Below are 272,970 nucleotides of genomic sequence, written 5' to 3'. Positions count from 1 at the left end.
CGGAGAAACTGGTAAACACCCAGCTTTCTGAATATCTAGAGGACCACAAGATCCTATACCCATCGCAATATGGCTTCCGGAAATCACGCAACACGGAAACATTCCTCATTTCGCTTACAGACCATATTATAATGGGGTTAGACAAAGGACACTCCTTTTTATTAGTTCTATTAGACATTTCGGCGGCATTCGACACCGTCAACCACACCATCCTTCTGGATCGCCTAGAGGATATCGGCATCTCCGGATCAGCCCACGACTGGTTCAAGTCCTTCCTCAACAATAGGACTTTTAAAGTCAATATCAACAACAAGGAGTCACCTCTAACAAAATCAACCCTCGGCGTACCACAAGGATCCTCCTTATCTCCAACCCTCTTTAATATATACCTCCTTCCCCTCTGCCAACTGCTTACAGACCTCAACCTTATTCACTATCTGTACGCAGACGAGGTGCAGATTTTAATCCCTATAACAGAATCTATCTCAAAAGCTCTCACCTTTTGGAATAACTGCCTTATATCCATCACTAATCTACTCAACAGCTTAAACTTGGTTCTCAACGCCTCAAAGACTGAGCTTCTCCTCATCTCCTCAAATGAAAACAATCTTCCTCCACCTTCACCAAACAACTCTCACATCACTTGTACGCACGTTAGAGACCTTGGGGCAATATTAGACAATCGACTAAACCTAAAAAAAATGGTCAACACAACTTCCAAAGAATGCTTCTACAGACTACAGGTTCTGAAACGACTTAGACCACTCTTATTTTTCCAAGACTTCAGGACAGTCCTCCAAGCGCTACTGTTCACCAAAATAGACTACTGCAGTGCCCTCTTCCTAGGCCTCCCCAAATCTACCACCAAAACACTGCAGATATTACAAAACGCGGCAGCGAGATTGCTGACTAGCACCAGCTGCGGTGAACACATCTCTCCCATCCTCAGAAACCTACATTGGCTACCAGTGAATTTTAGAATCCTGTACAAATCTATTACCTTAATACACAAAACCATCCATCAGCAACTCCAACTCGACCTGGAAATCCCATTCAAACTCCACTCTTCTAACAGACCAACCAGAGATATTCACAAAGGCACTCTGAAATTTCCCCCTACTAAAGCCACACGCCTCTCTACGACCAAAGACAGAGCTTTTTCAACAGCAGGCCCATCTATCTGGAACAACATCCCTTCAAATCTCAGATTGGAACTCTGCCTCTTAACTTTCAGAAAAAGACTCAAGACGTGGCTCTTTCACCAAGCCTTCCCTGACCCACCAGACAACCACTAGTTTGAGCCTCACCGCCTACTAGGTTTTTTGGCACTCAGCTTCTTGAACAACGGACACTGGCATTTCCAGGTTAAAGCACTCAGCCTTAACCCGTTACTCAGTTGTATCTCTCTATAATTATTCTTCTGCCTTTATCTTTCTTCCAGCTTGTTTAAGCCTCCAAGTTTTCCATTCCTTGTTGATTGTAACTTTGACTTATTCCTTTCGTTTGTTATCTTTTGTTTACCAGAATTGTTACCCCAGTTTTTCCTTTGTTAAATGTAAACCGATCCGATATGGTTATTTACTATGAAGGTCGGTATAAAAAACTGTTAAATAAATAAATAAATAAATACGTACCCGGATCAGTCCAGACTCCTGGGTTTGGACCCCCCTCTGGCAGATGGAGAAAGAAGTTTACCAAACAAAACTCTGCTTCATATAGGCTGGTGCCACCTACAGTCTGGCAGTATTCTTCTGTCTCCAGCAGGTGGAGGACATGCCAAACCTACAGTCTGAGTTAGGGCCTAGCTGTGGATTTAGGGTTAGGCAAAAGTAATCTTTTAAAAAAAAAAAATAGTCATGGACAGATTTTTTTTCTTCTAGGGAAACAGACAGCAGTGTGTTCCTGCAGGTCGGGGTCTCCTGCCTCCCGGGGGGTTGTGAGGTCCTGAGGGGACCATCCCCCCTGGATCCAGAGGCTGTATCTGTTGTGGGTTGAGGACCCAACAAACAACACTTATACTACTGGGGGTGATACCAGGGAGCCCGGCTCACTCCCCCCAGTAGGTTCAGGACCCAGAGGCGTCGGACAGGTACTTAAAAAAAAATAAAAAAAAATTAAAAATTAAATTTATTTTCACGCAGCTGTACGCCAGGGTTACCCCGGTCGCAGGGGGGGGGGGTTTTGTTTTTTTCGCCATTTCACCGCGTTTTCAAGGAGCGGGGGGTCGTTTGATCAGGCCTCCATGCTGCGTCGGACCACGTGTTGGGTCTGTGGTGCAGTGTGGGCGCGACTGACTAGAGACAGCTTGTGCTCTGCGTGTGTCTCCGGGGGTGAGGGCGCCTCAGCAGCCCCGAAGGGGGTAGTGCTTTGGGTCCAGACGGTGATGGGTGCATTTGGAGAGCTGCTGGGGACGATTCCTGCTCTGTTCCTCGGCAGCATGGGTCCGGATGCCATTTTGGGTCCCCGGAGGTCGGCAGCTGCGTTAGCAGGTGCCATTTTGCCCCCTTTCGCACCTATGGTTTCGGCAGCGCAGGCTGCGTATCGAGAGGAGGATCTTCCTCCCAGTTTGTCCCCGCAGCTCAGGGTCCCTGAGGGGGACAGGGTCACGGAGGAGAACAGTGTTCTGGCTGCAGGGGATGGGGATGACATCTTCGGATTAGTCATTCTCCTCCAATTTTGTTTTTCTTATGCATAGGGCCTTTAAGGCCCGCAGGGCAGGAAAAAAGAGGCCTCTTCTACCAGACTCCCAGCCCTGGCCTCCTAAATGGGCTCGGATTTTGCAGGAAGCGACTCCCTCGCCGGGGCAGCAGCAGAAGCCCTTGAGAACCCCGGTGACTGATTCCGATTCATCTTCGGAATCTGAGGACAAGGACGACGGGGACTTGCCCTCTCATCCACCGGGAGGGGTGAAGGGCTACTCAGAGAGACAACAGGGAGGACTACGGGGAGCCCACGGGCCGGACGGTGATGATCCAAAAGTGGTTCAGCTCTTTCGCAGGGATGAGCTAGGACCTCTTATTCCTGCTATCCTGGGGGAGCTAGGCATTCAGCTCCCTCAAGAGGAGTCTCGGCTGGGTGCTACGGACCCTGTGGTACTGGGGCTCTGGGGACCTCCTTCATCCTTCCCTTTCCATTTTTCAGCCACGGACTTGCTTTTTAAGGAGTGGGACACTCCGGACTTGGGACTAAAGGTGGCTAAGGCTATGGATAAGCTCTATCCCTTACCTGAGGAGGCCTTTGAGCTTTTGAGGGTTCCTAAGGTAGATTCCGCGGTCACAAAGAAGACCACCATTCCAGTTACGGGAGGTCCAGCCCTTAAGGACCTACAAGATTGTAATCTTGAGGTTCAGCTTAAAAAGATTTTTTAAGTCTCCGCCCTGGGGATTCGGGCAGTGATCTGTAGTAATTTTTCGTTGTGAGCAGGGCTACGTTGGGCACAACAGCTCCTTGCCAATGAGTCATTATCCCAGGAAGAAGGACTGCAGGCGGGGCATCTGGAGGCTGTCATTGCCTATAGTGCGGATGCCTTTTATGATTTACTTCGCACATTTGCCAGGACCATGGTGTCTCTTGTGGCTCCGTAACTGGGCGGCAGACGTATCTTCAAAGGCTCAGCTGGGTTCCTTACCGTTCAAGAGTAAGCTCCTTTTCGGCAAGGAACTGGAGGACCTAGTCCAGTCATTAGGCGAGAATAAGGGGCATCGCCTACCGGTGGATAAGCCAAAGTTGAGGGGAGCTTTCCCCTCCAGGTCCCGTTTTCACTGAGGTCGGCAGACCAGGACTTCCAGAGGTTCGGTTTCTTCCTTTCGTCACAATGCCAGTAGGCAGCAGTCCTACACTCTGTCCTTTCGGGGGCGGCGTTTTGGTAGACCTGGTTCCGGCCAGACTGTGCTGGGTGGAAAGACTTCACAATGATGGGCTGCCGGCTCATTCCTCGGTTCCCATAGTGGACGGCAGACTGGCGCTATTCTACGAGGAGTAGGCCAAACATCGTCAGATCAGTGGGTCCTATCGGTGATAAGACACGGTTACGCGTTAGATTTTGCACGTATGCCCCGCCAGTGGTTCCTGATCTCCCCTTGCGCCCAGGCACAAGAAACGCTGCAGCAGCTGTTCGACCTTGGAGCCATCATTCCGGTGCTGTTGGAGGAGCGCCGAAAGGGCCGGTACTCCATTTATTTCGTGGTCCCCAAGAAGGAAGGAACTTTTCGACCCATTCTCAATCTCAAGAGGGTCAACTGGTGTCTGCGGATTCCTCGATTCCGGATGGAAACGCTAAGGTCAGTCATTGCATCGGTGAGGCAAGGGGAGTTTCTGGCATCTCTGGATCTCACCGAAGCCTATCTGCATCTGAGCAGATAATCAGCAGTGTCTACGTTTCTACATTCTGGGGCATCACTATCAGTTCAAGGCACTTCCGTTTAGTCTGGCCACGGCACCCAGAACCTTCACCAAGATTATGGTTGTGGTGGCAGGACAGCTTCGCAAGGAGGGATATCTGGTCCACCCATTCTTGGACGATTGGCTGATCCGAGCAAAGTCGGAGTTGCGTTGTCAGGAGACGATCCTTCAGGTACTGCAGTTACTACGAAACCTTGGTTGGGTAGTCAACCTGGCCAAAAGTCGACTGACTCCCTCACAGTACCTGGAGTTTTTGGGGGCTTTGTTCGACATTCGTCAGGGCATGGTTTCCCTCACGGAGGAGCGTGTGATCAAACTTCAAGGTCAGATTCGGGCCTTGTTAGCCAAGTCTCCTCCAATCGTTTGGGATTACTTACAGGTTCTGGGTTCCATACATCGACTTTGGAATTGGTTCCTTGGTCTTTCGCTCATATGAGGCCTTTGCAATCTGCATTACTCTCCCGATGGAACCCGGTTACAGAGCAGTTTAGTCTTCCTTTGCCTCTGACGGGATACACTTGTTCCAGTCTGGCCTGGTGGCTCCATCCGGACAACTTGAGGTGGGGAGTGCCTTTGGTAATTCCGGATTGGATGGTAGTCACCATAGATGCCAGCCTTTATGGCTGGGGAGCGGTCTGTCAGTGGACATCGGTGCAGGGCAGGGTGTCCTCACAGGAGGCTCGATGGTCCATCAATTGCCTGGAGACCAGAGCGGTGAGGTTAGCTCTGCAGGCATTTCTTCCAATTCTCCGCGGCAAATCGGTAAGCATTCTCTCCGACAATGCGACCACGGTGGCTTATATCAACCGTCAGGGAGGAACATGGAGTCAACCAGTAGCACTGGAGGCTCGGTTGCTGATCTCTTGGGCGGAGAGGAGCTTGTTCAGCATAGCGGCCTCCCACATTGCTGGAGTCGACAACATTCGGGCGGACTTTCTCAGTCTACATTGCCTAGAGCCCGGAGAATGGGAGCTCGCAGACTAAGCCTTTCACCGCATTTGTGCCCGATGGGGAACACCCTATCTGGATCTGAAGGCAATGTTCAGAAACACCAAGGCGCCACACTTCTTTGCCCGCCGCAGGGAACCGTGCACGGAGGGCGTGGACGCTCTGGTTCTCCCCTGGCCAAAGGATGTCCTACTTTATGTGTTCCCTCTGTGGCCGCTCATCGGTGGAACTCTTCACAGAATAGAGGTGCATCCGTCAGAGGTAATTCTCGTTGCACCCAAATGGCCGAGGCGTCCATGGTTCGCGGATCTGATCAATCTGGCCATCGACGGTCCTCTGAGATTTCAGGATCTGCCAGACCTTCTCGCATCAGAGTCTGGTTTATTTCGATGAGGTCGAATGCTTTTGTCTAGCGGCATGGCTTTTGAGAGGAAACGTCTGAAGTCTCAGGGGTATTCACATGCAGTGGTATTTACCATGTTACAGTCCCGCAAGTTCTCCACTTCCTTGTCTTATGTCAGGGTCTGGAATGTTTTTGATGCATGGTGTCTCGCCAGGGGTGTTGTCTACCCGGGTGGGAGTCTCTGACATTTTGGTTTTCCTTCAGGATGGTTTATCGAAGGGCTTGTCCTGGAGTTCTTACGAGTGCAGGTAGCCGCAATCGGTTCCTTGCACAGTAACATACATGGGATGAGCCTGGCAACGCATCCTGATGTCTCCCGATTTTTTACGGGGTGTGAAGCATTTGAGACCCCCGGTATGGGAACCGTGTCCATCTTGGAGTTTGAATTTGGTTCTTAAGGCCTTGTGTTCGGCATCCTTTGCACCTTTGCTTAGGGCGACTTTGAAAGATCTCACTTTGAAGGTGGTATTTTTGGTAGCGATTGCCTCAGTGCGCCGACTATAGGAGCTTCAAGCGTTGTCATGTAGAGAACCCTTTTTGAGGATTTCTGATTTAGGCGTTTCTCTGCGTACGGTTCCATCCTTTCCTCACAAGGTGGTGTCTTCTTTCCATTTGAATCAGTCCATGGAGCCTCCAGATTTTTCTGATCAAGACCAGTCGGACCCCCATTATAAAAAGACTTGCAGAAGTTGGATGTTCACCGAGCGTTGCTCCGCTACCTGGAATTTACCAATGAGTTCAGGGTGTCAGACCATCTCTTTCTCCTCTAAAGTGGACCTCGTCGAGGACATATGGCTTCTAAAACCACGATCGCTCGTTGGTTAAAGGAGACCATCAATTCTGCTTATTTGTTAAGCGGACAGCCATTGCCTGTGGGTCTTCAGGCTCACTCTACTCTGTCTCAAGCCGCTTCCTTGGCGGAAAGTCATCAGGTGTCACCTGAAGAAATTTGTAGAGCGGCTATGTGGAAGTTGCTCCACACCTTTGCTAAACATTATCGTTTGGATGTTCAGGCGTCGGAGACAGAGACGTTCGGTGCAGGAGTTCTGCGTGCGGGCTTCTCCGGATCCTATCCCAAGTAAGTGAAGCTCTGGTACATCCCAGGAGTCTGGACTGATCTGGGTACGTACAGGGAAAGGAAAATTAGTATCCTTACCTGATAATTTTCATTCCTGTAGTACCACGGATCAGTCCAGAGTCCCGCCCTATTTAGGGTCTTATCAGTTTGGAGAGTCCACACTATGGTATTCCTGTCTAGTTTTTTGCAGACTGATTGCGTTATTCTGCAGCTCATGGGTGCTGATCCCATCTGGGGGTTCCATGAGCCAATTTTTTCCGGTTGTTCGGTTACTATACATAGTTAGTTTGGGTTTTTTTTATAATCCATTCTGCTTTGACATTACGTAATACTGCCAGACTGTAGGTGGCACCAGCCTATATGAGGCGGAGTTTTGTTTGGTAAACTTCTGTCTCCATCTGCTAGAGGGGGGGGCCAAACCCAGGAGTCTGGACTGATCCGTGGTACTACAGGAACGAAAATTATTAGGTAAGGATACTAATTTTCCTTTTCTTCATTTCCCCCTGCCATTGAAGCAGAGAGCTACACTGGATATGCATTGAAAGTGAAGTATCAGGCTTAATTGATTTGGGGTAGTAACCGCCGTAACAAGCAAGCTACACCCATGCTTATGTTTACCATGTAATTCAGTCCTTGTTGTTGTTGTCTGTATATAAATCATCTTTTCTTCATTCCCCCCTACCATTGAAGCAGAGAGCTACGCTAGATATGCATTGAAAGTGAAGTATCAGGCTTAATTGATTCGGGGTAGTAACTGCCATAACAATCAAGCTACTCCCTGCTTTTTTTGTGAATGCAAATCCTTTTTTCCACATTTCCTCTTGCTGTTGAAGCATAGAGCAATGTTGGAGTCGCATTAACCATGTGTATGTTTATTGAATAAGGGTATTATCTCCAGGTAGTAGCTGTCATTCCTGCAAGCCACTGTCTCTTCATTCACATCCTCTAGACTTTATGGAGCCACAGTGTTTATCCCACGCCCCTTTGAAATCCTTCACAGTTTTAGTCTTCACCACTTCTTCCAGAAGGGCATTCCAGGCATCCACTACCCTCTCCGTGAAGAAATTCTTCCTGACATTGGTTCTGAGTCTTCCTCTCTGGAGTTTTAAATTGTGACCTCTGGTTCTGCTGATTGTTTTGCAATGGAAAAGGTTTGCCATTGACTTTGGATCATTAAAACCTTTCAAGTTTCTGAAGGTCTGTATCATATCACCCCTGCTCCTCCTTTCCTCCAGGGTATACATATTTAGATTCTTCAATCTCTCTTCATAAGGCATTCGATGAAGACCCTCCACCTTTTTGGTTGCCCTTCTCTGGACCACCTCCATCCTGTCTCTGTCCATTCGGAGATACAGTCTCCAGAACTGAGCACAGTACTCCAGGTGAGGCCTCACCAAGGACCTGTACAAGGGGATAATCACTTCTCTTTTCTTACTCGATATTCCTCTCTCTATGCAGCCCAGCATTCTTCTGGCTTTAGCTATCACATTGGTTCGCCGATTTCAGATCATTAGACACTATCACCCCAAGGTTTCTCTCCTGCTCCGTGCACATCAGCCCTTCACCCCCCATCGAATACATTTCTTTCAGATTTCCACACCCCATATGCATGACTCTGTACTTCTTGGCATTGAATCTCAGCTGCCATATCTTCGACCAATCTTCCAGCTTCCTTAAATCTCGTCTCATTCTCTCCACTCCTTCCGGCATGTCCACTCTGTTGCAAATCTTAGTATCATCCGCAAATAGACAAACCTTACCTTCTATCCCGTCCACGATGTCGCTCACAAAGATATTGAACAGGACCAGTCCCAAAACCGACCCTTGCGGCACTCTGCTCATCGCCACTCTCTCTTCCAAGTAATTTCTATTTACCATCACACATTGTCTTCTGTCCTTCAACCAGTTTGCTATCCAGGCCACCACCTTGAAACTCACTCCCAAGCTTCTCGTTTTATTAATTAGCCTCCTGTGTGGTACCATATCAAAAGCTTTGCTAAAATCCAAGTAGATGACATCGAGCGCTCTTCCTTGATCCAATTCCTTAGTCACCCAATCAAAAATGTCTATCAGATTCATCTGACAGGACCTTCCCTTGGTGAAACCATGCTGCCTCTGGTCCATCAATTCTGCTGCTTGTAGATAGTTCACTATTCTTTCCTTCGACAGCGACTCCAATACTTTTCCTACCATTGAGGTGAGGCTAACCGGCCTGTAGTTTCCAGCCTCCTCTCTGCTCCCACTCTTGTGAAGAGGGACCACCGCCGCTCTTCTCCAATCACTCGGCACCACTCCCCTTTCCAGGAATCTATTGAACAGGTCACTCAGCGGAGCCGCCAGCACATCTCTGAGCTTCTTCAGTATCCTGGCATGAACCTCATCAGGCCCCATGGCTTTGGCCACTTTCAGTTTTCCTAGCTCTTCCCATACATTCTCTTCCGTAAACGGAGTTTCATCCATTCCACTCCCCTCCAATTTCTTGTTAACTAGCGTCGGTCCTTCTCCGGGGTCTTTTTTTTGTGAACACCGAACTGAAGTATTCATTTAATATTTCTGCCATTTCTTCATCTGTCTCCACCCATTGATCCTTTTCACCTTTCAATTTCACTATACCACTTTGGACTTTTCTCCTTTCACTGATGTATCTGAAAAATGTTTTGTCACCTTGCTTTACCTCTTTGGCAATCCTTTCTTCTGCTTGTCTTTTCATTTTCTTGATTACTTTCTTCCTCTCCCTCAGTTTTACCAGATATTCTTCCTTGTGATCCTCCCTTTGGGATCTTTTATATTTCTTAAACGCTGTTCTTTTAACTTTTATTTTATCAGCCACCTCCTTTGTGAACCAGATAGGTTTCATACTTTTCTAACATATATATTAGTCGCTTCAGTAATTTCTCCTTTTAGTTTGGCCCACTGTTTCACATCTCTCGTTTTCTCCCATCCTTCTAGTTCTTCCTCCAGGTATTTCCCCATTTCAACAAAGTCTGTGTTTTTGAAACACAAAACCCTGGTCTTCGTGCAACTTCTCTGTATCGTATTAGTGATATGAAACCATACCGTTTGATGATCACTGGTGCTGAGGTGAGCATCCACCTGGACATTAGAGACATTGTCTCCATTAGTGAACACTAAATTGAGTATAGCTCCCTCCCTCGTAGGCTCCATTACCATTTGTTTGAACAGAGCCGCTTGAAGGGCATCCACTATCTCTCTACTACTGTTGGATTCTGCAGAGGGGATTTTCCAGTTTACATCCGGTAGATTAAAATCTCCAGCAATCACCACTTCTCCCTTCTTACTATCTTTTGGATGTCTTCAATCAGATGTCTGTCTAGTACGTTAATTTGATTTGGAGGCCTTTAAACCATGCCAATAAAAAGGGATGCCCCATCATCTTTTTTTTTATTACAGCCCATAAAGCTGCTTCTTTGCCCCATCCTCCCTGCAGTTCAGATGCTTGGATATTGTTTTTGACAAAGAACCATTCCTCCCCCTTTTCTGTCCTTTCTTAAGTTATATCCCGGTATGGTAGTATCCCAATCATGTGAATCTGTGAGCTACATCTCTGTGACAGCAACAATGTCCAAGTCCGCCTCCACCATTAGGGCTTGCAGGTCTGGGATTTTATTGCCCAAGCTATGAGCATTTGTGCACATAGCTTTCCAGCTGTTGTGGTACAGGTTAATGTTTTTCTTGGACTCTCTGTGTGACTTATTTAGCTGACTTTTGTTATCCACTTTGCCTTTTTATATTGCATTTGTATTTGGGGGGTGACATTCTAATGTCCTATTGTCACTGTTTGAATAGCATTTCTGCTGGCCGATGATCCTGGGAGGCTTTTAACTGTAGTGTTTCCCTTGCTGAGAGTTCCCAGATTAGTGCCTCTGATGACAGTCACCCAGCATAGTGAGCTTTTTCTTTTGGTTACTGATTGTATTATGGAATGTCTGTATGCATTGGGTTTCTTCTTTCTTTTCAGATAACACTTCAATCTTTTTCAAGAACTTCTTCAGTATTTAGTACAGAGAAGGCATTTTGTACTTGGGTCACTTGATACAGTGCGTGTCTCCGCATCACAGGTCTAATTCTACCATAGCCCACTGTAATCCCGTTGTTTTTTGAGTTCCTTACTGCCCTGTGTGAGTGGGGGCGGGTAGACTTGTGGGCTGCACAACTGTCATGAACGAGTGTCTGTGGGTCACAGGTCTTATCCTACCTGAGCCCACTGTAAATCCCTTTTTCCTTGACTTTTGGTTTTTCTGTGGTAATGGGGAATTAATTCCTGAGTAATGTAAAGTGGGTGAAACTTTCTTTATTGCATCTAATTCAGCTTTAACTTCAGCCAGCTCCTTTTTCAAGGAAGAGAGTTCTGAGCAAATGGGGCAAGCCCTAAGTTTCCAGATGATTTCCCTCAGAATAAAGGCTCCACAGAAGAAAATAGGATAAAGCATAAACATTGGCAAGTTAAATGTAAAACATTGATAAGACAGGCTAAGAGAGAATCTGAAAAGTTAAATTGTATGTACATATTATATTATATTATATTTATTATTACTATGTTAAATTGACATCCGGTTTTATTGTTCCTTATGTTCTACAGTTCTATGTAAAGCCCCCATCCGCTGTTGGGCAGTTAATCGTTTTATGTAAACCGGAGTGATTTGTAATTCCAACAAGAACTTCGGTATATAAAAATTAAAAATAAATAAATAAATAAAAGAAGTTGGCTGTAGAGGCAAAAACTCACAGTAAAAACTTTTTTAAATATATCCGAAGCAGAAAGCCTGTGAGGGAGTCAGTTGGACCGTTAGATGATCAAGGGGTTAAAGGGGCACTTAGAGAAGATAAGGCCATCGCGGAAAGATTAAATGATTTCTTTGCTTCGGTGTTTACTGAAGAGGATGTTGGGGAGGTACCCGTAATGGAGAAGGTTTTCATGGGTAATGATTCAGATGGACTGAATCAAATCGCGGTGAACCTAGAAGATGTGGTAGGCCTGATTGACAAACTGAAGAGTAGTAAATCACCCGGACCAGATGGTATACAGCCCAGAGTTCTGAAGGAACTAAAAAATGAAATTTCAGACCTATTAGTAAAAATTTGTAACTTATCATTAAAATCATCCATTGTACCTGAAGACTGGAGGATAGCAAATGTAACCCCAATATTTAAAAAGGGCTCCAGGGGCGATCCAGGAAACTACAGACCGGTTAGCCTGACTTCAGTGCCAGGAAAAATAGTGGAAAGTGTTCTAAACATCAAAATCACAGAACATATAGAAAGACATGGTTTAATGGAACAAAGTCAGCATGGCTTTACCCAGGGCAAGTCTTGCCTCACTAATCTGCTTCACTTTTTTGAAGGAGTTAATAAACATGTGGATAAAGGTGAACCGGTAGATATAGTATACTTGGATTTTCAGAAGGCGTTTGACAAAGTTCCTCATGAGAGGCTTCTACGAAAAGTAAAAAGTCATGGGATAGGTGGCGATGTCCTTTCATGGATTGCAAACTGGCTAAAAGACAGGAAACAGAGTAGGATTAAATAGACAATTTTCTCAGTGGAAGGGAGTGGACAGTGGAGTGCCTAAAGGGATCTGTACTGGGACCCTTACTTTTCAATATATTTATAAATGATCTGGAAAGAAATACGATGAGTGAGATAATCAAATTTGCAGATGACACAAAATTGTTCAGAGTAGTTAAATCACAAGCAGATTGTGATAAATTGCAGGAAGACCTTGTGAGACTGGAAAATTGGGCATCCAAATGGCAGATGAAATTTAATGTGGATAAGTGCAAGGTGATGCATATAGGGAAAAATAACCCATGCTATAATTACACAATGTTGGGTTCCATATTAGGTGCTACAACCCAAGAAAGAGTTCTAAGCGTCATAGTGGTTAACACATTGAAATCGTCGGTTCAGTGTGCTGCGGCAGTCAAAAAAGCAAACAATGTTGGGAATTATTAGAAAGGGAATGGTGAATAAAACGGAAAGTGTCATAATGCCTCTGTATCGCTCCATGGTGAGACCGCACCTTGAATACTGTGTACATTTCTGGTCGCCGCATCTCAAAAAAGATATAATTGCGATGGAGAAGGTACAGAGAAGGGCTACCAAAATAAGGGGAATGGAACAACTTCCCTATGAGGAAAGACTAAAGAGGTTAGGACTTTTCAGCTTGGAGAAGAGACGACTGAGGGGGGATATGATAGAGGTGTTTAAAATCATGAGAGGTCTAGAATGGGTAGATGTGAATCGGTTATTTACTCTTTCGGATAGTAGAAAGACTAGGGGGCACTCCATGAAGTTAGCATGGGGCACATTTAAAACTAATCGGAGAAAGTTCTTTTTTACTCAACGCACAATTAAACTCTGGAATTTGTTACCAGAGGATGTGGTTAGTGCAGTTAGTATAGCTGTTTAAAAAAGGATTGGATAAGTTCTTGGAGGAGAAGTCCATTACCTGCTATTAAGTTCACTTAGAGAATAGCCACTGACATTAGCAATGGTAACATGGAATAGACTTAGTTTTTGGGTACTTGCCAGGTTCTTATGGCCTGGATTGGCCACTGTTGGAAACAGGATGCTGGGCTTGATGGACCCTTGGTCTGACCCAGTATGGCATTTTCTTATGTTCTTAATAGTTACATTGGATAGTCCTCATTTTAGTAAATGTATTTGATGGATAACACCTAAGGCAATACCAATTTATTAATTTATCTTGTTGCCAATTATGTATTTAGACAGACTATATCAGAAAAATAAACCTAGGGGTGGGTGGGCAGAGGGGCAGGGAGTTAAACAGTTAACCTTTGGTCAAGGTTGTTCTCAGGACTCTGTATCTGCAATTGAGTTTGATACTCTCCCCCTGATTGGCTTACTAAGTTAAACTTTTACTTTGCTGGACACAAGAAGCTTTAGTACTTCCTGTCTCCTGGCTAAGCACAGCCCAAAGGATCAGATTGACCCCTGGGACAAAATAGCTCACTTTCAGGTTTCAATATCAAATCTGTCCCTTACTAACAAAACAAGGCACAAACTTTGGCACATAGAAAGCTCTATTACATTAAAGCACAGGTAAATAAAATAAATTGCACTTAGATTCAGCAGAGGTTCTGATTCCTGAAAAGTCCATATGACTCTCTGGCATCCAGGAATTGGTCTTAGTTGGTCTCCGTGCATCAACTGCTCTCCAGGCACTAAGGTAATGTTACAAATGACCTGTGTTACCATCCAAAGATGCCCTCTCATCAATATCAGGTCACAATCTTATCTTCATGAAATATGAATATAACTTTTATTGACATTTAAAAATGCTAAAGTTGCACTAAATCATCTTCTGCATGGCGGAAGACTCCTCAGCTATAAACCCCCCCCTCCTTTCATCACATACCAACAACCAGTGTCAAATGTCACCTCTGCTGCCAAGACGAGCAGACGTACATCACATGACCTGAAGACAGACCAAAGTTACAAGTGCTTTATACATCCAACCCCCAACCACAAAAATACATATTAAAAAAAACCTCCAAAATACAACAAATTTCATAATATAAATGAATAGAAACTTTTTTTTAAAAGAATTTTTAGCTCTGACCATGACATTACCTTTGTTGGAATTCTAAACACTACTAGCTAATGTCACACATTATGTACACTGCACTACTGGCTAATATTACATTAGGGAAAAATATGTACATATTATCGTAAAAAAAAAAAAAGTTGCCTTCAGTGGAAAGACTTTCGGAAAAATGTGAGTATTTGCTGTAAGGTTAGAGATGCAGCTGGGCCATAGGCGGTAATCAATGGCCCCGCACAGCACCATATATACACATAACTTGGCATCACGTAGCTGTAACATGATAAACACATTCCGTGGAATTACACAGCATCAGAGATGCTTATTCCTAAAGTGACAACTGGGAGGGTTTTTATCTCTGCCGCCGCTGTTTGTACGTCTTTATATAATTTATATATATAAAAAAAACACAGAACAAATGGGAGAAAAGCTTCTACTACAGACTTGGATAAAGTCTTTCTGGCTTTTCAGTTTGTTTCCAATGCTCTAAGTACTTTTCGTTTCCCTGTGGTATTCTGGCAGATTCTCTTCTCACTGCATCCATTCCATGAGGCAGGAATCCTGTACCGTGGGGTCTGGCAAAGCCGTACAACGATCTGTCGCGAGACAATCTATGCAGCGTGACCTTTGCACCCCCAGGGTCTGTTGAAGATGGTACATGTTGCTGGACTCTGCACTCCACGTGCCAACGGTGGTCTGTGCAGAAGGAACCCTGCACCTTGGGATCAGTCAGAAATGGTATAGGAGGAGGGAGTCCTGCACCCCTAGCTCTGTCAGAGACGGTCTGTGCGGAAGGAGTCCTCTACTGTGGGGTCTGTCAAAAGGGCATAAGGGTCACTGAGCATATTCAGACCGTCCAGTGTGAGTGGTTCAATCTTCAGGTCCTCATCCAGCCCCAGGGACGTGTCCACCTCAAAGCCTGGAACGCCGGCCAAGGCCGATGTGATTTCCTTTGAAAAGCCTGGAGGGGGAGAGTCACCTGCACAGAGACAAACAGGGAAAGAAAGTAAATTATGAGATTTCTGCACCAGCACTTGGGAGACATGAGCAATGTGGGGAAAAATGACCCTCAGATTTCAGTCAGGGGAGGCAGAGTCATCACACGTGCCCTGAGCCATCTACCGAGGTGAGAGACACACCTGTCAGGATGATGTTAGGAACCGATCCATGCCGGTTACAGTTGCTCAGGTTCTGCTTGGTCAGTAACCGGGGGTCATGAAGGCTGCTGTTACTCCCCATCAGGGCCATGTTGTCCACTTGCTGATAATGCAGAGTTCCCGGCTCCCCTAAGTACATGTTGTTATTAAGCCCGAAGCAGCCAGTCTGATTTTCGACCATATTAAATTGCTCAAACTAAGGAAAGAAAAAGAGGTTTGTATATAGGAGATAAGCAAACTCACTCTCCCCAGAAGTGTCCCTTGCAAAATACAAATTCATCCTGCTCTGTCTGGAGATAAGAACCAAAGACAGCAAGAGGAGGAAGCAGGCCAAAGCAGAGAGCAACAGCTCTGAAGGTTTCTGGAAGAAGCAAAGCTGCAAGCTGTACTGTACCTGCTCTGACAAGGCACTTGCTTGTCGGGCTGCAAGTTGATGGTCAAAGTATGTGTCATCAAAGAGACAGCTGAGCAGAGATGCCTGCTGCAGAGATTGAAAGAGAGAATCAGGGACAGAAATGGTAGTGTCAGCATGCACACTACTCCCAGCCAAGGGGCAGCATCGGTGCCAAGCTAGCATTTTCCACGTGCTGCAAGGACACGCGCTAAGTACGAATGCCGAAAGACCGCAGCCTGTGCTCTCTGGCTGAAAATGTTACAACTGCAGCGTCACTGGCCATCGCCGTAACAACCTAGTTTCTACTTTTCTTAAAAACTTTCTTTCACCTAATTCTGCCCACATTACCACCCGTTCTGAGCGAGCTGGCGTGTAATGAGCTGCTTCCACAGGTAAACGTGCTAGTTGATAACTCTCCACCCTGCATGGATAGTTTTACCCCCATGGTTGCAGGCCGAGGGGGAGAAAAATGCATAGCTCTAGGTTTTCAAAGGTGAGGAAGTCGCTTTGCGTGGAGAAATAATCCGCTGAGGAAGCAGATGCAGATCTCTGCGGGAACCTTTTTTTCCTTGGGTAATTTTCAAAGGGCACGTGCATGGGTGCTTTTTCTCTTTGAGAACAGATGCTAAGTCTGGGGGGAAGAGCCCCTGGGAACTTTGTGCCCGCCTGCACTGTTTTGAAAATCCCCCAGTGTGGCTTAATTTGCACCTTGTAAGGGAGCCATCAGAAAAACCACTTGCCTCCTTTCGGTGTACCTAACACCCATGCAAATAATGATCCTCTAACACCGGAATTACTGGCCTAAGTCTGTCTTTATTTTGTTTCAGAAAAAGCAGGCCTTGGGCCTGTGTCACTGATATCATCCCCCCCTCGCCCAGTGCAGACTTCAGGAATGTGCTGCTTTTGCCATCCAAGACAGAGCGGGTCTCAGGCTTGGGCCACTGTTCTTATCCCAGGCAGGTCTCAGGTCGACCCTCTTCTGTTATCTGCCTCAGGCAGATGAATCCCACACTGCACCTACTTCTGCAAAGGTAAAGAGGGCAGCTTGACAGTACTTACGTTTCCCAGATTAACATCTCCCACCAGATGGTTATACTGCTGCATGGCTGAGTTGTGGTGGCACTGTGAGGTGTAGTCCCGCTGCTGTGTGGTTGTGCTTTGATGCAGCGGCTGCTGAGAATGGTGCGACGGCTCCATTCCCTGAGGATGTTGGGGTTGCATTAGCAGGCTGGAGTTGTAGGGGTACAGTGGAAGTCTCTGCTCTGCTGGTAGTTTGCTGGTATCCAAGGGCACACCCTGCAATAACACAACAAAAACTAGTTAAGTAAACACATTCGTACTGCAGATAGAAAGGGATCAGATGGTTTCTCCTTTGCACAAAGGGTCAAGCAACAGCAACAGCGAGAAGCACCCAGCAAAAAAACCACAAGTAAGTGCAAGTAATATTAAAATTCTTTAATAAACGGATCAGGGCATAAAGGTAGCACCAACGTGCATTTCACTTCCATTGGGGACATCATATCATCCTAAATCACCTTCCTTATATAACCCAAATCAATTAATCAGACCTAACACAATGAAAGAAATGGGACAAAGACTCAAAGGATACTCAGTGTAAAATACCCCCTTTCCATCTTCAGTCAACCTGATCTATATTACAGTTAGTAAAGCTCTGAATAGCAGAACTGCTCTCATCAGCAAACAATCAACAAGGTGACAGGCACCACATGTACACAAAGCCTCCCATACGGTGCACCTGAAACCTTTTGCTGAAGCTTCAGTCATCTCTAAATTAGTGGTTTCTTTTGGTCAGGCTTCCCTTATAAAAGAATCCAAGCTGCATTTTAAGGGGTGAAATTTCATCCTTTTACATGCATGGAAACAGCTCTTTATAAAGCTGTGTGGTGCTTGTGCGCATGAAAGCAACTAACCCGATTTTGTGCATAAAAATTAGGCATTCCGGGGAGCAGAGCTGGGATTTTGACAAGAACGAGGTCGACTGTAAAGGCGTGGGCTGTGTGCAAGCAACGGGGATTTTAAAAAGCCGTGAATTATGTACGCGTGGAAAAACAAGGGGCTGGGAAAAGGGGAGGGGCCAACACTTAGGCGATTACCTCCATATTTCAAAACCGGAAACCGCCGCACGCGTACGCTTGTTATCTGCGTCACTTTACTGCTGCTCCTGATGAGGTCAGGTCAGCAGATCTCGCGTTTTAGGGGTCTGGGTCTACTGGGCGGCGTGCAGGATGAAGAACCAGAAGGGTCTGGAAGCCCTCGATATTAACTGGACAAACTGGTGGGTTAACTGGAAAACTGGGAATGCGCCTCACGCGAGCGTGTTTTAAAATTCTCCGACATATGCACGTAAAAGCCAACAAAGTCCTACGGAAGACCCGCACACTACCTGTGCTCGAGTAACCGCTTAAAAATGCCGTTGATGCATTTTAAACACACACACATGCAAGTTCGCACGCAATTCTAAATTCCATCACATCTTTGCTTGTGTGCTGATACACGAGCTTGTTTTAACATTAGTCCTATGTGAAAATTCACACACAAGTTACGTGTTGCCTCCCCCACCCAAATATGGACCTGCTCTTTAGCAGATGTAACTCTGTGCCGTGAGTTCATATCTTTGGTCTCCTGTCTCAATATGCCGAGCATCAGATCCATCTCATCTCAAAGGCAGGAAAGGGCAGGAATAAGCATAGCCTGGAGGCCTCAGGGTATTATAGTCTTAGGTACGGCAAGTTTCAATTTAGCTACAAGCCAAAAGTAACAGGAAATTAAAAAAAAAAAAAAAGATTTAAATCTCCTCTTTTCTGTCATCAGTTAGAGCTGTTCTCCTTACAGGGCTACAATCAGAAAGACTGGTCGACTGCTGGGTATCCCCCGAAGTAAAAGGGACCAACCAAGCCCACTGCATTAAATTCTCTTAAACATGGATCATTTTCAGTTTGATAATAAAGATCATTCTCATGCTGTCTGCACTGGGACAAAGTCTGTACTGGAGAAATTACTACCTGATAATTTCATTTTCTTTAGTGTAAAGCAATGGATTATGTGCTCCCCTGCCAGCAGATGGAGATAGAGTCAGCTTGCAAAGCTGATATCACCATATATGCACCACTGCAGTGACCTCAGCTCTCCAGTATTCTCTTCAAAAGCTATTGTGGATATACTAGTGAAAGGACTTAATTGAAAATATGACTAAAATATGATTAAAAATGGATAACCGTAACTGTACTCAATTAACCATAAACAATGAGCTCCAGTAAGAATATAGGTACCTTAATCTAAGGACTGGATGAACGCTTACCTGTAATCCCTTGGATTCGAGGCCCATTCCACGGGAGAACCCATGGTTCAGAGCTTGGGCAGCGGTGGGTGGGATCCTGAATCCATCTGTCTACACTAAGGAAAACGAAATTATCAAGTAAGTAATTTCTCCATTTCCTAGCGTGCAGCCAGATGGACTCAGGATCAATGAGATGTACAAAAGCTACTCCCGATCAAGGTGGGAGGCTGCCTGCGATCCAGTCAACACCGCCCATGCAAAGGCAGCATCTTCTTGGGCTTGTACGTCCAGATGATAGAACCTGCAGAAGGTGTGCATGGAGGACCATGTCACCGCCCAGCAGATATCGACGGGAGTCTGACCTCTTCCCATGAGACTGCCTGAACCCTAGTGGAATGAGCCTTAATCTGAGAAAGTAATGGATTTCCAGCCTCTATTATAGGCTCCCATGATCACCTCCTTAATCCAGCGAGCTATGGTAGCCTGCGAAGCTGGTTCGCCCTGCTTCTTTCCGCCATGAAGGACAAACAGGCAGTCCGTCTTTCAGACCGGTTCTGAGACTTCCAGATACCACACTAAAAGTCTCTTGACATCCAAATGACAGAAGAGCCAGTATTCCTCCACGTCCTTGAGTTTATCCAGAAATGGCAACGAAATAGACTGGTTCAAATGAAACTCCAAGACTACCTTGGGCAAGAAGAATGGAACAGTACATAGCTGCAGTGCTTCTGGAGTCATCTGGAGGAAAGGTTCCTGGCATGATAATCCCTGCAGTTCACAGATGCAACGTATCAAGCATATAACTACCTGGAACACCGTTTTAAAAGTCAATAAACGGAAGGAAAGACTGCACAGTGGCTGAAAGGAAGGACCTGCCAAAAATTCCAGCACTAAATTAAGATTCCACGAGGGGACCGACAACCGCAAGGAAGGCCGAAGGTGCTTCACTCCCTTCAGGAAACGAGCCACCCTATTCACCTCACCCCTGAAACAGGAGAGAGCCACTACCTGCACCTTCAAGGAGTTAAGGGCCAAACCTTTATTCAAGCTGTCTTGCAAAAATTCCATGTTCCTTGCACCAGGCCTCAAATACTCTCCAGACCCGTACATATGCTTGCAACATGGAGAACTTCCGAGCACCGAGTAAGGTGACAATTACTGCCGCAGAATATATTCGCTTCATCAGGCGAGCTCTCTCAAAAGCCAGACTTTAAGATAGAATCGAGTCGGTCCTTGTGAAGGACTGGGCCCTGCTGTAATAGGTCCCTGTGTGGTGGGAGGTGCAGGGGGTTCTCTACCAGGAGTCTCCGCAAGTCCGCATATCACAGTGCCTGGGCCAATCTGGAGCTACTAGCAGGATTAGTACCCTGTGGTGTTCGATTCTGCAAATGACCCTACCCAGCAGGGGCCATGGAGGGAAGGCATATAGCAACTCATCTTCTGGCCAGATCTGAAAGAGGGTGTTGACTCCCAGGGACCACGGATCTCTTCTGTGACTGAAGAATTGAGGGACCTTCACATTGTGGGATGCAGCCAGTAGGTCTGTTGACAGGAGGCCCCAACGATCTACTATCAGTTGAAACACTTTGGCCGACAATTCCCACTGTCCTGGATCCAGACTCTCCCGGCTTAGAAAGTCTGCTCTGATGTTGTCTTTTCCTGCGATGTGGGAGGCTGAAATCATCTGTAGATGTACTTCCGCCTGCTCCATAAAGGGGTCTATCTCCTGTGACACTTGTTGGCTCTTGGTTCCTCCCTGGCGATTGATGTAGGCCACTGTTGCTGCATTGTCCAACATCACGCAGACCGCTTGGCCCTGGAGTCTGTGGCTAAACTGTAAACACGCCAAACTGACTGCCCAGGCTTCCAGGCGATTGATGTTCCAGAGGTCCTCCGCTTCTGTCCAATGTCCCTGGGCCGTCAGGCTCCTGATAATGAGTTCTCAGCCCCAGAGACTCACATCTGTTGTGAGAACCAGCCAGTTCAGGGGGGACAGGGACACTCCCATCGGTAAGTGGAGAAGAACCGAATAGTCCTGAGACTGTGGGTTCCAACGTGATAGCAATGAGTGTTGAAGAGGACGCATTTGTGCCCTCACCCAAAGCACTACCTTCCAGGGTTACCATCAAACCGAGAACTTGGAGATAGCTCCACATCGTCAGGCGTACAGTGTTTACCAACTGACGCACTGGTACATCAACTTCTGTATCTGTGTAGATGGAAGAAAGACCTTGCCCCGCCTGGTGTCGAACCGACTCCCAGATACTCCAAGGACTGGGAAGGCTTGAAGCTGCTCTTATTTATTTATTTTTAATTTTTATATACCGATGTTCCTGTATAGCATACATATCGCCCCGGTTTACAGAGAACTGAACTGTCGCCTCTGGGGCGGATACATTGGAACAGGTTGAAAATGAACTTACAGTGAAACAGATGGACTACAATTCCAAACACGATTAGCTAAAATAAAGTACAATTCAAAACATATTTACAGTGGGATAGGTGGACCAGCGTCTATAAAGTTCAATTCATCAGATCTTAGCTCTCAGGGAACGCTTGGCTGAATAGCCAAGTCTTTAGCTTCTTTTTGAATACCAGAAGGCAGGGTTCTTGGCGGAGGTCCGGAGGGAGCGAATTCCAAAGTGGGGGACTCGCAGTGGAAGGGGCGCGTTTCCTCAGTGAGGGTTTTGCCAGCTGGGTGTGTAGCATATCCTTGTATGCACTTCTGATGGGTCTCTTGGAAATTTGCTGTTGAAGTTGGAAAGTTAGGTTGAGGGGGGGGATGTTGTGTAATGCCTTGTGTATCATCATGAGGGCTTTAAAGAGTATCCTGAATTTAATGGGCAGCCAGTGAAGGTTCTGGAGGATAGGGGTGATGTGTTCCCTTTTGTTGGTGTTTGTGAGGATCCTGGCCGTCACGTTCTGGACCATCTGAAGTGGTTTGATAGTGCTGGCGGGAAGGCCCAGAAGGAGTGAGTTGCAGTAATCCAGTTTCGGGAGGATGATAGATTGTAGTACCAGGCGGAAATCTCAGAAGTGCAGAAATGGTTTTAATTTTTTTAATACTTGCAATTTGAAGAAGCATTCCTTGGTGGTATTGTTTACGAATTTGCTTAGGTTGAGTTGGTTGTCTAGAAGCACACCAAGGTCTCTTACTCTTGGAAAGGTCTACCACCCAACCGAGTTCCTGTAATAAGGAGATCATCTTGTTGGTCACCAGGAGTCTTCCTTCCACAGACTTGACCCGGATCAGCCAATCGTCCGAGTATGGGTGCACCAGGATCCCATCTTTTCTAAATGCTCCGCCTTGACTACCTTAATCTTGGAAAAGATTCTGGAGGCGGTGGCTAAGCCAAAGGGCAGCACCCAAAACTGATAATGATGACCCAGCACCACAACGCGTAGGAAACGTTGGTGATCCTGTCGGATTGGAATATGAAGGTAGGCCTCGGATAGGTCCAGGGAGGTTAGGAACTCTCCTGGTTGTACGGCCATTATCACAGAGCAGAAGGTCTCCGTGCAAAAATGATTCACTCACAAGGGACGGTTGACTATCTTGAGGTCCAGGATGGGGTGAAAGGAATCTTCCTTCTTGGGTATGACAAAATAGATGGAATAACACCCCATAGATTCCTGGGGCATAGGTACTGGGATCACAGCCCTCATCCCGAGGATCTTAGAAGTGTAATCTCCATTGCCTGCTTCTTGTGCTGGGAGTGGCAAGGAGACATCATGAATAAGTCCCGAGGAGTGCTGTGGAATTCCAGTGCACAAACTTCTCGTATGACTTCCAGTACCCATTTGTCCGAAGTTATCTCGACCCACTTTTGGTAGACACTGGGAACCCCTGGAACAATCCTTCATAGGCAAGGGGCGTTATAGTTTCTTCCTCTTATCTTTTGGTAATCGGGAACTGGAGACTCACTCCATTTACTGGCCAGCTTTTCCAATTCACTCCCAAATAGGAGTGATCCTTTAAAGGGCATCTTTGGAGGTTGCATCAGCTGACCAGTTCCGCAGCCATTGCTGTCGTCTGGCTGCCACTACTGAGGCTACTCCTCTGGCCGAAGTACGGACTAAATCAGAGCCTGTGTCTGCTAAAAAGGTGGCAGCAGGTTCCATAATTGCTCTGGAATTCACCCCCAAGTCATCAATCTCCTAAGAGAGAAGCAGACACGAATGAGCCACCAGAGCGCAACAAGAAGCGATCTGTAAGGTCATTGCTAAAACGTCAAAGGCTTGATTAAGGCTAGACTCGATCTGTCTATCATGCACATCTTTTAAGGCCACTCCTTCTTCCACTGAGATAGTTGTTCACTTAGAGGCGGCACAGGCCAGTGTGTCCACTTTAGGGAAACGCAAACATTCTCTTACCACTGGGTCCAGAGGGTATAGAGCTTCCAGTGCCCTACCCCCTTCAAAACTTGCTTCTGGGGCATTACATTCCAGATCAATCAACTCCTGGATGGCGTCCATCACTGGAAAGTAGCAGGAGGCTTTCCGTAGGGAAATCAGAATGGGATTCTTCTTTGGTTCATCATAGAATCCGCCCCAGGAACTCCCAGCATCTTCAGGGTCTGGGAAACGAGGGCCAGCAATTCATCTCTATGAAAGAACCATAACACGGTCCGATTAGTTTTCAATCCAGGGGGGATTTCTGCATCTTCCAAGGAATTTGGATCCTCCTCTTTGTCCATGCCATCTGGGTCCCTGCCAGGGATACCCTTGGTAAGGCGAGGCATACTTCGGGGTCTGCCAGTAGGGATGGAAGAGGGAGGGGTCACCGGCTGAGGTTTCATCCGGACGGGGCAAGTGAGGCAGTAGACTGCGCCTGTTTAAAGGCTTGTAGCTTCTGGAAAACTCCACCCAGATAAAGGCAGCCAGGTCCATGCCTAAGTCAGGTAGGACCAGTTGAATTTCCCTCTCCCACGGATGACCTAGTCAAAGGGATACTGAGGTCCGGTGTACTTCCAGTTAAGGCAGTGACCAACCTGTCATCCAAATGGGAGGAGCCTGGCTTAGCAAAGTCTGAGGAGGCCAATTCACCTTGGGCTTCCTCACAGTGCCAACATAAGTTGGAGTCCAGGTTGGTAGCGGTACTTGTGCGCTCTCACGGCTGACGCTTAAAAATGTATGCATACAAATTTCGAATGCCCAGGTGGGGTACAACGAGGTGCAAGCACAGCCCATGCACATAACTCTGCCTGTATCGCGCGCTTTAAAGGATGTGGTGTAGGGACTTGCCCGTTACTGCACAGCACGTGCGCAGAGCCAACGCACTGCGCGTACTGTCATCCTATGGAAGGCAATATGGCGCTCAAACAAATGCGCACAAGATGGCTCCGCTGTAGGGCTCCCCTCAGTCTCCGAGCTCAGCTCGCCGTACCAATGCCATTCCTTTTTCTGTTGGGGGGTAAGGGGAATTGGGCTTCCTAGCGGGTTGAGCAGTGCCCGGTGGGCTAGGCTCCACTGTAGACTTGATTGGCACACTGCATGGCAGGGAGCATATAACCCATTGGTCCTGAGTCCATCTGGCTACATGCTAGGAAAATACATTTTATCCCTATGATTTATACCAGTTTACAAAACAAAGGCAAGTGCGGATCTTCCCTATGAAAGCTGCCACATGATCACTTCACCTGCACAAAGAGGTTAAAATACCACCTTCACATGTACATTTCCTCTCCCACCTAAATATGGACCTGAGAACGTTTCCTCCCCCTACCCAAATATGGACCTGGGAACATTTTCTGCCCCCCAAACTCGCCCACCCCAAATATGGACGCGGAAATGTTTCCTCTTCCCACCCAAATAGGGACCAGGGAACATTTCCTCCCCCTACCCAAATACGGACCCGAGAACATTTTCTCCCCCGACACTTGCCCACCTAAATATGGACCCAGAAATGGTTCCTCCCCCCACCCAAATAGGGACCAGGGAACATTTCCTCCCCCTACCCAAATACAGACCCGAGAACATTTTCTCCCCAACACTTGCCCACCTAAATATGGACCCAGAATGTTTCCTCCCTAACCCAAATATGGACTAGGAATGCCTCACATTTGCACACTGGACATTTAGCTGCATCGAGGAAGAGTAATTCCATATAGCCAATTATCCTCAACGATCACTTTCAAAACTGATTGATGGGTTTTGATAACTTATGTTTGGAGTGGCAGCCTATGAACCAGGGAGAACAGGGTTCAAGTCCCACTGTCGCTCCTTGTGACCTTGGGCAAGTCACTTTACCCTCCATTGCCTCAGGTACAAACTTAAATTCTAAGTCCCCTGGGGACAGGTAAATACCTACAAGTACCTGAATGTAAACCGCTTTGAAGAGCCAAAAAGTGGAATATTTGAATAAAACATTCAGATTTTTTTTAAACAAAAATATAGGGTGTGGACGGATAAGACTTGCGTATCCAAGAGTCGGGTACAGAGGATGTAGGAGTAAGGCTTATGTATCCATAAGTCAGGTATAAAAGACATAGGTGGGTACGGAGGACACAGGAGTAAGGCTTGCATATTCGAGGAGTTCCCTGTACATATCCAGATCAGTCCAGACTCCTGCGTTTTGCCTCCCTGCCAGCAGATGGAGACAGAGAAAGTTTCACTGACACTGTACATAACTCAGTGTGCCACCTGCAGTCCCTCAATATTTTTCAGTCTCCAGCAGATGGTAGATGGTGTAAAACCTGCAGTCTGGAGAGAAAAAAAAAAAGAAGATTAAAAAACAAAGTTTCTGGATCCTCCTAGGGGGTTATGAGGTCCTGATGGGGCCATCCCCCCTGGTTTGAGATGGATGAGCAGGAGGTTGGTGACCCCCTGATGGCAGCTCCCACCAAGATTCCCTGGGGGTGTATATCTGGTGATCCAGATCACCCATGAGGCAGCGTTGGTTCTGGCTCTGCATTTCGGGTCCCGTATGAGCAAGGAAGAACTGAATGTTTGGTTCCAGGGCTAGTTACAGCAGTGGATGCCATTTTAAAGCTTGTTTAAAAAAAAAAAAGCAAGCAAGCGCAACCAGAAGGCAGTGGAATCATTGTGCCGGTCACTCGGGACCTTGATCGCTGCTTCACAACTGTTCACCAGGGGTTTCCTGAAGTTCAGCTTAAAAGAGTGGTTATAATGGCATGCTGCTTTGGTATTGTGGCAATGGCGCGCGGCAGAGAGTGCCATTTGTGTGCAGTCTCGCGGTTGCGCCTGAATTCAGACAGCTTGTATTCTGTGTGCATCCTGGTGGGGAAGGCACTTCAGGGGAGCCCAGTGCTGGACAGACAGCTAAACGAGCCTCATAGGTGAGGGGGTCTAATGCTGAGGCTTTCCCCATCAGCACAGGAACGGCAGCCATTTTTGATTCCCTACCAATGTCGGCAGCATCAGCAGGAGAGGCAGGGTAATCTCCCTTTTCAACTATTGACAGCAGGTCCCTATCCTGTAGAGCTGCAGAGAGGCACATGCACCGAGGAGATCTTCTGCCAGTTTTAATCTGCCTATGCACAAAGCTTGTTTAACAGAACAGGCAGCAGGAGATGCTGGCTCTCGGCCTCAGTCTCCAGGGATTCTCAGCTGGTCAAAAGGCCTGAGCTGTTGAGAAGTTCTTCAGGGCTTCGGTGATTTTCGGTGCCAGATGTTGAATGGATTTGGGCCTAAATGTGCTGAAGATGCAGGCAGGTTTTGCTTAGACTCTCCCTTCCACGTTGATTTATACTATTTTTAAATGACTGTAAACATTACAATGATGCCTTTCTTTAAAATGATTAAGCCACACAGATCGGCAAAAGAGCACAAAAGTCTCTAACTTTAAACGAAGTTGCTTGTTTTACTTACACCGATGCTACCAATGGCAGTGTTTTGCGCTGCTCTAATTCTAGTCCAATTTTTCAAAGAGTAAAAATGAACCAGTTATATAGTGCACTTATGTTTAGAAAGAGACCCTATGGTTGATTCAAACGCACAATTTAATGCCGTCCCCGACGCGGTTTTTGGTTTTGTTATTTTTTGAGACCTTTAGTATTTTTAATAAAAGACTTTGGAGTTAATATGAACGCACAACCGATCTAAAAACGACAAAGAAGGTATGTAAATGTATATTTTATATAGTTCTATCAGATTATATTAAAACGAGTAAATGAGATTATATCACACCATCGTAGTGAATATACAATAATAAGTATTTGACCCTTAACCCCACACACACACCACGTGCTCCTCCCCCTTTATCCTTCCATTGGTTTGAAAAGATTGATTAAAAAAAATAAATCTCAAGATTTAAAAATTAAATATCAATCATGCCACTTTAAAATATTTGGGGGGTTTTTAGCTACACTTTTGCATTTATAAAAAAAATCAAGCCACAAGGAGCGCCTTATGCTGTACTAAATTACGGTGGGTTATACAGAGTTACCGCTATTTTACAGGGTGCTGACTGTGCAAGTTGGTTGAACCTGAAGGTAAATTTAAAAAATGTTTTGATTTAAATCACCACTAACCTATGAATACTTGCACATTTTAATGACATAACAATAACGAAAGTAAAATAATACAGCAATATCCTCGTTGTACACTACACAATGATTCCTTAGTCTTACAGATCCTTCATACAGTTTTGGTTGGAAATCATTACCAATGTTTAGACCACAACTCTCTTAAGGGATTTAGACTCATTCATTTTATTCCTTTGTTGTCCCCTTTTCCCTATAGATTATGCGGTATGGTTATTTGATTACCAAATTAATTCAGTTACCTTTTTTATATATGATTTTATTTCTTTTTTAAATCTATACATATGTATTGATGGTATATTAAATCAACAGTGGTCTGCAATTTACAATTATTTCATGTATTTGCAGCCCCTGATGCAGCATTTAATTAAGGCGAAACTCGGCCAGAGTTGGGCTAGAGTATTTTAATTAATATTTGCTAATAAAGACCTTAATTCCACAATTGGTCTCATCACACTCCTGTTGCTATCTGCATTACGAGACCGTCCACCGCTGTTTTTTCTTTTGGTCTGCTAATCTTCAAGCCAGTCTCAGGAGTATCCCATTCCCTAAATACCAACATTTTGGCCGATTTATGGAAGGAAAAGGACTTTGCTGGGCCTAAAAGGCCTTCCCTGTACGTACCAGGATCAGTCCAGACCGCTGGGTTATGCCTCCCCTCCAGCAGATGGAGTCAGAGAAAAGCTGAAAAGCACCACCCATATAACCCGGGGTGCCACCTGCGATCCTTCAGTATTTCTCTGACTCCAGCAGATGAAGGATGGCATAACCTGCAGTCCTGAACCTTTGCAAAATTCTTTATTTGATTGATTAATAAGTGAAGGGGGTATCCAAACCTTAGTACTTTTGACTAGATCAACTTGTAGTAAAAAAAAAAAAAAAAAAAGGGAAGACTGAGATCACTTTGAAATAGCAGGCAAGGCTGGGCTCCTGCCCTTGGCCTTAATACCTGGAGAATATTGACGAAACCCGGTGAGTTGGTGGGGGGGGGGGCGGATTTACCGGTGGGCCGGTCCCTCCCCCCCATACAGTGCCAGTGGCATCTTAATTCCTCTGGTGGGAGCTACAAATTGTATATTAAGCCCAGGGATGTACATTCCCCTGGTTGAGAAGCTCTGAAAAAGAAAAAATAAATACATAAATAAAAGAAAAAGGATAAGCCTTTTAAGCAGAGCGAGCCTGCTGAAATCTCCTGGGGCTCCAGAGGGGGTGAATTGCTTCACTCAGCTGATTTTCTACTTACGGCTTAGATTGCCATGCTGCGAGGATCACGATGTGCAGCGGGTGGAGAGCCGGCAGCGCAGCTTTCTCGCGAAGGCCTCTGCTCCCGCTATATCCTCGGGGGCGAGGGGCCTTCGCAGCTGCCGATTGCAGGGAAAATATCAGCGTTGCTGCGATCGCGCGGCTTAGGCCGCAGTCAGACAGTTCACAAGGAGAGGCCTGCCCCGTCTCCGACAAGCATGGGAACGGCGGCCATTTTGTCTGATTCGGGCCCCGATGCGGCACAGGGCTCAGATGCACAGGGCTCAGAGGGAGGGGATTTCCAACCGATTTCTCTGCCTACGTTAAGCCCCCAAAGGCCTCGCAATTTGGGACATGATTCTTCTCCTCCTCCTGCCGTGCCTCCGGGGGGTCTCTTAGACAGCACCCATTTTCTTCTCAGTTTATTTTACTGCTTCACAAAGCTTATATGGAGGCTGAGGAAAACTTTGATGGGCAATATTCTCCTCCTCCTAAGATCCCCAGGCCTGCGGAGGAACAAGGGGCTCCTTCCCGTCCCGCTCCTGACGCTGAGCTACCGGCGCCTTCCACTCCTCTGGGGTCCATGCTTCCAGACCCCTCCCTGGTGGATATGAGCGATTATGTTGACATTGCTGCTCCGGTGGAGGGGGATGATCCACGGGTGCTCCGGTTGTTTCGTAAGGACAAGCTAGACCCTTTGATTCCTCATGTGCTCCAGGAACTAGATATTCAGACTCTGCAGCCGGTGATGGATCCTTCTTCAGGGGATCCTGTTTTGTCGGGCCTGCGAGCCCCTCCTACAACCTTTCCTTTCCACCCGATGCTTTTACAGCTTATGACCCAGGAATTGGATGCGCCTGAAGCCACCCTAATGTACCCGCTGCCGGACGAGTTCTTGGATCTTCTCAAGATCACTAAGGTGGATGCAGCCGTGTCGGCCATCGGCAAGCGCACCACAGTTCCGGTAACGGGAGGAGCAGCTCTCCAGGACCTCCAGGATAGAAAGCTGGAGGTTCTACTCAAGCGGATATTTGAAGTATAAGCCCTCAGAGTTAGGGCTTATACTTCAAATGAGTAGTCTCATGCAGAGAGCTACCCTTAGATGGGTTCAGCAATTACTCACAACTCAAGAGCTCCCTCCGGCAGAGGCAGAACAAGCCAACTGCATGGAAGCAGCGGTTGTTTATACAGTGGACGCTTTGTACGATCTTCTTCGTACTTCTATGTGCACAATGTCCTCGGCAGTTTCAGCAAGGAGGCTTCATTGGCTCCGCAATTGGTCGGCTGATGTCTCTTCTAAGTCTCAGCTGGGCGCCTTTCCGTTTAGAGGAAAGCTATTATTTGGAGATGATCTAGAACAACTGGTTAAGACCTTAGGGGACAATAAGTTCCCGGAGGACAAGCCCAGGCCGTCTCTCACTTTTGGTGTGACCCGGGGTTGTTTTCGGGGTCAGCGCCATTTTTGTAAGGGTAGGGGCTCGTCTTTTTCCCCTCAGCAATCGTCAGCAAGGTCTCATGCTTGGGCTCCTTCCTTTTGTGGTACACGGCCTCAGCGCGACGGATCCTCCCAAGGATTTTCCTCTAACAAGGCTTCCCAATGAAGGTGCACCGGCCCATTCCTCTGTTCCCGAGATCAGGGGTCGTCTCTCCCTGTTTCGCGAGGAATGGGTCAAGATTGTTTCGGATCAGTGAGTTCTAGATATCATAGAACATGGTTACATTTTGGATTTTGCTTGCCCGCTTCAGGATCTGTTCCTGGTGTCTCCTTGCAGGTCTCAGGCAAAGCAACACGTCATATTCCAAACCCTGTCTCGGCTCAAGGCTCTGGAAGCGGTTGTCCCGGTGCCACCGAACGAATGTTGGACCGGCAGGTACTCCATTTATTTCATAGTCCCCAAGAAGGAGGGCTCCTTCCGGCCGATTTTGGACTTAAAAAAGGTCAACAGAGCACTATGGGTTCCTCGTTTTCAAATGGAGACGCTGAAGTCCATCAGTGAACCGTCCACAAAGGCAAATTTTTGGCTTCTTTGCATCTGACGGAGGCTTACCTTCACAAAGGAATCCGAGAGCATCATCGAAGGTTTCTACGGTTCATGGTCTTGGGCGAGCATTACCAGTTTCGTGCGCTGCTGTTCGGTTTAGCGACGGCTCCCCGCGTCTTCACCAAGGTGATGGTGGTAGTGGCAGCATGTCTGCAGCGGGAGGGGATCTTAGTTCATCCTTATCTGGGTGACTGGCTCATTCCGGTGAAATTGGAAGAGCTCTGCAAGGTGGCGGTGCAGTCTGTTTTGCATTGCCTCCATTCACTCGGATGGGTTGTCAATTTCTCCAAGAGCTAATTGGTACCGTCCCAGGAGTTAGAATTTCTGGGAGCACGGTTCGATACATCTGTGGGCAAGATTTTCCTGCCTCGGGAGAGGATGGGCAGGTTCGACGTCTTTTGGCCCTTCCATTGCCCAAGGTATGGGACTATTTGAAAGTTCTTGGTTCTATGGCGTCTACTCTGGAGTTGGTTCCTTGGGCGTTTGCTCATATGAGGCCTTTCCAGAGGGCATTGCTTTCCCGTTGGAACCCCAAGTCCGAGGAGTTCCTCTTGCCCTTGCCCCTTCTGAATCCAGCCAGGGCCAGCCTAGAATGGTGGTTGATCCCCAATCACTTACAGCAGGGAATAGATCTAGAGAATCCACAGTGGATGATCGTGACAACGGATGCCAGCCTTTCCGGTTGGGGGGCAGTCTGTCAGTCACGATCAGCACAAGGTCAATGGACAGCACAGGAGTCCGAGTGGTCCATAAATTAGTTGGAGACAAGGCCGGTTCGTCTAGCATTACGCCGTTTTCTCCCGTTAATCCAGCATCGTTCGGTAAGGATCCTATCCAACAATCGTGGCTTACATAAATCAATAAGGGGGAACAAAGAGTTGGCCGGTGGCCACAGAGGCGGACAAGTTGATGGTCTGGGCGGAACGCAATCTGCTCCAGTTGGTGGCATCACACAAAGCTGGAGTGGACAACGTCCAGGCAGATTTTCTCAGTCAACAAAGGCTAGATCCCGGCAAATGGGAACTGTCCGAGGAGGTAATGTGGCTCTTGACTCACCGGTGGGGAGCCCCCCCGGCTGGATTTGATGGCGACTTGGCTGAACGCAAAAGCAGCTCATTTCTTCAGTCGCAGAAGGGAGCACGGGTTGGAAGGGGTGGATGCCCTGGTCCTTCCGTGGCCTCACGACGCGCTCCTCTATGTGTTTCCTCCTTGGCTGTTGGTGGGGAAGGTCTTAAGGCGAATAGAGTCCCACCGGGGGTCGGTTATTCTCATAGCTCCGGAGTGGCCGCGGAGGCCGTGGTTCGCAGACCTGATCAACTTGGCGGTAGACGGTCCCTTGCGTCTCGGTCACCTATTTATTTAAAATCTTTTCTATACCGTCATTAAGTTATTTATCATCATAACGATTTACAAAAAGGCACATATAGTAAAAAAAAAAATTGCTAATACTTAACAGAAGTGCCAATAAATATCCAGTAACATATAATTCCACATAAAGGCTATTTGATTCATGTCATATATTGTCCTTTCGATACATGTCTCATGGTTAGATTACATGTAATTCATTCTTGTACTTTCAAATTTTATCTACGTTTATTAGTGAGAATAAAATAATTACCAGGTGAGCACATTTAACTAAGTCCTGGGTGCTGATTTGTTGATGCCCGCTTTTCCTTACTTACTTTCTCCGTTCTCTTTATAAAAACCCTGTTTGAAAAAGCAGGTTTTCAGACTTACTTTGAACAGTTTGAAATATCTCTGTAATCTTATTTCAGGAGGCATTGTATTCCATAAGATGGGACCAGTCAGTGACAATGCTCGTTCCCTGACCTGGGTTAGACGTGCTGTTTTAATCAACGGAACAGTAAAGAGAGCTTTATTCGCTGATCTAAGATTTCTATGTGGTACATGTACACGTAGTGCTGTGTTAAGCCATTCCACTTTTTCATTATAAATCAGTTTATGTATTGTGCAAAGTGCTTTAAATTGTACTCTTTGTTCTATTGGTAGCCAGTGTAGTTCTGTTAGTGTATCAGTAATGTGATCCCTTTTCTTTTTACCTGTGAGAATTCTTGCTGCGGAGTTATGTAATATTTGAAGTGGTCTTATCGTCACATAAGGTAATCCCAGTAGCAGTGCGTTGCAGTAATCAGTGCTCGCAAATATTAGTGCTTGTAGTACTGTGAGAAAGTTTGATATTGTCAGTAAAGGTTTTAGTTTCCTTAGGATCATTAGTTTAGCACGGAATTTACTCCGACAGTGTCCAGTATTTTTTGATCAGGCAGCTCGCTTTTGTCTAGCGGCTTGGCTTATGAGCGGAGACAGTTGAGAAAGAAGGGCTATCCGGATATGGTGATTACCACTCTACTACGCACACGAAAGACCTCTACTTCTCTCATCTACATTCGGGTGTGGAAGGTTTTCGATTCCTGGTGCAGTGGGTTGAAAGTGTCCCCACGTCAGGACACTATTGTGCACATTCTCGCGTTCTTGCAGGAAGGCTTAAAGAAAGGACGGACGTATAGCTCGCTTCGGGTTCAGGTAGCGGCATTAGGCTGTTTAAGAGGTAAAGTTTATGGTACATCCATTGCAGGACATCGCATTTTTTGAAGGGCGCCAAACATTTACACCTGCTGGTGCATGCAGTGTGTCCTTTGTGGAGTTTAAATTTGGTTCTCCATGGGCTCTGCGGTCCTCCCTTTGAGCCTATCAAGTGGGCTACGTTGAAAGATTTAACACTCAAGGCGGTGTTCCTCATGGCTATCTGTTCGGCTAGACATATACTGGCGATTCAAGTGTTGTCCTGCAGAGAACCATTCTTGCGAATCTCGTACCCTGGGGTTTCGCTTTGGACGGTACCTTCTTTTCTGCCATAAATCAGTCAGTTGAGTTACCAGCTTTTCCAGATTTGGATAGGAATTCTCCTCAGGCTCAGGATTTGAGGAGACTGGACATCCGCAGGATACTTCTGCGGTACTAGGAAGTGACTAATGCTTTTCGATTGTCAGATCATCTTTTTGTCTTATGGAGCGGTCCTAAGAAAGGGTGTAAGGCTTCAAAGACTACTATTGCCCGATGGCTGAAGGACACTATTGCTTCGGCATACATTTGTCACGGGTGGCAAGTGCCAGATGGTCTTAAGGCTCATTCGATCAGATCTCAAGCGGCATCTTGGGCAGAGAGCCAATGTGTTTCACAAGAGATTTGCAGAGCAGCTACTTGGAAATCTTTGCACACGTTTGCTAAGCATTACCGTTTGGACATCCGGGCTCTGGATGTTGCTTCTTTTGGCAGCAATGTGCTTCGAGCGGGACTCTCCGGGTCCCACCCCATTTAGGGCAGCTTGGGTACATCCCAGCAGTCTGGACTGATCCTGGTACGTACAGGGAAAGGAAAATTGGTTCTTATCTGCTAATTTTCGTTCCTGTAGTACCAAGGATCAGTCCAGACGCCCGCCCAGGGGTATAGTGTTCAGGAGAGTCCGTTCGGTTGGTTTTGTTTTTTCTCTCTGCAGTTTTTAGATGAATCTGAAGATTTTTAAGCAAGCTTATCCATGGAAGCATTTCAATCCGTACTCTTGGCCTGTACATAGTTTTCACAGGTTATTGTTCAGCTAAATTCTCTTGATCTAGTTATTGGTTGTTTAAATTTACTTCATTTTGCTTTGATATTGATTATACTGAAGGATAGCAGGTGGCACACCGGGTTATCTGCGGGTGCTTTTCTCTGACTCCATCTGCTGGAAGGGAGGCATAACCTAGCGGTCTGGACTGATTCTTGGTACTACAGGAACGAAAATTAGCAGGTAAGAACCAATTTTCCTATCCATAACCGGGTCCACCTCCTCCTGATCTGATTTATCCCATGGGACTTTTATACTTAATTCTTCCAGAATGTAGGGTATCAAGGGACTCAACCCCTCCCTATGGAAGAGCCACAGCACTTTAGGATCATCTCCTTCTATAGCCTGGGCTTTGCCACGGGTACTATCTGGATTGTTCTCCACCAAATTTGGATCTACATCCTTCGGATTCTGCGCAGGCAGATGGTCACCCTCTGAAACCTCAGAGGAGCTATCCACAGCGGCCAGCAGTACCGGGACTTCCAGAACCTGCCTAACTCTCATGGCTGCCGTCGCCCGAGACGAGCTACTCCTTTTGGAAGAGCCAGGGCGCAATGGCGCTTCTTTCTCAGCCCTACATCACCCCGCGGCCTTCCTGACTGAATAGGCTTTATGTAAGAGCAAAACAAAGTCGGCAGAAAAATCAGAGGAACTATCCGACTCCCCCAGCCAGTCTGCCTCACTATCTGAATGAAACTCCTCATCATCATGACCTCCCCCGGAGGCCCCTAGCACTGGGGACACAGCAGGAGGAACATCCCCCTTCCCCTCCGCAGCCTGCGAAGTAGCCCAAAATGGCCGCCGTTTCAGAGCTCAACGGGAACAGGTCGTCTACTGGCTGTCGCGCATAAGAGAGCCGTCCAGGCTCGCGGTGGCCGCCCGACTCAGTCGCTACTGCCTGCAAAGTTCCTTCCCCCCCCCCCCCCCCGGGAGGCACTTAAAACATGTACCATCCTGGGAAAGACGTGCGCGCCTCCACAGTTAGTACAACTCGACCCGCGTGGCATGGCAGCAGTGCGCTGGATGCAACGATCGCTGTCGAAGGAACGGGGAAGAAGGAGCCATCTGTTCAACAGAACGAAAAGGCCGCGATAACGAGGAGCCGTGCAACAACGCATCGACTACAGCAGCACACTGTCTGAGCAACTTAAATGATGTTTTTTTTAAACAGGCTCAGCAGCACCATAAATGAAGAAAAAACTTGACCACTTCCCTTCACAGAAGAATGGCCTCAGGCTCCATCTGTCCTCCAGGGCTAGGAAACTGGGCCACCAGTTATCTGTCCTCACTGGCAAACAAGGACTGAGCAAACCAAGGGTTCCCAACCTCCTGCTCTCTGCCTCAAAACCAGGGGGATGGCCCCACCAGGACCTAACAACCCCCTGGGAGGCAATCTCCATCTCTTCTTATTTTATTTTATTTTTTTTTTATTTTATTCTCGGTCTCAGCTTTGCATCTCCACCATCTTCTGGAGACAGAGAAATACTGAGGGACTGTGTTATGTGGCAGTGTCAGTAAAACTTTCTGTCTCCAAAACCCAGGAGTCTGGACTGATCTGGCCACATACAGGGATCAAAAATTAGCAGGTAAGACCCAATTTTCCTTTGGGTATGGATGACGTAGGGATAAGGCGTGCATATCCAAGAGTTGGCTACGGAGGACATGGGGTAAGGCTTGCGCATCAGGGAATCGGGTATGGAAAATTCCCCAGGGTTATTTAAATGGAACCAGGTTTAAATGAACAGATATTTGCCTCATCTATCCAACAGCTGAATAAAAGGCATTTTTCTTTTATTCTATCAATGAAATGGAAATAAAACAGCAAAATAAAATTCAAAGAAAAGCAAAGAAGCAAACTCAGCGCGAAATGTGGAGCCTGCAGATGGCACATGCATACCTGTGTGATGGAAGACAATGTGGGGGACATTGTTGGGGAGAACGGTTTCGGGTGCTGCCTCCTGGAATCTCCCCCCATTGGAATGGTGAGGGGGCTGAGCGGCACCCTGCGCCTGGGGGAGGTGCTGATGGCCGCCTGTGCCAGTGGATTGACCATAGGGGAGTAGGAAGAAGAGCCAGCAAAGCTGGATGTGCTGGAGGAGGACTGCATGGGCTGAGTGCTGAGGGAGGGGTTACTGGCCGATGAAGGGATGGACTGGCTGCTGAGGGAGGACTGCAGGTTAGGATTGCTAAGCGAGGACTGAAGGCACGGATTGCTGAGGGAGTTCTGCATAGGTGAGGTAAGTCCTGTAGGAAGAAGAAAAAAAAGAAAATATCCCACATTAATTGGCGACAGAAATGAAATAACTAAAAGCAAACAGCAATGACAGAGGAGCATCATGGGGTGAAGAGCACGGGGAGAATGAGGTCTCAGCCAGGACAGCACGAGAACAAAAGAAGGGACGCGGCAGACTTGTACTGGACTAATCTAGTAACTTTTGGACCTAGATTTCCCAAATAACACTTAGTGTGAGCTAAAAATGCTCTCCTTTGAATGCACAAGTACATATAGAGGCAACTCAGAGACTGGGGGGGGGGGGGGCAGACGTACTGCGGCACAGCAAAGACAGCAAGCAGGGGCAGAAAAGAATCCAACAGATGAAACCAGGCAGGACTGTGGAAGCGCTGAGCATGCTCTGGGAATAGCAGGCTCACAGCATCAATGGAACTCCCTCGCCGCGGCTCACCCGAATCACAACTTCATCTCTGCCTGACCACTGCCCAGTGCACCCTTTGTCCCCGGGACTGGGCTGCCTACCTGAGGAATGGTAGCTGATGCCCAGCTGGGTCAGAGTATTGCTGAGGCTGGAGGTGCTGCCTTCAGCACTTAGGCTGGGGAAGGCAGGCTCCTCAGGATCCAGTGGAGTGGGCAGAGGGGATGGGAAATGGAGAATGCTTAAATCCGGAAGAGAGCCACCCGTGTTCAGAGCTGCTGGGATCAGAGGGACACTGACCGGCTGATCCAAGGAGGGGTAAATGCTATAACCAAAATCAGACAATTAACATTCTCCTAGCTAGAACAGTGTACAGAAATATATAGACAACCATTTAAATAGCTTTTCTCCAAGAGGATTCCCCAAAGCTGATGAAAACCTCCAGAGGAACAGCATAAACAACTTGAACATATTAATAAATCTGTTACTCTATTGATTTTCCTCAAATCGGGATACCTCAGTTCTGACAACACGAGGCAGTCCTCCACCAGCAAGAATCTTCCAGGCCCTGCAGCCAGGGGGCATCAAATTTTGACAACTGTGACCAGTCTCCTACACTAGAGCAAGCACGGAAGGCACAGGAGACCGTCTTGACATCCCCGCCTCGCTCACACCGTGTGTCTCTCTTAGATATAAACATACAGACCGTACCCCATCTACTTAGTAACCACTCTCACCCACACACACAGTATCTGCTTCTCTCCAGGACACAGTCATATGGATCATCTCCCATTACACCAAGGGGAGCCAACTCTGTCCTCAGGATATCCAGCATGAGTATGCATGAGAGAGATTTGTACATCATGGAGGCAGTGTGTGACATGTCCTGCAAATTCATGCTGGATATCCTGAGGACCAGAGTTGGCCACTCGTGGGATATATACTGTATGGCTGTGAACTTGTGAGCAGCACATAGAGTAAGTGACACCCCCCCCCCCCTAATGAATATGCACACAACTGATTTGCAAATAACTGGGGCAGTTTGCATGCAAACCAGGCAGGACTATGAAAACCTAACTGGGTAGGAGTCATTGAGGACCCCTGGCATGAACATTTGATCCTACCCCCCCCTCACACACATCCCCACATCCTTTACCCTCTCTCTCCATGCCCACTCACATACTCACTTTATACCCGGAACTTCACAGGATCTGGGCCGGGCTGAGCTGATTGGCAGCTGAAAAATAATAATAAAGTGATGGATGAAAAAGAAATAGCCCAGTGACCCCAGTTCAAGAGACAGAGGGGCCCAAGAGTAAATGTTATTTGTAAGGGTGAGATATATAGAGCATGCAGTGTGTACAGCAGAAAATGCTTATTTACACACACACTCTGATCCAACTGCAAGTGCACTGCCCCGACAACTGACCAATCCCCCCCATCTCAGGACACAGCCTTACCCACCCACACAGACCCCCCTGTAACTGACCAATCCCCCCATCCCAGGACCCAGGCTAACTCATCCCACAGCAATAATCAATCCTCCCTCCCTCCAAACTCAGGATACAGCCCAACTGAACCCAACCATCTTCCCTTCACCTGCACAATTCCCACAATTGACTAATCCGCCCATCCCAGGGCGCAGCCTTACCCACCCACACTGACCCCCTGTGACTGATCAATCCCCCAATCTCCCAACCAAGCCCACAACCTAAGCCATCCCACAGCCCCCACAAATGATCAATCCCCCATCCCAGGACTCTGACACCTTACACAGCTTCCAAAACTCTGACCAGTCCCCCCTACTGTATCCACTGCCCTGACAAGCTACCCCTTCCCTCTCTCCCAACAAAGTGCATCTCCACATCCTGCTATTCTGACCGGCACCTCATCAAACACCCTTCCTTGCCCACAGCTTTCTGATTTCAAGCTACTTGTGTACCAATATCATCAAAAAACATTTCAATGGGAGAACATAAGATATGCCATACTGGGTCAGACTAAGGGTCCAACAAGTCCAATTTCCTGTCTCCAACAGCGGCCAATCCAAGTCACAAGTATTTGGTAAGTACCCAAACATTAAATAGATCTCATGCTACTAATGCCGGCAACAAGCAGTGGCTATGCACTATTTATTAATAGCACTTTTTGGAGTTCTCCAGGAACTTATCCAAACCTTTTTTAAACCCAGCTACACTAATTGCCTTAACTGTGTCCTCTGGCAATGAATTCCAGAAGTTAATTGTGCATTGACTGAAAAAGAATTTTCTCTGATTTGTTTTAACTTCTTGGAGTGCCCTCTAGTCCTTGTATTATCCGAAAGAGTAAATAACTATTTCACATTTACCCGTTCAAGTCTTTCATGATTTTGTAGACCTCTAGCATATCTCCCCTCTCAGCTGTCTCTTCTTCAAGCTGAACAGCCCTAACCTCTTTAGCCTTTCCTCATAGGGGAGCCTTTCCGTCCCCTTTATCATTTTGGTCGCCCTTCTCTATACTTTCTCCAGTGCAACTATATATTTTTTGAGATGTGGTGACCAGAATTGTACACAGTATTCAAGATGTGGTCTCACCATGGAGCAATACAGAGGCATTAAGACATCCTCCGTTTTATTTGCCATTCCCTTCCTAATAACTCCGAACATTCTGTTTTCTTTTTTTTTTTTTTTTTTTTTTTTTTTAAACACATCAGTACACTTAACTAAAGGAAAATTGGTTTTTACCTGCTAATTTTCATTCCTGTAATACCACAGATCAGTCCATATCAGTGGATTATTCATCCCTTCCAGCAGATGGAGTCAAAGAACAAAATTTAGAGGCACTGCTACTTAACTGAGAGTGCCACCTGTAGGACCTCAGTATTGACGTACACCCAAGCCAAGATACTTTAGAAACCCCTTCACACAGACATAGGGAACTAAAAGTTGGATACCCCTAAACCAAACAAGACAAGGAGGGGAACCCTGTAACTGCCCTCTAAGAGAAAAATTCTTTATTAAGCAGAAAAATTCTGTACCAAACAGCAAAACTTGGCAGAAAAATCAGTCTTTCAGCATCAAATGGGAGGGCCTCTGGACTGATCTGTGGTATTACAGGAACGAAAATTAGCAGGTAAGACCCAATTTTCCTTTCCTGGACATACCCAGATCAGTCCAGATAGTGGGATGTACCCAAGCACTCCTAAACTGGGTGGGCCCCTGAAAGACCCACATGCAGGACAATCTCCCCAAAAGATAGCTCATCCTGCGCCCTGACATTCAGGTGATAATGCCTGGCAAAGGTATGAATTGACGACCACATTGCTGCCCTACAAATCTGTGGCGACAGAAGTTGACACTCAGCCCAGGAAGTAACCTGCACCCTAGTGGAATGCGCCCGCAAACAGACAGGAATTTGTCGTCCCTTACAAATGTAAGCCAAACAAATGGCCTCCCTAAGCCAATGAGATATGGTAGCCTTAGAGGCTTTGGCCTCTTTCTTCTGTCCACTGAAGAGGACAAAGATGATCTGAGCAACAAAAAGCATTAGTAACCTCCAAATACCGAAGTAGCGTCCGTGGCACATCCAGAAGATGTAATTCTCTATCCTGAGGAGAATCTTTCGACCACTCTGGAAACCTCGGAAGACCTACCGTTTGATTAACATGAAAGGCAGACACCACCTTAGGAACAAAGGAAGGCAATGTTCTTAATGAGATTCCATTCGTGAAGTTCTTAAATCCTTCGAGCTGAACAAATAATTCCACACTTTGGGCACCTCCAGACGAAGAAGACGCTTGACCTGAGACACCCAATCCGCTGCCAGGAAACCCCTGTCTTGCTGAGTGCCCCTAAGCAAACCAGCGAATGAGTCGGCTCCAACTGACTCTTCTGCACATTGATAACCCAACCGAGAGACCTTAAGGTGGACGTCACTCTTTGGATGGACTTCTTGCATGCCTCCCTGGACTTTGCTCGAACCAACCAATCGTCTAGATACGGGTGGACCAAAATTCCCTCCTGGCGAAGAGCCGCAGCCACCACCTACATCACCTTGGTGAATGTGCGGAGCGCCGTCGCCAAGCCGAACCAGAGGGCTCTGAACTGAAAATGTTGACTCAACACTTTGAAGCGAAGAAACTTCTGCTGTTCCTGCCAAATGGGGATGTGCAGGAACGCTTTCATCAGGTCTACGGAGGCAAGAAATTCTCCTTTGCGAACTGCTGCCATCACGATACGCAGCATCTCCATGCTAAAGCGCAGAACTCAAAGGAACCAATTCACCTACTGCAAATTGAGAATGGGCTGAAAGGAGCCCTCCTTTTTTGGCACCACAAAGTAAACGGAATACCTTCCCTGACCCTGCTCTTCCAGAGGGATGGGAGCAATGGCCTTTAGGACGAGCAGCCTTTGCAGTGTCCCCGAAACTGCCTCCCGTCTGATGCATGAGACCATGTGGGACTCCACAAAGGCCTCCTGAGGCGGGAACAAAAAAATCTAAAGCATAGACCTCTCTTATCAATTCCAGCATCCAACGATCCGAGGTAATCTTTTTCCACTCCTCATCGAAGCGGGACAATCTGCCTCCTACAGTTTCTACGGAGGAGAGAGGACCAGTGGCTTCATTGGGCTGATTTTCCACTCCCAGTGTCCTGTCCGACACTGTCTCTGCCCAACCTGTGTACTCCATGAAAGGACCGGTGTCGCCCACTGCCCTGTTTCGAGATGGAAACAGACGAGGACTTGCCAGAATGAAACAGACAGAAACCCCGAAAACTAGCCCAAGAAGGAAACACCTTCTTACTGGGCTTCCTGTCCTCCGGCAATCTATTCCTCTTGGACTCCCCAAGGACCTTCATCAACTGATCCAGGTCCTTTCCAAATAACAGCTTCCCCTTAAAGGGAAGATTACAGAGCTGGACCTTGGATGAAAAATCGGCCAACCAGTTACATAACCACAGCAGCCTATGAGCCACTACAGAGGAGACCATGCAGCGAGCCAACGTACGCATCAAATCATACAAAGCATCTGCCACATAGGCTATGCCTGCCTCCAGACGCGCTGCCTGCAACGCACTGCCGTCCACCGTGGATGTCGGTGTTGGACCCTCCTGAACCCAACAGAGACAGGCCCTTTGCATTAAACTGGCACAGACAGCTGCCTGAAGACTCAACACTGAGACCGCAAACATCCGTTTGAGTCACACCTCCAGCTTACAATCCTGGACATCCTTCAGGGCCGCTGCCCCGGCCACCGGGATCATCTTGATTACCGCTGAGAAGGCCACATCCACCTTCGGGATCCTCAGCAATTCCAGGGAGTCCTCCATTAAGGGGTAAAGCTTGGCCATTGATCTGCCCACCTTCAGACCAGCATCTGGGGAGTCCCACTCCCGATTCACCAGCTTTCGGATCTTCTTGGGCAACGGAAAAGCGCTAGTGAGTTCCCTTAGCCCATCCAAGACTGGGTTAACACCCTCATTATCAGACTCTTCCTGAGTGACCTTCACTCCTAATTCCTCCAGCACCTGCGGGATGAGGGGGTGCAATTCATCCCTTTTAAACAGACGCACTACCCAAGGATTGTCTCCCTCCGGGACTGGGAGCACATCAGGATCAGGGTCATCTTTTGCCCTGTCTGTGTCAGGGGTCGGCAGCAAATCTGGGTCAACCCCTGCATCGAGGGGGTCCAATTGGGACTGATCAAAGTGAACATAAGAACATAAGAAATTGCCATGCTGGGTCAGACCAAGGGTCCATCAAGCCCAGCATCCTGTTTCCAACAGAGGCCAAAACCAGGCCACAAGAACCTGGCAAATACCCAAACACTAAGAAGAACCCATGCTACTGATGCAATTAATAGCAGTGGCTATTCCCTAAGTAAACTTGATTAATAGCCGTTAATGGACTTCTCCTCCAAGAACTTATCCAAACCTTTTTTGAACCCAGCTACACTAACTGCACTAACCACCTCCTCTGGCAACAAATTCCAGAGCTTTATTGTGCGTTGAGTGAAAAAGAATTTTCTCCGATTAGTCTTCAATGTGTTACTTGCTAACTTCATGGAATGCCCCCTAGTCCTTCTATTATTCGAAAGTGTAAATAACCGATTCACATCTACCCGTTCAAGACCTCTCATGATCTTAAAGACCTCTATCATATCCCTCCTCAGCTGTCTCTTCTCCAAGATGAACAGCCCTAACCTCTTCAGCCTTTCCTCATAGGGGAGCTGTTCCATCCCCTTTATCATTTTGGTTGCCCTTCTCTGTACCTTCTCCATCGCAACTATATCTTTTTTGAGATGCGGCGACCAGAATTGTATACAGTATTCAAGGTGCGGTCTCACCTTGAATACTCTCCATCTCTGGGACTAGCCTCTGCAGCCGCACAGCGCAAACCCAGGCACTGAAGAATATCTTCAATCCCCCAAGAAGCCACTTTAGACTTTTTAGTCATGGGGGCCCGTGGGTAATCCCCTGCCCGCCTTCTTCCTCCGCTACTCCTAGCCAGGTAGGCCTTATGGAGAAGGAGAATAAAATCTGGGGAAAAATCCCCCGATCCCGGGGGACTGTCAGCCACCTCACATTCCCATTCCGAGAAATCCTGCTAACTGGGGAAAGAGCGGAAGGAGGATCGCCCGACTGCCCTGTAGTCTCCTGCACTGCCTCCCCGGCGGTAACGGGAACAGACCCTGCTGACTTCCTGCCGCGATTTCCTGCACAGCTCGAGAGGCCTTCCTGCCCCGAAACACACACGCCGGGCAGAGGGAACGCGCGTTCAGACCCGCTGCTGCCATGCCACACGCACAGCAGGCATCATTTTAGTTTTTGGCGCCATGTCTCCCAATCACGCCCCACAGTGATCCCCTACAAGGCGCTGGACTCGGGCCCACCAAGCCTCCTCTGGGAATGGATGCAATCCCCACCAGGGAGTTCCCAGGAACGCTGACAGAGTCCAGTCGGCCCCACCAGAGCACAGGACTACACAAGGAATGAGGCACTGCGTTTCCCTTCCAGCACTAGTATCGCAATCGACTGCGAACCCCTAGAGCCACGGGTTAACAGCCAGGCGACCGCCGCTCAGTCCTGCACCTCCCAGCCCTGGCCGACAGCTCCCGCTGACTAGGCCCTCCCCGACGAAGTTCCTGCTAAGCTCTGCTCTTCTGCTTCTTGTAAACTACTGTTCTTTGGTTTGTTTGTTTTTTAAACAAGGAACTTAAAGAAACTTTATTAAGCAGGTACTTCCTTGTCCAGAGGAAGAAGGGTGAGAGGGTGCCTCAGAGGATTGAGGGAGCCAGGACCCCTGGCTATCAGACTATCCGGAAATCTGCAGGCAAACCCAGTCAGGGGTATCCAACCCCCCGGCGGCCCAGCTCCACCTGAGGAATGGCCCACGAAAATGCCTAGCACCTCAGGGAGCGTCCGTGATCTGGAACCTAAAACTTCTGTAAAACAAAAAAATCTTTTTTTTTCTTTTTTTTTTAACTAACTAACAGCCTGCAGGTGCAGCTCTACCATCTGCTGGAGTCAGAGAAATACTGAGGTCCTACAGGTGGCACTCTCAGTGAAGTAGCAATGCCTCAAAGTTTTGTTCTCTGACTCCATCTGCTGGAAGGGATGAATAACCCACTGATCTGGCCCTAAGTCAGGAACAGTGGTCTATAGTTTCCCGGAAAACCTCTGGAGCCCTTTTTATATATCGGGTTACATTGGCCACCTTCCAATCTTCAGGTACAATGGATGATTTTAATGATAGATTAGAAATTACTTGTAATAGGTCTGAAAGTTCATTTTTGAGTTCTTTCAGAACCCTGGGGTGTGTACCATTCGGTCCAGGTGATTTACTACTCTTCAGTTTGCCAATATGGCCTACAACATCTTCCAGGTTCACCATGATTTGGGTCAGTTCATCTGGGACAGTTCACCCTTGAAAACCGTCTCTGGAACAGGTATCACCCCAAAATCCTCCTTGGTAAACACTGAAGCAAAGAATTAATTTAGTCTTTCCACAATCGCCTTATCTTCCCTAAGTGCCTCTTTAACCCCTCGATCTTCTAACAGTCCAACCGACTCCCTTGCAGGCATTCTGCTTCAGATATATTTTAGAAAGTTTTTATTGTGAATTTTTGCCTCTGTGGCCAACTTCTTTTCAAATTCTTTCTTAGTCTGTCTTAACAATATCTTATATATAACTTGCCAATGCTTATGCTTTTTCCTATTTTCTTCAGATGGATCCTTCTTCCTATTTTTGAATGAAGATCTTTTGGCTAAAATAGCCTCTCTCACTTCACCTTTTAACCTTACCAGCAATTGTTCGGCCTTCCTTCCACCTTTCCTAATGAGTGTAATACATCTGGATTATGCTTCTAAGATTGTATTTTTTAACAATGTCCACACCAGTTATACACTTAACCCTTTCAGTTTCTCTAACTATTTTTCTCATTTTATCAAAGTTTCCCCTTTGAAAGTTTAGTGCTAGGGCTGTGGATTTACTTAATGTCCCCCTTCCAGTCATTAAGTCAAATTTGATCATGTTATGATCACTATTGCCAAGTGGCCCCATCAGTGTTACCTTTTTCAACAAATCCTGTGCTTCACTAAGAATTAGATCTAAAATAGCTCCATCTCTTGTCGGTTCCTGAACTAATTGTTCCATAAAGCTGTCATTTATTCCATCTAGGAACTTTCTCTCTCTAGCATGTCCTGATGTTACATTTACCCAGTCAATATTGGGATAACTGAAATCTCCATTACTGCACCACCAATTAAGTTAGCTTCCCTAATTTTTCTTAGCAATTCGTCAGTCTCATCATTTTGGCCAGAGGGATTGCAGTATACACCTAACGCTATACTCTACCCCAACACAGATGGGATTTCTACCCATAAATATTCTACTGTGCATTTAGTCTCTTGCAGGATCCTTATCCTGTTGGACTCTATGCCATCTTGGGCATAAAGCGCCACCCTGACCCCCCACCAAGTTGCTTTTCCCTATCATTGCAATATAATTTGTATCCTGGTTTGGCAAGATCCCATTGGTTATCCTTTTTCCACCATGTCCCTGAGATGCCAATTATGTATATGTCATCATTCAGTGCTATACACCAACTCTTCCATCTTACTTCTTAGACTTTTGGCTTACAAACATTTCAAAATGTATTTTTTGTTTGTATTAATAGCCTACTTTTCAGTTGATAGGGATAATTTGGAATTTTTTTTAGCTCAGGCATTCATTAATTACTTATTGGCACATGGACTATTTTTGCTTTTATTAGAACCTCTCTGTTGGGATTCCCTAACTCTCCCCTTTCATTAGTATCCTTCAAAGATACCTTCCTCCAAACCATGCATTGCTGAGTGACTGTCTGCTTTCCCCCTTGTTCTAGTTTAAAAGCTTCTCTATCTCCTTTTTAAAAGTTAGCACCAGCAGCCTGGTTCCACTCTAGTTAATGTGGAGCCCGCCCTTTCAGAAAAAAGTCTCCCCCTTCCCCAAAAGGTTGTCCAGTTGCTTACAAAACTGAATCCCTCTTCACTGCACCATCTTCTTATCCATGCATTGAGACTCCAGAGCTCTGCCTGCCTCTGGGAACCTGCATGTGGAACAGGGAGCATTTCAGAGAAGGTCACCCTGGAGGTTCTGGGTTTCAGCTTTCTACCTAAAAGTCTAAATTTGGCTTCCAGAACCTCCCTTCCACATTTTCCTAGATCGTTGGTGCTCACATGCACCACAACAACTGGCTCCAAAATTTCTATCTGGTTCCCATGCTGGGAAATGAATCCAGGCCACCTAGCTAAGGGTCAGAAATCCAAACCACTAGACTGTACTGCCAGGAGGCAGGACCTCGGATCCTGCTTCCCAGACCAGCCAGGCCTGGGGATGCTGTAGAGACAGCCCCTGGAGGGGGAAGAAGGGTATCCCAATTATCACACAACAGCAATACCAAGAGGTGGGCTGAGTTAGGAAGAGAAAATCCCCCAGCTCATGGCGCTGTAGTCCAAGAGAGTCTAGAGAAAACTGGAGTGCCAACAACTGGTACTAATTTTAGTGCTTAAGGAGGATTTCATACAGATGTGAGTATTGCTAGTGTAAAGTAAAAGCAAAATTGCTTACCTTGTAATAGATGTTATCCCAGGACAGCAGAATGTAGTCCTCACATATGGGTGACGTCACTGACTGAGCCCTATTGCGGAAAACTTTCTGTCAAAGTTTCTAGAAACTTTTGACTGGTACACTGAGCCCACTGAGCATGCCCGGCATGCCATGATATTCTCAGCCACAGGGATCTCCCTTCAGTCTCGTATGTAGCAATAAGCTTTAGTAAAAATAAAATAATAAAACGTATCGGACCCAACTCCGCGGGGTGGTGGGTGGGTTTCGTGAGGACTACATCCTGCTGTCCTGGGATAACACCTATTATAAGGTAAGCAATTTTGCTTTATCCCAGGACAAGCTTGATCTTGTCCTGGGATAAAATGTCCTCAAACAACTACATTGGCTTCCTATCACTGCCAGAATACAGTTTAAAACCCTTACCCTCATACACAAAGCCGTCCACAATCCTGACATGCTATGGTTCTCTGACAGTCTACACATCCGTCTCCCCTCCAGACCCACCAGAACACCCTACACAGCAAATATTCACACCCCTTCCCCCAAACTTTACCACCTAACAACCACCAAACAACGTGCGCTCTCCCTAGCTGGACCCTCCTTATGGAATTCTATCCCCACCCATCTACGCCATGAAACCTGCCCCAAAAAATTCAGACAAAACCTCAAGACGTGGCTTTTCGCACGAGCCTACACTTGAACCCCCTGCCCTTCACTCCTCCACTCCTCCCCAAACCCCTCCCCTTGCCCCCCCCCGCCTCTCTCCACTTTCCCCCTACCCAAATCATCCTCATTGTAAAAAATTTACTTGTATATAATATTTGTATATAATTTTACTGCCTATATATAATCATGCTCTCATGCTTATAATCATGTTACCTAGCTTATATTATTCTTGTACAATAATTTCCCTTCATGTTTCCCCCCTCTTTCCACTCCCCAGTTCTTTAATCAGTTTCAATGTAAAGCCCTGTTGGCCAGTTTTTGTTACATGGAAACCGATGTGATGTTTGCATAACGAACGTCGGTATACAAAAATTTTAAATAAATAAAATAAATAAGCAGGATGCTGGTCCTCACATATGGGTGATTAGCAAGCTATAGGCTGAGTCATTTTGTAGAGAAGCAACATTGAAGAACTGTTGGTAAAAATGAGGCAGACAAAAATCACAGCAGGTTGGATGTAGAAGGAGTTGGGATTATACTGGAAACAAGTTCTTTAAGACAGATTGTCCGTTGGCTGAATCTTGTCGTCCTTCTTTGTCCAAACAGTAATGAGCTGCAAAGGTGTGAAGAGAACTCCATATTGCTGCTTTACATGTCAAGAACTGGCACTGAACGATAGTGCGCTACTGAGGTTGACATTGCTCTTACTGAATGCGCCTTTACTCGCCCTTGGAGAGGAAGGCCTGCTTTTTCATAACAGAATTCTATGCAATCTGCTAGCCAGTTGGAGAGAGTGTGTTTGCCCACTGGATTACCCGGTTTGTTTGGATCAAAAGAAACAAAGAGTTGAGTGGATTTCCTGTGGACTGCAGTGCGGTCTAAATAATATGCTAGTGCACGTTTACAGTCCAAGGTATGTAAAGTGCTTTCACCTTGGTGAGAGTGAGGCCTTGAGAAGAATGTGGGCAAAACTATGGTTTGGTTCAAGTGGAATTCCATATCTACCTTGGGAAGGAATTTTGGATGTGTTCGGAGAACCACTCTGTCATGTAGGAATTTTGTATAGGGTGAGTACGTGACAAGTGCTTGTAACTCACTAACCCTTCTAGCCAATGTAATGGCTATGAGGAAGATAGTCTTCCATGTGAGAAATTTAACATCACAGGAATTAATGGATTCAAAAGAAGAACGCATGAACCTTGTTAACACCAGATTAAGGTCCCATTCTGTGACTGGTGGCCATATTGGTGGTTTAAGGTGAGTTAAACCTCTCATAAATCTACTGACAAGAGGTTGTATGGATATTGGTACATCTCTCATCTTGTTATGGTAAGCCGAGATTGCACTTAAATGTACTCATTCAGATGAGGTCTGGAGACCAAAGTTTGAAAGATGACATAAGTAGTCTAGCAAAGAAGGTGTGGGGCAGGAGAAAAGGTCAATGTCCTTTTGTGTGCACCACAAAGTAATTTTTTTTTATTTCGAAGAGTAGTTCTTTCGTGTGGAAGGTTTATGTGAAGCTATAAGCACTTGAGAGACATTAGTTGAAAGATTGAGTGGTTGTAAGATCAAGCTTTCAACATCCATGCTGTCAGAGATAGGGATTGAAGGTTGGGATGGCGCAACCTGCCCTGATCTTGAGTTATGAGAGTGGGAGCCACACCCAGGCTTGTAGATCCAGAGAACAAAGCCAATCTCCTGTTTGAAGAAGGGGAAGCATGGTGCCTAGAGAAACCATCCTGAACTTTTCTTTCCTTAGAAATTTGTTGAGATTTCTGAGGTCTAGGATGGGACGTAGGCCTCCTGTTTTCTTTGGAATGAGGAAATAATGGGAGTAGAATCCTCTGCCCTGCTGAGTCCGGGGAACCGGTTCTATGGCTCTGGCTCTCAGAAGGGTGGATAATTCTGCTTGCAGATGAATTATGTGATTTTCGTTTAGCGGAAAAGGTTTTGGAGGAGAGTCTCTTGGAATTGAGAGGAAATTGAATTGGTAACCTCGTGATATTATTGAGAGTACCCATTGGTCTGTTGTTATCTGTAACCAATGATTGTCTGTTGTTATCTGTAACCAATGATTGTAGAAGGAGGAAACTCGACCTACTACTGGCAAGTTCAGTTTTGGATTGTGGAGATGGCTTTTGCTCTCTGGTGGTGGCCTCAAAAACCTGCAGCCGGCCCCATCTGCGGTGGCGGTTGAGGCCTAGCAATTCTAGGCTGTCTGGGCTGAGATCTTTATTGTGGGGAGAAAATCTACCCCTGGATGCTGGATCTCTGCCTATAGGATCTCTGCCTATAGAAAGGTTTTCTGGTTTCTTTCCTTGGTGGACGGCGAGACATTGATGAAGAAGAGTCTTGCAAGACCGACGATAGTTGGCTCAATGTTTCTGTGTGTTCTTTTAGTTGGGCCACTGCGTCCTGGACCTTTGACCCAAACAGGTTGTCGCCTACGCAGGGCAAATCCACCAGCTTATCTTGTACCTCAGGCCTGAGGTCAGAGGCTTTTAGCCAGGCCCAGCGGCGTGCACGGATTCCTGATGCTGCCACCCTTGAAGATGTTTCGAAGCTGTCGTAGGCAGCCCGGACCTCAAGCTTTCCACAGCCTCAAGTCCTTTATGTATGACAGCCTGAGCTGCATCCTGGTACTGTTGAGGTAGGGAGTCAGTGAATTCCTGCATCTGCTTCCATAGATTCCTTTGGTATTGCATCATATAGAGTTGGTAAGACGCTATCCTAGAGTTAAGCATAGCTCCTTGGAATACCTTTCTCCCTAGAGAGTCCAAGAATCGATGGTCCTTCCCTGGTGGAGTAGAGGAATGAGGTCATACACTTTAGGATTTCTTTTGAGCCGACTCAACTACTACAGATTGATGCGGTAACTGTGACTTTTAGTAACTAGGAACTTGTTGGACAAGATATGTAGTGTCCACTCTTTTATTAATTGGTGGAACTGTCATGATTCTTAGTAGGAGTGCACCTACAACTTCTTACTAGCAAGTTTAAAAGCGCTTCATTTGCGCGCGAAAATCACCTCAATTGCTTGCCAGCTTTATCATCCAATGAGCGTCGGCTTGGCTTGCTGACGTCATTACCCTTTTATGGTGAGTGCAACCAGGTATACCCCGCTAACGTAATGATGCATAACCAGGAACGTGGTGACATAGACTAATAGGATTACGCTATACTGTGCTGGGCAGTCCGTTCAGCAAGTATCTAAATAAAATGGTTCCACTCGATCTCACTGTTGAGACCGTGTGGAACAGAGATGGATATTCCGACTCAATACCATTTCACCACACCGTCTCAACAGTGAGATCGAGTGGAACCATTTTATTTAGATACTTGCTGAACGGACTGCCCAGCACAGTATAGCGTAATCCTATTAGTCTATGTCACCACGTTCCTGGTTATGCGTCATTACGTTAGCGGGGTATACCTGGTTGCACTCACCATAAAAGGGCAATGACGTCAGCAAGCCAAGCCGACGCTCATTGGATGATAAAGCTGGCAAGCAATTGAGGTGATTTTCGCGCGCAAATGAAGCGCTTTTAAACTTGCTAGTAAGAAGTTGTAGGTGCACTCCTACTAAGAATCATGACAGTTTGACACAGGTATGTTTTTTGAAGTTTGTTGTGAGACAGTATAATTTATGCACTCTGACGTCAATAGTCTGTACAGTACTAATTTTAGTTCCTGGTTTTGTATATGTTTGCGCTTTCAGATCATTGTTGAATGTATCCCCCCCGAGGCAGCCGGGAGGCGAAACACGGGACCGTGTTGGGGGAATCATTGTAAGGACTGTATTTAACATAAGGAGTTGCCGCAATAAAATAATAAATAAACATTATTTTGAAAATCTTCCCAGGAACTTACTCTGTCCTTGCACTTGTATTGTTGCTCATAATTGAGAGTGCAAGATTTACTTCGGCGTGTGTTGGATTTAGCCCAATTACATTTGGGACATTTTTTAAATCCTGTGGCCATGATAACCACGACAGCCGTCGATGGATATCTGACGAAAAATTTATGAAACTCAAATGAGTTGGAAAGGAATTTTTCTACTCACCGGCTGGTGGTAAAAGAGAGAGACCCCGATGTGGGAGAGAAAAAATGAAGTTTTGATCTGATTTTTAGTCAGAAATTGTGTGAAGAATTTCACAAAGGGCTCCTGCTCCGCGATGCCAAAAGCAGCGCGAAAAAACAAGACTGAAGGGAGACCCCTGTGGCTGAGAATATCATGGCATGCTGGGCATGCTCAGAGTGTGGCTCAGTGTGCCAGTGGCTCAGTGTGCCAGTCAAAAGTTTCAAAAACTTTGACAGAAAGTTTTCCGTGATAGGGCTCCGTCAGTGATGTCACCCATATGTGAGGACTATCATCCTGCTTGTCCTGGGATAAATGACTCATACAGGCTCTGCAGGTAATGGGCAGACCTAGCATTATACCAAAGCCCTGCCAGCAAGAAAGCTTGAACCAACCTTCCTTGTATCCCAGGGTTTCAGTAACTGCCTGCTCTCATCAACCTGGTTCTCTTCAATTGCAGGCACTTGAAAAGGGAAAGCTGAGGAAAAGACAAAACTGTGAATCAGAGATGGAAAGACTGACTGAACCGAGTCAGACAAGCATTAGCTCCAGGCATCTGGTAAGTTGTGCTCACAACAGGACTGGTGCAGGAGGAACGAGAGCTACTCAGCCACGGGAGTAGCAGAAAGTGATTTTCACAAGGTTGAACTCGGCCAAGGGAGGAGCAGGGAGTCTCTTTCAGGAGGTGGGAGTGTCACACGGCCACGGGAGGGGCAGGGAGTCGCTTTCAGGAGGTGGGAGTGTCACTCGGCCACGGGAGGAGCAGGGAGTCGCTTTCAGGAGGTGGGAGTGTCACTCGGCCACGGGAGGAGCAGGGAGTCACTTTCAGGAGGTGGGAGTGTCACTCGGCCACGGGAGGAGCAGGGAGTCGCTTTCAGGAGTGGGAGTGTCACTCGGCCACAGGAGGAGCAGGGAGTCGCTTTCAGGAGGTGGGAGTGTCACTCAGCCACGGGAGGAGCAGGGAGTCGCTTTCAGGAGTGGGAATGTCACTCGGCCACGGGAGGAGCAGGGAGTCGTTTTCAGGAGATGGGAGTGTCACTCGGCCACGGGAGGAGCAGGGAGTCGCTTTCAGGAGGTGGGAGTGTCACTCGGCCACGGGAGGAGCAGGGAGTCACTTTCAGGAGTGGGAATGTCACTCGGCCGCGGGAGGAACAGGGAGTCACTTTCAGGAGGTGGGAGTGTCACTCGGCCACGGGAGGGGCAGGGAGTCGCTTTCAGGAGGTGGGAGTGTCACTCAGCCACGGGAGGAGCAGGGAGTCACTTTCAGAAGTGGGAATGTCACTTGGCCATGGGAAGAGGAAGGATTCACTTTAGGAGGGACAGGAGTCACTCAGCTGCAGGAGGAGCAGAAAATGACTTTCAGGAGGTGGGAGTGAACTTGATCGCAGGAAGTCACTTTCAGGAAGAATAGGAGTCACTCAGCCACGAGAGGAGCAGGGAATCACTTTCAGGAAGAAAAGGAGTCACTCGGCCATGGGAAGAGCAGGGAGTCACTTTCAGGAAGAACAGGAGTCACTCGGCCCCAGAAGTGACTCTGTGCATGCAGGAAATACTCACATATGGGGTGAGCAGCATTATACCAGGCCATTTACCCCCATGGAAATCAGCTTCCCTGGGGAGTGTTTGTTATTTTTGTTAAGATATACTTTATCACTTGCTGATCTGCAGAAGTACAGTGTGTAGCTTTTGCATGGAATCTATTAAAATGGATAAATAAGTTAAAAAAAAACAAAACTACTGGGGCGGATTTTAAAAGGGTTACGCGTGTATATTATGCGCGTAACCCCGAAAACCAGCTCCTATGCACGCTGAGCCTATTTTGCATAGGCCCAGCGACGCGTGCAAGTCCCGGAGCTTGAAAAATGGGCGGGGCGTGGGCATGGCCAGAGTCCTCTCCACTAAAGGTGGGGGGGAGGGGGCGGAAGGAAAGTTCCCTCCAAGGGAACAGGGAAAGTCATTGGGGCTCCCCTAGGGCTCGGCGTGCACCCTCTTGTGCGCGGCTGGCCCGCATGTTATAAAATCGGGCGTAGATTTGTGCGCACCGTGTTGCGCGCACAAATCTACGCCCGTGCGTAGGTACGAATATCTGGCCTACTGTGTGTAATTTTCCTGAAAAAAAATCAGGTCCAATTATCTGCGTGGAGTTTGGTGAGATAATTTTCACTGGTGTTAGCTTTAAATGCGGTGACAAAATTACCCTCTTAATGTTCCAATCAAAAAAGCCAATGGAGGGCAGAATGATTTCTCTAAAAAGCCGGAAGCCTCAAGCCTTCTCTTTCCTCAGGCACATGGGAATCACTCACCTTTACTATCTGTCTCTCCATCCAGGAAACCTGAAAGACAGAAGCCAAAAGGCCCGGATTTGCAGCCCATCCAAACCAGTCAGCAAATAATTCTCTACTAAACAGTGCATCCCCTCAGAGGGAAGAGGACGACGTCTCTAGCACTACCACAGGGGACACTGCAGCTTGATGTCAACTGGGCTAAGCATACTGGCAAAGCCATGAATACGTTCTCCTCCTGCACACACAGTTTGCCTGCCATTCTTGTGAAGCACAGACACTGGGACTCCCACAGAAGAGCCAGGGATGCAAAAACTCACCAACCCTCCTGATAGGAGCTCCAGCTCCTGGAGGCAGGCCTGGGTACGTGTCCTGGGGGCTGGGGTTCATCACACTCGTGTGCAGTGCAGAGTCAGAATTTGTCCTAATGTACAAAAAAAAAAAAATACAAGAAAACGACAAGATCACTTCCTCAGCACGAATCAGAAAAAGCTCAGACAGAATTGAGAAGCTGTTTGCGGTTCTACTCCCGTTTTCTCGTAGGGTCGTGCGTTCCTTTCTTCCGTTTCGGCGGGTACGCACGCACCTCGGGCTTTCTCGTGCATGCGAAAAAAACGCATATTGCGCGCATAACTCATTTTTCGCATGTACTAAAGTCGGCGAGGTACCCTGGTACCTGCCGAAGCTGAAGAAACGAATGCACATTTCCATTTTCCGATATGCTCAGTGCTGGACACAGACAAATCAGGGTGACTACCTCAGGCCCCACCCTTCAGTTCTCTCCCCTGCCCCTCCCGCTTCTTACCCCCTCTGCCAGCTTCAGTCTGGAGTCTGAATGCACAAGGCCCTGTAGTGGGGTGGGACTGCCTGCTCGCACTCCAGACTGAAGCCAGCGCAGGTAAGAAGCACGGTACCTGGGGGGAAGTCACAGTCGCTGTGCGACAGCACAGATTTAGGACTCATGATGGCAGCTGAACACAGAGGGATGTAAAACAGCTGCAACTGAGCTGGAGGAACCTGCCGGCCATAAACAATCCTTTTGATCTTTGTACCACGGAGCCTCCAGGCTACTCGTTTCTCTAACATAGCCCTGGGAATGTCACAAGCCATGTTCCTTGGATATGCAGGGAGGCAGGGACACACATGAAATTACTCGGATAAGTCGGACAATAGCACAAAGCATGTCCCTCAGATAGGCAGGAGAACAGTGACACGAGATACATCCCTCCGGTTATATGGGAGGGTGGTGGCACGACACATATCTCTTGCGTTCACAGGAGACAGATATGAGACATTTCTCTCTGGTTATGTGGGAGAGCAACCAGACACATCCCCTGGATATGCCATAGGACAGTGGTGTGAGACTCACTCCTCAGTTCTGTGGGATAGTCCCTCAGGAATACAGGACTGCATAGTGTGACTGCCTTGTTAGTTCACGGAAATGCAAGGAAATATAATTAAAAGTGATTCATTTTATTGAACTAACAATACATCTCTTCACTAGCTTTCTCTGCTCGCCCTGCTCTACCCGAGGAATGGCCCACGAAGGAACCTAACACCTTGGGGAGCTGGATTCTCCTTCGTTTTTTTGTTTTGTTTTTTTAAAACTCCAGACTGCAGGTTTGCACCTCTACCATCTGCTGGAGACAGAGAAATACTGAGGGTTATGTAGCAGTGTCACAAGGTTATGTAGCAGTGTCACAAGGTTTTGTTCTCTGTCTCCATCTGCTGGTAGGGATGCATAAACGCACTTGTCTGGACTGATCCGGGGTACAAACAGGAACAATGCATCTCTTAAGTAGCTTTCAAGAGCTCATACTCTCTTCCTCAGGTCAAAAGAGAATGAGCAGAAGATGGCATTCCTCTTCATCCAGTCCGGACGTGTGGGTTATGTACCTTGACCAGCAAATGGAGACAGAGATCAAACAGGCTCACTGAGGTCACTCCTTATAAGCATCCGTGCTGACAACAGCCTGCCACTTTTCTGTCTCCAGCAGATGAAAAACAAGAGGTCTGGTTAGGCCAGATGAATAGGCATATGGACAGAGTGGCTCCCTAAGTGAAAGATTAGCTCTCCCTCACTCGGGTGAGCACAGCGCTGGGAGAATAGGACGTGAAAGGCTAGGCTCTCCTCCCTCAGTGATGCATGCCTGAGTCAGGAGGCCTTCCAGCTAGAGGTAGGACTAGGGTCCTGTAACCCCCACCCCCTTTCCTCAGGGACCGTGGGAATATTTCCTGAGGTTAAAAGGTACTTTCCCTACCCCAGGGGAGTCTGCCTGAGCGAGGTGGGTTCCCAGCTGGCTTGCTGGATCTGAGCGAGGGAGCAGGATTATTCCTAAGGTGACAGGATTTCCTCAGTGGAGCCAAGAATGTTTTGTTTTTTTTGAGTTGCTGGACCAAGGTAGCGTAAAGTACCTTCAGCCTCAAAGGTCTTGTATTTCTGGATTGTTTACATTTTCCTTGTTTATCCTGATCATAAGGTTGCTGATGCAGTGGTCTGGTATTGGGATGTGGCCCCCCCCCCAGAGAGCATTTTTTGGAACCAGACCACTGCACCATTGACCTTATAATCAGGATAACGAAAGGAAATTTAAACAATCCAGGAATACAAGATTTTTGAGTTTAAAATGAAAAGACACCAGAAATGCTTAAAAAAAGGACTCAACGCCCTTGGTTTCCTGTCACATTTTGAGCCATACAATTATACTGCCCGTCAGCTTCTGATCCCCTCGACTGCTGGAAGGCCTTATATGATTCAGGTCTATCTCCTGGAAATGCCATCTTCTGCTCATGCTATTCTAACCCGAAGAAGAGTATCAGCTCTCGAAAGCTCATCAAGATATGCATTGTTCATCCAATAAAAAAGGATAAGCACCTCACAGAAAAGGATACATAGGATTTGTAAGCTTGCTAAATCTATTTCCAAGACGGAGCTGTTGGTCCTGCCATAGGAAGCAGTGGATGAGAAACAGAAGTACAGAAGGTTGAATTAAAAATGCGTTCACCTGTTGAGTGCTGACGGCAGCCTAAACAACTGTCCTTTCTCCATAGGAAAGTTACCCCAAGGCATGTTCCTTCATAATGAAAAAGAGGAAGATTACTCAGGGGTTATGGGGAGGGGTAAAGGACCCCACCAGTGCAGCAGCACCTCAAAAATTTAAGAGCAGAGAAAAAGAGCAAAGGTTGGCAGAGGAAGAAAGGGAGGAGGCAGCCCTGAGACAGGAGCATCAAGGACATGAGGATGAGTGAGTGTGGTATGGAGGCCAGGGAAGTGTGAGTGTGAGTGTGAGCAAAGGGGGAGGGGAGAGAGCAGAGGTATCGGGGGGAAGGGACCTGGGGAGATGTGGCAAGGTCCCAGGGATGAGTGGGAGAAGGGGATCGGTTTGCAGGGACCACCTGGCACAGGGCTGACTCCGAGGTGCTTTTCATTCCTCAGCTAATCTGGAAGGACAGAGAAAAGCAGCTCCAGTAAGGGACAGGCAGACAGACAGACCTGACCGGCAGACGGCATTCAAGGAAAAGCATGAGAAACAGGAAGCGCACAGGTTTCTGAGAGAGAAGCAAATTCTTTCAGCAGGGCTCAGAAGAAGAAGAAGAAAGGCAGAGTCTCACGACCTGCTGCTCGCTCCAGAAGGTGCAGCTCTGCCTGCTTTTACCCTCAGTATTAACCAGCTGGGTAAAGCTGCCCCACCCCTACACTGGTACAGGGGCACAAAGAGGAGATGTCCCTGTGGATGGGATACAGTCTTACCTCCTCCAGCTGGGCTCTGGAGATGGAGACAAGTAAGCAGAGCTGTAAGGAGAGCTGTCCATGTAAGAGAAGGGTTAAGGAGTCACACAATCACTGGCTTCAGTCATCACCTTCCTGTATCCCTATCTACTCACCCTCTCCTGTATCTAAGGGCTCAAGCACAGCCCTGTACCAATTCACCCCTCCTGTACCTCAGCCCTGTAATCCACTCACCCCTCCTGAGCCTCAGCCCTGTAACACCTCCCCATATCCACTCACCCCTCCTCTCAGGCCTGTAACATCTCCCTATATCCACTCTCCTATCCTGAGTCTCAGGCCTGTAACACCTCTCCATATCCATTCTCCCCTCCTCTGTCTCAGGCCTGTAACACCTCCCCATATCCACTCTCCCCTCCTGAGTCTCTAGCCTGTAACTCCTCCCCATATCCATTCTCCCCTCCTCTCAGGCCTGTAACATCTCCCCATATCCACTCTCCTCTCCTGAGTATCAAGCCTGTAACACCTCCCCATATCCACTCTCCCCTCCCAAGTCTCAGGCCTGTAACACCTCCCCATATCCATTCTCCCCTCCTCTGTCTTAGGCCTGTAACACCTCCCCATATCCACTCTCCTCTCCTGAGTCTCAGGCCTGTAACAGTTCCCCATATCCACTCACCCCTCCTCTCAGCCCTGTAACACCTCCCCATATCCACTCTCCCCTCCTGAGTCTCAGGCCTGTAATACATCCCTGTATCCACTCTTCCCTCTTATATCTCAGACCTGTAACACATAAGAACATAAGAACATAAGAAAATGCCATACTGGGTCAGACCAAGGGTCCATCAAGCCCAGCATCCTGTTTCCAACAGTGCCCAATCCAGGCCAGAAGAACCTGGCAAGTACCCAAAAACTAAGTCTATTCCATGTTACCATTGCTAATGGCAGTGGCTATTCTCTAAGTGAACTTAATAGCAGGTAATGGACGTCTCCTCCAAGAACTTATCCAATCCTTTTTTAAACACCGCTATACTAACTGCACTAACCACATTCTCTGGCAACAAATTCCAGAGTTTAATTGTGCGTTGAGTAAAAAAGAACTTTCTCCGATTAATTTTAAATGTGCCCCATGCTAACTTCATGGAGTGCCCCCTAGTCTTTCTACTATCCGAAAGAGTAAATAACCGATTCACATCTACCCGTTCTAGACCTCTCATGATTTTAAACTTCTCTATCATATCCCCATATTCACTCACCCCTCCTGAGCCTGTCCTGTAACACCTCCCTGTATCCACTCTCCACGCCTGAGTCTCAGACCTGTAACACATCCCCGTATCCACTCTCCCCTCCTGAGTCTCAGACCTTTAACACATCCCAATATCCACTCACTCCTCTCCAGTATCTCGAGCATGCGATACCTCCCCATATCTATTAATCTCTTATGTAATAGTGCAGAGTGTTTATTATATGTGGTGTTATTTTCAATATTTTTATTGTAATTTTAATTTCATGGTTGCTGTTTTCTATAATTTTTATGCATTATTTATGTTGATATGTTTTACATGATTTAATCCACATGGAGTATAAGAAATTGTGGAATATAAACTGGATTAAATAAATAAATATACTCATGAGATTATATTTCCCTTGACAATATCTGTAGATTTGCCTGGTCATTCTCATTAGGTGCAATTCCGCAACCACATCACCCTGTGATAAATCATTTCTAAAATGTTTTCTTTAGATTCAGCTTGGTCCTTGATGCTACTTCCATGCATTGCAATGTAAGGATATTGCTCTCCGTTTATTTCCCATAAGAAGAAAACAGCTGGAGGCCATTTAAGATTCCCTCTTTCTGGCTAAGATGGATTTTGACATTTTATAGTAGCAGTTGTAAGCTATCGCTGACAGTTTAGGTAGAAATGCTGTTCTGCTAGACAGATTTATAATACTTGAGAGAGTTTCCTTAATGATCAGCCATGCTGCAAGGATATCTGTCGCATGTACCTGCGAAGTGGCGACATCATGCGACGAGGATCCCGCTGCACACGTTCTACCAGGCCATGGTGCCGTGTGCTGCGGGCTGAGTCCAGAGGCGAGTGCAAGGTGCCCTGAGAGCACAAAACATGAAGGTTATGGAATGGGAAAAAAAGCAAGGTACAAAAACACCAACCTATATTATTTATTTAAAAAGCATTTATAGCCTATTTCAAATACAATGTGCTCACAGCAGATTACATGTAATTTGAAATGGTATCAGCAATAAACATAATAGTCACAACATTAACACCAACAGGACAAAACATGACCTTATCACATTACAAATATGCTGTACATATACATTTTAAACATCTAGTAATCTTAAAACTAGTACTAAAATAACAGAAATGTTCAAGGCCAGGTGAGATCTAGCTCACTTGGGACACACAAAAAAACCAACTTCTCATGCATATTATTGTGGATAACCTGAAAATCAGGCCTGTTTGTGGCTTTTGAGGATTGGTGTTGGCCACCCTTTGTGTGGGATTTGCTTTAGACATTGATCTTTCCGCATGTTCTGCGTGTCGGTGCATAGTGCTGGGTTTTCTGTAGAGGGTGGTCTCTCTCCAGGTCCTGAGTGTTGGCGCAAAGTATGTGGGTTGCTCTGGATGTTGATTTTTCTCTGTGTCCCATGTAGTATGTGGTTTGCTGTAGAGGTTGATGTTCCGAATGTTGGTGCGTAGTTTAGCGTAGATGTTGTTGATGTTTCTCTGTCCTGAGTGTTGAAGCATTTTTCAGGGTTTGCAGTAGATGTTCTCTAAGTTCCAAATATTGGTGCATAGTATGGGGTTTGCTGTAATGTTTTTTTCTCAATGTCTTGAGTGTTCTGCGTAATGTGGAAGATGTTGATTTTTCTCTGTTTTCCAAGTGTTGCTGAAGTATGTGCTTTGCTATGGATAATGATTTTCTCTGTGTCTCGAGTGTTGGTGTGTAGTGCTGGATTTACTGTAGATGTTGGTCTTTTACCATGACTCAAACTTTGGTGTGTAGTATAGAGTTTGCTGTAGATATTGTTCTTTCTCTATGTCCCAAGAGTTTGTCCCAATATCTACAGCTTTGATGGTGTATATATTGATCTTTCTCTATGTGTGCCCCTTCATGTGATCCTCACCACATGCTCACAAATTCCACGACCTGCTTGCAGCTCAACACCAAGAATGGCTATCGCCACACTCCCAGCAAATAAAGAAAATGGATCAAACAAAGAAGTAAGAAACCCAAAAACATCTAAAGAAAGAACACAAAAACCAAGGAAAGAAAGTGAGTACTACCACCACATAAACATCAGACACAACAAACAACAGCAGTTCTCCAAATACATACTCCTATCAATCATACTCGTTAATGCTCAATCTACAGTGAAGAAAATCCCCATAATCACCGACCTACTCAACGACTCAAAACCAGACTTCATAGCTATCACAGAAACATGGATAAAAACCACGGACAATGTTTTAATCAACCAAATAAACAACTCCACCTATAAAACCTTCTCAATCCCCAGACCAAAAAAAAAAAAAGGAGGAGGAATCATGCTAATCGCCAAAAAAACCCTACACATGAATGTCATCCATACAAAAATATCTCACCCCTTTGAAATCGCCCTTTTCGACTCAGCTACACTACAAGTCTGCCTAGTATATGCCCACCAGGCTCCCTAAATCAGAACTGCTCCCCATTAATAGAATTCATGATAACCAACTTAACACTAAATAAACCCATCATTATTTTAGGGGACTTCAACATCCACATGGACACCCTCCCCCACACACCCACTTGTATAACAATAATAGATGCACTATCAACCCTAGGCTTAAAACAAATCATCTCTGCACCAACCCACAAAGCAGGACAAACCCTAGACCTCGTATTCATCAATTCCGACACCTGGGCAACACACCAAACTAACATAACTGAAATTCCATGGTCCGATCTCTTTCTAATTCAGTCCTTCCTCACACTCAACTCCAAACACACAATAGAAAAACCTCCCAATTTCAATCACTTACGTCCTCATTTTGATATCGAAACACTACAACAGAAACTACAACAGCAACTACCAGACATAGACCTAACCAACTCAGAAACAGCCACAACTTCCTGGATCAATATTACCAAATCTATAGCAGACATCAACCTTACCATGGAAAAAAACAATAAAAAGCACTAAACATCAAAACCAATGGTATAATATCAACATAAGGACAGCCAAACGTGAACTCAGAAGAAAAGAGAAAGCCTGGCGTAAGAACAAAACAACCCAATTGCTCAACGCCTATCGAACACAACTAGCAAACTACAAAAACCTCATACACAAAGCAAAGAAAGAATTCTACTCGAACAAAATAAACAAATTCCAACATAACCCCAGAATGTTATTCGCCATTGTGCAAAACCTTACCAAAACCTCAATTACGCAGAAAACAACGCACACCAAAGATAAATGAAACGAATTTGCAGACTTCTTTAATGAAAAAATGAAGAACCTAATAAATAACACCCTCTCTGTTAATCCTCAAAACATAAAAATGCAACCTAAACCAACAACAAACTGGTCAATTTCGACCTGACCCTCCTCCCTGGAAGTCCAATCAATAATCAAAAATATGAACCCAGCAAATCACCCCATTGACACCATTCTCATAACAACAATCAAAACGATCGAAACCTCAATAACCAAAACACTAACTGACATTGTAAATCTTTCCCTCACAGAAGGAAATTTCCAAGAATGCCTAAAATCAGCAATAATCAAACCCATAATGAAAAAGAACAACCTTGATCCGGAAAACCCACTAAACTACTGACCCATATCAAACCTACCATTCATCGCCAAAATCATTGAAAAGATCGTCCACTCTCAACTCACAGACCACCTAGACAAGAACAACACCCTATTGCCCACACAAATCGGCTTCAGGAAACAACTAAGCACCGAAACACTACTCCTATCATTAAACGACATCATACTCAGAGGATTTGACACCAACCAAAGCTACCTACTGATACTCCTTGACCTATCAGCAGCATTCGACATGGTAAACCACCCAATCCTAATCAACAGGCTAACCGAAATAGGAGCAACTGGGAAAATTCTACAATGGTTCTCATCTTACCTATCACATAGAAGTTACCGGGTAAAACTCAACAATACCCTTTCAAAGAAAATAAACCTTAATACAGGAGTCCCCCAAGGATCAGCACTTTCCGCAACACTCTTTAATATCTACCTATTCCCAATATGTCAACTACTAACCAATCTTGATCTGACTCACTTCCTCTACGCAGATGACATTCAAATATTAATTACAATTCAGAACACTTTAGAATAAACTTTCAAAAAAACATCCATTTATCTCACCAAGATTAAACAAACACTAACCAACCTGAAACTCATAATAAACATCGACAAAACAGAAATAATCTTTCTAGACAGAATAAACAGCACTCCATTCCCACCACCACTCAAAACAGAGAACCAAAAGACAACAATCTCCCCAGTCACACATGCCCACAACCTAGGAATAATCATCAACAAAGAACTATCCTTCAAGAACCACATCACCAACAAAATCAAGGAAGGATACCACAAATTACTAACACTTCGTCGACTCAAACCATTCCTGTCCCCAGACAACTTCAGAACAATCTTACAACTAATCATCTTTTCCAACCTCGACTACTGCAACTCCCTATATTAGGATTACCACTCAACACCATACGCCCACTCCAAATCCTTCAAAACACAGCAGCCAGAATATTAACAGGAGCAAAAAAACACGAACATATTACTCCAACTCTCATATCCCTCCACTGGCTCCCAATAAAATATTGAATAGACTACAAAATTCTAACCATACTTCAAACTTATCCATGGACATCAAACAAACTGGCTAGGCAAAGCGATAGAACGCCACGCACCTCAACGAAACCATCGCTCAACCAACAATGGTCTCCTACAAGTTCCACCCGCCCAATCCACACAATTAACCACAACTCGTGAAAGAGCCATAACCATCGGAAGCCCTAAACTCTGGAACATTCTTCCACCCGCACTAAGAAACCAACCAAACCTAAAAACCTTCAAGAAAGAATTGAAAACATGGCTCTTCACTAAAGCCTACCTTAACATCCTCTGACTTCCACCCATCCCCTGAACCTCACCCCACCTCACTGGCCCCCTCTACGCTCACCCCTCTTCCAAGCAAACCTAGAAAACTATATCGTTCAACAAGCTGAACAAAACGTACCACAGCCCTCCACATGATCTCTCCCCTAAAAGTTTCCTAGCAACCCTCTCAAACTGTAACACTTACAGCAAATATGTACAAACCCAATAATGCATCAACTGTTATGCCATTCCTAATGTATATGCTAACTCCCTATCTAATGTATGCTACACTAACTGCTATTCCGTTCTTAATGTATATATTAACTCATTAACTAATGTATCCCATCGAAAATTGTAAATCGTTGTGATGGCAAAACCGAACGACGGTATATAAAATTTGATAAATAAATAAAATAAATAAATAAATAAATGTGCCAAGGGTCAGCTGTAGATATATATTCGCATGTATATATACTCATATTATGCATTTTCACTGTGGATATTCTGAAAACCATGTCTGTCTGTGGTTCTAGAGGTCTGGAGTTGGCCAGGCCTGCCTATACTACATATCAATACTTGAGGCACAAAGAAAGGTCAATATCTTTCACACTATGCACCTACACACAGAACATGAAGAAGGATCAACATTCACAGCAAATCTCATACTATGCTCCAACATCCAAGACATACAGAGCGATCGACATCTACAGCAAACCCCTACACTGCACACCAAAACAAAGAAGACGGTCTCCATCGGCTGGCAGGGGGGAATGAACCCAGGAGTCTGGACTAATCCGGGTACGGACAGGGAAAGCTCAATATCTACAGCAAACCTCACACTAAGCACCAAAACCCAGGACTCGGAGAAAGATCAACATCTATGCATGAAATGAGGAAAGAGGCACATTAGAGACAGTATCATTCATACAAATCTGACAGCAAAAACCTAAGACATGAACTATATAGTCTGGGGGAAAAAAAAGGGGGGACGGCAGTGTGGGAAAACAAGCAAACACAGGGGTGACATGACAGTGTAAATCAAATTGCATAAGAGGAAGTATAGGTACAGAAATAATCAAGGGGGGTGACTTACAGATGCGACACGTAATACCTTTAACCAATTAACCATTACACAACTCAAACAAGTAATCTACAAGGCCCAGACCCCGACGGTCGGTGAATCACAGGATGTGAGCTTGCTGGGCAGATGAAATGGGCAATTGTGTCCTTTGCTGCCGTCATTTTCTATGTTTCTATCTACAGCAAACCTAATCCTAAGCAATAAAACTCAGGACACAGAGAAAGATCAACATCTAAAGAAAACCTCACACTAAGCAGCAAAACTCAGGACACAGAGAAAGATCAATGTCTACAGCAAACCTCACACTAAGCAGCAAAACTCAGGACACAGGGAAAGATCAACATCTACAGCAAACCTCACACTAAGCAGCAAAACTCAGGAAAGTGAGAAAGATCAGCGTCTACAGCAAACCTCACAATAAGCAGCAAAACTCAAGAAAGGGAGAAAGATCAACATCTACAGCAAACCTCACACTAAGCAGCAAAACTCAGGACACAGGGAAAGATCAACATCTACAGCAAACCTCACACTAAGCAGCAAACCTCAGGACACAGAGAAAGATCAACATCTACAGCAAACCTCACGCTAAGCAGCAGCAAAACTCAGGACACAGAGAAAGATCAACATCTACAGCAAACCTCACGCTAAGCAGCAGCAAAACTCAGGACACAGAGAAAGATCAACATCTAAAACAAACCTCACGCTAAGCAGCAGCAAAACTCAGGACACAGAGAAAGATCAACATCTACAGCAAACCTCACGCTAAGCAGCAGCAAAACTCAGGACACAGAGAAAGATCAACATCTAAAGCAAACCTCTCACTAAGTAGCAGCAAAACTCAGGACACAGAGCATGATCAACATCTACAGCAAACCTCACACTATTTATTTATTTATTTATTTAACACTTTTAATATATCGACCTTCGTGGAGCACATCAGGCCGGTTTACAAAAAACTTAGAAAGGCAGAAGCAGCAGCAAAGGCAGAAGCAGCAGCAAAACTCAGGACACAGAGAAAGATCAACATCTACAGCAAACTTCACACTAAGCAGCAAAACCCAGGACACAGAGAAAGATCGTCTACAGCAAACTTCACACTAAGCAGCAAAACTCAGGACACAGAGAAATATCAACATCTACAGCAAGCCTCACACTAAGCAGCAAAACTCAGGACACAGGGAAATATCAACATCTACAGCAAACCTCACACTAAGCAGCAAAACTCAGGACACAGAGAAAGATCAATGTCTACAGCAAACCTCACACTAAGCAGCAAAACTCAGGACACAGGGAAAGATCAACATCTACAGCAAACCTCACACTAAGCAGCAAACTCAGGACACAGGGAAAGATCAACATCTACAGCAAACCTCACACTAAGCAGCAAAACTCAAGAAAGGGAGAAAGATCAACATCTACAGCAAACCTCACGCTAAGCAGCAAAACTCAGGAAAGGGAGAAAGATCAACATCTACAGCAAACCTCACACTAAGCAGCAAAACTCAGGACACAGGGAAAGATCAACATCTACAGCAAACCTCACACTAAGCACAGAGAAAGATCAACGTCTACAGCAAACCTCACACTAAGCAGCAAAATCCAGGAAAGGGAGAAAGGTCAATGTCTATAGCAAACCTCACACTAAGCAGCAAAACTCAGGACACAGGGAAAGATCAACATCTACAGCAAACCTCACACTAAGCAGCAAAACTCAGGAAAGGGAGAAAGGTCAACGTCTACAGCAAACCTCACACTAAGCAGCAAAACTCAGGACACAGGGAAAGATCAACATCTACAGCAAATCTCACACTAAACAGCAAAACCCAGAACACAGAGAAAGATCAACGTCTACAGCAAACCTCACACTAAGCAGCAAAATTCAGAACACAGAGAAAGATCAACAACTACAGCAAACCTCACACTAAGCAACAAAACTCAAGAAAGGGAGAAAGATCAACATCTACAGCAAACCTCACACTAAGCAGCAAAACTCAAGAAAGGGAGAAAGATCAACATCTACAGCAAATCTCACACTAAACAGCAAAACCCAGAACACAGAGAAAGATCAACGTCTACAGCAAACCTCACACTAAGCAGCAAAATTCAGAACACAGAGAAAGATCAACAACTACAGCAAACCTCACACTAAGCAACAAAACTCAAGAAAGGGAGAAAGATCAACATCTACAGCAAACCTCACACTAAGCAGCAGCAAAACTCAGGACACAGGGAAAGATCAACAACTACAGCAAACCTCACACTAAGCAGCAAAACTCAAGAAAGGGAGAAAGATCAACATCTACAGCAAACCTCACACTAAGCAGCAGCAAAACTCAGGACACAGGGAAAGATCAACAACTACAGCAAACCTCACACTAAGCAGCAAAACTCAAGAAAGGGAGAAAGATCAACATCTACAGCAAACCTCACACTAAGCAGCAGCAAAACTCAGGACACAGGGAAAGATCAACAACTACAGCAAACCTCACACTAAGCAGCAAAACTCAAGAAAGGGAGAAAGATCAACATCTAAAGCAAACTTCAGGACACAGAGCATGATCAACATCTACAGTAAACCTCACACTAAGCAGCAAAACTCAAGAAAGGGAGAAAGATCAACATCTAAAGAAAACTTCACCCTAAGCAGCAAAATTCAGGACACAGAGCATGGGCAACATCTACAGCAAACCTCACACCAAGCAGCAAAACTCAAGAAAGGGAGAAAGATCAACACCTACAGCAAACCTCACACTAAGCAGCAAAACTCAGGACACAGAGCATGGGCAACATCTACAGCAAACCTCACACTCAGCACCAGCAATGGAACAGTTTACCACCATCCCACCCCAGATTGGGCACAGCTCTGTATTATCTCCCTGTTCCTCCGAAACCTCACTGCCCACCACAAAAGTGACCATGGCTTAGCTTACAGCCAATCTCCTTTAAAACAAAGATATTGAAATGCGATAATTACCAGTTACCTGAAAATCAGAAGTGCCAATCCCAATCTGATTCACATTTGGCAGAGATCCTCCATAATAGGGTCCCCGACTGTTAAGTCTCAGCTTCTGAGCCTGTAACTGCAACAAAGCCCAAGCCAAACATTTTCATTGCCCAGCAATTACAAGATCTCAAGGCTCATGATCAATGGGTGAAGCCCAGGGAATGTGCCCTACCTTGGTATTATTCTCTCTCTCCTTTCACAACTTTATTGTCTAAGATTTTGAAGCGCATTCGTCATCACTACCAGGCTGTTACATTGCGTTCTTGCTTCAGCATGGTAAGGATGAGGATGCTTTTTAAGAGAAATCATGAACACCTTTGTCCTTCAGCTTTACCAGAATTGAGAACAGACTGGCCAATGCAAATAAAGTGCACCCGGCCTAGCACACAGGTTAACATGCGTCCATAACCCCCAAATCAATAAGGGGATCAGCACCTCCAAAACAATGTCCAAAGGCATAGCTAATATTTCTCATCACATATAAATGCCATGTAGATGAGGCTATTACCCCGTGATGCAAAACTTCGCCATGAGCCCAGGGCGCACTATTTAACCTGTCAAATGTTATGCCTGCCCCTGAGTAGGCATAAAGTCTTGCCACGTATCCAGGGGTCTACTTAAAAATAAAAATACTTCTTTTCCATGATTCCTCCTACCTAGAATCATCATGCTACAAGTAGAAGGAACCACAGAAAGCAGCATCCTGGGAAAACAAAAACAAAAAAAAAAAGGCTTGAGGGAAAAAAAAATTTCTGGGCACACAATACAGACACACAATATAAACACTCCAGGCCGCGTATGTTGTGCGTGTATGTTGTGCCGGTAACTTTGCCGTTGCGGAATAAAACGGACGCTCGTAAATTGAGTGTCCATTTTGATAACCTGCACACAGCCAAGTCTCCTGGGTGGCCGATGCCAAGGATGCACTTGGGACGAACAATTTATCCCTAGCATGCCCATTTTAGTGTGGCAGCTCATTTACATATTGCATCGGGCACCCAGGAGAGGTGGATGTGTACGCGTTAAAAAACGGGAACCCAGTTTACACGCATGTTTTTTACGTGCACTTTATTGCACTGGCCTCAGGGATTATTAAAATCCTTAAAGGGGACAGACTAGTAGGGCACTATAGATGTGGACACTGTTCTACTTGATCAACGAGAACACAGCTTCATCATTTCTTATCCTGCAGTTCATGCCCTTGTCTTCTTTTCTATGGGACAGATGCAATACAGTGAGCTCAGCCGAGCACACTGTTTAACCCGCAAGCGACCCTAGCACCTCCTTGCTAATGCGACCCCCTAATTTAAATACTGCATGGCGCCCCCAGAAGGGGCGCCTGGGGTCACATTAAGAAAGCAGACGCTGACTGTTCAGCGCCCACGTTTTGCGCATAATTATTGCATTGGCCCCTATATAAGTAAATCTAACAGAACACTGAAGCTGACTACGATCTAACAAAATTACTGCACTACGGCAATCAACACAGCCATATTTTTTAACAACTTACATGCTTTGCCACAGATTTAGTTAAAAAGCATCCTAGAGGGGGGAATCCTGATGCACAATTGTATTGCTTGGAGCAGGATCCTGGGATAGAAAGTGGAAGCCCAGAGATGGACCCAGTGAGGGGACGGATCTGGGGTTTTGGGATGGATTCAGTGGCAGTGAGTGGGTCCGGGAATTTGGTATGGACCTGTTGGGGGAAGGATAGTAGGAAGAGAGCGAGGGTCCAAGGATATGGGGTGGAGCCGGTGTGAGTGTGCAAGGTCCCGGGATATATGAGGTGGATCAGTGAAGGGAGAGGGATCCTAGATACAGGAGAATGCGTGTGATGGGGAGAGTAGGGTCCCGGAATATGGGATCCTGGATGGATCTGGTGCGGGGGGAGCAGAGTCGAGACATGATGAAAACAGTAGAGGAGGGGATCCTGGGATGCAAGATAGACCCGAAGGAGGTTTCTGGGGGAGGATGCATGTGGTGTGGTGGAAAGCAAAGTCCTGGAATATGAGAGCCTGAGTGGACCCGGTACGGGGGAAGCAGGGATACGAGGTGAACGCAATGGAGGAGGAGAGGATCCCAGGATGCAGGGTGGACCCGGTGGTAGTGAGAGGAAGCGGGATTTCTGGATTATGGAGTGTACCCGGTGGGGAGTCCCGGGGACAAGGGGTTGGGAGATAAGAGGGGGAGAGGGACAGCACCTTGCGGCTGAAATGATGAGACGAGCTTGGCCTGTCACTCTGCGCCCGGATCTCTGGTGCCGGCTCTCCCCCCTCAGGGCTCTTACCCGCGTCGAGCCGATGTCCATCATCACCTCCTCAAAGGCCGCCGTCTCTTCGGCCTGTCGCTGCTGCTGCAGCGCGATCTTCTCGCTGAATTTGCGCGGGTTTGTGGCCGAGCTGGGCCCATTTGCCCCTAACGCCGCCATCTTCGCCCCGAAGCAGCTCAGGGCCCAGGCGCAGCGAAAACAGCGCGCGGGGGCCGATGGAACCTGCGGTGTCTTTCCCTGCCCGGCAGTAGTCGGCAGGCCAGCGCCAGCACCTCAAGCGGCCTACAAACCCCATAGCGCACTGCGGCGGGCGCCTTCCAGGTCAGGAAAAGGCTGCCGCGTGCTGCCGGGAAACAGAGTTGATAAACGTCAGCAAAACCTCCCTCTCAAGCGACCACGGATCGCCAAGGAACTACAATATCCACAGAGCTGTGCACTCCTCAGCTCGGTGTCGTAATATGACATTTAGGTAAAAGGTAGAAGGCATCATAGCTGTCATCTGACGCTTTGCCGGGAGATTTTTGAGCCGCCCTTCTCTTCCCAACATTATTCTACTGTATTAGCAGCACGGGACTAGTCTTAGTATTTTGGGATTCCGCCGTTAAGTAAAGCTTAAAAGGAAACCCTACGCTAACGCCATCGCTCCCTGCAATATAGGTGTCCAGCATTAACGTGAGAGCAGATACTGGGATAAATTATTCTCTCAACATAGCTGACTGTAACGGTCAAAGAATCCAGCAACAGCCCAAACATAAAGCAGATGAACCACCAGCATGAAAGGCTGAGACCCTGTATATTGCCATTACTATGAATGGGCTGCTCCAATGGCAAAAGACCCAGGCTCTGTACTGGACCCAGCACATGATCTTTGGGCTCCTGCTACTACATAGGACATTGTTTCCCAACCCTCACCTAGAGGCACACATACCCAAATCTGTCTCATGCATATTCATTGTGGATATCCTGAAAAGTCGACTGGTTAGGTGTGCCTCTAGGAGAGGGTTGGGAAACAGTCTCACGCGTAGCAGCTACAAGCCACTATAGAGCATTCGTCTACCCAATTCTGCTCCATGACTCTTGACTGAGAACTATCATTATAAGTATCAGTCTGAGATGAAGGAGTGACACCTAGGCCTGTGAATGAAGAAGGCTCTGGGATTCCAGGGCAGCTATCAATCTCAATGCCCAAGTAGCAGGAAGCTGCTGGACAAATAAACCCTGAGAAGACCTGTTCTGAGGCCAGTGCTGTTGCATACGGTCATACATGACCCAGCAAAGGAAGTAAACATTGCCATCTTAAAGACTAAGATGATAAATTATTCCAGTTAATCAAAATCAAAGCTGGTGGTGAAGAGCTACACCAGGGTCTGATAGAACTAACGTAAATAATATACATTGGAAAGAAAAACAATCCAAATTTTTCACAAAATGATGGATTTGAGGTCTGTTGCTCAGCAGAGCTTATTGAATCATTGTACATCTCATTGTAAGGATCTCCTCAACCATCACTGACTCTCACTCCCCACCCCTCCCCAATCCCTTCCCCCCACCCAACCTCACCCTTTCCTTCTCCCTCTGGACATACCAGGCTAATCTGCCTAGGACCAACCTATGTTTTTGTATCTTACAGTTTTTGTTGATTTATATATTTATCTCTCTCTAATTGTTGCTCAGTTTAAACTCTGCACTGTCTTCCATTGCCCAGGTTTTATGCTCCCTGTTTAATGTAACTTTACTTTCTACCTTGATGTTAATTGGTTTTCCCCTCAGTTACATTGTAAACCGGTACGATAAGACCTAGTCTTGAGCATCGGTATAGGAAAAGAAATTAAATAAATAAAATAAATAAATAAAATAAATACATAGTAGTCAAAAGGCTGCCACTAGAGGTAAAAAAGGCTGATAGAATTTGCAAGCAAAAGAGAAAATGTCATTAAACCAATCCCTAGTACAGCCACCTCTTGAATACGGTGTGGAGTTCTGGTCACCCCTACCTAAAAAAGGACATCAGTATATCTATCTAGCAGGCCGATACAGTACAGCATGAAAGGCTGAGGCCCTGTATATTGCGCGCATACCTAATAGGGCCATCGGCGCGCGGGATACAGAAAGTAAAACGTGCAGCCAAGCCGCACATTTTACTTTCAGAAATTAGCGCCGACCCACAGGTCGGCGCTAATTTCTTCCGGCACCGGGAAAGTGCACAGAAAAGCAGTAAAAACTACTTTTCTGTGCACCCTCCGACTTAATATCATAGCGATATTAAGTCGAAGGTCCCGAAGAGTAAAAAAAGTAAAAAAAAAAAAAAATTTTTTGAATTCGGCCCGCGGCTGTCGGGCCGAAAACCAGATGCTCAATTTTGCCGGCGTCTGGTTTCCGAGCCCGTGGCTGTCAGCGGGCTCGAGAACCGATGCCAGCAAAATTGAGCATCGGCTGCAAACCCGCTGACAGCCGCCGCTCCTGTCCAAAAAGAGGCGCTAGGGACGCCCACTCTCCCGCAGACTTTACTGTATCGGCCCGTAGCAGAGGTACGAAACAACTTTCATCCAAGGAGAAACTCACACAACTAGGACTCCAGTTTGGGAATGAGAACTGGGAAGGGTATGACCGAGGTGGAAAAAGTAGACCAACAAAACCAAGGTTCAAATACCACTGCTGCTCCTTGTGACCTTGGCAAGTCACTTAATCCTCCATTACCTCGGGTACCAACTTAGGGTCTAATTTACTAAGGCTTTTCTCCCATTCTGTGTCTATGGGAAAAATGCTTAGTAAATGAGGCCCTCAGATTGTAAGTCCTCTGGGAACAGGGAAATATCTGAATGTATTCCAAACTGTCATAAAAGGTGGAATATAAATCAAATAATTAACAGAGTGTAAGCCCGCTGGTGACAGGGCAATAATTACATTACGTGACTGTAACTCAGCTTCAGTTATCTAGGAAAAGGCATTCGCTAAATCTAAATAATATTTTTCATTGTGCCTCCTTGTGCAATACACAAAAAGGTAGATTTAAAAAAAAAAAAAAATGCACGTGCGCCCATGAAGGCAGCTATTTCATAACACGCACCCGTCAGCGCGTGCATGTTATAAAATACGAGTCCCACGCCCACCTGCGTGCCAGATTTTCATGTCCACATGCGCATGTGCAGGCAGGTGGCCTTCTCCATGTGCAGGGGGAGGGGGATTTTAGAAAAATATGCAAGGCAACACGATCAGACTTCCCCAGTACCCACCCAGTCCGCTCCAAATCAGAAGTGGACTGGGAGGGACTTTTCCTATCCCTAACCCTACCCTTCCTACCTCCTCCTCGACCCCTAAACTAACCCTAACCTTCCCCATTTTTTTTTTAAATTTTTATACTGCTCCTCGGGAGCAGAAATATACTCCGCACAGCAGCCAGCGTGCACTTCCCCGGGACAGCAGCTAAAGGCGGTGGCCCGGCCCACCCCTTTTGTAGGACCCAGTCCTTCTGCGAGTAACAGGGGTTACACGAGTGGCCGGCCCCCTTCTAAAATGCACGTGGCGTATACAAGGCCCAGCCCAGCATGAAAGCCCCCGTTTTTACGCGCGCAGCCCTTTAAAATCAGCCCTAAAGCGTGTATAGTTTGTCATACTATCACCTTGTGCCTGCATTGATTGGTTTGTGGAGTTTCTCAAACAGCTGTAGTTTTTACAGTGAGAGGTCATGAAAGCTGTGCATTGTAGGAAATTTGCCTTACTGTAAACGAACCCCCTCCCCCATATTTTCCATGTCCTAATACGTCCTAATGTTTAGCCCAATTGGGTGGTAACAAGACATTATGGGGAATCTGTTTCTCACTAGGGAGAATTCTCTCGTTTACACAGAAACTCTGGCCTAAGCCTGCAACCCCAGTCTGAAGCCTGCAAGAAAGCAGCAACTTTTTCCACTGATTTAACAAAGTTTCAAAAAAAGACATCATCCTACATCTGTGACATAGTTAAGAGCCTTTGTTCTATTTACCACAGGCTGACATACGGACAAAATATTGGCTATACTTCTAATTGTATGTTCAAGACATGTTTATGGAGTTTAAGCAGGAGCCTGTCATTGTGAAGAAAGGTGAATGAGAATTTAGCTATCTGTATAGTCACGGAGCACGATGGAAGGCAAAAACCAGGGGGCACCCCATGCCCCAAAGAAAAAAAAAAAAAAAAGATCCTCACACGGTGAAGTCTCACCCCCACTCCATCATCAGAGCACAGCATGACTCCAAGGGCCACCCCATCAGCGGACATTCTGGAGGTAAATAGTGTAGCTGAGTTCAAAGAGAAGATGGACCGATCCCAGGCTGATTCACAGAGCAGGGATGTTACTTCAGCTTCAATGAAAGCGAGACACTGGCAGGATGGGGCAGGCCTCCTCTGTAGGACTTAATACTTGGCTAATGAAATATGACAGCACATAGTCGTGAAAGCTATAGTCTTTTTTTTTTTTTTTTTAATTTTTTTATATACAAAAAGCATCATGAAGATTACAACTTTTCTAACATTTTTTTTTCATCCTTACTTTGGCACCATACTTTTCTTTTAAAAAAAAACTTTTACTTGGAGGAAGTTGTTAATTTAGTAAAATATATACTATAAGAATGTATTCAATAGTGTATATTAAATGTTCAGTCCTCTAAAAAGAAAAGAAGTGTTAATACTACAGCAAAATGAACAGGACAAGGCAGCAGAAGCCTAGGAAGATAAAAAGTAGCTTCTTGTGAAAGCAGTTTGGAAACTACCTACATCCCCCCCAAGAGGAAATATAAAATTTATTTCTGGCACGTACTGGGCCTGCCCAGCATTAACAGGAGGGCACAGGCTTCCCTGCCTTCATTTCTTTCCCTGTGTCCACATTTCCCACTTAATTGCAAGAATGCGGACAACAGTGGTTGTGAGCAGAGTAAACAGCAAAGCTGCAGGCCTCTATCCGGAACTGCAGAGGATCAACCAGAATGGAAACCAGAACTTGCATTTGTGATCTTGGGGGCGGCAGGAGCTACAAAATTCTGAAATCCTAAGCTGTGTCATGCTTCCAGTAACAAGAGCAGCATCCCTGAACAGTGTCGGTTGAATTCCCTCTCTCCTGCACGGCCCGTGAGAGAAGCAGCATGGCTCTGACACATACCGCCACCTTGGAGGAATGGCTCTGTAGCAGGTGCTGCACTCGCAATGGATTCATATTTTAATAAAAAGGACACCGGAAACAACACTGAAGCCAGTAATGAGCAGTAGGACTTTGAGGATACGCTGCTGAGAGGAGCTGAGCTCATGAGGCAGAATCTCCAGGAAGGTGATGTAGATGAAGGTGCCCGTGGCAATGCCCTCCAGCACACTGCGGGTCAGCTGGTGCACAGCATTCGATGACTCTGTCAGTGCCACTCCTAGTCCAATGCCCAGGGGAGACATGACAGCGAAGAGCAGAATGCAGGTCACTACCACCGTCTGCCGCAGCTGGCTCTGCACAAGCTTCAGGGCCAGGCTACAAGCAATGATGCACTTGTGGATTAAGAGAGCCAGCGAGATCTCCAGCACCTTGGAGCTTGTCTCCTGCAGCCCCACTGCCAGCCCCTCAAAGACCGAATGCAGTGAGAGTGAGAAGACCAGGATGAAGGAGCGGATGATGGAGTGTGAATTGAAGTCAATGTGGATGTGGACTCTCTCCTCGCCATGCTGATGTGGCAGGGGTGCTGGGCCATCATGCCAGTGCCGGGTCTGGATTTGGTTACTCACAGAAGTCCCCAACAACGTCCGCGTCTCCTGCAGGGATCCAGACTGGTCTTTGTATGCTAGGACAATCTGCTCCATCACCAAGACTATGAAGAAGCCCATCGCAATGATGAACTCCTGTAATGGGAACTGCAGCTGAAAGAGGAACCAGAAGCTTCAGTATCATCATGCTAATTACTCAGGGTACACAGAATTCAAATCACAGTACCAGAGGCAGCTCAGTTTAGTTTAATAAAATGTACTGATCGCCTATGCCAAGGCACTAAGGGGTAGATTTTCAAAGGGGTACGCGCGTACCCCCCAAAAACCTACCCCAAACCCCCCCTGCGCGCGCCCCGGGACGCGTGTAAGTCCGGGGGCTTGCATGAAGGGGCGTGTCGGGGGCGTGCCCAGAGTGACGCGGCGTTTTTGGGGTGTGTCACACGTGACGCGACGTTTCGGGGGCGGTGCCGCGGGCGTGGTTTCGGCCCGGGGGCATTCCGGGGGCGTGGCTGCGCCCTCCGGAATAGCTTCTGGGTCGGGTCTTGGCGCGCCAGCAGCCCGCTGGCGCGCGCAGATTTACATCTGCCTCCGGCAGGCGTAAATCCATGGATAAAGGTAGGGGGGGGTTTAGATAGGGCCGGTGAGGGGAGGGCGAAAGAAAGTTCCCTCCGAGGCCGCTCCAATTTCGGAGTGGCCTCGGAGGGAACGGAGGCAGGCTGTGCGGCTCGGTGCGCGCAGGCTGCCCAAAATCGGCAGCCTTGCGCGCCGATCCAGGATTTTAATGGCTACGTGCGTATCTATTGAAATCCCGCGAACAAAAGTACGCGCTCGCACAAAATTATAAAATCCGACTCTAAGTGATTTACAATTAGTACATTCATAAAACATATATAAAAATAACCTCTCAACTGGAGTTGGATCACTTAATAAACATATTCAACATAAAAATAACCTAACAGTATGAACAATACAGAACCATCACAGTGCACAATTAAATAGATAAAAATTAATCAAAGACCTGTTTCAACAAAACCTTCAACAGACTTAATACCTTGACGTCTGCCATACTGACCTTTAGAATATAGAAGAGGACAAAACAAGGACCAATAGAGTATTGTCCAGTCACACATGGGAGATAACATGATCATGAAAGAGGGGGACTTGATGTCTTAAGTTCCTGCTTCCCAGTCTTAGCCTCCACCTTTAACCTCCTGTGGCTGAGAAAAAACCCCTGCAGAGAAGGGATAAACTAGAAGGCAGAGAAGCTGAGCCTGCAGGCAGTGTGAAGAGTGCACATGACAGTGGATGGAAGAGAGAGTGGGGAGAAAGATGTAATCCCTGCATGAGAAGTCTCCCAGTGTAATTGTTTGGGAAAGGGAAATGTTAAACTGCCAGACCCCTGAGAGACAGCCCTGCTGAGACGAAACTCAAAGCTGGGCATTCTGGGAAGGAATGAAGACAGGCAAGACAGAGGCTACTCCTGAGTGCGCCACAAACTGGAACAAAATGGCAGAGTAGAACTATGGTTACTGGAAATCAGACTCACCGTGATATGCAGGGTCTCCAGAGCCTCAGAGATGCCGGAGAGGTAATCTGGCAAGAGATCCAGGAGACAGGTAGCAAGAAAAACCCCACCGGCAAAACAGCTCACCAGACTCAGGATCTTCCGCCGGGTATCTGTCCAAAAGCATCACATCGGTGTTAAGCAGCAGATAGGATTAGTTCATCTGCACTGTGCCAGCAAAAATCACCATGTAACAGGTAATAATATCACCAGGATCAGATGAGTCAGGGATATGAACCACTCACTGCTAATCAGGGGAGAAGGTCAATCATTTAATTTCAAGCTCTCATGTCATCTCCTCCATATTCCTTCTGAAGCCGGCTATCTGCAGCCTTGAGTATCTAATCTCCTGTTTTAAGTCCTGTGTGTGCCTTGCAGAAGGTTTCTGAACAAGTTAAACTTTTCTGGTAAAGCAGGAAAACAGCTCTGCTGCTGTTCCTCCTCTGTCATTCCTTGTGGATGGATACTGTTACATTGCTATAGGTACCGTCTACTATATCTGTGTCTCATACTCAAAAAAAACCCCAAAAAACCCACATATTTGCACTAGCTTTCTGGGAGATTTCATAATGGAGTTTGTTTTCTTAGGCTCTACTCTCAGTATCCCATAGAAAATTGTCCTTTAAAAAATCTTAACTGAACATGAAATACAATGTAAATGATTTTCTCACTGTCGTGTAGAGATAACAAGCAGGTAAGTACACATTTATGCATGTCACAGGCTTCTGTAGATAAAAGAATGCATGCTGTTATACAATATACACACAGTTTCTGCTGCTGAAAAAAAGGGATATTCCAGGAGAATAAGCTGCCTTAGCTAAACAAAAAATAAAAACAAACTCGAACAGAAAGAGGATTAGCAGCAAAATTTAGGGTCAAAGCAGGTCTCAACCTTTCCTCAAATAGGGCAGTGTTTATCTAAGTAACGTCTATCCTCCGTACCTTTGCCCCCAGGACTGATCTGAGAAGGGACAGGTGGGCTGCAGCAACTCGTGGAGAGCTCTGCGAGAAGATTTACTGTCCCTCATAAACCCAGACTTATCTTCAGAAGTGATTTCATCCAATCCAGTTCCTTAGATTAGAAGAAATGAAGCAGAAAACCAACCAGCATCCAAATTGGACAGTCCCTAAGGTAAACACTAAAGCTCTGGCAAAAAGGCAAGAGAGCAGCTCATCATAAGTCCCACAAAAGAAGAAAGCAACACACCCCAGTGTGGGGCAGCAGGTTACCTGTAGAACCCGCGTTCCTCTGACACCGCAAAACAAACAGAGGGACAAGGCCACACACCACTGTCAGCAGCAGCAGGGTCACCATTGACCCCAGTTTCACCTCCAAGCCCACTGACGACCGGGGAATAGAATGAAAATTTGGGCTCCAAACCATTCTCCCAGAGTTCCCCATTCTTCTTAGCTGCAGGTACAGTCAAGATGTCCTTCTGGGTCACAAAGCACCAGTATTAGGCAAAGAGCTGGCTGCGTTCTAGCAACAGGTCACAAATTCTGCACCTACAAATGAATAACACAGATTTAATGTAAATAATCCAGCAGGTACAGAAGACTATTATCAGCCTCTCTGCTTCGTTTCCAAAAGGACAAGCAAGAATCTAAAAGAATTTAAAACTTAATTCTGCAGACCCATTTACATCAAGCTGTTCTTGCACTGTTAAGAAACACATTTTAAAGTTGGAATGCCTTCCTTATTCTACACTCTGTGATGTAGCAGTGCCCAAAGTTTTTGTTCTCCGACTCCATCTGCTGGTAGGAATGCACAACCCACTGGTATGGACTGATTTATTTATTTATTTATCGGGTTTCATGTACCGTGGTTCGGTTTTGCCATCACAACGGTTTACAAAGTTTAGATATTTAACAGAGTTTTCAAAAATTCATACGTTTGTTAACATAGTTATCTTAGTCATTATAAACATGGTTTGGTTGTAAATTGTACAGGTTAAATTACGTGCTTTGGATTGGTTCTGCATGTTTATATGGGTCGATAGGGAAGTTGTGGCATAGCATCATAGGGTGTTTTGGTAGGCTTTGGTGAACATCCAAGTTTTTAGTTCTTTTTTTGAAGGTTTTTAAATTTTGTTGTGTTCTCAGTTCGGTTGGGAGGGAGTTCCATAGTTCGGGGCTTCCTAGGGATATGGCTCTCTTCCGAGTTGAGGTAAGTTTGTGACCAGCAGGTGGGATTTTTAATAGACCTTTGTTAGCTGAACGGAGATTTCGGTTTGGTAAGTGGAGTTTTATGGATGCACTTAGCCAATTTGTTTTTCATATATTATTTTGTGTATTATGGATAGTATTTTGTAGTCTATCCTGTATTTTATTGGGAGACAGTGTAGTGAAATGTGAGTTGGAGTAATGTGATTGTATTTTTTCATTCCTGTGAGTATTCTGGCAGCTGTATTTTGAAGGATTTGGAGAGGTCGGATGGTGGTGAGAGGTAAGTTGAATAGCAGGGAGTTGCAGTTATCCAGGTTGGAGAAGATGAGTGGTTGGAGGACTGTTCTGAAGTTGTTGGGGGGAAGGAAAGGTTTTAGGTGTCTTAGGGTTAGGAGTTTGTGATATCAGTCTTTGATTTTTGCGGAGATGTGGTTCTTGAAGGATAGTTCTTTGTCAATTATGGCTCCTAAGTTGCGGGCATGAGTGACAGGGGAGATTGCTGACTTTTGATTCATTATGTTGAGTGGTGGTATGTGCGTAGGTTTATTCTTTCTATCTAGCATGATATTTCTGTCTTATCAATGTTTAAGATAAGTCTCATGTTGGTTAGAAGTTGCTTTATTTTGGTGAGGTAGTTGGCTGTATTTTTGTAGGTGTCTTCCAGAGAGTTGTGTATTGGATAAGTATTTGGATATCATCAGCATATATGAAGTGAGTCAGTTTAAGGTTTGAGAGGACGTGGCATATCGGGAGAAGATAAATGTTGAAGTGTCGCTGATAGCGCAGAGCCTCGGGGAACTCCAGTGTCAAGGTTTATTTTCTTTGAGAGGATGTCGTTGATTGACACTGGTAGGTCCTTTGTGATAGATAGGATGAGAACCATTGTAGGGTTTTTTCTTTTACACCGATTTCGGAGAAAGGTCAATCAGTATTGAATGGTTTACCGTGTCGAAGGCTGCTGATAGGTCTAGTAGGACTAGAAGGTAGCTGTGGCCGTTGTCAAATCCTTTGATCTGATCTGGGTATGTTCAGGAATCCTAATTACAGCATCAACAAATTACAGATGTCATAGGAGATACACAAACAATAATATAAGATGATTCTCAGCTGCTGAGGAAGAGACCTGAGTTCTCCTTATGGCTTCCATCAAACTGGGTCAGACCAACGGGCTATTGATCCCAGCACCATGTCTCCAGAAGAAGCCAATCCGGGTCGCTTGGCAAAAAAATCCACAGATCCTAATAGGGAGAGCCATTCTCTTTTGTTCACTCCCAGCTCTCGGCAGTAAGAGATGGCATTCCCTAAACCTACCTAGCATTTCCATGGACTGGAAACATCACTCTTATTGGCTGCTTGGAATGGCTCTAACTTGAGCTCTATCCTGTTCACAAGCCCAGATCTACTTGCTGAAGGAAGAGTTCAATGTGAGCCCCAACTCATGATCTACAATCAGTAAGGGCATTAGGTTTATGTGATAAAAGCCTGATCTGGAGATTCTGACTGCTAGTCCTATAGCATCTCAAGTTTATGCATACCCTTAATCTCAATGCTGATTTGACAGATCTAATAGGAAGTAACAAACTTTCAAAACAAAACAAAAAGAAACGTTTGTAAAAAAATAAATAAGTAAAATAAAAATACTTTTCCCTGAAGTGATGGAAATCAGGAACAGCTCACCACTTCCCAGAAAAGGCTGAGGCAGCAGCCAGGTCTCCCCTCCCCATCCTTCCTGCCCACAACACTGAGTTCTGAGACACAAACTTTATTTATATTCCGCTTTTCAACATTTCAAAGCGGATTACATTCAGGTATTGTAGGTACATATGCATGCATGCATGCATACATACATACATACTGAAACACACAGAGACATACACATAGCCACACACATACTGAAAGACACATAAACATACACATACTCACACACAGATACACTCATACAAAAACTTTCCGCTCCACCCCCACAATGAGCGCTGGGGACGGATTGATCCCAATTAAGATCCGAAACTCTACCACTTTCCAGGGCCGAACATGGGTCCGGGGAAATTTCGAGGTGCTGGGCAGCCATAAAGCGGCATTATAATTCTCATAATGACAAGTCCCAACATACCGCCGCTTGCCAGGTCCCGCTCTCAGCGCGATCTACCACGGCCGTAGCTCGCCCGAAACATTGTTTCCCGGGGGTCTGACGTCACTCCCGAACCACTTCACTTCAAGGAACAAGCGACGAGAGAACCAACCAATCAACGTGAGAAAAGAGACAGGGGAAGATCACAAGACTGACTGTCCTGGGCCAGCAAGGAGCACGACAAAGGATTGCGTGCGCCAGTCAAATATCCAATCAAGAACCTGGAGGGGAGGTTCTACGAATGATTGACGCGCCCATCAAGCAATAGACTTCTGTAGGTTGGAAGTCTTACCTCTCCACATCTGTCTGCAGTGTAGTCGTGGTAATCTGGTGTAGCAAAACTGTCAGGAGCCGTGTGGCACCGTGAACGCTCATGCCTCAATGAATTGGTTGGTCTGTAAGGTGCCACCCGCCTCTTGTCAATTTAGCTCTCCAAAGCTAGTCAAGGAATTAAAGTTAGCTCCCTAAAAAGGTAGCACCTTATATTATTTTGTTTTGGTTCGTTTATTTTTATTTCCGTGACTTCCACCGAACTAACACTGCAAGTCGCGATCTAGGGAATATACTGTCAGCAGTTACCTAAATCCTCGTTCAAGCAAACTTCCGACTCCTGTACGTCATCTTCCCCAGCCTGCCAGCATTGGTTACCAGTACCCGAAACTCAGCCTTCGCGTTCTAACCAGATTTTCCATTGGGGCTTCTTCTATTCCTAACCACCAATCGCATCAGGAGGAAGGCTGGCCGGCGAGGCTGATGGATGACGTCACATGCCAAGCTGGAAGGCGCTTAAAGGGGTGAGTGTGACTGCTGCCTAAGCTTTACTGAGCGTTGCTATAGCAACCGAGCCCCGGATTGGTGACGTCGGAAAGGCTCAAGCTGAGCTGCCCCGTATCTCAACGTTTCGTTTGATGCGATCGTTTTTGGAAATGTCAAGGCGGTGGCGGCTTACTCTGTACGACCTTCCATTTTTGGAATAACGCCCGGCCAAGCAGGGCTCATAAACTCCAACTCTGGGGACGAGTCTGCCTCACACCACGAGGCATTCTGGGATCTGTGGTCGTGCCGCCAATAATGCCCCATATAGCAAGATTCTGGCAGTGACAAAGCCTGAGCACGAATGATTGTAGCGTGGTGATAACACGCATTATTGGGCGTGTGGGACTAGTGCACTTAAAGAGTATGTGGCAGGACACCGCGAAGCAAAGGCCGGAAGTTTCTTCTGCTCTTACGCATCACAGCGAACCCCACGTGCAATCTAGTCTTTGTATTGACTAGGCTTTAAAAGCCCCCTCCTTTTCCCCACCTTAACTAGGGAGGCTGGCAGCTGTGTACCGAGGCGGAAGGCATTTTTCTCTACTCTGGAATGCCCCTCTAGTCCAAGGGATGCTCCTGCACGCCCTGCTGCAATGCCACAGCTGGAAGGTTTCTACTGGGAGTAACAAACAAACAAAAACACACACACACACACACACACATTTTAAAATTTCCTAAACATCCATAAAATATTTCAAAACAGCAGAGGTATCAAATAACACCCTATAATTAAAACTAACAAGGATTTAAAAAAAGATGCTGCTCTCCCTCTCTGCATCTTAAGATAGTTTAGACTGGGACAGGCAAGCACACACACCATATGCTCCCTGTTATACACACACACACACATGCTTGGTGAGAGAGAGAGAGCATGTGTGTGTCTCACACAGACATGCTTCATCCATCTCTCACACACACACTTCCTCTGTGTCTCTCTCACATGCTAACATACACATGCTTCCTCTACCTCTCTCTCACATGCACACATACAGACAAAAACTGGAAACCTCAGGCCAGATTCTGTATGCAGTGCAACAATGGAAAAACAGAAAATCTTCAAAGCAATACAATCAAGAAATATAAATCAATCAGAATAATAAAACTATACTAAAAAAATATATTCAATAATTAGAAGTTCCTGTACAAATGATTTTATCATGAATGCCGGTATATAAAAAACCTAAATAAATAAATAAATGTTTAAAAATTTTCTAAACATCGATAAAATATTTTCAAAACTGCGGACATCGAATAGTAATTAAAACTAATAAGGATTTTAAAAAACTCTCACTCTCCATACCTGTCACCATGAGATTGTCGTGAATGGGGGGTACACACATCACAGAGACACAAACAAAATATGCTCCCTCTGTCTCTCACACACATACACACTTGGTGCGAGACAGAGGTAGCTTGAGTGTGTGTGTATGTGAAAGAGATATACACACATGTTCCTCCATCTCTCACACACACCCTTCCTCTGTATCTCTCACACATGATTCCTGTTTCACCTACGCATACACAGACACATGCTTCCTCTCTCTCACCTCTACCCCCCACCCCGGCACACAGGCACCCTCTCACACATATAGAGAAAAATAACCCATGCTATAGTTACACAATGTTAGGTTCCATATTAGGTGCTACAACCCAAGAAAGAGATCTAGGCGTCATAGTGGATAACACATTATTGAAATCGTCGGTTCAGTGTGCTGCAGCAGTCAAAAAAGCAAACAAAATGTTGGAAATTATTAGAAAAGGAATGGTGAATAAAACGGAAAATGTCATAATGCCTCTGTATCACTCCATGATGAGACCGCACCTTGAATACTGTGTACAATTCTGGTCGCCGCATCTCAAAAAAGATATAATTGTGATGGAGAAGGTACAGAGAAGGGTGACCAAAATGATAAGGGGAATGGAACAGCTCTTCTATGAGAAAAGACTAAAGAGGTTAGGACTTTTCAGCTTGGAGAAGAGACGGCTGAGGGGGATATGATAGAGGTGTTTAAAATCATGAGAGGTCTAGAACGGGTAGATGTGAATCAGTTATTTACTCTTTCGGATAATAGAAAGACTAGGGGGCACTCCATGAAGTTAGCATGGGGCACATTTAAAACTAATCGGAGAAAGTTATTTTTTACTCAACGCACAATTAAACTCTGGAATTTGTTGCCAGTGGATGTGGTTAGTGCAGTTAGTATAGCTGTGTTTAAAAAAGGATTGGATAAGTTCTTGGAGGAGAAGTCCATTAACGGCTATTAATCAAGTTTACTTAGGGAATAGCCACTGCTATTACCAGCAACAGTAACATGGAATAAACTTACTTTTTGGATACTTGCCAGGTACATGTAGCCTGGATTGGCCACTGTTGGAAACAGGATGCTGGGCTTGATAAACCTTTGGTCTGACTCAGTATGGCATGTTCTTATGTGCTTATGTTCTTATGTTCATACGCACCCACAGGCATACACGCACCGCAGGGCTTCTGCCGCCCGCTCCCAGTGTGCTGCTGGCAATGCTGGGCCTCTTCTTCTGCCGCCAGCTCCAGGAGTACCAGTGGCAACGCTGGGCCTGTTCTTTGCGCCAAGACGGCTCCAGGAAATACTGGCAGCACCGCTGGCCTCTGCCACTACAGGTCCTTGCTTTTGCTGGTGGGGTTTCCCCCATCACATCACTCTTCCACGCCGCCACAGGACCTTCCTGCTGGCGGCAATGGCACCCCTCCTCCTGTTGCCACCGGGGGCAGACCGCCTCCCTCGCCCGCTCCCCCCCCCCCCTCTGAAAACACCTAATACCTCCATTCCAGATTTAGGGTTATATAGAAAAGTCACTGTGTGCAGGGCCGGTGCTAGCTTTTTTGCTGCCCTGTGCAAAACAATTACTGTGCTCCCCCCCTCCGATTCATTCAGTGTCTGTCCCGGGCGCAACAAATAAAGCCCAGCTCCATCCTGCAAACTATATATTTTTAAAACTGACACCCTCCCACCACCCCGGAATGCATGGATATGAAAGTGTATTAAGTACCCTAGGCAAACCTTACAGCCTTGCACACATACCATCCCACACACCCCCCACATCCTTTACAGCCACACACAATTAAATTAAGCATTTATAATAAATATTACATGAAAAAGAACATTCAAAAGTACAGTCTTTTGAGGCAAAAATAACACAACATGCATATTATATTTACATGCACTTCTGTGGTGCCTCCCAGAAAACTCTGGAAAAAAAGACACTTGGAGCTCCTATGGAATTAAGACTTTTTGTAATGCATTTGGGTGTGAGCAGGGCCCTCAGAAAGCCATGTATTACCATTACAATATAGTAAACCTCCCACACCAAAACAACCCTAACAACCTTATCTATGAGAAGGCAACACTGCACCTTTTACACCAGGCCCTAGAACACCAATAAAAGCTCTTCTGAGGAAAGCAGGCTGCTATAGATCCCTTCACAGAAATTACATGCTAGCAAAATACCTCACCTCAATCATATATGCAGAACACAGCATTGTGTCCTTCAGCGCCTTTGACAGCACTGCCTCCTTCAGCAGAGTGTTTCAGCGCATGTGGATGTGCAGGTTCCCTCAGCACCCTTTATGGCGCACTACCCTTTGCCTGAGTACCCTTGGGCAGTGCATAGGATGTTGATGCCAAAGGCATGTAGTCTCTGTACATGGCACCCTTGGGCACCCTGGACAATTTTGTGTTCTGAAAAGGAGGAAGAAGCATGGGGAGACATGGATGCTCTCGGAGCATAAGAGGATACCAGGAATGAGCCATGATTGCTCTCGGTGGGGTTTGGCTGACGCAGAAGCAAACAATGTGCTTTGCATAGGCTACGAGTGAGGTTCACCATAGGGGAAAGGACTGAAGGACCTCTGAAGTCACTGAGGGAGTCGCGGCTACTAGAGTGGCAGAACTTACGTCAGTGAGGTGGAGAAACATCCAGCTTCCGCTTGGAAGACTTCAGCTGCAGGGATTCATACTTGACTTTAAGATCCCTGTAGCAATGCACCCTGGGAGACATGCGGCCACATGTTTTGCAGCTTCGAAAAGTCATGCTGAGGTCCTAAGCAAAGGAAGCAAATTCCATGAAGTTCCCTCTATGACAATTTTTTTATTGCATTGAGGACAAAGACAAAAAGGGAAACCCATTTGTGGGAGCTTGCCTTGGACATGGTAACAAAAAAAAAAAAGGGAGAAGACCACAGCCAAATAGAGAAATTGCTACTTACCTGATAATTTCCTTTTTCTTTAATAAAGATAGGTGGATCCATACCAGAAGGTTATGCAGCTCTACCAGTAGATGAAGACAGAGCAAAGCTGACGTCACAGTATATATATACCCCTGCACTGATATCAGCCCACCAGTATTATTTGCAAAAGCCAACTGTGGACAAACTAATAAAACTTGATTATTAACAGACAACCACTCTAGCACTCATCTAACAGGAAACCACTAATCTCAGACGGAGTGCAATAACACTAGTCTAGGGACTAGATTGACACTTACTAGTAACCCCTGGAACACACAGTCACGTAGGAGGACAATAGCACAACCATCCGGCAGCCAAGGGCAGGAAGATGGATCCACCTATCTTCGTTAAAGAAAAGGAGATTATCAGGTAAGTAGTAATTTCTCCTTTCTTAGCATTCAGATTGGTACATCCCACTGGTGTGGATCCACCTAAGCTACTCCCAAACAGGGCAAGAGGCTGCCCATAGTCCAATCAATACCGCACGTGTGAAGGCTGCATCCTCCCGGGTCTACACATCCAGGCAGTAATGCCTGGAAAAGGAATGAAAGGAGGACCACGTCGCAGCTCGGCAAATCTTGACGGGAGACAGCAATCTAATCTCTGCCCATGACACTGCCTGAGCCCTTAGCTGACTAGGCAATGGTTGCTCAGCATCCACATTCGTGGCCATGACTACCTCCTTAATCCAGCAGACTATTGTAGCCCGCGACACCAGCTCACCCTGTTTACTCCCATCATGGAGTATAAACATCTCTCTCCCTGTCCAGAGTCAGCAGGGAAATTGATTGATTCAAGTGAAAATCCGAGACTACCTTTGGCAAAAAAGATGGAACAGTACGCAACTGTGTTGCCCCCGGAGTCACTCGCAGAAATGGTTCCCGGCAAGACAAGGCCTGCAGTTTGGAGACTCTATACGCAGAACAAATTGCCACAAGAAACACCATTTTCAAGGTAAGTAATCTCAAAGAAAGGCTTCACAGCAGTTGAAAAGTGGGACCCGCCAGAAAATCCAAAACCAGATTCCCTGTACGTACCTGGATCAGTCCAGACTCCTGGGTTTTGCCTCCCCTCCAGCAGATGGAGACAGAGAAGTTTTACCAGACTCTGCCCTAATCCACAAGGTGCCACCTACAGCCTATCAGTATTTCTCTGTCTCCACCAGATGGTGGAGGTGCAAACCTACGGTCTGGTATTAGTCAGTGAGAGGTTCCTACAAAAAAAATAATAATTATAATAGTAGACAGAGTTTAGCTAGGTTTGCTTTGGAAAGCTGGTTAGCCTGTTTTTTCTTTTTAAAGTAAACCCCCCCCCCCAAAAAAAAACAAAAAACAGAGGAACGTTTACTTCTCGCCTCCCATGGGGTTTGGCAGGTCCTGAGCGGACCATCCCCCCTGGTTTTAGAGGCTGTCAAGGCAGGGGTCGAGGGCCCTATTGCCTAGTGTGTGCCGAGAACGGGGTGATACCGGGGAGCCCGGCTCACTCACCCCGGGAGGATCAAAGCTGCATTTCAGCACTGTGGACAGGTTTGGCGGCAAAATAATTAGTTAATTTTAATATTCACTGCGCTGCTCCGACGATCGGGCTCTCCCTTCCCCTGCGGTCGCTTCACGCCGGCTGTCATTTTTTTCTTTCAATTGGTTTGGTTGGCATATCAGGGCTACTGCTGTCATGCCGCGGAGAGCGAGTTGCAGGGCCTGCGGCTCGGCACACGTGCAGCTTTCATGCAACGCTCTGTGTTCCTCCTGCCTCCCCGGAGGGGAAGGTCCTTCCATTTCAGCTGGGGAGGTCAGGGGGACTATTCACACGGTTTCAGGAGTGTTTCTTAGACCACGGGCAGTTTCAGCTGATCCTGTTCCCGCTCAGCAAGGGAACGGATGCCATTTTAGATGGTTCTCAGTCTGCCATGTGGCCCGCGGAGGAGGGGATTCTCCCACCGCAACTTTCCCCGCAGCAAATGGCCCTGGGCGGGGGGGGGGGGGGGGGAGCATGGTCACTATCAAAACATAGTTGGAGTAGAGGATAGCCCTGAGGGGGGCGGATGATTCCTTCTTATCCTCATCATTTTCTTCTGATTTTATATTGAGGCTCCACAAGGCCTATAAGGCCAGGAAATCAGAGAAAAGGCAAGCGGGAGATAAGATTGCTACTGATCCTCCCATTCCCAAGGCACGGAAGCGGTCCCTAGCTACAGGTGCAGCTGCCCACTTAAAGGTAAAGCGCACCTTAAGATCTATGGCTCCTCGCCCAGGCACGGACTCCTCCTCTGATTTATCAGACCAGGATGATCCAGCTATGCCATCCAAGCCTCCGCTGGGGGTGGATGCTGAAACAGATCCGCAGCAGGATTCCCTCCGGAGCCCCCATGCAGTTGAAGGGGATGATCTCAAGATAATTCTTCGCCTGTTTAGGAAGGAGGAACTGGGTCCCCTTATTCCTGTCATATTGGAGGAGTTAGGTATTGAATTACTGCCTGCGGAATCCAGGTTGGGAGCTCTTGATCCGGTAGTGTTGGGCCTCTGGGGTCCAACCACTTCGTTTGCCTTTCATTTTTCAGCTACTGATTTGTTATTCAGGGAATGGGACATTCCGGATCTCAGCTTGAAAGTTAGTAAAGCCATGGATAAGCTGTATCCTCTGCCAGAGGAGGAGTTAGATCTGCTTCAGGTCACCAAGGTGGATGCGGCGGTGTCCGCCGTCACCAAGAAGACCACCATTCCAGTCACGGGTACTACAGCCCTGAAGGACCTGCAGGACCGGAAGTTGGAGCTGAAACTTAAGAAAATTTTTTAGGTCTCAGCACTAGGAATGTGAGCCGCTATGTGCAGCAATTTTTCTTTGAGGGCTGGCCTATGCTGGGTGCAGCAGTTGCAGGCTAATGAGGGTCTTTCTGCTGATGAGGCTCTTCAGGCCAGCCATCTGGAAGCGGCTATTGCATACAGTGCCGATGCTCTTTATGATCTGTTGCGGACTTCTGCCAGAACTATGGGTGTCTGCTGTATCAGCGCGCAGACTCTTATGGCTAAGAAATTGGTCTGCGGATGTTTCTTTCAAGGCTCAACAGGGTTCCCTGCCTTTTAAGGGCAAATTGCTCTTTGGCAAGGACTTAGAGGACATGATTCAGTCCCTGGAGGAAAACAAAGTGCATAGACTACCGGAGGATAAGCCCAGATCCAGGGGTGCTTATACCTCTCGGTCTCGTTTCCGGGGAAATCAGAGATTCCGTACCTCCCGGACTGCCGGTTCTTCCTTTCGGCAGAATTTGAACAGACAGCAGTCATGGTCCCAGTCTTTTCGAGGACAACACTTTGGTAATCCCAACAACCCTCAGTCTACTGCCGGTGGTAAGCCCTTGCAATGAAATGAGGCCGGTCCATTCCTTGGTGCCGGTCGTAGGGGGCAGATTGCCACTTTTTTTTTTTTTTTTTTTACCAGGAATGGACCAAAATAACGTCGGACCAGTGGGTCCCTACCGTGATAAGTCAAGGTTACGCTTTAGATTTTGTTCGGCGGCCACGAGACACATTTTTGGTGTCTCCATGCGCTTATGAGGAAAAGCAGCAGGCGGTACACGATACATTGCAACGCCTTCTCAAGCAGGGAGCCATACTCTGCGGAGCTACAGAGGGGCAGATACTCCATTTACTTTGTGGTTCCAAGAAAGAAGGCACCTTGCGGCCTATTTTAGATCTAAAGAAGGTCAACAGATGTCTTCGCGTACCTTGTTTTCAGATGGAGACCCTGCGGTCGGTCATCGTCTCTGACCAAAAAGGGGAGTTTCTCACATCACTGGACCTCACGGAGTCCTATCTGCATATCAGCATCAGGGATGCCCATCAGAAGTTTCTGAAGTTCTTCATCTTGGGTCAGCATTATCAGTTACGAGCCCTGCCTTTCAGGCTGGCCACTGCTCCCAGAATGTTCACCAAGATAATGGTCGTGGTAGTGGCGCAGCTTCGACGAGAAGGATTGTTGGTGCATGCCTACCTGGTCGACTGGCTGATTCGAGCCAAATCAAAGACCCTTTGCCAATCGGCGATCAACAGGGTGTTGTTCCTCTTGAGGTCTCTCGGTTGGTTGGTCAATCTGGTAAAGAGTCAGCTGGTTCCCTCGCAATCCTTGGAGTTTCTGGGAGCCCTGTTCGATACATGGCAGGGGAGAGTTTTCCTTACCACGGACCGCATTGCCAAGCTGCAGGGACAGGTTCGACACTTGCTGTCCAAGAGTGTCCCCAGAGTCCGGGATTATTTGAGAGTCCTAGGATCGATGACTTCAACGCTGGAGTTAGTCCCATGGCATTACTTTCCCGGTGGAACCCAGTCTCAGAGCAATTTCATTTGCTACTTCCTCTGACGGAGACAGCAAAGGACAGTTTAGGTTGGTGGCTCCTCTCAGACAACTTATCCCGAGGAGTTTCCTTGGTAATGCCCAAGTGGCAGTGATTACCACGGATGCCAGTCTCTCTGGCTGGGGAGCGGTTTGTTTGCGGAAATCAGTGCAAGGGCTATGGTCGCCATAGGAATCGAGGTGGTCTATCAATCGCCTAGAGACCAGAGCAGTCTTTCTGGTGTTGCAAGCATTCCTTACACTCCTTCGGGGGAAGTCGGTCAGAGTCCTGTCCGACAATGCGACCAAGGTAGCCTATATCAATCAGCAAGGAGGGTCCGAGAGCCGTCAGATGGCAGTGGAGGCGCAACAGTTGATAGCCTGGGCGGAACAGCATCTACTCAGTATCGCAGTATCTCACATAGCGGGAGTAGACAATGTCCAAGCAGACTTCCTCAGTCGTCATCACCTCGATCCCGGAGAGTGGAAGTTAGCAGACAAGGCGTTTCATCTCATCTGCGACAAGTGGGGTATACCCAGTGTTATGGTTATGAGGTGTTGGAGTGGATTCTTGGGTAATACGGTGATGGCCACTCCCACGGGGAGGAGCCCTGTGAGGAACCGCAGTACCCAATAAAAGGCAGAGCGGTCCATGCCAAAACCAGGAGGCGTTGGTTCTGTACCCACTGAACTACCTTCCCCCACTGACAAACCAGTTAGAGAGCCCCAAATTCAGGCAAAACCTCTGGCAGCTCTTTTTCCATTCCTGCATCATACTGGGAAGGACCGGCTTAGTAAAATCAGGAGGAGACAGTTCTCCCTGAGCCTTCAAACAGTGCTGACACAAGTTAGAGGGTATGCCAGGCTGAGATGCCTGAGTATGGCAAGCAGCACAAAGGGTAAGTCGCTTAGGCTTCTTTGCTATTGGCGCCATAGAGTAGTCAATACGCTCCAACAAGCGTCTGAGAACTGTCCACCCAGTTGTGCTCACATTAGGCACTTGAAAAAATAGGTGCTCAAAAATTAGGCACCTAATACACTATTCAAGTAGATGCTCAACTGAGCACCTACCTGAGCACTCAATCCGTATGTAACTTGAGTGCTCGCCTAGGCGTCCTTAAGTGCATCCACCTAGGCACCCCTAAATGCACAACTGAGTGCCCAGATAGGCACCCCTAAATGCACAACTGAGCGCCCTGCTAGACACACTGATGGCGCATAAGCGCAAACCAACATACTTGAAGAGGGCAGCCTTATGTGCAGAGAAAAAGCACGTGAATGCCGCCGCAGCTTCCCACATGATGAACAATCTAAGCCTGAGAGTGGAGCCTAGTCCAAAAGACTGCTCAACCCAAGCTGCCCAAGTCCCCAAGCTCCCCAGAGGTGGGAACGGACGTCGGATTGGCATGCTGAGCTTGGAGACCAATGGGGATAGGAATCCTTAAATCAACTCCCCCTTACCTCTTTTTTTTTTTTCTTTTTAAATTTCTCTGTATCTGAGCTCAGCCCATCCCAGCCGAGTACAGAGTCAGGGTCCTGCTGTGTGGGAAGAGGGCATAGACCTTCACCACCGCCTTTGGCTTCCTGCACCCGCTTGCCTTTCAGCTGTACATTTTTTTTTTTTTTTTACAGCTAAGTCCACACCGGCAGAAACCAACTACTGGACCAAGGCACTTCTCTGAGGAAGGGATCTGAAGATATCACCTCAGGAAACATGACTGAGGGAGGAACCATAAGGTATCATCACAGGAGCGCAATGCAATAAACTTCTTTTCTCCTTCTATAACAAAACTTTTAACGCAATCCCCAATAGGGAGATGCATGTTCATCATCTGCTGGAGACTGAGAACTTGCTGGTGTGGCGGATACTACCCTTAACAAATAAGCCTTCATACTGTTGATGCAACTCCATCATTGCTTGCTGCTTTAACAGCAGGGGGAAAAGAGGAATTGGATTTACTCAGCAACCAACAAGGACATTGAACTGTACAGTCTGGGAAAACAAATAAGCATGGGGGTAAATTGCTTGATATGGCGCTTACTACCCTTAACCAAAAAGCCTGATACTACACGTCTGATGCAGTTCCAACATTGCTGTCTGCTTCAACAGCAGGGGGTGAAAGGAAATTGGACTCAAACAGTAACCAACAAGAGCCCTGACCTTGGCAGTCTGAGTAACTGATAACTATGGGAGCTTGCTGGGCAGACTGGATGGGCCATTAGGTCCTTTTCTGCCATCACTTCTATGTTTTTTCCATGTACTTGACTGATGGGCTGATGTCAGTGCAGGGGTATAAAAACTGTGACGTCAGCTTTGTTCCATAGAGGTGCATAACCCACTGCTGTGGAACCACCTATCTAAATGCTAAGAAAGTTCACATTAGCAGACAGAATGAGATGATGAGGGAGGAGTATGCGATGTCTAATGGCTCTTGGTGCCTACCAACTGTGCAATGCTGGATGATTCCAGAAGTTTCAGCTACAGATCAGTCCTGACTCGATTCCATCGAGTGACGTATCCCATCTGTAACTGATGTCCCACTTGTCCATGGAAAAAGGATGAACTGCATGGTTAAATCTAATATGTCACACCATTGTTCGATGTTATCAGCCCAGCAGGGAACTGAAACCAGATCAGTCTGCTGCACCTCTGTGTCAGAGGGGCTACTAGTTCCTTTCCTTCCTCATTCTTTAACTCAACAATAGAAAACTTGGATTTGAAGATTCTCACAATACTCTTCAATCTGTGAAATCATATCATGTTTATTTAACAAGGGATATTACAGAGTGCAGCCACTTGGGTCCTGTTACATTTTAACCTATGGAAGTTAAAAAAATCAGTTAATCTTAGCATGGATGTATTCTCATGTCTATGAAAATCACAATTAGACAAATAAAAGCTTAAACTTTAATTTAAAAAAAAAAAAATCAAACTAGTTCTCGTTTTAAAATAAAAAATCCCACCAATGACATCTAACTTGAGATTTCCTTCTTCTCTCACATGTTCCACGGTGCAGGCTTCTCTTTCTCTCTCACATGTTGCAAGAGCCCAGCTCGCCCTTCCTCTCATATCTGGCTGGGATCTAGCCTCCCCTCTGCCCATTCTGTAGGGACCCAGCCTCTCCTGTCACATTTACAGGCCGATGCAATATACTGTGCTTGGTTGAGTGCATGGCTTTACACGCGCCTTGAACACATCTCCAAAACCCTTCATGCAATATGGGGATTAGCACGTCCAAATCAGCGCATGGCTAATAGCGCTCATCACATCTAAATTCATGTCGATGAGGCTATTACTCCCCGATGCAAAAAACATATGTACGCCCGACGGGCACAGTTTTACTCTCAAAAATTAATGCCTACCCCGGAGCAGGCATTAGTTCTTGAAGAGAACGGGAAAAAAATAATTCGCCGGTCAGGTTAGGAAACTGGACACTCAATTAACAAGTATCCATTTTCCTAACTCGAGGCTGTACACAGGTTAGGAAAACGGAAACTCGAAAAATTGAGCGTCCGTTTTCCTAACCCGCAGTGACAGCCGCCTCTCCTGGGTGCCCGATGCCGAGGGGGGCACTAGGGATGCACAGTTTCCCCCAGTGCCTCCTTTTTACCACAGCAGCCTATTTAAACATTAAATCAGGCACCCGAGAGGGGTGGATCGGCACGCGTTAGGAGAGCAGGCTCTCAATCATGAGCACCCGTTCTACGCGCGCCGATGTTGCACTGGCCTGTGTTAATCTTCCAGCTTCTTTATTTAGATTGCGTTTGTTCCTGTACATTCATTGCTAGCCATTACAATCAAAGTTGTTGGCCACTGGGGATTAAAAACTACAGCACACCTGACTCGGAGCATTTTCTTATGTTGGTCCTACACTTTGGAATGCTTTGCTGCCTGACGTACATGATGAAAGTGACATAAGGAATTTTAGGAAGAAATTGAAGGCTTTATACTTTGTACAGGCTTATAAGTAATTTTTGGTCATTAATGGGATGTACGTTTGAGATCTATTGATATATATGTTTTTATGACTTGTTTTATTACTGTCATCCATGGAATACAAAAATATTTAAATAAATACATTCTACAGGGGCATTTCACAAAGGCTAGCCTCCCCTTTTGTTACATTTTACAGGGGCTCAGCATCCCCTTCTATCACATTACACCGGGGCCTAGCCTCTCCTCCTGTGCTGTTCTACAGGGATCCTGCCTCCACTCCTCAGGCTCATTCTGCAGGGGCACAGCCTCCACTCATTGGTCACAGTTTGCAGGGACACAGTCTCCATTCCTGTCATATTTTATAGGGAATGCAATGTGAACTAATGTGGGGCAGACATAAATCCCTGATCAATATATCTTGGCAACACAAACTTTTATTCGAAATACAATCACAACAATGGTGTACATTGGTTAAGTAATTTACAGTTCACAGTGTTAAAACTAGGGCCCCTAGTTACTTAACCAATTACACCATTGTTGTGATTGTATTTCGAATAAAAGTTTGTATATATCTTTGTGTTGCCAAGATATATTGATCAGGGATTTATGTCTGCCACGCATTAGTTCACATTGCATTTGCTTTATATGTGTGTGCTATTTACTCCGTCCTTCTTGTGTGTAGATTTTATAGGGAACCAGTCTTCCCCTCCTCTGCCCAGTACCCTCTCCTACCTCTTATTCCATGGTACTTTGGTTTCTCTTCTCTTGTTTACAGGGTATGGATTGCCTTCTTTATAATTCACGGTACCTCGGTTTCACATTTCCTACAGCTTTCTCTCCCACCTCATTTATTCTATTTTTCTGCATATTTTTCCATTCTCTTGCTTTGTTACTGGTCTTCCTCTCATGCTTAGATATTTATCTTACTGTTGGATTTATTTATTTTTTTTTTAAGAAAACACTCATAGTCTTAAGCAAACAAACACAGAGAGACACATTATCAGCCTGTCCCTGATCTTATTACACCTGCAGGGGTGGAGTTGTTCTCTGGGGAGAGGAAAGTCCACTCCTTAAACTCGGCAAACAAACCTTTCCCTTGTAAGGCTGGGGGTGTAACCTGGCCAGAGCTCCGGGATGTGCAGATCCTGGAGCACAGAAAGTTCCTGCTAGGTGCTCCTGAACCAGGGAACTGATTGCATTACCATGTCCAGAGCTACGGCAAGACACCTTTAGTAGATCCAGCTGCGTTATTTTCCAGACGTGCAGGTTAGTGTCTGATCCAGTGGCAAGGTGAGACCTAATGTTATGGGATCTGATTGTGAGACTACAGAAGCCACGACGGGCCTGGATGGCACATACAATTCCCTTTATTTGAATTATTTTCATATTCTGGGTGTCCTCAGGGAACCTCTGTTTTGATTCTTGCCTTAGTCTGCAGTAGCTGGGAGGGGTGAGGCTGGTGGGACACTGCATGAACTGTGGGCATCCACTGAATCAAGTACCAGGAAATCAGAAGGGGCCTTCTTTTTCACTAGATAGAAGACTAGTGTCTGTCTCTTGTGCTGCTGCGTTCTATTCTTCTGAACACGGAAATGCTCAGGTAATTTGAGAGCCAGAGTTGAAGGAGTGCAGTGATGTACATTCACTTCTTGTTAAACAATCTGCTGCAATCACAGAGCAGGAGCAGTCGTGTTAGTTATATTCTACTGGAATTTTTTTTAGATTGAATAATTTAAGAAATGCAACAAAAGGTAAGGGAACAAGGAAAGAAGCATGCAGGGATTTTCTAGCATTTTCCAGTTTTGACCCCACTGAAGATGATCTCATCCGACTGAGCTTATTTTCAGTTGGGGAGGTGCCAGGAATGTGCTTTGCTCCCACCTCTCCTAAGCTTGGACCCCGTCAGTGAATTTTTGTTGACATTAGGCTTTCAGATGAAAAGTGCTTCAAATGAGAGCTGCAAAGGAAGATCCAGTTGTGTGTGCTCTCCTCCGCTTTGCCCTAACATGCAGAAGGGACTCAGGCTGACAGGTGCTGTACCTGGAGAAGGGACACTGGCTGAAGGGGTGATGTATGTGTGAAAGAGACTGCGAATACAGAGGTGCTGTACCTCCGGTAGGGACTCTGGCTAAAGGCATGATGTATGTGAAGAAGAAAGGCTGGATGCTGGGGTGCTATGCCTGCAGAAGGGATCCAGGATGAAGTAAGGGGGGCTGTATCCATGGAGGAGATATCAGATGAAGGTGTGCAGTACCTGCTGAAAAGAGCCAGGATGAAGTAGGAATGTAGCCGTGGAAGGGATCTTGGACAATAGGGTGCTATACCTGTGGAAGCGTAACCTAAATGAAATGCTATACCTGCAGATGGGACCCAGAACGAATGAACACTGCTACACAGACACACACAGCACCTGAAATGAGCACTACTATACACTGTCAGGCACACACAGCCCAATACTATATGCTAAGACAACTTTCCTTAAAGGAGAATTAAAAAAAAAACTAAAACCTGTCTTTGAAGAAAACTCCTCTGTGCTCATCCAGTGATCTGTAAGACTCAGTTTATGCTGAGATTGTTCATTCCCAGCGCTGAGGGTAGTGTGGGCCTGATAGAAATAGACCATGCCTATAGACCTGCTGTTAAAGGCCTTCAAGCATACGCAGGAACAGATCTAAATAATAGAGTGGTGATGAAATTGAACAGCCTAAATAAAAAATTAAAATAAATTGGTCTCCATCCTTAAGCTTGAACAATTGTTTCAGTGAGTAGAAAGAACAAATGAGAATCTACCAGCAGAGAATGGAAAAAAGCAACAGAATTTACAAAACAAGAGAAACCTTCTTTAAAGAATCAGATCAGCAAACAAGGAAAAACAACTGGGCAAAGCATAAATACAGTGGGAAACAGCGTTATTTCTGTTATTCTACAAGGATCAAAACTTGACACACAAACGTCCAAGGAGAGATGACCTTAAACCTAAATATCAGAGATTGATAATAGCAGCAATGGATAGCGGACTATGAACAAGATGGTTCACAGCCAGCCTACAAAAGATCAGCAAAACAGATAAATGCAGATGCTGTAAAAACAGAACTGGAAATTGTAACATCTTGACACGTTCTGTATACAGAAAGGCATAGAAAGGTAGCACAGGTTATCCACTGGAAACTGTGTAAACACAGAAAAGCACTGGGATCAGGACTCTGAAAGAACTGTAAAAAGATAAAGCAGTTGAGACATTCCTATTCCAACCACTAAAACTGACCCATTTAGCATAAAACTTGGAGATATTATAGAGATGAGCATCAACACACCTTGTGAGACACACACTCAGCCTGAGATGGGCACTAATACACACTGGGACACACACACACAGCCCGAGATGGGCACCAATACACACTGGGACACACACACACAGCCCGAGATGGGCACCAATACACACTGGGACACACACACACAGCCCGAGACGGGCACTTAGAGATAAGGATCTGATAACACCATCAGACATACACAGAGCCTGAGGCAGGCACCGATACACAGCCTGAAATGGGGATCTGATGTACACATAGAAACCAAGATGTGCAATGTTCCCTGTACGTACCCAGATCAGTCCAGACAGTGTGTTGAGCCTCCTTTCCTGCAGATGAAGACAGAGAAAAGCTTGAAGGGTATCCTATATCAGGACAGTGCTCTTCCTGCGTCCCTTCAGTATTTCTCTGTTTCTAGCAGATGAAGGTGGCAGAACCTGTGGTTCCCAGGTTTGTTTGTTTTTAGCCAATTTCATTCTTTGAGGAAGTTCTTCCTTTCCTCTTTCTATATTTCTTCAGGATCAAGCAAGTATTTGACAAATAAGATTTCAAGCAGTTTAAAAAAAAAAAAAAGTTTATCAGGAGAAACAGAAGCCTGTCTCCTCACTCTTATCCATTGCCTGGCTCCAGGGAGATACTGGTGGGTCCAGTCCCTCCCCTGTTGAGACCCCTGAGATGTCACATGCCTCGGGTCCATTGCTGACAGAGAAGCCAATATTCCTCTCTACCTTTAAAAAAAAACAACACAAAAAAAACAACTAAATATAGCAGAAAGCTAGCAGCCTTCAGGGGAAGGAGCGGAGTGCAGGGCTATTTTCTTCTTCTCCCGCTCGCAGCCAGGCACAGTAGGGGTTTGCCGTTTTCAGCGGCAGTTCCTCAATTCCCCCCCCCCCCACCTCTGTTATGCCACAATCTTCCTTCTGTGTGGCATGTGGGGAGCCTACTTCGCGGCTCTCCCGCAAAGGCGTTTGTTCTCATTGTTTGCCCGGCAGGGAGGGGCCCTCTTCAGCAGCGGCGAAGTCAGCAACCCGGGTTCGTGCCGGTAAACGCACTGCCAGGCCTGCTCAGTCCCTACAAACTGCGGGAACTGCGGCCATTTTGTCCCCAGATCTCGCGGCTGATTCGTTGCCTGAGGAGGGGGGGGGGGGGGGGGAAGGGATTCTGTTTTTCAGCAGTGTCCCCAGGATTTAAGCCCCGTGGATCTTTCTGATACAGTCCTTGACCCCCAGCATGATGTTCCCCCTCCCCCAATGCCAGGCAAAACTCCTCAGCATTTTTCCATAGATTTTGTGCTTTTATTGCATAAGGCTTATATTGCTAGCTTACAGCAGCAGGATGACCCCTCTCCGGACCCCCCACCTGCAAAGATTCCTAGGGTGTCTACAGAACAGGGACCCAAACTCCCTGATTCTCAGGGGACAAATCGGGTAAGGCCTGTACCGGGAGTCCCGGACCATCCAGATCCTTCTAGCCTCCCACCCCAGCTTCCAGACCCTGACGCAGATACTTTAAATCAGAATCCATCGGTCGAGGAAGACTACCCACGGGTTTTACGCTTGTTCCAGCGGGAGGAGTTAGAACCGCTCATTCCCTTTGTCCTAGCCAAACTAGGGATGGATGCCCCTCCAGAGGAAACCGCAAGTATCCCGGCTTCCAGTAACGTGGACCCTGTCCTGGCTGGACTGAGAGCCCCCCCACGTACATTCCCATTTCATCCTATGCTAATGCAGTTACTACTCCGAGAATGGGATTCTCCCAAATCCGGCCTATGGGTAGGCAGAGCAATGGACAAGCTCTATCCCCTCCCAGCCCAATGCCTAGAGATCCTCAAGGTCCCTAAAGTGGACGCTTCAGTTTCCACGGTCACCAAAAGAACCACCATTCTGGTGGTGGGAGCAACAGCTTTAAAGGATCTTCAGGATCGTAAGTTGGAAATGCATCCCAAAAGAATTTTTGAAGTTTTGGCGCTAGGTGTTCGAGCGACAGTCTGTAGCAGTCTCATGCAGCAGGCAAGCCTTAGGTGGGTTCAACAACTACACAGCACCCAGGACCTCCCGTCTGCAGAGGCGAAACAAGTGGAACATCTGGAAGCCTCGGTTGCATATGGTGCTGATGCCCGCTACGATCTCCTCAGATCGTAGAGGGCATCAGCACCATCAGAGTGCGGGCCAGATCCATGGTATCAGCTGTCTCGGCCAGGCGCCTCCTCTGGCTGCGAAATTGGGCGGCGGACTCCTTTTCTAATTCGCAGTTGGGCAATCTCCCATTCAAAGGTAAGTTTCTCTTCGGGGAGGACCTGGAACAGCTTATCAGATCTTTAGGGGACAACAAGATTCATAAGCTTCCTGAGGATCGCCCTAAACCGTCCAGATCCTTTTTGCCTTTGCGCTCTCGTTTCAGGGGGCAGCACAGGTACACCAGGCCGCAGGGGGCTCCACAACGAAACCCCTCCACAAGATCTCAATTATGGTCTCATTCCTTTCGTGGACACTGACCATTCCGGGATGGAAACCCTCAAGGATCCGCCCCAAAGTCCTCTCAATGAGATGCAGCTGGCCCATTCCTCCATTCCCAACTTAGGAGGCCAGCTCTCCCTTTATCACGAGGAATGGGTCAAACTTACTTCGGATCGGTGGGTCCTCAAAGTAATAGAACAAGGCTATGCTTTAGAATTTGCTCGGTCTCTTCCAGATTGCTACCTAATCCTCTCCTTGCAGAGCCCCTCAGAAGCAGCATGTGGTGCGCAAAACCCTCGACAAGCTGCAGCAGCTCGGAGCCATTGTTCCTGTCCCCCAGTATTCCATTTACTTCGTAGTTCCCAAAAAGGATGGCTCCTTTCGACCAATTCTGGACCTAGAGAGTTAAAGCGCTCAAGGTCCCCCATTTTCAGATGGAAACTCTGCGGGCAGTCATAGCAGCGGTTCGCACCAGCAAATTCCTAGCTTCTCTGGATTTGACGGAGGCTTATCTCCATATCCCTATCTGCCTGGAACATCAGAAGTACCTACGCTTCAACATCCTGGGGCATCATTACCAGGTTCGGGAGCTTCCGTTTGGCCTTGCCACCGCCCCCCGCACATTTACCAAGGTAATGGTGGTGGTGGCGGCCTTCCTCCGCCAGGATGGGGTACTGGTCCATCCGTACCTGGATGATGCTCATTCAGGCGAAATCAGAGAATCTCTGCACGGTGGCAGTCAACACAGTTTTGTCACTTTTCAGCTCCCTTGGTTGGATAGTCAATTTCTCCAACAGCAGCCTCAAGCCTTCTCAAGTCCTGGAATTCTTAGGGGCACGCTTCGACACACACGCGGGCAAAGTCTTCCTTCCCAAGGGCCGGGCGCTTAAGCTCATGGCTCAAGTTCGACATCTGTTATCTCTCTCCGTGCCCACAGCCTGGGACTACCTGCAGGTCCTGGGCTCTATGGCTTCCACTATAGATTTGGTTCCATGGGCCTTCGCACATATGCATCCTTTACAGAAAGCTTTACTGTCCCGCTGGAAGCCATTCTCGGAGGAGTTTCAGATGTCTTTACCGCTCTCGGACTTTACCATCTCCAGCATTCAGTGGTGGCTGTCGCTCGACCACCTGCTAAAGGGAATGTACCTGGAAACCCCCCAGCCGCAGTTTGCCAGACTAGTTTACACAAGGACAATGGTCCCCAGCTCAATCTCAATGGCACATCAATTGCCTGGAAGTCCGAGCAGTTCGCCTGGTGCTGAAGACGTTCCTCCCCAACAATGCCATTACAGTACTTTTCATCAATCGCCAAGGTGGAACCAGGAGTCGTCTGGTAGCCCTGGAAGCCAGCAAGTTGTTCTCCTGGGCGTAACGGCATCTGGCTCGATTGGCAGCCTCCCACATTGCGGGGAAGGAGAATGTCCAAGCTGACTTCTTAAGTCGTCAACACCTAGACCCTGGAGAGTGGGAGTTATCTGAAGAGGCAATGGATCTTCTCGTTTGCAATTGGGACACTCCCCACTTAGAGCTAATGGCCACTCTGAGGAACGCGAAAGCTCCCAGATTCTTCAGTCGCAGAAGAGAGTATGGCTCTGAAGGGGTGGACGCTCTGTTGCTACCCTGGCCTTGCAACATACTCCTCTATGTGTTCCCACCCTGGCCTCTGGTGGGGAAGACATAGAGAAGAATAGAACTTCACAAGGGGCCGGTCATTCTCGTGGCACCAGAATGGCCCCGAAGACCATGGTTCGCAGATCTAGTAAACCTCGCAACGGAGGGTCCTCTCCGCCTCGGTCACCTCCCACACCTTCTACGGCAAGGTCCAGTATTTTTCGATCAGTTGGATTGCTTTTGTCTAGCGGCCCAGCTTTTGAGAGGCAGAGACTGAGAAAGAAAGGTTATAGGGAGGAGGTTATTTCCACTCTGTTGCACACGCGTAAGACTTCTACCTCTCTCACTTACATTCGGGTTTGGGGAGTGTTTGAGACTGTGTGTGCAGACTCAGGAATCCCGGCCCGCAGGGCCCCAATTTCCCATGCCCTCTCTTTTCTACGGCATGGCCTCTCCAAGGGTTTGTCTTTCAATTCTCTTCGGGTGCAAGTCTCGGCTCATGGTTCCCTTTTAGGGCGGGTCGATGGTTATGCTCTGGCAGCCCACCCAGATGTCATTCGGTTCCTCAAGGGGGCAAAGCATTTGAACCCGCCTGTCCGGGCTACATGTCAATCATGGAGTCTCAATCTGGTGTTTCGGGTCCTCTGCAAGGCACCTTTCAAACTCCTGAAACAGACCACGCTCAAAGACTTGACTCTTAAGACAGTTTCCTAGTCTCTATTTGTTCAGCCAGGAGAGTGCCCAAGCTCCAAGCCTTGTCTTGCAGGGAGCCATTTCTTTGTTTTTCTGATTCAGGTGTTTCACTCAAGACTGTACCATCCTTTTTACCGAAGGTCATTTCCTCCTTTCATTTAAATCAGTCAATAGAACTACCTGCCTTTTCTCCAGAGGACACTGAGACCACACATGGCAGAGACCTAAGGTGCCTTGATGTGAAACGAGTCCTGCTGCGATACTTAGAAGTCACAAACGAGTTCTGGGTCTCAGATCATCTTTTTGTCTTATGGAGCGGACCCAATAGGGGGAATAAGGCATCAAAGGCTACCATCGCTCGCTGGCTAAAGGAGGCTATTGCTTTGGCTTATATTTGTTGGGGCCGGCCGGCTGGCCGGCCTGGAGGATTTAAAAGCCCATTCACTCCAGTTGCAGGCTACCTCTTGGGTGGAAAGCCAGTTGGTCGCCCCACAAGAGAGATGCTGAGCAGCTACTTGGAAATCTCTTCGTACTTTTGCTCGTCGTTATCGCCTCGAAGTGCAGGCACCAGTTTTTGGTTCCTTCGGCAGACAGGTGCTTCGAGCAGGCCTATCTGGGTCCCACCCTACTTAGGGAAGCTTTGGTACATCCCACTGTCTGGACTGATCCAGGTACATACAGGGAAAGGAAAATTGGTTCTAACCTCTTAATTTTCGTTCCTGTAGTACCACAGATCCACCCATACGCCCACCCTTAGTGGAGGGAATCTGACTTTTTCTTTTCAACAGCCGCTGAAAGTCCTCTCATTCACAGATATGCTGATTTACAAGGCACCGGAAGTATCTATTGCATATATAAGAGCGATTACTTTGCATTTCTTCAAATTTTCCAGTTACAATTTGGATGTTAAATATTTTTGCTTGCTTGATCCTATTTCTAGTTAAGGTTGCATTTTTCTGCTTTGATAACATTTATACTGAAGGTGTGCAAGGGGAGCACTGTCCTGATATAGGATACCCTTCAAGTTTTTCTCTGTCGCCATCTGCTGGAAAGGAGGCTCAACCCACTGTCTGGTACTACAGGAACCAAAATTAGCAGGTAAGAACCAATTTTCCTATACACACAGCACCTGAGATGGGCACCAATACACATAGAACCTGAAAGAGATACACTTCTTAGTTCTTATTCACTTGCACCCTGTAGGTGAGGGCTGCTGGTTAGTTACTGTGTTGTCTTCTCCCCATCTAGGTGCTGAGAAAATGGAGCCTGGAAACCAGGCGTTCCTAGGAGTCCTCTTTGACCAGCAGGAAGAAATGTTCCCAGATCCTGACAATGGCATGTTTCCAATCCCTGACCATCTGTACGGCAGCCCTGAGAAATCTTTGGAGGACTGGGAGGGTGGAGGAAGCACCGTAAGTCTGGGGTTATGGCTAGGAAGCTCTCGACACACAGGCTGACACATATTCTGGAACAACAGACTTACTGGCGCTGAAGCTTTCAAGGACAATAGTCCACTTCATCAGATGCATCAATCTCCTATGTGTTACAGGGTTTGAGAAAAAACTTTGACACTATGACCCCAAGTCATGAAGGCATTTTCCTATTCTGTGTCAATGAAAAACAATGACTAAAAATTAGCAAATCAGAACCTATGTCACTGATTTATGAAATTTACTAAGATATTACAGATCTCTTGCATGCTCCAGGCCGTGATACTGCATGTGCCAGATCCTGTCCTGTGTGGCACAGGCCGTGACACTGTGTGACACAGATCTTGTGCTGTGGGCTGTCACAGATTCTGTCTGTTATAGGGTTTGGGTGATTGTGATATAGTGTTACAAATCTTGTCCTCTGTGTTACAGGCTTTGAATGATTGCGAGGAATCAGATGACTTTCTTAAGATGATAATTAACCCAAATGCTGTGTATAGTTCTGGAACCACAATTGCATCGCCAGAGAGTGACAGCGGGATTTCCGAGGACCCACGGTCAGACAGCCCTCAGCAAAGTGATGTCAGACAGTCTCAGCACACACCACCAGCACTCTATGAAGTCATTTATAACATTGGAGATTTGGGTGGGCTGAAGAGTGAGGCAACCGAGAGCAGTTTTGTCTCCATACAGTTAGGTAAGAACTACAGTGAGCCACAGACAGACCCTGGAGGACCAAGAGTATGAGGCAGGACAGGACTAGGCGCCCAAAATCCCTCGTCTCATCCCAACTCCATCAGTGTCTTTCTGTCACCTTTGGGGGAAAAGTGCACTTTAGAAAGAAGAGGAAACACATAATATTGCTTCATAAATGTTTAAGAGTTTAATGAAAAGGGACATGCTGCTGACTGGGCGCTCTTCAGCGCAGTTGATAGGTAAATCAGGCTGCTGCTGCCCTCAATCCCACTTTTCTGTCTCAATCTGCAGAAGACTGGAACTCGTCCGTGCTGATTCCTGAATCCTGCATCGTGAATGAGCTAACGGCCCTCCCTGTGTCTGCTGCGCTGAAAGCCAGCTCAGAGCATGTAGTGGCAGCTACTGCAGAGCTCCAGGCAGTAGCAGCTCTGGTAAAGTCTTCCTACATCCCCTTCCATCTCTCACCCCCCCCCAGGCTCTGCCACAGCACAGCTTCTCCCTCTTCTCCTCATCCATCTCCTCCCAGGCATTGGAAAATTTTTCAAACAGCTCCCTCCACTGTTCCTCCCTTCCTAAGCTCTAATAAAGCCTTTCTGTACCCCTCTTCTCATCCATCTCCTCCCAGGGACTGGAAAAGTCTTCCTACACCTCCTTCCATCTCTCACCCCCCAGGCTCTGGCACAGCTTCTCTATATACCCCCTCTTCTCCTCATCCATCTCCTTTCAGGCACTAGAAAAGTCTTCTTCCATCTCTTTCTGCTCTCCATCACCTCCCAAGACCTGGTGGATCTGCTAAAATCTTCCTATACTCCTTTCCCTTATCTGTTCCCAGGCTCTGCTAAAATCTTACTAAATTCCTTTTCCCCCTATTCCTCTGCTCTAGTAAGATCTTCCTACACCTCCTTCCCAGGCTCTGGTGGCTCTGCTAAAATCTTCTTATATCCCTCTCCCCCATGGCTCTGCTAAAATCTTTCTATATCCCCTTTTCCTCTATCCATCTTCTCCCAAGCTCTAGTAAACTCTTCCTATACCTGTTGCCCTATCCATCTCCTCATAGGCTCTCCTCAGCTCTTCCTATGCTCCTGTCCCCCATTCATCTCCTCTTAGGCTCTGCTCCAATCGTCCTATGCTCCTGTCCCCCATTCATCTCCTCTTAGGCTCTGCTCCAATCGTCCTATGCTCCTGTCCCCCCATCCAACTCCTCTTAGGCTCTGCTCCGATCTTCCTAGGCTCCTGTCCCCCCATCCAACTCCTCTTAGGTTCTGCTCCGATCTTCCTATGCTCCTGTCCCCCATCCATCTCCTCATAGGTTCTGCTCATCTTCCGATCCTCCTGCCCATCACTTCCCAGGCTCTGGTAAAGTATTTCTATGTCCTTAATCCCTGCTTCCCTCAGCAGTCTCCTTCCATGCTGAGCCAGGCAGGGTTACTATTCTGATGGCTTTTCTTGTTGTGCAGTACCCAGAATTGCTACTGACAGAGGAAGAGAAACGGCTCTTGTCCCAAGAGGGAGTGTCCTTACCCAATAATCTGCCTCTTACCAAGGTAGGTATACACAGAGAATAAACCTGGGTCCCAGGAACTCTTGCAGTGGGAGTTGCAGGCAGGCAGGTCAAAGAAATAATTTCTGATTTACTAGATGAAACTCTTGCTCAATATGGACATACAGCTATGTATAACCCCACTTTTTATTTTCATATGTGCACATTTTCAAATGTATTGCTAGCTGATGAATGCTGCACGTTTGTACTATGACTTCAACCTACAGTTGCCAGACTAAGTGAAAGTGTTGATGTCATGGCAGTTTCCCTAGTAGGGGCCCAAGGAACATTCCAACTCCACCTGCTCCAATCTATCATTTGCCTGCTTTGACTCTCCAACACTTGGGATGGTTAATACAAGCTACAGACTTCAAAGTATTAATGGAGTACCCGGCCTGTACCGCTGCTCGGAGAGGGGAGTTGGTGATTGGCCTGTACTGCTGCTTGCTAAGTAACCCGGGGAGGGGTGCTGGTGCATGGCCTGTGCCACTGTTTGCTCAGCAACATAGGCAGGAAGCTAGTGTTCGAGCTGTACTGCTGCTCACTTAGTAACACAGGGAGAGGAATTGGTGCTCGGCAAAACCTTACAAATTTAACTACAACTAGAGTTCCAATTAAGACATTCTGAAATTCAGTGCGTTTCTCATGCTCTATATATAGTAAGATAATTGGCTCTATGGGTTTCTCTTATTGTACACGAAAGTCATTATAGATTGACGACTAATTTTTACGAGATCGCTCTCTGAACGGTGTTTTATTCTTCATGTGGGGTTACTTTTCTATTACACATACAGTTTACATTTAACAGATGGCTTGGTGTAGCCTCTATGAAGCGGCAGTTGCTAGTACCCTAAGAAATGGACCATTTTTTTCTTTATCTGCCATCATTCGGTATGTTAATATGTACGTGGATAGGCAGAGGAGCTGAAATGTCATGCTCTCGGTGGTAAGAAACGTGTGCTCGCTCCTTCTAAGGCTGAAGAGCGGATTCTGAAGAAGGTTCGTAGGAAGATAAGAAACAAACGTTCTGCTCAAGACAGTCGTCGCAGGAAGAAAGAGTATATTGATGGGCTGGAGAGCAGGTGAGCCATGTAAGGACACGCTGCGCACGCACATGCGTACACGCTTCATCTTCCATATACACGCACTGCAATGCCCTCTCCTATGTGCAACCCAGAGGCCAGTAAAGAAAATCCTTTCCAGAGGTAAGAAAGTATTTTACCAGCGGCAATCGGAGCTTTCATTACTGCCCAACCTGTTTGCGGACAGAAGTATGCACGTTGCGCAACAGCCCGCCGAGTGACGAGGCGGAGACTAGAACAATGCACAGGTTTTTGTGTAAACAAAATCATACACATTTATGACAGAAACATAGGCTGCACAGAGAGCAGGCACAGTCTCTGCAGGTAATTTGTGTGGGGGGCAAAGCTAAACGCCCTGTTGCCTCAGGTTCATTGATAAAACCGAATTCTTACACCTCGAACGAAAAAATATACACCCTATACAACCTACAATTGCAATAAAAAATAATCTAACCATAGAGTTGGCAACAAAAGTACAGCATCTAGGGGTAATAATTGACCCAGAGCTAAACCTGAAACACATTTCACAGAAATTAAAAGAAGGTTACGCCAAACTAATGGTACTCAGAAGACTAAAACCCCTGCTAACGCTGAACAATTTTCACACAGTGCTACAGGCAATGATATTTGCGAGCAAACTACTGTAACTCTCTGCTATTAGGGCTACCTCAAGTTACCATTAGACCACTCCAAATATTGCAAAATTCTGCAGCTAGAATTTTGACAGGCAAAAAGAAGAGAGAGACCACATCACAGGAACACTTGCGGAACTACACTGGCTTCCAATCGAACAAAAAATACAATACAAGGCACTGTGTATAATTCACAAACTAATCCATGATGAAAAAGCCGACTGGCTTAACACTGCACTGCGCGTACATGTTCCACACAGAAACCTGAGATCTGCTAATAAGGCTTTACTAACTATTCCTTCTGTTAAATCAGCACACCTCACTCAAGTAAGGGAGAGAGCACTGTCACTGGCTGGACCTGTACTATGGAACTCCATGCCACTCGAGATAAGCCTGCAGACAAATCAAACTATTTAAAACTAAGCTGAAAACATGACTTTTTAAACAAGCTTTCTTAAAAAACAAAGAGGAGGAAAACAGTCAATAGATAAGGACGCACTGAGCAATCAGCTTTTTTTCTTTTATATCTCCCAAAACATTAACGTAGATTTGAACTGCTTTACAGTTTCCTAACCGACACTTAACCTTTATTTAACACAGTCTCTATTATTAAAATATGTTACCGTTCTATGTTGGCACATGTTTAATTTGTAATCTATACCAATTATATTATTTTCTTATTTTGCCTTTCTGTAAACCGTTGTGATGGTGAATTAACTTGACGGTATAGAAGAGTTTTTAAATAAAAATAAATAAATACTGTATTTACTAAAGATTTTTTCCCATTTGGTGTCTATGGGAGAAATGAATGCTTAGTAAATAGGGTCCTTAGATTGCAAGCCCTCTAGAAAGAGAGCGAAATACCTCCAGTCCCTGAATGTAACTCGCCTTGAGCTAAATCCAAATGAATAAAAGAGGATTCCACAGTCCTTCACTATCTTCCCTGATCACCCAGGCCTGTGGGATAACAGAAGAGCAGGTAGAGGAAGGAAAGGTGCACAATTCACAGGCAGGAGCTTTTCCACTGGAACTCTGTTTACACATGTAGAATGTGATTGAAAACTACCTTCATGTTGTCCTTGTAATTACAGTACCTAAATACAAATATTCCCACACGCTTGTGCAAACACAAATACAACATACACATTCGTGCTACATACACTATAGGGTCACACATACAGGTCTGGATTTAGGCATAGGCAACTGCCTCCAGCACCAAGTTTTCATAGGCGCCAACATGACCATGCTGCCATGCCATCATCCAAGCCTGGCACAGTCCTGACACCAACCCCACAGCAGCAGTAACATCAGCATTGGACTGCAAGCCCGCCCGTGCTGAAAGGTCCTGTGTTGGCCATGCCCCTTCCTCCCTGTAGGCTACCAATTATCACAGCAACCCATATGAGGGGGGGGATGAGGCCACCGCAAAGCTTGTCCAAGCACAAGTGCTGGCAGATCACATTGCTGCTGCTGTTGCGAGGTTGGTTGGCATTTGCAGCTTGCAACTGAGGTGACAGTGGGACATGGGGAGAGGAAAGGATTTGGCTGGGGTGAGGGTTGTTCAGGGTCTCTGGCTCCAATATCTTCAGTAAGGAGGGGGGAATGGAACCCCCACCCCCACTCTTGCTTGTGGGTATGCCCATATTAAATGCAGCCCTGCACTCACACACCCACCCATGTTTGTTCTCAGCCTGTGCTGTGTTTCTGCTTGCTAACAGGGTGGCTGCCTGCTCTGCACAGAATCAGGAGCTACAGAAGAAGGTCCTGGAGCTGGAGAAGCATAACGTGTGAGGAGCTGCATACAGTACAGCAGCGTAGGCTAATGAGTGAGAGCTGAGCTGAGACTGACTGGCAAGGATGCCCATGTGCATGATTCATGACTAATGCTGGTGTGGCTGAGAGAGGCACAGGCCTGGCACTCTTAATCTTGGTTAATTCAGATAGTCGGTGACGGCTTATTTGTTTCTTTGTTGGCAGATCCTTGATAACCCAGCTGCGCAGACTGCAAACTCTGATCAAACAGACCTCCACCAAAGCTGCTCAGACCAGCACCTGCATCCTGGTACATTCCTGCAGCACCTCATTCCATAGCCGCCGCAAAACACCCAACCTGTGCTCCCACTACAGCCACATACCTCAACCCCAGCCCATACACTATGCACAGTTCACCTACAGCTTGTGATGGGATTAAAATGCAGTTAGTAGTTTCCTTCTATTGGCAAGTAAGCATTACCCACACTCTCTGTAAGGTGAAGTCCCTTAGCTTTGGCTTTCAGCGCACTGCCTATTTCTACCACAAGTGTATAGGACCCAATAACGGGCTGCGCCATCTCACTTTGCATTACTTAAAAAAAAAAAAAAAAAAAAAAAAAAAAGGTAAATGCGCACTCTTTGTCTTTTTTGCAGATTTTTGTCTTCTCTTTGGCCCTTCTGGTCTTCCCAAGCTACAGCCCCTTCCGATGGCGGTCTGCAGTTAACGAGGATGGATACAAACCCATCCGAGGTAATGGAACCTAAAAAACAGGCAGCTGTAGGAGGGAGGGTCATGAGCAGTGTAGGATGAAGAGCAAAGCTGACCCTGGGGGGGGGGGGGGGGGGGAGGCATCCACTCTCTCACCCACCCTCGAAAAACAGGAGGTCTGTCACGACTTCTGAGAGGTTAAGGAACAGGGAGTGGGGGCTGGGTGCCTTACACACTATCCCTTTAAGGGGCAGGGCTGCTACATGAGCCTAGACTTTTTCACCTGTTTTAGTGGGGGTGGTGCGCCCTTTTGAGCCAGCAGCCAATGGAAAACAAGGGCCCTGCCCCCCTAAACGTTATCTGGAGGGGGCCAATGCCAGCCCTGAGTGTGCAATGTTATTCAGGGCACAGTGGCAGAGGAGGGGGAGGAGACAGAGGCAGTGAATCATGTTGAAATGCTCCCTCCAGGATCAGCCCCACTCCACTGCGGCTCTGGAAGTGATGGAGGGGGTAGGTCTAACTTTGGTCATATGGCCCTTAAACGCATGAGCTCCAGGACAATTGCCCCGATTCTCTTTTTCCACTGCCCACCCAAGGACAGACTGGACGAGGCGGCGGCAGCAGGGACTTAAAGCAGCGAGAGATAAAAGCCATCTCACCGCATTTCATAGTAAAGCAAAGACCTGCTCCTGCTTCACACACCCCCCCCCCCCTCACCTTTCCTCCTCCCACCCTTAACTTTCTTGTTTTCTTTCTCTAACTTCTGCAGCGATATCCAGAAATATTCTGCATGAAGGAGATTTCACAGAAGGGGGCGATACTGTTGCTGTGGAAAGTGCATCTCCCTCTGAAAGGGACACAGCCCAGAGCTGGCAAGCGCTTGCTGCTCACATGCCTGCAGTCCGTGAGAAGGATGCCCACAACCAAGCTAGGCACCTTCTGGAGTATTTACCAGAGGAGAAGAGGCCCAACGCCTCTGCTGCCGAGGCACCGGGTGAAATGAACGAGGCAGTCCCCCACCCTAAAGAAAGCCAGACTGCGGAAGAAGGACTACAGCTCACAAGTCACAATCTAAGCCCCGACTCGGGGAAGCCTGTGCATGCTGATGAGATGTGACAGCCAAACTGGAGCTGCCCAGGACTCCTTCACTTCATATGGAATGCTGCTGGATGAGGTGCAGGGCCTTTACTCACGGACAGACGCTTCCCTCTCCCCCATCACTGCCTCTTGTACACCTTAGGAACGCTCCTAAGGCTTGGGGGGGGGGGGGGGGCAACTCACACACATGGAGGAGGAACAAGAGAGCAATTTAGGGTGCTGAACTCCGGGTTCTAAGCTGAGGGCATGACCTATCTTTCTCCCTTCCTTCCCTCCTCTCTCCATCAGCCACTGTCTGTGGAACCAACCCCAATCTTTTGGTGGCAAAGTTAACATATCCATACTATTACCTGTGAGAATAATTCTTGATAGTTCAGTACATAAACTGCAGCGGTGATGCCATGTGTGTGAGAGAGCTTTATCTCTGCACTGTACCCAAGTAACTGCCACGGAGGTGCCAGGTGCAGCACAGCACTACTCCGACACTGCAGTGCTCACTCACACTCACTCACTCTCCCCCTGACAGGTGCCAGGCAGGATCTTGGATAACAGCATAGCAGTTGTTTTACTACCTCTGTGCCAAAATAATGATTTTTTTTTTTTGAGAGAAAAATTCCCATTTATAAAAGTACAGGTTTATTCCTAAATTTGTTCAGCATTGTAGTTATGTTTCTATGTGTTTTGTACTATGAAAAATTAATGGATAGGTTTAGTATGGTTTCCAGGGCGATCTATGGCAATTTGCAGATTTTTTTTTCTATTTAATAAAATTCCTATTTAGTTTTTATTCTCATGTTCTGACAAGTGGAGTGGGAGACAGGGTGGTGCACAGGATAAGTTGGGATCACACAAGTTTAAGCTCAAGGTTTCTTCGTCATGCCTGCTTAAGAGGTTGTAGCAGTAGGTTAATGCAGCTACTAGCAGGCAGTCTTGTACCACTCTCTGCCCTCGTCGACTGTCCGAGCTGACTCTCCAGACTCATTAGGGTGGGGAGAGCAGGTAGGCACTCCCAGATGGTATACAGCTTTAGCTGGGCATTAACACTGCATAGCAGGGCAAGTTCTAGCCCAAAGTCACAAGGAATACCATATATCTTTATAGAGCCTGTCCCATGCAGCACGTCATGCTGCTCCTTAGATAGGCATTTTCTTTGCTATATTGCCTGTTTGCTTTATTTTACTTGTGGAGAATATAAATTTAAAAAAATGACTAAATGAAAATTGGTTCTTACCTACTATTTTTCGTTCCTGTAATACCACAGATCAGACCAGAGAAGTGGGTTGTGTATCCCTACCAGCAGGTGGAGACAGAGAACAATTAGAAATTTGGGCACTGCTACATAACGAGAGTGCCACCTGCCATTCCTCAGTATTGACCTATACCTAAGCCCATGCAAACAGAACTAAGGAAACAAAGGGTAGAAACCAACTAAAACTAACCACCACTTTGCCCCATGAACACATAACCCAAACAAACTTCAAAGAACTGCTCCATCAAATTTATCTGCAAAAGGAGCATTGTGAAAAAAGAAAGAAACATAGCAAAGTCTCGCAAGACAGTCTTTCGGTAACTGAAGAAAAGGGGTGGGCCTCTGGACTGATCTGTGGTATTACAGGAAGAAAATTAGCAGGTAAGAACCAATTTTCATTTCCTGAACATACCCAGATCAGTCCAGAGAAGGGGGATGTACCCAAGTCGCCCTATACTGGGAGGGAACTTGAAAGACCCACACGCAGGACACTCTCACCGAAGGACGATTCATCAGAACCCTTAACGTCCAATCGATAATGCTTAGTAAAAGTGTGAAGCGAGGACCACACAGCCGCCCTACAGATTTCCTGAGGCAACAGCAACTGACATTCTGCTCAGGAAGTAGCCTGGGCCCTGGTAGAATGAGCTCTGAGACCCAAAGCCCGCGGACGCCAAGTGCCTATGTATGACAAACAAATGGCCTCTGTAATCCAATGACAGATGGATGCCTTAGATGCTTTGTCCCCTTCTTAGGATCACCAAATAGAATGAACAAATGATCAGAACGTCAAAAATCATTAGTAACTTCCAGGTACCTCAATAAAATGCATCGTACGTCCAAAAGATGAAGATCCCTGCCCTGAGAGGACTCCCGAGACCACTTAGGAACCCTTGGAAGCACCACAGTCTGACGTGAAAGGACGATAACCACCTTCAGAACAAAGGACGGAACCGTGCGCAATGACACCCTATCGTCGTAGATCTGAAGAAAGGGGTGACGACACAATACCTGTAACTCTGAAATCCGGCGCGCCGAGCAAATGGCCACTAAAAAGACCGTTTTCAACATCAGATCCTTCAGCAAAGCTCTTCGGATAGGCTTGAAAGGAGGACCACAAAGTACCCAAAGCACTAGGTTCAAACTCCAATCAGGACACACAGAACAAACGTAAGGCCGCAAATGTTTAACACTCTTAAGAAACTGAGCAATATCTGGGTGCACGGCCAGCGAACCATTAAACTTTCCAATCAAAGCACCCAGAGCCCCCACCTGAACATGAAGGGAATTAAACGCTAAACCTTTAGCGAGCCCCTGTTATAGAAACTCCAGGACCTGAGGGACGTCCACAGCTAAGGTATCGCAAGAACGCTGATGGCACCATGATTCAAAGTTTCCAGACTAACATAGGCTATAGAGGTGGCTGGGCGTCTCACCTGCAGGAGCGTGGAAATGACCTGTTCGGAATAACCCTTCAAACGTAAACGTTGCCTCTCAAAAGCCAAGCCGTGAGAGAGCAGTGATCCTCCCGATCTGAAAATAAGGTACCCTGTCAAAGCAAACGCAGCAGATAAGCTAGCTGCAAGGGACCCTCTAGAGCCAAGTGAACCAGATCCGCAAACCACGGGCGACGCAACCACTCTGGTGCCACCAACACCACCCTGCCTGGGTGAAGTTCTATGCGACGGAGAAGCAGACCGATGAGGGGCCAAGGCGGAAACACAAAGTAGAATTCCGGTGGGCCAAGGGCACACCGTAGCGTTGAGACCCACCGAGCCGTGCTCCAGTCAATGGCTGAAGAAGCGATCTGTCTTCGCATTCGTCCACGTTGCCATCATATCCAACTGCGGAACACCCCACCTGGCGCAAATTAGATTCCAGGCATCTGGAGACAGCTCCCATTCTCCTGGATCAAGTTGTTGCCTGCTGAGAAATTCCACCTGCACGTTCTCCACTCCCGCGACATGACAGGTGGCAATTCCCCCGACATACCGTTCTGCCCAGGCGAACAGGAGTCGCACCTAGAGCGCAACTGCGGGACTTCTTGTTCCGCCCTGCCGGTTGATGTAAGCCACCGTCGTCGCATTGTCGGAGAATACTCTTACCATTTTGCCCCATATCTTGGGTAGGAAAGCTTGTAGGGCGAGCCGAACCGCTCTTGTCTCGAGTAGATTGATAGACCAGGAGCTCTCCGTCGGTGACCAAGACCTTGAGCAGATTTGTTTGCATACACTGCTCCCCAACCAGACAGGCTGGCATCGGTGGAGATTATCAGCCAATTTGGAGGATCCAAATCCACACCCTGTTCCAGATTGTCATGCAATAGCCACCACAACAGACTGACTCTAGAAGCAAGAGCATTGGTAGGTGGAACTGTTCTGACACCGAACTCCTTCAAGACAAAAGTGCATGTTGTAAAGGTCATAAGTGAGCGAACGCCCACGGGACCAGCTCCAGAGTGGAAGCCATGGAACCCAGGACCTACAGATGATGCCAGACTGTTGGACTCTTCCTTTGAAGAAGAGAATGGATCTGGCCTTGTAACTTTGTCACTCTGTCTGCAGCCAGAAATATTTTGCCGCGCAAGGTATCGAACAGTGCTACCAAATAAATCAGTTCTTGGGTGGGCTCCAAGTGACCCTTTTGCACATTGATGACCCACCCTAGCAACTGTAAGTTGACCATCACCATGCGAACCGATCTCTCACAGTCCTCCCGAGACTTTGCGTGAATAAGCCAGTCGTCCAGGTAAGGATGGACTAAAATCCCCTCCTTGCGAAGGAAAGCTGCTACTACCACCATCACTTTGGTGAACATCCGAGGAGCTGTTGTGAGGCCAAATGGAAGGGCTTGAAATTGGAAGTGCTGACCCAAGACCTTGAAGTGTAGAAACCACTGGTGGCTTAGTCGGATAGGAATGTGAAGATACACCTCTGTGAGATCTAGTGACATTAGAAACTCCCCTTTTCGTATGGCTGCCATTACCGTTCTCAGAGTTTCCATCTGGAAACGAGGGATCCATAGACAACGGTTCACCTTCTGCAAGTTGAAGATGGGATGAAACGTGCCCACCTTCTTGGGAATCACAAAGTAAACAGAGTAACGTCCGCGTCCTTGCCACGCTTCCGGAACAATCGCTCAAAGCTCGAGAAGATGTTATAGAGTTACTCTAACCGTGTCTCGTTTGCTGCTTGAGTTCACGCGCGATTCCACAAAAACCTCCCGAACCAGCCGCGAAAACTCTAGAGCGTAGCTGTCTCTGATCACCTCTAGAACCCAACGGTCCGAGGTAATCATTTCCTATTCCACGTAAAAGTTGGATAATCTGCCACAGACAGCTTCGATGACTGAATGGATGCTCGTGGCTTCATTGGGAGGGTTTACTGGTTCCTGTACCGAGGTGTCCAGAGTCCCTACCAGAATGAAGACCTCCTCGAAAGGACTGCTGGCGTCCTGAATTTTGCTTAGGACCAGAAGGTGTGGAATATGTGCTGGATTGAAAACAGAGAGAATCCCGAAAGCGAGAGGGGGGAAAAAACCTTCTTAGAAGATTTCCTAACTTCTGGTATCTTATTGCCCTTGGATTCCCCGAGCAGCTTAACCAGCTGATCAAGATCAGAAGCTTGCCCTTAAAGGGTAGATTACAAAGTTGGGACTTTGAGGATAAATCCGCCAGCCAATTCCTCAACCACAGGAGTCGCCATGCCGCTACCACGGATACCATACTCCGAACCGAGGTCCGCACCAGATCGTAAAGCACATCAGCAACATATGCGATGCCCACTTCCAACTGGGCGGACTGCAACGCACCAGCCCCACCTGACCCGAAATTGGAAGCAGTCTCCTGAACCCAGCAGAGGCATGCCTCTGCATAAGGCTAGCGCAAACTGCTGCTCGAAGGCCCAAACTAGCCACTTCGAAAACATGCTTTAACTGGATCTCCAGTTTGCAGTCCTGCATATCCAGCTACCGGGACAGTGGTTTTCTTAGTGAATGCCGAAACAGCTGCGTCCACTTTCCGAATCTTCAGAAGATCTAAAACATCAGACGACAGGGGATAAAGCTTTGCCATAGCCCTGCCCACCTTCAGCCTGGAATCTGGAGCATCCCACTCACGGGTTACCAGTTTGCGGACCTTCTTAGGCAATGGGAAGGAAGATGTGGGACCTCGAATTCAATCGAGGACTGTATTAACACCTTCATTTGTTACAATTTATAATGACTCTCTACAGTCAAATAGTTACTCATGTTACAAAGTTTCAATGTAAAATAAGAAGTGTTAATAGATTCCTCGTTTACTCCATAAACCTGTGTGATATGTCTAATTGAACATCGGTATAGAAAAACAAATAATCAGATTCTTCCCGAGAAACCTTCAGGCCCAAAACATCCAAAACCTGAGGAATAAGGGGCCGCAGTTCTTCCCGTTTAAAAAGGAAAACCATGCTGGGATCATCTCTAGAGGGGGCGGACGGTCCCAACGAGCCCTCCATCCTGGAGGAGCAGGTGGAACAAAGATTAGCCGAATCGAGCACCTGACTGCGCGCCCCACATTCACGGCAGGCCACCAATTTAGTGCGGGAGCCGATGAAAAAAAACATGCAGCCATGCTGTGGAAATTTGAGGAGAAATGGCTGTTGCAGTGAAAAAAGCGCGCGCCACCGGAGATGCGAGAAAATCAAGCCGGCAGGCCTAATTAAAAACAGCTGAGCCTGCAAATGTGACAAAACACGCCAGCAAATGGGCCTTGTAGTACAGCTTACTCTCTTCCCTGAGGCAACCCGGAGCCCCGGAAGCCGAGGGAAAATGCCAACCAACTCCCTGAACGGCTGCTGAGGCCCTCCCTGCCCCGACTCCTTACCTTCAGAAAAAGAAATGCAGCCGCTAGATTTTTCTTTCTTTTTTTTTTTTTTTTAAACTTTATGGAGCCTCATGCAGGGAAAGTCGAGGGAGCAGATGAAGTGGCTTCGGTGAGGGAAAAAGAAACTAGGAGCCCCCAGCCTTCACCCACCAGGGTGTCCAACCTCCTGGACACCTGGCTTCCACTGAGGGATGGCCCACAAAGGTGCCTAACACCTCAGGAAGTGCTGTCAGAAAAAGAAAAAAAAAAAAAATCACTAACAAAAAACAAAACACAGACTAAAAACTAACTAAGACTGCAGGTTGCATCTGTACCCCCCGCTGGAGTCAGAGAAATACTGAGGGACTGCAGGTGGCACTCTCGGTTATGTAGCAGTGCCCATCATTCTAATTGTTCTGACTCCACCTGCTGGTAGGGATACACGACCCACTTCTATGGACTGATCTGGGTATGTTCAGGAACGAAAGATTTAAGAAAACTTCAACTGCTATGAATTTCTGTCCCTAGGCAGGAAGCCAACTGAGCATAACCGGTTTGGGCGAAGAAACAAATGAGGTATACGTCACCATCATTCACAAAGCAGGTCAAAACTGTAATCCTTTAATAATGCATAATGGGATATCCCCCAGTACCGATTGCTCTCAGTGCCGCTGCTATCCCCCTGGTTAGCCTCCTCTAGCTCCAGCTACTCTCACTTCATCAGCCTCCTTGCTTTGCCTACTCTCCCTGTACGTCTGCTGTTACCTGAGCTGTCTTGCTCTCTCTCTCTGTTGCTGTGAGTTTTTCTTGCTCTTCTCTTTGTAATCTTTAACGTTCTTATCAGATGAGTTTTCATCAGTGGGATCTGTACTGGGACCACCCTTCCTTCTTAATGATCTAGATAGGGTAGCGAATGCAGATGGCAAACAAAAAAAAAACCGAAAAACCAAAAGTAATTAAAAGCAAGTAGAGCGTGAGGACCTGCAGAAGGGCTTTTCTAGATGCCCATTCTCCCAGTCTTAACAGCAGATAAAACTAATGTGGACAAATGCCAAATATTGCAGCGGCCTGAAAGTGCATCATCGGCTCGCGTAAAATAGACGCTCATGACTGAGCCCCCGCTTTCCTGACGCTCACCCAGCCCCCTCTCCTGGGCATGCGATGCATTATTTAAAATGAGGGGTCACGCTAAAAAGGATGAGTTGGGGATAAATTGTGCATCCCTAGTGTGTCCAAGGCATTGGGCACCCAGGAGAAGTGGCTGCGCGCCAGTTAGGAAATGGATGCTCAATTAATGAGCGCCTGTTTTCCTAATCCATTCACACCCGCGGGTTACAAAAACAGATGCTCAATTAATGGACATCCATTTCCCCGAATCTGACTGCCGGCCTTCCTGTGGAGCCTCCGCCTTAGTACTGGACGATACTAAGTAAGAGGAACCCTAGACAAGCAGCATTTTGGGCTTTTTTTTGTGGCTTTGTGGGGTGGGGTTTGGATGGCTCGGAGCATGTAAAGACAACACCAGCCCTGGGCTGACATTAAGTTTTATATGTTAAAATGTGTGTATCAGGCGCACGGTGACTTTTTTTTTTAATCAGGGTAAAATCCTTCTATAAAATGCATGTTAAAAAGACTAAAAAACCTTTGCTATATGCTGCTGATTTCCATACAGTCCTGCAAGCTCTGATCCTACTGCAAGTCACTTTATCTAGGTCTGCCTGACGTTGCACTTTGCCCTCTTCGACTAGTCCAAAACACTTCTGCATGCCTTATCACTAATTCAAACCGCAGAGATCATATCACCCCAAAACTTCAAACTCTACTACAACAGGTTCAATTCAAAGTTTTGTCATTTATCCATAACCTGGATTTATAATCCATCCACAGTATGGCTTTGTTCCTCGTTAAGACTATATCAACCTCCCCGACAATTATGTTCAGTTGACAAATGTGTTCTAGAAGTTCCCACAGTTAAGATGGCTAGGCTTGACTTAACACGAAAACAAGCCTTCTTAGTGGAGGGCCCTTTGCTATGGAATTCACTTCCTGACTCCCTCAGACTAATATCAAATAGCCGAGAGTTCAAAAAAGCGCTAAAAACGTATTTATGTGCCTCCATTTGTTTCTAAAACTCGCACAACCACCTGATTCTTACTATACTGTATTCTACATTTTGATATATCTCTTTTAATCCTACTCATTTTAATGCTTTATTTCATGTTTTTGTATCCTATGGATTATCTTTTGTGTTTTATTCTCCTTTTGACTCCTTTTACTCTTCTTTCCACCTTTTGCATTTTGTATCCTCTCATTTTATTGTAAACCTCTTAGATCTTATAAAACATTTGTATAGGCGCTAAAACGGATTTTAAATAAATAGTAATAATAGCTAACAGCCTCAGCTGTGATTTTGGTCCACTCCTCGGAAAAGAGAGAGAGTGTCAGATGCCCTCCAAGAGGAGGAAGATAGGAGTGGATCGGCCTCACTTCATTAGGTGGACTTGGCTCCGCCAGAGCCCTGGCCAAGACCATCTCTGCTTGTCTTTCTGCCCCCTCAAAAGGACTCCAGGTTCCAGGATTTGCTGCCTCCCGGCACCTTAAGAACATGCCATACTGGGTCAGACCAAGGGTCCATCAAGCCCAGCATCCTGTTTCCAACAGTGGCCAATCCAGGCCATAAGAACCTGGCAAGTACCCAAAAACTAAGTCTATTCCATGTAACCATTGCTAATGGCAGTGGCTATTCTCTAAGTGAACTTAATAGCAGGTAATGGACTTCTCCTCCAAGAACTTATCCAATCCTTTTTTAAACACAGCTATACTAACTGCACTAACCACATCCTCTGGCAACAAATTCCAGAGTTTAATTGTGCGTTGAGTGAAAAAGAACTTTCTCCGATTAGTTTTAAATGTGCCCCATGCTAACTTCATGGAGTGCCCCCTAGTCTTTCTACTATCCGAAAGAGTAAATAACCGATTCACATCTACCCGTTCTAGACCTCTCATGATTTTAAACATCTCTATCATATCCCCCCAGCCGTCTCTTCTCCAAGCTGAACAGCCCTAACCTCTTCAGCCTTTCCTCATAGGGGAGCTGTTCCATTCCCCTTATTTTGGTAGCCCTTCTCTGTACCTTCTCCATCGCAATTATATCTTTTTTGCAGCAACACCTTTGCTGAGGGTGTTGCTGCAGCAGGCACTGCCACAGAAAAAAAAAAGATGGCACATTGACTTTAGAGGTCAGACCCCGATGACAACCAAAAACACTGCCACCCACATGCTCAGCTCACGGCAGCTGCTCCAATGCAGCCAACCCAGCCGCAAAAGCTTTATCACTAGCCTAGACAGACTTCCCTGAAAGAAGAGCTACTGCAGAGCAATTGTTCTCCTGGGGAGAACAGGAACAGGCCCCATTAGTTATATCACTCCCAGCGGCCACCGACTGAGACAGTCCAGGGTCCCAGACCACCTGCTCGTTTCCCTCAATACCAAGAGGGATAGCCCCACCAGGGTGTAGCCACCTCCTGGGGGAAAACTCAAAAGCATTTAAGATCTCTTCCCCCCCGCCCCCAGACTGCAGGGATTGCACCTCTGTCCATCTGCTCGAGACAGAGAAATACTGAGGAACTGCAGATGGCATCCTGGGTTACATGTCAGTATAATTCTCTGTCTCCATTTGCTGGAAGAGGGGCATAATTCCCAGGAGTCTGGACTGATCCGGGTATGAACAGAAACTGGATCTAGAACAGGTTTCTTTAAAACAGGGCTAAGAACAGTCTCCAGCAATCAGGAATCGAAGAGCGATTTATGAGCAGCTTAATTTGGTCCTTTCCATCAACAGGAAGACATAGGGATCCAAAGGATAGCTAGAAGCTTTACCATAAGAGAAAACCTTTAGAAAAGCATCAATAGTCAAAAGGAAAGAACTCATTTAAAGAATAAAAAAAAAACCCAACAACTCAGGATTCTGGAAATTACAACCCAGCCTGCTGGTGAACCATCAACATAAAAGGCCTAACTTTATTATCAAAAAAGGCCAAAAACTGTCACAAGGGGGAACAGATGCCAAAGTTTCCCCATGTGCAACATTCTTCCCCACTAGTCTATTCACAATTTTAAAAGGTTCTTTATATTCAACTTCATGTATGAGTATCATATAGTAAGACTGTAAAGTTCCCCATTAGCCACGGAGTGACAAGCAGTGAAGTTTGCACGGGATGGGTGTTTGGGCCGTCATCTTTCCAGCTGCCTGAGATTCCTTTTAAGATCACCCACTGTGCCAGAAAACCCAATGGTAGCAGTGACAGCCGCTCTGTCGGCACTCCTTAAGAGGGGCAATACCATCCAGGGTCTGAACAACTTCCTAATTCCAATGAGAGAGTGGGGGGGGGGGAATGACTCTACCTGCAGGCATGTCTTTCCTTGCCTCCCCCCACATTTTTAATGGCCCTTTCCCCCAGTGGTAAACCTTCCCTTTTAAACCATTTAACATAGTAATGCACAAAGTAATAGGAGTATCTATTATCTCCTTCCACTCCTCTCTATCCTGCAAAAGCCATCACATTCTGCTTAATCTAACAAAGACCTGGGCATTCCTCTCATACTCAAGCCTTTCAAGGACCTCCCAAGGATACACTAGGTGAGAATTCATGACCACTCCAACAAACCCATCTGCAAATCTCTTCCAAAGATCCAGCATGCTCTTGGTTCAATCTTACAAGATCCACAGCCTCTGGCACCACAAAGGCCCAAAGAAGACCAAGTCCAGAACAAAGAGGCTCACTCTGTAGAGTTCAGTTTATCAGTAACAAAACACTCTCCACGTTTCACAGTGAGGAAAAGAAAGCCATTAACAAAATTCGCTGAATAATTTTAATACGTTAAAGCCTCCATAAAAGGAAACTAAACTCAGCAAATCGGCCTTGTCATACAGCATTCGTATGCAAATACTTCTGATGAATATTTGGGACACCAGATTGGTTTGCGGTCCTTGCTGAGAAACCTAGCTGTACAAGGTTGAGCTTAGAAGTCGTTTTTCTTCTTCTGACCAGTTTCTTCCTACCGCTTTAGGCTACCAGGTGCGAGCCATGCCCCAGGGCTCCTTCCAGAACCCTGCAGCCATGGGCTGCAAGTCCACTCATTACAATAACAGACGCCCTCCGCAGCATCTCCAGCTGACAGGGAGCGGAAGATCTGAGCCAGGAATGGAATCCAGATTCAGCCCAAGCTCATTTTCTCCTATGGCTTTTAAAGAGTTTTATGGCCAATTTTCTTCTGCGATTCTGCTGCAAGCGGGCCTTTAATAGCAATAATTTGTCATATTAATCTGCCCATTCCGCCACATGAAAGTGTCCTCCTGTCATGGTCCATGGCCACAGACAAGAGTAATCTGCCTGCACTGTGCCAGAACTACAGTCTCTTATTACAGGGCATTGGCTTCTAATCCTGACAGCAAGTTAAAGCTGCTTTCACTGAATACCCAGTGGTTGCAGGCTAATTACTGACACTTTCAGACTGCTAATATTAAATGTTCTTTAGGCCAAACGTACAAGGAAGACACTTGACAGCTGCTAAGATCTAATGCAGAAGAGAACACGAGTACACCCAAGGTCTCAGTGGATCATTCTTCCTCAATAGGTCACCTGTGGCCTCTCTCATGTTAACACATGTACTAGTTAAATAAAAGTGGGCATACAGAAGACTGGAACCCACACATGCAAAATTTTACTCCTGTGGAATTCTGCACACAAAACTTAAAAAGAAATCTGCAAAATTCTGCATACTATCTTTATCAAAATAATACAGTGTAACTAGTATGTCAGAGTAATAATTAATTTAAACTTCAAAACAGAAAAATGCTCTTAAAAGATGCAAAAGTGTTTACATTTTTGATGCAGAAATTTCCTAGGAGTACAGCAACCTTGCACCATACCTAGGGCTTCTGGTTCTGGGGATTTTTACATTAGCAATCCATAGAGTCTAAGGGGAGTTCAGCACTACAGGCAGTGCTGACTTTTTACAGCTGCAAATATTGGCAGCAAAACATCTGATTATAGCTATACATGTCAGCAGTTTAAAAGGAGTCGTTCTTTCTACAGCTCCTCTTGGGATCTACCATTGGCCAAATGAAAATCCCTGAAATCCAGAAGCCCTAACCATAAAGTAACACTCCCCTCAACATCCTCTCTCCCCCCACCACCCTCCTCTTCCCCCTCCTGTAGCTCATCCCTTTCAATCCTCTCTCCCAGCTTATCCTTTCATCAATCTCTTCCTCTCCTCAACTCCTCCCCCAGCCTCTTAGAAGGTCCCTCCTCCCTGCACTGTATTCACACCCCCCCCAGTCTTTCACAGCCTCTCCTGGCAATGCTAGCACAGTTTCCTTTCTGAACTGCACAGCGACTGAATTCTTACGAAAGCAGCACAGTGGTAAGAGCCCCACGCTGCAGGAAGAAGATGGCAATGGCACTAACCCTGGCTCCTCCCACTGTCGTCTTTTTTTCTTGCCGGCTCTCACAGCATCAACTCCACACAAATTCTGCATTGCATACAGTTCCCACAGGAATAAGGTATAATGTCCTTTGCATTTAGTTTCCTGCATCTACTGCACAAGCTGCAGACACTACACAGCTGGATTACCCTACAGAAGATGTCCACCATAAACCAGCAGCAAAGCACTACAATGCAGAAGAGGATGAAAGGCACCTATCACCTGAGCAGCAAATGCTACCAAGGATGTGTTGAGTACCAGCTCAATGATGGACTGGATACCAGGCTGATGCTCCCCAGTTCTGCCCAGGGTAAGTCTGTCTTGCCACATCGATGATTCAGTTCACCATCATGTTACCAGAAAGAAGTCAGTTTTTATAGTGCCTTCAATGGGACACTGGGAAATCTGTCTTCCAAGTCACAAGTCAAACCATAGTGTGCAGTGAACAAAGAGGGTCCAGAAGGAGCATTCCTCTCCCCAGGAAGTGTGCGTCAAATGCTTGCTTTCAACCTCATGACACAAGTGTTCTGTCCGGTCTGGTTACAAAGGAAACAAGGGGCAAAGGGAAATGTTGCTCATCTATCCTCACCCACAGAGCACGCTGATAAAAATTCAAGGTCCTAGACGCATAACAGGCTGATACCATGCAAAGTCCAGGGACTAAATGGACTCAATTTGTTTGCGCACTTTCTCTAAAGCTCGTCTGTCCAGTGTCCGCTGCCGAAACACAACCACAAGAGCAAGCACAAAGGAAGCACCGATCGTACCCCCCACGAATTTCCAGAAGGAATGCTTCTCCATCACAGCTGAGCGGCAGCTGCAGTGGAAGAGAGAGAGAGAAAATTAGAAAGGTGGGTCCCCTTCCTATGGACAGTACAAACTCTCAGAACTGATCAAAGGTCACATGTACTATTAGAAAGCGCTCAGCTCATGCGATCCGCAGGTATGAAGCAGCTTGTAAACTCAAGTGTGTGTCATAAGAACACAGTCAGCAGCAATGACAAGCAAGTATCTGCTCATGGCTCAAGGACCCTCATCATCCCCCACCCAAAACCTCTGCTCCTTTCAATGGACTACAAACAGCATGAAGATGATAAAAGTTCATTACATGTGATACATTGCATGGATCGGGACTGCCTCCAAACCTCCACTGTCACAGCCAGCGATGACAGGGTCTATCTTGAAGCCGTCTCGCCAGTGGTTAAGGCCTCCCTGAAAACCTCCACCTGGTAAATTTTGCCTTACCTCCTCGTTTCCTCCCTTTTTGATTTAGCACAGTTGATTTTCTCTATGAAGCCTGTGGTGCTGCATTTTTTTATTGTCTTCTGCAATCACAAAAAAAACAAGATAAATCACTGATAAACACAGCAAAAATAGCACACACACACACACACAACCATCTGGCACGAAGGGGATATGTCAAACCCCAAGGCCACCTTCTCTCATCATACATAGCTTCAACTTATATCAGTGCTTCTCAACCCAGTTCTTGGGGCACACCTAACCAGTCAGATTTTCAGGATATCCAGAATGACTATGTATGAGGTAAGCAGTGCATGCAAATCTCTCATGCATATTCATTCTGAATATCCAGAAAATCTGACTGGTTAGGTGTGCCCCAAGAACTGGGTTGAGAAGCACCGACATAGGCTTTAAGCTAAAATTGGTGTCAGCTTTGTGTGTCCAACATCACCAAAATAACTCATTGCTTGTGATCTTGTTACTTTTTTTGAATTATTGATCTTAATAGGACAGCCAAAATAAAAAAGGGATAACAATTCCCCTATTAGGAAAGGCTAAAGAGGTTAGGGATCTTCAGCTTGAAGATGAGACAGCTGAGGGTAGATATGAGAAGTCTATCAAAAACGAGTGGAGTGGAACGGATAAATGCAAATCTGTTTACTCTTTCAAAAAGTACAAAAAAAAAAGGCACGTTTGCTTACTGTAAACGGTGTTTCCATAAATAGTAGGATGAATTAGCCAGCGGCCTCTAGGCTGAGCGTCTCTCAGCGATTACAGAGCTTTGGCTTTGTGCGGCTGCGCGTGTCTTCCCACGCGAAATCGGCTCCTTTTCCTCCGACTAACCAAGCACATCCAGCCCAGCGGTGCTTTCTGAGGCTGTCCAGGCAGGCGGGTGGGCCAGCATGGCCAATTCATCCTGCTATCTACGGAAACACAGCTAACGGCAAAGCAAGCTTGCCTTTTCCCAGTCAATAGCAGGACTGAAATTAACCATGCTGTCTGGGAGTCCCCAGCTGCAGGTTGTGGTCCACTACGTCTATGAACTGAATGTCAGACAGACATCGAAAATCTTGCATGCACAACCCGCTAAAGAGGTGGAGAGTTTAATTTTAAGGAAGCAGACAACACCGCCAAACCCAGTGTTGCATCCGAAGCTGTTTGCTGGTCACACAGTAGTGGGATGTGAAAGTGTGTAAAGATAACCGGGTAGTTGCTTTACAAATGTCCAGCAACGGCACCTTGTGAAGATGCGCTAACGAAGCAACAACTGTTCGAACTTGGTGCGTGCTTGGGCTTTGTCTGGAAGAGTCGCTGGCTGCTTTGTGTAACAAAAAAAGAATGCATTGTGATATCCAGCTCAGAGTCCTTTTTGCCACTGGCAGGCCAGGGGCATTCGGATTGAAAGACACAAAGAGCTGAGAAGACCTGTCAGAAGAATGCATCCTTTGCTTATAGTATTATAAAGCTCTCTTACAGTAAGGTATGGAGGAGACACTCTCTCATTGCTGTATGGCTTTGGGAACAAGGTCAGCAAGGTAATGTTTTGGATGAGGTGGAAAGGCGATACCACTTTGGGGAAGAAGGAAGGGTGGGTTCATAAGATAACCTTGTCATGAAAAAATTGCAAGTAATGTACCAGGGCTTGGAGTTCACTGACCCTCCTGGCAGAAGTCATGGCGACCAGGAATACCACTTTCCAAGTGGTATTGTCCATCGGTTCAAATGGTAGCAGCATTAGTTGTTCCAGCACTAGTTTAAGATCCCAAGGAACCGCCAGCTTGGTCATTGGTGGTCTTAGTCTCAAGATCCTCTTCATGAAACGAGAAATCAGGGGATTGTTCAATATTGGAAGCCCATTCTGTGGGTGATGTCATGCAGCAATAGCACTCACTTGAACCCTGACTGAGGCTGTTGCCAAGTCAGAGTGCTAGAAAGTATGAAGATACTCTAGCAAGGTCTCTGGTGAGCAGGAGACTGGATTTATATCCTTCACCCGGCACCCAAGCCGAATAACTGTACCATTTCCCTCAATAATTTTTTTGTAGAAGACTTACAATATGAGGATGTCCTCAACCCCTGACGACAAGTGCAGATGGTTCAATAATGTCCTCTCAACCTCCATGCTAAGAGATGAAGAGAAGAATGCATGGGGTGTAGTAATGTTCCCCCTTCCTGTGTTAGCAGATCTGCACTGTTCCCCAACGAGATAGGAGAAGCTATGGATAAGTTGAACCAGATAGGCGTACCAAGATTGCCACCTTGCTGAGACAGTCTGCTGTGAGGTTGGCCACTCCCAGAATGTAAAATTACTTGCAGGGAGATGGCATGCGTCTCTGCCCATTCAAGGATCCGGTTCGCCTCCTTGCAAAGAGACCAAGAACCTGACCCTCCTTCCTTGTTTATGTAGAACATAGCTACTTAATTGTCCGTGTGGATCATGACATGTTTCCCTGCAACTTGGTCTGAGAAAGTTAGAAGGGCATTTCGAATTGCTCTAAGCACCAGCAGATTTGACAACTGGACTCTGACTGGGACCACAGTCCCTGTTTTTTTTTTAGCCAGGCCAAATGTGCTCCCCAGCCTGTCATTGGTCAGAACTAACTGATGCATTGGGCTGTGGAACAGCGCTCCCACTGAGAGGTTGAGCAGGAGTAGCTACTATGCTAGGTCTCTGCACATGACATTTGTCAAGCTCACCCTGATGTGTAACGGCTGAGCAAACTGAGTCCATTGTGACTTTAACCCCCACTGTAGGCACCTCATGTGGAGTCTGGCGTATGGTACTCCATAGATCACCGCCATGCGGCCCAGGAGGGCCAAAATTTGGCAGGCAGAGGGGTGAGTCACTCTCTGTAGTTGCAATGCCAACACTTGAATGGTTTTCAGTCTGTCCTCTGGAAAATAAGCTCTCCCTGCAACTGTGTCGATTTTTGTTCCAATAAAGTTACAGAAGCTGCATTGGCTGGAGGTGTGATTTCTCAGTTTATTAGGAAGCCTAAAGTCTCCAGACAATAGATCGTATGTTTCAAGTGGTCCTATAGAGAATTCACTTCCGAGGCTTCCAGAAGCCAATTGTTCAGATAAGGGAATAGTTGGATCCCCCCTCCCCGGATGTGGGCCACTACTACCGCCGATCACTTGGTAAAGACTCTCAGGGCGGAAGATAGACAAAAAAGGAGCACTTGTATTGATAGTCCATTGACCTGAAAATATAGGTAAGTCCATGAGAAAAACACCCTATCCCTGGACTCACTTCGAAAGAGGGGTCCGAGCAGTTGCAAACAAACAGAATTGGTGCTGTTGAATTTTAGCATTCAGCATGGCTGCCTGGAAGGCTTTCCTCCCAAACTCATCTAGGTAGCAGTTGTCCTTTCCTGGTGGCATGTTAGAATGTAGCCTGGACTTTTTCGCCTTCTTAATGGCTGATTCTACCACATTGGAAGCGTGCGGCAACTGCACCGCACTAAAGAATGGCAACTTCTTCATTCGAAATTTCAGGTCTGTCTATTTTCTTGGAAGTGGGAAGCCCCAAAGGAGATTCCCATGTTTTTTCCAAGACTGCGTGAAAAAGGGAGTGCTGAAGACTCAGATGGGACCTCACAGATCTTCAAGGATGCCAAGGATCTCTGATCTAGGGTCTGGTATCTTCTTCATTTCCACCATGAGCAGAGACCCCACTTTCTCTATAAATAGAGTAAGAGGTCCTTGGACAGTGAAGATGGCTTTGGGGGGGGGGCTCAGGGGAGGTGTTTCAGATGGAATGCCCATAGAAGATCCTGGTGAGTCAGGCGGTTCCTAGCTCAGCTGTGGTGATGAAGGTGGGTCAGACCCGTCTTGTCTCTGGAAACCCTGGGACAACTCCACCGATGAGGGGCTCGAAAGTACACGCTTTCCAGTCCCCGATTCCAGAAATGTGAAGAAATTAAGAATGTCTGAGATCCGGGACATTGCCTGGGAGACCAGGCCACCCTATGTGTTGGTATGGCAGTCCCTTGCGCTGGTAGCTACGGTGCGAGAATGTTGCTGCTTGACGTGGGCCAACTGCATTTTCTTGGCCGCTTTCGGTACCACAGCCAAGAGGATGCTTGATGAGGCCCCCTGTTCATGATACGTTGCTGGCTCTGACGTATTAGACGGTCTATGCCTCTTTAATAAAAGGTTCCTGAAGCTGGGGTGAATCTCGCTTTCTTTGTGAGATGGACGAGAGATCAGAGCATACTCTCCGTGAAGCTACAGAGGACTCTTTCCCCCCCCCCCCCCCCCCCCCGACAAAGGAGAGTCCGATGATGGACATCGAATACTGCCAGCGTGGTAAAGTTAAGCCAGACGGTTTGGGTGCCATACTAGCACTGAAGTGTGCTTTTTTTTTTTTTTTTAATAAACTCTGAGGAGAAGGAAAGAGTGAAAAAATCTCCACCTGCGACTGGCAGTGCGGAAAAAACAGACTGAGAAGGAGACTATTCGCACGGGAAGACACACACAGTTAACAGAGCCAAAGCTCTGTAATCGCTGAGAAGTTCTACCTAGAGGCCACTGGCGGATGTTCCAGCCAGCATGGCTAATTCAGTCCTGCCATTGACAGGAAACTAAGCGACATGCAATTAAGTTACTAAGTAAAACATTTAAAACAAATAGGAGAAATATTTTTTTTACTCACTGCATAATTAAGCTCTGGAATGCATTCCAGAGGATGTGGTAAAATGTTAGTGTAGTGTTTAAAAAAAGGTTTTGACAAGTTCATAAATCATTAAGTTGGACTTGGGGAGATCCACCGCTTATCCTTGGGATACAGAGCATGGAATCTATTTACTTTTTGGGTTCCTGCCAGGTACTTGTGATCTATATCTGCCACTAATGGAAACAGGATGCTGGGGCTTGATTGACCCTTGGTCTGATCCAGTAAGGCACATCTTATGCTCTTATATTTTTATAACTATTACTCTACAAATGTACACATTATTTAATGTATGACAAAAGTGATACTAGAGAGGTGCACATCCCATATTCCAATGAGTAACTTGCGTGCATGTCATAAAATAGTCTGGCCACGCACAGATTTGTACCATTTTTTAAGTGGGTGCTCGCAACTGTGCGCAAATGCCATTTCTACCGCCTAAACTGGGGTATTTTAAAAAGGGCTTGTGCCGACGCCATTTCCAATTCACCTGCAGTTCGCCCAGTTAAGAGATAGGACCTCCAGCCCCCCTGATCCTTAAAACCCGGCCAATCTATTTATCTTTATTTTAGAGCTTACACATCATCCACAGCAGAAGTAAAGTTATACAGCAGGGAGCCTCGGCGCTTGCCAGATCGCTTAAGTAATTACATGCACATCTCAGCTTCGTGCCCCAAAATGTCCATGCCCCACCCCTTTTTGAAAACAGAGACGTGCGCACAGTGGCACTGACGCACGTATCCAGGCGGCTTTTAAAATCCGCTCGGCCCATACAAGTCTGGCATATTCGTGCCTCCCCTAATTAGGGTGCATATCGGGCTTTTAAAATTCACCTTCTAGCAATTTCCATACAGCAACATACACAATTCAAAATCTCTCTCTTTTTCAGATGTTTCTACATATATTTGGAAGTAGAAATGTGGATACACAGAGCGCAGGCTCTTTTGGTGAGAAACAGGATCGGTAAGCAGGTGGTACTCACAGTGTCGAATGAGGTACACATAGTACACTCCTGAGAAACCACGAACTCCTCCACAAGCCAGCACGGTGTCGTAACCACCACACTGTCTGCAAAACAAACACACAAAATCTCAGTGCACCAGCACTGCCATGTCCAAGGCTTGCCCAGTTTCAATGCTTCCAGTTCACCTCTGAACCATACAAGACATTCCATTCACTAATGGATCATAAGCCCAAGCCAAAAAACATAGAAGCAAACGTGTGCCAAAGTCCCCGAGTCAGCTTCCTCTTCCCTTTGGGCTACTCTGCAGGTACTCTGGGAGTCACAGAGCTGATAGGGAATCACCAATAACTGCAGTTATTGACACCACACGAGAGAAAAAAAAGAGTCACAAGAGAATAAAATACTTCCCCACCCTAGAGCACAAAGCACATGTATACTGTATCCTTACACACATAGGAGATTCTCCTGACAATTGCAAATCAAATCGGAAGTGGGGATATTAACATGCCAAATTTTCAAAAGAATTACATGCATAAATGTAGCATATCCTAGAAATTTTCAAAATCTCACCTAAGCACGTAAAAACTTTGAAAATTCACTCCACAGGGCTGAATGCTCCAAAAGGAGTTACATGCGTGAAACTAAAAATTTTCAAAAACCCAGTTTTACATACAGAAATCCTTTTGAAAATTATCTCCACTGTCGCCATGTAAGGGAACTTTTCTTGCCGACATTAAAAACATAGGGGGTGGGATCATCCCCCTTTCCTTTTAAAATTGCCTCCCAAAAGGAGCTAGCCCAGGGACAAGACTATTGTTCAGCCACTACAAAACAGGGATTGCAGTGCCCTTGCTCAGTCAATTCTAACCGATCCCTCAAAAGGTCACAAGACAGCCTGTTTGAGTATATGAAAGTCACTGCATTCTCACCTGATTGCTTCTCATCATTTGACATTGAACCCTTAGCTGATCTGTAAAGGAATAAAATACAAAAGATTGTTTCATATTCAGTGCCTTGCAAAAGTCTTCACACCCCAATACATTTTTCATTCTGCTGTCTGAAAATTCAAACATGTACTAAAGTATGAGTTTCACTGATCTACACAACACACTAGACTTTCATCGCAACAGAACAGTTTACACAGTTTCTCTTACACACCTATATAAAAAAAAGCCAAAAAAAAAAAGCAGTGTACAATTTACATGCACATAATAAAAACAGCCAAAAAAATAAATTTAAAAGCATCATGGATTAAATAAGTTTTTTGGGGGGTTTTTTTACACACAAAACAGTGATGGTATGAAGGTTGAGAGGTAAAATGCTGGCCCATCACCTGTGAAAGCACACAAACATGTGGTCGGCAATTGGACATTTTTATGAGGGGGCACATCCAACAAAGATTGCGACAGAACGTAAGCCTCTGGCTGATCTATATTTGATCAGATAAATAAGAGGGACCACCTTCTTGTAATGCCTCAAACTTAAGACAGCAATTTTGAAATGAATTCGCTGGAACATAGGGGGCCTGTGTAACTGCCGTAAAACTGGAGTAATACGCTCTGCGAAAGAGCAAAAAGTAATGAGGTGAGCTACACAGTTTTAGAAAAGCTGAAAGGCCTATTTATAAACGAGTTACAGAAAAGGCAAGTTTGATTACCGTAAACAGTGTTTTTCATAGATAGCAGTATGAATTAGCCATGCCGTTTGGGATTCCCAAGCATCGGGTACAAAAAGAAAAAAATAAATGGAAGGGTGAAAGGACGAGGGTGGAACAACTCATGTGACCAAGCCATCATGCCCGTTCTAGCACCTCACAAAGCTCCTTTTTTTTTTTACCCAACTCCCCCGGTGGACATGTCTCTCCGACTAACCACACTTGACAACGATGCATGCCCCAAACCACTATCTGAAGCCACCAGCTGGTCTAGGAAGTAGTGAGAGCTGCTTTATAGATATCTTCAATTGGTACATTCCGAAGATGTACAATGGAGGATGCCATGGCTCGCACTTGATAAGCCTTAATGGATCCCGCCAAAGGATTTATTGCAGAACTGAATGCAATCTGTGATTCCCTTGGAGATTGTTCTCTTTGAGATAGCCAGGCCCAGTAAGCAGGGATTGAACGAGACGAACAACTGATGAGGCGGCATCCTTTATTTATAACAAGCTAAAGTTCTTTTACAGTCCAAAGAGTGTAGCAAACTCACTTGGTTACTGTGTGGCTCAGGCAAGAAGATAGGAAGGGATATAGTTTGACTGATGTGAAAGGCTGACACCACTTTCGGATGGAATTTGGGATGTGCCCCAAGTACTACTTTGTCATGATAAAACTGTAAATAGGGCGAGAAATGTACAAAGACCTGGAGCTCACTAACTTGTCGAGCCAAGTTGATAGCCACAAGAAAACCACTTTCCAAGTGAGGAATTTCAGAGGAACGGATTGCAGAGGCTCAAAGGGATCCTTCATGAAAGCAGACAAAACCACATTCAAATCCCAAAACACCGGAGGTTTTTTAATGGTAGAATGAAGGTTAAGACCTCTCATGAAATGAGATACCAATGGGTGGAAAGCCAATGAGGAATCTGTCCCTCTCATGGTAAGCAGCTATAACACCTAAATGAACCCTTATTGATGTGACCAGACCAGACTCTATAAGATGGAAGAGGTAATTGAGAAGTTCCCTCGGCGATAAAGAAGGGCTACTCTGATGAACTTGACACAGCTGCGCATACCTTTTTCACGTGAAGGAATAGTTCCGTCTGATTGAGAGCTTCCTTGCCACAACAACAACAACGCATTGAATGCTGGCATAAAAGCTAATGTTTGCAAGTTCACATGTTCAACCTCCAGGCTGTCAGGTGGAGCGAAGCAACGAGAGAGTGAAGAAGAGAGCCCCCTTCTTGGGTGAGGAGATCTAGATCCTGACCAAGTCAGATCGGGCGGCTTTCAGAATACTGCAGATACGCAAACCAGGGTTGCCTCAGCCATGCTGGAGCTATGAGAATCATACGAACCTTGGTCCAGATCACTTTTTGAACTGTTCTCAAGAACAGAGGAATTGGGGGAAAGCGTACAGGAGGCCTGTCGACCAAGAGAGGAGAAAGGCATCTTGTGTTTTCCTGAGTTGGCTGGAACAGACTGAACAGAGCTGTACCACTTTCCAATTTTGTTCATTAGTGAAGAGATCAAACCAAGGATGACCCACCACAGGAAGACCCTGTCGGCCACCAACTGCTTGAGGGACCATTCATGGAAGTGAAACTCTGCTGAGGCGATCTGCCAACATGTTTGCTGTCCCTGGTAAACATGTCACACGAAGAGTTAAGAGTTTTTGATGACCCACTCCCAGGTCCACACTGCCTCTTGTCAAAGGAGCCAGGAGGCCCAGCCTCGCTGTTTGTTCACATAGAACATGGCCACCTGATTGCCAGTATGAATCATAAGGGTACTGCCTCGTAGCAGATGGCTCTGAGTTCTAGAAGGTCTGTTAATCTAACAACCATAGGCCCTGGGTCCTGTAGTGCAGAAGATGAGCACCCCAACCTTGAATGGATGAGTCTGTGGTGAGGACAAGAGTGTGGGCCCCATCATTAGTACTCCCAGCTCCAGCCACCAATGAATGTCTCTGTGCATGGAGTATGAAAAGGCTATCTTCATCATGGGTTGGCAGTATTGGGTCCATTGAGACTCTAAGCCCCGTTGGAGGCATCTGATGTGAAGGCAGATGTGGGAGACTACATGAATGGCTGAAGCCATGTGTCCCAGTAGCACAAGCAACTGGCACACTGTGATCACAGATCTGCGAAGTAATTCTGTACAGAGATGATGAATCCTTTCAATTCTGTCTTGTGGAAGGAAAGCACGAAAATTGATTGAGTCTATCCTTGCTCCTATGAATTGTAGTATCTGGGTCGGTTTGAGTACCGATTTCTCATAGTTGATGAAGAATCCTAAAGACTCCAGGCAGGTAATTGTTGCCTCCAGATATTCTTGTCTGGTTGGGGGAGACTATCAGTCTATATAGGGGAAAATTTGGATTTCCCTGGTGTCTTAGATGAGCCACTGCCAAACATTTAGTAAAACCTCTGGGAGCAGAGGAAAGGCAAAGGGTAGGATCTTGTATTGATAGTGAGTCGAGACCACCTGGAAGCATAGGAACCGCCACAGCAGGAGGGGTGGATTGGGATATGGTTTAAGCATCCTTGAGATCCAAGGAACACATACATCATTCCTCTGAATGAACGGAAGGACCAACTTGAGGGAAGTCATCTTGAATTTCTCCTTCCGAATGTGCTTGTTGCGGGAATGTAGGTCCAATGGGCTGAAGTCCCCCAGACATTTTTGGAATAAGGAAATACTGGGAGTAGTAGCTGGTATTGATTTGGTGTTTTGGCACCGGTCGGATGACCTGTTGATGGAGTAAGGTTTGGATCTACTGCTCCAGTAAAGGAAGTTGAAAAAACATCCTTCAAGTGGCCCACATGACAGGGAAGGGAGGGTGTGATGGTAAAATCCAAATAACTCTCATGCATGATCTTTAGGACCCACTGATCCAACATGATTTGACTACACGCAGGAAGAAAAATGGTATATCCTGCCTCCCACTGGAAAGTGAGGCTGGGTTAGCCTCAAAAAGACTGAGGGGGGCTTTGAGACTGTTGGCAGACCCTAGGTTGAGATGACTGGGACTGCGTACAAGATTGCTGGAAGTGTTGGTGTCTGAGGCCTGAATGGTTGAAACTGTTTGAATGGTTTCCTTTGATAATAAGACTTGTGATATGGATGGTAAAATCTTCAATGTGGATTTAGAGTCCAACATTGATGACAAAGAATGCACTGCCACATTTTGTCATGGGCATCTTCCCTAATGGAGCTGGCATGGAGGGCTATCCGATGAGCAGCAATGGTAGTGGCAGAATTCTGGGAAAAGGTCTCAAAGGACTCAGACCGCCCTCAGCAAATGTCGCAACACCTCTTCCATATCATAAAAGGGTTGGCTGGCTGACATGTTTCTGAACACAGGAATGGCTTTAAACGACTGCAGGCATTCATATAGATACTGGACCATATAAAACTGATGTTGTTGGATCCTGGATGTTAACATTGCACTTTGAAATGTTTTCTTGGCAAAATCATCAAGAAGTTTGCTCCTTCATTCTCTGTAAAGCCCCGTTGGCCATTTTTTGTTACATGGAAACCGATGTGATGTTTTCTTAACGAATGTCGGTATACAAAAACTTTAAATAAATAAAATAAAGGAGTAGATGCATGCAGTCTGGATTTTTTTTTTTAGTGTTTCATTGCCGATTCCATGACCACTGATGCACGTGGGAGCTGGTCAACTCCATAGGCAACGGATTTTTGCAATATAAATTTAAAATCCAACTTTCTGGAAACTGGCAATTGGAGTGAGGGGATTCCCACATTTTCAACAGCACTGCATCGAGAACTTTATGGGAAGGCAGGGCTAATGGTTCGGCTCACACTTCCAAAATCTTTAGGATTCTGAAGACTTCATCCCAAGGGTTCCTGACCTCTATGCCCAGCAGAGTACTTAGCTTTTCCACAAACTGCAAATAGGTTAAACCTTCTGGGGGAGAAGAATGATCTGGCAGATCAGAAGGAATACCCATTGAACTGGTAGGCGAAAGATCTGGTGGAGAGACTGGATGGACCAACTGAGGTGAATGCTAAGAGTCCTCATGCCTCTGGAGTCTGGGATACAGGCACCTCTGGAGAGATCGGGGCACAGTCAGGAAGCCCATCGCCACTCAGACCCAGAATATGCAGGGGCAAAAGCCCAGGATACCAAGAGGAGAACAAATTCTGTAGGTTTGTTGAAATTTGTTCCATGGCCTGCTGGGACTAGCTCAGAGGTGGATTTGAAAGGGCCATTGATTTTCCCCCACTATGGAAACTGGAGAATGTTTCCCACCAGGGCTTATAGCTACAGACAAGATGTCTGAGGAAGGCTGTATCCGGATCCAGGAACCATTGTCCGGAGCAGCCCTCTTGTCCCTTGGGAGACAGTTGTTCTTGAAGAATGAAGCGTTGAAGATGAGAATGTGTACATAAATCTGAACAGACAGCATGGTCTCCCTGGGAAGATGAAGACCTGGAACTAAGTGACACAGGCTTGGAATGGGAAGCCCAAGGGAGCTGCGACAAGATGTCCAATATTGGGTCCACACGTTGACTAGTATGAGATGGGGATGTTGACTCCAGTCTCTTTTTCTTTGTATGTGGGCTCTGAGTCCCCCGGGGTTCATCTCCCCCATGAGAAGAAGAAGTGGATTTCCTTTTGCCGGCACTGAGAAAACCGGGCCATACATCATGAGAGTGTCGTGCATGGTAGGACACCCTTTGTCGATGCGTCATACGTCTTGGAGCGCGCTGTCACCTATGTTGAATCCAGAGATGTCAGTGCCTGTTTCAATCACCATGCCGATGCTTTGCGGGCGGTAGCTGGAGCAGTGCGGTCCCTCTTATGGGATGACTCTTTAGTCACTTGTGTGGTTACATCACGGAAGTGGTTAAAGCCGACACAGAAGCCTTGTCGGTGCAACACTTTCACCGGCACAGACGACACACTGGTGCCTGAATTGGATCTGGGCTGACCTGCAGATCCTAGTTTGGGTTTCGCTGGTGTCTTAGCAACTCTCTCATCCAATGTTTTATTGTGCTTGAACTTTGACCTAGTCTGCGGTTCCATGGAGGAGGCTCACCAGTGGACATCATGAAACAAAGTTTTAGGCCCCAGGAAGAGTGAGTCAAGCGCAGCAGGGAGGGATTCGTCTCTGTCTCGAAGACGAGTCCCCTCTTAGCTCTCTGTCTGTGCGCCTGGTCATGGTCCGGGCCAAGGCAGAGGTAACAATAATTGTGATTGTCAGTGACGAACATTGTGTGTCCACACTGACAATATTTGAAGCCTGGCTGTGCTGGTAGCATTGAAAAGTGCCGTTGTGGTATCGCTGGCGCAAAACGTGCTGTTGTGGTATCCATAGGCAGTAAATACTTTAAGCAATGTATCAATCGCAGCTTGGAAAAAAAAAAAAAAAAAAACCCCAGCTTCGATAATAGAGGCCAACTGGGGACTGAGCAAGAGTGTTGAATCAATTAAAAAACCTAAGTCTCCAACAGATTCCCTAAAAACTAACAGAGCTCCATCTACATCAGACCAACTAACAGGAAATGGAAACTTGCTAATCTAGATAATTTAATTTTAAACTTTTCTAAAAGTTAAGTATTGACATCATGTACACAAGAAAATACAGATCTAATGGTGGAAGTTAAACAAATGGATACTGGGAACAATAACTGTATGTCATCTGTCTATATTTTAAACACATTGTGATAATAAAACTGTGCACTTTTCTCTTATATGTTTATGTGATTTATATTTTAAACTCTACAGTTGTGGGTAGACTAAAGCATGCAAAGAGGCAATAGATACAGATTAAAAAACAAAAGAAGGAAAAGCAGAGCTCTGTGGCACTCCCACTGTGATAAATTTCCAGAACAATCTGACTAATTTTGAATTGACACTGTCTGAGAAAGATTCAAACCATTTTAAAATAAATCTGACCAATACTGAGAGAGCCAAGCCTTTTGATAAACAAAGAATGAAGATGAAGACTGCAATTCACAGATGATCCCCAGCCAACTTGAGAGTTCAAGTTCTTTTGCCACAAAGAATGTGCTTAAACTGTACCATCCTAAATAACTCAGATCAGCTGTTACTATCCTTACCAGGGCCAAAACCAGTTAGATTGGTAGCAATGAGAAAACTTGTCTTCTTTGAAGTAGCTTCTTTATTATGGAATACTTTTCCTCTGGGTTTACATCAGATGCCAACTTTTAAGTGTTTTAGAAAAGTTTTGAAGACTTTTTTTTAAATTATGATTTCTATGATTGGTATGTATGTTATAAGATTTTTAGTGCTGTTATAATTTGTATTTTTATCCACCATGAACAGAAACTGGTAATATGGCAGGTTATACATTTTTATAAATAAATGGAAGCTATTGCTGCATATATTCTTAATTTATTTTGAAATATACCTATAATTATTTCATGATGAAAGTGATGGACACAATACCACACTTTTAATGCATCCAAAGACCTGCAGTCTTGGGCCAACTCCAAAATACTAGTATTTTACAAAGATGTCTGAATCCTTACTGGGACATGAGGCAGAGGCTCAGAATTCTGCTTCCTGCAGAAAACAATCACTAAAAACAAGAGGAATCTGAGACTTGTAAAGATTTCTCAGGCTTAACATGCTCCTTTCCCCTGATCTTATGTAATGCCTTTTGGCAATTTTCATGTTCTGTTTCAATGTAAACCGATGTGATCTTTATTTCATATAGGAACACAGATATATAAAAATCTAAAAATAAATAAATAAATCTTCAATATTAGAAACACTTTTGAATATATGACCTGGTTCCCCTTGGACTCCTTACATGTATTGAGGCTCAGGAAGCAATGCTGATGGCTACCAGGCCTACTCCTTCCCATGTTATATTATTGTAAGACCACAATACTCTAAGCCACAATTACATGGAAATTTATGTTGTGGGAATAACACATCAAGTGTTAATGCAAATAAAATAGGCAAATATTTCAGATTTTGCATTTTGTGTCCACCACAAAACTCTTGTATTAAGAAGCAGGTGCTTTGACAGGAAAACATGTTTACTATATTTTCACTGCTAGTTTCTTGCACTCCTAGCAATCTGATTTCTGCTCATATCTTTTGCTTACAGTTAATTTCATTTGCTCTTACTTTCATACAGGCTGGCATGGCCATGACATGAATTCCTGTGAACCACACTAATAAGATAAGCAGAACCAAAGAAAATCGCAACATTTATATAACAAAACATTCAGCACAAGAGAAAAAAGGAAAGCAGAAAATACTAACTGCAAATACAGGGAACAAGTAGCTTCCAAACTACTGCATGAAAAAAAGCAAGGGTGGGAATAAAGGTTTAGGCAAAATAAGAGAACCCAACCTTCCTAATGCCTATACTTATCTTGGAGAAAGCATAACATTACAGTATTTCACTTGCACTCTGAAACAAAAAGATATCGGGCAGGGAGCAAAGAGCACATACTACTTTATGGCAGGATCCCTGAAAGCAAGTATCCACAGACATCTGATAAAGTACCAAAACGTCTTATTCATTTTCACTCCTACCTGATAGTAACAAGTACCACGCTTAGTACTGCATATTGAAAAATATTTTCCAGAACAGTAAAGTGCATGGCAAACGGCAGCTTCCTCCGTTCAAGCCAGGAAATGCTTTGCTCCAGCCTTACGACAATCAGCACTTCCAGGCGCTTGAAATCTGCTTTTCATACCAAGAGTCTCTCTTAGGTGGGGCTGTACAGAGAAGAGACAGGCAAAAGTATTAAGGATTAAATAAGAAAGATCATCAGATAATCTTAAGTGAGATCAGCCGATAAACCCCGAATGTGGGAAAGCCGCTAGTTGCTGACTTCCCTACCATGCAGTTTCGCCAAAGGCTTACTGATCATGAGAGTTTAAACTCTTAGGGGCTCTCTGCGGCAAAGACTTGCTCAAGGCCACCAAGGATGGCAGGAGCAGGCTTTGAACCCAAGTCTCCCGGCTCCCAGTCCCTTACTATAAGTAGTAAAACCGGTCGCTCTCTGTTATGCCTGCCCACAGAAGGAATCTCCGTTCTTCCTCACTCTGCTCACATCTTCTGCCAGAAACAACCCTCACAAGACTCCGAAATACCCGCGAGTAAAATGCACTTTCCTGTCCAGCACAGCCTGAATAAAACTGGTTATGAAGCCGCGAAGGGACATTTCTAGCCACAGCGGCTCAGATGCGCGGGGGGGGGGAAAAGGACGCCTAATACGAGGTGAACCGCATAGTGCAACTCCTTCCTATTCTCATCACCACTTTACTCGCCTCTACCCCGGCTCCTCGTATTCGGTTCCACCTCAACTTCCGGTCCGCGCCACCCGCAACTTCTCATCAGTGCGCAGAGTGTTCTGGGAAAAGACTGACGTGACGACGCCAAAGCCGTGTCGGAGTTCGCGCAAGCGCAGAATTCAGGAAATGGAGCTCCCTAGCGAAAACACGGGAACATGACAGGCCTGGCACGAGAAGGGGGAGACCCAGGCCGTCTTTAAGGCTCCGCCTCCACTGGCATCTCCAAGTGACAGGGCCCAAACCCCGCCCCCACGGGCAACTCCAACACGCAGGTGGCAAGCAGCACCTTAGCTGGCGGGAGGACTGGGGTCTAGCCCCACCCAATCAGCGGCAGGGGCCAATGACAAGGGGGCCGGGAGGTGGAGTTAAGAGGTGGACGCGGCGGTGGCGCCAAGCTTCAAAGGCGCGAGGAGAGCGGTGACCTCGTGCCACCGCGCGTCTTTATCCTCCCCAGCCCATAATAATTAATAATAAAAATCCTCCTCCTTTTATGTCATGCTTTACTTCTCCCCTCCTGCCATGGGAGGGAGTCACGGGATATGGGTGGAAGAGGAGTTGTGAGTGACGGTACCTTGGGTTAAGAAAGCAGCTGATCGAAGTGAGAGAGGGGGAAGGGGGCAGAGGGTGGAAATGGGGCTGAGGAGGCAGCGAATGAGGGCTAATAGGAGAATGGGCAGGAGTAAGAGAGAAGAAAGGAGCTGGAGGCAGGGGCTGGCAGAGGGAAGAGGTACCTACAGAGGGTGGATAAAAGGGAAGGGAAACTGGCAGGCCTGGATTTGTTCCTAGGCGCACTAGGTCTGTGCCTAGGGGGCAGTTTTCTGGGGGGGGGGGGGGGGACGACAGAGAAAATAAAAAATCCAGCTGACTCCCCTCAGCTCGTTTCCCAGGGTGTCTTCTCCCAGCCCATTTCAGCAGCAGCTGCTGTTTCAGTATCATAACTACCAGTGTGCCATGGCCTACTCACTTTGGGTTCAGGCCCAGCCAACCATGGCTTTCGGGCACGAGAAGAGGGCTGGAGTAGCAATGCCCTCACAGCAACCCATTCCCCCAACAGTGAAAAAGAGGATCCTACCCCACGACGGCAAAGAAGAGGGCTGGAGCAGCAAGGCCGTCACAGGATCTATCCCTGCGGCGGCGGAAATAGGACTTTGGCTGTCCCTAATGAAAAGGCCTTGGGTGTGTATGGGTGTGGGTGAGAATGGGAGCCTGAATGTGTGTGGGTGAGAATGGGAGTATGGGTGGGTGAATAGGAGCCAGGGGATGGGAGTGAGAATGGGAGCCTGGGTATATGTATCTGTGAGTGAGAATGGGAGCTTGAGTATGCAGATTTCTGTCTGTAGGTGAGAATGGTAGCCTGGGTGTGCATCTGTGTGAAAATGAGAGAGGGGGGCGTAAGAGCTTGTGTTTGTGGTAGAGCATGTGAGAGAGTTTGTGTGTTAGAGCATGTTAGTGAGAGCTTGAGTTTGTGTAGAGAATGTGAGTGAGAGGTTGGGGAGGAGAGCATATGCATGAGAGCTTGTGCATGTGAGGGAGTCTGTGAGAGAAAGCATGAGCCTGTGTGTGTGAGGGAGAAAAGGGAAGAAGATAGTAGGAGAAGAAACAGAACGAGAAGAGAGACCCTAAAAAAGAATTAGGAAATGACTGACAAGGGAAAAGTAGGAAAAAAAAAGAGACTGGGACCAACTGATTAGAAAAATAGAAAGATCAGACAACAAAGGTAAAAAAGAAAATTATTTTAAGATTTTAGCAATTGGAATATGCCATCTTTGGGAATGTGCATTTCTTATATTTTTGTATTTTGCTCTTTCTTCAGCATTCTACTGTTTAGAGTCTGATTTCTAAGGCTTTCTATTTTGATTTTGTCTGCATGCTCCTGTTTCTAATTTGTAATCTTATTTCTATATTTGGTAAGGGTTGGTCTCTCTTTTGCTTGTGTGTGACTGAAGCGCAGTATTTCTGCTAGCGTGTAGTTTCTCTGTAGTAGTCCAGCTTTTTCTGTTACTCCAGTAGGTGATGTATTAATGTTCTAGGGCCTAGTGTAGTATTTGCATTGTTGCTTTTTCAAAAGGTTAATGTTATTTGAGTCCTGAGAGTCAGTGCTGTGACTGTATGGTATGGCAAAGTTCCAGATGTCTCTTTTTTGCAGGAGTTTGTGTTACTTCACAAAATGTTTAGCAGTGGAGGGATATTTTTTGCTGAGGTGACACCAGAATTTGAATATTTTTTTTTCATATTGGTTGTAATGTGCTCTGCACCTGTTCTGATGATTAATGCTATTTTATTGTCATTTTGATGATTTCTGGCTTTCTGCAAAGAGGATTCATGAAATAATACATTGATTTTTGTTTTATTACATGATTGATTGGATCTGTTTGTTTTATTTGCTTTTTACATAATATACTTGTGCATTTATAAACTCCAATATAAATTAATACAGATTAATAAAGGGTTTTTAATGCTAAATGCTTGAAATAACTGAGGTAAAATGTTTTAAAGTTTCACATGATGTATAATGGCTGTTGCAAACTACTTAGAAAGTCATTGTAGGGTGCTGTATATGGCATTATTTATCAATAAGAATACAACTAGTAGGTCTCAGACCTGCATGCCTAGAGCCCACCCTTTCTAACCTGGTGCCCACCCAAAAAATCAGTTCTGGCTACTCCACTGGGTTAGGGTGAGTCAAATGTGAGCAGAAGGGAACAGATGAGTGGGAAGAGGGGTGAGAGAAGGGGGTGAGTGACAGAGGGATGGATATGCAAGGGAAGGAAAAGCAGTGTGAACGAGGAGAAGGAAAGGGGATTTGGAGGTGAGATGGGAGTTCAAAAGAGTTTGTGAAAGGGACTCTTACATGTTTGTGTGAGAATGAGCATGTATGTGTGAGTCAGCGTGTGAGAGTCAGTGAACCATCCTCTTATTGTGGGAACTCACGTTTAGCTTGCACCCACCAGTTGCAGGGGGGGCAGGTTAAGGGAGGTTACCCGTTCAGACTGTAGGAAATGGTGAGGTTAGAGTGTCCCTACATGTAGGCAGGCACCTAGGAGCCTGACAAGCCCTGAGTGAGCGTGTATGAGAGAGTCAGTGAGCAAATGAGTGAGAATGAACATGTGTGTGTTAGAGAGTGTGTGAGTATATGAAAGAGAAAGAGGATAAAGTCTGTGCACAACCTCCAGCCCTTTAGATTCCAGTCACGCTGGAAGCTAAAGTCCCAGGTATGGAGAGTGGGGGAGTTATTAATCCTTATTCATTTTAGTTATTGGGTGTTACTTGATATTTTCGTTATTTTGAAATATGTTATTAGTGTTTGTAAAACGTTTTAACAAAATTGTTTAACATTTTTATGTTTTTAATTATTGGTTCAATTTGTCAGCCGTTTTGAAACATTTTTATGAGTATAGTTTCACAATTATGTTTGATGTTTTGTATTTTTGTATTTTATTATTGTTGTATGAGGAATGGTTATGTTTCTGTTTTTCCATTGTATGTGCATTGCATACAGAGTCAGGCCTCTTGCACTTTCCAATTCATTTTTTATCTGCACATTTCTATTTATACTTTATTGTGTCTTTATTATGTATTTGGTGAGGGTCTGTCTGTGTTCTGCATGTGTGACCACAGTGAGGTATTGTTAGCAAGTAGTTTGTGGTTAGGGGTCTAAAGCAGCTTGGCTTATTTTGTTTTCCTAATAGGACGTGCAAAATTTGATTTGGTGTACCACAAGGTTTGAGCAAACCTGAGTGTGCTATGAAATAAAAAAGGTTGAGGCGCACCATAACTTTATTTCTGTTTTGAGTTGTCAGTGTTAATTTAATTGGTAATGTCCTACCTGGGGTGGGGGGTGGATGACAGCACCAGCAGTGCCTAAGGGTGACAAAAACCTAAATCCAGCCCTGAGAACTGGGCTGGGAAAGGAGAAAGATGGCTTGGATAAGGGGTGGGAGATAGAAAGCTTGTAGGTTGGTGAGGGGTGAGAGAGGGGAGAAGTGGATACAGAGGCAGAAAAAATAGAAATGGAGAACAGATGGAAGGATTAAGGTCTGAAACAAGGGGAGAAAGAAGAAAAGAAAAATGGAAAGGAGACTGTGGAAAAGGAGTTAGAAGGCAAACAAGACAAGTGGAAAAGAGAGGCTCATCCCAACATAATATGAAAAAAAACCATCCAAACAGCAAAGGTAAACAAAAGCATTTTATTTTCAGTTTACTGATTGGAATAGATCAGTTTTGGGAAACGCTCTCTCATATGATGTATTTTGCACCATCCAGAAGAAAATGCATTTGTCTCTCCAGTGTTACGCTGCTTGCAGAGTTTGAATTCATAGGGGTTCCGGTTCAGCTTTTGACTACACGTTTCTCATTTATGGGCCCTTTTTCTTTACTTACTGAGTGTCTGTGTTCTTCATGTGTGATGGAAGTAAGCAGTTCTGGGTAGGCATCAAAAGCAGTTAGGTGTTCTAGAGCCTATTGTAAGATTTGCAGCGTTATCTTTTCATAGGTAGAGTTGTTGCTGTTTGAATCTGGCGATCAGTGTGTTAGGGCATTTGCTCTATAAGTGCTGAATGTGTTTTTTTTGTCCAGGGTGTGCTTGGCAGTGGAGGGAGATTACACTTTTGGTGAGATAACATCAGAATTTGAATTTTGTTTTGTCTGATGAGTTGTTAAGGGAAACAGCCTAGTTCTGCTGTGTCCTCAATGTTGGAAGTTTCTGAGGATTCAGATTATCACTTTACTAAATTCATCCTACAAGGTTTACATAGGCATTCTGTCCCACCCTCTATAGATCGCTCGGCAATAATGTGGAAATCCATGCATACAGATAAGTGCCATAGGAGAGGAGTTGGGGGCATCCAAAAGTAACCCTTGTTTAGAGTGGCCCAGCAAGTCATTAGTTTTTAGCAAAAGACTTGCTAAGAGACAGCGGCCGGAGGAAGTGAGAGGCCACTGATGCTGAGGAGAGGGTGGGGATTGAGGGACCTACAGACTATAGTCTTTCAACTCCCCACCCTGTCCCCAGCAATGTTTCAGAGAAACCGTGGGGGATGAAAGAGTCTATAGTGGTTTAGCATTGCCGAGTGCTTGAAGTCATTCCGTTTTAAACATTTTAAAATGTCACCCATGATGCAAGATAATGACTGCAGCCTTTCTGTCAGGTGCGTACTAAGGTAATATTTGTCAATAAGAGTATAATCAGCACGGCTCCGACCTGTAGGCCTAGTGCCCATAATTCTGGCTACGCCACTGCCGCAAATACAACAGGGGCAAATTATCCACTAACGCAGGGCCCAGATCTCTGCCTCTGGAGGCAGCAGCAACAGACGGGGCCCAAATCCCCCCTCCCCCTCCAGGGGCAAGAATAATATGGGAGCACATCTCTGTGTGCAGGGGTCGATGCAGCCTAGGCTATGGCAACCCTTCAGCAATGTCCCTAAGTCCTAGTCCCCTCTCTCTTCTCCAGCACTAAACCACCGTGTCTGCTTTAGTAGGAGAAAGTGCACGCCATTCATTAGCCCCGTTTTGGAAATGCAAAGTCAGTACTGACAGCAGCAGCTGGAATTTGGCAGCACGCACGGAGCATGCTCACAACATTTCGGCAGCACAAAGCGTGGGCAGGGGCCTAAAAACGGCTGCCCACACTTAAGTTGGTATCTAACATGGAAAACAGTGAGGGGAAACACAGCGCTAGGTTTACCAGGGAGGGGAAGGCATGACCCTTTTTGAGGTGAATTATCTGTCATCACAGTTTTGGTCGTGGTACAGCCCTTTTCGCTTGTTTCCAGCCCCAGTATAGCATTGCGGTCCTCTAGTGGAAGGACGAGCCGGAGAATGAATCGTAGACCTCTGGGGAGAGGAAGGAACCCACATCCAACACAGACACGCACACACACACAACTCAAGACTCAGAGAGGGGCCATCCAACACCCCTGCCAAGTGGGTGGTGTTTTTCAATGAAACTAGATAGAAGGAGCAGTCAAACCTCACACAGGACAGAAATCATCAGTAGAAGGAGATACTACACTCTTAAAAATAAGTGAAAAATAATTCAGACAGCCAATATTAAAAAATGATTATATAAGTTAGGAAATCGGAAAGCTAGGAATCATTAGCGTAGCTCTGTGGTTCTCAAGCCTGTCCTCAGGGTAGTCCACAATGAATATGCATGACATAGGTTTGCAAGCCTTGCCTACACTGTATGCAGATCTTATCTCATGTACATTCATTGTGAATATCCTGAAACCCTGCCTGGTTAGGTGTGTCCAGGAGATTGGGTTGCGAACCCCTGGCGTAACTGATATCACTGCTGGTCATACCATTTACCCCCAAAAGCAGTCTGTGTGGAGATAATGAAAACATTTTTTCAAGTATTTTCGAATTGTAAATAAAATAATAGATGCATTTAAAAAGAACATAGTCATATCAAATAATCCAAAAATTACCAAACTGTCCAAAAACATAGGAGTAAGTTGCCTCCTAACACAAGCAGTGTCCCCAAATCCAATACCGAGCCTGGCAAAAGTCTTTGATGGGGGAGTAACTAGCACTGTAGTCACATGTAACTGAATTCTGTGCGCTTCATGGGCCAGAAATGGGTCAGTCCATAAACCGGAGTTAAAGAGCAGCTTCATTTTTTGTATAATCGTCTCCCTGTAAGGGGTAGGGCTGCGTGAGCATGAGTGCTAGAATAAGTTTGCATGTGTACAGTATGGGCACAGGTAACGCAGGCATGGGAGGAGCACGTGCACTGACCGAGTGTATGAAGTTGGTTGCGCAGGACGCAGGGTCTTGCAAAACACTTTCAGGTGCATGTGCCACAGTCTGCTGTGGCGAAAAAGATAGCAGTCTTTTTAAAAGCAGCTTTTGCTGTTAGTGCAGCCAGTGATTTGGGCTTTCCAAGCAAAAAAAAAAAAAGGTTTTGTCATCTTTCTCTTCCGTGGCATGTGACTTAGAATAGCAGAGTTTCTTTGAGCAAGGCTGGCGAATTTAGCTGAGAGAGAGTAAAAGAAAAAGTGACAGATAATAAATGGGAGATGAATGGCTGTAGCAAGGGATCCCCACAACACTACTTCTGCCCTGAGCAGCAGTAAATGTATCTGGCTTTAGGGGTTCAGGTGGTGACTGCAAACCATGTGTGTGTGTGTGTGTGTGTGAATAAACCTTTGTAGACAGCTTGTGCATGGCATTTATGCTGGCTGCTTCTTGAGTGCCCTGAATTTTCTTTTTTCAGCAGTGCTGAATATGTTTTAAAACACTTCTCGTATCTCCCAAATAACCATTGCTATTTGTCAAAACCTTAATTTCTTGATACATATTTACCTTCTGGAGCCCCAAAACCGTGCGAATGTTTTTGACCCACTAGAGAATAAAGCCACAAGGCTGCTTTTTGAAAAAAGATACTTATTAAACTTGCCAGTTATTTCTAGGATGCTTTAGAAGTACAGAAGGTACAAAGCAGGGGTGAGATCATGGCTCCAGGTCAGAAGGACAGGGCAGTATTGAAACAGAGGAGTAGAAAAATAAGATATGCCTGACCTGTTCTTACTGATCTGGAACAGATGTTGCCTCTAAGACAGTGAAAAGTGTGCATGTTTGCAGAGAAAAATGGCATTAAGAATGTCCAAAAACCCCTAAAGCAACTTCTGCTGTGGCTGCTTCTTGAAAAGTCATTTGGCAGGTTCCTCTTTGACCTATGAAACTGTACCGGATGTGAATGGTTAAAACATTAAACAGTTAGCAGGTGAGTGTATTTACAATGCTCGCTCCTATGTGTACCTTTTCCTTATGCTCAACACAGGACCTGGAAAATACATGAATTTGGGAGCAACTGAAAAAGGCGTTGCCAAAAAAAATCAGGGATTGTGGCAGAATACTTTCCTTCCAAGGTTTGACTGCAAGGAGCAGCTTTCTGCCCAGGCTGTGCTATGGCACAAACCGCTATATCTAGGCACCTGGGGGTGTGGGAGCAGAGGCTGCCTGGGCTTAAGTTTACATAGTCATGCAATCTCTTCCTCTCCTTGGTGTCACATCTAGTGTCATGAACGAGGGGTAATCTCTTCCAGTACCAGGCATCACGCCTCCATTCTCTCTGTAGTAAAGATCCCCTCACTCACACGTTGGGAATGATGGATTACATGTCCTTTCCACCAGCTTTACAACGTGCACTAAGGTTTCCTACTTTTCCAAGACTAGAGGTAAGGCATGGATATTATTCCTAGCTCCATATATTCTGAATATATAATATGGGGGAGAGGAGAGAAGAGTAGAGTCTGTGACGTGGACAAACACGGTGGCCCCGTTCTGTCTCCACTGCAAGAATTCTCTGTGAAGAGAAAATCTTTCTGCTGAGCGTTGCTAACGCCAAAACTCAGCAAATGTTGACCTTGCTACAGCAGAATCCATCACACCCCAACCCTGTTAAGACGGAAAACATGTCAGGTAGAAAGTGGAAAGCAAGCCTGCTGTCCTCGTGCATTAAGGTAGGGCTCGTTTCCTATTTCTAAGTTTCCTTCCAAGAGCAGAGAGAAAAAAAACCAAATCCAAATCAGGCTGCTTGTACTGTTATCTACAGCCTCCTCGCCACGTTATCGGGTCTAGGCTAAGCCAGTCATGTTTTAACTCAGTTGCATTAAGGAACAGGTTATTTTCTTGCAGAATCTAAAGTCCACAAGAAGAGTGGGTCAAAATTGGATCTGAATCAAGACCTTCCTATTTCCCCAAGAAGCTCCACCTACTTTTTTCAAGCCCCTCCCTCTTCACAGCTCCCCAGCACCCTAAAAACCTCTGAAGTCTGTCCTCTTTCGCACTTTACAGCCACCATTACCTGTCACTCTAGCTTGGGGCTCCCTTTCTTTTCAGCCACTTATGAATCACTCTCCCAAGGTTTGCTGGCTTCTAACTCAGAGCATGTGGAATTCCGTGCAAACATAAGTGCCACGCAATTAAAAGCCTTTTGTGGGATAATCTGTGGCTTCTAGTAACATGAAGAAGAGATGCCAAGAGCTTCAGCAACCAGCAAACAGCACGGGCAGGTTCTCCAGAAATTAATGTAGGTGTTCCCCAAAAAAGGCCACTAGCAGTGATCAAGGAGTGCAGCATCTTTTGAATTAACAACCAGGGGAAGGTGCCTTGGAAGCAGGACGATCTATAATGTTAGCGCTTTCGAGGGATTCAGCTCTGGGCTCTCTGTCAGCTCCCTATTTTGATGGCTGACACTTTTTAGCATTAATTTCAAAGAAGAATCCAAGGACTTTGGAAACAAAATAAACGGCTCCCAACCAGCAACTGCTTTAAATCTCTTTGTGCGAATTAAAGTTGAAATACTGTGGACAGGGTAGACGAGAAACCGGCAAGGACTGGCTCGGCCCTTTCTACTCACGCCCTCACAGTGAATGGATGATCGGCCTCATTCTGCCTGAGCAGACTGCCAGCCGCAGACCGACAGCGCTGACCCCGCGACCCGCACAGGGATGGAATGTCCAAGCTTTCCGGGCTGACGGCACTTTGTGCTCCCTCTGCAGCAGCAGTGCGCGGTAGGGATAGAAATGTAGCGTGGAAGACTTTGGCTCTTGTCCAGTCCCTTTCCCCCCCCCCCCCCCACCCCCAGTACTCGGCTATCATGAATGACTGCGCAATGCCGCCTCAGACCAATGAACATTTACTGCTCCTTTTCTCAGCACTCTTCAGATCCAGCTGGGCCTTACTGGTGGGATTCTGGTGGACAGGACAAAAGAAAAATACATTAAGATGCAGATCACCAAAAAAAAAAAAAAAAGTGTGTATTATCAGAGAGTTCGCACCAGCCCAAAACCCCATCTGACACCTCGTCACTTCCAGCCCCTCCATCAACCTTTCCTCAAAGCATCAACACCCAATCGCACCCAGTCCCCCAGGCAGCCCTTCCCATAATCATCCCTTCTCCATAATTCCCTCGTACCCAAAACACCATCCAAAACCAGTCCCACAGCAACCCCTCCATCATCCCTTCCCACTTCCCTTACACCCCAAAACCCGCACCACTATAACGAGTCTTCTCCCTGCAATACTCACTCGCTTGGAGATCTTTACTAAGATATCACGAGCCAGTGCGTTGAAAGCCTTGGAGAGGGGGAGGGAAAGGATAGAAGAGAAAAGGTTATTAACTCTCTGCTCAGTAACGCGGAGGGGAATATCACAAGGTGGGAAGTGTCTGACTCTGTCCGACTTGATAAGCTTATAAACAACGTAAGGAGAAATGGTTTCGCGGCAGCCCACAGTGCTGTCGGGTGGATGCACCGCTGCTTGCAAACAAAGTAGGTACTTTTTCATCTTTTTTGGATCTCGCGGTTTCCTGCTGCTCCTCCTGGGCTTACAGCTCAGTCAGCACCAGCCTCTAGTGGGCCTTCATTTATAACTATCCAGGGTTCTCGCCTCTCTATTACATCCCCTCCCAACTCACAGCCCACTCATCGCAGTGGCAGTCCTCAGCCAGGGCCACGCACCAGGGATCCTCTTGGAATCCTGTACCCATGGGTCCTGAATCTGGCCACTAGGTGTCGCTGTTGCATTTGACTGACTGACTCCGTCCTCCCAGGGACTGTGATGCCTCCCCAGCATCCCTGACCTGGGAATCAAACCCAGATAAACTGCTGAGGGCCTTTCCAGCCCTTTATTTCCAGGATTCTACGAAATTTAGAGGCAGAAAAAAAAAGCTGTATTTTTATTTACGCTTTCTCCCCATTGGTTCATCTGTTTCTTATGTATATTGAAGGATTCTGACATGCTGGTAAAGTGAGGACACAATTTTTGTAACTCTCACCTCGTCTACGTTCACACTGGACTTGGCGCTGGTCTCAAAAAATCGTATTCCGTACTCCTTTGCTAGCTGCATGGAAAGAAGGGTGAAAGGAAGGTTGTCTTCTGGTTCTGAGATCCTGAATAGGAGACTTCCCTTTCCTCACCTGGCCCTCTCCTCCTCCCCCCTCCTCTTTTCTTCATGCCTCAGCCTGGCCTTTTCTGGCCTCTGCCTACACACACTGACCTTATCGGCTCTCTCCGTAGGGACCTTCCGTTTGTTTTCTATGTCACACTTGTTTCCCAGCAGAAGCCTTTCCACTCCTGCTGATGCATTCTGTGGAGAGTAAAGTGGAGAAGCAGTCTCTGTGACCTAAGGGCTTAAACAGGCTGCCACCGAAGCAAATACCAAACCCTGCCGACCCGGAGCGCCTGGGACAGGTAGCTCAGTCACTCTGTGATGAGCAGAGACCACCGCGGCCTCTGCAGGAGAAACTCGGCTCTGGAGCATCGGACACCTCTGTGCTTCTTTCCCACCCCGCCCGGGTTCTCCACGCTGGGTTTCACCGAATGCTGCAGTAATACTCGCCTCTTTTATGCTTTTCATCCAGTTCTGGATATTTTCGTAAGATTTCTCATCTGTGATGTCATAGACAAGAATTATCCCCTAAAAGGAAAAAAAGAGCACACAATTTAAGTCCTGAAAAAGCAAGCAGAAAAACAAATAGAAAGACCTTTTAAGAAGCTAAGGACACAGAAGAATCCAAGTAATGGAATAACAATATGGCAAGCACTCAAGCAAAATAAACAGGAAATACACTCTTCTTAAGGTCCTCTAGGCAAATCTTTTATGGACAGGTAACATCATGTCCACACAGGTTGAATGTAAACTAAAATCAATGTATTGGGCCAGCTTGATAGTTCAACAGTGGACCTAGATAAGATTCTCAAGTCAGATCTGCTCTCAGGCAGGCTGCAGATGCAACATGGATAGACCCTAGAGAGAGGGAATCCCAGTCATTATGCAATGGTGGTTGGACTGCAGGGTCCCAGAAAGGGCCCTGGTGCACTGCCCACAGCCAAGGGCTGTCACTGGAATGACTGGGCTAAATAGCATAATAAATTACGTCAGAACAAAACCAGCATGGTCCTTTCAGTCTGCACAGGCCGCTCTGTGCAAATTCCGCCCTTGTCTTCTGATTAGGGTTGTAGCTGCCGCTCTGTGCAAATTTCCCCCTCGCCTGTTGATCAGGGTTGTAACTGCCACTTTGCAGATTCTCCTCTTGCCTTCTGATCAGGGATTTTTCAGGACATTAATGGCCTGCTGGCTGGCCTGTAATCACAGACAGACTGAGCAGTAAAGCAGGACTTGCTGATTTCTCACTGCAGGGTGCGCTTTGGGGTGCCTTACTCAGTTATAACTCTTTTCTAGCTTTTCTTTTTAGAAGTGCTTTCATCTAGCACATTACATCTGGGCACTAGTAGAGGGAGGAATCCAAGGAAGCCAAGCATGGAGCAGAAATGATATTAAATATGGTCAGCGCACTGCTTACCATGGCTCCCCGGTAATAGGCTGTTGTGATGGTTTTAAACCTCTCTTGTCCTGCTGTGTCCCTGCAAGAGACAAAGATGGGTTATTAATCCATAAGGTGATGGAGACACACTATTTAGCCCCTGTCATCAGTTCCAGCAATGACTGCCAGAGCAGGGCAGTGCAATGTAAGAACAGCAGATGCGTTTCCTCACCCTCAACTCTAAATTTAAGCAGAATTTTGAATCCCATGCACTGCTGTGCTGCTGCAGAACCAGTGCATACTATTTTCCTATTCCACAAACCACCTCGTCTCCTAGGTGGCATTCGGTGACTCTGAGTGACGCTGAAAGCCCAGATGGCCAGCCGGTTCCCACTTACCAAACCTGCAGTTTTATTTTTTTACCCTCGATCTCAACTGTTCGGATCTTGAAATCAATTCCTGCAAAACACAAAGAATGAAAAAAAAACAACTTAGTGATAAAAACCGAGGACATCCCATTGTGCTGAGTTTATAATTCTGTGATGCTATTTATCAGCAGGTCACCAGAATATACACTGACAGCAGCATCATAGAATAAAACATTGCTTTGTCTAGCTACAACCAGCACATGGAGTTGTAGCACTTTTTATAACGGACTGTGGCCTATGAACCCGGACTTCCCTGGTTTGCAGCAAGATTCAAATCCCTGGGCAAGTCACTTCACCCTCCCTTGCGTAGGGCCAGATTCATTACGGCTTTTCTCCCATTTTGTGTCTATGGGAAAAAAGCCTTAGGGGGTAATTTTCAGAAGGAGTTACGCAGGTAAATGGAACGACTATTGTAGCAGTTTTCAAAGGCCCCACTTACTTGAGTGAAGTGCATTTACTTGAGTGGAACCCAGTTTTACTCCCGTACAATGCTTTTTAAAACCAGGCCCTTAGTGAATCGGGTACTTAGATTTGAGCCCCCTGGCTTTGCAATGCCGAAAGGTGGAATATACATCAACTTTATCAGTACATAGTGCAGTGTTTATAATCCCATAATGCTGGCTTTCAGCACACAGAAGAGTGTGATGCTGTTTAGCTGCACATACCCTACTGTGTTTATAATCCCATGGTTCTGATTTATCAGCACATAGCACAGTGCTTATAGTCCCATGGTGCTTGTTTTTAGCCCCTGTGAGTGTTTATAATCCCACGGTGCTGGTTATCAGACTATAGCCATCATTTACTTTCAGGCCGATACAGTGCGATGGAGCGCACTGTTAACCTGCCACTGGACGCGCGTTTTCCCTTACCCCTTATTCAGTAAGGGGCCGAAAACGCGCGTCCAATCCACCGAACCTAATAGCGCCCTCAACATGCAAATGCATGTTGAGGGCGCTATTAGGTATGCGCGCGATTCAGAAAGTAAAATGTGCAGCCAAGCCGCACACTTTACTTTCAGAAATTAGCGCCAACCCAAAGCTGTGGGGGGAGTGAGGGGTAAAGCCTGGGATAAGCACAGAGGATCCTTAGCTGTGGGGGGAGTGAGGGGTAAAGCCTGGGATAAGCACAGAGGATCCTTAGCTGTGGGGGAGTGAGGGGTAAAGCCTGGGATAAGCACAGAGGATCCTTAGCTGTGGGGGGAGTGAGGGGTAAAGCCTGGGATAAGCACAGAGGATCCTTAGCTGTGGGGGGACAGTGAGGGGTAAAGCCTCAAATAAGCACAGAGGATCCTTAGCTGTGGGGGGAGTGAGGGGTAAAGCCTGGGATAAGCACAGAGGATCCTTAGCTGTGGGGGAGTGAGGGGTAAAGCCTGGGATAAGCACAGAGGATCCTTAGCTGTGGGGGAGTGAGGGGTAAAGCCTGGGATAAGCACAGAGGATCCTTAGCTGTGGGGGGAGTGAGGGGTAAAGCCTGGGATAAGCACAGAGGATCCTTAGCTGTGGGGGAATGAGGGGTAAAGCCTGGGATAAGCACAGAGGATCCTTAGCTGTGGGGGAGTGAGGGGTAAAGCCTGGGATAAGCACAGAGGATCCTTAGCTGTGGGGGAGTGAGGGGTAAAGCCTGGGATAAGCACAGAGGATCCTTAGCTGTGGGGGAGTGAAGGGTAAAGCCTGGGATAAGCACAGAGGATCCTTAGCTGTGGGGGAGTGAGGGGTAAAGCCTGGGATAAGCACAGAGGATCCTTAGCTGTGGGGGAGTGAGGGGTAAAGCCTGGGATAAGCACAGAGGATCCTTAGCTGTGGGGGGACAGTGAGGGGTAAAGTCTGGGATATGCACAGAGGATCCTTAGCTGTGGGGGGAGTGAGGGGTAAAGTCTGGGATATGCACAGAGGATCCTTAGCTGTGGGGGAGTGAGGGGTAAAGCCTGGGATAAGCACAGAGGATCCTTAGCTGTGGGGGGAGTGAGGGGTAAAGCCGGGATAAGCACAGAGGATCCTTAGCTGTGGGGGAGTGAGGGGTAAAGCCTGGGATAAGCACAGAGGATCCTTAGCTGTGGGGGAGTGAGGGGTAAAACCTGGGATAAGCACAGAGGATCTTTAGCTGGGGGGGAGTGAGGGGTAAAGCCTGGGATAAGCACAGAGGATCCTTAGCTGTGGGGGTGTGAGGGGTAAAGCCTGGGATAAGCACAGAGGATCCTTAGCTGTGGGGGAGTGAGGGGTAAAGCCTGGGATAAGCACAGAGGATCTTTAGCTGGGGGGGAGTGAGGGGTAAAGCTTGGGATAAGCACAGAGGATCCTTAGCTATGGGGGAGTGAGGGGTAAAGCCTGGGATAAGCACAGAGAATCCTTAGCTGTGGGGGAGTGAGGGGTAAAGCCTGGGATAAGCAGAGAGATCCTTAACTGTGGGGGAGTGAAGGGTAAAGCCTGGGATAAGCACAGAGGATCCTTAGCTGTGGGGGAGTGAGGGGTAAAGCCTGGGATAAATACAGGCGGATCACAGAGGAACAGTTGAGGATCATATCTGCAGTACTGAAAGAGAAAAAAGTAATGGGGGATGGGGGCTACTTATTCCTAGCCTGGGATCAGATCAGCAGAAGGCAGTGTTAAAGTGCAGAAGTCATGAAGGAGGCAAGTTTGAGTCTGTCACCTAGTGGCAAGCTACAGGGCTTTCAATGAATTTTGAAAGAAAAACTGTCCACTTAGTTTTCTCCTCTGGTGGCTCCACGTAATCTGGTATAGAAGTGCCTACATTTGCTGTTTCTGCAAGGGGGGAATGAGGGGAAAACTGCATGCGTGGATCTGACGTTTCAGCTCTGTGTGGATAGATTGCTCCCCTAAGCTAATCACGCCGCTCTTTAAAAGCGTTCCACCGGGATCTCAGAATCTGAAGCAGAGCTGGGCGACCAGAACATCAGTCCGAATCCTAGCTACAAGGGCTCATCTGCATAGATTACCCACTCCTGCCTCAACTCCCCTTTGCTCTTCCATCTCTAGAATTTCTTTTCTTTAATGCAGAGGATCATAGATATGTAAGGACTACTTGCTGCTTATTTCTGTCTCTCGCCAGCTGAAATAACTCCTGTCCAGTTTCTGAGTTGCGTAACTCGTGTGAATCATTTTTCAGCCTCAGCGCTGACCGAATCCATTTGGAGTATCTTCAGGAACTCCTTCAGTTTGGTGTCATGAGCTGTGCAAGGCGAAGAGAGCTTTCAGGCAGCCGTCCGCTGCGGGAGGGACGTGCAAAGGAAGGAGTCGGCAGCGCGTAGCAGAGAACGATCCTATGACAGATGGTGAGGCACATGCTTCAGACACACAGAGATGAACGTGGAATTGAGAAAGTAAAGGCACTGTTTCCTAGCAAGCATTTCAGACATGAGGCAGGAGGTCAGGATGAATGCTTAAAGTAGGTTCTAATCCTGGTTCTGCCACTAACGAGTCATTTTACCATCCCACAGGTCTTTGGGTACCATAAAGCGCTTTGGATCCCATCTGCACGTAAAGTATTATATAAAATGTCACCACTGCAATTGCTCCCCTCTTTCAGTTTCTTCTGCATCGCTGCGTATAAAGTTGACAGAAAGCGGCACCTCGGGGACAGAGCGCAGTGATCTATGGCACATCCTTGGGAAGGGAAGAAAAAGGAGGCAATGCTAAAACCCAAAGCCCTGGCAGACTTTACGCTTCTGTAATTGTGAGGAGCTGGAACCGTCAGCCTGCTCCTCTTACACACGGTGTGGGAAGGGGGCAGCTGTAGAAATGGTCTCAGATCTTCATCTGCTCTGGGTCCCAGGTACATAGCGACAGGTTTGGTCTTCAGCAAGCACTTGCCAGAGTAACTTTGCCTGCAGTGTGGCTTATGAATTCCAGGCCTTAACGGCCCTAGATGCTTCATTCTTCACGCGATGGATCTGTTCATAGAGGTACAGATCTGGCATTCATGAGCTGGTCACAGTCCTCTTCCATAAATTCTAAAATGCTTTTAATGAGGGAAGAGGGTCTGCAGCAGCACAGGATGGAGACAAACGAGCAAACTGGGAAAGCAAAGAGTTCTAATCTGCCGATCTCTTCTATGTTGTGGGAAATAATACCAAAAGCTCATTTTGTAAACACTCAATGCAGACATGATCTCTCTGTGAGATTTTCTCAATTTCTGTCATGGGGAGAATGTCTGGTGCATTTTATTTTTTAAATTCCTAACCGGCACTATCAACACTTCTAGGTGGTTTACAGTATGCCATGCATAAAACAAATATCACGGCACGGTACAGCAAACAGTAACTATGAACAAAAGCATAAACACACAAAAATATGGACCAACCTAACTACTTCCAATTTATCCTTTAAAAAGCTCAAGGACCACTTCCAGAGGCCTGCAGAAAAAAATGCGCTTTTACCAACTCCTGAACCTCAAGAGTGAGGATTCTGCCTGGAGATTGTTCGGGAGAGCATTCCACAAGTTTGGTCCGGCTGCCTAGAAGAAGCGGTCCTGGACCCAGAGTCTCATTTGCTTAAACAAAGGAACATCAAGCAGGTTCTTTGAGACCGATCTGAAAGAATCTTCAGGACAGAATTTACACACTCTGGGGGGTCAGTCCATGCATGGCCTTAAAAATTAACAATAAATATAACTCTCAAACCAACAGGCGAGCAATGCAGATCCTGCAGAATAGGAATTATAGGAGTCCGGATCTGTACCCCAGCAACACACAATCCGTGCTGCAGAACTAAACACAATTTATAAAGCATGTAGGGTTGACTGGGGAAGTCCAATATAAAAGTGTGTTACCATAATCTGAAGCCAAAATTATTTAGATCTGAAGTTGGCATCAAAGGTTTTATTTGCTATTAACATCCACAATTTGTAGAATGAAGATTTACCATTCTGAACCTGGACCGAGACAATCCGTAACAAAGCCCAGTCTGCAGTCTTTGTTTCACTATCCAGGGTAAGAAAATTGTGAATATCATCGGATGGAAACCTGGCTAAAGAAAGAATTCCAGTTTTATTTAATCTGTTCTCACACATCCAATCCTTGACTAATTTCAATCTCTCTTCTGAGACAAATGGATGAAATAGGCACAAGGAACTGAATGTCATCTGCATACAGATGGTATTTCACATCAAGATTGGCTAGAAGTTGGCAAATGGGAAAAGCTCACTCATTAAACAGTGTGACAGACAGAGCTGACCCCTGCGGGATCCTTGTAGACTGTGGAAAAATAGTAGGCTCTTTGAGAGCGAGCTGCTAAAAAGGATTCAACTGATGAGAAAACCAAACTGCTTCCGACGTAATACCAAGATATTGTGATCAAAGCTGAACAAAGATCCAACATAACCTAGAAAAAAAACCCCCCTCCACTGAGATCAAATCCTCAAGAAAAAAAACCCATCAGGAAAGGGAAAGAAGAAGGCTATCAGAGGTATGCCCAGCCTTAAAACCATCCAATAATGATGCAGATTGTTGAAGGACTACCTTTCCCAAATCTTCGTTGGAAATCAAGGGGGCTCAGAATTCAACGTGTTAAGCACTGGCCGCCCTGAGGCTAGCTTTAATTTGTCAGGCATATTATACTCCTGTTTAAGAATTAATTCACGGAGATTGACATAAACTCTGCCACATCAACCCTCAACAGCTTCAAGGGAAGGCGAGAACAGTCCACTGAGGGGCTTAAGTCACTTGGGGAGACCTTGTCAGACTGATCCCAAACCTTAAAGGAGTCAGAACCCACTCAAGAGAAGAAAGCAGGTTTAATCATGTTGTGTCCGTCGGTTCCCGACGCCCCCTTTCCGCCCTCCTCACCTCTTTGGCGCCTCCCTCTCCGCCCGCGGGAAGATTGGCTCCCGTGGCGTTCCTCTGCCGAGGTCCTCCGGCGTCCCCGGACTGGCTCCACGCTGCTAACCGCCATGTTTTCTGGAGGCCTAGGGGCGTGCGGGCGGCACGGCCCCGACTGAAGTACCGGCGATGGCGCGAACCTCGGGGGCGTCCCCCAAAGATGACGTACCCGCAACGGATATTTAAGGTCTTAGAATTTGCTAACACATCGAGTTAGCAAGGGTTTTGCTACCTAAGCTACTCTGCCTCCTCGGACTAACTAGGGGAACCCGCTCCTCGGGGGGCCTCGCTCTCTCTCTTACTTTGTAGATTGCAGTCTGGAACCGGTACTCGCTCCTCGTGGGCCCTTGTTCCCGGACTTCTTCAAATTCACTTCTGCCTGGAAGTCAGCACTGCCTACTACATCTGTGAGTTACCATCGCTCTCTCAGAGCTTTCCCTGGAACCAGGTATTCACTCCTCGAGGACTATACATTTCAGCTCCTGGGCTTCTATGAGACATTGTGTGAGTCTCACCATCAGGTTCGGTACATGCACTCTGCTTACCCTGCCTACTCACTATATTTCAGTTTCTCTACAGCTCAGCCTCCAGGGATCGCTGTACCAGCTTCTGAGGGACTACAGCCCAGCCGGGCATTCCAGCTCACTACTGCCACCTCTGGTGGTTCAGTAAACTGTCTAATAAAAGAACTAGTGTGTGTCTCCATACTCTGAGCCTGACCAGTGGTCCCTCTCGGGATCTTCCCCCGGGGGCGTGGTCATCTGCCACCGGTCCAAGGATCCACCCACAACTCTCCTAAATATCAACAGATTGCTAATCCCAAGCAGACTGTTAACTCCAAACTGAACAAATCATGAAAAAATTGCCCCAAAACATCAGGATTGTAAGGCAATTTCAGACTGGCACTGACTGATTCGGAGGAGTTAAAGATCTAACAATAACAAAAAGCCCACTAGATTGATTAGGAGCAGCTTAAATGCCTGATGAAAAATAACCTTTTTTTTTTAACCTATCCACCTGTGTTCTATAATTTTTTAGCAAAACCAAATATGACTAAATCATAAACCAATCCAGTGGCGTTCAGCCCATCAAAATTGCTGTTTCATGACCACTGGGTCACAACGTGCTGCCTAGCAAGTTACTCCTCTAACAGGAGCACTCACATTTAATATGCTAAATGTAGAGAATGATCCCAGAGCAAAACAGTGCTCTCTGAGTCACTCGCTGCACTCAGGACTCTAGATTTCACAAAGTTTCTCAACTTTATACTCAGCTCACTTAATGACTGGAACTGATGAAATCTGAGAGCAAGCCAACGCTTTTGGCATGTGAGCGTCCATAGCATTGACAGGAATGAACCTCACTCGTAAGCCAGGGTATGCTGGATAGGATCTCAAAGCTCTCAGATTTACTGCGAATGTCTAACGCTTGCATTGTACCAAAGAGAGCCTCCTCCTGGAGTTTATAACTGAAAGATTTTTTTTTTTTTTAATTGGGCCTGCAGGACTATTTCTGTATCGTTCTGGCACGTTTTCTCGGTCTCTGCAGATTTTGGGGGTTGAGGATCTTCTCTCTGTCCGTACCTTCCACAGAATGGTCACTTGGCACCGATGTGTCTATCAGCAATGCCGTTCGAGTGTTTTTTCTGCTTTTACTTCTATGTCCGATTTTTCATGCCTCAAGCTTTTTATCGGTTGGAATGGGAATTTCCCAGATGATCACAACTTCTTCACTCTCTACAGTTCTTTCAGTGCTTTTCTGGTATCAGGAATTCATAGTGTTTACACAGTTTCCAGCAGATAAGCTGTGCTACCTTATTACGTCTTTCTGTAACAGCACGTGACACACAGCAGCAAGATGTGTAACCATTTCCAGTTCTGTCTTACGGCATCTGCGTGTATCTGTTCTGCCGATTCTTTTCTACGAACCATCCTGCGCTGCTATTATCCGCCTCTCATCTTTAGGCTTAGGTTCACCTCGCCGTGGTCAGGTTCTGATCCATGTGGGGACTGCAGAAGGAACTCTCTCTGTTTCCCCACTGTATTTGTGCTTTCCCTAGTGTTTTCCCGATCTGATTCTCTTGCTTCTTCCCCCCCCCCCGTACCACCGGTAGAGTCCCACTCGTCTCTTTGTGTGCAGACCTAGTTCAGTCGTTCCGTTTCACGCTTCGCCGCTTTTTGAGTATTTAGAGCTTGGAGGCCTTTGTGCGTAATCTATTGCTGTAAGGCCCCTGCCACCCTCAGCGTAGGGATGAACAATCTCAGCCCACGTGCATGATGGGCACGGAGGAGAAGTCCTCGTTCTTACATTCCACTGTTTCAGATCACTGCGTGGACAGATCAGCGTCCTGGTGTGGTTTTAACAAAGTTGTCGCAGTACAGGAGAAATGTTTGGCCCCTTTCTGGTTTGACGGCAGAGCTTTGTATAAAATAAGAACTACTCCAGTCTCTTATCAAATTACCAAACAGGCATGTCCTTAATAGCCAAGACTGGGCATGAATGACAGCTCCTGCAGCACTAGATTTTGGTCTTCCTTGAGGTCCCATTAATGATTACACATTTTGCTAACGAGTCCAGTGTAAGGCACGCTGGGAAGTGGAGCAGACTTTGTCCTGACTCTTTCCTTTGTTTCAGTCCCCCTCTTCCCTGCCAGCTCAGCTCTTGTGTAACCGAGTGCCAGACTGAACATCGCATTTCCTGGCAACATTACACTTCCGTCACTGCCGATTGTGGACCAGTCTTCACTAGCCCGGGCTTTTAAAGAGGCAGTGCTGCTAAAGCTGCACTAAAAGAAAAGCAGAGGAGGAGGAGGAGGGGGGAAGGACTGGAGGTTACCAGGAGCCCACCCAGATGCTTCCTCCTGTACTGTGAGCACTCAGAAATCTAGCACTGGATGGACAGGGATTTCCCTACACCCAGGGACAAAAAATATGTTTCAAGGTCATTTCTATCCCAGGCATCACAACTTAAAGCATCTTCTCTCATCTAAAAGGTGCTCCATCAGCAGTTTATAAGAAAGGAGGGCGAAGTCCAGGGCAGGGGGCTGGACCTTGCCTGAATCCAAACATGTCATACCGGATCAGAGAAAAGCCATGTGCTCGCGGGCTGCCCTTTATCTGCTCCAAAAAAGCTCTCCTCTATCAGCTTCCCCATTATTCTCATGCTGCACCTCTCCTCAGTACCTGCTACTGGCCTCTGCTTCACTTCCACTGCCCATTCAAGGTAGGGTTTTTGTTTACAAACAGTAAAAAAATGCGGGTGAGCGCTCCCTGTTAAGCACCCGCTCTCCTGACGCGGGCATACGATTCTCTATTTAAATGAGGTGTCCCGCTAATAAGGAGGCTCTAGGGACAATAGCGCGTCCCTAGCGCCTCCTTAGCAAAGAGGTGGCTGTCAGCGGGTCCCGACAACCGACGCTCTATTTTACCGGCATCTGTTTCCGAATCCGCCGACAGCCATGGGTTAGGAAAACGGACGCTGGGAAAATTGAGCGTCCGTTTTCCTAACCCACTGATTGGTGGGCAGATTTTTTTTTTTTTTTATTTCTGGTTCCTCTGATTTAATATCACTAGGATATTAAGTCTCGGAGGGTGTACAGAAAAGCAGTGTTTTCTGCTTTTCTGTACACTTTTCCAGGTTTCTCAGAAGTTAACGCCTGCGCTTGGGGTGGGTGGTTGTGCGTTTGACGCACTAAACCCCTTACTGTCTAATGGGTAATTGGCCATGCGTTTCCGACAAGCATCTATCGCATGGTAAACGGTGCACTCGGCCGAGCGCACTGTGCTGCACCGGCCTGAAAGTCTGCTCTTAATCTTTCTCTCTTCCCCCTACTCCTCTCCTGGCGCCTCACCTCATGCAGGATGGGCCTTCTCTATCCTTGCAGCTTATCTATGGGAAAAGTTCTCTCCAGACATCCAGGAGTCCTCCACCCTGATTATATTGAAATCCATTTTTTTCAAGCTCACTTTTGGTTAATCCATTACTTAGCATTTCAGCCACCAGTAATATTAATATGTACTGCTGATCTGCTATATGTGGTGATCTCAAGGTCTCACAAGATTACTGCTACCACTACTTAACACTTTTAGAGCGCTATTCCACGTAGGCAGCCATGTTCAACAAATATGACACGGTCTCTTCTCAGCAGAGCTTACACAGTCTAAATCAGGGCAAACAAAGGGCAAAAGAGATTTGAGGAATTTCATTTGGTAAGATAATGGTTAGAAACGAATGAGACTGTAAGCCAAACAATCAGGGATTAAGATTTAAAAGCAGCCTCAAAAAAAAGGTGGGTCTGTAGACAGGATTTCAATAAGGCCAGAGAGGAAGCAGGTTGCAGCAGCTCAGGAAGTCTCTTCCAAGTACACGGCACAGCCAGGGGAAAAGCACGGAGTCAGGAATTGGCGGTAGAGGAGGAGGGCATGAGGTGGGCTATGCAGTGAGAGGAGAGGTAGTGAAGGATCTTGTAGGTGAGAAAGAGGAGCTTGAACTGTAGGCAGGAATGGAGAGGATTTATATGGCTGCAGCGAAAATTACATAAATAAACAAAAGAGAGATCCGAGAACTGTTCAACTCATCACCGTGAGCCGGACATCCATAGGGAAGAGGACAGTTCTCATAAACAATTGTATTTTTTACAGTTAGGAGAACTGAGTGTTAAGTATGTGACTCAGTTACAATTATCTTTCTAAAGACAGCTGCTTACACTTCACAGGGTTGAAGATTTCCTGTCTCTGAACCCATAACAAGTATTTGACAATCAATCTGCAGAAATAAGATGTAGAAGAGGTTCACCTCCTGGTGCTGGGAAGGCAGGGCTGTTCCATGATCCTCTTCCGTTCTTACTCTACAGAAAGGGTAACTGTTCCACCATTGTTACTGTGGGGAATGAGCACATCACCGCCTTATCCTCACTTGCCCAGTGTGCTGGTGTATTTATTCATCTTTCTGCTTCCGACAGGCTTGGGCTCTGGTACCTGGACTAAGCTCAGACACATCTCCATCCCAGATCTGCACCTTGCCAAGAGATGCTGACGTCGACCATTAATCAGAAACAAACTCACTTCACATTGCAAACCAGTTTTCAATCAACATGTCCACATTTTTATCCTATTTCTATTAAAAGGCAGAAGCCCCAGTACCAATCCCTGTGTTACTTCACTAATGACATTCTCCATTTGGAAAACTGACCATGTAGTCCTACCCTCTGCTCCGGCTTTTCAACCCATTACCAGTCCACAATAGGATGCTGCTTCTGATCTCTTGACTTTGCAATTTCCTGAGAAGTCTCTCATGGCGACTCTGTCAAATGCCTTCTAAAAATCACCTTTATCTACACCTTCCAAAAATTCCAAAAGACAAGACTTCCCCTTGCTGAAACCTTATTGCCTCTTCTTCATTAAATCATGAACATCTATATTGCCAATAAGTCTGTTTTTAAGAACAACAGGTCTATATTTTCCCAGCTCACCCAGCAGCCCCTTTTAAAAATCTGCATCAATCTTCCATTCTTCAGGAATCGTGGTCGTTTTAAATAAAAAGCTACAGATTATTAGCAACAGGTATGAGAGTTCGTGATTTAGTTCTTTTAGAACTCTGGGATGGATGCCATCTGGTCCTGGTGATGTTCCTCTTTAGTTTGCTGGTCTGATCAATTACATCCTCCATTGTCACAGATATTTTGGTTTTAGTCACTCGGAATCTCCGTCATTAAAGCATGTTTCAGGCGTGCGTATGTTCCCACTATCCACTTCTGTAAAGACTTGTCCTCCCCTAAGCACCCCCTTTTGCCCCTGGGTCATCTAATGACCCAACGGACTCCCTCACAAGCCTTTTGGTTGAAATACACCTGAGCAGGTCTGGGGGGCAGGCTCTCTCACACTCCCTGGTGATGAAGTCTCCTGGGGGGTGGAGGGTGATCAGGATGTATGAGAGATTTTCCAGTTTGGGTAGTGGTGGAGGTGGTACAGGGGATGGGTTATCTTGCACTCCCCCATGGTGGGGATGTAGGTACTATTATAGGGGGAAGGGGCTGGGGATTATTAGAAATTCTCAGGTTTGGATGGTAGTGGAACAGGGGTGGAGCAGGCTTTATTGCACTCACCGATTACTGAAGTCTGTCTTGAGGGGGGGGGGGTCAGAGTTTATTAGAGATTTACAGGAGGTTTAGGTAAGGGGAGGGGGGGCTCTTTCGCTCACCCATAGTGGAGATGTAGGTACTGTTGAAGTCTCTCTGGGTGGGGGTCAGGATTTATTAGAGATTTACAAGGGGTTTGGGGAGGGGGGGGGGGGTCTTGCACTCACCGATGGTGGAGATGTAGGTACTGTTGAAGTTATCCTCTGCGAAACGGATGATGAGACAAGTTTTCCCCACGCCGCTGTCTCCGATTAAAAGCAGTTTAAAGAGATGATCATAAGCTTTCGCCATTTTGCACCGGGAGGAGGACTCGGAATCTTTCTTCTTCTTTTTTTTTTTTTTCCTCTCCGGACAGTGAGAAACTTTCAGCGGCTCCTCCCCGCCTCCCACTCCCTGAGCTGCAGGAATGAGGAACTCCTCCTGCAGGAGAAGAGAGCCCTCCCCTGGCCAAGGAGAGAGGGGAGTTCAGAATCAGGGAGGGAGGGACCCTGTGCTGCAGGATCGTCCCCGGCCAAGGAGAGGGAGGAGTGAAAAATCAGGGAGAGAGGGACCCTCTGCTGCAGGATCCTCCCCCGGCCAAGGAAAGGGGGGAGTGAAAAATCAGAGAGGGAGGGACCCTGTGCTGCAGGATCCTCCCCCGGCCAAGGAAAGGGGGGAGTGAAAAATCAGAGAGGGAGGGACCCTGTGCTGCAGGATCCTCCCCCGGCCAAGGAAAGAGGGGAGTGAAAAATCAGAGAGGGAGGGACCCTGTGCTGCAGGATCCTCCCCTGGCCAAGGAACGGGGTGGGGGGGATGCAGTGTCAGGGAGGAAGTGACCCTGTGCTGAAGGATCCTCCCCCGGCCAAGGAGAGGGGGATGCAAGGAAAGAAAAAAAAGCCAGACAGGATGCACTCAGCCTCCCTCCCTTTTGGGTAGTGTGTGTATGTATATATATTTATATATATATGTGTGTATGTATATATATTTATATATATGTGTATGTATATATATTTATATATATATGTGTGTATGTATATATATTTATATATATATGTGTGTATGTATATATATTTATATATATGTGTATGTATATATATTTATATATATGTGTGTATGTATATATATTTATATATATGTGTATGTATATATATTTATATATATGCGTGTGTGTATATATATTTATATATATGTGTGTATGTATATATATTTATATATATGTGTATGTATATATATTTATATATATGTGTGTATGTATATATATTTATATATATGTGTATGTATATATATTTATATATATGTGTGTATGTATATATATTTATATATATATGTGTATGTATATATATTTATATATATGTGTATGTATATATATTTATATATATGTGTGTATGTATATATATTTATATATGTGTGTGTATGTATATATATTTATATATATGTGTGTATGTATATATATTTATATATATGTGTGTGTATATATATTTATATATATGTGTATGTATATATATTTATATATATGTGTGTATGTATATATATTTATATATATGCGTGTGTGTATATATATTTATATATATGTGTGTGTGTATATATATTTATATATATGTGTGTATGTATATATATTTATATATATGTGTATGTATATATATTTATATATATGTGTGTATGTATATATATTTATATATATGTGTATGTATATATATTTATATATGTGTGTGTATGTATATATATTTATATATATGTGTGTATGTATATATATTTATATATATGTGTGTATGTATATATATTTATATATATGTGTATGTATATATATTTATATATGTGTGTGTATGTATATATATTTATATATATGTGTGTATGTATATATATTTATATATGTGTGTGTATGTATATATATTTATATATATGTGTGTATGTATATATATTTATATATATATGTGTATGTATATATATTTATATATATATGTGTGTATGTATATATATTTATATATATGTGTATGTATATATATTTATATATATGTGTGTATGTATATATATTTATATATATGTGTGTGTATGTATATATATTTATATATATGCGTGTATGTATATATATTTATATATATGCGTGTAGAGCACTGTCTCAGAGAACTACAGCTAGAACTACAATGAATGATTAACAGGTTGGATACAAGAAACCGAAGGAACTTGCAGGGCAGATGGGAAGACATGAAATGGACTGCATGGGAGGGGCGGTGAGTAGTAGAGGAGTAGTTGGGTTTCATGCATGTTAGCAGAATATTTCCTTTTAAGAAATACTTCGGTAGATTAAACTTGAAGGTAGAGACTTGCCTGCTGCAAGGAAGAAGGGGTCTAGAACAGGGCTTCCCAAACTTTTAGCTGATCTGACTCCATTTTAGCACTTAGATGACGAAAACAAATTAGCAGGGCCTTTCCAACAATGGCTCCACTCTCTTTGTACTCCAGCTGATCCTTTCTTTCAACCTCCACCCCTTCCAGAGGACCTACCCCTCCAACTGATCATCTCTTGCATCACCTCGCCTATCCCTCCACCATTTTTTTGCATCCCTCCAGAAGATCCTCTCTCCCCAAGCTCTTCTTATAACCACCCCAACTGATCCTGTCATACTCTCCTCTCCAACCCTTTTCTCACCCCCCCCCCCCGATCCTCTCCTATATCCTCCAATCTTTCATTCTCCCTATTTCACCCTCCACAGCCATCCCTCTCCAGCTGATCCAACCCTCAAACCCCTCCTGCATCTGATCCCTCCCTCCAAAAGTCCCATCTCTAAACATCGCCCCTGGGCCAGAGTCAATGGCAACATTTTCCTTTGGGCCCCAGGCTAAAGGTGAATGACAACTGGTGAGAAGGCAGGCTAATGACAGGGGCTACATTTTTCTCTTGTGAAGGTTCAGTGATAGGCGAGGAGAGAGAATCTGTGGTAGTCTTCATGGGCTCGTACACCCTCAGCCCTCCCCGTCATGGCTGGTCCCAAGCCTAACATTGTTCTGGATGCAGCAGCTGCATTCACAATGAAAAGTCAGCAGGGGGCCTGTGAACCAGTGCAAGGTCACAGGCCCTGCAGTAGCCACAGTCCCTTCTTGCTTAGGGTTTCCTATTACCACAGAAACTCATGCATGGATTGGGCCACTTCCGACCTGTTGAGTGTGTGCTGGTTCACAGGCCCCACACTGCAATCCACTAATGCTGCTGCTTCTCACATCTGAAGAGCACTGCCATTTGTGACCCCAGCTAAAGGTTTTGTGTCCCTATTTGGGGTCCCGACCCACACTTTGGAAAGCCCTGGTCTAGAAGTAAGGGACTACAAAAAAAATGGTTGGAGCTGAAATAGGCTGAGGGTAGAGAAGTCTTTCCTGGCACAGGGTGGAAAAGGAGGCAGGACCAGATTAGGACATGCTGAGATCCAAAATTACGGTATGTCAAAATTGAGTCCCACAGCATTACCAAAAAAAAAAGACAATGTAAAACTTGAAATGTTATAACATGCTTGTATTTAGAGGCCCTTATAATCTGAAGTCCTAAAATGTAGTTTAGGTAGTTTGTGCCTAAATCTGATACCAAGAAGAGGAGGAATGAGGCCTTACTTTATGGAAGGGCAGAGAAATGCATGCATGTATGCCCTTGAAGAAAGAGAAGATATTTGGATTTATGAGGATGGGAGAAAACCTTTCTTGCCTGTTCTTGAATTTCAGCTTCAGCAAACTATAGCAGCATGATAATTAGCAACACATATATAAAAGTGGTTAAAAAAAGAAATTAAGAACAAATGATTAGTAATAACATTAAGCAATTGGGAGCAGGAATTTGTTTTGTTTGGGTCAGCTGAGCTTTTGATCTTATATTAAGGAACTGAAATGTGCTGGGAATTTGGCAGCAGATGGGTTCTCCTGAATATGGTGGGCAGGTTGGCTATATTAGGTGGTCTAATATTGTGAGATGAAAATTTGCTGCTGTTTGTTCCTGTACCATATTTGCTGGTTGTTGTTTGTTTTTAATTCTGTAAACTGTTTTGAATTATTTCTTATATCAAGGGCAGGAAAGGTGGTTCCTAAATATTTTAATAAACATGCCATGGTTGGGGGGGGGGGGAGGACGGACTTTTGGCGATATTGGAAAATTGCAGCTGATCTCTATGTTTAATTGCATTGAAAATCCCAAATTATTTATGCACATTTTTTTCTTTTAGTATACTTTTTATATATGCAGTTAGCACCGATGACGACGGATGTAGTAGGACTTTACTCGCCATAACGTGCATGTTTTCTCTGATGTGTGTACTTCTTACTTAAATAAACCATACTAGGTCAGAGCAAGGTCCAGCGCGACCTGCATCCTGTGTCAGACACACAATATACAAAAAGGACGATAGTCATTTCTAGGCTTCTGATGATAGTGACTGGTATTTATTGCATACCTAAAAAAAGAACTGCTCTCCATTAGAGTGTTTTATATATACACTATCTTATCCCATGCCCCGCATCGACTGACTTGGCAAAGCACAGAGACAAGCCATGCGCCCCTCTGGCTGCCAACTTTAGCGTCAGCTCGCCCTCTTGATTTACACCCTGACGCTGCAACAGCGGCAGATCGCACGTGGGAAACCGCAGTGACGCGCGCTGGCCTGCTGACTGCGCAAGCCCAGACCATCATGCCCCAGGAGCTGACCCCTTTACATTTATAGCAGATAGAATGAAAAGTAACTGAAAGCACAAAAAGTCTCTTAGATGGTGTTGGGGCGAGGAAGTCTTTCTCTCTCATTAGCGCAGGGCTAGAAGCAGCTGGTATGGGCGGCCAATACACAAGCGTGCCACTAGCTCGCGCTATGACCTTCCCAATATGGCGTACAAACTGAGACGTTTCGTCACTTCCGCTCATGCGACGGGCGGCGTTTGTTATATACAGCCGCCGGCTTCCGGTTTATCTCCTTTTCGGTAGCGGCTGTGTCCACGCGAAGATGCCAGTAAGTGCGCGCAGTAGTGGGGCCGGGGTTCCGGAAGCGGGAGCAGCGCCGCCAGGGAGTGGAGTCCTGTCTGCTCCCCCGCGCCTCCTACTGAGCCACAGTCCCGAGCCCCCGGAGCCGGGGGGGAGGGAGCAGGAGGACGCCACGGGGGGAGGAACCCGGACAAGATGGCGGCCACGGGCTTCGGCCTGTGAGTCTGGCCGGGAGGGGGGAGCCGGGGTGGGAAAGGAAAAGGCCGCGGGAACGGGAAGCGGAGGGAGCCGGGGTGGGGTGGTCAAGAGCCGCTGCTCGCAGGGAGGGCCGCGTCTCCCTCTCTAACAGCTGCGTCTTTTCCTCTCTGTAGCTCGCTAAAGATCTCCTGCACCCGTCTCCCGAGGAGGAGAAACGGAAGCACAAGAAGAAGCGGCTGGTCCAGAGCCCCAACTCCTACTTCATGGATGTAAAGTGTCCAGGTAAGGATCCAGAGGCCTCCGAGGGCCCTCACTCTGCTGTCTCTCCCTATCCAGCTGAGTGCTGATATCCTCGTACTCTGAAAAGCAGCTTCAGTCACTTGCTTTGTAAACTGGGTACATATGGGCAAGAAAGCGTAGCACAGGTTACCTGTAGAAGTGACAACGTACACACTGGACAAATGTCATTATTTTTAACTCTTCAGTTGGTGGATTTCCGGTGTAGGCTGTATCTGTGGGTCCTCTGCACCTGTCTATAGTCTTAAGTTATAGTATGAAATTAAAAAAAAAAAATGAATATTATGAGTGAGCAGAGTCAGTGGGTATGAATTGATAGCAGATATAGCGGAATAACTTTTAAACAGTTCCATGACAAAGTGATGTTTTTTAAGACATAACAGCAAGTATTAAATTGGCCATGATACCTTGTAGTTTTGTGCACTAAAGAACTGAAAGCCCTGTGTCAATATATGGGGTGGAAGGTAGACAATGATTTTTCTGTAGAGGAAAGAAGCTGCTGTTCTAGTTAAGCTAATTTGTTCTTGATTTGCCTTTCAGGTTGCTATAAAATTACCACTGTGTTTAGCCATGCCCAAACTGTGGTTCTTTGTGTGGGCTGCTCTACAGTGCTTTGCCAGCCCACTGGTGGAAAGGCAAGGCTCACAGAAGGTAAGGAGCCTCTACATGAAACTTCACAAACCTTGTATGTCTAAAGCTGTCTGAAGGCAAGAAGTTCTTTTCTTCCTGGAGAAAATAACATGAACTTTTTGGAAGTCTCAATGGTGTCAAAAGGGGTTCAGAAAACCTTGAAGGGGGGTGCAGGAGGAGGAGCTTACTGTTATTGCTGCATGGATTCTGCTTTGAGTAACCCAAGTTCTAATCTTCAAATCAACTACTTGGCTAGGATGCAGTACTCTTCCAGTATGTAGCCTCTGTCATAACTGAGAAGAGGATTCTGGAAGCAACATTGGAGCAGAGTCCTGTCTGTGCAATCATATAGAGGAGAACAGATTCTGCTTAGCCCATTTTGTTTTGAAGACTTACTAAATCCCTTTTGTACCTGAATATAACTCACCATAAACTAAATTAACAAATCCAGCCCAATACCTGTTAGCAAACTTTAAAGTGGAGCTATTCCTTCAGCTTTTAGGTTAAATGTGGCTCAAGGTCTAACTTTATTGACTTATTTTTCTGTTGTAGGATGCTCCTTCAGACGGAAGCAGCACTGAGCCCAGCCTTTGAGGAGAGATGGGTAGGGACTACCTGCACAGTTGGCTCCAGCGCATCTGATAAAAGAAAGTGACATGGGAAGTGTGAAGTTTTTCAGTGTTCCATGCTTGCAGAAGGTTATTTGGTTTTTATGCACTGTCCTTGTAGCCTTACCTATCTAATTGTCAATAAATTTTGGATACAAAAGCCCACATCAAGTCTGTAGTATCTGACTTTTATTTCTTCTTGTAGCAATAATGAGGAAATAGGACTGTGTGGATATTGAATGTTTTGTCTGTCCATGAAAAACACCAAGAGGGTTAAAGCTGTTCACTATGGAACAACCTGGATGAAAGAAGGGTTATAATTTGAACTGTTGCTAGGAAAGGAATTTCCATATGGATGTGTGGTGTATATGAACTTTGTCTGCCGCCAGTTTCTGTTTCATGTTTTCTGTATAATTATGGAAAACTTTTCCATTTTGTACAGCCTTCCAGCAGCAGTTTGGTGGGGAAGGGATTTTCTTTCATAGCTGAGTAAAAAGGGAAGTTAAAAAAAAAATTGAATCAGTATGTCCTGAGCAAATGGCATAGTCACTTTCTTCTCTGAACCCCTATGTGAAAATTTGGCCTTCACTGTCTAATAAAGAATCAGCCAAGACGTACAGCAGAACTTAATTTTTGTATTGTCTCCTTTATCAGCAGTTATCTGCTGCTCCAGAGCCAGCTCTGTAGGCGTCCCCGGGCGTTGAAGCTCAGCGGGGTTGGGTACGACGAGCTGTAACCTAGAAAGGATGGTGACATAGATCAGATATTTATTCCACTTTTTGTTTTTTACAAAAATCCCACCTTTGTTCAAAGCTCTTTAAAAATAAATACATATAAACCAGAGGAGAATAAGACTTTTCTAGCCTGCCATGAGATGAGACAGGAGCAAAAGATGTTGGATGGATTATTTTACTCAATGGAGGAGACCTTATGCTCATTTCATTAATTTTTCTTATATGCTTTGGCTAACTTTCAGTTTGATTTAAAGCATTTGGAATGGACAACTAAAGAGAGCCAAAATTTGATTCTGGACAGGATGCAGAGCTGCCCATGGGTTAGAATATGTTCAGTAAGAGTCCCCCCTAGCCTTGTTCTCATCACCCACCTGCTGGTGCTGTTGGGATATAAACCACAGGGACAGTATGCAGACGGTTCAGGAAAGCAGTATAAGCTGCAAAGAGAAGCAAATTTAGCAAAGGGTTTAGAATAATGAAAGCTACAGTTCCTAAAATATCCACTGCATAAAATGTGGAAAGGGAGAGACGGGGGGGGGGGGGGGGAAGGGTGCTTTTTCACTTGTGCACGGCAGTGGGGAAGGGTCACAACGTTCCAGTTATTACATTATACAAAGTCACTGGAGCAGTGCTTTAACCTCCGATCACACCTACAGTATACCAACTAAAGGGGAGCATGCTCAGAACCCTGCCATTCACCTGCAGATAGTTACTTTTCCCACTCTTCAAAGGAGATGAAAAGTTTTCTTGAAGTGGTTGCTTCATTTTAAGTAACTGAAGCTGTTCCTAAACTCTCACCTAGAAAGATGACAGCAGTGGATGCTAGAACAGCAAAGAGTGTAAAGAGCAGGACCTGGTAGGAGCCCATCAGCTGCTGGACGATGCCTGGATCTTCACAGTGATCTGAAACAGAAGAGGATTTAACTGCTCGCTCCTGCAGTCTCAACACCGAAGGATCCAGCAGCTTGTGTGCTTTCTACTCCCAACAGTGACTGTTAATGAGGAGGCATCTGGACACTGAGTTAATTACTTCCCTGTGTGTACCCGGTTCAGTCCAGACTCCTGGGTTTATTCATCCCTGCCAGCTGATGGAGACAGAGAAAAGTCTCGCTGACACTCTTCATAAGCCCTGGTGCCACTTGCAGTAGATCAGTATTTCTCTGTCTTCAGCAGATGGCTGGTGCATAAACCTGCAGGCCTTTTTTTGCCTTTATAGAATGCACTTACAGGAAGATATCACAGAGGTAGAGTCAACACTAGCAATCATGTTCCTTATCGACTCCCAAACACTGTGCCCTCTAAGCTGTGCATGCACACAGACTGAACCTTGTACACAGCAAAACAGCACCCAAGAAATCCCAATATTTGCATTATACTGGCTCATAATGCAAAAATTTGAACCTGGCTTATAAAATATTGCACAAAAGGAAAATAATTTGTACAGTCTTTCAAAAATGTACCTGTTGGAGAGGGTGAGGAGAGACTGGCTCTTACCTTCATATATGGTGGATATGTTTAAAACTCCCCATTCTGGCAATCCGTCACTCAATGGATAAACCAGCTATTTTGGACCACCATTTCTCTGCCTCCTCTATCAGCCTTACTTACTGCTCCGCTAGACACTCTAGACCAGTACCAACAGAAGTTAAGCATGTACATTTTGATAGCTGCCCGTATTGGAGTTGCCCAACACTGGAAGTCGGCAGTGTTGCCAACATTGCAAGAAGTAAAGGCTAAACTGTTGGCTCACCGGCAGCTAGACTATCTCACAGCAATACAGAATGATAAGATGACTTATCTTAAAGTGTGGCTACATCTTTCTGCGTGAGAATGTAAACGTCGAGGCAGTGACTTTAAAAGGCATACCTTCTCAGTTTCTCCGAGGGTTTGCTGGGGATTATTGGAGTATATACAAATGCTATGACAGGAGACAGATAGTGGATTTTAGAATGCATAGAAGGGAATGCCATTGGGTACCATAGCAGAATTCTGTGGGTGTTAATCCCTTTCAATCGCCACTCCCTGTGGATCTTAATAAGCAGACTATAACAGGAAGTGGTCAGTGAATATTGGAATCTGCAGACCGCACCTTTAACATAGAATACGTGTCGGAAACCAATACTATTGATTGGAAATGTGTAAGATGTATACCCATGGTGCGGGGGTGTAGAACAGGGAAGGGGGACTTGGGATGTATGTTCACCAATGTATGCAGATTGTTGATATGGATTTTGTTTCAACTGCTGTATATTCTTTGTTTTCACTTGTTTGTACCACAGCTGTGGTGTTGTATTAAATATGAAAATGTCAATAACATTTAAATAAAAAAAAATATTGGGGGGGAACATTACCCCCAGTCCAGACAGATGGATTTTTCTCCCCTACTGGCAAATAAAAACAGAAGAAAAGCTTCACTGCTCTCTTGGTACTTAAGCTACTATCCCAATACCGAAGTCCAAGGCAGTGAACAATAAAACATACACCATGCAAAACAAACAAAAAATGAAAGAGAGCAGACAAAACTCAGAAGTCAAAACAGTTCAATAATCCAATTATGGCTCAATCAGATGCAAGCCTAAATAGATGAGTCTTTAACAAGACTTTAAATGACTTTGTACAATTCATCAGTCCCAACTGGTAACAGTTCTAGGCATTGGGGCTACCACAGAAAAAGCCCATTCTCGTCTGGCAGACAAGCTTGACACACACACACAGGATATCTGCTAAGCAAGAGATGACTTATACAAGTGGAGAAGGGCATTAGCCCAATGAACCCAACATTACACAATGTTGGGTTCCATATTAGGTGCTACAACCCAAGAAAGAGATCTAGGTGTCATAGTGGATAACACATTGAAATCGTCGGTTCAGTGTGCTGCGGCAGTCAAAAAAGCAAACAGAATGTTGGGAATTATTAGAAAAGGAATGATGAATAAAACGGAAAATGTCATAATGCCTCTGTATCGCTCCATGGTGAGACCGCACCTTGAATACTGTATACAATTCTGGTCGCCGCATCTCAAAAAAGATATAATTGCGATGGAGAAGGTACAGAGAAGGGCTACCAAAATGATAAGGGGAATGGAACAACTCCCCTACGAGGAAAGACTAAAGAGGTTAGGACTTTTCAGCTTGGAGAAGAGACGACAGGGGAGGATATGATAGAGGTGTTTAAAATCATGAGAGGTCTAGAACGGGTAGATGTGAATCGGTTATTTACTCTTTCGGATAGTAGAAAGACTAGGGGGCACTCCATGAAGTTAGCATGGGGCACATTTAAAACTAATCGGAGAAAGTTCTTTTTTACTCAATGCACAATTAAACTCTGGAATTTGTTGCCAGAGGATGTGGTTAGTACAGTTAGTATAGCGGTGTTTAAAAAAGGATTGGATAAGTTCTTGGAGGAGAAGTCCATTACCTGCTATTAAGTTCACTTAGAGAATAGCCACTGCCAGGTTCTTATGGCCTGGATTGGCCACTGTTGGAAACAGGATGCTGGGCTTGATGGACCCTTGGTCTGACCCAGTATGGCATTTTCTTATGTTCTTATCTATTTAAAGCAATTTGTGGACTAACATTACAACTTTGATTGACTCTTGAATGGACTGGCAATCAATCTTGGTCTTTGAGCACTGGAGAAATGTCTCACATCACACAATGGGAGATGAGACATGCTGCAGAGTTCTGTAGAATCTGCACTAATCTTAAAGCAGATGCAAGAAGGCAGACATAGTCTAATAATGGCAAAAATCAGAGCTTGTACCACATAACTTAAGTCAGTAGGTGTTAATAATGGTTTTAAGTTACATAACTTTAATAATCCTGAATGAACTCCTGATTTAATTTGGTTATTAAAGGACAGAGCAACATGCAACACCACACCCAAACTGTTCACATGAGGGCAAACTTGCACCACGTACAGAGAGATTGTAAGCCCTCTGGGGATAGGGAAATACCTACATTACCTGAATGTAATCTGCTTTGAAGTGCTGAAAAAAGTGAAGAGTGGAATATACAAATTTAAATAAAAAGAATTGGTGTTATCAATCAAGATTGATTGAGGCATTGTTATAGAATTGACATGCTGCACCAGTAGAATTTGTCTCAAACATTTAGAGCCAACAAGTAGAGGCCACTGTTTCACAGCAACAATACAGTAGGACATCATAGAGGAGCTCATCTGAATATAAAATTGTATGCATACAGCCGGTAGCCTATACAGAGCCCAGCCAACAGTCTGCAGATTGATGACATGGAAATGTTAAATAATACTGCAGAGAGAGCTGAGCCCTATGGGACACCAGTGTCCAGAGGGTGCCAGGGAGAACAATTCCAACTAATCCTAGCTTGTTATTAGGATCTAAACCCAGTTTAAGCAGTCCCTGAGATTCCATACTCTCAGGTAATATGAAAAGTCTGATGATCAGTGGTGTTAAATCCAGAAGTTCCTGTTCATACCCAGATCGGGTCCAGACTCTGGTTTTGCCTCCCTGCCAGCACGGGGAGACAGAGAAAAATGTTTCTGCATATAACCTAGTGCGCCACCTGCGCTCTCAGCATTCATTTCTCTGTCTCCAGCAGATGATAGAGGTAAAGCCTGCAGTGGGCTGGTTTGCTGGATAATTTACTCCCAGGAGTGGGAAGGTCCATGGTGGGGGGTATCCTGGTCGAGTGAGGATGAGTATGGGGATTGGTGAATTTTGGCTGCTTTTGTCTTTTTTTTCTGAGTAGGACTGAAAGCCAGTGGTGTTGGCTGCCTTGTTCCTCTTGACTCTCCACTCCTCTGCACCCTATTGATTAAAAAAAAACAAAAAACGGGAGGTTCTGAGGGTCTAGAGCAGAGCAGTCAGCGTTGGCAGGGCTGCGCTTAGCTGGTTCGGTAAGGTTCAAGTGTTGTGGGGATGATAGAGATCAGTGGCCTGTATATGGGTAAGAAAGAATGACAGCAGCTGCTTGGCGAGTGGTGTTAGCCATGTGGTGCCCGTTTTTAGGGCAGACCCTGGAGAAGGTGAGAGTGCCCCATGTTCAATGGAAATCACTATACTGTGTGACTGCAGCTGTCCACAAATGAGAGCTTCTGTCTTCTCTAGCTCTCAGAGAAATATATCTTCATTTTCCCATCAGGAAAGAGCATTTTTAGGGTCCACGCTCCCACTTGGGTTGGCAACCACTCCTCAGACTTTCACCAAGGTGACGGTGGTGCCGGCAGCAGCGGCGCTCAAAAGGGAAGTACCACTGGTGCACCCATATCTGGTCGACTGGCTCATTTGAGAAAAATCAACGGTTTCCTAGTGTGTAGACAGATGAACTCAGGACCAGTGGGTTATGCACCTTTGCCAGCAGATGGAGATGGAGCAAGCTGACGTCACAGTATATATATACTCCTGCAGCAACATCAGCCTGCCAGTATTCTCCATCTCCAGCAGATGGTGGATGTGCATCTCCCTATGGGGATTGCTTCAGATTTTAGGAGGAGTATTTTATTTAAAAAAAACCAAAACAAAAAAAGCCCCACTCTCCTGTGGTGATACCAGATAGTCCCTGCCCCAGTTGGGAATTCCTGAGGTGATTTCCATGGTCCCTCAGATGTGTGCCTTGGTCCAGTAGCTGGGTTTCCCGGCTTGAACTTAGCTGATTGTACAGCTTAAAGGCAGCGGGTGCAGGAAGCTGGACGGGGTGGTGAAGGCAGATGCCCTCTCCACTTCCAGCTGGAGACCGTCTCTGTACTCAGCAGGGAAGGGCTGAGCTCAGGTAAGTTTAAAAAAAAAAAAAAAAAGAGACAGTGTAGAGGGGTTTTGCAGGACTTCCTCCAGTCTCTGTGCTCAGCGTGCTGTTCTGACGTTCGTTCCCGCTCCCGGGGGGGGGTTAAGGGAACTGGGCAGCCTGGTGAGTTGAGCAGCCCGGGTGGGCTAGGCCTCACTGTTAGGTTTTTTCCCTGCATGCTGTGTGGTAGGCTGCGGCAGCGTTTTTGTGCGCTTCTGTGGGTGTTCAGCTGCTTTCTACAGGAATGTCGGACTGTGCAGTGCGGCTCCGTACGAATTGTGCGCCCAGTTTTGGGTGCACTTCCTGTGCGCATTTTAAGCATAGCGGTGGTACACCCAGATTTTGGTGCACTGTTTTGTGTGTTTGTTTTTTGCGGTGCATAAACTTAGGGCGCCTAACTTCTGTGTGCATAAAGTTTTCGCACTTCAGATTTTTCACCGTGAGCTGGCCGGACACACATTCTCAGTCAACTGATGAATTTAATGGTGCCACTGACCAAGAAACCCAAACGCCTTTCGCTCTGTAGTACCTGTCATGTTCGGGCATCTCAGCCTGCAGGGCCCTCTAACATGCGTCAGCGCTGCTTTAGAGGCTCAGGGAGAATATTCTTCCTCTGATTTTGCTAAGCCTGATTCTTCCCAGCCTGATGATGGCCTGGCTAAGAACTTGTCTGGAGGAACACCGGACCTTGGGACTCCCTGGACTGGTTCCTCCACAGGAGATGGCAGCTCAGAGGGCCCCGCTCCAGTACCTTCTGGTTCTGCCTTTTCTTGGGTAGAGTTTTTTTCAAGGATTGCAGTCCTCAGCCCCGTCCAATCCTGTCAGGTCGGATCCTCAGCCGATGGCCCCTCCCTATTCCACTTCTGTGTTTAAGCGCCGGAGCAGGCCTCGGTTAGCTGTGGGGGTTCCCGACGAACCTGGATGGCGCTGATGATAAGGCAGATCCTGACTCCCTGGATGATGGGGAAATTCCTCCGGGCCTAGAACCGTATCGGACTATGTTGCGGTTCTTTCATAAAGATGAACTGCCGGCTCTGATTTCCCAGACCTTGAAAATGCTGGGAGTACCTGGGGCAGATTCCGTATCTGAGCCAAAGAAGAATCCCATTTTGGTTTCTTTGCATAAAGCCTCTTGTTTGTTCCCTGTTAGGGAAGCCATTCAAGAACTGATTGATCTTGAGTGGGACGCTCTGGAGGCAAATTTCAAAGGGGGTCGGACATTGGAAGGCCTGTGCCCCCTGGATATAGCGGCAACAGAGCATTTGCATTTTCCGAAAATGGATGCGCTGGAGAGATTCGAAGTGCTTGGGTATTGATGCTCTCGTACAAGTCTAATTGGAAGACAAGCTGCTGAATGCCTTCCCCCCCCCCCCCCCCCACCTGCCCCTGAGGCCGGCCGCGAGAACCCGCAGCCGACGAGCGTAAACCTCGCCAAAGATGTAATTCACCTCAGAGCTACTAAATGCCGCTTACCCAAACACCGTTATTAGCAATCTATAAAAATGGTTAAATATCTTCAACATTCATTAGCAACAAATTATATGCCGGTCATACTTGCACATTTCCTTATTTAAAACCCTTACCTACTGAAATAGGAACCCCTCTCACGGCAACCCGCGATTCATCTTACTCTATGATATGTATAAGATGGCGACTTCAAACTGCAAAACACCGCGTCTGCGTACATCTACTCTCCTGTTGCTTATATCCAAAACCACTTCCACGCCCGCCCCCCCCCCCCCCCCCCCCCCAATGACGTGTATCTAATATCAGTAAAGGACAACATTTTTATATGTAAAAAAACAATTTTGTCATACACATTCAGGCATAAATCCAAAGGAATGCTGCCTAGTCAACATCCCGATTTAATCCATTTGGATGCAAAGTGGCCCTTTCAAATATAAGACATTGTTCCCTTTGCACTAATACACAGGAAATATCCCTGCCATGCAGTAGCCTCTCTGAAATAGAACACAAAACCTTATTGGTTCATATACAACTCAAATGCTCCTGTACACGTATTTTAATAGTGTGTTTTGTCCAGCCGATATACATCAGCTTACACGGACACATCCCCGAATAGACAAGCTGGGATGTACTGCCAGATGCGGTGTGTTTTCCTGAAGAGCGTGAAACAGTTGTGTCCACCCATTAGACGTTTGGTACCTCTATGGAATCTCAATCTAATCTTGAAGGCTTTGGGTAAGCCACCCTTTGAGCCACTCAGGAGGGTTTCTCTGAAGGATCTCATTCTGAAAACGGTGTTTTTGGTATCTGTTTGTTTGGTGAGGTGTATTTCGGAGTTGCAAGCCTTATCATGTAGCGATCCTTACCTTCATTTTTTTGGAGGATGGAGTTTCGATTTGGACAGTGCCTTCTTTTTTGCCTGAGGTTGCAGTCCGATTCTACAGAGCCGAGTCAGGATCTTCATGTGCTTGGATGTATGTAGGGTACTTCAGAGATATTTGAAAGTCACAAATGGTTTTTGAAAACTGGAAAACCTTTTTCGTGTTTAGTGATCCTAACAAGGGGCAGAGAGCAGGTAAGGCCTCTATTGCTAGATGGATTAAAAAAGCAATTCCATCTGCACATGTTTGTAAGGGCCTGGACGTACCGGCTGGTCTTTGGACCCATTCTACTAGGAGATCTGTAGGGCAGCCACTTGCTAAGCTGTTTGGATGTTCAGGTGCCTGACATAGAGGTGTTAGGTATGAATGTGTTGTGCGATGGTCTTTCAGGGTCTTACCAGTTTAGGAAGGCTTGGGTACATCTCATGCCTCTGGGTTAGTCTCTAGGACGATTAGGAAGGAAAAATTGGTTTTTAATTTTCTTTCCTTGAGTCCCACCAGACCAGTTCAGAGTCCTGCCCTTGGAGTCTGAAGACAGCTCTTCTAGTATACATTCATATTGTCAGTGTGCTCTTCAGTAGTTATGGTTCTGGCATTTGGATCCTCACGGAGGAGGAGTTTACGACTTAAATTTCAGGTTTTCACTGAATCCCCTGCTCCAGGGAGCTAAGGTGATTTTTTTTTAAGCTTTGTTACACAGAATTTCTATGAGACTGCTAGTAAGAGAGAAAACCCCATGCTCCTGGACTGGTCTGGTGGGACTCAAAGAAAATTAGCAGGTAAGATCTAATTTTTCCACAGCAGTGTCTCCACGAGATGACCCCCAAAACTTAAAGTGGTTCCCTGTGTCTCCTCCCTTCCAGTTCTGAAAATTATTCGGGTCAGTTGTGTCAAGGAACAGGCCCTGCCATGTTTCCTCCTCAATATTCTTTTACACCTTTGTGACAGAGCTTGTACTCGAGAGCCTCAGAACATCGTAACAACCGGCTCCAGTTATCTGGCCCAGTCCTCCTTAGGATGATCCCTTATTGGGGAATAAGAGTGCAGGAGGAAGGGGGGCTTGGGAATCCGGGAGATGGCAACCTGATTGTAAGATGGGAGATGCTGGCCTGTAAATTGTGAGTGCCATAAGGAAAAGCAGCCATTTGGAATAAAGCTGGCCCAGTTTGGTATTGGAATAAGGGAGGTTAAAACTGGTTAAAAGACAGGAAACAGAGAGTAGGATTAAATGATCTGTTTCACAGTGGACAAAGAACAGAGAAGTGCCTCAGGGATCTGTACTTGGACCGGTGCTTTTTAATTTATTTATAAATGATCTGGAAAGAGGTACGATGAGTGAGGTGATCAAATCTGCGAATGACACAAAATTATGCAGAGTATTTAAATCAAAAGCGGATTGTGATAAATTGCAGGAGGACCTTGTGAGACTGGAAGATTGGGCATCTAAATGGCAGATGAAATTTAATGTGGACAAGTGCAAAGTGATGCACAGAGGGAAAAATAACCCATGCTGTATTTACACAATGTTAGGTTCCATATTAAATGCTACCACCCAGGAAAGAAATCTAGGCATCATAGTGGATAATACATTAAAATCGTCAGCTCAATGTGCTGTGGCGGTCAAAAAAAGCAAACAATGTTAGGAATTATTAGGAAGGGAATGGCAAATAAAATGGAGGATGTCATAATGCCTCTCTATCACTCAAATGTTAGACTGCACCTTGAATACTGTGTGCAGTTCTGGTTGTTGCATCTCAAAAAAGATATAGTTGCACTGGAGAAAGTACAGAGAAGTACGACCAAAATGATAAAGGGCATGGAATGGCTCCTATATGAGGAAAGGCTAAAGAGGTTAAGGCTGTTCAGCTTGGAGAAGAGATGGCTGAGGGGAGATATGATACGGATCTACAGAATAATAAAAAGACTTGAATGGATAAATGTGAAACAGTTATTTACTCTTTCGGCTAATACAGGGACTAGGGGGCATTCCATGAAGTTAGCAAGTAGCACATTTAAAACAAATCAGATAAAAATTATTTTCACTCAATGCACAATTAAACTCTGGAATTTTTTGCCAGTGGATGTAATTAGTGTAGCTGGGTTTAAAAAAGGTTTGGATAAATTCCTGGAGAAGTCCATAAACTGCTATTAATCAATAGGGAATAGCCACCGATTGTTGCATTAGTAGCATGGGATCTATTTAATGTTTGGATACTTTTCAGGTACTTGTGACTTGGATTGGCCACTGTTGAAGACAGGAAACTGGGCTTGATAGACTCTTGGTCTGACCCAGATTGGCATATCTTATATTCTTATGGAAAGGCAGCCCTTCACTATAGCTGATTTATTTTAAGTTTGTATTAAGGATCGTTAAATATGAACGCTGACATTTTTGCATTGTAAATAAAAGCACTTAAGGACCGCTCCGTTTCTGTCCTACACCCTTGCATCTGTTTCGTAAGATGTGAGGAAAATCATGACTAATAGGCTAGGGGGAAAACTGACAATGTCTAAATTTCAATCATCAGAAAGAATTCTTAGCAGAAAGACAGGACTGGTGGGATGCAGAGATATCTGCATACGGAAGCACCACTGGCTGAGAGCAGTTTCTGTAAACCTTTTACACTTACCATGCCTCCTCTGGTCCTCTGACACAGCTGTCACTGCCACAGCCGCCCTCTGGCCTGTCCTGGGGTAGGAGATGTTGATGAAGACTGGTACTGCCTGCTGCAGCGAGGTGAGATTCAGTACCCGCACAGGATAGGTGTACAGGCCCGGAGTGCTGAAGGATTGAGCACCACGGCCCACCAGAATGGCAGGGCAGTCTGAAACCACCTTAAACAGCAGCAAAAAAACAAAACAACATAAAGATCCACGTTCAACTGATGCTTGCGTCTTCCACTGAGAATCAGGCCTGGTTACCTTCTCCCAATGCATTCTGGCCCATGAAGCTGACTGAGATGCTTTGGTCAGATACTGTGTCAGGAGATACAGATTTTGCTATTGCAGGGGGCAGCATCTATAATGCTGTCTCAGCCTGTGAGGAGCGGGGATGGGCAGAAAGGGTCGTACCTCTAGTGCCTGCAGCACCTTTTCCTTTCCCAGCACTCTGATGTGGTTTGTCCGTTGCCTGCCGCTGAAGACCAGCTGTGACTGGTTGACAAAGAAGGCAGGAAGGAAGGGGATGAGAAATTTCTGGGGTCCCCTCTTGTGGTGATCACCGAGTATGGTGGCACTCAGGATGACCGACGTATCCGCAGTGCTGAGGACCTGAAGCACAGACTGGGACTGGGGCCGAGTTGTGATCACGCACATGTAGAGGCCTGGAGTGAGAAAGAGGGCAGGAGCTGTACTTAAACGCAGTCACGGGCAAGGTCCAACGTGCAGTGAGACTTAGGAATTGGGTAGAGATCAATTTATTGCTGACCCTCATGGCAGCACTGTTAGAGGGGAAAATGGTGCTTCAGTCCCCACTGTGCTCAGCTGGTTGGTTTTTGAATGAATCCTGTTTTGATCTAGTAAATGCGGAACAAGGTATAAATGTTCCTAATGAAAGCTGTTCAGAGTCTGGCTTATCACCAATGGTCTGTGTACAGAGCTTAAAGCTGTGCTCTTACGTGGTGTGGGTGGGTCTGGAGGGTTAAAACACGTGGTGCCTGAGACATTATATGGAGCAGTCAATGGGCATCAGAGTGGATTTTTAACTTAATCATATTTTATACAGGTTGAGGGTGACTACATCTGTACAAAGTGAATTTCCAAAGGCTAAAAGTACCCGTGGTATTTCACAACGGGGATACCTTTAGCTACTCTGAGGGCACAATACATGTAACATTTCATCTTCAAAAGTGCCTACCAGTTCAGGTCCCCACCCACATCATGCCCACTGGTCCCAGCCTCTCCTCAATTACCCCTTCTCCCAACAGCATAGTCTCCCCCATCAATCAGCCTGATTGTGGCCTCTCTTCCCTCAGGGCCGCAGATGCCAGCATCATCCGGCTCGGCCCTACTCTCTGCTCTGCTTCCAGCAATGATCCAGCAGATGCAAAGTGGCTCCAAGCTCACAACTTCTGCTGTACAGCACCTGACACTGCTGGAAGCCAAGTGAGAGCCTTCTCCGCTCCTTCTGACCTTGGGCAAGCCATTTTATCTCCCATTGCTTCAGGTCCCACTTGAATTGTAAGCACTTTTGGAAAGGGACTTGTACCTGAATTGTAGTAATGCTGTAAGCTGCTTTGAGCATCTTTTGACCAGGGTAATGCAGTAACCTTTCCGAATGTGGATAACCTGCACGGAAGCAGCAGTTATGACCCTAAATGGAAGGCATGGGGGTAACCTGCATGGAGCGGCAGTTGCTACTTCCAAAAGCAACTTGCGGGGCAGACTGGATGGACCATTTGCTGTCATTTACTATGTTGCTAAGGCAGACTAAAAAAATCCAAAATTATTATGAGATGGTGGGCAGGGTGCATCAATAACGTGCATATTTACCCTCTCATTATCAAGCAGGCGAATTATATGCCTGCATTTTGCCACCTAACTTAATATTGAAATCCCGGTACCTTGGTGTTTCAGATTTGGGTTGTTAAGTGCCGGCTGAAGTTTGCAGTTCGAGGCTTCACTGGAACTTGAGCCCTGCCCGCACGGGAGGGTAGAGCACATCCCCCACCCTCGCCTTTTCCTTACTGCTTGTTATTTGGTTTTTATTCTGCTTTTTCAGGCACTGCAGAGTGGATTACATTCTGACACTGCAGCTATTTCCCTCTCCCTACAGGGCTCAGCAGGATCTAAGTTTGTACCTGAGACAATGGAGGGTGGATGGTAGAGAGATTTGCCCAAGTTCACAAGGCCCCCACTGTCCTAACCACTAGGCTACTCCTCCACACACTGGTCCCTGCTGTTAATGGATGAGATAGGAAGGGTGCGAGTGGACAAATTATAATTCAGCATTCTTTCCAGTGTAAACACCCATCCCCGCTCCCACTAAGTACAGACGTACCTTTCTCAATACTGAACTCAGACCTGAGGTGAAAGATTTTGCTAGCAGGGACGTCCAGGGCACTGTTACTGAAGCGCACAGCACAGCCAACGTACACCGCCGGGGTCAGCACGGTCAAGATGGCAGTTACCTGTGCAGCACTGCAAGTTCCTGGGCAAGACAGGAGGAAAGGAGCTGCAATCACTGAAGCTGGACAAAATCCTCCAGTTGGGTGCTTTCTATCTCGTGAAAGGCCCTGTGTGGTCCTAAAACTTTCTGCAGGTGCAAACCCTCTACTGGTACAGTGATACCCATTTACCTTTGAGGCATTGCTTTCTGTTTGTAGAAACAAGCAGATAGGATTCGGTGGAATTTGGTGCGTTGGTCAAATAGTTTTTGGGGCCAAAGTTGAGGTTTAATCCAGAAGTTCCATAAACCACTACCTAAAGGACAAAAAGCGGAATCAGCAATGGGAAAGCTGCAGGCGGAGACATCATCTCAGGCGACTGCAGCAGCATTAGGAGTGTTACATGCAGAGACAACAGCGCAGGCCACTGCATCAGCACTGGGAGTCTCGCATGCAGGGGTAAGCAGCGCAGGCCACTGCGTCAGCACTGGGAGTCTCGCATGCAGGGGTAAGCAGCGCAGGCCACTGCGTCAGCACTGGGAGTCTCGCATGCAGGGGTAAGCAGCGCAGGCCACTGCGTCAGCACTGGGAGTCTCGCATGCAGGGGTAAGCAGCGCAGGCCACTGCGTCAGCACTGGGAGTCTCACATGCAGAGGCAGCAGCTCGGGGACTGCATCAACACTGAAGTCTCCCATGCAGAGACAGCAACTCAGGTCCCAGTATCAGCACTGGGAGTCTCACATGAGAGGCAGCAGCTCATGATTTAATGATTGACCAATCACTGATTCTGCACAGCACAGGGTATGACACTTACCTCTCTGAATGTCTTTACAACTCCAGGGATGTCATGGAAGATTGTAACAGTCCCTGTGTTCCTAACTACTGCTGCCCCCGTCACTATGTCCATGTGAAGGACATCGCCAGAGGAGACCTGCCAAGTTCCCGGTTCACCTGCAGCAGGAGAGAGAGAGAGCCAGAAAACTTTCTCTAATCGTGTGTTACTGCTAGAGCCTCAGCAAGCCTGTCACCCACATCTGCTCCAATATGGCGTGGGCACAGACCTTCCTGGTTGACCAGGTGAGTGTTGAAACAGATGACGTCTCCCATAGTCACTGGCTCTGAAAGGTTTGGGGTGATGGCGTGCTCCACCACTACGGGGATGTAATCTGCCATGCCTGGATGCTTCTGATCCCAAATGCCCAGCAACGTCACACCCTGGTTCACAGCCTGAGCAACATAGGTGTAGTTCTGATGTCCTGGTCCAATTAACAGCAAGTCATCTCTGAAAACAAACAAAATTCCATGACCTGTAAGCTGAGAGCGCATCAGGAGCCCTAACCTCTAACACACTAGGATTAAGAAGGAGTCGTTGGGTGGCCTTAAGCCCTGACCCCATCAGTGGCCAGGAGAGGTCTTCGTGGATTAACAGGGAAGGAATCCCAGGAGACTATGACAGGAGGAGGGGGGAGAAGGAACCCCTGAAGGCTGTATGGCAATAGGAAACAGAAGGAATTCTAGAGGTTGTATGAGGGGGTAGGGGTGGGAAGACAAGGGGATCCCTGGCAGCCTGTATGAGGGAGGGAATAGGAAGGAAGAGGTTCACCGCACATCCTACTGACCTGTTCAGAGCAAGCTGGAGTTGTGTGTTTTGTGCATGAAATCTCTCGCCGATGCTGTCATAGAAGTGGACAGTGAAGGTTAACGTCATTCCTAGGGGAAAGGCTAACAGGGTGGTCCCTCGCGAAGTGTAGAGCCGGGGTGAGGTGCTGATTCTCAGGTACAACACTGGGGCCACCTATCAGAGGCAAAACCTATGGAGAGTTAAGGGAGGAACTTACGGAGCCTTCCACTGCAGGACTGGTAGAGAGGAGGGCTGTTAGACCCAGCAGGTCAGAGAAACACTTAGACTTAACCTATTCTTCTGTAACCATAGCATGGTGAAAGTAGATGAGATGAATTGTTTGTGATCTCATGAAAGGAGCTGAACCTCCAGTCCCAGTGAGACCGGAAAGTGCTGATGGTGAAAGCAGCAGGCCCATGACAGAAAAGATTCTGTAAATTATGGGTGGCTTAACCCCAGAACATAGACCCATTTCTCTCCATCCATCCAACATTACTCTACTCGTGGTCCAGACTTCCTCTGGCATTGCCAGGCTTACCCGAACTCCAGCTATAGCCCATTCTTACCCTGGCACTGCTGGATTAAACCAGACCCTAGCTATAGCCCATTCTTCCCCTGGCACTGCTGGATTTAACCAGACTCCAGCTATAGCCCATTCTTACCCTGACACTGCCAGACTTACCAGGACACCAGCTATAGCTCATTCTTCCCTTGGCACTGATAGTCTCAACCAGACTCGGGCTATAGCTCAGACATCCCCTTGCACTGCTGGGATTAACCGGACTCCAGCTATAGCTCAGACATCCCCTATCATTGATAGACTCATCCACTCGGGCTATAGCTCAGACATCCCCTTGCACTGCTGGGCTTAACCGGACTCCAGCTATAGCTCAGACATCCCCTATCATTGATAGACTCATCCACTCGGGCTATAGCTCAGACATCCCCGTCACTGCTGGACATACCCGGATTCCAGTTATGATGCTCTGATTGACTCCAAAGGGTTCCAGCGAGGTCACTTCCAGCACCGCTGAGCCTGTTATTGCCCCAGCAGTTAGGAGACCTTGCCCATCCTCTTCCACCACGGAGGAGTTGGGGATACACTGCAGAATCCGATAGGCAACAAAGGCAGCACCTTCCCTGCAGACCCAAAACACAGGTTAGGGCAGGGCTTCAAACTTGCCTCCCACTAACCTCCAGAGACAGTGGCATTACTGACATCAATGCTCCACCTGGAGAAGCTGCAGGGCAGTAGTTGGCAGAAGCACCTCCCGAGTGCATTTTAAGCTTCACTGCTACTCTGATTCACAATAATCCTCAAACATTATTAAACAATCTTTCCACTTGGCCTGGAACACCATTTATTGTTACATGGTTCAGAATACATCACGAGACAGCATTTGAGAACTGGATTCCTTGTGCAGTGCCCGGTGCTTATAATGGTGCTTACAGACATGCAGATGGATAATTCACACTCGCTCACCACGGACACCAGGCTGCCATTCTCCCCCCCCGTAGCCCAGTCCGTGTATTTGCAAGCCACCAGCAGGGGCCACAGCCAGAAACACCAGACCAGAGGCCAGCCTTTGCAGGTGTGAAGCACTGCTGCTTCTGCTCAGGTGGAAAGACTGCCTGCATAAGCGCGGGTCTAAATGACAAAGCGCGAAGGCATGCTCTGCAGTACATCCAGTGCCAGCCTGCAGAAATGCCAGTAAGTGAGGTGCCCAGAGAGGAGACGGTCTCCGGGGTAGAGATGACTGAAAAGCCCCCCCCCCCCCCCTCCGCTCTTACCTGTTCGTGTACAGTTTGAGCTGTGAGTTTGTTGACATCAGAATCTGCTCAGCAGGACACTCGGGGGAGAAGAGCTGGAGCTTATCAAAGACCTTCAGGAATTAAAAAACAAACAAACAGGTAAGCTGGACAGGAGCTTACAGGAGCTTCGTGCAGACCGCAGTCAGGAGGGACCAGCACTTCGAGCAGGATCAGGCAACGCAAGCAGCAGAGAGCATAATAAGTCCCGCCTGCCCAGCAAGCTGTTCCGTGTGGAAACTGTCCCCTCAAAGAAAAAAAAAAAAAGAGGCCACTCGTCACCCCAGGGCTTCATTTCCAACCTCCAGCTGCTAGGGACCCCGCGTGTTAATCCCATGCCCTTTCCAGTTTAGGAGGGCAGTCCAGGCATCCACTGGCAGCATGCTCCAGTAGTGAGGGCAGTATACAGAGCATGAGTAGGAGGCTCTGGCAAAGCAGGCAACACAAGGAGCAGAGGGAGGAATTTTGGGCCAGAGTTTCGTCAGAGGTCCGCATTGGAATTCCCTCGGTTACCTCCCTGTTTTCATACGATTTGGTTGAGACTCCTGACAGGCAGGACCCACATACTATGGATCTCACCATTTCTCTGCTCTCTGGCCGTACTCGGCTTTCCATGGGAGGGAATTGTGCCGTGATGAAAGGCCCTGGGTGTTGTAGCTAACAATGCAAAAAAAAAAAAAAAGTAGACTTCTGGATCTTACGCAAGAACCGTGTCACTTCTGAGCTTTGCCTGTGACAGACGAGAGACGCTGGAAGTGGCGGGAGTCACTTACCAGTATCTGCACTTCGTCAGACAGCTCCGTGACATTGCCCTCAAACTGCCCCTGTGGACACATTTGGGAAATTGCTACTGTCACTTTAAGACCAGTCCTACCAGCAGCCACCGTGCGCACAACCATGGCAAAGTTATTCTCTGGGAGAAGCTGCAGAGACACCTGAAAGACAAAGACAACATTTATACCCCAACGCACCAGACAGCCTCTCTGAGGGGACAAACACGGGGGGGGGGGGGGCTGCTCCTACCTCTTTGTGCCTCGTCACCAGGTCCATGACATCTCGTTTGCTCATCGACCAGTGAAACGTCAGCCTCGGTTTTGAATTGCTGAAGGAAAATGGCGTCTGGGTGCTGGTTACCCCTACGACATACACAGGCATCTAAGAGGGAAGCCACCACAGAGAGAAGGGTGAAGGGGTGACAGGTCGCGCCGTGGGCGGCTGCCGCGCCGGAGGCCGCGTACAGGGGGGCTGCGTTTACCAACCTCGGTCCCTGTTATCAGACGAGTTGCAGGCGCGTGGATCCTTACGGCCCTGAGCTGAACCACCTCCACTTCAACGGAATCCTACAAAGGATGGCAAGAATCAGGCAGGGACTCTCCGAAAATCTCGCAGCTCGTCGACGAGACATTTCACAAAAGGACAAAGTTGGGTGCTTGTGACCAATCAAAATAGATACAGTCAGAAAAGCCCAGAGCATAAAAACCCGACATAGCCAAGCAAAACCAGAACACAAAAATAATTAAAACCAGTGAGAGGGAACTGGACATTTTGTACTGCATTAACCCTTTTTCTGTTTAATTTGTACTTCAGTCATGTTGAGGGGAGGATGAGTAGGCACTGGGTGGGAATGGACATGGGGAACATAACTACAACATTCATATTACCTTGGTTGTGGATCGATCATTTTCTCAATGTTTTTTTGGTTATACAGCACGTGTGGGGTTACAAATTTGCTTGCTTTAGTAAAACTTGAACAAAAACACAAGTGAGCCAAGGAGTATTAAATGACCTGGTAGGGGTGGTGGGACGCTCAGGAATACCTGTGAGAAGACGATGACTCTACCCGTGTCCTCATTAACAGCCTGGATGGTCCCATTCACCATGGCTGTGCCAATTTCCAAAGCCGTGACCTGCCCGAGGCGATTCACCCTAGCAACTGTCTTGTTACTGATGGAGAAGTGGATGATGGACTGGGGTTGAGGGCCGCCCTCTGACATCACCTGCAAAACATACAGTCCTTAACCCAGAGCTCTCCTTCGCAGCAGTGAAAAACATGACTCTTAATCCAGGGCTCTCCTCCAAAACATTGCAAAACCCAGCCTTTAATCCAGAGCTCCCTTCCACATGGCTGCAAAACCCAGCCTTTAATCCAGAGTTCTCCACTGCAGTACTGCAAAATCTGGCCCTTAATCCGAGCTCCCCTCTAAAACATTGCAAAACCCAGCCTTTAATCCAGAGCTCCCTTCCACATGGCTGTGAAACCCAGCCTTTAATCCAGAGCTCCCTTCCACATGGCTGCGAAAACCAGCCTTTAATCCAGAGCTCCCTTCCACATGGCTGCGAAACCCAGCCTTTAATCCAGAGCTCCCTTCCGCAGGGCTGCGAAACCCAGCCTTTAATCCAGAGCTCCCTTCCACATGGCTGCGAAACCCAGCCTTTAATCCAGAGTTCTCCACCGCAGTACTGCAAAATCTGGCCCTTAATCCGAGCTCCCCTCTGCAAAACCATAGTGCTGCAAAACATGATCCTTCATCCAGAGCTTCCTGGCACAGTACTGAAATACCCATGTTGTAGTCCTGAGCTCTTTCTGCAGCAGTGCAAAACCAGGCCTTTAATCCAGAGCGATCTACTACAATGCTGCAAAACCCGGTTTTTAATCTAGAGCTCCCCTCCAAGCACTGCAAAACCTGGCCTTTAATCCAGAGTGTTCTGTTGCGTACATCCTGCTTTGGATGGAGCAGGGTCCCTGGAGTAATGATGAAAGTAAATAAATACTCGTGATCGAGAATACTCGCAGAAGTAATGATATGAGGAAGCACTCATGCATGCCCTCACCTGCATCATATTGTGGGGAATAAGAGTAATTTTCTGGGGGATCAGCCTGAATGGTGGAAACACCTGGAAAGAGAAATGCACAGAGTGAATCATCCAGAATTATTTAGAATTGTGCTCCTGACAGCCCGAGCAGAAGTGGCTCCCTGTGTGCATGGCTGGGGGAGTAGGGAATCAGGGAGAAGTGCTGCTGATTGCACCAGTGGAATGGAGAGCAGTGACAGTAACTGCACTGGTGGAGGTTGGAGAGTGGTAACAGTGACTGCACTGCAGGGGGGAGGTGTTGGAAAGCTCTGCCAGTGACCGTTACCTCTATTCGTCGAGGGATGGAATGGAGTCTTCGTCCAGTCTTGTCTCGGGCTGTCACCACTAGGGTTGTCTGTCCCACAGCGACTGCGCGAAGTAGGAAAGCAGACGAGAGTCTGTCCTGATCATCCACTGCCCTGAAAAGAAATACTCATCTGAGAGCATGCTGGAAACACCCCAAACCAGGGGGCACACCATTCCAAACCCAGAGCGGGATAGGGCATCAGCCCCTCTCAGAGACAAGAGGGTTATGGATAGAGGGACACACTATTCGGAACCCAGAGCTGGGGGACACCAACCATTCCCGGGGTCATGGGAGGTGGTGATAGTGGTGGTGAGTTGGGGGGGGGGGGTAGGGGAAGGACACCATTCCACACCCAGAGAGTTCACTGGAAACCTAAAACCATGGGGGAGGTGGGAGGATACCATTCCACACTCTCTGAGGGGGAGATTTTGACAGCACACATTATTTGCAAGGTATGTGGCCCCTTTAGCCTGTGTACAGAGTAGCCAATTTTAAAGGGAGGCCATGTGCATTGTGCCCATATTAGTCATGCATAGGGGGTACTAGACATGTTTGTTTGTGTGTGCTATGCAGTGTGTGTTATATGTGCCTGTGTTTGCTGTGCAGTGTGTTAGATGTGCCTGTGTATGTCATGTACAGTGTGTGTGTGTGTTAGACGTACCCATGTGTGCTATGCAGTGTGTCTTAGAAGGGCCTGTGTATGTCGTGTGCAGTATCTGTGTGTTCATTAAGCACAGTTTATGTCGTGTGCACAGTGCGTGTGCGTTAACAAATGCTGAGTGGGGAAGCATGTGTACATTTGAAAATACCCTGTACACACCTGACCTATAAACAGCCCTGAGAACGCCTCTTAACCCGCCTAGACGATCGCTCACTATGGAAGACCGTTCAGTGGGCTACAAGAGGGCAATCTTCAGCGAAGCTGTTTATACCCAAATGAATGCAGAATTTCCTGTTAATTTGGGGTCCCGCTGTGGCTGATTCATCCCAGGCCTTGCTTCTCCCAAGGTCAACCCGGGCTAATGGTTTCAAAAGCCATGCTCATGTCTTGGAATAAGCTTCCACTTTTTTTTTTTGGCAGATCAGCTCTGGATGCTGATTAATGATTTATGTAACTGTTCCGCTATTTTACTCTGAGTGTGTTCCATGTCCCCTCTCCAGCAGATCAAACTCACGCGAGAGTAACGATGGAGGAAGCTGCTTGCAGCTTCAAGTGCATGTGCCTGAAATATTTATTCAGGAAGGGACGTTTGTACACATCAAGAACTCTCAGGGTGACTAAAGCAGTCTTGCCAATTTCAATCTGCAAAACAAATGCAATATATTTAGAGTCGGATATTCTTTGGAGGACAGGACCCTAAAACAGGGGGTTAGCATTAGGTTCAAGCATCACATGGTGCTACTGGCCATAAACACAGGGAATGTGGACTATATCAGGGGAGAAATGATGCATGGATAGTACATAAACCTGCAAGAGCTTTTCTGGCCTCACCTTATCAACGACATCCAATTCCAGGTCAAAGATATCCGAGACACGCAGAGATGCTAGTGCTGGCCCCAGAAAGGCCAAACATAGGTCATAGACAGCCATGGTGAGAGTGCCAGGATGAATGGGGGTGACCTGCAAAGCAGAGGATGGCACAGCCTTCATTAAATTTCTAGATTCCAAGTGGCAGGTCAGCAGCATATTCATAGGACTGGGCAAGCTAATCATTGCTCGTGACTCCCTCACACACACTCCAAACCCCACTATGCCCCCTGGCTCACCTGGACCCAGCTGTCAGCCTCTTGGTAGGAGATATTCACAATTTCACTGTCACTGATGTTCACCAGGAAGTAACCAGACCCTTCCACCAGCAAAAAGATCTCCTAGGACAGAAAGGTTGTATGAGCCATATACTGCCCCCTCACACCCCCACCACATAAGTCACAAGATCCAAGCATCGCACCCTGTTTGTGCCCATCAGTCAGAAGAACCAGGCACTGCACCCCCCCCTCACCAATTACAGAATCCGGCTTTTAGTTTAGAACTAAAGCAAAACTTGGGGTCTAAAGGAATATGCTGTCAGGGTCCGTATTCCTCTGCTCCCTGGGGCCCAGAGGGACTTGTCTCTCTTTACCCACTTCCATCCCCCAGTATCCAGAGGGGTCTGGATACTGGGGGATGGAAGTGGGTACAGGGAGACAAGTTCTGGAGAGGTGCCCAGGAGTCTGCCCCACTCTACCCTCAGGAGAAGTCCTTTTGCCCCCCCACCCCCGGGATTCAGAAGTGTCTGCCTCCCTTTACCTTGGTGTCAGGATGGTTGTACATCGTCGCATTGTTGGGTACCACTGTAACATCGTCCACCAGCACTAATTCCACAGCCGCAGAGGTCAGTGGAGGGGAAGGAGTCTGGACGGTGAAAACACAGGAGAAAGAGTCGGACACAGCGATGCCATCAAACATAAAATTAAACACTGCATACGTTTAACCACAACTGCTAGAAAGCCCAATCATTTCATTCTGTACATTTTTAACAAGAGGACAATGCATCAATGCAAAGAGAAAATATCACAATCAGCAAGTGTCACCCAAAGCATCTCATCAGCAGCAATGAAACCCAATTTACACACACACATATACACAATCTCCCTTACACACACACACATATACAGTCTCCATCACACCCAGTCTCCACACACACATACACACACACAGTCTCCTTCACAAACATGGAAGGACGTTGTAGCGCATTTCCAGCTAATAAACCATCCTGAATTTGGAACAGCGAGTCTGTGTCAGACTCAGGATTTCATGGAGAAAAAACAAATTTGAGATAAATGTTGACAGTTTTATTTGCAAAACAAAAACTTATAAAGTACATGGCCTTTGATTATAATTAATGTACAAAATAGACATCAATCACACTCGATATTGTGTGCAGGCAGCATCCTCGATATGAAGGCAATATTTATATTTTGAATTGTAAAAACATTTCAGCAAATGTCATAGTGAATCTCTTCTGTTGATATTACATGTTAGTTTCACTCTTGAAGTTCTTTGGATCTTTAGTATTGCTGCACTATTTAACTCAAAATGTTATCCACACAAAGCCTTTTAATATCAATCTCACAATTTCTTACACACTCAGGGTCTCCTTTACATGTACACACGTAGAGTCTCTCTTACACACACAGAATCTCCTAACTTTGTTATCCGGATAGTCTGCCTTACGTACACAGAGTCTCTCTTACATGTAAAAACACCACTTTTTTTTTTTTGCGGTTTTTACATGTAAAAACATCGCAAGCATAATCCTCCTCCTTAATGCTCTCCTGATGTACCCTCCTTTTCTACCCCTCCCTGCTCACTCCCTTGATCCATTAAGTTCTTTGAAAATGTTCTCCGCAATATTCTGTTATTCAATGACTAAGAAAATATGTTGATTGTTCACAAAACCCTACTGTTCCCAAATACTATGTTAACTCCATTTGATTGTAAGATAATTGCATATGTTGGATGATAATTGCAGATTTGTAAACCGTTATGATGGCTCTACCGAATAACAGTATATAAAACCCTACAAATAAATAAAAAATAGGACAGTGGCGGTACAGCAGAATTGTTGATTGTATCACTCACTTTAGGAATGATTCCTTTCTCATATCCGATGAAGCTGACTGTGATCAGCAGGGAGCCTTTCATCTGTTTCACCTCCAGTGTATGCTGCCCTGTAGGGAAGAGTCAGGAAACAATGCATTAGGAGGTAGCAAAGTCCACAGGGAGGAGTCAGTGAGATTGGCAGGGAGTTGTGTCCCTCTTCCTCTAGATACAAAGTCAGAAGGTATTGAGGTGTACTTGATCTCGTGCCCTAACTCTGTACACAAGGTCAAGAGGCAGTGAAGTCTGCAGGGTGTCATGTGTCCCTCTGCAGGGCTGCAGCTACCAATGCTGTGTCAGCAGGGTGCTTCTATAGGGTTCCAAGTTTACTAAATAAAGATCCCCGATCATCAGCAACGTGTTACACTTGCCATGCAGACGTGTCTGTCCTGTCCCATCATCCTTTGCCACCATCTGCATGGACATGCCCCTGGAGAATTGTGCTAGAGATTTGTTGGAGAGTGTCCATTCTAACAGCAGTGATGAGAAGTTATCAAACTTGCGCCTGTGCTTGTCGAATACGGATAACTCTAGAACAGTACTGCGGGAGTTGGAGACTGGAACCTACAGTGACATGAGAGATGGCACGTCAGCGCAAGTCTGTGAACCAAGAGCAGTAACTGGTCCCAAAAGCAGTAGTGGGGACAGAGAGCAGACAGCAAACCCTCCAGGCAGTCAGGGAGCCTTGAGCAAACAATGATCCCCTGAGTGCAATGAGAATCGGGAGCAGAGAACGTTCCCTGAGAGAGATGAGAGTCAGGAGCAGAGAAGGTTCTCCGAAGAGATGAGAATCAGAAGCAGAGAATGTTCCCCAAGAGAGATGAGAGTCAGGAGCAGAGAACATTCCCCGAGAGAGATGAGAGTCGGGAGCAGAGAACGTTCCCCGAGAGAGATGAGAGTCGGGAGCAGAGAACGTTCCCCGAGAGAGATGAGAGTCGGGAGCAGAGAACGTTCCCCGAGAGAGATGAGAGTCAGAAGCAGAAAACATTCCCCGAGAGAGATGAGAGTCAGGAGCAGAGAACATTCCCCAAGAGAGATGAGAGTCAGGAGCAGAGAACATTCCCCGAGAGAGATGAGAGTCAGGAGCAGAGAAGGTTCTCCGAGAGAGATGAGAGTCAGAAGCAGAGAACGGTCCCCCGAGAGAGATGAGAGTCAGGAGCAGAGAACGGTCCCCAAGAGAGATGAGAGTCAGGAGCAGAGAACATTCCCCAAGAGAGATGAGGGTCAGAAGCAGAGATGAGAGTCGAGTGGGCAACGCTCCCCCAGTAAGATGAGGGTCAGAGAGTGAGATTACAGAGAATATTCCTTCGGTGTGAAATCCCAATGCAGCTTTTCCTGTACAAAAACCCAACGTTTATGGTCTGGGCTCAGGAAAGCAATGTTTAAAACTATTCCCATAGGGTTTCCCTTTGAGAATGAGTTTGCAGTCCTGCAGAGCTCCGAATATTACCCCCTAAATAATATGAAATATTGTGAGCTGAATCTGCAGGCTTCTTGTGGATGAAGAAGGGAAGAGAACTGTGCGAAGTGGGGGGGGCCCATCGGCTGCTTCTAGCAGAAGCAGGGGGAGAAGGAAGAGTGACAGCCTGGGTGCATGCGGACCTTGTAAGCATGCAGCAAAAACTGTTTCTCAGCGATGCAAACCTATAGCCAGTCATAATAAACAAATCATAACTATATGACAGTATTTTTCTCTCATAAAAGACAAAATAATTACACACAAGATGACACACATGGTTAACCACTCCAGCATGAGGTTAAATAGGAAGAGTTGCAAGGAGGTTGATATTCAGTGCCGCTTAGCAGGTTAAGTTCTGACTTAGCTGAGGAGCCGCCACTTAGCCAGAAAAGTGTGGGGCGGGATGAGGCATTGCAGAGCAGAGCTAACTCAGCCATATAATTGCCAACTGTCAGACTTGGTTGTCCTATAGTTAGTTGGATACACTTATCCGGCTAAGTATATGACAGCAGCATGGCTGCACCACTGAAAATCTTGGCCAGGTTAGCCAGTTAAGCTAGATAGCGGCCGAATATTGGCCTCTTGCACCCCTGGATAAGAATCAATGGAGAACAGGTCATAGGTTAAATCCTAAACGTTATTTTGCTACCTTTTGTACGGAATCGCAGTGCAAAATAGTGCATCACTCTGAACCCAAATCAAGCTGAATTACATGAAAAGTAATTCAGATTTAAAATGTTGAAGGGATTGTGGCTGTGAATGAGTAAGGGCGAGGGATGCTGTGATCTGCATGAGACAGCATCACCAAAAACAGCATGGGTGCTGCTTTCCCTAGAACAGAGCGACATGGAGGCAGCTTTCCCCAGGAGAGAGATACACGGGGGGCCGGACGGGGACTGCTTTCCCAGGAGAGAGATACATGGGGGCCGGACGGGGACTGCTTTCCCCAGGAGACAGATACACGGGGGACTGGATGGGACTGCTTTCCCCAGGAGAGAGATACACGGGGGCCTGGACGGGGACTACTTTCCCCAGGAGAGAGATACACGGGGGCCTGGACGGGGACTGCTTTCCCCAGGAGAGAGATACACGGGGGACTGGATGGCACTGCTTTCCCCAGGAGAGAGATACACGGGGCCTGGACGGGGACTGCTTTCCCCAGGAGAGAGATACACGGGGCCTGGACGGGGACTGCTTTCCCCAGGAGAGAGATAAACGGGGGCCGGATGGGACTGCTTTCCCCAGGAGAGAGATACAGGGGGCCTGGATGGGACTGCTTTCCCCAGGAGATACATGGGGGCCGGATGGGGACTGCTTTCCCCAGGAGAAAGATACACGGGGGCCGGATGGACTGCTTTCCCCAGGAGAGAGATACAGGGGGCCTGGATGGGACTGCTTTCCCCAGGAGATACATGGGGGCCTGGACGGGGACTGCTTTCCCCAGGAGATACACGGGGGCCGGATGGGGGACTGCTTTCCCCAGGAGAAAGATACACGGGGGCTGGACGGGGACTGCTTTCCCTAGGAGAGAGATACACGTGGGCCTGGACGGGGACTGCTTTCCCCAGGAGAGAGATACACGGGGGCCGGACGGGGACCGCTTTCCCCAGGAGAGAGATACACGGGGGCCTGGACGGGGACTGCTTTCCCCAGGAGAGAGATACACGGGGGCCTGGACGGGGACTGCTTTCCCCAGGAGAGAGATACACGGGGGCCTGGACGGGGACTGCTTTCCCCAGGAGAGAGATACAGGGGGCCTGGATGGGACTGCTTTCCCCAGAGAGAGATACACGGGGGCCTGGACAGGGACTGCTTTCCCCAGGAGAGAGATACACGGGGGCCTGGACGGGGACTGCTTTCCCAGGAGAGAGATACACGGGGGCCTGGACAGGGACTGCTTTCCCCAGGAGATACACGGGGGCCGGATGGGGACTGCTTTCCCCAGGAGAAAGATACACGGGGGCTGGACGGGGACTGCTTTCCCTAGGAGAGAGATACACGTGGGCCTGGACGGGGACTGCTTTCCCCAGGAGAGAGATACACGGGGGCCTGGACGGGGACTGCTTTCCCCAGGAGAGAGATACACGGGGGACTGGATGGGACTGCTTTCCCCAGGAGAGAGATACACGGGGGCCGGACGGGGACTGCTTTCCCCAGGAGAGAGATACACGGGGGCCTGGACGGGGACTGCTTTCCCCAGGAGAGAGATACACGGGGGCCTGGACGGGGACTGCTTTCCCCAGGAGAGAGATACACGGGGGCCTGGACGGGGACTGCTTTCCCCAGGAGAGAGATACACGGGGGCCGGACGGGGACTGCTTTCCCCAGGAGAGAGATACACGGGGGCCTGGACAGGGACTGCTTTCCCCAGGAGAGAGATACACGGGGGCCTGGACAGGGACTGCTTTCCCCAGGAGAGAGATACACGGGGGCCTGGACGGGGACTGCTTTCCCCAGGATAGAGATACACGGGGCCTGGACGGGGACTGCTTTCCCCAGGAGAGAGATACACGGGGGGCCTGGACGGGGACTGCTTTCCCCAGGAGAAAGATACACGGGGGCTGGACGGGGACTGCTTTCCCTAGGAGAGAGATACATGGGGGCCTGGACGGGGACTGCTTTCCCCAGGAGAAAGATACACGGGGGCTGGACGGGGACTGCTTTCCCCAGGAGAAAGATACACGGGGGCTGGACGGGGACTGCTTTCCCCAGGAGAGAGATACACGGGGGCCTGGACGGGGACTGCTTTCCCCAGGAGAGAGATACACGGGGGGCCTGGACGGGGACTGCTTTCCCCAGGAGAGAGATACACGGGGGACTGGATGGGACTGCTTTCCCTAGGAGAGAGATACACGGGGGCCTGGACGGGGACTGCTTTCCCCAGGAGAGAGATACACGGGGGCCTGGACGGGGACTGCTTTCCCCAGGAGAGAGATACATGGGGGCCGGACGGGGACTGCTTTCCCCAGGAGAGAGATACACGGGGGCCGGACGGGGACTGCTTTCCCCAGGAGAGAGATACACGGGGGCCGGATGGGACTGCTTTCCCCAGGAGAAAGATACACGGGGGCCGGACGGGGACTGCTTTCCCCAGGAGAGAGATACACGGGGTCCTGGACGGGGACTGCTTTCCCCAGGAGAGAGATACCCGGGGGCCTGGACGGGGACTGCTTTCCCCAGGAGCAAGATACACGGGGGCCTGGACGGGGACTGCTTTCCCCAGGAGAGAGATACACGGGGGCCTGGACGGGGACTGCTTTCCCCAGGAGAGAGATACACGGGGGCCTGGACGGGGACTGCTTCCCCAGGAGAGAGATACACGGGGGACTGGATGGGACTGCTTTCCCCAGGAGAGAGATACACGGGGGCCTGGACGGGGACTGCTTTCCCCAGGAGAGAGATACACGGGGGCCTGGACGGGGACTGCTTTCCCCAGGAGAGAGATACACGGGGGCCGGATGGGACTGCTTTCCCCAGGAGAGAGATACACGGGGGCCTGGACGGGGACTGCTTTCCCCAGGAGAGAGATACACGGGGGCCGGATGGGACTGCTTTCCCCAGGAGAGAGATACACGGGGGCCGGACGGGGACTGCTTTCCCCAGGAGAGAGATACACGGGGGCCAGACGGGGACTGCTTTCCCCAGGAGAGAGATACACGGGGGACTGGATGGGACTGCTTTCCCCAGGAGAGAGATACACGGGGGCCTGGACGGGGACTACTTTCCCCAGGAGAGAGATACACGGGGGCCTGGACGGGGACTGCTTTCCCCAGGAGAGAGATACACGGGGGACTGGATGGCACTGCTTTCCCCAGGAGAGATACACGGGGGCCTGGACGGGGACTGCTTTCCCCAGGAGAGAGATACACGGGGGCCTGGACGGGGACTGCTTTCCCCAGGAGAGAGATAAACGGGGGCCGGATGGGACTGCTTTCCCCAGGAGAGAGATACAGGGGGCCTGGATGGGACTGCTTTCCCCAGGAGATACATGGGGGCCGGATGGGGACTGCTTTCCCCAGGAGAAAGATACACGGGGGCCGGATGGGACTGCTTTCCCCAGGAGAGAGATACAGGGGGCCTGGATGGGACTGCTTTCCCCAGGAGATACATGGGGGCCTGGACGGGGACTGCTTTCCCCAGGAGATACACGGGGGCCGGATGGGGACTGCTTTCCCCAGGAGAAAGATACACGGGGGCTGGACGGGGACTGCTTTCCCTAGGAGAGAGATACACGTGGGCCTGGACGGGGACTGCTTTCCCTAGGAGAGAGATACACGTGGGCCTGGACGGGGACTGCTTTCCCCAGGAGAGAGATACACGGGGGCCGGACGGGGACTGCTTTCCCCAGGAGAGAGATACACGGGGGCCTGGACGGGGACTGCTTTCCCCAGGAGAGAGATACACGGGGGCCTGGACGGGGACTGCTTTCCCCAGGAGAGAGATACACGGGGGACTGGATGGGACTGCTTTCCCCAGGAGAGAGATACACGGGGGCCTGGACGGGGACTGCTTTCCCCAGGAGAGAGATACACGGGGGCCGGATGGGACTGCTTTCCCCAGGAGAGAGATACACGGGGGCCGGACGGGGACTGCTTTCCCCAGGGAGAGAGATACACGGGGGCCTGGACGGGGACTGCTTTCCCCAGGAGAGAGATACACGGGGGCCTGGACGGGGACTGCTTTCCCAGGAGAGAGATACACGGGGGCCTGGATGGGGACTGCTTTCCCCAGGAGAGAGATACACGGGGGCCTGGACGGGGACTGCTTTCCCCAGGAGAGAGATACACGGGGGCCTGGACGGGGACTGCTTTCCCCAGGAGAGAGATACACGGGGGCCTGGACGGGGACTGCTTTCCCCAGAGAGAGATACACGGGGGGCCTGGACGGGGACTGCTTTCCCCAGGAGAGAGATACACGGGGGCCGGATGGGACTGCTTTCCCCAGGAGAGAGATACACGGGGGCCGGACGGGGACTGCTTTCCCCAGGAGAGAGATACACGGGGGCCTGGACGGGGACTGCTTTCCCCAGGAGAAAGATACACGGGGGCTGGACGGGGACTGCTTTCCCTAGGAGAGAGATACATGGGGGCCTGGACGGGGACTGCTTTCCCCAGGAGAAAGATACACGGGGGCTGGACGGGGACTGCTTTCCCTAGGAGAGAGATACACGGGGGCCTGGACGGGGACTGCTTTCCCCAGGAGAGAGATACACGGGGGCCGGACGGGGACTGCTTTCCCCAGGAGAGAGATACACGGGGGCCGGACGGGGACTGCTTTCCCCAAGAGAGAGATACACGGGGGCCGGATGGGACTGCTTTCCCCAGGAGAGAGATACACGGGGGCCTGGACGGGGACTGCTTTCCCCAGGAGAAAGATACACGGGGGCTGGACGGGGACTGCTTTCCCCAGGAGAGAGATACACGGGGGCCTGGACGGGGACTGCTTTCCCCAGGAGAGAGATACACGGGGGCCTGGACGGGGACTGCTTTCCCCAGGAGAGAGATACACGGGGGCCTGGACGGGGACTGCTTTCCCCAGGAGAGAGATACACGGGGGCCGGATGGGACTGCTTTCCCCAGGAGAGAGATACACGGGGGCCGGACGGGACTGCTTTCCCCAGGAGAGAGATACACGGGGGCCGGACGGGGACTGCTTTCCCCAGGAGAGAGATACACGGGGGCCGGACGGGGACTGCTTTCCCCAGGAGAGAGATACACGGGGGCCGGATGGGGACTGCTTTCCCCAGGAGAGAGATACAGGGGGCCTGGATGGGACTGCTTTCCCCAGGAGAGAGATACAGGGGGCCTGGATGGGACTGCTTTCCCCAGGAGAGAGTTACACGGGGGCCGGATCGGACTGCTTTCCCCAGAAGAGAGATACACGGGGGCCGGATCGGACTGCTTTCCCCAGAAGAGAGATACACGGGGGCCTGGATGGGACTGATTTCCCCAGGAGAGAGATAAACGGGGGCCGGATTGGACTGCTTTCCCCAGGAGAGAGATACACGGGGGCCTGGATGGGACTGCTTTCCCCAGGAGAGAGATACACGGGGGCCGGACGGGGACTGCTTTCCCCAGGAGAGAGATACACGGGGGCCGGACAGGGACTGCTTTCCCCAGGAGAGAGATACACGGGGGCCTGGACGGGGACTGCTTTCCCCAGGAGAGAGATACACGGGGGCCTGGACGGGGACTGCTTTCCCCAGGAGAGAGATACACGGGGGCCTGGACGGGGACTGCTTTACCCAGGAGAGAGATACACGGGGGCCTGGACGGGGACTGCTTTCCCCAGGAGAGAGATACACGGGGGCCTGGACGGGGACTGCTTTCCCCAGGAGAGAGATACACGGGGGCCTGGACGGGGACTGCTTTCCCCAGGAGAGAGATACACGGGGCCGGACGGGGACTGCTTTCCCCAGGAGAGAGATACACGGGGGCCGGACGGGGACTGCTTTCCCCAGGAGAGAGATACACGGGGGCCAGACGGGGACTGCTTTCCCCAGGAGAGAGATACAGGGGGCCTGGATGGGACTGCTTTCCCCAGGAGAGAGATACACGGGGGCCGGATCGGACTGCTTTCCCCAGAAGAGAGATACACGGGGGCCGGATCGGACTGCTTTCCCCAGAAGAGAGATACACGGGGGCCTGGATGGGACTGCTTTCCCCAGGAGAGAGATACACGGGGGCCGGATTGGACTGCTTTCCCCAGGAGAGAGATACACGGGGGCCTGGATGGGACTGCTTTCCCCAGGAGAGAGATACACGGGGGCCGGACGGGGACTGCTTTCCCCAGGAGAGAGATACACGGGGGCCGGACAGGGACTGCTTTCCCCAGGAGAGAGATACACGGGGGCCTGGACGGGGACTGCTTTCCCCAGGAGAGAGATACACGGGGGCCTGGACGGGGACTGCTTTCCCCAGGAGAGAGATACACGGGGGCCTGGACGGGGACTGCTTTACCCAGGAGAGAGATACACGGGGGCCTGGACGGGGACTGCTTTCCCCAGGAGAGAGATACACGGGGGCCTGGACGGGGACTGCTTTCCCCAGGAGAGAGATACACGGGGGCCTGGACGGGGACTGCTTTCCCCAGGAGAGAGATACACGGGGCCGGACGGGGACTGCTTTCCCCAGGAGAGAGATACACGGGGCCGGACGGGGACTGCTTTCCCCAGGAGAGAGATACACGGGGGCCGGACGGGGACTGCTTTCCCCAGGAGAGAGATACACGGGGGCCGGACGGGGACTGCTTTCCCCAGGAGAGAGATACAGGGGGCCTGGATGGGACTGCTTTCCCCAGGAGAGAGATACACGGGGGCCGGATCGGACTGCTTTCCCCAGAAGATAGCAATGTGGAGGCAGGACAGGGGCAGCTTTTCGCAGAAGAGTGATAGATACCTGAGGACCAGATGGGGGCAGCTTTACTCAGGCGAGAGAAATGCTTACCAGCTGCTTGTTGTGTTGTGGCAAAGGGCAAGGTGGGGCCCCCACATGCACCTTGTATACTGGGACCACCTGCATGCTGGAAGGAAAGGTGCAAATAAACCTAACTTGCACCGCCTCAGTAGCAGGTTTGGGGTTCAGTACGCCAGGATGGTTCCCGACTCGGAAGGTGAGAACCTGCAAGAAGGAGAAGGCAGATAAGTCACCTGGGCCTTACAGGACATGGTCCACACCCTTTGCCAGTCCTGCCCAGCCACCCAGGGAGCAGGCCAGGTTCCTTTGGCCTCCTGTCCCCCTTCTCTGCTGTCTCCTGGAGCTTCTCACCTGGTCCCAGAGCTCCAAGCACAGGATCCGGTATATGTACTGATCCTGCTTCCTGGTGGTGGACAGTCGCACCCGTGTAATGTGAATTGTCTCCCTGTTCTCAGCTTTCAGTTCCAGGAAGAATCTAGAAGGTTCTAAGATCCAAGGCCTTGGTCCCCCCTCAAACACCATCTCTTTCACAGACTGCAGTGTCACCAGGGCAACCTCCACCGGGTTCAGAGCCTGCGGACAAGAAGCAGTACCGGTATAATCGTCCAGAAGCAGCGCCAGCGTGCACATCTTTGCGGGGCATCCTTATTCCTCTACGGGTCTTAGTTTCCATCTTCTTCTGCACAGGCCCAGGATAAAATCCGAAGGCCTGTCCTTCCCGGGTGCTTCCCCCCTTTCTCAGAAGGCCCAGGCTCAAGCCCGGGTCCTCTCCCTTATTGCAGAGCCAGATGCAGGCCCTGACCTGTTTCTCACAAGCCTGGGTCCTCCCGCTGCTGCCTCAAGTACAAACTTATGGAGGACAGGAATATGCGTATAGTCGCCTTGAGCTACCACTGACAAATCCACATTTAGACACAAATTATCCCAAATGCAATCTGTCCCTTCCCCCGCCTTCTCATAGGCCCAGACCCAGTTCCTGCCTTGAGCACACATATTACCTGTACAAAAGGAGAGACCTAACCTCCCAAAAACAGAGCAGGGGGGCTTCTCACCCTCAGAGGCTGATAAGCTGCGAATGTGGCACTGGTGTGGAAATGCTCCTGGTACACGACGGCACTCACGGTCACCAGCGCATGTCCTGGGGAGTCTGCCATCAGCTGAATGCTGGAGCAGAAAGCAGGGCCTGGCCTCCGACGACCTGCAGGCAAGGAAGAGGTTACACATAATCCCCGTTTCCAGTGGTGCCACGCGGAGTTACGTGGCAGGACACACAATCCCCACCCTGTCCCCTGGAAGACTTGCGCCACCACCGCAGGGCACGCAGAAGCAAGCAGCACTTCCTGCAGTGCATGCTGGGACACACACACCCCACCTGACTGCATAGACCTGCCCTAGGCTCTTCTATGACCGCTGTCGTTTGTGTCACAAGGATGCAATCATCCCCTCTTTGCTACTCCACTGAGAAACGTAGAAATAAAGCTCAGATATACACTTATAAACATTTTGCTAATTCAGGAATAAGGCATGACCTTTATTTCTCTACGGCTAAGTGGATTAACACAGAGCTGCAAGGTTTTACTCAAGATGGAATACGGCCTAGGAACATGACTGACTGATGAGAGCAAAGTTACTTTTCCCACATTTTCTAGGAAGGAAATGATATATATATATATTTTATATTTTATTGAAGTTTTCATATGCAATACAGTCTTAAAATAAGTGTTACAGGACATAACATGGAAAAGAAAAGATATTTTTAATTCTCTTCTCTAGCGCTCAGTGAGCAAGTAGGACACAGGCACAGGACTATTTCTTGGCACCTGGTAACTAACGTGAAAGATAAGAGGGCCCATCACACCTCGTAACCCATGATAGGGCCCATGTTATTGCTATGGAATTAAGCCCCTTACCCTCAATGAGGCTAAAGACACCTTGTTTGTCCATCTTGATCTGCAGAGGCAGCAGGGAACAGTCTGTAAAAGCCATCGTTTTCTTCGTCTCCTTATCTGTGTTATACATTACTAGTGGGACATCGATAGCACGCCCGACCTCCACATCAGCATGAACAGGATTCAACATCATCTTTGTCAGCTTCAGGATGTAAACCTGAGACAAAAAAGGACACAGGTCCTGCTCAGAGAAGCTGCAAGCCCTCGCCTCTAGCTGTGAGCACATCAGGAGGGACATTATATGAGGGCCAGCATCCAGCTGTGAGCACATCAGGAGAGACAAAAAATCCTGTTACTCAGAGAAAATTTGACAGTCAAATGGTAACCCTTTGATCTTATTTAACATTGTTAAATCTTTAACATCCTTAAGACAAGACACTAATTACAATATCAACAATAATATTTGTAACAGTCTTGCACACTATTTTAGGGAGTAAGTGAGAAATATCTCTGCCAAATTTTCCATTCTTCCTATGCCAAAACCTAATATACTAGTAATCTCTTCTACCTGGGATTCCTATCAAGAGGTCGATTCTTTGATAAATCTCTCAAAAATGAAACCCTCATCTAGTCCATTAAACCCATGTCTGACTTACTTATTAAAAGCTGCTTGTGATCATATTTCTCTTCCGTATGTTAAACTTATCTCTCAGTTCAGGTGTGTTTCCTGAGGCCTTGAAACAAACATCAATTTTGCCTATTCCAAAAAAGAAACTCACTGACTGGACTGATTTTTTCCAATTTCCAACCAGTTGCTTCTCTCACAACTATAGCAAAAAAAATCACAGAATCTGTTATTTTACTTCAGTTGTCAGAATATATTACCGAGAATTCCATTCTTCATCCTAACCAACATAACCGAAACACTACTGTGACCATCATTTGATACAATCAGAAGGGGTTTGGATTCAAACACAGATTCGTTTTATTAGACACATCCGCAGCATTTGACACACTGGACCATACAATCTTACTTAAATGTCTAGAATCACAGGTACGGTACTTCGATAGTTTACTTCATATTTACTTAATCGTCCACCAGAAATGAACATTGGTGTGCATAATTCAAACTGATATTTCATTCCTTCAGGTGTCCCACAGGGCTCTTCCCTCTCAGCCCTACTCTTCAATATATGACTACTTCCACTCTGTCGCCTTCTGTCCGGGTTGGGCGTAGATTTCAGAATCTACGCCGATGATATTCAATTTTTTATTCCTTATAATGCCTTCTGGGATAGCACATTACCTTTTGTCACTCTTTGCATAAAATCTGTGAACGTTTGGTTATCCCATACTTGCCAGAAATTGGACCCATCTAAAACTGAAGTCATACATTTAACCATTATTCCAAATTCACCTTATCGTCCCCTGAGCACATTAAAAGTCGATGGCCATTCTACCTCAATAATGCAAAAAGCTTGAAACCTTGGTGCAACACTAGATGCAGAGTTGCTGATGACCCATCATATGTCTCCAGTTGTTAAATCCTCAATCTTTAAAATCCATTTATTGAAATGGTTAAAGCCTTTCCTTTTCAGAGACGACTTTCACTCAGTTTTACAAGCACTGCTTCTTGCTGGCCTAGATTATTCAGTGCCCTATATATAGGCCTTCCGGCTAATACTATCGTCCTCTTCAATTAATCCAGAATGTGACTGCTCACATATTAACGAACTCTACTCATCGCGAACACATTACACCCATCCTTTGATCTCTGCATTGGTGACTCATATCCTTTCGTAGCCAGTATAAAATTCTTATAATGATTCACAATTTGATACATAAACAGTTGTACTATCTGGTTATGTACAACTTTACACATTTTCAAACCAGGAAGACACCTCTGCTCGGCAAACAAAAACCTCCTAGATATTCCTACCACCAAAATAACCAGACTTGACCTTACTAGAAAGCGTAGCTTCTCAATTGCTGGTCCCACTCCCTGCAATGCACTGCCTGACTCTCTCCGTTTAACATCTAACATTAAAGAGTTTAAGAAACGTTTTAAAACGTATCTCTTTAAAAAGGCTTTTGACAACACAGGCTAATGTTTTTCTTTCCCTCTTTTTATTTATTAAACTGTTATTTTCTGAGGCATATTTTGGATGCAACTTCCTTTTTGTAAAACTGTTTGTTGATTGTTTTAATGTTCTTAATTTGGCCTTATAATGTAACATTGTGAATGTGACACTGTAAACCGCCCCAATCGATATTTCTTGAAGGGTGCAGTATATAAATGTTTTTAATAAGAGCATCCAGCTGTGAGCACATCAGGAGAGACATTATATGGATGCCAGCATCCAGCTGTGAACACATCAGGAGAGACATGAGTGCCAGCATCCAGCTGTGAGCACAACTGGAGTGTTTCTGTAACCGCACTATTTAGTCAATCAAAAAGTAGCAGACTCCCTTCTTTATCCTAAGATATCCCTGAGCTCTCTGGCTCTCCCTACCCCACATAGGCTGAGGTGGGAGCAGTAAAGTAGGTGAAGGGTCAGAAAGAGGAGAGGGGACACACCTTGATCTCTCCATAGTGGAAGGGATTCATCACATCTCGGGCCTGGATAACAGTCTGCCCTATGATCACGCCCGTTGTTACCACACCTCTCACAGTAACCATGGCAACACTGTGATTGGATGAGATCCAAGTGAAATTGCCACTGCCTCCTTCAACCTACGGGGAAAAATAAAACACGAAAATATTTGTGCTGACTCTAAACAGGCCACGACCATTGATGTAGCCAAACCAAGGTACAGCTCACAGTGACCCGTAAGGATGACCGCAGCCAGACAGAGGTACAGCTCACAGCGACCCGTAAGGATGACCGCAGCCAGACCGAGGTACAGCTCACAGTGACCCGTAAGGATGACTGCAGCCAGAAGAGGTACAGCTCACAGTGACCCGTAAGGATGACTGCAGCCAGAAGAGGTACAGCTCACAGTGACCCGTAAGGATGACCGCAGCCAGACAGAGGTACAGCTCACAGAAGCCCACAAGCCCACTCGAGGACAAAGGGTCGTGGCCACCACCACACTGTGGTATAGCACACAGTCACAGAAGTAGAGCCCATCATAGGAGATAGGGTCACAGTTACTATCATCATGCACAGGTGCAGCCCTCAGGAGCAACAGAGGCATGACTGCCACACTGAGTTAAATTGTCTGTACTACAGTCAATCACAAGGCATCATCCCCGCACGGAGTATGGCACAGTGTAGATATAAGGGGATTGCTGCCAGTGCTCTTATCTGTGCCCAGATCTCATCTTCAAGCATTCACATTAAACTGCTCACACTAACTATGCCGTACCTGGATCTGATAGCGATAAGCAACTTCCCGGTAGTGGTGTGGGAATGCGAGGAAGCTAGGCAGTAGGATGATGGGAAGAAAAATCCTCACTTCCTGCTCATGAGAGATGGGGCTGGACAGTGGATGGAAAGTGCCATCCTGCAAAGAGAAATAAAGCTGCCTGTGCATTCCAGGAGGAGTCTGCCATGCACACATACTGCCCCACCACAGAACAGATGCAGCATGGATAGTAGTGCAAGCTTCCCTGACACACACACTGCCCCACCATAGAACAGATACAACATGGATAGTAGAAAAAGCTTCCCTCACACACACTGTCCCACCATAGAACAGATACAACATGGATAGTAGAAAAAGCTTCCCTCACACACACTGCCTTACTACAGAAAATATACAATATGGATTGTAGTGCAAGCTTCCATCACACACACTGCCCCACCATAGAACAGATACAACATGGATAGTAGAAAAAGCTTCCCTCACACACTCACACACACTGCCTTACCACCAGCGGCGGATTCACGATGTCGGACCGGACCGGGTATTCGCCACCCAAGCCGGCCCAGGACACATCATGTGGTCTGCCGAGCGCGGCTCTGTCACGGCCGCACACGGAAGACCATGTGACTGGACCGATCGGCCCACCGGGGGATGCCCAATCCCCCGATAGGCCAATCCGCCTCTGCTTACCACAGAACAGATGCAGCATGGATAGTAGTGCAAGCTTCCCTCACACACACACACTGCCCCACCGTAGAACAGATGCAGCATGGATAATAGTGCAAGCTTCCTTGACACACACACTGCCCCACCACAGAATAGATACAACATGGATAGTAGAAAACGGTTCCCTCACACACACTGCCTTACTACAGAACAGATGCAGCATGGATAGTAGTGCAAGCTTCCCTCACACACATACTGCCCCACTGTAGAACAGATGCAGCATGGATAATAGTGCAAGCTTCCTTGACACACACACTGCCTCATCACAGAACAGATACAACATGGATAGTAGAAAACGCTTCCCTCACACACACTGCCTTACTACAGAACAGATGCAGCATGGATAGTAGTGCAAGCTTCCCTCACACACATTGCCCCACCATAGAACAGATGCAGCATGGATAGTAGTACAAGCTTCCCTCCACACAGTCCCACCATAGAACAGATACATCATGGATAGTAGTTCAAGCTTCCTTCACACACAGTCCCACCATAGAACAGATGCAGCATGGATAGTAGAAAAAGCTTCCCTCACACACACTGTCCCACCATAGAACAAATTCAGCATAGACAGTAGTACAAGCTTCCCTCACACACACTGTCCCACCATAGAACAGATACATCATGGATAGTAGAAAAAGCTTCCCTCACACACACACTGTCCCACCATAGAACGGATACAACATGGATAGTAGTTCAAGCTTCCCTCACACACAGTCCCACCATAGAACAGATGCAGCATGGATAGTAGAAAAAGCTTCCCTCACACACACTGTCCCACCATAGAACAAATTCAGCATAGACAGTAGTACAAGCTTCCCTCACACACACTGTCCCACCATAGAACAGATACATCATGGATAGTAGAAAAAGCTTCCCTCACACACACTGTCCCACCATAGAACAGATGCAGCATGGATAGTAGTACAAGCTTCCCTCACACACACTGTCCCACCATAGAACAGATACATCATGGATAGTAGAAAAAGCTTCCCTCACACACACTGTCCCACCATAGAACAGATACAACATGGATAGTAGTACAAGCTTCCCTCACACACACTGTCCCACCATAGAACAGATACATCATGGATAGTAGAAAAAGCTTCCCTCACACACACTGCCCCACCATAGAACAAATGCAGCATGGATAGTAGTACAAGCTTCCCTCACACACACTGTCCCACCATAGAACAGATACATCATGGATAGTAGAAAAAGCTTCCCTCACACACACTGCCCCACCATAGAACAGATGCAGCATGGATAGTAGTACAAGCTTCCCTCACACACACTGTCCCACCATAGAACAGATACATCATGGATAGTAGAAAAAGCTTCCCTCACACACACTGTCCCACCATAGAACAGATGCAGCATGGATAGTAGTACAAGCTTCCCTCACACACACTGTCCCACCATAGAACAGATGCAGCATGGATAGTAGTACAAGCTTCCCTCACACACACAGTCCCACCATAGAACAGATGCAGCATGGATAGTAGAAAAAGCTTCCCTCACACACACTGTCCCACCATAGAACAAATTCAGCATAGACAGTAGTACAAGCTTCTCTCACACACACTGTCCCACCATAGAACAGATACATCATGGATAGTAGAAAAAGCTTCCCTCACACACACTGTCCCACCATAGAACAGATGCAGCATGGATAGTAGTACAAGCTTCCCTCACACACACTGTCCCACCATAGAACAGATACAACATGGATAGTAGAAAAAGCTTCCCTCACACACACACTGTCCCACCATAGAACAGATACAACATGGATAGTAGTACAAGCTTCCCTCACACACACACTGTCCCACCATAGAACAGATACAACATGGATAGTAGTACAAGCTTCCCTCACACACACTGTCCCACCATAGAACAGATACAACATGGATAGTAGAAAAAGCTTCTCTCACACACACACTGTCCCACCATAGAACAGATACAACATGGATAGTAGTACAAGCTTCCCTCACACACACTGTCCCACTACAGTGCAATACAGCATGGAGAGTAGTGCAAGCTTCCATCACACACATACTGACCCACCAATGCACTTACAAATAACTCAGCTCTGAAACACTCATCTCTAGAAAAAGATACTAAGAGCAGCCCTGGTGCTTCTCTGTCTTTGCTGAGCCTGCAGCGAGCCTTGCCAGCCCCCACCTGTGTCAGGACTCCCATTAGCGTGGCTCTAATGAAGGTCACACCGTCCTTCTTAACAAGGAGCAAGTGATAGGAAGAGTTCACAGAGGATGCCAGCACGTCAAAGTACATATCAGGAAAGAAGGCCTTGATCCTTATATTCTGTAGAAAGAGACACAAGAACCAACACAAAGATGATTTTACAGTACCGCTTACTGCACTGGATCCCACGGAAAACAAAACCTCAGATCCTCCCTCTCTCCTGCTTTCCCCCATTCTCTAAAGGTCGCTACGTGCAGGGATAGGAGGATTACATCTGCTGCATGCCAATTTGTATGAGCATCCACCCAAAGTGGAAGAATCTCAGTTGGGCATGGAAATAAAGATTGGCATTTGCCGTGTTCCTCTGATTGAACCCTGCTATCTCTCTGCCTCCCAGGAGTTGCTCTGCAGGGGCAAAATTTCCACTCTGGCAGACTTAGCTGGCTAGATCCGTTTCACAACTGCCGTCTAAAGCAATAATCCAGCAGCACTTGCACTTGTTACAGGCTTTGCACCAATGATCTTAGCAAAATATAACACAGAGGTTTGCTTTAATTTATGCTGTGGGAAAGAATGCCGGGCAGGGACTTGCATCTGCTTTTTCCATATCAAACAACAGGCCTAGATTTGAAACTCCAAAAGGAGGTGCGATGCAAGCTCCCACCGACCTCAGCCCGCCCCTGGGAATGCCTCTGCAGTATGTGGGTGAATGTAAGCATGTTGCAAAATAATCTGCAGATTTCAGCTGCAGGGAGGCATTCCATGGTAAAACAGTGCCAGCTTTGAAAAATGCAGGAGGCTCTTAACAGTTTGCTTGTCCTGCTGTTCTCTCTCTCGTAGATTTCCATGCAGAGATCACATTTACACCTGCCACGTACACTTTCCTGCTGTTCTCTCACTCGTAGATTTCCATGCAGAGATCACACTTACACCTGCCTCGTACACTTTCCTGCTGTTCTCTCACTCGTAGATTTCCATGCAGAGATCACACTTACACCTGCCTCGTACACTTTCCTGCTGTTCTCTCACTCGTAGATTTCCATGCAGAGATCACACTTACACCTGCCTCGTACACTTTCCTGCTGTTCTCTCTCTCGATTCCATGCAGAGATCACACTTACACCTGCCTCGTACACTTTCCTGCTGTTCTCTCTCTCATAGATTTCTATGCAGAGATCACACTTACACCTGCCTCGTACACTTTCCTGCTGTTCTCTCTCTCGTAGATTTCTATGCAGAGATCACACTTACACCTGCCTCGTACACTTTCCTGCTGTTCTCTCTCTCGATTCCATGCAGAGATCACACTTACACCTGCCTCGTACACTTTCCTGCTGTTCTCTCTCTCGTAGATTTCTATGCAGAGATCACACTTACACCTGCCTCGTACACTTTCCTGCTGTTCTCTCTCTCGATTCCATGCAGAGATCACACTTACACCTGCCTCGTACACTTTCCTGCTGTTCTCTCTCTCGATTCCATGCAGAGATCACACTTACACCTGCCTCGTACACTTTCCTGCTGTTCTCTCTCTCGATTCCATGCAGAGATCACACTTACACCTGCCTCGTACACTTTCCTGCTGTTCTCTCTCTCGATTCCATGCAGAGATCACACTTACACCTGCCACGTACACTTTCCTGCTGTTCTCTCTCTCGTAGATTTCTATGCAGAGATCACACTTACACCTGCCTCGTACACTTTCCTGCTGTTCTCTCACTCGTAGATTTCCATGCAGAGATCACACTTACACCTGCCACGTACACTTTCCTGCTGTTCTCTCACTCGTAGATTTCAATGCCGAGATCACACTTACACCTGCCATGTACACTTTCCTGTTCTCTCACACATAGATCACGCAGAGGTCACTCTTACACCTGAAAGTACACTTTCGTGCCATTCTCTTGCTTGTAGACCTGCACTCCAAGGTTACACTTACACCTGCTACGTACACTCTTCTGTTGTTCTCTCTTTCATAGACCTCCACCCTGATGTCACACTTACATCTGCCACGTACACTTTCATGCTGTTCTCCCTCTCGTAGATTTCTACGCTGATTTCATACTGCCTTGTCACTTCCAGAATCCATCTGCCTCCGGGGACCACAACAAACCCTAAAGGAAAGAAAAGTCACATGCTTCACGTCAGATTCAGAGTATGTTCCGAGACCTCAGGTTGGCTCCAGAACTGAATTTCCTACCATGGCCTGTGCCTTAGAGAAACAGATCAGGAAGTGACCCCAAACACAGAGGCACACAGGAAGAAACTGGAGCATCCTCGGAGCATCAACCACGAAGCCACTAAAGAATCCAACTCTTTTATTCAAGCTGCACCTACCTAAGAATCCAGCCTCCACCACATAAATGGTGCAGTTGGGGAGGCGAGCAGCCCCCCGCATGTGCACATCTGAGGCGTATTTCAGGAATTATGACAGGCAGTGAAGAGGGGTAGTTCCCTAAATTACAGTAAAACATAGACACAGCCCCATCATCTCTCCACCTATATATCCCACCCTCTCTCCTTTACCCACCTACCCTATCCTCTCTCCCCTTACCCACCTACCCTATCCTCTCTCCCATGTATATCCCACCCTCTCTCCCTTTACCCACCTACCCTATCCTCTCTCCCCTTACCCACCTACCCTATCCTCTCTCCCATGTATATCCCACCCTCTCTTCCCTTAACCACCTACCCTATCCTCTCTCCCATGTATATCTCGCCCTCTCTCCCCTTACCCACCTACCCTATCCTCTCTCCCATGTATATCCCACCCTCTCTTCCCTTACCCACCTACCCTATCCTCTCTCCCATGTATATCTCGCCCTCTCTCCCCTTACCCACCTACCCTATCCTCTCTCCCATGTATATCTCGCCCTCTCTCCCCTTACCCACCTACCCTATCCTCTCTCCCATGTATATCTCGCCCTCTCTCCCCTTACCCACCTACCCTATCCTCTCTCCCATGTATATCTCGCCCTCTCTCCCTTTACCCACCTACCCTATCCTTTCTCCTCCCTCTTTCCCATGTATATCTCACCCTCTCTCCCCTTACCTGTCTACTTTATCCTCCCTGCCCTTCCTCATATACCCAGGTAGACGAGAGAAAGTGATTGCTATTCCTGGGAGTAATAGAAATTAGATTTACTTTATGGGGTCTGCCAGGTACTTGCAACCTGGATTGGCCACTGAGACAGGATTCTGGGCTAGATGGTCTTTAGTCTAACCAGCATTGTCAATTCTTATGTTCTTGTGTTTACCCTATCCTCTCCCCTCTTCAATCTTATCTTCTCTCCTCAGCTCTCTCCTCTCCCATCTTCAATCCTATCCTCTTCTCCTGAGCTCTATGCTCTCCCCTCTTTAACCCTATCCTTAGCTCTATCCGCTCCCTTCTTCAATCCTATCCTCTTTCCTCAGCTCTCTCCCCTTTCCCATGGGCAACCCACCCTCTCTCCTGTCACCTGTCTATCCTATCCTCTCCCCTCTTTCCCCTGCGCAACCCACCCACTCTCCCCTTACCTGTCCACCCTATCCTCCCTTGTGTACACTATCTTCTACCCCCTTCCCATGTATCCTATTCATTCTTCCCATTCCTTTACATACCCTATCCTCTTTTCCATGTGCAACCCATCCTCTCTCCCATCTACCCTATCCTTCCTTTCATACCTTATCTTCTACCCTCTTCCCGTGTATCTTATCCAGTCTCCCCATTTCCTCACGTAGCCTAGCTCTCCCTTGCCCCATGTACCCTGTCTTTCCCCTGCATACCCTATCCTCCTCTTTGCCTTGAATACCCTTAGCACTGAAGGATACTTTTATAAATAAACACCAGATTAACACGTCCCAGTTGCAGCGCCGTCACCGTTAGGGTCGTGGTATCCAGTTGTGCCACAGACATGTTAGGATTACCCCCTGGTGCTACCACCTGATCCTGCAACTGAAGATCATAATGCACCAGGGGTAACTCCATCTCTGCAAGACATGGAGACAGTAAACAAAAAGCGTCAGTCACACACCGCGACAATCCTCTCCACATTCAGCATTAGTACCACCCCGACACTCTCTTTATCCAGCAGCAGTCACGCACCACGACACATCCCTCCACTTACTGCTAGTCATTCACCCTGGCACTCCCCCCACCTCTAGTGCTGCTCGCTGACAATTCAACCCGCCATGCCCAGAACCAAGGGTAACTCAATTTCTGGAGGCCAGGGAGAGGAGGACAGCAACACTTGTCCAGCCAGCAGCCTTTACTTTTTCAGCTTCCAGCTGGGACAAGAAGTGTCTCAAAGCTACATCAATATCACAGCCAAAGATTGCAATGCGAAAAAAATCGCAGTCCGCAGCTCTAGAAGAGACCCTCTGAACTGAAGCCAATACCTGTAATCTTTCCTTGCACCAGCTTCGTGACTCTGTACTTAATGTACGTCCCGACCAGCAGATAAATATCAACAGAAGGGATGAGGAATATGTTTTCCAGCACCAGGAGACGGACCATGGCAGCCTTAATACTCTGCGGGAACAGAAAATCTGTGCTACACTTCCTTATTCTGCTCTGGAGTTTGCTCCTGTTCCAATTCAGTCGGAACCAGGACTGGATTCTGGGGTCCTGAGCCTTCATTTGCAACTATGCAGGATTTTCCAATTGTATGCGCCCCCCCCCCCCTACCCAACTGACTTACCTCAGTCACTGCAGCGAGAGTCCTCAGTCTGTTTCCAGGTACTGGGGGTCCTTCCACCACAGGCCCTACATCCAGCCACTAATTAACCAAACTATGGAATGACTTGGATTCCCTCTCGCTGGGGGCTGTGAATGTTACCTCCACAGCAGCCCCTGACCCAGCCACTCCAAGGAGCAAATTGCTGGCCTAGGTCCCTCTGCATGGCTATACCAGTCAACCAGCAGGCCCTACCCTCTTCCTTATTCTTAATGCAGAGTCGCACAGCTAGGCACCGGCCTCACCAGAAGTCACAGAAAGAGCACATGACAGACAGAGCCACCTTTGGTAGCCCAGTGCACAGAACTTCTGCAGTCACAAGGGCTTGGGTGAATTTAGGAGATGAGGTATTAGGGGCTTGTTAGGGGTTTGAGATTGAGCATAAAGCAGACCTCGAGTCCAAGTTTACCTTGTAAATCATTTCATGGATTTGGACCTTCATGACACCAGCACCAGTCCGAATTCCTGACACCAGGATTCTGTCCCCTTGAATCTCTCGTGCTTCCATGAGGGCAATGTAATCTGGAGGGGTGTATTCTGCTTCTGAATACTTTAAAACCCTACAAACCACAGCACAAGTATTAAACCTGGACATCTCATCCCAGTCTCAAACTGCAGGGCATGGGTTCCCTCACCTCACCGCTCCTGGGGGGGATGGGTTTGAATACCCCCCATTCCCAGAGCTCAGATCCCCTGGGCATGCCAGCAGCTGTGTCCAGGGCTTCCAGGCACACCCGTCCCTTCACACCAAGAGACTGGGGCTCCTGGCCATGCTGGCACCTATATGCCCAGACGAGGCTCTTATATCTGCCCAGTGACAGCGTTTGGTTAAGTTTCCACAGCTAGAAGAATTAATTTTATTACCTAAGTGTGCTGGATTGTTCTAAGTTCTCGGACTCCTTATCCTTCACGACATTCCATTCAAAAGTGATCCCCGCCAGGCTGCTGAATGTGTTTCCTGCACCAGAAATGGAGCTCACAGTTAGATGCCTGAACTGCGGGACACGATGAGCACGGCTAGGCCCTTACTCAGACCCGTCAAGTCTCCTCTTCTCCCACCCAAGGCCGCTATCCTTAGCCCCTGCAAGGTGCCGGCAGCCTCTTTAATATCCCCCAGACACAATCCCTCCCTCTCCCCATCATATCATTCCCTCGGCCTAATCCCTCCCTGTACCAATCCTCCTCCTTCATAATTCCACCCTCCCCTCCCCATGCACACTCTCTCCATTAATCCTTTCCCCTCATTATCACTTTCGCTGCCTGATCCCTCTCTATGCCAATCCTCTTCCCCAATTCCACCCTCCTTTCCCCCAGGCACAATCCTTCCCTGTATCAATCCTCCTCACTTATAATACAGCTCCCTTCCCCCTACCATTCAGGACCCGATTCCTCCCTGTAGCAGTCCTCCCCCTACCAACCCCCCCCCGGGAACAATTTCTCCCTGTAACAACCCAAGTGCCATTGGGCTGGAGGGGAGCAGCAGCCACCGTCCCTGCAGCAGGTTTGAGCCCCGCTCCCGGCAGCAGCCACAGGGATAAGGATGTGGTCGTTGCTTCCTTGTTAGAGGAGGATGCTAAGAGTGAGAGGGAAGGACGGGGGCAATAAAAGAATGGGGGGGGGGGGAGGACACGTTTTGCTGTGCAGGTGCCGAGCAGTTCCCCAGGTAGCAGTGGGAGATCTTTAGCTTAGATTAACTGAGGTGTGGTAGGGAAGAAGGGTGGAGGGATGGGAAACGAGGAGGTGGTAGGGGATAGGAGACTAAGGAGCTGGGGGTAGATGGAAGAGCGAGAAAAGCTAGAAGATAAGAAGTGCCGGGCTGGGTCAGATCAAGGTCCCTGGAGCCCAGGATTCTGCCTCTGACCATGGCCAGTCCGGGTCACAAGTGCCCGGCGGATACCCTCATCGTTGATCTGAATAGAGGGAAGGGAGGGCAGAAAGTATTGGGGATTGGACCCAGGCCCGTAGCAGAGGGATAGAGCGGGTGTGGAGTGGAAGGAGAGAAAGGACCCATGCTGGGGAAAAGAAAGAAAATGTGAATGGGGGAGAGAGAAGGATTTTGGGGGAACAGAAGAGGGGAGGGAAAGAAGGAACCTGAGGAGAGCATGACGGAAAGAAACAGAAGAGAAAGCATTAAAATTTCCACCCTGAAGCCAAGAAAGAAATGGAGGAGGAGAGATGTGAAACCAAAAAGAGAAAGGGAGGAGGATGCCAGGGAGAGGAGAGAAGACAAGAGATTGAACTGCAGCCTTTAGAAAAGGGTTTACATTGGGCAAGGATTTTATGCATTCTTTCCGCTGCTAGTCTAAGGCACAGGGTTCCCAGAGGGAGGGGAAAGGCTCATCTGTACCGTTGTGGCCAGGGGTGGGAGGCACACTGGGCCCTGTGTTGAAAATCCCACCCTGTGGCGGCTCAGTACCTTCCTGATCTAAAGCTCTCACGGCCAGCTCCAGCGGCGAATTGTCCACATACAGCTCTCGGGTCCTGGAGACTATTTCAATGCTGTACACGACATCCACGATGGCTTCACACCGCAGCAAATGGCCAGTGACTGGCAAAGAGAGAAGAGATCCACAGTCCTCCAGGACCACAAAGAGCTCGTCCTGCACATCATCCCATAGGCACATCTGGCAGGCAGATGTTCTCATCACTATTACCTGAGCTCCAGGTCCCGTCCCCCCCCCCCTCTGCTGTACCATTTGGCATTTGAAACAGACTATGAGGCAGATGTGGCCCATAAACCCCCCCCCCCCCCCCCCCGAATCTGCCCACTTTACTTCCCAGTGCAATAACCACAGATCCCAGCCACTAGGGAGCCTCTGCATTTATCCCAGCTTTTATAGAATTTGCTGAATGCTTTTGGCTCCATCACCTCCTCCGGGAGGCTCTTCCCTGCCACCACTACCCAGACTCTGCTTCCATGGAGCTTCATCATGGACCCTCTTGTTTTAGAGCATTGTGGGTGCACTGAAATTACACCTTGCTGGGCTTTGACAGTCTCCCCTAACCCCCCCCCCCCCCCCCATCTAGCTCTCCACATGTTTTGATCCTTAAGCGCCATGTTGTAGGGATTTTGATTCAAACCCTGCCTCTCTTCCGAGAGAGAGCCTGCAGCCTTAAACACAGCACGGCAGGCGAGATTGGATTTTTTAGCAGGGCATAATGTGGCTATATATAGAGTCAGGGCAGTGATGTAACTGATGAGTATTTGACCATAATATCCCAGCACCGCTTTGGTAAGATGGGTTATCAGTTTAGCAAATATACCGATAGTACTTGGAGCGTTTCTCTTTTCACAAGAAAGGCTAAATTAGCTACACATGGGGGGGGGGGAGGTTTAGTAATGTCATAGGATGGTGTTGAGAGGATCCATCTCTCCAAAGACAGTAAAAATTCAGACCAAGGAAGGACAGAAGTTCATGCACTGCTGCCCTTCAGTCTGATTTGTGCAAGCTTCCACCTGGACATGTAACCCTCTCTCATTTTTTTGCTTTGCAAAATTTCCCACTGCACTGGTGCTGGTGAGACATTTTTGTTCACTCTTGCCTCAGCATGGAAAGAGGCAAGACAACTTGTCAGTATATGCAAAGAGGGGCCTGAGAAGAAGCCAAGCGTCGGGGGCTTGGAGACCTGGAGCTGTAGGCAGCGGTGGTTTGCTTATAAATATTCGGGTTCCAACAATGACACAGCTGATCTCTCTGGCTGTGGTCAATCATCAGCCAGGGCGCTGCAGCAAGGAGCTCACAGCTAAGCACACCCAACACGTGCAGACATCATCGCAGGTGGGCTGATGCTTCACACCGTGCCAAGGGGAGCAAAGGCTCCCAAACACCGCATCCACCTCAGGCCCGGGCTCAGTGCAGCAGACAGGGCTCGTCCTCGAGGAGAAATCCACCGGGTACGAAGCCCCAAGGGCTCTCTAAAGGGTGGGGGCCTTCAGCAGACCCAAACCACTGAGGCTGCCTTCTTTCAAGGTGCCAAGCCTTTTTTTTTTTTTTTTTTTTTTATATAAAGGTGGCTCCGCTACTTAATTTTCCCTTTCATCAGTACATCTTCCATGAAGGTACAGCCCAGTGCTACTGCAGCGTACGATCAGCAAGTAGGAGCAGTAGCTTTAGTACCCACCTTCATGAAACAATAACTGAGACATTTTAAACTGCATTGCTGGGGGATCTTAAGCTTCAGAGGGACGGTTGGGTTGGCATAGCAAAAAATAACATCTTAACTAACCAATTTATTGAGGGAGGAGCGTTCCAGGCCAGAGTCCACCTCACAGCAATCAAGCTATAGCTCTTCCCACCTTTTCCCAAGGATTGTAAGAGACCCTTGACCCTATCGTCAGTTTGTTATGTTTTGATCCCAATAGATGGAGTAGGTGCTACCAGAAAACCTGTCAAATTGACGAGCAGACTGTATTTTTCACGCTGTTGTGTGCGTGCTAGGCATGGGGAAGCCACCAAGCTTGCTTAATAACACTTCAGCAGCAGCATCAGCCATCACCCCACCCACGTCTAATTCAAGCTGCCGTCTACAGCGAAGCAGACATGCTTTCTTCTGGCTCATTGACAATGTACGTGCAGGAGCCCCACAGTCCGCGAGTGGCCGAGTGACTTGGCATGCCACCTACCTATCTCCTCTGCTATAATAATGCTGCTGAGTCTTAAGGGCTGGGTGGACTGTGCCGACAGAATGGCCCTCTGCGAACACAGACTGCTGTTCTCCTGCATTGGTGAAACAGATACTATATCAGGACGGGTGGAAAACCTAAAAAGAAAAAGAACATTTTCTTCTTCGTGTACAATCCCCCACTCATAGTCTAACCACCCACCCAGCCCACAGCCGATGACAGTTCTGCTATATCCAATTGCACACACAGACCTGATGGAGGGAGGTTATGAGCTATAGTAAGGCTCTCTACCTGCGTGGAAGGGAGGTCTGAATACTGGCCCCTGCCCTATGTGGGGGAAAGTACATGCTGTGCCAGAAGATGTAAAATTCCCCCATCCTGAGCAGAGCTAAGCATGGGGGTGGAATGAAATACACCTACTTCTGAATTTTCAAAACTATGCCCAGTTTTCTGGGAAAAGCTATCTGCAGAGGGGGGGGGGGGAGAAGAAGAGAGGTACACAGGAGCACAGGTACTTTTCCCCTGACAGAAGGTACCACCTCATAACCCCTTTTAGAACTGCAGGTAAAAATAGCCCGACTGCATCAAAAGGTACAGTGCTGAAAACTGCCCGACAGAGCTGGAGTGCTACAGGACCTAATGAAAGTCAGAGATGGGGCCTAGAGCCAGGACCATTGTCTTTAGCAGCACAACTCTTCCTCGGGTGGAGGTGGTCCCAGCACCAGTCTCTCCCTCCCTCCCCCTTTTTTCTCTTAACCAGAAGCATCCACCTCTCCTTCACAAAAAAGGAAAGCCTTGCTCATTTAGTTTCCTTTCACTGCTGCTGCCACTACATCCTCTTCAGTAAGATAAAGAGTAAACAGCTCGCTGGCTCCAGGGCTGGCCTTGATGGGATTGCCCCGTAGGTCAGACACATCAGTACTTGATACTCACCAGGTGTAACAACCTTCTTCAGCTTCTAGCAGGAATCCCACCCCCACATCTCTGGAGAAGGGCAGCAGCACCTTGGGCACATTGAGTTTGGAGGGGAGGGAGGGGGGCAGCAGACAGAGGAGGAGCAGCAGCAACCTGGGGCCCCCCACCTCCATATTTACAAAGGCAAAGCAAGGATAAGAGGGTCCCCAAGGAGTACTGAAAGCCTTCACACTCCACCCACGCTCCTGTCACCGAGGCAGTTTGTGACATCATCTCTTCAAAAACAAACAAGGTGGGCTGTCACAGCACGCAGCTGCTTGGAGAATCCACGTACGACATCACCAGCTCACAGCCTCCAAGCAGCCCGCGAGCGATTTCCTACACATCCACACGCGGAGCAGCCAGGGTTCAAATCCTACTGCTTCCAGCTACACCTGGGACCTTGGGCAAGTGGCATCACTTTCCAGTACCACAATATCTGCAATGAATAGGCCTAGGAACCTTTGTTTTCAGTTATCTTGATTTACCTAGGAATTTTATTAAAATAAAAACAGTAGGAAAATTGTTCTATTAACAGGAGAAAAGTCATTTTTCCATTGATCTGTTATAATATGGTAAATCCCAGGAAAAAAATGTAACTGAAAACAAAAAGCTCCCTAATCTGCATGAAAGGCACTTCTCATTGCAAGTGAACATTCAAAGCAGCTCTCTAGGACTTATTTCCCTCTCCAAGGGGGATTTGGATCTAACTGCAGTACCTGAATTGTAACGTGAGCCTTGAGCCGCGGCGTGGAAAAAGGAGAGTAATTCAATCAAAACATTCCAAGCGCTGGCCCAGTGGTGGGAACATCTATTAAAAAAATAAAAGGAGAGCAAGCTCCTTCCCTTGCAGCACCGGATAACCCAAGCTGGACTGAAAATAATTCTCCTCCACATCGCGCCGATGGCTGCAGGTTCTCCGGCCTTCAGCAGGAGCTGGGGGGGGGGCCTCAATTAAGACACAGCTCCCTGCAGTAAATTTACAGAACATAAAGTATAAACTCACCCCCCCCCCCCCTCCTTACATCCACAAACCCACACAGCCGTGCACAGGGAAGCAGCTTTATTTCAGTAATTTATTCGTGGAAAATCAAAATCTGTTACAAGGTTTTAAAAACAGCCTGGAGGAAACGGTCCTTTATTTTAAGAAGCAAAAATAAAAAACCATGTTCAGTTTCAGTGTCAGAATCCCAGAATGAGACCGTTCTTTATTCAATGTCATTTTACTACCCCCCAACTCACAAATCCCAGGGACTGAGGGCTGCTTTCCCTGCCTGTGGGGGGATCCCGTAAGTCTCAGTCCTGTCTGTCCCCCACCCCATGCACACACAAATGGCAGCAAATGTGGTACAGAGACCCACAATTTGGCAGCTTTCAGTCAGCAAAAGAAAAGCAACCCCAGCAGAAGGCAGGTGGCCTGAATTGAAGCTAACGGAAGGGGACTGCTTTGCTATTTGTACAGTAAAAAGGTAGTGAGGGTGGCGAGTCTGAGTGGCAAAGCCTGGCCCCTGATGACTGCTGCCAATTTAGGAGGGAGGAAAAAAAAAAAAAAAAAGAGGGGGGGAGGAGGGAATCCTTGGCCTTTCAGTTTGGGAAAACTCCATTTGCAAGTGAGTAAGGGCCACCTCCCACCCCCAGTTGGCCTTTCTAGGCGAGGAAGGTACAAGTAAAGCCCTAGCTTTCCTTTTGGCAAACTGTTAAAAGGCAATACCAGTTTTTCACAAAAAACATATTAGAGCAGAAAGAGGCTGCCAGCCCAGGTCGATCAGTAGTCAAGCTTCACTACAAGATGTTATTGCAATTAAAGAAAAAAAAAAAAGTAGTTGTGGTAAGCACAAAGATGAACACAGTCTTTACACTCTGTTTCCATTTCAGCAGCTCCCTGCCAGGGACAGGGAACAGCAAGCTCTAATGTGGGAATGTGTACACCTCACCCATGCTTTTGAGAAAAAAAAAACATTATTGCAAAACGGTTCATGGTTTCCTTTCCTCACGGTTGTTCTGAAGGCTTGGCCCATCCTTATGACCCTTTCAGGTGCTGGACTGGCAGTGGGCTGGACAGCCCTGGGGATGGCTGGGCTCTGGCACCTCTATAAGTTGTGCAGCTCTTGCAGGGTATCATCCAGCATTCGCTTCATGTTCAAGTTTTCCTCTTTGGTGCACCTCAGTTTATCTAATGCAAGAAACACACAAAAGCACAGAAAAGTACAAAATCAGAAACGGAGAGTAGTCCGAGGCAGGCTGAAGGCTGCCAAGCCACAGGGTCTCTCTCTGCTTACAGGACGTGTCAGCACAGTTCTAGTCCTGGGCATCCAGTGCTCTCCTCTCCTTAGACCAGACCCAAAGAAACCAAAGCTGATCAGTTTTTATCCAGATTCAATCTTCAGCATGACACCACCACAAGCCATCCAGCATCCTGTACCCCTCCCCTCAGACATGGACTGCAATTTCACATATTCTTGTACTCAGGTCTTGTGCCTTTCCTAGCTAAAGAGGTAGAATATTAAATGGAGACATAAAAAATTTGTACATATGGGATGGTATTGGGGTTCAAAATGAATGAGGACAAATCGGAATTGATGAACATATCTATGGAAGGGTCCCAATTTGGGGCAGTGGCCACCCAGTTACCATTTAAAGGGTGAAACAATGGATAAAATATCTGGGGGTGAGGTTAAGCCCCAATCTAACTCAACTGTTTGGATTAAACTATGATCCCTAATTAAGGCAATCCAACACGATCTAGATCATTGGGATCGAGCGAATTTGTCTTGGCTGGGTCGTATAGCGGCCGTAAAAATGACGGTCTTACCCAAGTTTTGCTATCTTTTCCAGACACTTCCAGTCATTATACCGGACCAAGCATTACGAATATGGCAAAGGAAATTATTTCGCTTTGTCTGGAAACTGAAACCACATAGGGTAGCCAGAACAGTCCTGTATAAAGATAAGTTACATGGGGGGCTTGGTTTCCCTAACTTACAGGCTGATTTAGTAAAGTCCGCGGGAGAGCGGATGAACGCCCGCTCTCCCGGCGCGTGCGATGCAGTATTCAAATTAGGTGGCGCGGTAGAAACAGAGAAAAGGAGGCGCTAGGGACAGTAGCGTGTCCCTAGCGCCTCCTTTTTGGACAGGAGCAGTGGCTGTCAGCGGGTTTGACAGCAGACGCTCAATTTTGCCAGCGTCTGTTCTCGAGCCCGCTGACAGCCACGGGCTTGGAAACTGGACGCTGGCAAAATTGAGCGTCCGGTTTTCGGCCCGACAGCCATGGGCTGAATTCAATTTTTTTTTTTTTTTTAACTCTTCAGGACCTCCGACTTAAAATCGCCATGATATTAAGTTGGAGGGTGCACAGAAAAGCAGTTTACTGCTTTTCTGTGCACTTTCCCGGCACCGGAAGAAATTAGCACCGACCTTTGGGTTGGCGCTAATTTCTGAAAGTAAAATGTGCAGCTTGGCTGCATGATAAAATGTGCAGCTTGGCTGCACATTTTACTTTCTATATCCCACGCGTATACCTAATAGGGCCATCAACATGCATTTGCATGTTGAGGGCGCTATTAGATGCCGCGGGTTGGACGTGCGTTTTCCTCCCCTTACTGAATAAGGGGTAAGGGAAAACGCGTGTCCAATAGCAGGACAACAGTGCGCATTGGAGTGCACTGTACTGTATCTGCCTGTTAATGTGGTATTATGTAGCTAATTTACTAGCGGTGGTGGGCAGTTGGCATTGTACAGGTTCACCTAAACCGTGGATAAAGATAGAGGGTATTGACAGGAGAACCGCCTTTAGTTTCTAGGGTAAGCAAGGGGAGCTCGCACCACTAACTACATTGAGTTAGTGATGCACACCTGGGTAAAATGGAAGAGAAACTTAATAGGAGATAGAACAGCATATCATTCTTATATAATCCATTGTTTCCAGCAGGCTTAGATAGGGCCTTTATTGAACGTTGGCAAGAAAAGGGGCTCACCACACTGGGGCAATTACAGAAAGATCATAAATTAATTCCATTTAGGGAGCTACAGGACTTGTATTCCCTCAACCAGGCGGATTACCATACTTACTTGCAACTGTCACTTTTTTTTTCTAGCCATAGAATAACTTCAGCGCAGGGAAAAACTATGTTTGTTAAATATTGTGAAAATGCAGATAAATGTGCGCAGGCCCATCTCTCGCTTATACATGTTATTGAATTCCGGAAAGGGAGAAAAGCCCAAGCACCAGATGAATTGGGAATCTGATCTTGCGGAACGTATATCTAAAGAGGAGTGGGAGAGTTGCCATATGAGTATAGGGAAAAGCTCGGTGTCTGCGAGTCTAAAGGAAAATGGATACAAACTGTTGTATCGTTGGTATTTGACTCCAGAGCGTCTACATAAAATGTCCATACAAACAACTGCATTTTGTCGGAGGGAGTGCAGCTCTATTGGCACATTTTTTCATATGTGGTGGGAATGTCCCAAAGTAGAACGCAAGTGCTTGAGGTAATTGACTATATTAGTTAATTACCTCAAGATGTCAATACCTCTAGACCCTAAGATGTGCTTACTACATATTGCACCAGCCATTGGCACAATCTGGCAAAGATCTTTGGTCTTGCAGGTGGTACTTGCAGTGAGGTGTGAGACTGCATATTGGTGGAAAAATCCTGAGACGCCAAAGATTGGCAATATACACTTACCCGGCTAGATAAGATCTATCACCCGAGTCATCTTACAGCCTTAAGGAACAACCAATTACTTAAATTTCAAAATATATGGGAACCCTACCTACAGGGAAAGGCCATTTCCTGCAGAATAGAGAGGCCTTGACCCAATGGTATTATGTTAATGATACTCATCACCTCTACAGTCATGCCCGTAGACCCGTATTAGTATCTTCTCAATACAACTCATACACTGTTGCGATACTGAGCACACTGGGGTGGGGGGAATGGGATATTAAAAGGGGATGTTGATGAGTCAGATGCAATACTATACACGAACACTTACAAATACCGTATACAAAGTTGTAATGCTCGAGTGATTTCACATTCTTGCTATTGTATTTTCTATGAATGCTCTTCATGATTTAACATGGACATGGTTAGCCCACTCGCAGATGACATCCAATATGGCGAATGAACAAGCGGACTTAATGTCATCACCAGATGGTTCAAAAAATATTCATATATTCATTTAAATTTGATGGACATATTAATGCAACATGTATGTCTAATATCTGTCTAAAACCAATAAAAAAATAAATAAATTCCTCCCAGCTGTTTCTCGAAGGTAAAATGTGGTCTTTGGTCAGCAATTTTGTTACTGATGTATACCTCTGCCACAATGTTCCAGCCATCTAGGCAGAGCAGCTAATTAAAGGCCTGAAATTTCACAACAGGAAGATCTTGCCAGTGCAAAGCAAAAAAAAAAAGTTCTCCCCTCCCCCCCCCCCCCCCCCCCACGAAGGCACGTCTCAAGTAAATCCCTTTCTCACAGGACAAGCAGGATGGTAGTCCTCACAAATGGGTGACATCGAGGATGGAGCCCTGTACGGAAAACCTTTCTGTCAAAGTTTCAACAAGCTTTGACTGACACTGGCACACTGGGTGCACTGAGCATGCCCAGCCTGCAATTATCCCTGTGAGCCACAGGTGTCTCCCTCAGTCTTCTTTTTTCCGCTCTGCAGTCAGCATAGCGGTTGGAGCTCTGTGAGGATTTTTTAACTAATTACCTCATGGAAACACTTAACTTTTCACTTCAAAAAACACTTTTCCCTGCACAGGTCTCCCTCCGCGTACGTTTTTACGACGCTCGGTGAGTACTAATTCTTTTTTTTCGGTCGGTTCCTGTCACTATCTTAAGGCTGTTAACTGACTGAAGCCTTCCCTTCCCCCATTTTTTCAGTTAGCTTTAAACAGCTTGCGAGTATCTCTGTGACACTCTGCTTGCTTATGCTAGTGGGGTAGGGATTTTTTCCTTAACTTTAGGACTTCTGTAGCTTCAAGTCCTTCGTTCCCTGGTACCCTCACGCAGTCGATACCCTATCGCTACACCGGGACCCTCCTAAACCGCCCTGGGCTTTTATATGTCATCAGCGCCCCTCCCCCCACGGTGCCCTGATGCCTTTATCCATGTTTTTTGCTTTTCAGTGCTACCAGGCTTTTTCCTCCTACGCACTGTTTTTTTTCCTTGGGCTTCCTCGGTGCCGTCCCTACCCGGATGCATGCCATTGACGCACACGCTGTTAGTCACTGCCATGCATACTCGGGTCGCCGCCACCGCTGCCCGAGACACTTTTTAACGATCCCAGGGTCACTTCATCGATGCCACCCCCCCTTTTGGGGATGCCATCGATACCCCATCCTCCCCACCGATGTCCAGCCCTTTTCCATCGGTGGGCATCGGTGCCACATCGATTCGTCGGTGGGCATCGATGCCGGATGGTCCCCATCGGTGGACATCGGTGCCGGATGGCTTGTCCGATGGCATTGGTGCCAGATGGCCGTCCGTCGATGGCATCGGTGCCAGGTCCTTTTGCATAGATGGACACCGATGCCCAGGTGTTTCATCCATGGGCATCTATGTTAGAATGCATCCATCGAGGGCAGTCGATGCCAGGCTGCTCCCATCGGTGAAATTCGATGCCCAGGTGGGTCCCATCGGTGGGTATCCATGCCGGCTCGATTCCGTGGATGGGCGTTGATGCCAATGCCAGCCTTATGGCTGGCATCGATGCCCATGCCGATTCCAGGACTGGCGTTGATGCCGGGATGGAATTCATCGACTGGGAGATCCATGCCATCGATTCCATACGTGTCCATATCGATGCCACCGACACACGTGTCTGGGGCACCGATGCCATGTACACTTGGAAATCTGAGTCTGTCCAAATCGATACCGTCAACTTCTGTGGCCCTATAGTTGATGCCCGTGGCCATGCCACAAACGGCATAAATGCCCGCCTCCATGCATCGATGCCCTCGACACCTCCGTTTTCCTTTGGTGTCCTTGACGCCCTATTGATTCGACTTCGACTCAGTCGATGCCGGTATCTTTTTCAATAACGGCAATGTTTTTCGATTATTCGATTCCACATCGTTTCAAAGATACCTATGCCACTGCTGTCAGTGCCCGTCACTGTCATCATTCTCCTGGCCAGTCATCGACGATTTTTCATACCCATTTTGATGATATCCTCGAAGCCCCTTAGGTTGCCTTCAATATCGTCAATACCGACATAGCACCGCCACATAATACCCTCGCCTCCTCACATTGCTCCACGCTTTGGGTTCTTTTTTAAGCCCCGTATTAGCTTAAGACACTCCATTGTGTCAGGAGCAGAGCAGGCGTGCTGACAGTTCGTCATCGATCGCCTTCCAGGACGACGAGGGCTTCCATCTCGGCGCTGGGGAAAGACCGGGCCGAGCACCGTGGCACCCATCATCGCCGACATCGTGATCGTCCGCCGCTGACGCCATCCAGCACATCGGTGCCATCCTTCTCCAGGCTGGACAACGCTCGGGCAGAGCGACATCACCACTGCCATCAGCACTGTTCCTACAGTTTTGGCAGTCCTTGGTGATCCAGAACTTCCGGATCCAGGTCCGACAGCTTCTGCATTGGCGTCACGACACATCGAGCCGCTGGGACGAGGGAAGGGAACATGAGTTCCGTTAGGGCTCCTCTGTTCCTGGCGTGCCCCACCGTCAAGTGGTGTGGGACTATGGCCATCTGTTACACTTAGCAGTCTAAACGCCACTCACGCCTGGCCTGTCTCCTCTGTACCTGTGCCACCATACCGGGTTTCAGAGCGAGATGGACGTTTACGTCCCCGGCCTTACCCTCGAGGACTCCGGAGACCGTCGGAGTCAACAATCTTCACCGGCTCGTCTTGCGGCGATCCACGACGGATGGTAAGTACCCGCTTCGGCGGCATTCCCATAGAGTTGTGTTCTCCCATTCGGACCGTGGTTCGAAAAGTTCTGGGTCATGTGTCTTTTAGAACTGTATTAGTGTCACATATCGCTATGTTAGCTATGTTAGCCACAATATCAGGAGAACCCCTCTATCTTCTTGGGATTGCAGCAGGGCTTCTTCTCTTGTCAGTAACAAGTCCCTGTCCCGACCAATGCTCTGACTCTTGGTTCCCTCCCAACCAAGGTCCAGCTGCATTGGCTGATCTGCTAAACATGAGATTCAGCAACCATTGCCCCATGTACAAGTCCACCTTGAGGCCTGGCCACAGGTCTCAGTGTCTCCTTGTACAGCATACAGAAATGCGGGTACCACTTACCGCTCACACACCTGCAGGAGCCTACATGATATCCTCCATTGGGACACCTCCTGGTCTCCCATCTGGTCAGATATCAGAGCGGCCACCCCACCTTGTACCAAAGTCCCGGTACACTCCCCCAGGCGCTACGAAGTGCAGAGGGGAGAAGGGAGGGGGGTTGGGGAGTTTTAATTGCACTATTCTTTCTTTTAACAGAAAATAGTTACTCTCCGCACATCCTGGACCTAAGAAAATCCAACTTTCTTTAGACGTCACAGGTACAATGGTATCTTTGGTTACCATCACTCCATACTGCAGTAAGTACATTATTTTAATGTTTCTATGTGCTTTATGGTGAGTCAACATTACAACCCCAAGCTCTGCCGCTGGCACCAGCTTCGGTAAGTGAACTGTCTCTTGCATCACTGTTGGTGAATGCTGTTTTCTCTGCGGAGTGTAACATCATTCACTTTCCTTGCATAGACTACGGCTAACCACTTTCAGTACATGCAAGGAGCTCTCACTTTTTTCAGGACTCACTATACATTTACTAACTGGGATTACTGTCACTGCCATAAATCCCTTCTGTAACACTTCTGGACACCACAGTCTTAAGACCCTCTTGTCCAGCATGCGCACAGACATTCTGATACATTGTTATATGTCTCTGCGCATATTTTCCATAACCTCAGCCTTTCAACTTTTCATGGTTGGGCTATGGGGTTTCTTCCCACTATGCATTTTTCTCATAATTCAAAACTGCTATGGGTTATATTCAGTGACATTCTATACTCAATGGACCTAAGTGGTTTCATTGCTTTCGTCCCTGATTCTTATCCCAGTTCGAACTAGGACCTAGTCTCCTTCGACTCATGCTCGCAATTCCTTAGGGTTATAAAGTTTCTCCTGAAAGCTGTCAACCCATTATGCATCTATTGCACTCCAGCATAGTTTCTCATAAACTTCCTGGACGTTGCACCCATGAGTTATGCCCTTATGCCTTCCAATACTGCTTTTGCAACAATTCTTTGTGCATACAGACAGACAGCATAGGGACAATGTGCTTTCCAACTCATAAGCACGCATTACCTCTTAGCTGCTCTGCTAGACAGCTGCGCAGCTCTACCCTTGGCCCTTGGGCCACATATCTAAGAGATTTAATGAACGCTCTATCAGACCTTCTCCACGTAGGTTCTATCCTCTCGGATGGTCTCAATTACATGTGTACAGGGCAAATCTTTTAACGCTGAGTTTAACTAAACTTTCCTCGGCGTCTGATCATTCCATACGATGCACAGGTTCTGCTCCCTGCACATGTTTCCTATGCGTTCCCTTAGATGCCTTTTCTTCCATCAAAGGCCTCTTCAATATATCTCTTCTGCTGCCTCTCGTAGCCAGCATTCTTCTAATGTTGAACTGGGATGGGGTTCAGTATTCTTTTCCCCACTCCCTGACTGAGATCAGTATGCTTTCCCATACTTCTCAATCCATCATATCAGTAACCTTTTATTCTCTCACCAGTCAGTCCCAAATCATAGACTTACTGATGTTCTTAGGTTCTGGTAGCATCACAAAACCTTCTAAACATAAATCTTGCCGTTTAATATGGCAGGCTTTACCTCCTGACGCTAAAAAAAAAAAAAAAAAAAGAGGTATTACCCCTTTTACTTTTCCACCATTTTTTCTTACTCCCTCGGATTCTGTTCTCCAGACATCCTCCACATAGATACACCTTTCTCTTAGGAGGTGTATCGTTTTGGGAGTTGGGTTCCCGTTTTCGGTAATCCTCTCTGAGTCGGCTTACCATGGATTATCCACTGATCAAGCCGCCTCTATTTCTCTAATCACGGAATGAACATATATATTCTCCTTATAAGTCTCATACATTCTACGTTTGAGCCTTTCCATTCCTCTCTTCCACAGTTTGGCAAGGGAACTTCTTTCCCTCTTAATGTCATTCCTGCCAGCAGGGTCTGTGAGTTATGCACTCTTTCCATACTCACCTGACTCCGTTCCTCTGCCACTGAGTAGTTCTACGCATTCAACTTTCTATCCTTTTCAGGTAGATGTTGTATCTCCTTTCCTCAGGAAATACTCTATTAATTTTTCCTAACCTCTCTCTCTCGCCCTAGGGAGAGACTGGGTTTTCCACATTCCTGGACAGTAATGCTGCGCTTACATTCTATCTACATTGCACTGCATTCCATGTGAATTCCACTTGACTCTTTCCTTCATGCAAGGGTCAAGCTGCTACTTCCAGTGGCCACACAGACCTAATCCTTCTGATTAAGTGGTCTATATTTCCTTTCCTACCAACAAGCAGACATTTCACTACAACACTGTGGGTATCCACATACTGTTGTGTCCATCTTAGCCTTAACAGCTTCCCTTTGGTTACTGCTGCTTGTACTTTTTTATCAGGTTGCAGCCTGGAGTCCTCTCCATACCTTCGCAGCCTATTATTGCTTACATTTGACTAGCCGGCATGCTCCATGTTTGGCCAGTCCGCCTACTCTTACTTTTTTCAATTCACTACCCAACATCCTTCCACGAACCCATTATGGTGTTGCGGATGCCCTCCGTTCCCATTTCCACCTCAGTCGTTACGCCTTTGCGCATCTGCGGTGTATCTGGTGCATTCCCGGGCATCCTCAGCTCGGTACTCACCCATTTGTGAGGACTACCATCCTGCTTGTCCTGTGAGAAAGCAAATGTTGCTTACCTGATGTAACAGGTGTTCTCTCAGGACAGCAGGATGTTAGTCCTCACGAAACCCGCCCGCCACCCCGCGGAGTTGGGTCTGTATACTTTTATTTTAGTTTCGCTTGCGCTTTTTAGCTATAAGACGAGACTGAGGGAGACACCTGTGGCTCACAGGGATAATTGCAGGCTGGGCATGCTCAGTGCACCCAGTGTGCTAGTGTCAGTCAAAGCTTGTTGAAACTTTGACAGAAAAGTTTTCCGTACAGGGCTCCATCCTCGATGTCACCCATTTGTGAGGACTAACATCCTGCTGTCCTGTGAGAACACCTGTTACATCAGGTAAGCAACATTTGCTTTCTTCCATATCTTATCCCCCCATTACCCATCTCAAGCTGGAGGCACTGCAGAAGAGAGAAAGAAAGTGGCCTCAATGTCTACCCTAGAAGAGAAAGATATACAAATGCACACAGGAAGCAGCACTTTCAGGGGCGAGCTCTAGAGCATTTTAGGATTGCCTAATTTATGTGATGCTTGTGTTTTGTGAGCATTTAGTTTGTAATTCGCCCTGGAAATGGGCAGAATGTAAGTTTTGTCATGGTATGAGGCTCGGAGGACATAAACCCAGGCATATCATAAAATGCTTCCTTCTCGGAAAGTGTAGGTAGGGCTAAACATAAGCTTTTCAAGGACTACACAAGACATCACTACAACGTATGACGCGGATACGCTACATACGGGTACTCAAGCTCATTTCTCCAACACGCTCACTGACTGTGGGAGCTGGCAATTACTCTGCTCTCTTTTGCAGATATATACGTATTGCACAAACAATAAAACTGTAGCAATAGGTTAAGGTGATTTTTTTTTTTTTTTTTTTTTTTTTTAAGGCTTATGACTGAAGGATGTAAAAACTTCCAGATTACTCAGGACCTTTCCTTAATGAATGCCAAAAGGACTGCAGGTTTAAAAAGGCCTTGGAGAAGGTACAGTGAGGTTTTTGAGGTGCTATAGGGATATCTAAAGCTCTATCTACCAGATTATGTGGCACTGTAAAAATTACCATATTTATATAAGTAAATTAGGAGCTGCCAAATACCTGATGTAAGGATGTCCAAGTATCTGATCTGCCAACTCTGGTCACTTCCACTACAATGACCCTCAGTACACCAAACACTATCTCTTGGGGAGTGGTCCAAGGGTAGAACAGAAGTGGAGTGAGAAAGTGTTCCTAAATATGCCGATTTACTAAAAATGCTCCACTTCCTACTACAATGCCGAAGTATATTATTTTCATCATGAGAAGAATCTATTTTGAGGAATGGAGTCCTGGCCACATCATAAAAAGCAAATGAAGCTGACAGATTAGGAACTGTAATCAGACGCTAGGGTACATTCAGCCCTCCACCAGGCTACAGCTAGGAAAGGGATAGGACTGGTTTCTACATCCCTTACAGATGTCTGATTTCATGACATGAAATGTCTGTTCATAAGTTATGTTGTACTTTACACAACATCTAGGACCTGACTGGGTTGCAGTCTTTTGCAGCATTATTACCTCAGAAATATTCCCAGGGTACTCCCCTGCTATACCCCAATACTGACGCATTCTACTAAACCTTACAAAGGACTATACTGCCTGTGACACCTGCTGGCTCTTGGTTCCTCCCTGGCAGTTGATGTAGGTTACTGTTGTTGCATTGTATGACATCATGCAGACCACTTGACCCTGGTGTCTGTGGCTCAACTGAAAACATGCCAATCTGATTGCCCAGGCTTCAGGCGATTGATGTTCCAGAGGTCCACTACTTCCGTCCATCATCCCTAGGCCATCAGCTCCTGACAGCGAGTGCCCCAGCCCCGCATCTGTCATGAGAACCAGCCAGTTCGGCAAGGACAGGGACATGACCCTGCTCAGATGAGCTTCCTGCAACCACCACTGGAGGCAAGAAAAAGACTTCCATTGGTAAGTGTAGCTGAACAGCATTGAAGTAGACATGTGTGCCCTCGCCCACGGCACAACTTCCATGTTGCTGCCAAACAGAGGACTTGAGATAGCTCCACACTGTTCGGCGTACCATGTTCACCAACTGAGGCACCTGGTACATCTTCTGTATCCGTGTGGTCAGGAGAAAGACCTTGCCCTGCCTGGTGTTGAACTGGACTCCCAGATACTCCAAGGTTTGGGAAGGCCTGAGGCTGCTCTTGGCCAGGTTTACTACCCAATTGAGTTCCTGTAACAAGGAGATCACCCTGTTGGTCACTAGGAGGCTCACTTCCACGGACTTAGCCCGGATCAGCCAATCATCTAAGTATGGGTGCACTAGGATCCCATCTTTCCTCAACACTGCTGACAACCACCATAATCTTGGAAAATGTTCTGGGGTGGTGGCTAGGCCAAAGGGCAGAGCCCAGTATCGCAAAACATAGGAAGCTGTATTGTTGCATTGGAATACGTAGGTAGGCCTCAGATAATTTCCCTGGACCTAAGAACTGTTCAGATTATACAATTATCACAGACAGCAAGGTCTCCATGCGAAAATGAGTCACTCGCAGGTGATGGTTGAAACTCTTGAGGTCCAGGATGGGACAAAAGGATCCTTCCCTTCTTGGGTACTACAAAATAAAATACCACACCACATTTTCCTGGGATCACAGCCCTCATACTGAGGAGCCTTAGAAGTGTAATCTCCAGTGCTTGCTTCTTGAGCTGAGTGTGGCAAGGAGATATCATGAATACGTCCCGAGGAGTACTGTGGAATTTCAACATGTCCTTGTATGATTTTCAGTACCCATTTGTCCACATGGATCTCAAACCACCGTTGGTTAGAGAGATGGCTCCCTATCCCTTCGCCTCAAAGGTGGGTCAGTAAAATTTCACTGGGGGGTTCAGGTTGAGCCTGAACCTGCCCCTCTCTTGAGCTGCCACATACAAAAAGACAGACCTTCCAAGGAGGTCGAGACCTCTGAAATGTCAAATTTCTATAAGGGCAAAAATGCTAGGAACCCCTGGAATGACCCCTTATAGGTGAGGGGTACTGCAACTGCATCTTCTTATCTTCCAGTAACCGGGGAAATGGAAATTTGTCCCATTTACTGGCCAGCTTTTCCAGCTCATTCCTGAATAGGAGTGATCCTTTAAAGGGCATCTTTTTAAGATTAGCTTTGGACATTGTGTCAGCTGACCAATTCTGCAGCCATAGCTGTCATCTGGCTGCCACCACTGAGGCCACTCCTCTGGCTGAAGTATAGTCTCAATCTGTCTATCATGCGCATCCTTAAAGGCAGGTCTTCCCTCCACTGGGATAGTTGTTCGCTTAGAAACGGCACAGCCCAGCTCATCCACTTTAGGGAAACACAAATGTTCTCTTACTACAGGGACCAGAGGCCCCCCCCTTTGAAACTTGCTTCTGGGGCATCCCATTCCAGATCAACTAATTCCTGGATGGTGTCTATCACAGGGAAGTAGCAAGAAGCTTTCCACATGGAAATCAGAACAGGATTCTTTGGGAAGGTCATAGAATCTGCCTCAGAAACTCCCTGCATCTTCAGGGTCTGGGAAACCTGGGCCAGCAATTCATCTGTGTGAAAGGACCATAACATGGTCCAATATGGTTCCAACCCAGTGGGGATTTCCCTATATTCCAAGTAATCTGGTTCCTCCTCATTCTGGGTCCCTACCAGGGATATCCTTGGTAAGGCGAAGCATGCCTCAGGGTCTGCAGATAGGAAGGGGAGAAGGAGGGGTCACTGACTGAGGTTCCATTTGGACAGGGGCAAGTGAGGCAATAGACTGCTTGTACAAAGGCTTGTAAGCCCCTGGAAAAACTCCACCCAAGAAAAGGCAGCCGTGTCCATGCCTAGTCTAGAAGGTACTGGGGAGGGTCCAGCTGAATTTCCCTCTCCCACAGATGACCCAGTCTTGGGTGTACTCAGATCCAGTATAATGCCAGTTAAGGCTGTGACCAACCCATCATCTGAATGGGAGGAGCCTGGCTTAGCAAAGTCCAAGGTGACTAACTCTCCTTGGGATTCCTCACAATGCTGACAAAGTTGGAATCCAGGTCAGGCTGTGAAGCCCTAATATGCCAGGCAATGCAGAGGGTAAGGCGCTTAGGTTTCATGGTTGCCAGCACCATTAGCAGCAGTAGCTGTGCATTCAATCGGCTTGCACAATTTATGTGCACAGATTTCGAGTGTCTAGGTGGGGCGCGGCAATGCACACGCACATCCAGTGTGCACGGCTCTTCCTGTATTGTGCGTTTTCAAAGTTGGGTCCATAGGGATGTGCCCATTATGCGCACAGCACCGACACACTATACGCACTGACGTTCTATGGAGGGCAATACGGTGTGCACACAGAAATGAGTGCAAGATGGCACCGCCGTGGTCTACCATGCGGAGGGCCGACCAAGCCCTACAGCGGGGCCTACTCAACCTGCCCAGAAGCCCAATTCCCCTTACCCCAACAACGGGAGAGGGAACGACATCAGTATGGTGTGCCAAGCAGGGAGAGTCCTACCGAAAATCCTTCCAATCTGAGTCGGAAGGTAAATCTTTTTTTCTTAAATTTACCTGGGCTCAGAACTTACTGGCTGAGTACAGAGACTCTCTCTAGCTGTGGGGAGAGAGGGTTTTGACAGTCACTGCCACACTTTGCTTCCTATGCAGCAAAGTCTACACTGGGAACTGGCTACTGGACTAAGGCACACCTCTGAGGGATATCAGATCGCCTCAGGAATTCTCAACTAGGGAGGGGCCTTTAGCTATCACTGCAGGAGAATGGGGCTCAATTTTCTCCAATTTAGAATTTCTCCTTCCAAAAGTTCTTGGAGGAGAAGTCCATTAATGGCTATTAATCAATTTTACTTAGGGAATAGCCACTGCTATTAATTGCATCAGTAGCATGGGATCTTCTTAGTGTTTGGGTAATTGCCAGGTTCTTGTGGCCTGGTTTTGGCCTCTGTTGGAAACAGGATGCTGGGCTTGATGGACCCTTGGTCTGACCCAGCATGGCAATTTCTTATGTATAACAATCCCCATAGGGAGAGGGATGGATACCATCTGCTGGAGACAGAGAATTCTGGAGGGCTGAGGTCACAGCAGTGGTTTATGTACTGAACAATCAGATTTATAGCCTTACTCCGTCTCCCTCTGCTGGCAGGGGAGCATAACCCATTGGTCCTGAGTCCATCTGGCTACATGCTAGGAAAACAAGAAATAGATCAGCTCTTGGGGATCTGACAACTACTTGTGACCTGGACTGGCCCCTGTTTGAGACAGGATGCTGGGTTAAATGCTCCTTGGTCTGACCCACCATGGCACTTATGTTTTTAAGAATGCTGATAATTAATTTCTGTTCTAGCTGACTCAAGTACATGTTGTAGGCCATTCCTCTGTCCAGGTCAGGGAAAGGCCTTCCAGGCACATCTAGTCTGTAAACCAGAGTGAGGGCAGCTCTGCTATACCTCTGTATATAAAAAAATGCTAAATAAATAAATAGTCTGTATGCATGGGCATGCCTACTAAAGTTAAGAGGAAGATCAACTTTACTTTATAGAAGAAATGCTGGTCAACTGAACCTCATATCTTACATGGGTCAAGTTTTCTGATTTCAAATATGCACAAATAGTACTTAATTTAGTCACCATGCAAACGTGACACGTAGGTAATTCTAGAAAACAAACAGACCTATATCATCAGCGTGTACCTTGGTTAACAGTGAAAAAGACAGAAGAGAAAACCAAAATGGCCCATCCAGCTTAGATTCCTCCACTTGGATAGGTGAACACAAATTCCAGAGTCAACAACCCAACCCCATGTCTTTTATCTGACCTCAACCATCTTGCCATCATTGCCCTTCATATCTGTGTCTCTCAAAGCTTCTCTTGTTTTTGTTCCTATTCAGACAAGCTTGCTTTCCAGGCATTAGTGCAGCCTGTCTATAAATGCTAGCCTGCATGGGATTTCCCTATTAAAATGCCCAACATCAAAATAGCCATTATGTTTTGCTATTTTTGTTTTAATGTTATGATTATGTTGTAAATCGCTTTGAGAAGTATTTTAAAAATAAACACTTTTGTCAGATACAGCATACATTCAATTCTTTCCGCATGTCTAACAGAGCTCTGCCTGAACCTGAGCATTAGAGAGAAGCAACTCTTGGGAGACCCTCTACTTCCCATCATTAGAATATTCATAAGAAAGGTAGAAAAAGAATTCAGTTCTTCCTCCTAGGCAAAGTTGAAATTGTAAATCATTTCAGATCAGATCTTTTACCACCTGTCTGTTTTGTTTGATGAAACTGGCTGATGTTACGCTTAACTGAGACCTGTCTGAATGAAAGTCAGAAGTTCAGAATCTTTGGCACCAGAATTGCACCTCTATTTCCCCACCTTCAGATCAAAATGGGGGACAGATAACATTTAAGAAAATATTGTCACAATACTCAAGCACAGTTATCCCTGGAATTGTGTCCCTTCAGCCTACATTTGGTAAATTTAACTATGTGTGGTTTATAGTCCCCTGGATCTTGTTATTACAGCCTTTCATGATTTTTTTGGAACCAATTTAATCTTGGAGATTTTAATATCCATGCTGACACGCCTGAAGTGCTTGGAACAAATATTTGTTCCTATGCTTAAGGTTGGATCTAGCAAAGCTTCAAGGGATTGTCAGAGTCTGGCAGTTAAGATTTATTGCTAAAATGTAATTATGCATTTTGACTGCAAAAAATAAGGAAACAGTATAACATGCGGGGTGAAGTTCTTTTAAATATGAGTGGGATCTGGTTCAAGAAAGCATGGTTAAGTTCAAGGTATCTCAGAGGCAGCGGTAGTGACCATAAAGCTGAGTAGATGGTGTGTATGGGCAGACTGGATAAGCCTATGGCCTTTTTTCCCCCCAATTTAGTCATGATGCATTTTTATATATTTCCGACATCAAGATCAACCTACTTATTATAATATTAGATCCATTTTTTTTTTTTAAAAGAGGAAGGCCATTTTTATTTGATGACCACCTAAGACCTTCAGCTGTGAAACAAAGGCAGCCTAAGGGGGATTTTTGACTCCCTGGCTCCTGAAAAATCTAGGCAAGCTTTTGCCTTGGCTTAAATGAAAATGTATGTGGTCGAAACAAGGGAATCTGCCTTTTCAATGGCAGCTCTTGCCATTTGGAATTCTCTATGGAAAGCACGGTTATCTAATGGACTGCTTGGAAACCTTTACATCGATGTTAAAAGCATTCTTGTTTAAACAAGCCTTTGGCTGTGGATTTGCAACACTGACATATTAAGATTATTATTTTTTTTTTTAAATTATTGCTGCCCAGGTGATCTTGTAGTTGTATTATGTTATTTTGTAAATTGCTTAGGCTTATGTAAGCCATTAAAGGAGATGACAGGGCAACTGATTTTTTCCAGTGTGAGTAACAATAAAACTGATTTCATGCATTGAAACATACATCTGAGCCATATTATAGGTTAAATATCAGTGCTTTCTTTCTATCTAAAATTAAGCCTGCCTCTAATTAATCCAGGCAATTATTCATAATAATCAGGAGTTTACAACTTAGTCTAACCCTATCTATATATAGTGAAGATTTCACCACCCATTCTGCTTAAAAGTGGTTTTATCCTTAAATAATTCTTTGAATCTACTTTGGCCTACCACAGATTGCCTTTTGACCCTCCAAGGTTTACAGATGTTTCTCTGGACCCATATCTGCCTAATCTGATGGAAATGTGTTAGCTTTAAAAAAAAAAAAAAACCCATCATAAATTCCTTGCTTAGGAGAGAATTTTTCCAAGTTTTTTTTGTAAGCATGCCATTTTTAAGTCATGATTAAAAAAAAACAAAAAACCAAACATCCATTAGATCCTATGGTAGATAATTACTGTCCTGTGGCTAATTTGTCATTTCCTTCTAAACTAAATTGAGTAGTCTTGAGATTCACTTGGAAGAGAAAGAAAACAGTAGGAAAAACACAATAAGATAATAACTTTGTCTATTGCAAACTGGCTGAGGAATAACACACTAAAATGAAAGTTTCTGCATGATTTTGGAAAAGCATGTTACCGATGTATCCACACTTGGTCCATCGTATCAACCATACCTGGTGAATGGCAGTCTTTTACTAGCTACTACGATTGGAAAGTCAATGGAGAATGTGTTCCCCCTTCTTCAGGCCAACGCCAGCAGTCTGCCTGCCTCCCCAGCGGGTGTCCCCTTTCTTCCTGCCTCAAAACCACAGGGCAACTGCCTGGTTTCTCCTTGATCCCACAGCTTTGTCTTCCAGTGCCTGCAGGGCTTTGTAGACAGAGCATGCTGCTTTTGTGCAGTTCTCCTTCCACTGTTGAAAGTGCCCCCTGGCAGCCAGCATCAGGAGAGCACTAACAGATATATACATACACCCCCCCCCCCCCCCCCCCCCCAGCTAAGCACTGGCTGACACATCGTGTGGTCAGTGGGGCTCTAAGGAATAGGAGTCAGGGATCCCTGGCGGGGGTTACTACCAGCCACCCACCTCCTGCCTTATGAATGCACGCTGTCATGCAAATGTACACCCCCTTCAGCTGTCTACCTGACCTCAGGCAATGATCTCCCATCTTCACTAGCTTCCTGTTACAGCGCTTAGTTCAGTTGTGGTTGGCTTTTAAAGCCCTTCACGATGTACGGCCTACCTATCTTACTTCCAAACTTGAGAGAGACCCCGATTCGAACTTTACGTTCATGGTCTGATTTTCAGATGCCCATTCACTTAACTATAAGGGGATGCAGACTAAAAATTGCATCTTTTCCCTTAAACAAAACTATTTGAAATCTGAAGACTCTTATCCTCGTTATTTAAAAGATAAATGCTGATCTTAACTGTTATATTTCCTTAAGGATTACCATGTTAGCAATATTCAGCTGTTTTTAAAATGTTTTTACTGTTTAATTTGTTTATTAGTTCTTATTTGCAAATAACTTTTTTTGGACTAGTTTGTTCATAGCCTGAAGCCTCAGGCAAGGTAATTAATCAAATCTGAACAAAAAAATTTGTTATAATTAGACTGTATCCCTTTTAGATGAATGGAGTGATACATTTGGTTATTCTGCTCGACTCTAACCTCTGCAACACAGCAAAGTTCATTCAGAGCTCCAAGAAATGAGTGACCTTCATTCTTCCTCCAGGATAGGAGCAGAATTATCTGTAAAACTCTGCAGAATGTGGCCTCTCCCAAGGGCTCCTAGCTAGAGCGCTGCTTCTGAGGCTTTGCTAGTTCAAGAAGGGGAAGCGTGCCAAGTATCTCATTGCTGCAGTGAGGTAACCCTTTCATGTGCTTGCAAGGAGGAACGAATCCCAGGGTCAGACTCATTAGAAGTTCCTCTTGCCACAATCTCTCTTCCTTCAGCTCAGGCAATACCCTGGGTGCACGCACATCCATTTATATAGCCAGTCTCGATTTCAGAATCACAGTCCCCCAGCAGGCAGGGCATTGCAAAATATTAACTCTGTACTGCATCTTTTTTTCCTGGAAAATGTTAAGAGCACTTTTTCCTAACTGCATTTGGAAAAATATTTATTTTTACAGTAGTTTCTATACAACATGGTTTGCAAATTGTGCCCGGTGTTTAAAAAAAAAAAAGGGGGGGTAGGACAGGACACAGAGAGCAAGGCTGATCAGAGAACCACCATGGCCGAGGGGACACAGATGAGAAATCAGAGGCGGAAAGTCACCAGGTTTATCTGCGAGAAAGAAAACACAGAGGGGAAAAGGAATCTAAGAAGAGTACATTTAGTTTGTTTCTGCACTGCAAAGGAGAGGGCACTTCTGCCATGCTGGTCCGGGATGTCAGAGGACATGGGGAAGGCACGAAGCAGTATAACCAGGGACACAGAGCATGAAAACAGAGGCACGCAAACCACAAGCCAAGCAGGTCACAGCAGTTTTCATGTCCCAGCATTTAACACAGACTCTGTGCAGCCCCCACTGACCCCAGACAGAGTGGCCCAACCCCCCAGCACATGCTAATCCACAGTGATCTGTTAGTATCCATGGGTAAGGTCACAGCCACTCCTTAGCATCTTGTCCAAGATACGGCTCTGAATTCTCTGCCCAGAAGGGTTAGCATTGACTGGCTTAGGCGTACAAACTCAACATCCCCCTCCCCCCATTACAAAAATCAAACCACATCAAGACAAGCAGAAGCCTGGTCATTCTCTCCAGCCCCCAAGTAGCGGAGGTGGCCCTCTGCAAGATGCACAGTATAATTACATGGAGGTCATGTCATTGAGGGCGTGGTCCAGCTCCTCGCTAATGGCTTTGTACTTCAGTTTCTGAGCGTAAAGTTCATCTAAAGAGCCAACAGGAGGGAGGAGGTGGTTACAGATATTCAGAAACAGCGAGGACAGGGTAGAGAGAAGAGAGGGAGGTACTAAGGAAACTGATGAAAGTGAAGGTCACAGCACTGAATGATCTCAGAAATCTCGTTAACAACTATATGTAGAGCAGCAGCACAGCCTGAGAATTAATCCCACCCCAGCTACAGAAACAGCAAGGCCCAAGCACTAATCTTCACTGCCTGCCATGCCTCAAAATGACTTGAATCAATCTGGTATAGTTACTTTAACACTTCAAACTTTGCTTATTTGAACTAATTGCATACCTTCTAAATCATCAACGGACTTCTCCAGTTTGGCTACAGATCTTTCAGCAAATTCTGCACGAGTCTCAGCCTGCAGAAAGAACACGTATAACCAGATTGCATGAAATAGGCAGAGCACCGGACACCGCTCTTGACACACACACAGCTGAAGAAGCCCTCACCCCTTCTCTGGAATAGCTCAGCAACATTTAATGCATTTCTAGCCCCGTAGAGGATCCAGGAGGAAGCAGCGAACAGACCTCAAACTTCCAAGCACATCTCCACAGCTCCCCAAAGACCAAGCCATGGATTACAGACGCTAACATGCACCGCACTTTAACTTCACCTCCACCCACCTCTTTCAGTTTATCTGTCAAAATCTTGATCTCCTCTTCATACTTATCTTCTTTCTGCGAGTACTGTGGGCAGAAGTAGCACAATGAAAATCACAGCAACCAAGATAACAGAATAAGCACACTCAGGTAGCACCTCCAGGCCTTCTCCCTCAGCACCTTTCCTGTGTCAGCCTCCTTCCATGAGCCTCCCTCCCACCATAACAACTTAGTGCCTCTCAGGCTCCCCTTGCCAGCCCCCACCTTCCAGCTCTTTGTGGGCTCCTGTGGCATCACCCACTGCACCTCATCTTTTACACTATGCTATGACACCAAACTGCAATGTAGGCAAGTCACCAGGAGACTTGTTATGAAGGACTATACTGTAGCATCAGCATTCCCACACAAGTCAATGACTTCAGCATAATACATTATGCCAAGACCCTGCGTTTTCTCCCATATCCCCAGGGAATAACAGCCTCAAAGCACATGACATGGGGGTCAAAATTTGTGAAAAATCTGCACCAGATACTAAAAATGGGACAACGTGCTGGCGAACACCTGTCATGAATACTCCTTTCTTTCAGATGCAAAAATGCCAACATCTCCTCAACATAATGGAGAGCAGCAAAGTGCCCTGTCATCCCATTATATTCCATGTCAAGACAAACCTATCAGCTCCTTTCTGCCTTTTTGATAACTTTGGGTTTATTTTAAACACACTCACTAATGCACCCAGGAAAAGACATTTAACTTCTCCCCCTCCACTGCAGAGGGGCTGCTCTCACCATAAAACCAGCATTAATCAGCAACTTTTAGGCTCTGCTATAGCAGGAATGTTTCCAAGTACATTTTGTAAGACACGTGATCAATTTCATTTTTACAGTACAAAGTCCATCAGTGTCAGATTGTATCTGAGTACAGCTTAGCTTTCTGCACAAACACAACTGTGGAGCGTGTGCTACTGGGGATCAAGGAAAGTTGGTTCTTACCTGCTAGTTTTTGTTCCTGGAATATAACGGATCAATCCAGACTCCTGGGGATTATGCCTCCCTTCTAGCAGATGAAGACAGAGGACGTTTCACTGGCAGTGGCATATAAACCAGTGTGCCATTGGCAGACCCTCAGTATTGACCTTTATCCAAGCATATCCCTATAGCCACCTTAATTCAAATGACTTTCCATAAACGAGCAAGGGGAAAAGAGGTTAAACCCCAACCAAAAAAAAAAAAATAAAAAATAAAAAAAAAATCCAAACCAGAACAAACTTGAAATCTTAAGCAGCTCTGCATCCTAAAGAAACCAGAATCAAGTCAGAAATATGAGCGGACTTTTCTCCACAGAGGGCGGGACTCTGCACTGATCCATGGTATTCCAGGAACAAAAATTAGCAGGTAAGAACCAAAATTTTCCTTTCCTGTTCATACCCGGATCTGTCCAGACTCCTGGGATGTACTCAAGCTTCCCTAATTAGGGTGGGACTGGGAGAGTCCCACTATAAGAACACTCAAAGCCCATGGTCTCCAGGGCTTGGCCATCCAACCAATGTCTGGCAAAAAAGTGTGCAACGACTTCCAAGTAGCCGCCCGACAAGTTTCTTGTGGTGACACCAACTGACACTCTGCCCAAGAAGTCGCCCGAGACCAAACAGATCCCCCTCAAGCCCTCTAGAACCAGATGCCCCTTACAGATATAAGCCAAGCTTATTGCCTCTTTCAACCATCTTGCTATCATAGAAATTGAAGCCTTCTGACCCTCTTAGGACCACTCCAAAGCACAAAGAGTTAGTCACCAATAACTTCAGGGTGTCTGAGGTAACTCAACAAGGCCCACTTCACATCCAAACATCGTAGGTCTTTAGCTTGCGGTGTTGACATCCAAATCTGGAAAGGCTAGAAGTTCCACAGTCTGGTTCAAATAAAACACTGACACAACCTTTGGGAGAAAAGAGGACACTGCCCTCAAGGATTATCTTCTGCACAGGACGACACAAATGCTTTGCCCCTCAAAGGAACCAACCACATCTGGGTGAGTAGCCAACGACCGTCCATGCACTTTGCCTCAAAGGCAGCCCAAGGTCACAACCTGAACCTTGACAGCTAAAGGCAAAGCCTTTTACCAAACCTTTTTGCAAAAATGCCAAGCTGTGAGCTATCAAGGCCCGAGTCGAAACTATGCCTTCACCTGTGCACCAGGACTCAAGACCTTCCAGACTCTTACATATGATAAAGACATGGAAGTCTTTCTAGCCTGCAACAAGGTGGAAATGACATCCTCCAGATAACCTCTCTCTCTCTCTCAAATGGCTCTTCTCAAAAGCCAAGCTGAGAGACAAAAGCGATCCACCTTCTCTGAAAATACTGGAACCTGCCGCAGAAATTTCTGTAAATGCGAGAGTCGCAGTGGACCATCCACTGCCATGTTGACCAGGTCCACAAATCATGGGTGCCTTGGCCACTCTGACACCACCAGAATCACTTCGCTGGGGTGATTTTCTATTTGTCTTATTAATTTTCCTACCAGAGGCCATGGAGGGAACATGTAAAAGAAGAATCCCTCAGGGCCAATGGAGCACTACAGCATCTACACCCTCTGCTCTGTATTCTCTTCTGTGACTGAAGAACCGGGGTGCTTTGGCGTTCTCGCGTTGCACTGGAAACAAATCAAAGCCAGCACCCATTCTCTGAGATCTCCTGGCACCTTGCCTTTGAACCTCCGCTGAGGGTCTACCGGGACCACCCCGCAAGGACCCGTTGTTACCTTTGGGCCTGTCTTCTGGCAGCCTATGCCCTTTGGTCTCCCAGAGATGCTTTACAAGCTCCTCCAAGTAATTAATAAGCAATGGTAGCCTGTGATCTATCTAATGTTTGGGTACTGGCCAGGAACTTGTGATTTGGATTGACCACTGTTGGAAACAGTATACTGGGCTTGATGGACCCTTGGTCTGATCCAGTATGGCATATCTTTTGATCTTATGAAGTCCTCACCAAATACGAGCTTTCCCTTGAACAGTAAGGCTCCCAACTGAGACAGACCACACATCCGCCAACTAGTTCTTTAACCAAAGAAGCCTTCTGGCCGAAACTGCAGACATCATAATCCTCAAAGACGTTCTGATCAGGTCATAAAGGGCATCCGCCACATAGGCCACTGCTGCCTCGCCTCCAATGGAAAATAGCAATTTCATGGCCTGCAACTGCTAAACCCAGCATAAACTGGCCCTCTGCATACGGCAGCCTGAATGCCCAACTTAGACACCTCAAATATCCTTTGAGTTGAATCTTCAACTTCCTGTCCTGCAGGTCCTTCAGCACCGCTGAACTAGCCACAGGATTAGTGGTAGTTTTAGTGACTGCAGACACAGACACGTCCATCTTAGAAAGTGCCAACAACTTGAGGGTGTCCTCCAGCAATGGATACAACTTAGCCATTGCCCGACCCAGCATCAGGCCTGTCTCAGGAGTATCCTACTCCCTGACCACCAACGTTTTTTTTACATACTTGTGAAATAGAACAGCTTTTGCTGAACAGCTTTCAATGGACCCATCAGACCATCCATGACCAGGTCCACTCCTCAGAGGACATGTGAAATTAAGGGCCAAAACTCCTCTTTCTGGAATAAACATACCACCTTAGGGTTATCACCCTCAGCCACTAGCACCTGGCCCAATCTTTCATCCAGATCTGGCCCATCCGGACCTTTATCGGGGTCAGTTGGCTCAGTGTCAGCCCTGGATGGATCCGGAAACACTGGAACCTGCGGAGCCTCTTCAGAGTCAAAGTTGAAATCTGGAATGCCCAGAGCAGTCCTCATCCCAAGGACCCTGGACGCCTTGTGTGGAACCGGGCCCCCAGAACTTCAAGCTCTTAGCAGGCTGCTGAGCACAGGACCCCTGAGCCTGGCCCGCCCCCAGCTGCCTTCTGCACCAAAATATGCTTCGTGCATCAGCAGGATAAATTCAGAGGGAAAAAGGCACGGGATCATCTGACATCCTCAGAATGATCCCCTTCCCCATTCAAAATTGGGCTCCTTACGATTAAAAATGCCCTACCGCACCGGAAACAGCAGAAGGGGGAAGATCCTCATCCCCCAAAGCAACTCAAGAGAGGCCCTCAGCCCCGGAAAACATGGCCAATTTTCCAGCACCTGGCTGAGGAAGAGCCATTGCTGGTAAAGATGCTCCCTGTGCTCATTTTGGCTCTAACCTGCTGTTCCTGAATGGGCTCCGCTGGCCCCGATTCACCCTCTCCTCCAAAGAGACATCAGGAGCACAGCCCGGTGCAACAGAAGCACCTGCGGGACACCACACGAGCAGCATGCTCTGCCGCGCGCCATAAGCCAAAGCCGCGCCAACTGTACAGAGGCCCGACCATGTGGCAAAATAGCCCTGCTGCGCCACGCTCTCAGCCAAGACTCTGCCGCCCACATGCCCACCTCACAGCAGCTGCTCCAAGGCCCCCCCAATGCCTTATTTTTAAAGAAAACCTTTTTTTTTTTAAAAAAAAACTTTACTTTAAACTGAGGAAGCCTAACAATACTTCCCCCAAAAGAAGAGCTGTTGCTGAGTAATTGTTCTGCTGGGGGGAGAAGGGAGCTGGCCCCACCAGTTCTACCCTCACCACCCCCCCGGGGGCAACTGAATGGTCCCAGACTTCCTGCTAGTCTCCCTCAACACCAGGAGAGATAGCCCCATCAGGGCCTCGCAACCTCCTGGGAGGATAACCGAACAGAATTTGAAATCTTTTTTTCTTCTTCCCCAGACTGCAGGGATTGCACCTCTTTCCATCTGCTGGAGACAGAGAAATACTGAGGGACTGCAGGTGGCACACCTGGTTATATGCCAGTGCAACTTTTTCTGTCTCCCTCTGCTGGAAGGGAGGCATAAACCCAGGCATCTGGACTGATCCGGGTACGTACAGGGAACGCTCCTTTAGCCCACGAACACACGGCTGTGAAGCATGCACTGCTGGGGGATAATGCTCCTTTAGCCCAGTTAGATAGTGATAGATCTTCAGCATCCACATTGCCATCATATGGAATCCAAGGGCTGGGGGGGGGGGGCCCAGAGTTTTGGGGAGCAGCCCTACCTTCTCAGCCTGAGCCTCGAGAGACTTCAGATTATTGGTGACATTCTTCAGCTCGTCCTCCAGTTCAGCACATTTACTGGAGTGGGATAGGGGAAAGAAGGGGAGGATTTAGCATTTGGAAAGGATAGTTGAGGTGAGGAGAAAGAACAAGAGAGAGGGAGAACCAAAAGACAAAGGGATGGAGGAGAAAGAGAGAGAAGTGAATCCAGATGTAAAGAGAACTGAAGATGGCTAAAGTTAGAAGAACCTGTAGTCTGTAAAAATTTGCCTATGCTCTGCTTACTTCCCCTACCTCCCACTCACAGCTTTTCAGCCAACAGCACCAGGGGAAATAAATAGAATGGAGAGCTCAGGCTCTCTGCTCACGGCAGACTGGAGACTGCTCAGACCAAACCTCCTAGCTGATATGCATCATCATCATCATCTTTAGATAATGTAGAAGGTAGCAGGCAGAACTTCACACATCTATAAACCTTAGCCCATGTGGGAAAAAAAAAAAAAGTCTGCAATCCACAGGCAGCTCTCACTGCCCAGTAATCCCGCACTGCTCTGTGTAGGGAATGGGGGGAACACGACGTGTAATACACGATCTGACAGAATAAACTTGCTGCCATGCATGGGCGTGAGAGGGGCTGTATGAGAAGCAGCATTCCCACAGTGAGAGATGAAGGCAGGGAGAAAGGAGGAGGAGAGTTTAACAGGCTGGGAGGAGGCAGGGAGAGAGACAGCCACAACATTGCCAGTTTCCAGCACGGAGAGGGGGTTAGTACCTTTTCTTCAGAGGCGTTCAGACACTTCAGGTTCTGGTCTATCAGTCTCATCTTCTCTTCCAGCTCTCGACATCGGCTGTTAGTGATGTTCGCACCAGGGGTACAAGCCAGGGGTACAGGTGAAGGAGTAACAGCAATATAATACACACAAGCCAAGATGGGGGGGGGGGGGAAAAAAAAAAGGTAGGTTTGGAAAAATAAAAATAGCAATGATCATAACATGCATGTGTGAGGTGGAAAATGTCCAGCAGCAGGGGAGAGGGCAGATCTCCACCCTTTACCACCCCACCTGCCCCAGGAGTGGTTCTTCCCTCCCCCAACCAGTGCCAAAGATAGTTCCTACCCTACCTCCAGGCTCACACCAACCACAAAGATCCTCTATATGCTGTAGGCTCACACCAGCCCCTGGCACAGACAAGACTGGTGAATCTCATTGGTACAGCCTCACAACCTCCATCCCGTGTGAACCAAAGCAACCCGGCAGTGGATATTACAGGGAGCCATGCAGCAGCCGGGGCCACCCACAGCCTAAAGCCCTCAATGCTAAGAAATGCCCCATATCTGAACCACCTTACATCAAGCATTCCTTTGAGTCCATCTACTGTTGGCCGAACACCTGAATAAATGCTGATCAGATATCAAAAAGCAAAAGCACAATATAGACCTTGTAGCCATGGTCCAATTCATATATATAAGGCAAAGTAACACAGCACTTAACAGAAAGTTGGCCCATTATTCTGTACTGTTGCTAGCAGCAGTACAAGTTTGACTGCTGCTAGGATAAAACAATAAGGAATGTTCTCTCATTGGGTCTCTACAAGATCATGTACTTAATGCAAACACCCAGGTCCTCCCATCCTCATCAGCAAACAAAACTATTGAAGACAGCTGTGCACACATCTGGCCTTCTAAGTACCTGTAGCCTTGCTGGACTATCATTTGAAACAAAAAGGATGAGTAGGGCTAGTGATCTGATTATGGGACAGAGATCTGATTATGGGCCAGACTTTCTACAGGACAAGGTTTGTTTTTTTAAAGATATCAGCTGAGTGCTATAGGCTAGAATAATGATAGGTAATCTGGATATGGTTTAGCAGTCACCCAGTAATAGCCAAATCATTTTTATGGTGAGTTTCTAATGTATATTTGATTTTATTACGAGTGCGATGATGTTACCACCTAGAATTGTAGACAGGCGGGATACAAACCCTGTTCAATAAATGAAGCCCGGCTACCCCATGGCCTGCTGTGAACAGCAAACAAAGCAGTACACAGCACAAATTTATGAACATGGGCAAAAAAAGGGAATCTGTTATCTGCACACAGAGGAAGGGCATCGCCAGGCAAGCCCTTCCATCTCAAGAAGAGTATTGGGGATGTCAGCAAGATACTCACGACTCTGCCAGCTCTGCCCTCTCTTCAGTGCGCTCCAGGTCTCCTTCAATTATCACCAGCTTACGAGCCACCTACAGCAGAAGACACATAAGGCCTCAAGATGGTGAAAAGTCCTCAGCAACTGCGACTTTAGGGAAGGCCAGAGAAATGAATTTGTAAACTAGGTCAAGACTGAGCTCATAAGATTAGAAAAAGGGTCCACCACAGCTAAATCAAAGCTATTGGTATCAAGGGCCAGGAACCCAGCAGCAAATTTCCATATCATGGTGGGCAACTTCCCCTGAAAAATCTAGGAACAGATATATACCCCAGTGCGCCTCACCTCCTCATATTTCCTGTCCGCCTCTTCTGCAATATGCTTCGCCTCTTTCAATTGGATTTCCTGCAGCTCCATTTTTTCTTCATCCTTCTGGGCTCGGTTCTCAATGACTTTCATTCCTCTGCCCAGAAGAGCCAAAGAATTTTAAAAAGAAATGTTTCCTTTTATCATTTTGATAAGATTCCACTCAAATTGCAGTGTTTTATTTTATTTTAAAGGATATGAAGAAAGCATTAACCCTCCCAACAAGCAGAGCACCCACAAATATTTTTGCAACTTACTGTGCTGTATAACTGAGCAGCACATCAGTATCCACCCTCAGCAGTGATCTTTAGGCTCGTCCACATGCCAACAACAGATCACCCAAACACCCTATAAGATTGCTATTCTTGGCAAGATCACAAAGAGCTAGAAATCCACAGATTTCAGACACGGGCCTCCCCCGGCTCAGCCACAGGGCATTCCATGCCTCCTCAAAAAAAAAAAAAAAGATTTATGGGTGCCTGGTGTGTCAATACAGGGTGCACCCTCTTCCTCCCAAAGTGCCAAAACCCTGAAAAGGTGAAACGCTGATGGGAAAACAGTAGCTCACCTCTCACTTTCATCAGCCGCCTTCTCTGCCTCTTCCAGTTTCTGCAGCGCAGTGGCGAGACGCTCCTGAGCACGATCCAGCTCTTCCTCTACCAGCTGGATGCGGCGGTTCAAGGATGCCACCTCAGCTTCAGCCTGGAGAGAGAGAAGAGGCCATTACTTCCCTAAGAAACTGTATGGCTCTCCACAGAGCACAGAGTGATGCTAAGAACCTTTCCCAAAAAGCCTGCACTACACGCACTGGAAACCCCGCTGGAGATCACACCACAGCACAGTACAGCTCACCCTGTTGCCCAGTACATGAGCATGGATCCTTTACAGAAAGGATCCCTTACAGAAAGGATCCCAGATGCCGAGGCACCAACAGTGCTGGAATAACAGATGTTTCCATGGCAACCAAGCAACAGAACAGGGCTAAAGTGTAAGAATGATGTTATCAGAAAGGAACTAGCAGCTCAGCTGGGGATTTCCAGTTGCCCCAGTCCTATCTGGGGTACAACCATTCACTCTACACATTTCAGGGGAGATGCACCCACTACCCACAATTCCAAACTGCAATCTGGTTATCTGTTCTCAGGCATACGTTTTGGCATTTAATCTAAAATGGTTGGATGTGGGGGATGAGATGGGACAGAGCTGGAAAAAGTGAGAAGTGGCCAGTAAAGTAGTATGCAATCATTTCAATTGCTTTCAGCAAAACCTCAAACTCTGGTCAAGTTCGGTAGCCATGTTTCATAGTTTCTCAGCAACAAAGAAATGAGGGAAGGTGAACCACCAACTTCACTTCTCTGAACATGTACCACAGAAATATTGAAGTTCTGATTCCATAAAGCGAAGGTATACAAACATGTCTGCAGGTGTCTTCACAGGACAGAACTGTATAATTCCAAGCCTTGAGCTTCTAAGTGCAACACAAGCCCAAGCATTTAATATGCGTCTGCCTTATCTTCTTGTAACTTCCTGCCTAAAACGCCCTCATGCAGTCATTGCAAGAAGTGCTTCCCTCCCCAGCTCAGCTTCAGAGAAAGATAAAATAAAGATGCATTAAAAAGAAGTGAGGCTGGGGATTCACTGCTCATTGCCCAGGATGCAATGGTGTCTGCAGCTACCAGATCCAGAAAATTAGCCACTAATGCACATCCTACCGCATTCACTTCCTCAACACTACTATTAATGTACCACCCTGAAGATGCTGAGCACCACCTATGAGGGGAAGGACTAGTAGTACAAATCTGTTTCGGATCAGCGGCTGAAACGTAAGCCTCTCACACTAATGCTGTGTACATCTGTGACTGAACTCAGAAGTCAAAGCCTTCCCCTTCCTATATGGCAGTTTCCTCTGCACGGCGAGCCTCAAACATATTCTAAGACTGGATCTTCAGTTACTCTGATTTACATGTAGACTTGTGTACGTGGGACACGCAAACTCAGGAAAGTTTTATAAGAGGAGGGGGGAGGGGGGGAGGTAGAGTTAGCCACCAAACCGATTGATCTGTGGCTAACGACATATGATACGAAAGACAATGGTGAGCATCACAGGAATGCTAGATTACACAGTGAGCGGAAAAAAACCAAAACAAACAAACAGCAGAAACAAAGGAATGGTCCCTGGATACCTCACAGGATCTGTCCCACCACAGACTCACACTAGATCTCCCATCCTTTAGAAAACTGGTTCAGACTTGACTCTGCAAAGCTCCTTTCAGCTTCAAACAAGAGTCCTTGAAAAAAAAAAATCCCCTCCCCCCACAAAAAAAATCCTTTTGCATTTTAGCCATTAGATACTCTTCCCATTAAATTGTAATACCTATTCTTATAATTGCTATATTACTGAACATGCTTTGAACTCTTCCGTTGGAAAGATATGCCATAAAAACACCCCTAAAATGATTTAGCTTCTAATCCCCAGCTGAATTATGTCTAGGCAATTCAAAGGATGTCTACCAAACTGATTTGAATCTGCATCTTAAGCAGTAGGAGACAAGAACTGAAATCCAAATACACAAATCTGGAAGAAAAGAAGAGGAGGAACATGCTAAAAAGTCACATACGTCAGAGGTATAAAGAATGCACAAAAGGTAGCAAATTGAGTGAAAAGTGTAGAGTCAGGCACACGTAACAGTAAGTGCTGGAGGCATGGAATGGACTGGCCTCCCAGCAATGGTGGCAATTACGAGTGGGGAGGTTAGGTGGGTACAGCAAAAAAATGTACTGGAATTCAAAATCAATCTAGGACAAAACAGAGGCTCTTTAATGGTGGCGAAGCAAAGATGAAGACATGTCCATGCAGACAATGGGCAAAGAGCAAGTAGGCCCAGAGGTGTGCGCCATCGTATTCTAGGTCTAAAAGTTTGCTTCACCATTGGCAGAAATCTTTTTCCTGCTTGTTTAAAGTTGACTTGATTTTTTACACTGGGTATCACAACGTGGTGACACAGCACACTGTTCATCTGTTTGTTCTCTGGGTTTGGACAGAATATTTTATTTGCCAAAGATTAATATCTCCAGTCTGCTATTTGTAAAGACTAAAAGCACTTCCAGCAGTAATTGCAGAAAGCAGGTGAGGGGGTGGGGTATACCTTCAGCAACAAAACTGATCACTTACAAGCTTAACTGGGAGTCACTTGCAATGCACGCAGTGAGGATAATCACGCTACTCCCAAGCTGTGCCTAAACCCTTGCATTCCTCCTGTAGTGTTTGAACCCAAATGTGGGAAAAGCACCTTTGCCAGCCAAAAGTGAAAGTAGCAAGCCCAGGAAAGAGCCTGAGAAATTTCCCATTCTACATGTTGTATAAACTGCTGCAATGTTACCCTTAAGAGATATTTCCTTGAAATCTTGAAAGTGCCACCTGACAAAATTCCTGCACTTAAATATTTGTTTCTTCCTTATAAGAAAATCCTAATCAGATACTTCTCAGAATGCAGTGGATTTTTCTAACTTATCAGCTTTTTGGGAAAATGCAACTGTGGAAGTGACAGAGGGCTACACTGCTGATTTTTTTTTCAGGAGCAAGACTTAAGTTTAGTGATGAAGTTCTATTTCAAAAATGTAAATGTTTTCTTTCATGGTGGTTTCATCAGGATTTTTCCTCTCCTAGCTAAAGGTTCACAAGAAAGGCATAAAACTTTTCTGGAGTTACGCTCTGAAGTTCAGGCTCTTGGTGCCAGCTTTTTGTTGTGTTACCCATGCAAATGTATAATCAAGTTGAATGCCAATACATTTATTTTTTTTTTAGCCCAGACCAATTGCGGGGTTTCCTAAATGCCAAAGCACTTAATCAGCCCTCTAACTCAGACTTCCTAAGGTGTATCTGAAATGTTTAAAGGGGTTGATTTTATGCCACCCACAGTTTAAATATGCATAACTCATGCTAGAATTTCCTAATGTTCTCCTCTGTTTTCCACCCCCCCCCCCCCTTTTTTCATGTTTCAAATGAGGGAATGATTTGTATATCTTTGATATTTTTTCTTTTTTTCATTTGTTTTGCTTACAATTGTAAAAATTAATAAACAAAGTTAAAAATAAACTACTGCAAACTTGCACCAAAATTCTGTCAATGTTATGGGCTAGTTACTTACTGTCCAAGTACTTGCTGTATGTTCAAGGACAGCATTAACAAGCACATGCCTCACTGATCTGCAAAACAGCTTCTTCCTCTCTAAACATGCAAGGGCTCACTTCCCTTATTCAGTGCCACTATTGGCCCAAGAAAAAAATGTTTCTTTTCAGTTTCCAGATACGTGCTCATTTCCTGAAACTGTATAACTTGCACCTCCTTCTTTGTACCAGATATACACATCCCCCATATTGTAGATGCTCTCCACATTTTACTACACAAATATTCAAAAAAACACCTATCCAAGATGCAATGGACATAACTGTTTATGATGATATAAATTAATGGAAAGTGATGGTAGTTTCATACATGGCTGGAATCAGGTACCCTCAGGGGTACCGGGGCTGACAATCTGATCAGCTGCACCAACCTTCCTAGTTTCTCAAAGACAGAAATTATTTTTTTTAAACCACTTTGCAATTAAAATCAATATATTAGCAATATCAATATCTGAAAAAACATGCTGAAACTTGTTTCTGTGAAATTAATACTTATGGTTTTCCATGGAACCCTCTTAATGTCTGAAAAACACTACTGAAATATTCATATCAAACACTGATTTTTAAATCATAAGGTCCCAAAGTCCCCCAGATTTACTAGCCAGGAATGAAATGCACTTCCATATTCCTTAACTCATTTTTTGGGAGGCAGCAAGAAAGAATACATTTCTTCCATGGCAAATGCACATTCCTCTTAACAGACTCAGGTGCAGCCCTCCCATTTTTCTACTCCTCCTCCAGCACCGACCGACCGACCGCCGCCCTGCACCCCCCACCCCCCAACAGTCATCGCTCCTTCACTATCTCCTCTCAGATGGTTAACAACTTCCTGCTCCCTGGGCAGTCTCACCACGTGCATGAGTAGTACTTTTTTTTTAAAATCCTTCACATCAAGTTTTACTATGCCCAACTACTATGATAATTGCATGTTTTATAAACCGTTATGATGGCTCTACCGAATAACGGTATATAAAACTCTACAAATAAAGCCCCAATCCCAAGCGCATACACCGTGGTTCCCTCCTGTATCATCCCTAACACCTGGCTGTCTTCAGGGAGGGGAATTTCCCCAGCCAAGTGTCCTCCTCCCCTCCCCCATTCTCAATAAAGGGGAAAGCATTACAGCCACCCCTCAAACTCAAGGAAGGGAGAAGGAAGCATTTCCTCTCTAGCCAAGGGCCCATTACCCACATACCCCCTCATTCTCAAGCAAGGATAGGACATCTTTTCTCCCTACTATTCTTTAGAAGCATTTCCCCTCCAGCCAAGGGCATGCTCCCCCCCAAAAAAATCACTTTCAAGGGGGAAGAGTGAGAGAAGCATTTTACAAGGGCCCTTTTGCCCTCATTATCAGTGAGGCATCCCCACAAATACGTCACCCCAAATTCTCAAGATGAGGGGGAGGCATGCCTCCATATCGTACCGCAAAATTCTCAGGAGGGGGACATTTCGCTAACTATGCCCCCTCCCCTTAAAAAATGTCAGGAGACAGAGCTATTCCCCCAATCCAGTTCTCAAGGAGAAAGCCAGTTACTTAATTGCCTCCTCCTCGCCTATTGCTGCTCTTCCCTTCCCCGGTTCTCTCCCAGGCTTTTACCCCCTCTTATCTTCACTTCTCGCCCGAACTGGTTCTCGCCCTCCCTTCTGAGATCGCACCTGCTCACATAATCGTTTCTCATCTTCCAGTTCCCGCTGAAGCCGCTCGGCGACCCCCTCTGCCTCCTCGGCCTGCTGCTGCAAGACCTGAATCTTACGCTTTACCGCCTCGATGCAAGTCGCCATGGTTTTCTCTGCCCCGGCACTGCTCTCTCTTCCGGCCTCACCCGCCTTGAAAGGCCGGAAGTGATGTAACTACAGACAAGATGCGAAACCCGCACTGGTTCTTTTTAGGATTCGGTCCCCGCCTTACATAAGATCACGGGGCTGCTAAGCGAATCGTTGGAACCACACTGCGCGTGCGCATATAACCCTTATAACGGAGCCAGTCTCTTATCACCTCTGAGCATGTTCTGATCCTGGGCGCGACGAATAGAGAGAACATGCGGCGATCCCATCTGCAGGCAGGTACTCTTGCCTACGCGCAATCCCTTCCTTCGCTATTCCGGTGGTAAGAGATGAAGCGCCAGGTTAAGGGCTATGCAAGTCTGTATCACGTGTGCCCTGTCTTGCGGTCCCCTATGGCATGCTGGGAGATGTAGTGCTGCTATCCTGAGGGCCGTCAGAAGAGAGAGTGGAGTAGTAGCCTAGTGGTCAGAGCAATGGGCTCTGAACTAGGAGAGTCAGGATTTAGTTCCACTCAAGGATTACTAAAGGCAAATTACTTCTCTCCCTGGAACAAGTAAACGTGGTGACTAACTAACTAGAGGACGCGTTTCGTTCATGGGCGAGCTAGTTAGGCTACAGCTGCAGTGCGGCTCAGGTGGCTCCATAGGACCTTGCTGATGGCGAATGGCTGTACAGAGGCCTTGCGAGGACTGGGAAAGTGCTAGAATGCAGGTGCTGTGGAAGATTGAAACCAGGTAAGTGGACAGTGGAGTCTGAGGTCCGGGGGTGCACTCTAAGCGCTACTTTGTTTAAGGAAGTGAGAAATGCGAGTCCCTGTATGCTGCAGGGTAAAAACAGCACTGGATCATATGATGTGACCTTACTGGCAACCTGTCCCCGGCGTCTCTCAGCCTTTCCCTCCCTTCCCCAGTCCCCATGATATAAACCCTGCTGCTACTTCTTGCTACAATGTTCAAGGACGCCGGAATTGTGCCAGATATCCCTGAAATATTTACTGATGATAAATCTGAGCCTAAGTCCAGGCAGCAGCTGGGATGGATTCTGCTGACCTTTAGCTGCCTGCCTGACCAGAGAAAAAGGAGGCCTACAGCAATAGCTGATTGTATGCAAATAGGTAGATGAATCATTTTCTGTGCTATGTTTGTTACTCCTATATCCATAAGATATGAAAAAGGCACGAGGTGTGTTGCAAGCTCATATGAATACCAGTCACTTTTGGTATCTCCCAATATCTCAGCTTTCTCAGAACAGTACTTGCTCTACACTGCAGAGATAGCTAAGTCATTATTAGGGGTATGTTTGTGTAAGCATGTATGATGGTATTTGTGAGTGTGTGCACACAGCCTTTAGGTCGTGCTTATTATGATTTACGTTCTTAATGAGGCATGCCTGTATGTGTAAGTTCATATAAGGGTGCGTGTAATGTGATTGTAGAGGCTTATATCATATGCATACACTTACATTGTAAGTCATTGGAGGTTGGCAATGTACATTTGCATGTGGGGGCATATGTGCCTAGCATACATACATCAGCTGCTTTCTTCTCTGACAACTCCAGCTTCTCCTGAGCATCCTTCAGAGCTTCAGAGTACTTATCCAGCTCATCTTCCGTCCCTTTCAGCTTCTTCTGCATAGAGGCCAGTTCATCCTCCAGCTGTAAAAGATTAGTAGCAGAGAGGAGTCAGTCTTCTGCCAGCTAGCAGCAGGCATGGGCAAGGAAGATAAATGCATCTCAGTTACAGGTACACAGGGGGAGGAGGATGACAGTGGGTGGAGGTGGTGCTTTCAGGGTACCAGGGGAAGCCTCCTGCCACTGTAAAAACATGCAGAGAGTGAGTGTGAGGCATAATAATCACAATTTTTTCAAATGCTTCTTAAAGCCCTCTTCTTTCTTCTGCCCTGCACAGATTGTTACTTCTCATAGAGTTTACAAGCTGTTAGTACATAAATGCATGCAGAGAACTAGTAATGAGTTGGTGACTTTAGGTGTGACTGGAAGCACTAGGCTGTATTATTGTAGAGAACATAAGAAATTGCCATGCTGGGTCAGACCAAGGGTCCATCAAGCCCAGCATCCTGTTTCCAACAGAGGCCAAAACCAGGCCACAAGAACCTGGCAATTACCCCAAAACTAAGAAGATCCCATGCTACTGATGCAATTAATAGCAGTGGCTATTCCCTAAGTAAAATTAATAGCCATTAATGGACTTCTCCTCCAAGAACTTATCCAAACCTTTTTTGAACCCAGCTACACTAACTGCACTAACCATGTCCTCTGGCAACAAATTCAGAGCTTTATTGTGCGTTGAGTGAAAAATAATTTTCTCAGATTAGTCTTAAATGTGCTACTTGCTAACTTCATGGAATGCCCCCTAGTCGTTCTATTATTCAAAAGTGTAAATAACAGAGTCACATCTGCTCGTTCAAGACCTTTCTCATATCCCCCCTCAGCCGTCTCTGCTCCAAGCTGAACAGCCCATACCTCTTCAGCCTTTCCTCATAGGGGAGCTGTTACATCCTCTCTATCATTTTGGTTGCCCTTCTCTGTACCTTCTCCATCGCAACTATATCTTGGAATGTAAAAATCTTTCACATGAGTAAATCTTTCTGAGACAGATAATAATATCCCCTTAGCTGGCCTGTATACCAAGAGGCATTTGGCCCTTTAAAGAACCTTGGAGCTCTGCAAAAGTGAGGTCAGATTGTTTGAAAGAAAGGGATCAAGGATAGTTTGTTTCTGTCAAGGTATTACTGTTTATAATGGAAAGCATTTTGCTTTCCTTCCTCCTCCTCCTCCTCCTGTGTTATCTAGCCCAGGGCTTCTCAAACCTGCCTTGTGACCCCCAGTCAGGTTTTCAAAAGATGTACACTGAATATGCATGATAAATTTACATGTTGTGTCTTCAATGTATGCAGATTTCTCATGCATATTCATTGTGAATATCCTTATATTGTGATTCAGATGTGGGTCATCAGGACAGGTTTGGGAAGCCATGCCCTAGTCTTCTGCTTCCCCTCCACCTTGCCTGCCTCCTTCCTTCTTACCCTTTTGCCTTCCTGCTTGTCTTTTACCTCCTGGACATTCAAAAGGTGCATCATAATTGTGAGGAGTCTGCATAACGGGAGTAAGGAAGGACCATGCTCGTCTGCTTTGTGATCCATTCTATGCACTCCCTTCCCTGTATTTTATTACCAGTGTTTATATCTTAGACTTTAAAAAGCCTTATTGAACTGCTTTGTGGGTTACAGATCTATTTCACCTCATTCCTATTCTGGGATAAGTTTGTAATTTAATTCCTGTTTAACTTAGTAAAAAGAAAAGCTGGAGATGCTGCAGAGGCAGCGCTCATAGTCCCTAAGGATGGGTGGGGGGGAGGGAGTCAGTCGCTGCTTCAGGGCTCATTATTGCTGGGTTTTGGAAGGAGCTCTGGTGCGTGTTCAGGGGCTGTTACTGCAGTGGCTGGACTGGAATTCATGGTGCTGGATTTCAACCCTAGTTCTGATCAAACAGAAAGCCCAAAAGAAGTAGATGGAAACTGGGGGTCTTGTTTAAAAAGCAGCTACTCTTGAGAATCTTAATTTGTAGTTAAATGCAGAATGTGCATGCAGCAGCGGGTGACGGTGTTTGCCTTTGTACTGGCTGTCAACTTGCAGTGCTGCCCGTTCTACGCATAAGATGAGCTGACTTTTACGGTGACATCAGAGCACTGCTAAAGGAAGAGACGATATTAAAAAAAAAATGAGAATAATTCCGTCACGTCAGGATGAGAGACTGGCAGGTTGCTATCTGTCTCTGATCTAATCTTAGCAATTCTATTCTTCACTTTCTTTCTCATCAGGCTCTGCCCTCCCCAGCTGGGGCTGCCACAATAGCAGCAGCTGCCTCTTCTCCCTCTCCAGGCCAGGGTGCAGCAGCTCTGCAGTGCAATCAGTTCTTTGTGTAACCTTGGGCTGGTCACTTTCTCTGTCAGTGCTTCAGTTTACTCCACCGTAATTGGGAAATAACAATTTAATATACCTCCTTCCCCTCTACCTCAAAAGTTTTCTTGCAGTTCGGCTCCCAGAAGCGGCTGCATGTGTGTTTCTGAAGTTGTATGAAGGGAAAGGATCTCCATATAAAATATAGATGAAGTCCTGAAATCATTACTCTGAGCTGCTGTAACTTTTTTCTCACCAGACCCCACTTTGGCTTCCTTGCTGGGAACTAACCCTAGTCTGGCTGCCCTTCCCTGCTTGTCCCTAGTGGTGGGTTCAGGAAGGGCTTCCTCTGGGCTCCCTCCAGCTCATTTCTGGGTGCTGTTCAGACAGACTGGACTTGCTAGGAACCAGCAATTCATTGGATGTCTGTGAGTTATTCAGGGCTTCCAGTTTCCAGTTACAATGCAACTCACAAAGGCATCACAGCAGACCCCTGCATTTCTCCAAATGATTACCACCTGCATTTCTCCAAATGGAAACTGTGACACTATGTGCCTAAAATAAATTTGCTTTTGAGGAGGGGCATATTAACTGGGGAAAAACAGGGGGTTTAGCACTTTGTAAAACGCGTACTTTCTGTCCGAACGTCTGTGAACAGCACCTAAAGTCCCATTGGGTTAAAATGTCCAACTGAGAATGACAGTAAGATGAAGAGTTGGTTCTGACCCCTCTAGTTTTATTCCTGAAGTGGGTCAGAACTAGCATTGGGCCTTCTCCACTCTTCCAGATTCAGCCCTGAGCCCCCCCCCCAGGGATTGGCTACTGGAAGGCTCCACCTGAGGAGTAATGCGCTCGCTCTACTCCTTTCAGGGAAGGCGCCCCAGACCCCCCTCCTTCCTCACCTGTTTACTTCTCTCTTCTGCCTGCTTCTGCTCAGCCTCCGCTTGTTCTGCCCTGTCCAGAGCGTTCTCCTTGTCCAGCTTTAGCATTTGCATCTTCTTCTTGATGGCCTCCATGTTGGCTGGGTTCTTGGCGTTCTTGCTGGAGAAGGAAACTGGGCAAGGTCTTTCTCTTGCTTGCTTGGGGAAGAAGAAACTGAAGGGCTCAGGCCCACACGTCCCGTCTGTAAGCCCACCCCAAGGCACTGGTCACTTATATGCCTTTCGGGCTACATGCGAAACCTGCCTTTTTGAATTCAGGCCCCTCCCTCCGTGTTCTTTCTTTGAGAGGCCCCTGTTTCACCCCTCCCCTCTCATATTGTTCTCTGATGGGGGGGCTTCTTCCTTTGCAGTAGCACTGCCATATTTGGACTCTCTGGGGATAGCCAGAACCTGGTTATAAAAAGCACCACCGACTCGGACAAAGGGATAGAGTTTTGAGGTGGGGGAAGCAGCCTTGGCTTGAAGCCATGCCATTCTCAGTGAGCTTTTGTCCCAGGAGAGATTCACTCTTGACAACATACCCTTTAAATAAACCTTTGCTGAACGCCGTCGCTGGAAGAGACACCCAGACCACTTAAAGCAGGGGAATTGAAAAGATTCATATTGTTACCTGTACGAGAGATGCTTGTAATGAGGGATTTTTTAGTGAGGTGAGGAATTGAGACCCTCAATACAATTCTATAATTTACTGACTCCTTACAAAGATCCCATAATCCTGAGCCTCCTTAAATATAAATTACCTGAAACCTCCTTACACAGACACAGCTTGAGTTCCCTTACATACAACTCTTGGAATCCCAAGCCCCCCCCACACACATTAACTCTCCAGGTCCCCTTTCGCGCACACACACCCTTACTCCCCCTTGCTATAATCCCGAACCCCCTTACATTTGCTCTGTACGTGAAGCCTACTTGTACACTGTGATCCTCTGGCCCCCCTTGTGCACGCATCCTGTACCCGAAGATCCTCTTGTATGTAGAATACTGTAATTCTCCGGCCCCCTCACAGGTACATCCTGTACATGCAGCCCCCCTCATATGCCCACACACTGTAATACCCCAGTCCCCTTTGCATGCAAACACCCCCTCCCCACCATGGGGGGGGGGCAAATCCTTCCCATACAGAAATGACCCCCCCCACACACACACACACACCTCTGTTACAGTGCAGGCCCCACAACACAAGAGAAGTGGTGAGAGGAGAGGGCAGTGAGCGTGCAAGGGTTGCAGGAAGCCCTGTATCTGAATGCTGCCATTTCTGTTGTTGGGCCCATGCTACGACGTAGAAGTGAAGGGGAATGACGTATGAGATAGCAGGCCTGGCTTTTAGGCATTCCCCAGCAGCAACAACACTCTGGCATCTATAAAAATGTGTCTGCATTCCCTATGTCTGTGTGTTTAAAATATTTGTTACTTGCCCTTCCAGAGTTCAGGGCAGGGTACAAGAGCACATTCATAGTTTAAAAAAAAAAAAATGAGCATAAACGAGAAAACATGGTAAAATGCGTGCAGATATATCACATAGGACAAAACAGTTATTATCCAAGTGCCCAGGTTCAATGGGATTCAGCCAAGCGAGTTGTAATCCTTTCGAAAGACGTGTGTTAAGTGCTTTCATACATAGCAACACAGTAATGACGGCAGATAAAGACCAAATGGTCCATGCAGTCTGCCCAGCAAGCTTCTTATGTTAGTAACTGCCGCTCCGTGCAGGTTATCCCCAAGGCTTGGTAAGGGTACTAATATTAAAAATCAAAACCAAGCAAATATCAAACCCATAACAAAATGACTGCTAGCAGCATTTTTATGAGATGAGTAGCCTTCATGATAATTCAGACAATGCTGCTTGAATGTGCTTTGCTTTTGGACTTGGCCATAGAAGCAGTCCTACACTTTTCCCTAACGTGTGCATATCAGCCCCCCAGACCGTAAAAGTCAAGGCCCGGTGTTGGCCGTTGTCTGACTTCATTACCCCCCGCCCCGCCATGGTTCTTACCTCTGCAGGTTGGGAGTTCCATAGGATAGGTTCAGTGGTTGAGAAGGCGCATTCTTTGGTTTCATCTAGATGGACAAGGCTTGGAAACTGGATGTCTAGTAGATTTTGATTCAAAGATCTGAGTGTCTGTGATGGGGTGTGCAGTTTTAATGTGGTTGTTATCCATGGTGAAGAAATATTATTTTAACACCTGCTTGCTAGCCTTGAGGTACACAATAAAGCGTATGCCGATGACATGCAGTTTTTCTTTCCATTAACATCAACATGGACATTAACTGAACAAGTCATTTCCTTGTGTCTATCTGCTATTCAAGACTGGTTGAAACTCAATAAGCTCTCTAATTTTCAATAACTGAAATTCTGGCTCTATCTTGCTTTCTGCCTACAAATATTTCTAATAAAATTTCCTTCAAAGATCAGTCCATAATCTTGAGGCTCTCATCGATCCCTCCTGGTCTATGCAAGCACATCTAAAATCTCTAACGCAGTCTGCTTTCTTTAAATTACACTTGCTCCGTCACTTGAAACTTTTATTGGACCCACCAGATTTTCAGGCAGTTTTTTTTTTCAATCCCTTCCTTTCTCAGCTCTTGACACTGTAACTCTTTTCATTGTTTTACCTGCTTTTGTTATGCTCCCTTTACAAATAATTCAACACTCTGCAGCCCATCTTCTACCTGGGTTCTCCTTTCGAGACCACAATCTCTTCATTGGCTTTCCATTTCATATCTCATACAATGCAAACTTACTGTCACCATTCACAACTTACTAAGCTGCGGATAATGCTACACCGGAAGAAAGGGCAAAGCAGAAGGAAATGTTAGAACCAGTTATTACTTGTTGAAAATAGCTAGTGAGATAAGCTGTGAACAGGGAAAGTGAAGCCTACTAGCAAGGCGAGATGTGATAAGAGAATAGAGTGGTTGATTAGTGTTGAAAGTGGAGGGTATATCCAGTAGAATGAGAGTAAGTGTTCCTTTGTCAAATCCACAGCAAAAAGCATCACAACTAGATAGAAGTAATATTTCAGTGCTACGGAATTTATGAAATCCAAATTGGTATTGATCAATCGAACTGAGAGGAGTTGTAATGCAGCATAAGTCTGGGTCTGGACACAGATATTGATAGATACAGTAGCTAGTCATAGATGGATAAAGGGACACACAAATGTTAATAGAAGCAGAATGGCAGAAAAAGACCATATGGCCCATCCATACAATTAATTTAGCTTTATAATTCCCATCACTTCCTGGTCTTCATCTCCTGCTTTCTTGAATTCAGATACTGTTTTTCTCTCCACCACCTCCTCTGGGAAGGCTGTTCCATGCATCTACCTCCCTCTCTGTGTAAAGAAATCCTCCTAAAATTTATTCCTGAGTCTACTCCCTTTTAACCTCATCTCATGACCCTCATTCTAGAGCCTCCTCTCCATTGAAAAAAGCTCACCTCCTGTGCATGGAAAGCTTTGAGATATTTGAATGTCTCTATCACATATCGTGCTTTTCCTCTAGGGTATATGCTTTAGAATGAAGACCCCTGCCCATTTCAGTAGCCCCCTCTGGACCGACTCCAGCCTGTTTTATATCCTTTTGAAGGTGCGGTCTCCAGCATTGTACACAGTATTCCCAGTGAGGACTCGCCAGGGACCTATACAGGGGTAATAAGTGCCATGCTTTGTCAGACCAAGGTCCATTGAACCCAGCATCCTGTTTCTGACAGTGGCCGGTCCAAGTCACTAGAAAGTATCCATCAGATTACAAAGGGTAGATAGTTCCAGCCCTTGTTGACATTTGATACTTGAATGAGCTGCCAGTGTCTTCAGAACTCTGCCCGGTCATAAATAAATTTAATAAGTGTCTCCTGGGAGCCCCAAGGAGCTTCTTCCAGAGCATCACTGGATAAATAGAGAACTGCAAAGACCAAAAGACAAACAGCCAAAGAGAGCTAAAAGTGAGGTTGATGGAGAGCTCAAAGTCAGAATCTTCTCCTGCCATGTCTGGGTCTATAAGATACCACAGAGATGCTGATATTGTGCTTCAGAATTGTATTTGTTGCCTCACTGCACTGGAACTTCTTATGAGAGGGCTCCAGACTGCTGTATAGAACTGCTAAATTTATTACCACCGGCATCAGACATGCAAGTGGCGCAGTGATGGTACATCTACAGAAGTTTCAAAACCCAGGTCTGGCCCCTCACCCGCACAGAGTGGGACGGGGTCAGCTGTCCCTAGCATGCAAGGGGTAAACAGATTCCCTAGTGGCTAGAGGATGGAAACGAAGAGCCATCACCTGCTTCTACGGCATGGAGGGGGCCTCCTTACCGTTAGGATAGCCAGTATGGAGCGGCAGTTACACCTCTAAACACCTTGCTGGGCAGACTGGATGGACCATTTTGGTTTTTATCTGCTGTTATTCACTGTGCTACTTTGCTATCCTGGTGCAGCTGCAGTGCACTCACCTGGAGAGGGTCAGCTGTAAGTGCCCACTGTGGCCTGGTGACCTCTTACCTGCCAGACTGACCCTCTGCCAGGGTCTGGGCTGATGCCCAGGCTGTCACATGCTTGAGATAATCTGAGCATGTTTTTTTGGATGACGGTGGTATCCGTTGGCCTTTGATTTCATAGTCACAGTAACATGCAGTGCAACTCGGGAACCATTTTGTTTCGGCACCACTTGTGACAAGTCAGGAATGGGGGCTCAGTGGGCTCTTCGAGGTCTGTGTGTGATTGTGGTTATTTAATGCAAAGCAGTTTATTGGGACAAGATGGAGGAGACGAGATATAGAAAGAGGGCTAATGGATATTATTCTGTGGGGAGGGGGTGCAAGTGTGATGCATTATTCTGTGTTCCCGCTTGTGATTCTGTGACCATGCAGGAGGGAAGTGCTGGCTACAGGGAGGGTCTGCAGGTCGTTGTGGGTTTGTGACAGAGTAGGGGCAGGGTTTAGTTGTGGGGGAGACTGCAGGTGTGACAGAGATTCTTTGCTGCTGCTTGTGATTTTATGAAAGTGCAGCAGGAGGTACTGGTTGTGGGAGTGTTTTGAAGCAGAGAATCTTCTTGAAAAGTATGATAGTGTAGTAGTAAATACACTGTCGCTCTAGAACTACCATGGCGGCGCTAATAAAATGAAAACAAAACTGTTCTTATAATACTGTCGTTGCGGGTGCTTGTACCACCTCGGTCTCCCCTTTCACTGTAATGGCGTACTCCAGCAGCCACATGGGGAGCGCCTGCTGAGCGGTAGCCATCCTCATCTGCTCTCTCCCCACTAGGGGGTCCTATGGCTTTCCTTGCCGTGAGGAGATGCAGAACACACCTGGCGCTATAGGAATATGTCTGATATTTAGTTGGTTTTCAGTAAAACAACCTAATATCGAACATATCAAATAGAACCAGGGAAGAAAGAGACCCCCTCCAAGGGTATGAGAATGAATGTGATCTGACACCCTGTAAGATAGAGGCAAGCCTTGTCAACAGCTATTGGGTACACGGGGAGGGGTGAGAAGAGAATTTGGTGGGGAGGGGGATTTGGCGTTGGGGTTCCTATGGGAATTTATATGCTCATCTACTGAAAATGCGTGAATCTCAATGGGGCAGACTGGATGGACAAATTTGGTCTTCATCTGTTGTCATTTTCTATTTCTCAAAAGGACCTCTGAGTGAGTGGAATGCCACTCAGAAATGAACCAAGAACTCTGATGTTTACTGAGAATAAATGCAGACCCTCAGAAGGGATGCTAAAATGTATATCACAGTGTGTCAACTAGCAAAATCACAAAAACAGCTTTTCAGTCTTTTTTTTTTTATAATTGCAAAATCAAATCTTAGAATGACTTCAGTAAAGAATGGCAGATAAAATACATGCCCTGTACTTATCTCAGTGCGCATGTCTAGTCAGCAACATGTAATCCAAAACCAGAGACTGGTACATAGCTCCGCGTCGGGGGTGTACCGGAGCAGTTACTCAGCTCAACATATCTGCACAGGAAAGGGAAGAGATTGCCATGTTCAGCTTGCCCAAGGCGTGAGAAGTGCACCTTACAATCCTCTTATTTATATTAACATCTGTATGCTGACTGCACCTCCTAATAGTGTGATCTGCGTGTTACACGCAGGCCAAACAAACAGCCCGGCTTATTGAACACTGCAGCTGTCTCAACACCACTCCTTACTCGTCAACATAGTTTTTACTCATCTCAAATGGGCGATCACTGATCAAGTGCAACCCTCTTTTAGAGGACTTTTAAACCAGCGAGAGCAGCATTGGATTTGTACTCTGAATACCATAATCCCCGTTTGGACTTTAGACTGGCATGTGTTTAATTGTGCTTGAGTGATTCCTATGCTGCATTTGATATATCAGAAAGTGATATGTAAAAAAAAAAGTGCCACAGAAACATGCCACAGAGCCACATAATTACAGTGAGTCACTGAATCTTACTACAGAGCCATCATTTGATCACAGGGTCTTAACCTTAGCCAGCAGTGATGGATCACAGGATCATACTGCTGAGCCACTGAAAGCTATCATAGGGTCACATGTACTTATCAAGTCGCAAGGCCTGAGGCTCTGGGATGAAATAGTGAGCAAGTGTCCTAACGTGCCCCTAGAAAGTGTTCATGTATACAAATCAATAAAATGCTAAACTTCTGTGATATTCTCAAGAAGAGGTACTAGGCATCGGCAGGGCAAGCTACAGCTTTGAAAATATGAACACCAATTTCTTACCTGTGTTGGGAGGTAAGAAGATCCAGTTTACCTGTTCCCTAGAGGAGCCACTTTAGACAAAGTCCTGATGCTCCTGAAAAAAGGAGGGAAAGCAGAGAGAAGCTGACAACCATGGCTTACAGCTTGGGAGAGGAAGGGAGACCAGATAATACAAGAAGACAGCTCACATCTTGTGCTCTGTATTGGGAGAGGGAGAGAGTATAGATAACGGGTACAGGAGAAGAGACGGCTCACAGCTTGTGCACTGTTGGGAGAGAGTACAGATAACGGGTACAGGAGAAGAGACGGCTCACAGCTTGTGCACTGTTGGGAGAGAGTACAGATAACGGGTACAGGAGAAGAGACGGCTCACAGCTTGTGCACTGTTGGGAGAGAGTACAGATAACGGGTACAGGAGAATAGATTGCTCACAGCTTGTGCACTGTTGGGAGAGAGTATAGATAACGGGTACAGGAGAATAGATTGCTCACAGCTTGTGCACTGTTGGGAGAGAGTATAGATAACGGGTACAGGAGAATAGATTGCTCACAGCTTGTGCACTGTTGGGAGAGAGTATAGATAACGGGTACAGGAGAAGAGACGGCTCACAGTTTGTGCACTGCTGGGAGAGAGTATAGATAATGGGTACAGGAGAAGAGACGGCTCACAGCTTGTGCACTGCTGGGAGAGAGTACAGATAACGGGTACAGGAGAAGAGATTGCTCACAGCTTGTGCACTGCTGGGAGAGAGTACAGATAACGGGTACAGGAGAAGAGACGGCTCACAGCTTGTGCTCTTTCTTGAGTCCTTACCTGTTTAACAGGAATTGGAACCTTCTTTGGCATGGGTAAGAGAGAGGGCAGACGGACCTGAGAGACGAGCTGGTTTCTCTCTGCTATTTGGGCTGTTTGTCTCATATATAAACGCTCTCCTGCTCTGGATGGTGCACGAGCAGGCGTGGGCTGCCTCATGTATCATTTTATTCCCCAGTAATTTTGATCTATTGATCTGCTTCCCATTGCTTTAGAGT

General features: G+C 46.8%; 8 protein-coding genes and 1 long non-coding RNA gene across 28 annotated transcripts; 3 read left to right on the top strand and 6 right to left on the bottom strand.

Moving 5' to 3' along the window:
• Window positions 1–14,114: 14,114 nt before the first annotated feature.
• On the bottom strand, window positions 14,115–70,954 carry CRTC2 (CREB regulated transcription coactivator 2). Of its 8 annotated transcripts, none has more exons than XM_029580551.1 (15): window positions 70,690–70,954; window positions 68,380–68,472; window positions 60,161–60,277; window positions 58,191–58,252; window positions 57,445–57,513; window positions 54,760–54,863; window positions 54,461–54,490; window positions 52,553–52,635; window positions 38,513–38,562; window positions 37,430–37,650; window positions 36,572–36,918; window positions 17,026–17,262; window positions 15,967–16,053; window positions 15,555–15,768; window positions 14,115–15,394 (listed from the first exon to the last, which is right to left on the bottom strand). In XM_029580551.1, exons 1-15 carry the CDS (start codon window positions 70,828–70,830, stop codon window positions 15,189–15,191), a joined length of 2,061 nt encoding a protein of 686 aa, XP_029436411.1. In that variant the 5' UTR covers window positions 70,831–70,954; the 3' UTR covers window positions 14,115–15,188. The 8 variants fall into 8 exon arrangements, with proteins under 8 accessions (XP_029436411.1, XP_029436409.1, XP_029436410.1 ...); XM_029580549.1 differs by having other exon boundaries at window positions 68,380–68,478; window positions 70,690–70,952; XM_029580550.1 differs by having other exon boundaries at window positions 15,967–16,050; window positions 68,380–68,478; window positions 70,690–70,830.
• A 4,161-nt stretch (window positions 70,955–75,115) lies between these two features.
• SLC39A1 (solute carrier family 39 member 1) lies at window positions 75,116–126,498 on the bottom strand. Of its 4 annotated transcripts, none has more exons than XM_029581229.1 (4): window positions 126,419–126,498; window positions 79,184–79,459; window positions 77,936–78,066; window positions 75,116–76,542 (listed from the first exon to the last, which is right to left on the bottom strand). In XM_029581229.1, the coding sequence occupies exons 2-4, from the start codon at window positions 79,353–79,355 to the stop codon at window positions 75,856–75,858; spliced, it is 990 nt and encodes a 329-aa protein (XP_029437089.1). In that variant the 5' UTR covers window positions 79,356–79,459; window positions 126,419–126,498; the 3' UTR covers window positions 75,116–75,855. The 4 variants fall into 4 exon arrangements, with proteins under 4 accessions (XP_029437089.1, XP_029437085.1, XP_029437086.1 ...); XM_029581225.1 differs by lacking the exon at window positions 126,419–126,498 and adding an exon at window positions 82,827–82,938; XM_029581226.1 differs by lacking the exon at window positions 126,419–126,498 and adding an exon at window positions 82,540–82,683.
• CREB3L4 (cAMP responsive element binding protein 3 like 4) lies at window positions 82,924–113,384 on the top strand. 2 transcript variants are annotated; one of them, XM_029581223.1, is made up of 10 exons: window positions 82,924–83,041; window positions 104,907–105,070; window positions 105,521–105,785; window positions 106,076–106,215; window positions 107,242–107,328; window positions 108,300–108,406; window positions 110,757–110,825; window positions 111,016–111,100; window positions 111,445–111,541; window positions 112,269–113,384. In XM_029581223.1, exons 2-10 carry the CDS (start codon window positions 104,918–104,920, stop codon window positions 112,613–112,615), a joined length of 1,350 nt encoding a protein of 449 aa, XP_029437083.1. In that variant the 5' UTR covers window positions 82,924–83,041; window positions 104,907–104,917; the 3' UTR covers window positions 112,616–113,384. The 2 variants fall into 2 exon arrangements, with proteins under 2 accessions (XP_029437083.1, XP_029437082.1); XM_029581222.1 differs by lacking the exon at window positions 82,924–83,041 and adding an exon at window positions 96,628–96,853.
• Window positions 123,536–142,800, bottom strand: JTB (jumping translocation breakpoint). 2 transcript variants are annotated; one of them, XM_029581230.1, is made up of 6 exons: window positions 141,999–142,800; window positions 141,258–141,443; window positions 132,984–133,024; window positions 132,073–132,158; window positions 126,419–126,498; window positions 123,536–125,990 (listed from the first exon to the last, which is right to left on the bottom strand). In XM_029581230.1, exons 2-6 carry the CDS (start codon window positions 141,323–141,325, stop codon window positions 125,834–125,836), a joined length of 432 nt encoding a protein of 143 aa, XP_029437090.1. In that variant the 5' UTR covers window positions 141,326–141,443; window positions 141,999–142,800; the 3' UTR covers window positions 123,536–125,833. The 2 variants fall into 2 exon arrangements, with proteins under 2 accessions (XP_029437090.1, XP_029437091.1); XM_029581231.1 differs by lacking the exon at window positions 141,999–142,800 and adding an exon at window positions 141,706–141,988.
• Window positions 142,801–146,190: 3,390 nt separating this feature from the next.
• RAB13 (RAB13, member RAS oncogene family) lies at window positions 146,191–167,234 on the bottom strand. Of its 2 annotated transcripts, none has more exons than XM_029580464.1 (8): window positions 166,862–167,234; window positions 154,696–154,756; window positions 154,337–154,397; window positions 153,373–153,450; window positions 153,031–153,120; window positions 152,809–152,874; window positions 152,061–152,108; window positions 146,191–151,724 (listed from the first exon to the last, which is right to left on the bottom strand). In XM_029580464.1, exons 1-8 carry the CDS (start codon window positions 166,983–166,985, stop codon window positions 151,653–151,655), a joined length of 600 nt encoding a protein of 199 aa, XP_029436324.1. In that variant the 5' UTR covers window positions 166,986–167,234; the 3' UTR covers window positions 146,191–151,652. The 2 variants fall into 2 exon arrangements, with proteins under 2 accessions (XP_029436324.1, XP_029436325.1); XM_029580465.1 differs by lacking the exon at window positions 166,862–167,234 and adding an exon at window positions 161,837–162,054.
• Window positions 163,030–166,075, top strand: LOC115077975. The gene is made up of 3 exons (XR_003853013.1): window positions 163,030–163,780; window positions 165,273–165,415; window positions 165,519–166,075. It is a non-coding gene; the product is annotated as an uncharacterized LOC115077975 (long non-coding RNA).
• Window positions 167,235–171,495: 4,261 nt separating the features above from the next.
• Window positions 171,496–173,519, top strand: RPS27 (ribosomal protein S27). The gene is made up of 4 exons (XM_029581996.1): window positions 171,496–171,649; window positions 171,993–172,101; window positions 172,657–172,767; window positions 173,299–173,519. The coding sequence occupies exons 1-4, from the start codon at window positions 171,563–171,565 to the stop codon at window positions 173,325–173,327; spliced, it is 336 nt and encodes a 111-aa protein (XP_029437856.1). The 5' UTR covers window positions 171,496–171,562; the 3' UTR covers window positions 173,328–173,519.
• A 2-nt stretch (window positions 173,520–173,521) lies between these two features.
• Window positions 173,522–225,814, bottom strand: NUP210L (nucleoporin 210 like). Of its 3 annotated transcripts, XM_029581987.1 has the most exons (40): window positions 224,867–225,814; window positions 223,934–224,070; window positions 221,726–221,857; window positions 220,174–220,267; window positions 219,719–219,869; window positions 218,972–219,104; window positions 218,405–218,563; window positions 216,932–217,000; window positions 216,599–216,708; window positions 214,574–214,714; window positions 211,667–211,804; window positions 210,876–211,031; window positions 208,319–208,514; window positions 207,461–207,606; window positions 206,760–206,981; window positions 206,439–206,612; window positions 197,906–198,098; window positions 197,517–197,605; window positions 196,182–196,286; window positions 195,662–195,763; window positions 195,387–195,515; window positions 195,070–195,197; window positions 193,874–194,006; window positions 193,567–193,629; window positions 192,552–192,731; window positions 191,994–192,074; window positions 191,758–191,889; window positions 191,508–191,669; window positions 190,717–190,808; window positions 189,891–190,065; window positions 188,924–189,099; window positions 188,366–188,586; window positions 188,119–188,255; window positions 187,497–187,620; window positions 187,199–187,348; window positions 185,272–185,522; window positions 184,830–185,034; window positions 174,887–174,991; window positions 174,460–174,525; window positions 173,522–174,091 (listed from the first exon to the last, which is right to left on the bottom strand). In XM_029581987.1, exons 1-40 carry the CDS (start codon window positions 225,019–225,021, stop codon window positions 174,012–174,014), a joined length of 5,592 nt encoding a protein of 1,863 aa, XP_029437847.1. In that variant the 5' UTR covers window positions 225,022–225,814; the 3' UTR covers window positions 173,522–174,011. The 3 variants fall into 3 exon arrangements, with proteins under 3 accessions (XP_029437847.1, XP_029437849.1, XP_029437848.1); XM_029581989.1 differs by lacking the exons at window positions 218,972–219,104; window positions 219,719–219,869; window positions 221,726–221,857; window positions 223,934–224,070; window positions 224,867–225,814 and having other exon boundaries at window positions 220,174–220,251; XM_029581988.1 differs by lacking the exons at window positions 218,972–219,104; window positions 220,174–220,267; window positions 221,726–221,857; window positions 223,934–224,070; window positions 224,867–225,814 and having other exon boundaries at window positions 219,719–219,842.
• Window positions 225,815–225,945: 131 nt separating this feature from the next.
• On the bottom strand, window positions 225,946–265,446 carry TPM3 (tropomyosin 3). Of its 5 annotated transcripts, none has more exons than XM_029581992.1 (10): window positions 265,197–265,446; window positions 261,905–262,030; window positions 254,975–255,108; window positions 254,386–254,503; window positions 254,064–254,134; window positions 252,669–252,744; window positions 246,835–246,897; window positions 246,500–246,569; window positions 246,109–246,187; window positions 244,772–245,579 (listed from the first exon to the last, which is right to left on the bottom strand). In XM_029581992.1, the coding sequence occupies exons 1-10, from the start codon at window positions 265,308–265,310 to the stop codon at window positions 245,576–245,578; spliced, it is 855 nt and encodes a 284-aa protein (XP_029437852.1). In that variant the 5' UTR covers window positions 265,311–265,446; the 3' UTR covers window positions 244,772–245,575. The 5 variants fall into 5 exon arrangements, with proteins under 5 accessions (XP_029437851.1, XP_029437852.1, XP_029437850.1 ...); XM_029581990.1 differs by lacking the exon at window positions 252,669–252,744 and adding an exon at window positions 251,899–251,974 and having other exon boundaries at window positions 265,197–265,442; XM_029581991.1 differs by lacking the exons at window positions 244,772–245,579; window positions 246,109–246,187; window positions 252,669–252,744 and adding exons at window positions 225,946–227,060; window positions 251,899–251,974 and having other exon boundaries at window positions 265,197–265,445.
• Window positions 265,447–272,970: the final 7,524 nt, after the last annotated feature.

Source organism: Rhinatrema bivittatum, chromosome 16 (genome assembly GCF_901001135.1).
Source record: "Rhinatrema bivittatum chromosome 16, aRhiBiv1.1, whole genome shotgun sequence".
NCBI lineage: Eukaryota > Metazoa > Chordata > Amphibia > Gymnophiona > Rhinatrematidae > Rhinatrema > Rhinatrema bivittatum.
The sequence above is the reverse complement of the archived record's forward strand: the minus strand, read 5'-3'. Positions and strand labels throughout refer to the sequence as shown.

Bases quoted from the DNA above. Each gene is read 5' to 3' on its own strand.
- CRTC2 (XM_029580549.1), bottom strand. From the start codon at position 70,830: ATGGCGGCGTTAGGGGCAAATGGGCCCAGCTCGGCCACAAACCCGCGC. The intron at 60,278-68,379 runs GTAACTGGTAAT...TTGTGCTCTCAG, and splicing joins TTGGCACTTCTGATTTTCAG to GGCACCTTGCACTCGCCTCT. The intron at 58,253-60,160 runs ATATCCTTGCAG...CCCTTCTCTTAC, and splicing joins TTCGCAGGTACATGCGACAG to ATGGACAGCTCTCCTTACAG.
- SLC39A1 (XM_029581229.1), bottom strand. From the start codon at position 79,355: ATGGGGAACTCTGGGAGAATGGTTTGGAGCCCAAATTTTCATTCTATT. The intron at 78,067-79,183 runs GTAACCTGCTGC...GCTTTTGGACAG, and splicing joins GAGGAACGCGGGTTCTACAG to ATACCCGGCGGAAGATCCTG. The intron at 76,543-77,935 runs GTGAGTCTGATT...TTCCTCTTTCAG, and splicing joins TGGAGACCCTGCATATCACG to CTGCAGTTCCCATTACAGGA.
- CREB3L4 (XM_029581223.1), top strand. From the start codon at position 104,918: ATGGAGCCTGGAAACCAGGCGTTCCTAGGAGTCCTCTTTGACCAGCAG. The intron at 105,786-106,075 runs GTAAGAACTACA...CTCAATCTGCAG, and splicing joins TTTTGTCTCCATACAGTTAG to AAGACTGGAACTCGTCCGTG. The intron at 106,216-107,241 runs GTAAAGTCTTCC...CTTGTTGTGCAG, and splicing joins TCCAGGCAGTAGCAGCTCTG to TACCCAGAATTGCTACTGAC.
- JTB (XM_029581230.1), bottom strand. From the start codon at position 141,325: ATGCACTTTACTGTTCTGGAAAATATTTTTCAATATGCAGTACTAAGC. The intron at 126,499-132,072 runs GTGAGTACCACC...TTGTGATTGCAG, and splicing joins TGTGTACCTCATTCGACACT to AAGACAATAAAAAAATGCAG. The intron at 125,991-126,418 runs GTAAGGCAAAAT...CTTCCACTGCAG, and splicing joins AAAAGGGAGGAAACGAGGAG to CTGCCGCTCAGCTGTGATGG.
- RAB13 (XM_029580464.1), bottom strand. From the start codon at position 166,985: ATGGCGAAAGCTTATGATCATCTCTTTAAACTGCTTTTAATCGGAGAC. The intron at 154,757-166,861 runs GTGAGTGCAAGA...TGTGTTTTGCAG, and splicing joins TACCTACATCTCCACCATCG to GAATTGATTTCAAGATCCGA. The intron at 153,121-153,372 runs GCGAGTATTACT...TACTCTCCACAG, and splicing joins GGATGAAAAGCATAAAAGAG to AATGCATCAGCAGGAGTGGA.
- RPS27 (XM_029581996.1), top strand. From the start codon at position 171,563: ATGCGACGGGCGGCGTTTGTTATATACAGCCGCCGGCTTCCGGTTTAT. The intron at 171,650-171,992 runs GTAAGTGCGCGC...TCCTCTCTGTAG, and splicing joins GTGTCCACGCGAAGATGCCA to CTCGCTAAAGATCTCCTGCA. The intron at 172,768-173,298 runs GTAAGGAGCCTC...TTTCTGTTGTAG, and splicing joins AAAGGCAAGGCTCACAGAAG to GATGCTCCTTCAGACGGAAG.
- NUP210L (XM_029581987.1), bottom strand. From the start codon at position 225,021: ATGGAGGTGGGGGGCCCCAGGTTGCTGCTGCTCCTCCTCTGTCTGCTG. The intron at 196,287-197,516 runs GTGAGTGATACA...TTCACCGTCCAG, and splicing joins AGAAAGGAATCATTCCTAAA to ACTCCTTCCCCTCCACTGAC. The intron at 195,764-196,181 runs GTAAAGGGAGGC...TTTCTGTCCTAG, and splicing joins ACAACCATCCTGACACCAAG to GAGATCTTTTTGCTGGTGGA.
- TPM3 (XM_029581992.1), bottom strand. From the start codon at position 265,310: ATGGAGGCCATCAAGAAGAAGATGCAAATGCTAAAGCTGGACAAGGAG. The intron at 262,031-265,196 runs GTGAGGAAGGAG...AATCTTTTACAG, and splicing joins CAGAAGAGAGAAGTAAACAG to CTGGAGGATGAACTGGCCTC. The intron at 246,898-252,668 runs GTACTAACCCCC...TTCTGCCCACAG, and splicing joins TGAACGCCTCTGAAGAAAAG to TACTCGCAGAAAGAAGATAA.